We start from the raw sequence: 256,902 nt of genomic DNA, 5'->3' as shown, positions 1-256,902 counted from the left end.
GTATCATAAAGCACCTGTTACATTTTTTTAAACGGTCATAAAACTGCGACCAGCCACCAGGAATGGGCAGCAGCATTCTCAAAATTTATCGGTGACCTACATAACTGCGATCCCCAAGCCGCCTGCCAAGCGTGGGGATTATGGCACCCCCCCCCCCCCCGTCTAAGGGCCTTTGTTCAGCAGTGGACGTCTCTCAGCTAATGATGAAGTCTGTGTTTGGCTACCAACCCGCTTACTGCCAGGACAGCAAAGCGAACACACAGACTTAGAAAGTACTTATTTACTTCGACCTTGAAAATACCCGGGTTGTATTTCTCAGGAAAGATAGACACCGGCAGATTGTTCCTATGCCTGACTGCACGGATTAGGAACGTGGATTACATTAATTAATTCTCCTAGTTTTAGTACAGCGTATCGGCAAAGTCTGGGATTTTCAAAATTTCACGCCTATTGGGCCGTTTACCTTATACATTGTAAGTACTGTAACTAGGGTTGCCAAATGGCCGGGATTTTTGCAATTGTCCCGGAATATTTTGTACTGTCCCGTGTCCAGTAATTTTACTTGACTGTCCAAGAATGAAAAAAAAATCTAGAATTTTTCACAAAAATACAATACTATGGTTGCAAAAGTAAAACCAAACGTTGTAATGTGCTCGCAAGTCGCGCTGCGTGCGTTGAGTGGCGGGAAGGGTGAGTGATCTAGGTACCTACTTAATTCCCACTTTTACAGTTTAGTCTCGGATGGGACAACAAAACTCAGATTCTAGAAATCCCTAGAAATGTCAAGGAAATGATCAGTCTGGATATGGAAACCCTAACTGTAACACTTATTTTGCATTAATTATCTTGTAAGGCACACGTAATAAGTCACGCAAATATATAGGTAAATAAATTAAAGCATCAACTGCCGAAATAAAACTGTTGAAGGTAAAAACTCCGTTACGCGTCGGTCTCCAGTGACCGACGTGGCGGTTAACGTGAGATCTACTAAACCACGTTTATTGTATGAGGTGAGTGGTGAGTGAGACCACTCCTGAATGTTATTTTATTTATCTAACTATTAAAATTACAATACTACAACTATTTGCTATTAGGCACTAAAAATACGTCATCTGTGAAGACTTTTTTTCTAGTCTTATTTATTTAGAGGCATTTCCCTTATAAAGGCCAGTAAGCCTTATCATACCGTAATCTAAATTATAACTAACTAAATGTGATTATAAATAAACTTCTTGATATATAAAAAAATATTTCAGTGCGTTAATCTCCTTAAATCTCGAAAACAGTTGGACAGATTTGGGTAATTTTGTTCTTGAATTATTTGTGGAAGTGCTATGGAAGGTTTAAAGGTGAGAAAAAGAAATTGAGCCGGTGCGAAGGTTGCTGGGTCAGCTAGTTATTATTAAAAACTTACTTATTATTGTGTAAGCGAGTATGGGTAGCTCGCTGCCCGACTAGAACCAGACCCGAGCGTACGGCGCGTCGCATTCCGTGCGCGCCACAAAGAGCCAGACCACCACAGATGGGGCCCAGTAGGGCTGATACCCGATCCAAAGCTGCGAACAATTTAAAACGTTACCGGGACTCCAGCTCAAAGCAGGAGAAGGAATGGGGTGGTTTTTAGTCAGTAAGAATCTGACACTCCCTCCCGCCTCTGCCAAGGCGGGAGAAACCATTGGATGAGTTTTCCTCTGAAAAAAAGCTGCTACAGTTTGCAAGAAACAGATAGATGGACAGCGGATTCCGAAATAGGGTCCTATATTTAAACTTTGTTCACGGAACCCTGGAAAGAAAAAATTATACCTATGCATTCTAACAGCAAAAAATGTCAAAGAAAAATCTTGTTGCAAAACTTTCAAATATATTCTCGCCATAATTATTAGATGTAGCTTCACAACTCGTTATTAGCTGCAAATATTAAAAAGTAAATAAATAAGATTGAAACAAATATTTTTATAACATTCGATACGGAATATATTGGTTCGCTACTAGCTGGAATTCATAATCCTTTGAGGCATATCCAGAGGGATCCGTCAAAGAATTTAATAAAGAGATATGTTACATAGAGGTACCAGCATCCACCGACGATTGGACAAACATGCAGTTTTTTACATTCGTATATCGAATTTTTCGAAAAAGTAATTTGTTTCGATCGCTAGATATATTCAATGGTATAGGAAACCCTCTTTCATATTTGAAAAAACGAACATAACGTAACCGTACCTACTATAAATCGTTTTCGATTAATTCGAATATTCCCATTTAAGGTAAGCGTCCACAGGCCCAAATCGTACGCATTGTACGCATTCCGTATGACGTCATCAGTACGCATCGCATACTTTAGGGATTGCTGATGATGCGGTGCGTACGATGCGGATCAGTGGACGCAGTTGTCTAAGTTTCTATACAAGACAAACTAAACTAAAATCTGTTGCGTGCAGTGCGTGCGATGCGTACGACGCGGGCCTGTGCACGCGTACCTTTATCTAACTTTATAGCCTTTGTTTAACATTAAAAGGTGCTTTACTTTTTGGGGAGAAATCAACCCGATTGTCACCATCAGATCACAGTCTGTAAGAGAGTACCAAGTCCTCCGAATAGGCCAGCTCCAAAACCCCCACTATGCAACGCCTGTTACGACATGATTCTATTTACTTAGAAAAACTAAATTGCTAAAATGTGTTGAATGCAATGAAAAAGATTTAAAATGAATGAAAAAAAAAAGAAATGATCAGGTACTTGTAATATAGTCATTACGGTCGCAGGGCTTCATTAAGGCATAAAATACCACTATTCACGATCAACGTCAATATTTTAAAATTAATCTTTGATGAGGCGTTTTCAATCAAGTACTTTGACAAGAACTCCTCCTACTGGGAAGATTGGGCCCAATGAATTCATATTTGAAGTAAAAACCGTCGCTGCAATATTTATGATAAAAATATGAAAGAAATCAATTAGCTTTGACATAAAATACAAGCGGTGAAAAGAAATCTTGGGTACGGAAGGAGCAATGAATAAAATCTTAGGTATTTTTATCAAAGACGTGGAATTCAACGTGGGCCACTCAAGCTTAGAATAAGACTATTTTCCTATTTTCAGTATTCACAGAAAATTGGTTTTAAAAGGATTGAACTGTCCTACTCGAACAAGTTGACATATTACGTGCTATTTTAACGATTTCCATTACCGAACCGTATTGAACTAGTTATTCTGTAACTTTCAATTCGAAAGCTCGAAGTGAATTCGATCGCGGTCCGCCGTGTAATTGGTTGTGAGCATAATCTCGATCAATGACGGGTGAGAATGCGATCGAGCTCACTTCAAAAGTTCGAAGTGACAGTGCATACTGCCATTACTATTTTGCACTTACTTCGACACCCAATTACCATATTTTCAAACACTGAGAATCATCGAGAATCTGCACTACTTTTTTTCAGTTTAAAACAGTAATTATCTAATAATAGTATTCTATGGGGGAAAATCATCCAATGACTTCTCCCGCCTTGAGCGAGGCGAGAGGCAGTGTCAAACTCTCACTGACTAAAAATCACCTAGTCCTGTTTTTCTAGCCGGTGCCCCGGTAACCCCGCTAGGTAGTCCGCAGCTCCGGAATCTAATAATGACTAGCATTAAAATTTTAATGAATAGAAGTATACATTTCATGCATTTGGTGCACAATTATAAAGGTTCAGATTATAATGACTTTAACGGTTTCAGAGAATATAGTTATATTATACGAAAATAGGATATGGACGTAAATACAAACATTCGTATTGGAAAAATGAAAAAAAAAAATGAAAAACAAAATACTGCAGGTTAACATTTAATACCGACAAGTTTTCGTTGAAAAACATTTTTCCACAGAAAAACTTGAAATAAACGTCATTGAAATATTTTATTACAACTTCTGTGTAAAACAAAAAATAGACTAAAAAGTAAAACAAATGGTTTCAACAAGGCGTGAAGTGGGTAGAAAAGCGGCTGTATAACATGACAGCCTGCGTTCAAAACTGCACAGGCAGAGTAAACACTTTTATAAACATTTTATTAAGGAAATTCTTAGTACAATAGCTTTACATGGAGTCTGGAGGCACGTCAAGTGCTTTTTAATTTTTATACCAAAATTAAAATGTTTGATACAGAAAAGGGGTATTTTCCATCCAACCCGTGGAGGAATATTATTAAAAATTGTTTCATTTCTGAACAAAGACGCTGCCTGTCATAATGTCTACGGGCATGTAAGTAGGTAATATGATGCACAAGTTGTCGAGACAGGGTCTGCAACCAATAAAACTATATTAATCTGGGATTCACGAAACGGTTCCGTACCACGGGTTAGGAATAATGATAAACAAACATAATATTACTCGTACATTTGTTATGTCATAAGTCAGTAGGTTACCTTTAAATTGTTTACTTATATATGTATGTCAGTTTGTCAGTACACCACCTCTAAAATGGTTGCTACATTTTAAGTTATTTATTTTTAAACTGACTCCTGCAGTTGTCTCCTAGTTGCTCTTGCGACCACTCGATTAACGAGGCAGTCAGTCAAAAAAATATTGGGTTTTTTAAATTCTCATGAAAATTTCTCAGACGTAACACGGAGTCTGGAATTGTACCCAATATATGGCAATAGGCTCACCCCTTATTACATCAGACTTAATACAAATGGTGATTAGTTGGTGCACATTGTACAATGGCATTACGTGCCGCAACGTCCACCTCTGCCTACCTCTTCTGAAATAAAAAGCGTGATGATTTTGAACTGAACATTCATAAATATATTCTGTGAATTTTTCACCTTTGTACCTGTTGGTTGCTGTTATTAAATATTTAACAAAATCCAGGTTTTTCGGGCGAGGGGGAGGATGGGTGGCCTCCGCAAACATTAATTTTATTCTAGTTTTTACTATTTGTTTGCTAAAACTACCACAGAAATGCTTTTTTTATCTTTATTAAATCCCACCATCATGGGACCATTAACACAGAAATGCTTGCAATGTATAACATGTTGTAATGTTACGAAACTTGTTGCCTACTTAATACAGCTAGGCGTCAAATAGACAGACACATGGAATCTTTGAAGAAGTGCATAACCCTAAAAAGATTATATTTATTCCTAAAGTAGTGGAACCAGGTTAGTACGCGGCCTTCGTACTAAACTCATATCAGAAGTCTATGGAAGTAATAATGTTCACGTGAAGTTCAGGTGGCTTGCTTGATTTATTTACTTAACAAACTTTGTGCATGAATACTTATAAAACCTCGCGACCGCGTGATGTGGTCTACAGTGGCCTAGAATAATAACCGATCAGCGCATCATAACAGTATTACTGAAAACGATCTATAAGAAGTTTTTGACAAAAAATCTATATTTAAAACTTATATATTGTATTGTATTCTTATATTTATTCTTTTGTGCCTGTGTTTTGGCTTCGCATCGATCCGCTTCATTTCTCTGCACTACCCTATGGTTGACTGTTAGAGAATGCCTTAAGGCATTAAGTCCGCCATTCACTGTATTTGTGATGAAGAAATAAATAAATAAAACTATTGCCAAAATCTTTTAACATTTGCCAAGTACAAATAAGTACAAGCATGAGATACATGACGAAGCAGTAAGCAGCTTCGTTCCACGTGGAGGACTGAGGGGGAGGCCTTTGTTCAGCAGTGGACGTCTCTCGGCTGGTGACGATGATGATGAGACACGGCAAAATTTGAATTCGGAAAACGAACACAATATAGCTTTTTTTTTTAAGTGATGAGTTCCCCCGCCTTTGGTGAGGCGGGAAGGAGTGTCAGACTCTTACTGACTAAAAACCACCCCGTTCCTTCTCCTGCTTTGAGCCGGAGCCCCGGTAACCTTTTACGTTGTCCGCAGCTCCGGATCGGGCTTCAGCCCTACTGGGCCCCATCTGTAACACAATAATAGCTGGCTTTGTCTTCTTTGGGTTTGACGTCATTGACGTGTCATTTATAAAATTATTTTACAATGTTCCAAATGTGGCAAAACCTTATGCTACTTTAAGCGTTAGCATTCTGGGAGTGAACGCAAAGCGGTGCGGTGAAACTTGTTGATTCATAATGTTCGACAGCGGAGTTACAGCACGAACAGTCCGGCCATCACATAATCTGGGAGTGTTGTCTCTGGCTATTTGAACCCCACACTATGCCACTGGGACGTGCCGGACTTCAGGGTTTCATTGTTTTCATGGTTGTATCTACTGTATATTCTGGCTTACAGGAGTTGCAGCGGGTTTGTAAGGCTGTGGCGATCATGTCCCATTAAAAAACGGCTTTTTACTTCTAAACATACCATACACATGTTTATATTGACGGTAATTTTATGGACAGGTTGATGTACTATAAAGGAGTAGGTAACTTAGCCTACTTTTATTTTAGAAAATGATGTCACAAAGGCACACAGCTAGTACATACAAGTAATAATATTGAAACCAAATAACTACTATCACGAGAACAAACAGGTGTACACAGATGTACCTAGGTACTCTTTTAAAAGCGTGCAAATGCATTGAATCAAATAAAATAGAAGAAGCGATAATGCAAGCATCTGTCTACAAAACAGAAATAAAATCATCCGCGTCGACTAAAACGAGAAACGCGAAGAAATATACATTTCTGATGTAAACATTTTCCTGTTGCAACATCGGGATTTAACTGTAATATACATCTATTTATTCTTTTATTGATCGTAGTATCGTAGCTATTTCAGCGAAAACTGCTGGCTCGATATGATTGAGTAGCAGTAAACAAATCTATGCGATTCGGTGTTTCGATTTATTAAAAAAAGGATGTTTCGAATGGTTTAGGTATACCAGAGTTTCCCAAACTATTGGTGGGTCGAGCGAGTTTTTAGTGAGCTTTGTCTGTAGAAAGACATACTAACCGACCGTTCTGTATATATCTGTATTTTATATTTTGGTAACCGTTCTACCGTTCTGTATTTTATTTTTCATATTGGTAACAGTTTAAGTCACTGAAGGTGGGTTCTGAGTTTAGGAACTTAATTTAGATAGGTCGTAGTCTAGATAACTTTGGGAACCACTGATTTATACTATTTAGGTACACTTAAATGGCACTCACATCTAAATAAAAGTACACCAATTATATTATTTTAGGGAAAAGACGGGCTACCGATCAAATGGGTCACGGACACCCACAGCACCAGAGGATTCACAGTTCCGGCACTGGTCTTTAACATCATAACTATCTAGACTAATATATGAGTGTCAGTTTGTAATATTGAAGTAACCGCTTTTTACTACATGCATATGAGTATACATACGAGTACAATACATACACCAAAATAATATTTCTTACAATTTTTGTCTGTCTGTTTGTTCTTACTAATCTCTGAAATGGCTAGACAGATTTTGACGGGACTTTTATTGGCAGGTAGATAATGTATGAAAGAGTAACTTAGGCTACTTTTATTTGTTACAAAGTCAATAATCGTAATCCACGCGAGGGAAGCCGCAGGCATTCATCTAGTCTATACATATACTTATATTACATGAACTAGCGACCTTCTATGATCAGATACATAGACGTACCTACATAATCTACCTACCATGTAAAAGGCTTTGTTTTCATTCAATGCTTCTAAGACGTGGAAAATTCTGTTGATATTTTAAGAAAATAGCCAATACATTAGCGGTATCAATTACACCTTTTGTTATGTCTGAGAGTGCAAAGTTAGGTCGTGGGCGGCTGTCGCCAGCGCGGCGTCTGTAACTAGAACTGAAGGGTACGATCACAGGTATATTAGCAAATTACATGTACATACCTATATATCTAAGTGTATTAGTACATTACACCTATAATGGTTTTACGTACATATAGTAAATATATAGCTTATGTGTAGTGCATTAAAATTCAAATTCAAATTACCTTTTATCAAAAGATGTTACAGGATTTGTACACATATACCTTACGGCCTCGTGATGACTACTTACCACCACTGATGGACTAAGGACACAGAATACTATGGCCCTTCTAGAGGTTTGCCATAATTCCACTCTGGGTAGGCTGACAGAAGATCGGAATTTAAAAAAAAAGTTTAGTCAGAAAACGTTACTAATATCTGTTAAATATTGTGTCTAATCCCTTAGTCGGTTCATACGACACCCACAGGACGAGTAGCGCTGAGGTGGTAGAAAATTTAGAACATGTTAAAATATACCGTAATTACATCTATTTATATAAACCTAACATATCAAAAGGTAGGTTACTGAAACTATTCCCAGTAACGACCACGACTCACCTGCTAATTTTCTAAGCACAACCCAAAGGTCCTTTGCATCGATATTAGCCTCAGTACATTCAGATCTTCTAGGAATAGACAAAGACACGGTACAATCTCTAGCTCGCCATCGCGTGTTTCCAATTTCCCTTAACAGATCAATGTTTGCACAATATATTAAGGCAGTCACTGGTTTCCTAGAATCTATTACTCAACGTTCACAAGGTGCCATTCATGTAAGTGGACACGGCATGACGTCACGCCTATTCATCCCCGAAGATGAAGGCAGTATTGCATATGTACAGTCAACCAAGTTACTTGGTATGCAGGCGAGAAAATTAACATTAATTCTGTAGAGAGACCGTCTTTCCATTAACAGCCTATAAATAGCCACTGCTCACCAAAGGCCTCTTCTCACACGAAGAAGGTTTTCGTATTAAGCACCACGTTTTCTCAATGCGGGTTGGCGATTTCAAACTTACAATTAGAAATTATAAGCTCAGGTTTCCTTACGATGTCTTCCTTTACCGTTTGTCAGTGGTGTCTAAATAATCTTAAAAAGTACATAAAACTTGCAAAACGTCACATAAGTAATTTCCGTAATTGGCGATCTGTAAATATTCACAATAAACCATTCAGTTGTAGGTTACGTCTGTGTCTATATTCAATCTAACTTTATTTCCTTACCTATATACTAAACAAGTTGGCTGGCTGTACCTACAATGTAACACCTATGTCCCCGTAAATTGAATCGCAAGTGACAGGAGGTGAGCCTATTGTCCACTATATAATTATATGTGTGATCCATTAATTGTTGTGTATTGTCTATGTGAAATTGCAAACTTGTACCTAATACGTTATAATATTAGGTACAAACAAGCAACCTCATGACCTTACCTAAATCATCATGACACAAGAGAAAGACCGAACGTAGGACAATGTAGGTATTGTTAAAAAAAATGCTGGAAAATTTTTGGACCTCGTATAATCATTAGGAACTCACAAAAACTGAAAATCCTATTTCCATGTTCATTCCAAAAATCGAACCCTGAACGGTTGAGCTCACAACCACGCAACCAACGACGCAGTTTTCTCAAGTAATTTCAGGGAAAATCTTTGATATTGAAGCAAGGCTTACAAAGCCAATTGCAAGCATAAGTATCAGGAACTACGGAGAAAATATATTTTATGTTCTTATTAAAGAGAGGCTTAAAATGAACTCGACATTCGATCCACTTAATAAAGTATACCAGACAGTCCATATACACTATGCATAAAGCAGCTAACTTATACGAGTAGCCACCGAAGTACTTACTGAATAACTAATTAGCTACTATTAAAGTAATTAAAGGCCTGGCTGAAAGCTAACAAAACTGTGTCAATATTAATGAACTGTAGTCTACTTTGAAACAATATTCGATACAGGTACTCAAGACAGTGAGCAACAGGACTATAAGTTGTACTTTGCTTTCAAATATCGGACAGAGTATAGAGTAGGGCTGTCAAAATGCTATTTTAAGAGAGGTTAATGGACCTGCCACAGTTGTAGGCGCACCATAATGTAACTGGAGTTGTAAGGCTGTGGAGTATCACGCCAGGAAAACGTTGCCTCCCATGTGTTAAGTTACGCTAAACAAAATATAAGGCACCCAAACAATTACATGTCATGATGTCACCACAACGCATCGTTTCGCGTATAAAAATAAAAAGTTTTTCACGCCCTCCCTTAGTTAGATACTCAACTGCAACTCTTCTAAATTGTAATTGCACATATGCACATTTAATCAAAACGGTTTTAATGAACCTGCGATGTGGTGAGGGGAACCTAGACTTCGCTCCTTTCTCCTGACCCTTGAGCGTGGTCGGATTAAACGTGGTGAAAGACCTTCCAACGTTGGTGGCTCATATCGCACGTTTGTTAGCCGAAAACGATGCACTCCGCAAACAATTTAATTAAAATGTTGTTTTGATACCCATGTAATAAGTTCGACAATCGCGTAGCCGCAAGGATAAAGTAACTTTTAGTGTTTGAATAAATATACCTTTGAGTGTCCACGAGGTGGCTTAGCGTGGATAAGTTGATACAGTTCAACAAAACTGAGTATTTTCTATCCACTGCAGTCAAAGGTGAACTTTCAATGGAATAAATATATAAAACATTTCTATTTCTCTTTAAGCCTTAGCGGTATTTTCCGATTTTCCGTACCTTTACGAAAGATTTTCTTAGTAAAAGGAATAGACAAAGTTATATTCCCACATTTCTTCGGATCTATGTTGCGACTGCGACGTATGTCCTTAAGTTAAGGGTTAATATAGGATGTCAGAAGAAGCTAAAAATATAGTTGGAGCAGGATTCTTCCAATATTCTAGGAATTAATTACTAAAGTTCACATTGATAGGAAATATTCTTGTGCGAACAATATCTGTTTGTCCAAAGCATTGTTGTGGTAGCTGTGTTCAGTAAACACGTGGACTTGGAGCATATTGTGGCTACTTATTGCCTCGGTATTGTTACCCCTCGCGTGTAATCCCTGCACGACATAAATATTACCTGTTGATAGCTGTACGATGTTCGTCTATTCACTCAAACGGTAGATTACTTCTGAACCCGTACTTAGTAAGAAGCCTTAGTAAACTGAAGTAGCTTTTACCTGAAGCTTACCTTGTGGTACTAAGATAGTAATCTTTCAAGGAAGATATTAATTTTTTATAATGTCTGCGTTCTTACCAATTTAACCGCCGTACTCAGAGTCATTTATTGGTTAGTCAGTCCTTAGCAACTCTTTTCGGAACAAAATCGTTACTAAGGAATAGTTTCATTAAATGTCTCTGAAAGTAGTAGTATATCAGTAATCAACAACATTACTCTCTCTGTGTACAAAACAAATGCATCATACAAACAAACCTAATTTGTCATTTAAAAATTAGGCACCTAGGATAGTTTTAAGCAGTCAGCGCCGGCCGTGACCATCCGCATCACCAGAGTGGGCACAAGTGCGTAGCCGGCCTTAAAAGATGCAGTGAAAACCCCTCGGGAATCGTCCAGTGACTTGCTAAGATCACAGAACAATTTAAAAAGTTATTGAATCGGTAGCAATAAGCTGGAAACTGTTATTACTTTTGAGTGACCTTTATAAATACTTTATTCAATGTTACTAATAGTTTTCTTAGATAATTCGATAGAACTTAGGCCTTAGTACGAATTTGTCTTACTTTTGACGAGATCGCTCTGATTGGTTGGTTCATACGCGCCGGCCAATCAGAGCGCTGAACGCGCTTTTGTTTCAACGTAAACTCGTACTAAGGCTACACAAATATCTACCTACACAAGTATAAAAAAGTTGTTTGTTTGTTTTGAAAAGCCGTCACGTGGTTGAAACTAATACCTAAACCAATTTCAAATTGTGTTCACCATTGTAAAGTTTACAGAGTGCACCGCTACTTTTCATCACGGGAGAAAAATCTAAATCATACGCGGGCGAGGCAATTATAAACTTCGCATCGTTCATATATGAAAGTGCTGCAATGTTTGTTTGTCCAGATTAATTGAGAACACTGGTTTGTTGGTTGAGTGCTAGCCTCAAAGGGGATTCCTCTAAATTCTACTCGAGGGTACACTAAAGCTTTTGAAATTCTCCAGAATATCATGGAGTTAAGAACTAGTCAGCCTCATACAAAATAGCCATAATTAATATTTACCTAGAAAAAGTTTTGCGACTTTCTTTAAAAACCCTATTAAGAAAATATATCCGTAGTGTAACAGTGTCATATATTATGCAAATGCATCATCGTCTTGCTTCGTAGCTCATCCATCCATCCATATTTTCGTTCCTAATACTCTCAGCTTGTTAAAAGAATAGCACTATTATAATATGTAACAATATAAATCCGATAGGTAATTTTAGAGATCCGCGAGCGTGAACGAAAATCGCACGGTTCACTGCGAGTTAGAATATACTGTCTCGCTTTCTGTTACACAATAAAATGTATTATCCGATAATGCTCATTATCGACACTAGCGCCACGGTCTCAGATTTAATAATTGCATTGTTGTTTAAAAAATCCGTTCGGAATAGTTTGAATACAAATGTTCTGAAATATTCATCCATTTGTAAACGCAATATATATTTTATTAAACCTACATTACTTATTTGTACAGTTTCTAAAATAAAATATAAAAAAAAATGTTCATAGAAATAGCAGCCAAAATCAAACATGGTGTTGGAAAACAGCAAACAGTTACATATTGAAAACTAAAAAATTCAGCAACAAACATTTTCGCAGCTTTTAAATAAAATGCAATAAAAAAATAATATGTATTTCCAAAAACTCTTTCGTATCTACTGAACCATTACAGTCACTGTAAATGTTGCAGGGTGCAATGGGGGGTGCGGTGGGGTGGCCCACCCCGTTCTTGCAACCCTCAATCCTCCCTCCCCCCGCCTGCACTACCTGGCAGTCCATCGGGGTGGTGAGGTGCAAACTTTAGTCCGCGGAAACTTTTCGTCGCGAACGGACGCGTGCACCTCGGTGCAATTTCGAATTCTCGATCCGAAATATCTGTTTCAAAGTGTTAAAATGAAACCAGCGGTAAGTTTGTTTAATTTAAATATTTTATTATTTTAATTTCTGTTTCTTTTTAATTATTTTGTATTGTTTTAATTTATTTTTTTAATAATAGTTAAAGTTTCAGGGTGATTGTAAAATTAATAATAATGTTTGTGCTATACTTAAAAATATTTTATATATTTTTAAGGGGGTTAATAAAATAAAAAATAATAATGAATGTTGAAGATGTTATAATTTTTTTTTTGTTTTTAATTTATGGCGAAGATTAATAAAAACACATCTCAGTGTCGCTATTTCCGTATACTTAAATAATATTTTTAAACTTGTGAAATAAAAATATTAAATTATATTTAATATAAAAATTATTTTGAAATTGTACCTATTTTTTTTTATTTTTGTTATATTTTCTTTGGTTTTTTTTATTTACCATTTCTACTAATCAAACCATTTTTTCTTGCAGGCGCTGTGCTCGGCGAAAGTTTCAAAACAAACATTTGCCTTTGTCTTGTAATAAATTGAATAAAGCGTGTTGCGTTTGCGAAGGAGTTAATTTAAAATTTTAATAAAAGTTAACGTTTAAGTAGCATAACAAGTAAACCAATGTTCTTGCCGTGGGTATAGTTTCACTTAAATTTAGATTTTAGATAAATTAGGATATATTTAATGCACTCTAGATTTTAAGATTCTAGTCCACACTTTAAGTGAATTTTGGTACTAAGAGAAGCAGTGGCGAGCTAAATACTTTTGCGCTTGTAGCTAAATATATTTTAAACTAGGAATAGAATATAATACCTAAATTAAATTAACGGTTTAGATGGAATTTCAGAAAGATTTACTGTTTAAAAGTAAACCGTATTTTTATTATAGTTAGCTTCCGATTTGATTGATAGGTCAATTACGGATTTAGACTTGAAATGTTCACGTCCAAATTTGTATCCGTCCCTGTTCCATTGTTTGCTTGTCAGTCCATATCGGGCTTGGTTTGAAGTTTTAGGCAGGAATATATACTTCATAATAATTGTGATTTGAAAAAAATATGTTCTAAGTAAAGGAGGGCTAATTATTTTCAATATTATATTAATAATAACTATATTTTTGTGGTGGAGAACCGTAAAATAAATTACGGTTTCTTTTCCGACCCTGTGTCGAACCGTGGACCTCGTGCTCGGCACGTCGGTAGAAGAATGCTGACTTATATCCACTGAGCCAAAAGGGCATTTATAAGGGTTATAAAATATACTATACCTTACAAATGCTTATAGCTTATTGGTCATAAGCGCGACTCCTGATCTTAAGAAGGTCCTGAGTTCGATATCCGGGTCGGGAAATTAATTAAATAAATTAAGCATAGTTTTGCCTTCGTTTACAAAGAATTTAGAAACTTCATTATTAATTAATAGTTTATTTGAAGTATTACCTGCCTACTTCTTTACATTGCTGTGTCGCAGGTTCGATTCCTGCACACAACAATTCTTTCTGTGATCCACAAGTTGTTGCAAAGTGAAACGGGTTCAATTCCCGTACGCAACAATGTTTGTGTGATCCAAAAGTTATTGCATTGTGCAGCGGGTTCGATTCCCGCACGGAACAACCATTTGTTCTTGGTCTGATTGTGGTGTGAATGTGATTTTGAACGTTAAAACTTGTGAGCGCATCGAGAGTAACGGGTTCGATTCCCGCGCGGCATAAATTCTTTGAGTGTTTCACAAATTGTTGTTTTGGGTTTGAGTGTGTGAATTTAAATGTTAAATGTTTGAAATAATCTCAGGATTACTACAAATCATGTTTATTATTACTGTACAACCAGCCAAGGGTTCGATTCCCGTGAAGAAAAATTGTTTCGTGTCAGCCACAAACTGTTTGTCCAGATCTAAGTGAGATTTATATTTGCAAACGCAACTGAGTAAATTTGTTAAAAATTATAAAAAAAAAAAATTCTTTTGAAGGGCCGTTTTAAACAATCGCAGGTGAAATAGATATTATAACGAAAATTGAGATATTAATTTCACAATTCAAATAATAATGATACCATATCTACCAATCCATTGGTCACCCATAAAGCAATCATATTCTTCCATATTGCACTGATTGCACTATAGTCCTGCATCAACCGGGGATTGTCTTTTGGTGTACTTCATAGTGCATACAGGGATAATCGCCGGCTGATGGTCCACAATGAGCCTCAGCGGGCATCTGCGCGTTGGCTTCGGCTTCTCGTGCTTTTCCCAAAGGTTCCGGACCCTGTGTTCCACCTAAATTCCACATAAAGCACCTGTGTGTGTGAAAGGAAAGGAATAAAATAATGAAACTATTTTTAGGATTCCGTAGCCAAATGGCAAAAAACGGAACCCTTATAGATTCGTCATGTCTGGCTGACCGTCCGTATGTCACAGCCGTTCGTATTTCCGAAACTGTTGGGCCTACATAGTTGAAACTTTGTAGGTTGATGTATTCCGGTAACTGCTATTCGAATATAAAAAATAATAAATTTAGGAACTAAAGGGGGGCACTCCGTACACGGAACTGATTAAAAAAATTTTTTTAGCTACCCTGTCCGTGGTGGGTTTCTATAGATAGGACAAAGTTAGACGCTTCCATACTGGAAAAATTAGTATCCTCCCCTCTAATTTTTAAAATAAGAGAATGAGAAAACTAAACAAAATATATGCTGTAGATTTCAATAGAAACTTTCAATGAAAATTGGTTTGAACGAGATATCATTATTAGTTTTTAAGAAATAATACATTTTCAAAAAACACTAATATAACTTTGTCGTTCATACAAACATATTCATATTCATTTTTCATAATTTTTATATTATGTCATCTACTTGTTGCTACCGAACCCTTCATGGGCGAGTCCGATTCGCACTTGGCCAGTTTTGTAAATAGTTTGAAGTATGCCTTGTTGGTCGAGTAGTCGCAAGGGCGACTGCCGGGCAAGGGGTTTCGGGTTCGATTCCCAGCTCAAGCAAAGTATTACTGGGATATTTTCGGTATTTCGTTTCTTAGTAGTAGCATGCAGCCTGGAATTGTGTCCAGTATATGGCAATAGGCTCACCCCCTATTACATGGGGAATTATAACACAAGTGGTGAAAAGTGGGTGTACATTGTATAGCGGCATTAGGTGCCGTAATGTGCACCTCTGCCTACACCTTCGGGAATAAAAGGCGTGACGTTGCATATATATTTTTGTAAATTAAACATAAAATACTCAATTTAGTAGAATGACCAAAACTCGGCCATGTTGCGTCTTAATAATTTATTCATTAAATAAAATCGTATCGTGAATTATAATAAAATTTCATGTGTGTAATTATATTTAGTAAATAAGCGTGGCATTTATTAGTATGTCAATTAAAAGTTATTTAATTGACTTCAAATCATTGTAGCGAATCAACCATTGAAATTACATTTAAATTGACACGATACAAAATACAATATATTATATATTATTATTATATAATATATTATATATATTATTAGTATATTAGAATATTATAATGTTAGTATATTAGTATCTTCTTTCTTTCTTATATATAAAAATGAATCGCTAAATGTGTTGGTAAGCGCATAACTCAAGAACGTCTGGACCAATTTGGCCAATTCTTTTTTTTAATATTCAAAAGATGGTTTTTACGGCGAAAAAATATCAAATATTTGACGGAAAATCCATAAAAACAACCCTTTTTCTTTATCCCATACAAACGTTTTCTAACTAATACGTGGAGTCAATTTGAGCTTTATTGCTATTGGATAAAGTTCACTGTTGTCTAAGCAATGTAGATGTATTACTAACATCAAAGCAGTGTGCGTTGGAGCACAGAATCCCTACTAATATTATAAATGCGAAAGTAACTCTGTCTGAGATACAGAGTTACTTTACTGTCTCTATACAGAGATAGAATAGACCCTGAGGAACAACATAGGCTACTTTTTATTGCAAAAAAATAGGGGAGAATGGGTAAAAAGGGGGGATGACTGTTCATATGTAATTTTAAAAGCTGTAATAGTGAAACTTTGTATTTAGACACTTTATGATAAACGAAAGAACGTGGGCTACTTTTTATTACAAAAAAATAGGGGAGAGTGGGTAAAAATAGGGGATGTATGGTCATATGGAAATTCGTAATTTTTAAAGCTGTAAAAGTAAAATTCTGTATTTAGACACTTAATGAGGAACGAAAGAACATAAGCTACTTTTTATAGCGAATAAAAAGGGTAGAAGGCGTAGAATGGTTGATAGAGAAGATTAATGTTTGCTTGAAAATTCGTTATTTTGTTAAGCCTGTGGTTTCACTCGCGTTCGATTCGTACCTAGGTACCTACCTATTTTAATCGCCAATATCAATACTTCTGTTTGACTTGAGGTTACGCTCACATATATACGGATACTTGCCATTTAAGTCCACAAAGTATTGTCTGAAACCGTTGTTGCATGCTTGTGCATTGTTCGCGTTTACCTTCAACACTTTCCTGTTAAAGCATAAAACACGTCACACTTTTTAATCCTCGAAGGGTAGGCGCATTATCAAAATGCAACACCACTTTTCAACGTCAGTTATGTTCTGAGTCTTAGGCTAAGAACTCACGGAGCGATTTTCACCCGCGCCCGCCGCGGTGGCGGAACTGCAGTTTTATTTCCAAACTCACGAGACCGGTTGTTTGCGCGGTTACACAGCCGCCGCGGTTGCGATCATCGCCCGCAAACGTCGGGATAGGGGATGAATGGTCCAATTCATCCCTTATTTTTACCCATACTCCTCTATTTTTTTGCAAAAAAATGTAGCCTATGTTGTTCCTCAGGGTCTATTCTATCTCTGTACCAAATTTTATTAAAATCGACTCTAATTGACTCTACGTACCATATGTATATAAGATTAAATATTGGATAATGTAATAAAACAAATAGATATCCATTTCAGATAATAAAATCGTATTTCAATTTGCCTTAAGTATACCTAACCAAACATAAATTATTATTTATATAAAATTAAAATGACATAAGATGCAGCGAGCAGGGTTTTTGTCGAGCAAGGGTAGCCCAGACCCGTGCGTGCGGCGCGTCGCGTTCCGCGTGCGCCTCATAGAGCCATCAGACCACCACAGATGGGGCCTAGTAGGGCTGATGCCTGATCCGGAGCTGCGGACTACCTAGCGGGTTTACCGGAGCTCCGGCTCGAAAAGCAGGAGAAGGAACGGGGTGGTTTTTAGTCAGTAAGAGTCTGACACTCCCTCTCGCCTCACCCAAGGCGGGAGAAGTGACAGGATGATTATACCCCTTTAAAAAAGGGGGGGTAGGATAAACAAGACTACGTGGAGTCGGTTCTGTTACTAACTTTTGTTGCCCAGGATATTAAATTTTTAAAGAACGTTATTATTTAGTCGTTACAGAAACTATAACAAATTGGTTTAGTCAGAATTATGTATGGGGCACTACAAGTTCACCACCACCATTTTCTACAAACGTCATTAGGCCTACTAACGTTATACCAATCAAAGGTCATTGGGCGGAATCCAACCCGGTCACGGACACGAATGAAAGAATATGAATTGACTTAACATTAGGTATGGAAATATTTAACAAAAAAGTTAGAACCAAAAATAGACGAAATTAAGTTGCAGCCTAGACATAATTCCCAAATCGCTTAATGGAGTTGAAAATTGGCATAGACGTTAACTACATAATTATTATAAATAAAATGTCAAAAATCCCCATTGATTCAACTTTTAATAAAAGAAATATTCAAGGTCAAAATTACGGTTTTTTCTATTTTTCTCGAAAAGGGTAAGTTTTATCGTACAAATAATGTTCAACATAGTTGTAGATCATACAATTTTCTACACAAATAATTCACCACTTTTACCTTTACGACTGTCCATTCGTGACATATAGCGGTTCTAATTAAATAAAACACATTATTGTAGGTAGATACATTTCGATTCGGACTACTAGTTCTGGAGATCAGCGTGTTCTAACAAAGTCTTCAGCTTAAAAATAAAAAATAAGTACTACTTCTGCGCTGTATCACGTTTTTAAAACGAACTGACATTAATTAACCAGGATCATAATTATTATTTATTTATTCTTACAAGTAAGGCTCTTGTGACATTTTGAGTTACACATGTAATATTACTTTGACTAACTTTGACACGCTATTATAAATTGTTTGGTGAATTATGCTTTTATAAAATGACCAGTCACTATATATTAGCTACAATTGCAACTCAAGAGTACACAATTTCACACATAAGCCCCCTGTCTGTAAGAAGTATGACCTCCTCACAATAACCCTTAAAATTCTATTGCCGCTTCCACGCACCCTATGCATATGAGATCCGTTCTCTTGCGCATAAGCGCTCGTGCACACGATGCCGTTACCGCGCCGTCGCCGCGCCGACTCCGCACCGACGCCGCGCGATTGCTTTCCCCTCCCCGACTGTTTCATTCCATTAAAGGCCGCGCACGAATGTCACTTTTAAAAAAATTACAATGAATAGTTTTGGTATCGAAACGTTTATAAGTTTAGTGGAGTTATAAGTTATGCCTACTTGGAAGGCTAAAATCTCTCTCATTTAAAAAAGCATTAATATTGTAGTAGGCTTTATATTATAGGCCAAGAATTTACGCAATATCTTCTTAAAACGCAATAGTTAAGCAATAGCAGCAGTTCTTTCCAGATCTTGGGACAAAAAAAAACATGCTTATACGTGCTTATATCTCGTAACTCACTGTTATCGGGTAAGTAATATATTTAAATTTTATAATAGACTAGCTTCTGCCCGCGATTTCGTCTGCGGAAAATTTCTTGTTTTAACATAAGATCACACTCGGCGCTATTGTAACTTCCTATTAGTAAAATATTTTTTTGGAATCGGATCAGTAATTTCGTAGATTACCGAAATTCTCTTGTCTGCTTAAGGTTAGTTAGTCCCTTAGTCGCCTTTTGCGGCACCTTCGGGTTGAAACGGCACGATGATGTCATTAAATAATTTAATTTATGTCACATATCATTCATTTATAATCTGCTTCATTTACGCCAAATACAACGAACGAACGGACGAACGGTCAAGGTCCAGTACCTATATAATTCAATGCTTCTCTATATACAATACAACAACAGACTATCAATTATTACATTTGAACATCAACTAACGACAACGTGGGCATAATAATTCGAGAGGGTCATCAATCCATGGAAAATCTTAACACCGCGATTCAGAAATATAACGTATTTGCAGAACGCCATCTATGGGTGAATAGATAAAACGTCCGCACAAAGCGTGTTAATTGTACTAGCGGCATTTTGCTTTTTAGTAATTTTACATTATCTCCGAAACTGTATGACCTATTGACATACTGTAAATGGCAAATCTTAGCTGTATGATGTCCTTGTGATAGAAAAATGGTGTCGCGGACTTTTTTGTAGAAATCATTAAGACAAACCAGATTGCCATACATTGTTTTCAATTTTAACCAACTGTTTAGGCAGCGCATGCATATTATTATGTTTTATGAGCTATTTCTGTCCGACTTGCTAGATAAAAGTTGTGATTGCTCAGTTAATATACATGTTATAAAAATAATTTTAGTCGGTAAATAAAACGATATCTATTTTTATTACATACTTATAATTTATTTTTATAGAAATAAAGTATAAATATTGGATATAAATCAAATAAAAAATGTTATTAATTGTTTTAATAAACAATTTTTTGATAAATCTTATTAATGATAAAAAAATAAAAAATGTATATTATATTATATTTTAATAATATTTAAAAAAAGGTATTAAAAATAAAAATATTATATAAATTAAATTACTTAAATCATTTTTTCCAAATTTCCGCTTCACAGCCAATTTTGTTATTTGTTGAAATTAGATTTTTTTTTGTATTTAGAATTCTCCATTATGTATTTTAAGGCGGTTGCTATAAGATTCAACATTGAGTGAGCAATATGCTAGCAAAAAATGTGACGATTTAAACAAACAAGTTCTTAACATAATTTATGACATTTCAAATCAGGGAAGCTGTAAGTTGGTTAAGGATGAGCGTAAATATAATGTTTCAAACAAGTTGAACAGCAGTTACATAATAAGAAAGACAGAAAAGGGCCATTCGATCAATATATAATCTTAGTCCGAGGCACTATTTTAAGGAACTATTTAAAGAAATTCGTATATTGACTGTTGCCTCTCAATACATTTATGAAAATGTAGTGTATGCTCACAAAAACATTAATTTATTCAAAAAGTATTGTGATATACATAATATAAACACTAGAAGTAAAAACAAATATATTGTTGCCACTACTAGACTTAAGAAAATAAGTGGTTCGTTCAGATGTCAATACAATGGTTTACAATGCTTTTACAATAAAATTCCCAGCCATATTCAAAGTTTGAGCCTGAATAAATTTAAAAATGTTATTAAAGAAAAACTGTATAGTAAAGCTTTTTATAAAATGAAAGACTACTTAAATGATAGTCAGGCTTGGGAGTGAGCCGCTATAATTTCCACACAGGTCATGTTGACATGTTTGTAATATAAGTTAATTTTTTATACAATTTGACATAAATACTGGACATTGATCATTCCATATATTTTATTTTTACATATTTATTATTTTTAAAATAGATTGAGGACCGTGCGAGAGTTTGCTTAGCCATTTCACTTTTAGTTAATTATATCCTGACAGTGTGAGCATAATTGCGACACCTACACAAATGTTTGGTTGATATTGTTCGTCGGATCATTCAGCAACAGCTGTAGTTGAGCTGATTGTAAACTGACACATGTGTGCTGCCATCTGAACAGGTCCACTCAAACTGTTATGGTTCTTTCAGTCTAGAGAATACGGTGAAGTGATGTTATTGTTATGCGGTTAGAAATTGTCATAATTTTTCTTTCTATTTAACATTTAACATGATGATTCACTTCACTTCTCATTTTTAATAACTTATGAATTTAAATGAAATGATATTTATTTCTGTAAGTAGATTATAAAATAACACTTTTACACGTCAATATTTCAAATAGCTAGATGAGGCCGGCATTTCGTATCCGACTACTATGAGAAGAAATGCCGAAACAAACTCAGAGGTCAAAGTCTCTTTTAAAGTCCAGACAATGAAATAGAGGATAATGTGAGAGAACCGTGCAAGTTGATTCTGTAGTGGTCTTTAGAGGTCTTTTTCAAATTTGTGAAGTGTTTAGACATGTTGAACTTTGCACACGAATTATGTAGCAATAAACTATGAAAATGAAATGCTCATAAATTGACAACTAAGAATGCAATTATTTTGTAAGTTGGGTGATTTGGAAAACATTTACAGAATTGTCGGTAGTTAGGTACTTCATAAACGGGCTAAATAAAATGGCCTGAGAGTTCCATGTCGCCATTGTCGCCACAAACATTAGAAATTTAATAGCCAACTATCGATTCATTAGAAATTTAGAAATAGATATCTATTGTTTAAAACTATTTGATAAACACTACAAAAAGAACTATATGTGAGTGCTGGAATCGATCCTGCGACACTTTATCTGATGTCTCTAAACGTTAACCATTGCGCCAAACGTGCAATTAATATGTTTCAGGAAATAATGGATTCAATAACATAAATATACAACGAGAAGATTCCTTTAGATAATTATATTTGTATGGGTATAATAAAATTGCGTAGCTCGATCGTTCGTTGTTCGATTTATTAAATGTTTGTTAAGTATTATTTTTATCTCTATCTTTGTTTTTATTCATAAAATCTTTTACAAAATTCTTACATATACCGACACATAGTGTGCGTAATGGACAAACGTTTTTATGCACATTACTGTGGAATACCCAGATAGGTATATTGTGTAGCGATAGTTGTGTCGATGTGTTTGTGTATACCAGATTGCGTTGCTCCGTGTACATGGAGTTTTTTAAATAGCTTTGAAACCATCTGTTTATTGGACCTCTGATGCCACAATTATCCATGGCACGCAATAGCACCTCGTGGTCCAGAGTGTCAAAGGCCTTCTTATAATCAATAAATAAAGCAACTACACACTTACCCTGTTTGAGGCTGTTATTAACATAATCGGTGAACTGCGCAAGCGCGGTGGTTGTGCTGCGCCCTCGCCTAAGCTCGTGCTGCGCGTCTGATATTATGTTATGTTGCTGTGTGTACAAACAATGTGTGTTGTACAAACAGGGGATTTTCGGTAGGTTCCTGTTTCTGATGTTATATATGTTATGTTATATGTTCCACCGTGTCCTCCGGGTGGTCTTCGCAGTGATGACACCCGGGCGTTTCCTCCCGCCCAATCAAAAACAGGATCCTACCGAAACTCCTGTGTCCGGTAAGCACCTGCGTCAGGCGGTAGGTGAGGACGCCATGGCGCCTCTCTAGCAACTCCTCAAACAGGGGACTTGCCGCTGCAATGACAGCGAGCCCAGCCCTCGGTTGCGACAGTCGTTGCTGCACAACACACGTTGTTAGTACACGTGGTGGTGCAGATGAATAATACTTTGCGGCGCTCGTACGCCAAAAACTATTGATTTTATGAAAAAGTTATCAATACATAAATTGTAGGAAATTTTTTCTAGTTTAATTTTGTAGATAAATATTTTTTCGTAAAATGCGTTGGAACGGAGATATTAATAAAAAACCGTTTTTAGGCGCCATTTTTTCAATATGGCGGCGCGAGCAGCGGTTGTACGAGGTGGCAAAGTTGAAATTCGAAAAGAGCATACTCAAATCTATAAATTCACCAATTTTCAAAACTCCCGGAAAACTTTCCAGGTAACCCCCTTTTTATCTACCAAATGACTGGACTAATAGATATTTATTACTTTATTTACTTTATTTCTGTATTTTGAATATATTAATGTACTATTCAATTATTAGCAGAATGTTTCCAATCTATAAATAACTGATCCCTCCCTGTGTTCTAATTTTTTTCTTAGTTCGTTGTCAACCCATGGTTGCGTGATTCTCTTTTTGTTTCTCTTTTTTTTTGTACTTTACATTTATCATACCTACATATACTTATATCGTTGAACACATCATGCAATTTATTAAATAATATTACAGGACGGTCTATTTGCATCAACTCTGACCAATCTCTTGATTATAAACTATCACTTAACATGTTCCCGTCAAAATTTTTTGAACATCACAATACCCGTGGCGGTTTTGATGCGAATTCGTTGATACTGTTTCCCCCGTGACGTCACGGATTCGTGTGTGATAACAGGCGTCATCGCTGGCGACGCGGGTGGCGCTGTGTTTACATTAGGTACGTTGTTTGTGCAACAGTTTGTGATGCTTCATATTGCATTCCTTTACGTCTCAAATCTGCACATTAATCTTCTATGTTTACTTCTTAAACATCTAAAACACATGTTCGTGTTTTGCTATATTCCAACGAGCAGTGTCTATGTCTAACTGTTTATATTTACTGCAGTCTGGTATCTTGTGGCCGTGCTGCTTGCATGCCGGGCATCGCTCACTTGATGTTTTCCTACGAGTATTCGCCATAAACGTGCACTCAACTCTGCGCCGACGTCGTTCATCAATAATAACTAATCCCTATCCCGTGATTAGTTATTCTACCTGTGGAAACTTGTAATTGGCCTTCTTTCAATATTTCTCAACTGCTGTAAGTTTACCGAAGAAAATAAAATAAAATAAGATTAAATAAAATAAGGGCATAGGGTAATAATACTCAAGAAATCCGGAGGAAAGGAAGTCTATCATAAACTGACGTATGTAAGCGTTTCCTGGACGTGTATGGACGTGCACAATGTACATTGTGTTTAGGCTCCAATAGGTGGCGACAGGTTATTCCATATTTGGACGCCGCATAACGGAAACTACCTCGGAAGGCTGTTGTACTATGAGCTGCTGTGAACATTGCCTTCTTCCGCACTCTCGCCTGCTATTTACCGAACTTAGCTTGTCATATAAATAGTCTGGCTTTTGGTACTTAATAACACCGAACCGAAGACAAGCCAAGTGCAGTTTGCGCCTAGACTTCATTCTTAGGGTGAAATGCCTTCATGACGGAATGGCAGCAACGACTGTCGGCGAGGGCTGGGCTCGCTGTCATTGCAGCGATAAGTCTCTTTGAGGAGTGGCTTGAGAGACGCCACGGGGTCCTCACCTACCGCCTGACGCAGGTGCTTACCGGACATGGGAGTTTCGGTAGGTTCCTGTTTCTGATTGGGAGCGAGCAAACGCCCGGGTGTCATTACTGCGAGGACCGCCCGGAGGACACGATGGAGCATACGGTGGCGGTGAGCGACGGCGACCTCTCGCGTCCGGCATTGGTACAAGCCATGGTGCGGAGCGAGGGGGACTGGGATGCCGTCACCTCCTTCTGCGAAGCAGTTATGCTAACTAAGGAGGAGGCGGCCGTCGCGAGAGACACTCCGGGCGTCGGGGATCGCGCGACGACCTCCAGCGAGCAAGGGTAGCTCGCCGCCCCATCAGATCCAGACCCGTGCGTGCGGCGCGTCCCGTTCTGTAGGGCTGATGCCTGATCCGGAGCTACGGACTACCTAGCGGGTTTACCGGGGCTCCGGCTCGAAAAGCAGTAGAAGGAACGGGGTGGTTTTTAGTCAGTAAGAGTCTGACACTACCTCTCGCCTTGCCCAAGGCGAGGAAAGTCATAGGATGGTCCCCCCCCCCCCTAAAAAAAAGTCTATTTAATCTACGATACATTCAAACAGTTTTTATGCACTAGGCACTACTACATCCGGTTACAGGTGTAGAGGGTAGCCATCGGGGTGGTTTTAGTGAGATAAAAATCCCACACTTCCTAGTCTTTTATCCCCAAAAAGCGCTTTGTGAAGATTTCCGCCCGGCATAAAAAAGACACTACTACATATCTATACACAGTTGCGGTCATACGGAAATTACAATCATCAGCCTAAAGGTGATAAAGGTTTTGTCAATGCTGGATCCCTAGGTACGAGGCGTGATGACATGATAGAGCTGTGATTGAAAGGCATTGTTTCGACGTTGTGGCCATAAATGAGACATGGTTGCGGGAGGGGGGCGGCGGGGCGCGCTCCTCCGGTGCCGGAATATCGCCTCCGTCACACGCCGCGACCAGCTAGTGTCCGCTCGGGTCGTGGGGGGTGTAGGTACATACGTCAGGGTTTGACAGGGATTGACCACTTGCAACCACTAGACCAAACGAAACGGTCAACAAAATAGAATAAATATTATTTAAATTAAGTAATAATACTTTCGTACTCAGAAACACTTAATAACATAAAGTACTTGTAGTAAAGAATTTGTTTCGAAAACATTTGCTAAGGACTGGGTAACTCAGCATTAAATGACTGAGTGCTGTAGTTAGGCAAATAGCGAATTTCACTAACTATAAGATAAGTATAGTAATATGGCGTCACTTCACTTGTTTCGTCTGACAGGTACCCATTTGCAAATGTAGATACAGTTTATCCCATGTGTTACTCATAGCATCTTAGAACAGTGCGAACGCTTGCGTTTACTTACCGCCGTACTCGAGTCATTTAATGAATACTTAACCCAGTCCTTACCGATTGTTTCCGAAACAAAATCGTCCCTAATTAATAGTTTAAGTAAATGTTTCTGACTACTACAGTTAGACTTAATTAAATAGTAGGTATATGTGCGGGTGTGTGTCCCTCTGTTTTAAAGTATTAAAAATCGGATATAAGTTTGCCATGCCTCCTTTTTCCATTTCTCGATGAAGTAGACGGATACACAAAGTTCAATGTTAAATCATTCGTTATGATTCGAGTCCCAATAAAAGGATGAGGATATCAAAAATTGGAATGACAATCATATTATTATTATTGTGGACTGCCTTGTTGGTCGAGTGGACGCAAGTGCGACAGCCAGACAGTGGGCCTCGGGTTCGATTCCCGGGTCGGGCAAAGTACTACTGGGCTTTATTCGGTTTTTCGAAAATCTCAGTGGTAGCACGGTTTCTGGAATTGTGTCCAGTAGGTATATGGCAATAGGCTCACCCTCTAATACATGGGACTTATAACACAATTGGTGAAAAATGGGTGTACATTGTATAGCGGCATTACATGTCGTAATGAACACCTCTGCCCGCCCTTTCGGGGATAAAATGCGTGACGTTGCTATTGGTATATTGTGACCTGGTTATTGCCCCCTTTGACACACGCTGCGCTTGCGACCACTTGACTGACAGATGCAGTTCTTTAGTCGATTTAAACATAAGCAACTTAGGCTCGAACAATTTAAAGATCATTTTAGATTGATGTTTGTCAATCCAGTTTAGATAGCACTACAATGTTAAAACTCTTTTATTCTGTGATGTCATATTGTAGGAGCATTAATGCGAATTATGTATATTGTATAGCCATTGTGTGGTTACATTAAGCGAATCTTGGAATAAGTATGTAGTTATCTGGAATGCGTGTCATATTCTCATAAAAGAAATGAGCTAATTCATGGTACATAAATAAATACGTACACAATGCTTATCTTCTTAGTGCATCACGTTTTGCAAATACTTCAAGTAAGCTTTCTTCATTAGGGCTACCTTGTATATTAATCATTGTGCTTAAAAATCTTTGAAATATAACAAAAAGTTAAAACTGTAAAGCATAAAATGACTATTATAAGTACTAGTTGATAGGTTATAAGTCAGTGCCATTAGTTCTAAACAAAATTATTCATTAAAACCTAATGGGTATGTAAGCTGTTTACAATTTCGTGAGCATCACGTTATATTAGGTACTAGCTTTTGCCCGCGACTTCGTCCGCGTGGTTGTGTTAGTGGTGTGTGTTCAAAATGCTGCTGTATGTCATGTAAAATGTAAATTACTTGAGAATATGTTACTGTTAGCATTTTTAAAAATGTGTATTACATAGAGACCACGGTCACCGATTCATCATTATATAATTGTGATGAAAAGTAGCCAAGGTTATCTATATATACAACGTGTAACAAAATACCCATATACATCAAGAAGCCCTAATGAATACAGGTTGAATAGAATCTCTACACAAAGTTTCAGCTTAAAATACGTTTAAAAAAATTTTAGTACCAAATATTTGATATCGCATAGTTCTTGATTTCAAACCATACAAACGTGTCAAAACACTACAGGGATCACTCGCTAATATTACGAAACATTTCTTCTGTCAATCTGATCGCCTAGTACCTGTCTATCTAATTTTGAATCACGTAGCGGCCCGATTTCAAAAATTCATAACTTGGTACCATTAAAACATGAGTTTAAAAAACCCTTCCCGTATCGTTTGTTATGTTATCTAGAAGCCGTGCATTTGATATGTATACCCCCTTTTTGTTACACGTTGTATATATTGCCTATCAATAAAAAAATACATTGTTGCGTTGTTATATTCCATAAAAAAAAACATTCGTGTAAGCGTAACCTCAAGACAAACAGGGTTACTTTTGCATTCATAACATTAGTATGGTGGTAGGGATACTGGCGATTAAAATCAGTAGGTACCTAGGTACGAATCAAACGCGAGTGAAGCCACAGGCAACAATATTAACAAAAATTACGAATTATTATTTAAAAAAAAAAATCTCCTCTATCTACTATTCTACGCCGTCTACCTGTTTTATTCGCTATAAAAAGTAGCCTATATTCTTTCGTTCCCTATTAAGTGTCTAAATACAAAGTTTCAATGTTACAGCTTTAAAAATGACGAATTTCCATATGACCATTCATCCCCTCTTTTTACCCACTCTCCCCTATTTTTTTGCAATAAAAAGTAGCCTATATTCTTTCGTTCCCTATTAAGTATCTAAATACAAAGTTTCAATGTTACAGCTTTAAAAATGACTTTTAGTTAGAAAACGTTTGTATGGGATAAAGAAAAGTTTCAAAGTTTTAAAGGTTTTTCCGTCAATTATTTGATATTTTATCGCCGTAACAACCATCCAAAGTTCTAATTAATACAAATTAATCAAGCCCAAACACTGGGTAGTTACTGTAAACCGTTGAGAAGTTCCTTAACAATTACACATCTTCATCATCAGACCCTCAACAGTCCATCTAAGTGTTAAGTTCTTATCAATAGAAATGAATCAAGCCCCAACACAAGGAAGTTACTGTAAACCGTTAAAGAGTTGCTTCGATTGTCTATGAGCTACAAGGTCGACTCGAGACCCTTATCAAATTTATAAATCTTTTTATATTTCTTTTTTGAAAAACATAATAGACGCATTACACGCTCCTATAATTTTCGGTGTAGGCTCAGCTCGCCCCTTGGATCTCGCCCCTGATTGCCTAAGTGCATCAACTCGCCCCTTAAATTATTAGATACTCCAACTCGCCCCCGATTGTTGGTTAGTTAAAAGCATGGATAAAAGAAAGAGACTGGATTGGCCTTGTGGGCGGGCCACGCGCGCCGAGGGTGCGAGCGAACGTACATAGCGCTGTCATAACGCTCAAATGTTCATACTTACCGGCTAGCAATCGCTGTCATGTTTTGACAGCGTACGTATCTCCGCAAAAATATTATATTATGCCGTCTTGCGCTATTATAACGTGTCGGAAAAGAAGCCAGGTGTGTAGCATAGCACGAGAAGGAATTTCTTTTCACCGGTAAGTCCAAAAACATAAAAATACGTGTGATATTTGTAATTATAACATTAGTATTATGAAATTTATAGACAAAAACGATATAATCGCAAGCAGACTAATAGTAATACATTGCTTGCGATAGATGAGTACAATCTTGCACTACGTGAGCAATCGCGCAATGTATGACGTCCATTGCGAGAGTCCCGAGTACCGAAACAAAAGTTCATTTCCACAAAATCTATGACATCGATAGTGTTGGGCAAATTTGTAATCAATGTCGATTGTTACTATGATACAGTCTATTATAATCAATAGCACACTTTATAATTAAAATATTAAGTATTATTTATTACGACTAATTAGTAATATAGATTTTGAGTGAGTTTTATGTTTTTTTTTTTTTTATAGAATGTGACATATGATTTATTTTAATATTATGTTTTAGGTTTCCAACAGATCCAGGTGTAAGAAAATTGTGGATTGACACAACTGGTAGAATAATGTTTTTTTTTCAAGTTCCACCACACAGATTAGAAACTGCGTATATTTTTATTTCCACCATATTTATCCAGACATTGGTCTTAAAAACTAAGCTTATCTAGACACACGGCAGTGTGTCCGCCAAGTTCGAGCAAAAAACCGACACACCGGCCGTGGGTTATATTACACGAACCATTTCGGGCCAAGTTCGACCCACCTATAACTCAAAATCTATTTTATCTACGCATATGAAATTTCTAGTATCTGTCGAGATCTACTTACTTATCTAACATACAAAATTTCATAAATGTACCTATTGTAGGTCTTGAGATATCGACGTCAGAAAATCGCTATTTTTACTATACACTCACTGACTGACTGATGACTCACTCACTCATCAAAAACCTAGACCACTTCCAATGGTCGTATTGACTTGAAATTTGGCATGGAGGTAGGTCTTTAGGTCAAGGTAAAGGAAAAAATCTGAAAATGGCCAAGTGTGAGTCGGTTTTAAAAATAATGAAGGTGTAAATTCATACCCCTAAGGAACTAAAACAAAAAAATTATCTATATCTTCCAATGGTCGTACCGACCTAAAATTCGTTACGAAGGTTTATATTTAGTCAAAGTAAAGTAAAATAAGAAAAAAAGAAAATAAACCTTACAAAAATAAATGAAATCCCACCCAAAACATAAATGTGAAAGGCTGCCAAGTTCGATAATATTGGAATGCTTCGCCTATAAAAGAAGTGAGATCTAAATAAGTACCAAGTTCCATACACAGACTTCAGTTAAAAATGATATAACTTGGTAAGTTTTAATAGAAAATTATATACTTGACTCATTGCGTTTAGTAGGTTTATAACAAAGTGTGTGAAAACTTGCCAAATTGTTATATCATTTTTAACTGAAGTCTGTGTCTCAGGCGTTTATCCGCACAATATCGCAATGTGTAATTCAGTAAGTCTGATTTTATTTTAGAAAATTTTAAATTAGTCTCTTTAAATCAGTTTTTTTGTCTAAAAATGGCGATATTTAAAATATCATCTTTCGTAAATTTAAAAAATGAAATAATATAACCATGTTATTTCAATGTGTTCTGTACTTTATACAGATTATTGTAAATGTGAGAGCCCTGTAATTAGCTAAATTAGACTAGTAGAATGCATTTGTGTCAGCTTAGAGTTGTCATGCTCACTCAAAGGTCTCACTGGCGGTGGCACGGGCATTGGATCGTTCGATTCCCTGCAACATGGTTGAGTTGGACGGTGCTGGTGTACGTGCCATGTTGGTGAACGAGCGCTGTATTAATTTTGTTGTTCTGAAGGTTTTTTTTCTTTCGCTTTGACTGAATATTAGTTTTACATTGTTCTCACATAGTTCAAGCAATCGATGCAAAGAAAAGCAATGTTATCAAGAATTGTATTGTGAATCTGATTGAAAAAGATCGAACGAACAGATCTTCGATCTTCTCCATAGGAATCTACACTTTGGAACGAGCAAATAGCTTCACTAGAGGGCTGACCGACAGACAGACGTTATTAATATTATTATATTTGCTTTGACGTTCAAAAGTGCCTATGATTTATTTATTTTTTACTGATTTTTAACTTATTGAGTAATAAAATTGGTTTTAAAATTCAGTTATGTATTTTTTATTTATTTTACTTTTATTACTTGGTTTCTATTTTGCATGAATACAATTTCACAATATTCAACAATACTTGTAAAACAAAAACAAGATTACTTAAATTTTATCGATATCAACAATCGACCTTTGTCTCGCCCTAGCATACATGAGTTTTTATGCGTGTTAGAGTGTATGTCAAATGCAGTCATTGCGTTTGTGTGACAACCAATAGCAAATTCGAGATTTAAATGTGAGTTATTTATTTGTGGGGGTAATCCGCTCAGACATTGGTCTCTTGCTTGTAGTGAAATTAAAGGGTGGGAGAAACGGCGACACGCGTTCTGATACAAATCAGGAACTATTTCATTTCTACTCTCTTTATATGTTCTGTGGTTAAAAGTACTGTCAGCACTCAAGTTTATAAAATATTAAAATGAATATTTTTTCTTAAAACTTCAATAATGCTTCTTATAAAACTCTCTCTTCTTCAATAAAACTTAAAAAATTTCAAAGGGTTTTTTTTTTATGAAACAAGCCGGTATCCGAGCAGACGTCTTACCTGATGGTAAGCAATCGCCGCCGCCCATGGACACTTGAAACACCAGAGGCATTACAAGTGCGTTGCCGGCTTTTTGGGAGTTAGGAATTTAAGGTTGTTGTTCGGGAATCGGGGATGGGGAAGATTGGGAAGGGAGAATTGGGCCTCCGGCAACCTCACTCACACAACGAAACACAACGCAAGCGTTGTTTCACGTCGGTTTTCTGTGAGGCCGTGGTATCACTCTGGTCGAGCCGGCCCATTCGTACTGAAGCATGGCTCTCCCACACTTAAATGCCGCAAGGGGCGAGTCGATGCATCAAAATAATTATTTAATTGTAAAAATTTTCACTCGCCCCGTAAGGGTTTTCGTAAGGGGCGAACCACAACTCAAAATTAATAAAAACGGGGCGAGTGGAACATTTTAATCGGAAGGGGCAAGATCCAGGGGGCGAGCTGATACTACACCTAATTTTCGAAAGGTGTTCTGATTCCATAGGATTCCATCGGGGTATAACGTATAATAATAGGAGTTTCGGAAGTATAACCTCTCGAACAAAATAAGAATTTTGAATGATATTTTTTATTATTTTTTTCAGGACACATCACTATCTATTAAAATGTCGCGACAGTAGGTCCCTATCTTTTAACTGACTTCCCAGAAAGGAGGAGGTTCTCAATTCGGCCGGTATGTTATTTTTTTCTATGTATGTACACCGATTACGCCGAGGTTTATGGACCGATTTGTCCATAAGTCCATTGTGTTGACCATAAGAAATTGTTTCAGATTGGTTCAGTATAATTATTCAACCATTTATGTCTGATGATCATCATTTCATGTCAAAGAGCTGATGATGGAAGGTAAAACTCCTCAATAAGAGTTCAAAGAAATATGTTTACATATGGATCCAGAATAGTATTCTTTGAGGCTATTAGGTAGATCAGCTTATAGAAGGTAAGTCTCATTAAGTTGAGATTGAGGTTTAAAAATACTATATAGCGCTGGACAAACTATCACAATATCCATCATTAGCCACAAAAAAGTCAACGAAATCCGAAAAAAGCAAAACGAACGTAAATAGGTCTACGGATACGGTTTTAATTCAAATGTTTGGATGGATATCATAAATAATTACCTACTTGATTGGACTGTACTTTTTATCCAACAATTTATAAATGTTAAATTTAAATTAAGAAACAAGATGAAGAATTTATTCGAACATGACGATTGTCCAGAGGCCCTACCCCGGTTCTCGAATCCAAAGTTTCGTTTAATTTTCGACCGTAGGGTTTATTGATTTACTAATGAAATTACTTAAAATAACGTTTTATTTTTAATTTCAAATCAAAACCTATTTATTTATCTTCATTTCATTCGTTCATTTTTGTTCACAAAGGTTTGCAATAAATGGAATTGTAGTATGTGCGACGTTTCGGACAAAACTTAGTTTTTCGTTGAATTAGAGTAGACTAGACACCTTAAACTAAAAACCAAAAAATAACTATCATTGTACTGCCTGTGTCTACCCACTGATAGTTTAGAAGTCGGTGCCACAACCTCATAACAAAATATAACTTACCGATACTACCTATACATTGTATAATAATATGTATCTGCTTAGGTTTTAATATAATTTTGTTTAATACTTGGTTTTTAGTGTAAGGTGCTTAGTTTAGGGTTTATACTTTATGGAATTTTTTTTTTTAAACTTGGTTTTAATATAGTTAAGTCACAATACGCATACGCACGCGAGCAATAAGCATTCCTTTTATTACCTAAACCAATTTTCGTTGGAAGTTTCTATTGAAATCGGCTGTTAGTCCATAATTTAAACGCTGCTACCTGGTCTCTGCCAAACGTGTAACTGTAATCCCTTAGTTTCGGCCCTTACGACAGCTGCGGTAAGACCAATCGTGGTGACATCTAAATGCCGTCATCACCACACGGCTCATATTCTAATCTATATCTATACTAATATTATAAAGCTGAAGAGTTTGTTTGTTTGATTGTTTGTTTGTTTGTTTGAACACGCTAATCTCAGGAACTACTGGTCCGATTTAAATAATTATTTTTGTGTAGGATAGCGCATTTATCGAGGAAGGTTATAGGCTATAATTCATCACGCTACGATCAATAGGAACCGAGCAGAGCGGGTGAAACCGGGCGGAAGTAGCTGGTACGTAATAAAGCAAAAACCTCACACATAGAAACGAGTTTGTCTGTGATTATCTCTTGTCTTGGGTTTTGTACTGAATTGTGGTCAAAATCCTCGGCGAGTGGATTTGCGTAATGGATTTTTTTTTAAGTTTAATGCAATTAGTCCGATGCAATCTAGAAACTAATGTGTAACGCGACCTAGGAAAGCGTTGAGCACTCTGGCACTAATTAAAGCACTTACTGTTACCACAAAGTCTTGAATTGTAGGTATGGAATATGGAGGTAGACTGCTCTGTTTGTGTCTAATTGATTTAGATACTTTTAATTGGCGTTACCATATCTTTAGCTAATTGAAAAGCTTTGTGTAGATATGATACGTACTCAAGCAAACAGTTTACTTAATGAATGAATATGTTGTTTTTATTACATTATGACTTTTGATCTCCAAACGGGCAAGTATGTGCACATTATTAAATTGTAAACCTACTTTTTACCGATTATTTTAGACTTGTTGAAAATTAAAAAGCAGCGTTTCTGTAAGTTAGACTCATGCTATTACTAAAAAAAAAGCTCAGGATCGTTTTCAAAATAATTATACCAATAGATAAAACGTTCAAATAAAACAAAACATTATATACAATCTCTGTACCAGATTTTAAATAAAACTACTTAGGTACCTATTTAATTCCATTAGACTTCTATAAGAAGCCGAAGGTCTGGATATTGATCGAAAATCGACAACTGAGCGAAAACTTTGACTGATTCTGAGCGAATAAGAAGAAACCCAAGAAACTACAAACACGTCGCCTGACCTTATTTCGATCGCTTCAACGAACGAAACATACAGCCGATCGCTAATAAAATATTGATCGAAGCTTATTAACTGCTCATTTGTAAATTGTTAGACTGCCTCGTTAGTTGAATCCGTTAGTTGAATCCGATACTGGAGTCAGATGAAGTATTATTTGGTCTTTTCGGTTCTCGATATTTTTTTTCTTATAGCAGAAAGGTCAATGGGCAAAATGTATGGGAAAAAAACCCACGGCGGACAGAAATGAAATTATCGGGATATATGAATAAAATGTGTCTAGTTTATCATGGTAAGGGTCGCTTTCTTGTGGGATGTGGGAAAGTGGAGAAAAATAAATTTTAACATAATTATTTATTCGGCGTGATTAATATCCTTAACATAATTCGCATAGAGCTGAAAAATGGCATAGACATTAAGTACACCATTATAAACAAAATGTCAAAAATCCCCATCGATCTCACTTTTGGTAAAAAAAATATTCAAGGTTAAAAGGTCAAAATTATGGTTTTTTCCATTTTTCTCGAAAACGGTAAGTTCTGTCGTTAAAATATGTTGGACACAGTTGTAGATCATACAATTTTCTACAAAAATGGTTTATCATTTTTAGTCTTACGACTTTTCATTCGTGAGATATCAGGGTTTTAAATAAATAAATAATAGTTTACAAAACTCAATGAGTTTGACTCGCTATCTCCCGCGCGATTTTACCTGCTCCTATTGATTGTAGTTAATAAATGGACTATTTAACACAAAAAGAATAATTCGATGCAGGTCAATAGTTCTTGAGATTAGCGTGTTCAAACAAATTCTTCTGCTTTAAATATTAGTACTACTTCCGCACAGTTTTATCTGCTACTCAACTTCTATTAATTGTAGCGAGATGTTTTATAGCGTATAGCCTTTATCGATACAAGGACTTATTCAACACAAAAATAATAATTTAGTGCGAACCAGTAGTTCTAGACATTAGTGCGTTCAAACAAACTCTTCAGCTTCAAATAATAGTAAAATTCCTGCTTGGTCTCATCCGCTGCTCGGCCCCTGTTGACCGTCGCGTAATATTTTATAGCTTAACCTTCCTCGATAAGTAGACTATCCAAAACCAAAAAAAAAATCGCAGTATTAGTTCTGGAGATTAGCGCGTAAGTACCACTTCCGCGGTTTTACTCGCTGCTCAGCTCCTAGTATATCATCATAGCGTGATGTTTTATAGCCTATAAGCTTCCTGGATAAATGGATTATTCAACATAATATAATAATGGTCTATAAGTACTGAGCAGAGCGATTAAAACAGCGCCGGAATACTTAGTAACTTAATATATAAGCTAAAGAGTTTGTATCTTTGAACGCGCAAACCTCCAGAACTACAACATCGAATCGAATTATTCCTTTTGTGTTTGATAGTCCATTAATTATTGAGGTAGGTTATAATTAATGAAACATTACGCTATGCTTAATAGAAGGCCAGCATCGATTGAAACTGCGGAAAAGTAGTACTAATATTTTAAGCTGAAGAATTTATAGAACACGCTAATCTCCAGAACTAGTAGTCCGAATCGATTTTTTTTTTTTTTTTTTGTTAATTAGTTCATTTATCGAATTATGCTATATGCTATAAAACATTATGCTACCTACAATTAATAGGAGCCGAGCAGCAGTAAAACCCCGCGAGTATTATATAAAATACGTTTTATTTCATTAAAACCGCAATATCTCACGAATGGAAAGTCGTAAGGGTAAAAGTGATGAACCATTTTTGTAGAAAATTGTATGATCTACAACTCTGTTGAACATATTTGTACATTAAAACTTGCCCTTTTCGAGAAAAATACAAAAAACCGTAATTTTGACCTTTTGACCTTGAATATTTCATTTGGTAAAAGTCGAATCGATGGGGATTTTTGACATTTTGTTTATAATCATGTAGTTAACATCTATGCTAATTTTCAGCTTCATTAATCGATTTGGGAAGTATGTCAAAGTTGCGACTTAATTTCGTCTATTTTTGGTTCTAACTTTTTTGTCCCATGGATTAAAAAAATAATAATCATACCTAATGTTAAAAAAATTTATACTCTTTCATTTGATAACATTTTCATTCGTGTCCGCGACCGGGTCGGATTCCGCCCAATGACCTTTGAATCTTGTACTGGCCCTTGAAACCCGTTATAGACATGAACATAATTGGTGAAAAATGTTTGTTATATTGCATACGTGCACATTTTCTTACCTCTATTGGGATTAATATCCTTATTACAGGTTTATGTAACAGTTCACTTTGTTTCAGATCCTGTTTATGTCAATAATCGTGGCCAGCTTGGCTTGGCTCATCAGCACCGAGCAAGGTAACTTTTTGATCCTTTGTAGGTATCTAAGGAGCAGACAGGAAGATTTTTAATAAGGTCTAAAAAATATCTGATTTAGTTATCCCTCGGTTCGCAGGTTACTACTACTATGTAAAGATTCATTTATACTATATAGGTACTATTTCTTATGGTATGTCTTCTACTTCGTTGCTGGAACCAAGACAAATATTCCTTTTTTATGGTTTTATTCAACACTGCCGCTCATGGACGCCCAAAACACCAGAGGCGTTACAAGTCCATTGCCAGCCATTTAGGGGTTATGAATTTAAGGGTGTTTGGGAAATTGGGGATTGAGGAGATTGGGAAGGGGGGTAATTGGGCCTCTAATAACCTCACTCACACAACGAAACACAATACAAGCGTTGTTTCACGTTGGTTTTCTGTATCACTCCTGTCGAGGCGAAGCACGGCTCTCCCACGCTTTCACACATTCAAACCTCTGTGTCGCGCCGGACTTCAGTGTTTCGGTGTTTTCATATATTTACTGTAGATTCTAGCTTACAAGGATTGCAGTGGATTTAGAAAACTAGAAAAAAAAATTAAGTAAAATTAATGAATGATAGGATAGTATAATATTTTTTTTATCTTGAAAACTACCTAATTACATAAAACTGTCTCAAACATTAATTAATCACGCATTTTTTTAAAGGAGGAGTTGGGCAGTTCAGTAGTTTAGTCGGACTTCAAGAAAAAGGGGTATCTGGAAAACAACGACCATTGGGAAATGAAACTCTAACCGAACTAGGACCTAACCAAAACGACACGATGGCCGAACCTGGAATAGAAGGTCAGTACAAATCCTATTATACCTATATAGTCATCAACAATAGGCCATCAGAGCCCACTACTAAATGATAAATGATATTTATTTTTATAGATAATAATAATTTAATTTAATCTGATATAATATATTTTAATTTTAATTCAATCATAATTGATGAATGTAAACTTGTATGGGTATTAAGCCTGAAATAAATCATTTTTATTTTTATTTTATTTTTATTTTTTTATTTATAGTATAGAAGTAGTCTTCTTCAGTCTTCAGTCATAGTCTCTTTTAAAGTCCAGACAAAATCAATTAAAGATGTCGGAGAACCGTACAAGTTGATTCTGTAGTGGTCTTTTGAGGAAAGAACCACAGCAGTTTGAGCGGACCTGTTCAGGTGGCAGCACGCATGTGTCAGTTTACAATTAGTTCAGCTGACGGAGGGTTGCTGAATGATCCGACGAACAATACCAACCAAAAAAAACATTTGGGTAGGCCACACAAATGCCCAAACTGACAGAATATAATTTACTAAAAATAAAATGACTAGCAAGTCTCAAACGGTCCTCAAACTAACAATTTTAAAAGGAAATATAAAAATAAAAGAGGAAAAATATATAAAATAAATGTCGAATTAAGTTAATGTAAAATTGTAAAAAAATATAACTATAATATGTTTACAAACAGGTCGTCAACAAGACTATCCTTGAAGTAGTCTTTTATTTTATAAAAAGCTTTACTACAAAGTTTTTCTTTAAAAACATTTTTAAATTTATTTCGCTTTAAACTTTGAATATGGCTGGGAACCTTATTGTAAAAGCGTAAACGTAAGTACGCGTAAAGTCTAGTGGTAGGAACAACATATTTACTTTTCATACTTAATTTCTAGTGTTTTATTTTATTTTATTGGACTCCCAACAAAGGATACACTTACATGCTAAAATACAATTTACAATAATTTACAGTCTTGTGATCCTTCAATTACAGGGAATCACATCCTGCTAAGTTAACTAGAGCTATTAAATAAAATTATAAAAATGTTGAAATCTAATCTAATGAGATCAAAAGAAAAATAAACCACTTATTAATTAATTAAAGTAAAGCAGCATGTTGTTATTGTGTATATTACTGTACTTTTTAAATAATTTAATGTTTTTATGAGCATACACTACATTTTCATAGATATCCTGGAATATTAGCCTCCTTTACAAAAGCTTGTCTTATCTCGGCGCTCGGCTGCTGGAAATCGTAGTTAAAAATGATAAGTTTTATCAGAGTCTCTATTGGGAAGAGATGGAAAGTGATAATTCTTTTCTTCTCCGCTGTCCCCGCACGTCTGTATTATGATACTTACTACAAATGAATCCTCCGGTTTACTTTATTATTTTTTATTATATTTGTTATGGTAAGTAGAAAGATGTAGGTAACTCATTAAATAAAATTGAAGAAAGTAAAAAATTGCGCCTGATTCTTACAATTGCGCCTACAAGTAATCGAAACACGACAAATGACGTCATTGACATCAATAAAATCCATCCATACTTCCATATCCATACAATTATATAAATGTGAAAGTGTGTACGTCTGTTTATTTGTCTGTCTTTCACGGCAAAACAGAACAACGAATTGTCGTGTTTTTTTTAAACGGAGTTAGTTAAAGGGGTAGAAGGAGCCATAGGCTACTTCTTGTCCGCTTCTATGCCCCCTTCCTTAAAATGGGGGGTAGAAGTTTGAATGGAGCTTACCGGTATCCGCGCGTGTCTCAAAGACCCATCACACCCTCACAGATAGGGTCCAGTAGGACTGATGCCTAATCCGGAGCTGCGGACTACCTAACGGGCTTGCCGGGGTTCCGGCTCGAAAAGCATTCATTGATGATTATCCCCCTACGAAAAAAAAACCCTTAAAAGAGGGGGCGCAAGTAGTATGGAACTTTTTAGAATTTTTGAGGTCGAAAGCTAAAAATAGGCACACAGATTCTTTACACAGGTTCGTTATACGACCAAATACATATATCGGTCTTATTATTTATAGAAATCTTTCCTTAGGACAATCGGTTCATAGAAATCTTCCTTTCCCAAAAATAGAAAGTGAAAATGTGTGAACCTCTTCTCAAATTTAATAACTAACCTGTTTATATAACTAGCCTGTTTATGATACAAACGAATCTATTCATCTACATCACTCCAGAGATTCCTAAATTTATTTTGTCTAACGTCCACTTTTTAATTATTTATTTAGTTGTGCCTCCCATAAACTCCCATTTATGTATTTGGGATTTGTTACACTCCGCAAATACAAACGGCACGGACGTTGATGGACCAAGTTCAGGATGGCATTAATAAATTCGTACAATATTATGTCTGTGGAAAAAATATCAAATGACTTCTCCCACCAAGGTACCCTCCTTGGTGGGAGAAAGAGGAGTGTGAGACTCTTACTGATTTAAGCCATCCCGTACTCCAGCTTCGAGCAAGAGCTCAGGCAACCCGCGCAACGGCGTGAGGACGCTGTGACGTCTCTCACTCTTCAAGGACGGGACGTACCGCTGTGATAAGAATGAGCCCATTAATATCAACATAAAAGTCCGTGATATAAATTTATGTTTAACTATTTACTCTTATGCTACAAGTACTACACCTATACTAATAATAATATTATAAAGAGGTAAAATTTGTAAGTTTCTATGTAGGGGGTAATCTCTGGAACTAATTATCCAATCCTAAATTTTTTTCACTGGTAGAAAGCTACATTATTCCTGAGTGCTATAAATATTTTTTATAACATGTATATCAACCGAGCAATCACAACTTTTGTCTAGCAAGTCGGACAGAAATATTTCATAAAACAGTTGCTTAAAATTGAAAACAATGTATGGCAATCTGGTTTGTCTTAATGATTTCTGCAAAAAAGTCCGCGACACCATATTTCTATCTTTTATATTTCAAATCTTATACGTCTTTTACTGTGTAAAAAAATTTTTTTTTGGGCATACTTACTTGGGTTATTATTTAAGCAACAAAATATTAATTATTATCAAAATAAATTATTTCAGTATCACAAGGACATCATACAGATAAGATTTGCCATTTACAGTATGTCAATAGGTCATACAGTTTCGGAGATAATGTAAAATTACTAAAAAGCAAAATGCCGCTAGCACAATTAACACGCTTTGTGCGGATGTTTTATCTATTCACCCATAGATGGCGTTCTGAAAATACGTCATTTTTCTGAATCGCGGTGTTAAGATTTTCCACGGGTTGATGATCCTCTCTTATTATTTTGTTGTCGTAAGTTAGTGTTCAATATAAGCCGGCAAACGTTCAGACGGATCACCTGATGGTAAACAATCACCGCCGCCATTTATTATATTTTTTGCGTTACAAATGCGTTGTCGACCTTTTGGAGGATTTAAAGGTTGTTGAGGAATTGGGTCTCGGCCTCCGGTAATCTCACTCACACAACGCAAGCGTTGTTTCGCGTCGGTTTTCTGCGAGGCCCACTATTCTATCACTCTGTTCGAGTCAGCCCATTCGTGCCAAAGCATGGCTCTCCCACATTTAATATAGTCCTAGAATAGTATAACTTGGAAAATAATAATTAAAAACTTCAAATTCTGCCAGATATCATTATTCCACGCGGACGAAGTCGCGGGCAAAAGCTAGTTCTTTATAAATAGTAATGTCGTGCCGGTACAAACCAGGCCACTTTATTAGTACCAGAGTAATATTCCGGAAATCCCAGAAGAATGGGAACTATGTGTTAAGTTCTCTATCTTTTAAACTGCTGCATTCCGTAAAACGAAAGTTTTAGACCTTATAAAGGACGCATGATAGTTTTATTCCAGAAATCTTACGGGAGCGGGATCTACGCGGAAAAATCGACACTCTCTGTCTTTATCTTTTAAACCACCTACAGGTGGTTAAAAAGTTAACCATTGTTTAACCTCTTACAACAATGATTTGCGACCCAAGAGAGGACGCAGAATAGATTTTATCACTGAAACCTCACGGGAACGGGCTCTGTACGGGGTCATTTAATTTTGAAACCATTAAAATTATTTGACTTCACAATAAATATTATAACTTAGTTACTGAATCCATTCCGAGAGAAAATACTAATTAAAAAAGAATTGCGACAAATCATTGTTCTACGCCGTCAAAGTCGCGGGTAACTACTAGTATTTTATATGGGAACCAACACTTGGTCTGGGTGGCAGGTGGGCCGATAGTTATATTATAAATACAAGGTGTAAGACAATTTAATTGCACTATGGAAAGTGAAACTTGCGTGCACGTGTCTTAGAAAATAACACGAATCGTTTTCAAACGTCATCTATTTTCCTAGAATCAAATGTATACTTTTTATTTTATAGAAAATAATAGATTATTTGTATAACCCAATTCCCAAGCCATAATTAACTAAGAATTACCTTGAGGTAGGGATTTCGAGAAAGCTACTTAATAATTCTAAGTTTTATTTTATTTTCCTGGGGCTAACTTTGTGAAAGTACTACAGAACATGTTCTGCTGAAGAAGCTAATTCTACTGTACTAATGACTTGCCGTATTTTAATGAATATCTGAACTACTGAATATCTGATTCTACAGTTCTCAAGATGGAGATATTGTGTTCTAATGAGCTACAGAATATCTGACTGAGGCAAAGAGCGCGTCCTCGTCTCCCCTTCACGACGTCGTCAACGTGGAACGGTGCGGTGACGTGCTACGTTACCTTGACGTTACGTGCAAATTTAAGTTAACGTAACGTAAAAATAAACGTCACAGCGCAGAAACGTTACATGTCGGCGTGACTTGTAAAATTCTGGTACATTCTTCACTAACATGCGTCAGTCTCGTTCGAGATATGGACCGCACATTGTTCACACAGTACAGTATTCTGCTTCTGCTATTGTCAAAAAGACATTGACATTGATGCATTAAGGGTGTGGACACATGTCCGCGGTGCGATGCCGGCCACCGTGTAACGGCACGGCGGCGCTACCGGGAGGCGGCACGGCGTCGTGTCGCGACACGGCGCCTTGGGCGGCAGGGAGCGCACCGCTCGCTAGTTAATGTTGTTTAGTTCGCACGTATTATTTAATGCATAATAATGGCTGCCGATTTAGATGTCGACTTTTTAATTTCACTCGTGAAAGCACGTCTCGTTCTCGCCTCCCGGTAGCGGCGCCGTGCCGATACACGGTGGCCGGCGACATGTGTCCATGGCGTCACGGCGCCGAGAACCACGCGGCACCGTTCCACGTTGACGACATCGTGACGTGGAGATGTGGACACGCCCTAACCTCTGCCTTACTGGTAACCAAATATAGGCATTAAGATAGAGTGTCTATATTTAACGTGAAAGACTGTCAAAGCCCATTAGGGATGGTGTCAAATCTGAAGTAAAGTCAGACTGGGATAGCAGTCTCCTAAGACTAACAATAGGTGTCTAAAATTACTTCATAATAATGTTAGATACCTTGCTTTGTCAATCTATGACGACATTCGATATTTTATAGATTGACATTTGTATCAATTGATACATGAATGGAGTCAAGTATCAAGTGTCCAGCCTATAACTAATTACCACGACCGACTCCATTGTCCGTATACCTATATGTACATACTATATTTAACTTTGACGTCCAAACTCCCACCCTGTAACATGAATAAACATTGGTCTCAAATATTGTTTCGTAACGTATCTGGATTAAATATAAAATGAATTTTTCATACTTAAGTGCAATTTATTCGATAAACTAGTCAGGAAATAGGTACCCACATGATATTATTATACATTCACTTTTGAAAATTGACTTTGACTCCGTTTTCGGCTACTTTAATTGTCTTGTCTTCTCACATATTCTGGTCTATGGCATGTGGCATATAGGAAACACGTAAACCAACTTTAAAAAACAGCTCAACAATAAAAGACAGACAAATTCATAATCTCCTCCTTTTTGAGAAGTCGGTTTAAAAAGGACCTGTTGCTCAAGTGTCGGGCTGGCAAATGAGTTAATCGTGTTTCACCGCCCTTACATTTGCATTAAACAAAGATCAAACAAACGCTTTACCGTCGATAATTTTTGCAGCAATGAGATTATAGAAAACTGGAAACTTCTTAAACAATAGAAACTTATACCGCAAAGGCAAAGAACTTACTAATGCAACGGAAATTAAATTATCTCAGTAATATCTGGTAGTGGCAGTAAACGAATGCAATGAGTGGCAGAATAAGCATGGCTGAGGATTTGTAAACGAATATTTTTTTACTTTGTTATCAATATTTGTATTTTTTATGCTAGCTTTGCCCCCGCGGCTTTGCCCGCGTATTTAAGGAGTTGGAGAAGATTTTCACATACAAATTTTTAATTGCTATTTTAAAAATTGCAAAATAATGTTCCATACAAAGTCCAAACAACAAACCGAATAGAAAAGTCAGGTGTTAGAAAACTGACACAAAGTAGGTCCTTAAGCACCCCGATTAACTTTACACAAAAAACATGACCTAAACTCACTCCAAAAATGTTTGTTTGGAAAATATGTATTTTCCCATTTATAGTATCAATATGATAATACAAAAAGCAGACAATATAAAAAACAATTAGAACCTGAAGTCTAATTGTTCATATTGTGTTCAAAATAACGGTATGTTTAAAATAAAGTAACTATACATACCTATAAAAAATAATAGTTTAAAAAAACGCTTTTATATGCAACCGAACTAAAAATTAGAAAATAAAGTTTTCATTACAAAGAGTTTGTCACTTCAGAGTAAAAAGCGTGTTTCGGTTGCATATAAAAGCGTGTTTTTTTAATTTTTTTACACTATTTTTTATTTTTCATTTTTTAGTTCGATATACCAATTAGTTTTCTGACATGTGATATTGAAATGTTTTACGAACTACATATTTCGTAATCTCATCATTTCATTTAAAGCTTCACTGTTGCATGGAAATATGTATGTATGTATATTTATATGTATGTATGTATGTATGTGTGAATGTATGTATGCAAGTATATATGTAAGTATGCATCTATGTATGTATGTAGTCGCTACAAAAGTTTCACCCTCCCACATATATCCAACCAACGCGAAAAGTCAGTGTCAAACTTGCGCTATATTACATTCGCTTAGGCGGCGGCGGATAGTTCGTAACCGCATCCTGGCGGTCCTAATCAGGATAACGGGATACCGTTTTCAAATTATTGCATTGTCATCGGTCCTTGATACGTGTGCAAAGTTTCAAAGAAATCGAATTGCTGGAAGTTGGTGAAAATTAAGCTTAAATATTCCGTTACATAGATACATACATACATAGTTACAATACAACCCAAGCTAATAAAAGCGTGTTAAAATGTATTCAAAGGTACGCCTTTACCGTTATAGTTATTTATTGTAAGATGTTTAAGTGTTGTTTTTTTCCGCAAAGTGAGGTGTTTTTGGAGGGGAGTAATCATCCATTTAGTTCTGCCGCCTTGGGCGAGGCGAGAAGAGTGAGTGTCAGTTAGTGTAGTAGTTAGTTAGTGTCAAAAACTTTGATTCAAGAAATCCCTATTAGTAAATACTTACTAATTGATCGTGTGATCTGCTATCAATCTATAAAATCAAATTACGAGTAAGTAGTCAACTCGGACCACATACCTACGGCCCATTTGGGACGAGTCGCAGAAAATAAAATAAAATAATATTTTTAGTGGTCAACTCGTCCCACGTCACTACCACAATGAAATAAGGTACAGTCTGTAGCAAAAGGGTTAGTGTGGAAATAATAAAGTTCTATTACTTTGTTGAAAACAAAAGATTTTCGAGGAACTTCATTCTATTCGTAAATCCGACCTGTTATCATTTACTTCATAAGTGACCGCCATGACCATAGTTATGGATAAAACATGAATTTGTGCGATTGCTAAAAAAAAATTAGGTAATAAATTATTTAACCGACACTAAAAAAAGAGGTTCTTACTATGTAAGGATTTTTTAATATGAAATAATCTATGAACAAAACGAAAGTAAAGAAATAAAATATTTTAAATCTTGTGTTGCTAACTGTACCAAACATTGATAAAGTTTAAAGATCCATATAAAAAAAATAGTGGGACGAGTTGACCACTAAAAACTTAATTTATTTTTAATTTTCCCAACTCGTCCCAAATGGGCCGTAGGTATTTGGTCCGAGTTGACTACTTTATACTCCAAATTACAATTTGCTAAATTACCGTATTACAGTAGGTAGGTACAAAAAAAAGGTAGGTACAATATCTGTCCTGACATTTTCTTAATTCCAAGAAGCACTTTCTGCCCTATGATTAAACGAAAGAGCTTTTACATAACAAATCCTGTAACTCTGTCTTGTTAAAAAACCTTATACCTATTATTTTGCAGTGCACTCAAATCCTTTTAAAAGCCCTATTTTTGCTTCCATTTGTGTTCGTTAAAAGTGTATAATGCAGTATGCATAAGGCTCTTCAACCACTTTACCGTCGATACACTTTACCCCTGATTGCTGCCGTAATTTCTGACAATCAATGCACCATCCTTATTACCTGAGACCCTGAACAGATGACGCCCATTAAATGATTATAGCAAGGCTAAAGTAGTTACGGAAGAATTTGTTAGTAGCCTATTTGCTTTCTATCTATTTACCGATACTAAAAATAGGAATACCGAGGTTTCTTTCTACCTTTTACCTTCACCGTTTATCAGTGGTGTTTAAATAATCTTATGCTTTGTTTCGAGCTACATTAAAATTTCTTTCTCAGCATTTAAGTTAGTTAAAGTTTAAGGCTTTGGCGCTATTCTAGATAAAGTACATATTACTAGGAAAATATCACTTATGTACTTGCCGAACTTCGAACCCGCGCTGTCATGAATGAGTCTTAAATTCCCGGGCCACCAAAACAGTCATTTCTTGTGTAAAGTTTTATTCATGTAGGTTCAACAATATGGACTAAATTCTTAAATAATACATACTTAAATAAAAAAAGGGTGGGGAGGGAAAAGTATAACAAAACGTGGTGCAGAGTTGCGTGTTTTGGTGGCAAGCATCTTCTGTACGTAACGTTCTTCTGTATAATAAATTTATCTATATTTATTAATTGTATATTTTATTGTTATCTATTATATATTTTGCTATACATATTATATATTTATGTCTGATGCTGATTCTTTTGTATCTGCGAATGATGATTGCTCTTCTGGAAGTGACAGTTACTGTTCGCTAGGCGGCACTTTGGGCGATATTCTCAATAAACAATTTGGCGATCAGGATCGTCGTTTGTTCAATGTTTGCCACATTAACGCCCAGAGTTTGCCTAGTCATTACAATGACCTCTATGCGGCATTTAACAACAGTGGTGTGCATGCCGTCCTGATATCTGAAACCTGGCTCAAGCCTCAATTACCATCAACCACCTACCCCTTAACTGGATATGTCCTCGCTCGCAATGACCTCACTGATGGGCGAGGGGGTGGTGTGGGCATATATCTCCGCAGCGCATTTACCTATAAAATTCTCCTAACTTCATCCCCAGGCTGTGCTGCGGAATATATATTTCTTGAGGTTTGTGTCCGGGGGGTTAAGACTGTTTTAGGTGTTGTCTATTGTCCTCCTTCGGTCGATTATTCCACTGAATTCCAATCGGTACTAGAATCTGTGGGTTCGGATTACGCTCATCACATAATCATGGGTGATTTCAACACTAATCTCCTAGCCTCCAACTCCTCTCGTTCCCGTAGACTCCGGTGTCTGATTGAGTCAGCAAGTCTTCATCTGCTGCCTCAATCAGACCTACTCATCATAACATTGTGGGTGAGGACTCCTGGCTCGATCTGATCGTCAAGTCCAAACCCAATCTAGTCGCGTCTCACTCCTGAAGGTTATTGGCGATGTGAAGGCAGGAATGGAGGCCACCGAGATCACAGTGCTGGTTTTGGTGGACTTCTCAAATGCCTTCAACATGGTCGATCACGATATCCTACTAGCCATCCTCTCCCATCTTTCGGTCTCTGATGATGTACTGGTGTGGTTTTCCTCATATCTTCAGGGGCGCCAGCAGTCAGTCCACGTCGATGAGAGTTCATCAAACTGGAATCACCTGGAAGCTGGCGTCCCTCAAGGCGGTATTCTCTCTCCTCTTCTATTTTCAATTTTCGTAATCGGTTGCTGGGTTGACATTGCAGCTATACCGCCTGTTCTGTTCAACTGTGCGATCATTCCGTTCAGCAGTGATGTGAAGAACCTTGGCTTGCACGTTGATAGCAATCTGACCTGGCGTGTCCACGTCACCAGTATATGCCAACGGGTTACTGGAATGCTGCGGTCTCTGTATCGCTTAAGGAACTTTCTTCCGTCCTCCGCCAAGATAATGCTTGTCCAGTCCTTGGTTTTCCCCATCTTTAATTATGCTGATGTGTGTTTTTACAACCTGAATGCAGACCTACTCAACAAACTCGACCGGCTTCTGAATAACTGCATTCGATTCGTCTTTAATCTGCGTAAATACGACCATGTCTCTGCATTTCGAATGCAACTAAAGTGGTTGCCCATACGCCAGCGCAGTGAACAACGGGCGTTAACCACTTTATTCTCCCTTTTAAACTCGCAATTCTCCTACATATCTATTCTCTTATTTCCAGTATATAAGCGCAAACCACAGCAAGTATCTCCGCTCCACTAATAATCTTCTTCTACAATGTCCAACTCATCGAACTGACTAAGTTTATATGCAACCAGTATTGGAAGCTCACTTATTTTTAGATACACTAATAGGTTTATTGTGAGCATCACTTATGTCTCATCGAAGAAACAAGAATGTTTCACAATGAAAACCAAATTCCTGTACTTTGGCATATTAGTTGGGCTCGCTTACACAGTGTTCTGTGCTTGCACTAATAGCGGTGTAGCGAGACGAAATATTTAGGCACACCAGAATTTCAGCAGTTGCCAGAATAGTTTAAAGTTTTTAGTAAAGTACGATGGAAAATTCGTAGTCGTGGCCACAGTAAGTACGTACTTCTCGTGGGCCCGGCACCGCTCGGCCGTACTCTCCAGTAGCCACGTTTTAGGGTTCCGTAGCCAAGAAAACGGAACCCTTATAGATTCGTCATGTCTGTCTATCTAAACGTCCGTTTGTCACAGCCATTTATTTCCGGAACTGTTGGCCCTACAAAGTTTCACCTTCACAAGTTCTGGAAACCGCTATTCGAATTTCGAATAAAAATTAATAAATTTAGAAACTAAAGGGGCCCCCCTAATCAGTTCCATGTATGGAGTGCCCACTCCATACATGGAACTGATTTTTTTTTTTTAAGTTAACCTGTCCGTGGTGCGTGTCTATAGACTGGACTTTAAAAAAAGATTAAGGTTACTTACAAGTACATACACCTACAACAACAAAACAAATTACTAAAATGTCAATAACATAATACTGATATAACAATAATAAAAAAAGATATTAATATATAAAATTGTTAGTTTTTGTTATATCACATATATTTATTTAAAACACTCTAAAATTATATTTTTAAACATTACTTATAAAATTAAAAAACATAATAACATTTAAAAATATAAAAATAGGAGCCGACCAGTAGCGGGAGCATGGTCCAAGCTACCGGTGGTTAGGGCTCCAAAGACAGAAACCTCCTCACAATACGTGCCGTTTCGAGGAGTACTGCCTTCTGCATCAGGCCCTTGATCCATCCGCCCAACCCCAGCCTCCTAAGGTGGTTGTCGAGGCTGTTGGGTATTAAACCGTTGGCCGACACGACTATCGGCACAACGATAGCCGAATCCACATTCCACATGTCGACCACCTCGTGAGCCAAGTCAAGTTATATATATATATAGTTATATATATAGTTATATATATATAGTTATATATATATATAGTTATATCACATTATTGTTAAGATATTGTAATAAGTACTAAGTGACTAGATACTAAATGTATCAAAATGTATGTTGCCGTACCCTAACCGGGTTTCATGTTGAGACAAGTGCTCCTAATTATGTATCATCTAAATGTACACATGACTGCAATAAATGATTTGAGTTTGAGTTTTAAACCATTTTTCGTCAAAATCAAATGTTAAAAAGATAGACGCTTCCAAAGTGGAAAAATGAGTGTCCCTCCTCTAACTTTTAGAATAAGAGAGTGAGAAAACTAAAAGGGATATTATAAATTGCACATCAAATAAAATAATCGTCCATCAATACATACTCATCATTTACATCAAAAAACTTACCGTTTTCAAGAAAATCGCGATAAACCCGCTATTTTTTTTTCCTTAAATGGAATCAATTGGGACTTTTGACACAATGTTTATAATAAAATTGTGATTTGAACATTTGTACCAATTTTCAGCCAGGTGTGAATTTGTCGTGGGTTTACTGCTTTTTTGGTCTAATTTGACCGGACTATTATAGTTTTTGAAATAATATAATTAAAATTTTTCAATTTAAGTACAGAAAAATTATCGACATTTCGTCTTCATTGGTCAAATGTCAAATAAAATAATGAATTTAGTCTCTGGTTTATTCGTTATCTATGGTTTATACGTATTCCCTATTGCTACTAGTTACTCTTACTGTGCTTGAGGGACTTGATCAACTCCGACTTGGATAGTTAGGTTATGTTAGAACTGTGACCCTCAACGCGCGAGGCGAGCGAGCGCAGTGAGCGGTGCCGCGGCAGCAGCCGCCGAGCGCCACTTCATATCTTTTTTCTATAACATAAGCAGTTTTATAGAAATTAACCTCAAAAAAAAACTAAAAAAACAGGAATTTTCCTCGCTTTTTCCTTTGAATGGGGGATCCTTAGTAGCTCCCCCCACCTAACCAAACCACCCTCATGCCCCTCCTAATGCCGCAAATAACTAAAGCATAACCTCCTCCCCCCCCGGATTCTAAGCTGAGTGGACGTGTCTATATCGCAAATTAAATAATTAAATAAACATATTTTGAGTGAAAAAAAATCGGAAATAAAGTAAAAACAATTCAGTGGAAGTACCAGGAGCGCAGTAACAAGAGGCGGTGAACATACGGCGCGGTGAATGTTTAACTACCCTCATGTGCGTTACAATCATCACCGATACGAGAGCGTACATCGGCAACATTGAAGTGTGAGTGTTCTCTGTCCTTGTCATCTGTCAATATCATCCTCATCTGTCAGTACCATCTGTCATTGTCATCTGTCATCATCATCTGTCATCGTCATCTGTCATCGACATCCGTCAGTGCCATCCGTCAAAGTCATCTGTCATTACTTGCCGTCACTTGTCATCTAGTGGTAGCGTTCCAGGAGCCTACCAAGTAAGGATCTGGAGCGTCGACCATTTTCGATACATGCAGGTGACTTCACGTTCCAGAGTCTATATTAATTCACGTGATTTTAAACTGAGCTAACCATGTCAGTTCAGCGCAGTCCACCACTAAAAGAGAAAGAAAATGTAAAGGAGCGAGCTGATGTGTTACAACATGGATATTGTTGAAATAGTATAAACATCAATCCAATCACTTCCAGTTTCAAAACGTAACTTTTAGTTCGTCACTCTTACGTGTGGCGCTAGTGTGTCAATTTTTATTATCTGTTCTATCTGTAAAACTTTTTACCGCTCAATAAACGTTGTTAAACTTTATCCCGCGTTAATTATTTCCAACAGGTTATGGGCCCAGTCCATATATCTAATTAACTCAAAGTTTAACATTTATTGTGATAAAAGTATCGTACAGTAGTGAATATTTCGTAGTTTTATCAAAAATCGCCCCGAGAAAAATGGCAATGTCTAACCTACAAATTGAGAAGTTAGCCGGGCGGGAAAATTATTCTACATGGAAGTTTGCGGTAAAATCATATCTACAACACGAAGATTTGTGGGAATGTGTCGATCCCGGCACCGAAGTCGATTTTAAGAAAGATGTAAAGGCCAAGTCCAAAATTATTTTGTTGGTAGAACCAATAAATTACGTCCATATTGAAAATGCACAGTCATCTAGAGAAGTATGGACGAACCTGCAAAATGCTTTCGAGGACTCCGGGTTATCAAGAAAAGTCGGCTTATTGCGGGATTTAATCAACACAACACTAGATAACTGCGCAACCGTCGAAGAATACGTGAATAAAATTATGAGTACCGCATATAAATTACGAAATATCGGTTTTCAAGTCGATGACGAATGGTTGGGAACACTCATGTTGGCGGGTTTACCGGACAATTATAAACCGATGATCATGGGTCTGGAAAGTTCCGGCATTAAAATTTCATCAGACTTCGTCAAGACAAAACTTTTACAGGAAGTTAAAGTTTCCGAGTCTTCAGCGTTATTTACAAAGCACAAGAATACCTCTAAAACCAATGCCAAGCAAAAAGGGAAAGGCCCTCGTTGTTATAATTGCAACAAATATGGTCATTTTAAAAATCAGTGCCAAGAGAAGAGATCTAATCAAAACAGTTTTTCAGCAGTTTTTTCAGCTTACAGCAATGTGGATAAAGATGAGTGGTACATTGACTCAGGTGCCACAATGCACATGACGCGACGTTCAGACTGGATGTATGACATGCAAGCATCTCCGATTCACCAAATTAAAGTGGCTAATGATGATGTTGTCTCCGTGCAAAATATGGGTAAAGTAAACATAAAGACCATTTTTTGCAAAGATGAATGCCCAATCCAGGTAAGAAATGTCTTATATATTCCTGAGCTGAGTGTTAATTTGTTATCAGTTAGTCAATTAACCAAGAATGGTTGTAAAGTGGAATTTACTGACACAGGCTGTAATATATTTAATGCCAATAAGATTCTTATAGCTAATGCAAGACTATTAAATAACATGTATAAACTTAACACTGCTTCTGTGAATGCTTATGCTGTAGCTTGTGAAAGTAAGACTGATATTATGACATGGCATAAGAGGATGGGTCATTTAAACTTGGCTGATGTAAAGAGGTTAGAATCATGTGCTGAGGGTATAACTATCACAAATAAAATTGTTGATACTGTTTGTATACCATGTTGTGAAGCTAAACAAACACGATTACCTTTTCCACATTCCGGTTCAAGAGCAAAAGCATTACTTGAAATAGTACACACTGATCTATGTGGTCCGATGGAGACACCATCTGCAGGTGGTGCGAAGTACTTCATAACTTTTATAGATGACTATTCCCGTAAAGTATATGTATATTTTCTCAAGAACAAAATGGATATTAAGTCAGTATTTCAGAAATTCAAAGAAGAAGTTGAAAATGAATTAGAAAGGAAAATAAAAATAGTAAGAAGTGACAATGGCAAAGAATACTGTAATAACGAATTTTCTGTTTTTCTAGCAGCTTCCGGCATCAAACATCAGACCAGTACTCCCTACACGCCTGAGCACAATGGGCTAGCGGAGCGGATGAATCGGTCATTAGTGGAACGGGCAAAGAGCATGTTATTTGAAGCAAAGCTGCAAAAACAGTTGTGGGCAGAGGCGGTCACTACTGCTGCCTACGTCATAAACAGATCACCATCACGGGTTTTGGCTGAGGTAACTCCCTATGAAAAGTGGACTGGTAAGAAACCAAACCTTTCAAATTTAAAGATTTTTGGTTCTACGGCTATGGTACATATTCATAAACAAAATCGATTAAAATGGGATCGCAAGTCAAGAGAATTAATTTTTGTGGGATATTGTGATAATACCAAAGGATATAGGCTGTATGATCCTGTAAATAAAAAGGTTGTAGTTAGTAGAGATGTCATATTTATTGAGAAAACATCTCATAGTGATAATCAGACACAGCAACCTGTACTTACCAAAGAGCTTGTTAATATACCTATAAGTCAAAATGATGAGGTGATATCTGTTGATAATACACTAGAGAGTGAAACCTATGATGATGACCTATGATGATGTGAAAACAGGCTAAGTTGCTCACGACAGTACAAACATTGTCACAGCAACTAGACGAACTGCGCAGATGGCAACACAAGGCCATAGAAAATACCACCACCCTCCAGATAGTAAGCCAAGAGATTAATGATAAGTTAGGTTCTCGTGAGCAAAATGTTCCAGCAGAAATAACAAACCAAAGCCAGCAAAAAATTGAGGACGACATAGTCGAACTTAAAAAAACTATGAACATCATAGCGGATCACATCAGAGACGCCTCCACACTATCGGCACAAGCTCCTCAATTAGAACAGAATCTTCAGCCTATCACCGAGCGCCTGGATGCAGTATCGTCAGAACTGCGGACAATGAGGCAGCTCAAAGAGCGAACGCCTCCCCCACCTGCACACAGCGTGTGTACGGAAATGGCATTGGCAGACATTGTCAAACAAATCCGTCAACCTACGTATGCGCAAGTGGCATCCAAACCACCTGTCCACAAACCAAACCACACCCTTATAATCAGTTCAACCGACCCCAAAAACACAGGGGACAATGTAATTGAAAAAATAAGGGTTGCTCTGGACTGTAAAAAAACCGGAGCAAAAGTGGAAAAGGTGAGAAAGGCTAAGAACCAAAAGATAGTTATCAGCTGTAGCACCAAAGAAGACATGAAGTTGGTCCAAAGCCAGGTCCAAAAGAAGGACGACCTCAAAGTGGAAGTTGCCAAAGCAAGTAACCCACTGCTCAGAATAGCGGATGTGCTGTCCTACCATACTGACGCAGAGCTAGTAGAACTCATACTTGCCCAAAACAAACATCTTCTGGGTGACGTCAGTATGCAAGACAACATCATAAGGGTGAAGTACAGAAAAAAGGCACGAAACCCACATGAGTGTCACCCAGTATTGGAATTGTCACCGGGTACCCACAAGCGATTCCTGGAGGCCGGTAAAATCTATGTGGGATTGCAGAGGAGACCAGTGTTCGACCAATCCCCACTGGTACAATGCAACAAATGTCTGGAATACGGTCACACAAAAGCCGTTTGTCAGGCTAAAGAACATGTCTGTAGCCACTGTGGAGACCCACACACTTGGGAGAAATGCCCAAATAGGCTTTCGAACAAACCGCCGACGTGCAGGAATTGCTTGAGGGCGCAGGGAGTTGGGCCGGAGACAACGCATAATGCCTTCAGCGAAGTCTGTCGAGAACGTCAAAAATGGGATGCTATAGCACGCTCCCGCATATCATATTGCTAAAGTTGACCAGGCGAATCAGGACGCAACCCCCTCAAAGGTGAACAACGGCAGAATGCGTATCATCCAAGCAAACCTGCATCGCTCCAGGCTAGCCACTATAGAATTGCTACAAGTTGCGGAGAAAAAAGGTATATCTGTAGCACTGGTTCAGGAACCTTACGTAGGGAACACTGGTGAAATGCAAGAATACCCTGGCACAAGAATAATTCAGTGTACTATGAATCGACAAAAGCCAGTAAAAGCGGCCGTAATCGTTTTCTCAGACCAGCTGAGGACTATACATGATCCTCAGCTTGTAACAGAAACTGAAGTAGCAATACTGTTGGTCTCAGGTAGCCTGCGGCTTGGAGTGATATCGGTTTACCTTGAGGGGGACCAAGACATACATCTAAATTTAACCCGCTTAAAGGAGTCCATATCTAAACTGACCACAAAAAATATCATCGTAGCTGGAGACGTGAACGCCTGGAGCCCGTGGTGGGGCAGCGCCTCGGAGAACCAGAGGGGAGCAGATTATAATTCGTTCCTAAACGAAATGGACCTCCACATTCTCAACACAGGGGATACACCAACTTTCGAAGCACTCAGAGGGGACCGACTTTTCACAAGCATAGTGGACGTTACAGCCTGCAGTACATCTTTGCTAGCAAAAGTTCAGAACTGGATGGTAGATAGAGGCCTTACAACCTCTGACCACAATGCCATAACGTTTGACTTGCAGCTGGAAAAGGCATTGGAACCCCCAAAGCCCATAACAACGAGAGTCTACAACACCAAAAACGCAAACTGGACAAAATTTAGATCACATCTGCGAGATTCTCTAGAGAAGAAACAAATAACTCCAGAAAGTATCATGAGTGTTCAGTCACCTGAAGAGCTGGAAACCGTGATTACGACCTACATAAATGCTATCACGGAGGTATGCGATGCCACCCTACCCAAAAATAAGCCGAGGAAAGGGAAATCAAAACCCCCGTGGTGGACGAGCTCTTTAGAGGATCTCAAAACTGACGTGCTTCGAAGAAAAAGGAGGATAAGGAACGCAGCTCCCTCTCGCAAACAGTTCGTCATTGAGGAATACTTGCGGGCAAAAGAAACATACACGTCAAAAGCCGATGAAGAACAAACGAAGAGTTGGAGGAGTTCTGCTCGACTCAAAAGAGGGAAAGCATGTGGGACGGGATATACAGGGTCATCAGGAAAACAACAAAATGTAGAGAAAACACCCTGCTTAGAAATTCTGAGGGTCAAACACTGAACCCGGACAAGTCAGCGGAATTGTTGGCTAAAACTTTTTACCCTGATGACTTTACCTCCACGGATGATCCCGGCCATGCTGACCTTCGTGCACTAACGGATGGAAGATGTCTAGGTGGGATGGAGGAGCTGTCGGAAAGCGACCCTCACTTTACACAGGCAGAACTGGATTTGATTCTCAACGAGATCAATCCTAAAAAAGCCCCCGGCGCCGACGGTCTGACAGCTGATATCTGCGCAGAAGCTATTTATTGTCGACGGGAGGTGTTTCTTGCCATAGCGAACTCATGCTTAGAGCGGGCATACTTCCCAAAGCAATGGAAATCTGCGCATGTTATAGTTCTCCGAAAACCAGGCAAAGATGATTACACTAATCCTAAGTCCTACAGACCAATTGGACTTCTGTCTGTGTTTGGAAAAATAGTTGAGAAACTGATGATAGGCAGAATCCAGTGGCACATCCTTCCAACTCTTCACAAAAACCAGTATGGATTTCTGCCTCAACGCGGAACGGAAGACGCACTGTATGATCTGGTCAACCGCATAAAAACTGAGATGGATGAAAAAAAGATAGTCGTTCTGGTGTCACTAGACATAGAGGGCGCCTTTGACAACGCCTGGTGGCCGGCCCTGAAACATCAACTGATAGCCAGGAAGTGTCCGAAAAACCTGTATGCCATGGTAAACTCCTACCTCAGCGAACGGAGAGTCAAAGTCAACTTCGCCGGAGCCAGCAGCGAAAAGGGAACAAATAAGGGCTGTGTACAAGGGTCCGTAGGTGGACCCACTTTTTGGAACCTAATCCTCGATTCGTTGCTACACAGACTAACAGGTGAAGGAGTTTATTGCCAGGCATTTGCGGACGACGTCGTTCTCTTATTCTCGAACCATAGGGTGAGCGCACTGGAGCAATCGGTAAATAGTGCCTTGGAAATAGTTGCAGCATGGGGAGTCAGCAACAAGCTTAGGTTCGGAGCAAGCAAAACCAACGCTATGCTGCTGACAAAAAGGCTTGTTTTTGAACCCCCAGAACTGTTCATGACAGGCACCAGAATAAACCTTGTAGATGAGGTACAGCTCTTGGGCCTCACCATAGACAGAAAACTCACCTTCAGGTCACACATATCCGCAACGTGTAAAAAAGCTGCGGATATTTACAAACAGCTGGCACGCGCAGCAAAAGTGACATGGGGTCTAAATGGCGAGATAACGAGAACAATCTACGTAGCGGTCATTGAGCCGATTGTACTTTACGCCGCAAACGTGTGGGCCCCAGTGACGGAGCTACAGTTGATTAAAAAACAATTAAATGCTCTTCAAAGGGGATTTGCACAAAAAATCTGCAGAGCGTATCGTACAGTGTCGCTCACATCAGCAACAGTCTTGTCGGGTACTCTCCCACTCGACTTGAGAGTCCAGGAGTGTGCCAGTTTGTATCTAACTAAAAGAGGATTATCTCTAGACTATTTACCACCTCATAAGGAGCTAGAAAGGCAGGTTAACTACCTAGATCAGCCACATCCCTCAAAATTAATATCTATCAACTATGAGCTTCTGGAGAGCGATGACTCTGGAACACCTCTCGTCCGAGGAATTACCGGCCCTCAGATATACACAGATGGAAGCAGAATTGAGGGAGGCGTCGGTTCTGCCTTGACCTGGTGGGAGGAGGGTCGTGAGTCGGTGTTCTCCACTTTTAGCCTGGACCCTACCTGCACGGTTTTCCAATCTGAACTATACGCTTTGAACAGAGCTGCCAAAATGGTTCTTGACAGCAGAGCAACTAGAGTAAACATCATGAGTGACTCTAGGTCATCACTCGACATCTTAAAGAACCCCAAAGTTACCCATCGTTTGGCCAAAGAAATAAAGCAGTGTGTGGAGACCGTGGAGGAACAGGGAAGAGAAATCCGGTTCTACTGGCTGAGGGCCCATGTCGGAACGGCCGGGAATGAGAGGGCAGACGAATTAGCTAAAATTGCTGCCAAAAAGAAAAATAACACCACGGCAGACTACTGTATGGTACCCATGTCCTACGTCAAAAAGAAAATCAGAGACGAAACCATCCGAAAGTGGCAGGACAGGTATACCACCTCCACTACTGGGCAGGTCACTAAGACGTTTCTCCCGGATGTCAATGAGGCATATCGTTTAGTGAGATCGACAAAGTTGACACCTGCCCAAGTACAAGCGTTGACTGGACATGGAGGGATCGCTGAGTACCTGCATCGATTCAAATTAAAAGAAAATGCAGGTTGCGAATGCGACTTAACCATCAGTGAGTCAGTATGGCACATTATTCTCGACTGTCCCCGTTTTCTGGCCGCCAGATCCAGCTTAGAGGCTCAAATAGATACAAATCTGGATACCTCCAATCTGAGTGCCATTCTAGCTGATAAAGTCAAAAGACCGCACTTCCTGAGCTACATAGACACTATCTTTAGCAGGGCAGCTGAAAGAAACAGCACATTAAATAATAGACACCAAATAGCCACCTTGGAGAATCAATTAACAACTGCCACGGCAGTACCCGAGACCCCTCGTACTAATGAGCCGCTCATAATCAATGAGAAGCAAATACTCCTACATGGAGAACGCGGCACCAAAGGAATACGGTTGCGAGGTGTGGCCCTATTCATGAACACCAGCAGCGAAAGACTAGGGATAGCCTTCTGCGAAAAAAGGAATAGCAAATGGCTCACTATTTCACCGGGCCTAGCCTCCCTGATCAATGGCAGCACATCCAGAACAAGCATGCGACGCAAAGTCTATGACGCACTACCAGACATGAAACTGTTGGGTCGAAGCTGTCGATTGTTGCGAACACGCAATAAAACAATCGCAATGTTTTCCAGCGTCGACTCTATAACTTGTTTTGCACAAGCATGTGGGGTGCTGTCAGGCGTGGGTGAGTGGGGAGACGTAGAAGGCATACATTCCAGAATAATTAGCGTAGACGCTGCAGTGGTGGCTTATGAAAAAGGGAAAACGGCAGACCTTATGGGCTGTATTAGGGCCTCAGAACATCATGAGGTCATCGTGTACGAGGACAGGGGGGAAGATTTGAGCTTCCTCAAGAGGTCAGTTCAGCGCCAGCTAAGGGTGGATTCTCCAAGCGGCTCAGAGCGTTTACAGCAACAATATTTGCAACAGAGCGCTCTGCAACAACAACAGCGGGCCACCGAAAGGGAAAATAAAAAACTACAGTCCCGAGGCAGAATGTGGGCAATAACAACATCCATATGCTCAGTAACCGGACTCATTGCGTCACCTTTCAGGAAAAATGCATCCAAGTCCACTCAAGGATCGGAGAGCTGTCCCACTCAAATACAGTCTGCTCATTCTAGGTCATCCCCAACAAGAGCAGCTATGGGCCACGTTTGTCCACCGAAGCTTCGACAAGCCGCCACTCCCAGAGACCATCTCATAAACGCTTTTCTCGAGTTTGTCGCAGTAATAGAAGCAACTAAGCAGGTTAACTTGCGGAATTGCGAAGCCATCCTGCAGACTTATCTGCAAGGTAACGAGCTGATACTGGACGATAGACTCGAAGCAGCAGAAGCAGTCATATACGACAATAATACATCGAGAGTGCTGAGAGGAACCTCTATAAGTCGTAGTATGGCAGCTTACAACGCCACTGCAGGATTTGTGTCTCTCGACGAGAAGGAATCAAATCGATGCGGAGTAGTGAAGTTTAAAACTCCCCCCAACGATTCCCTAGTGGTGGTTGCCAAGTGTACCAGGATTATGCTAGACGATGGGATATTAGAAATGGCAAAATCCATATCGGAATCCGGACCGGACGGCATAACCTTTGAGAGCTGGTGCACTCCGAGGTTTCACTGGACGAACGGGGTCCCTGGATGCGGTAAAACGACTTGGATAGTGGATCAATTTGATGCGGACAAAGATTTAATTGTCACCACAACAACTGAAGCAGCAAATGACCTCAGAGGCAAACTATCTTGCCGATTTGGGGGACTACTAGTCAAATCTAGGGTTCGAACAATGGCGTCCATCTTAGTAAACGGCTTGAAGGGGCGAGAGAGCTGCACTCGACTAATGGTAGACGAGGCTCTTATGAACCACTTTGGAGCGGTGGTGATGGCCGCCCGAATAACTTTAGCCAAGGAGGTCCTGCTAATTGGTGACATTAATCAGCTCCCGTTCATTGATCGTGACAACCTCTTCCCTCTCCACTACGGCCGCCCTACACATATCACACCCATAAGTCAGGAGTTGCTGTGTACCCACAGGAATCCAATGGACGTGGCCTATGCCCTCAACACAGTTTACAGTGGCATATACTCGTCCAGGTCGGGCGTGAGATCCCTGGAGACAAAAAGATTCTCGGGAGCGATGATCCCAAAATCACTCCCCGACACCTTATACCTGGTACACACCCAGGCAGAAAAGGAATCCCTTAAGAACCAGGGATACGGGTCGGGCGAGGGATCACGCATTCTCACTATACACGAGGCTCAGGGGCTTTCGTCCGCGAAGGTGGTAGTTGTGAACACAGCAACAAAGAGGCAGAAAATTCATGACAGCGTACCACATGCAGTAGTTGCAATATCGCGTCACACACATAGTTGCATCTACTACACGGACAACTGTGATGACGCGATAAGCAAATTGATCAGAAGGGCTGCTGAAGAGAGCGACCATAGGATAATGGACTACAACCTGAAAATGGCCATCAAACACAGAGACGCGGCAGTTCTGGGGGCGCTTTTGGGTGAGAAATGTTCCTTGGACTAAAATAAAAATTTATATAGTGGGAGGTAATGTGTATGCGGAAATCGTAAATAAGTACATAACTGCTATATACATAATTATATAATTGTAAACTCTTTGACTTCTGTAAGCTCTGTTGAAGTCAGCCCACCCGACAGGGGTTGAGGCGTCACGCTCACATAAATGTCCTACAGTCGGTGGCGCTGTGTGTTGGGTTGTTCCGTTCCCAACAAAATGGTTGACCGGATCAATTGCTGACACACACGTCATACTCGTGAACGAGTGCCTTCTGCTGGGGCAGGTCGGCTCTCCCAGCGCGCCGGTGGACTGACTTGGCAGAGCCGCCGGTAAATTTAATTTAGTGGATAAAAAAAAAAACAAATATGTGAATCATAAGTATTTTTGTAGTTATAATCTAATAGTTGTGTTAAATTGTAGTGCGTAAGGTAGATACCATATTGATAAAATTTATTGTAAAAAGAAACACAAATTGTATGACAAGGGCACGGACCAAGAGTCCGTGGAGAACAAATGTAAATAAACATATAAAAAAAAAAAAAAAACCTATGATGATGCGTCATCACACTCAAGTTCTGATACGTCTAGAATGACTGACGATGAAACATATTATCCTAGCTCCAATGATGATAGTAGTGTTGATAGTATTTCAAGAAATATCACTCTTAGATCTCATCAGAGACACAATAATTTCATGTGTGTGCAACAGATTTCAGATCCACTAACTGTTGAAGAAGCATTGTCGGGCTCTGATGCTGAACATTGGAAAGCAGCAATGGATGAGGAGTATCAGTCATTATTAGAGAATAATACCTGGGACATTACTACCCTTCCAGACAACAAACGTCCCATACCATGCAAATGGGTCTTCAAAAGAAAGACTAATGAAAATGGAGAGGTAATAAAGTTTAAAGCACGGCTTGTGATTAAAGGTTGTTCCCAAAGACCTGGTGTGGATTACACAGAAGTATTTTCACCAGTGATAAGGTATGCTTCCTTGAGATATTTATTTGCATTGGCAGTTAAATTTGATTTAGACATCTGTCAAATGGATGCTGTATCAGCCTTTTTACAAGGCGATATAGAGGAGGAGATTTATATGATGCAACCACCAATGTATGAGAATGGTAAACAAGTATGTCGTTTAAAGAAATCATTATATGGATTAAAACAGGCAAGCCGGCAATGGAATAAGAAGCTTAGTTCTACACTTAAAAGAATTGGACTATCACAAAACAAGTTAGATCCTTGTTTATATTATAAAATTGTAGACAGCAATAATATGATTTTTCTGGCTACTTATGTCGATGACATAATTATATTTACAAATAATATGGAGTCTAAAAATCAGATTAAGGAGGAGTTAAGAAAACAATTTAAAATAAAGGATTTGGGAGATATCAATTATTGTATTGGTATACATGTAGAAAGAGACAGAGAGAAAGGAGTCATTTATTTAGATCAGAAAAAATACATAAGAGAAGTACTAAATAAATATGGCATGTCTGATTGCAAAAGTGTTAAGATTCCAATGGATGTTAATACAAAGTTAAAAAGTATATCTGAGGAGACAGATACCTTGAAAGGAATTCCTTATCAAGAGATTATTGGATGCTTATTGTATATTTCACAAATTACTAGACCAGATATAAGTTTTGTCATAAATTTGTTGAGTAAATATAATCAGAAACCTGAAATGTCACATTGGCTAGCATTGAAGCGAGTTATGCGGTATTTGAAAGGTACTGAAGAATATAGATTGAGTTATAAACAAAACTCAGAAGAAAACATGACTCATGGCTACTGTGATGCAGACTGGGCAAGCTCAGAAGATGACCGGCGCTCATGTACTGGGTACATTTTCTTGTTTCAGGGAGGAGCAATTAGCTGGAATTCTAAACGCCAGCCGACTGTTGCTCTGTCAACAACCGAGGCAGAGTATATGTCTTTGTCATCCTGTGTTCAAGAGGCTATGTGGCTAAAGCAACTTCAAGAAACATTTTGGCCTCTACTGAAGAATGAGGCAATGATTGTCTACAGTGATAATCAAAGTTCTATTAAACTTTCAGAATCTGATGGCTATCATTCCAGGACCAAGCATATAGATGTGAGGCATCATTATGTACGTGATAAAGTTGTTGAAGGGGCCATTGATGTGCAATATATACAAACGGACTTGATGACAGCAGACGCACTCACCAAAGCGACACCACATGCAAAACTGGCATACTGCACTTCCAAGATGGGATTGATTTGAGTTTAAGGGAGGATGTTGAAATAGTATAAACATCAATCCAATCACTTCCAGTTTCAAAACGTAACTTTTAGTTCGTCACTCTTACGTGTGGCGCTAGTGTGTCAATTTTTATTATCTGTTCTATCTGTAAAACTTTTTACCGCTCAATAAACGTTGTTAAACTTTATCCCGCGTTAATTATTTCCAACAGATATGAACAGGATCTTGAGGAGGATACAGAGGACGAAGAATATGAGAATGTGTCTCATAGGAATAACAAAAGACGCGCTGTGAGAACGCCTACTCAAATAAAAACTGCGAGTGCTACGAGTATGGGGAATGTTATGCAAGAAATGCGTACATTATTCAGTACACTAGCAGCTGAACAAGATTTACGTTTTCGGGAGTTGCAAACGACCTTAGAGAAGCAGAGCGAAGAGATTAAGGAAAGTCTCAGTTTCTTATCAGAGAAGTACGACGTGGCTCTAAACCTGATTGAATCGCTACAAAATGAGAAGAGAGAGGACAGGAAACGGATTATTGCACTAGAGGAAAGAGTAGATTATTTGGAAAAGAAAAACTGTTCAGCAACAATCGAAATTCGAAATGTACCAAAACTGGTTTCCAAAAAGAATAATTATGAAGGTAAGGAGGACCTGAGCAATTTTATGTTTAAGATGGGTGAGATCGTTGATGCTGAGATCAAGTATAATGACATCAAAGACATCTACCGAGTAAAGCCACATGAAAAGTCAAAAGGCGTGGGTACTATCATTGCCGAGTTTTCTACAGTACTGGGGAAAGAAAAGGTTCTAATGGCTACAAAAAAATTCAATAAGGACAAAGAATTATGTAATAAGCTACATACTGAGCACTTTGACTTGAAAGGAGAAAAGAAGCCCATTTATGTGTCAGAGAGTGTCACAAAAAAGACTGCAAAATTATTCTCCCAAGTCCGTGAATTTGCCAAAGCAAATGGCTACACATGCTGGATTTTTCGTGGTCTGGTTTTTCTACGTCTCGAAAATAATGAACGCGTCCAGATCAAATCGGAGCGCGATCTCACCAGTATTCAAAGTAACCATTCACTTTTGTAGTTTTTACCTTGTCATAATTTTGGTTTTTATAATTGTAATTGTTTTATTAGCTTTTAACGATAATTGTATCACTTTGAAATGTAAACTCACCTACACAAAACAAAAAAATACACAAAATTCCCTGAATCACTTTAGACCACACCACTACAATAAACACACTCTCAAAATATATGACCAAACAAACACACATAATACAAACACAAACATCATACAGATACACTACACACCTTTGAAGCAATGGCTTGCAAGGAAAAGTATAACACATTTTAAAAATGGCTGCAACGTGTGAATCTTTACAGATACTGCAAGAAATTGACAATATTCAGCTTGCTAAATCGATCACATGCGATTGCACAGAACTTGAGAAACATACACGCATACACAAAACTGATTTCAATATTATTACCCAGAATATTAGAAGCATTTACTGCAATTTTGATAACTTCTTACTTACATTGTCTAGTCTTAAATTTGAAACAGACATCATTATTCTAACGGAATGCCAACTTAATTTAAATAAACCTATTCCACAACTTGATCATTACAATTGCTATTATACCACAAACCTCTTAAACAGACATGATGGAGTCGTCGCGTACGTGAAAAAGACTTTAAAACACAAAGTTACAGAAGTTAAGCTTTTGCACGCATCTTGTCTTCAAATAGAGGTATCAAATAACATTGTTTTTGGTGTATATAGATCCCCTGCAAATTTAAACGCAGATAATTTTATTGACTCTCTTAGCTTACATTTGGAATCACTAAATGTACAAAAAAGAAACATTGTGATTACGGGGGATATAAATATAAACTTAAGAGCCAAAGACACCGAACAATGTTATGAACGCAAAAATAGAACAAATTACCTTACCATGTTATCGTCATACGGAATTCTAGCAGGGCATACACTACCAACTAGAGAAATGAATTGTCTTGATCATTTTATGCTAAAAATCAATCCGAAAAAGAACTCGGCATTTATAGCTATCTTGCGCACCACTACTACAGACCACTATACCATCTTTCTTTCTTTGGCAAGAACAAAAGATGGTATCGCTCCAGTTAAAATTAAAACAACTATAGATTTCGACAATGCTCTTTTGTATTTGCAAAGTAAAAATTTAGCTGAACTTCTGTTTATTGATGACCCCGGTTTGGTTACAAGTTCATTGATAGAAAAAATAACAGAATCTTTGACTGCTCATACACACACTATAACCATACCAAGTAGTAAACGTTTATTAAAACCCTGGATTACTCAAGGTATTCTGAGATGTATTCGGAATCGTAATGCGTTACAGAAGAAAGCACAGAATGAACCTCACAATGAAATTGCTAAGATGACGTATACGCGTTATAGAAACTATTGTAATAATCTCATAAAAAAATTAAAAAGAAAATATAATAGGGAACAAATTACCAATGCTATCAAAAACAATAGACTTCTTTGGAAAAATATAAAAAATATAACTTACACTAATGAATCACGAACAGATAACTTAGAATTATTACAGGTTAAATCTTCTCCCATAGAATCCGCTAACTTTATAAATAACTACTTTGCAAGTATAGGAAGTGATCTGGCCCAAAATATAACATCTGGCACTAACCTACGTTACAAACGTCCAAGTAAAACCTCAGTAAACATAAGCTCAATGGTACTTCTGGATACTGATCTATCCGAAGTTTGTACCACGCTTATGAATCTACGATCTGATAGTGCCCCCGGATGGGACAATATACCCACGGCCTTTTTGAAACATGCCAAAAATGAAGTTGTACCAGTTATCACATATCTGGCCAATCTATGTTTTCAAAAAGGTATTTTTCCAGCCTCGTTGAAGAAATCTATAATTACACCTGTGTACAAGGGTGGTAATAGAGACGATGTTAATAATTATCGACCTATCTCCGTTCTAACAGCAATTTCAAAAGTTATAGAAAAGTTAATAAACACTCGCCTCTTGCAGTACGTAAATAAATTTAATATTCTGTCACCTTCTCAATTTGGTTTTAGGCAAAAAAGTCAACTGAAGACGCTGTGATAGCACTAAGTTCTTTAGTAACTGAACAGCTCGATAAAGGAAACAAATGTATGGCAACTTTCTTAGATTTAAAAAAAGCTTTTGACACCGTCTCTGTGCCCATTCTTTTACACAAACTTGAGGCTATTGGAATTCGTGGAATACCGCTGGCACTTTTTAGAGATTATCTTTCTGGTAGAACACAAAAAGTGAAACTTGGCCTAGCTGTTAGTGAGGACGCAGATGTATCATACGGCGTGCCACAAGGAAGTGTACTAGGACCTACGCTTTTCTTAATCTATATTAATGACCTATGTAACATGAGAATTAATAATGCTAAAGTATTTTCGTACGCCGATGATACAGCTGTCGTCTTCTCAGGGAAAACATGGGCTGAAGTTAAAAATAGTGCAGAAGAAGGACTAGCTCTTGTTGCAACTTGGTTAGCGAACAATCTTCTCACCCTGAACGCAAGTAAAACTAATTTTATTTGTTTTAATATTTATAATCAGTCTCAACCAGATAGAGAACTTAATTTAAGAATCCACACATGCGACGATTATACATCTGGAACTTCCTGCAATTGCCCTACTATCCAACAAGTTACCAACATAAAATATCTGGGAGTGATTATTGACCAGCGTCTTTCCTGGTATCCTCAACTGGAAAATATCATGAGTAGAGTACGAAAACTGATATGGATTTTCAAAGAGCTGAGATATGTTGTGCCAAGGAGAATAAACGTAGATAAAGATAAAAATAATGAGAAACATAGAAATTTACTAAATGAAATATATGTATCTTTGGTCCAATCTGTTTTAATATACTGCATACCTGTATGGGGGGGAGCAACTAAATCTAGTTTTCTGGAGTTGGAACGTGCTCAAAGAGCGATACTGAAGGTAATGTACTTCAAAAAAAGGATCTTCTCTACTGAAAACCTTTACAAATTATGTAATCTGCTGTCAGTGAGACAATTGTACATCCTTCTTATCATTCTCAAAATGCACAAAGAGACACCTTATGATCCTAAAATACTGAAAAAGAGAAAAAAATATTGCATAGTAAACGTTCCCAGGACTAAAACAGAGTTTGCCAGCAGACAATATACGAAGCGATCAGCGTTTTTATATAATAAAATTAATAAATATATTTATATCCATGACAAAAAAAAATTTGAATGCAAAAAATTATTAACTTCATGGCTGCACAATTTAAACTATAATGATACAGAATTACTCTTGCAACGTATGACTTAATAAAAATCATACAAAGTAACATTCAAAACTTCTTTCTCACACACTTACACAACACTCAACACACACTTACACAACACTCAACACACACATACACAACACTCAACACACTCATACACAACACTTAACACACAGACACCCCCAACACATTAACGCACATAATATTTACAATTTATCGTATTTTCTAGTTTTCCTTTTTTGTTTTAATTTTAGTATTGTTATTATAATGTAAGGGAAGAGCGGAGACTTCAAACACAGACATTCTTATGTCTAACTGGAGACTCCTCGACATGCAATGTATGACAAAATGATATGAAATAAACTTATTTTTTATTTATTTTATTTTTTTATAACCTAAGACGACTGTGACTAATAAAATGCTGTTTCATTTAGAAAAACTGCTGTAAATAATATAAACATAGAAGCTATATTTAAAAGAAAAAGAGTTAACGTGTATGATGTGCATTAAGATTATTAGTTGTGCATTAATAAAAAAGCTTTTGCTTTAGGAAAAATCGCTGTACGGTGCGAAAATAAATTGTAGTGTGTTTAGTGATATTTTGCGTTGAATATTTTGCTGCGCATTAAGTAATTTTGATGAGAATTCGGAATTTTATTGCATATAAAAAGGATATTTTTTTATTTGCGTTTAAATACTACCCAAACTAAAATAAATATATGCTGTAGATTTCAATGGAAACTTTCAAAGAATATTGGTTTGAACGAGATACCATTATTAGTTTCTAAGAAATAATACATTTTCAAAAAACGCAAATATAATTACTTTATATTATGTCATTAGTAGATGCATAACTTTTATATTATAGCAGCAAGTATGCTGGTATGGAACCCTTCATGGGCGAGTCGGACTCGCACTTGGCCAGCACGTGGCCATAGTTTCACTTTTTTTATTTTAATAATATCTCTTACCTGTTCCCTTTGAAAATAGTTTAATTTGTCTTATTTGAGGAAATTAGGCTTAGATGAATCTAAGGTATCTATCTAAGGAAAAAGAAGAAAGGACCTAAGGGAATCTAAGGAAAGAAAGAAAATGTCAAAGTCAGAGTCAATGTATTTCTTAGAAGTTTTAGAGTAAGTATGCTGCTATACGTTTTGAGATCCTGTTTTACTTTAGAAAGCGTACAAAGAATAGATCTAAATAAATAAGAATGATATTATTATTATTTTAAAGATTTAATAAGACTTACTTTTACGTACTTTGAGTAATTTAATCATTACTTTAACTATTCCTTAGTAACCATTTTGTTCGAAAATGTGGACGTAAAATATTACAATTTATCTCCCGTTTAGACTCCTACGAAAGTTTATAAACTTCCTAGTAAATTTATAAACTTACGGATCTTGTTATTTTCCGGTGACATATACGATTAAACCTAAATTAAAACAACGGACACTTGTGAGAACCCTAAAAAAATCAAAACACTTTCGAATTTTGAGGTTATAATTACGTCCAAAAACATTCGGGATGGCGCAGTAACTTAGCTATAAAATTGTAGCTAACGTTTTATTGCTACGTTGCTAGGTGACAAGACACAACTATAAAATTTTAATGTCAAATGTTTTCATCTGTAAATCAAGTTCATAGTTGATTATATTATTCCTACTAGGGAAGCTAAGGGCGGAAGTGAATACTTTTAAAAATGTTTTCGAGATTAAAAAGTGTCCGTTCTATTGAAATATTTGTAATGTACATTATTAAAAGAACTAGTAATTATAGTGAATGTTTCTTGCGTGTTGATTCATAGGCTAATTGTTACAATGTCCTTTGTATATTAGCCAATGCCTATTTGAGAGTTGTGTATGATCAAGTTACACATGTTGTAGCAAAATGAAAATTATCCAAATAAATCCATAACTTAAAAATGACAAGCATTCCTTTTAAATGATAACAATCTTCATAAATTGATAGGATTATAACCATACACAGAGACGTAATCCCTCGGTTTGACTACCAAGACAGGATAGACAGACAGGATAGACGGTCCGGTGACCATTCACCGAAGGATTTTCTGTCGGACTGGCGTGTTGTGATATTGTATTAGGGGCTTCAACGGTTTTATTTATCCCGTCGCCTCTCTGTACAGTTCGCACAACAGGACAAATAGGAAGGATGACATGACAACTGGACTCGTGTTTTCATAATTCCCAACTTAGTCCATTGAAATGTTACAATTTGAGGGCCGAATTATGCATTTTTTAGAGGACGCAATTTTATTTTTTGATCATGTAGGGGGGGTCAATAGAAGCTTAACTTGAAGTTTGTGGGGTCGCCACCCTTGTCCCTCGGCCGCCATCTTGGAAAAAGGGATGGAAACACTTTTTTGCTATATCTCGGAAACTATGCATCGTAATAAAATTTTTAAAATCATAATTTGTAGAAAATTATTTTGCCTACAAATATGTTTAATAACTTTTTGCCCTAAATTAACAATTAAAGAAGTTATAAGTAAAAAAGTGAAATTTTGGTAATAAAATTTTCTCTTTTGCTCTATAACTTTTTTTTTACATTTTATAAATAAATGGCTTCAAACCAATCTTGTAGAATATTTTTCGAGAAAAATTTTTCCCTGCAACTGTTTTCAATTTCATTCATTAGAAACTCAGTTACAGCGCTCCGAAGTTAACCGGGTTCGTCAAATTAGTCCAGTCAAATAAGCTTAAATTAGGTAAGAATCTCGGAATGCGAGATGACCAGCTGTAATTTTGTAAAAACTTGTATATTGACACCCTAAAACTTGTCTCAAAACCATGGTATATATGGTAGGGTGTAAGCAACTCTTAAAATTCAGGGTCAAAGGTCCCAAAAATCGTTCTTTTGCGGTTTTTTGGAAATAACTCATTTCCTATGGGTTTTTGGTATTTGTATTCATTATCAATATTGTAGAATACAAAATTCTCTACAACTTTTGTCTATTTTTTTTTTACATGGTGAACCGTTGTCGAGTTAGAGGGCGAAGAACGCACGGTCACTGCATCACATCAGACATTTTTTTTTCAGCTAACCTATCCGTGATGGTTGGTTATGGATAGGACATTAAAAAAGACGTTATGGTTTCTAAAACCATTTTTCGTCAAATTCAATTGTTTGAAAGATAGACGCTTCCAAAGTGGAAAATTGACCGTGCGTTCTCCGCCCTCTAACTCGACAACGGTTCACCATGTAAAAAAAAATTAGACAAAAGTTGTAGAGAATTTTGTATTCTACAATATTGATAATGAATACAAATACCAAAAACCCATAGGAAATGAGTTATTTCCAAAAAACCGCAAAAGAACGATTTTTGGGACCTTTGACCCTGAATTTTAAGAGTTGCTTACACCCTACCATATATACCATGGTTTTGAGACAAGTTTTAGGGTGTCAATATACAAGTTTTTACAAAATTACAGCTGGTCATCTCGCATTCCGAGATTCTTACCTAATTTAAGCTTATTTGACTGGACTAATTTGACGAACCCGGTTAACTTCGGAGCGCTGTAACTGAGTTTCTAATGAATGAAATTGAAAACAGTTGTAGGGAAAAATTTTTCTCGAAAAATATTCTACAAGATTGGTCTGAAGCCATTTATTTATAAAATGTAAAAAAAAGTTATAGAGCAAAAGAGAAAATTTTATTACCAAAATTTCACTTTTTTACTTATAACTTCTTTAATTGTTAATTTAGGGCAAAAAGTTATTAAACATATTTGTAGGCAAAATAATTTTCTACAAATTATGATTTTAAAAATTTTATTACGATGCATAGTTTCCGAGATATAGCAAAAAAAGTGTTTCCATCCCTTTTTCCAAGATGGCGGCCGAGGGACAAGGGTGGCGACCCCACAAACTTCAAGTTAAGCTTCTATTGACGCCCCCTACATGATCAAAAAATAAAATTGCGTCCTCTAAAAAATGTAAAGCTCATGTAACATTTCAATGGACTAACTGCTACATTTCGCAGATGACATGAAAACATTTTTCTCAATGACATCTGAGAAAGAAAGAAATAAATAAAAATTGCAAAGGAGTGACGGTGTCCGGGACTTATTAGTGTATCACGAGACTAAACTTTTATTTGACGTGTATATCGAGCAGATTGTGACCAAAGCTTCAGGGGATTAGGCTTTATTACGACCCGGAGCTGCGGACAACGTCCGGAACTGCGGACAACGTAAAAGGTTACCGAGTTACCGGGGCTCCGGCTCAAAGCAGGAGAAGGAACGGGGTAGTTTTTAGTCAGTAAGAGTCTGACACTCCCTCCCGCCTCACCCAGGGCGGGAGAAGACATTAGATGATTTTCCCCCTCAAAAAAAAAGGTTTTTTATGAGACTCGTAGGATGTTTCAAGCAAGCCAAAACATTTAATATACTCTATTGCTCTTTCATTAGAAGTCACCTTGACGTATTTTATGCTATATATATAATAAGTTACCCTACCATTTTGATGGGTGATGGGACTAAAAAACTTATGCAGAAGATTTAATTTACAGCCACTGTTAAATCGACGTCGACTGGCGGATTACACGTTTTTAATCTCCGACATGATATAATTTCTACATAAGCTCCATACAAAATGTGTCAATATTGTATCTCCAGTAAGCAAACCTCTGGGCTCGCTGTCATTGCAGCGGTAAGTCCCCTCTTTGAGGAGTGGCGAGGGAGACTGGGATGCCGTCTCCTCCTTCTGCGAAGCAGTCATGCTAGCTAAGGAGGAGGCGGGGCGCCTGAGGGAACGAAACTTCTCACGCCCCAACCGTCACGAGATATATTCCGGGCGTCGGAGATCGCGCGGCGATCTCTATAAGTGCGGGCCTGCGGAACAGAACCAGACCCGTGCGTGCGGCGCGTCGCGTACTGCGCGCGCCTCAAAGAGCCATCAGATGGGGCCCAGTAGGGCTGATGCCTGATCCGGAGCTGCGGACTACCTAGCGGGTTTACCGGGCTCCGGTTCGAAAAGCAGGAGTAGGAACGGGGTGGTTTTTAGTCAGTAAGGGTCTGACACTCCCTCTCGCCTCGCCCAAGGCGAGAGAAGCCATAGGTTGATTTTACCGCTCAAAAAAAAATTAAGCAAACCTACAGATAGATAGTTTATTGCAATTGGCTGTAAATGTATAATATTAGTGATGAGTGGATAATAGATATAGCTTCCTTAGTTTTGTCCAAAAAATGACTTTACTATAAGGATTTTGTTTAACTTTTGATATACGCCAAGTTATTGGCAGTTTTTATTTTATTTTAATCTAATACTAAAGATGAAGACATAAATAAAAAAAACACACATGAACACAAAAGAAGATGAACTCCTGAGATTGACTTGTTAACGCGGTGGCTGGGCAACATGTAGCGGGATCGATTTCCACAGTATCTCTTAGTGTTATCCACAGATTGTGGTTTCGGGTCTGACTGTAATGTGTATGTGATTTTGTATGTTTGTAAAATGTACCAACGACAGGAGAAAATACTTGGCAACGATTTTTTAAAACTGATTTTTGAACTGAAACTTGTCACTTGTTGCATTAAAACTAACACTTGACGTTTTCCTAATTGTCAAATTTAATTTCAAAAGTCATGTCCACATTTTAACCTTAGTTGAACTGTCGAAATAACAATAAGATTGACCGATGGATATGTAATGAAAGGGTCTTACCTTTATTAGCAGAATTTTTTGGTCATAATTTTATTTTGCATAACAACGCATGGCAGAAACTTCATTTCACCGAAAATCATTTGGTATACCATCATTTGTAATACATTAAAAACGCATAATTTTGTAAGTCTGAATCATCTTTAGGCATAAATTGATACCCATAGGTAATAATTGAAAGGTAGAACCATCATATCGCAGAATGTTCACTGTTAGAATCGTCTTTTGGCATAAATTTCATAGCCATAATAATTGAAAGATAGAACCATCATATCGCAGAATGTTCACAAGTTAGAATCATCTTTTGGCATACGCAAGTAAGCAAGCAGCATTCAAGCAAGCATGCAAGCAAGCGTGGTTTTAAATTGCTCTCTAGGAGTAGGGCAGACAAGACTACGTGCTGTCGGTTTTGCAGCGATTCGGTTATGTCACTTCTCTAACTTTTGTATTTATTTGTTTTAATTTAAGGTTAAGAATACGATTATGTACACTTTATGAAAAAGACAATAATTATGCCTAATAAAATTATTCTAAATGATATTCTACCATCTTCTTAATATGCCAAGTGAAATTATTCCAAATAATTGTCGTTCTAAATAAACGTTATGTGAAATGAAATTATGCAAAATTAAGCTTTGCCAAAAGCAATTATGCCAAACAAAATTCTGCCATCTTAAAAGTATGCCTTTGTAAATTCGGACATATAAACATTCGGCAAAACAATAATTATATTAAATGACTTTTATGCCATATGTATATTCGTTTAAAGAAGATTCTGCCAAGTGTGTTATGCCAAACACATTTCGGAGCATTAATATTCTGCCAGATAGAGGAAACTCATAATGAAATGCATTATTGTATCACGTGAGTACCATATAGGTACTCCAGTAGTGAAGCACATCATAATACGTGATCAACTTAAATCAGCTTTTATGTAGAACAATGATATTATAAGCCATATTGTAGAAACAGGTAGGTATTGGGTCGTGTAGTGAACTGAAGCCAATTTGAGCCGATTATTACTGAGTAATTCCATGTCTTGGAAATGAACAATCTACAATTGTATGTGGACTTTAATATTATGTATAAACGACTTGATTGCCACATAATTCACAATGTAAACTTCTGTATAAGTGTCTTAGGTATAACGAAGACACAACAAAAATAAAATATGTCTCTCGTGCTTTTTCACCAGGTGCTGAGGATGCGTTTGGCTTCCACCAATCACATTCATTGGTACACATAGCTTAACACTGGTGGAATCGGACTCAGCTAAACTAAGTTTTTTATATGGAATTAGCTACCCGCCCGGTTTCGCACGGGTTCAATTCTGATACTAAATACACTACAGAAAAACTGTGATCGTTGTATATAAAAACATAGCGGCCCGCTCTGGCTTCGCACGGGTAGGTATAACGTATATTTCACTAGCGACCCGCCCCAGCTTCGCTTGGGTGCAATGGTGATATATTATGCCTGTATTATACATATAAACCTTCATCTAGAATCACTCTACCTATTACAAAAAACCGCATCAAAATCCGTTGCGTAATTTTAAAGATTTAAGCATACAGACAAACAGACAAAATAGCGACTTTTATTATACTATGTAGTGATTCACTGAAATAAAATTAAATCGATCCAGTAGTTTTGATATTTATATAAAACAAAAGATACCTATTATATTCAGTTCTTTTTAGGGTTCCGTAGCCAAATGGCAAAAAACGGAACCCTTATAGATTCGTCATGTCTGTCTGTCCGTCCGTCCGTCCGTCCGTCCGTCCGTCCGTATGTCACAGCCGTTTATTTCCGAAACTGTTGGGCCTACATAGTTGAAACTTTGTAGGATGGTGTATTTCGATAACCGCTATTCGAATTTTGAATAAAAATGAATAAATTTAAAAATTAAAGGGGGCACTCCATACGTGGAACTGATTAAAAAAAAATTTTTTTTAGCTAACATATACGTGATGGGTGTCTATAGATAGGTCTTTAAAAAAGACATTAAGGTTTCTAAAACCACATTTCGTCAAAATCAATCGTTTGAAAGTTAGACGCTTCCAAAGTGGAAAAATGAGTGTCCCCCCCCCTCTAACTTTTAAAATAAGAGAGTGAGAAAACTGAAAAAAATATATGCTGTAGATTTCAATAAAAAACTAACAACGAAAATTAGTTTGAACGAGATATCATAATTAGTTTTTAAGAAATAAAACATTTTCAAAAACCGCAAATATAACTTTGTCGTTCATACAAACACTATGTAAAACCAAGTTATTTTACAACTTTTATATTATGTCATCTACTTGCTGCTACGGAACCCTTCATGGGCGAGTCCGACTCGCGCTTGGCCGGTTTTTTTTTGTTTTCCTTCTAAATGCGGTCTAAATAATCTCAGAAAGTTATACGTATGAAGAATCAAAAACATAATAGATTTTTCAACTGAAATACCTCATCTTAAACAACGATTTTAATTGACTAAAGATTAAAAATTGACTAAAAAACTTAACGAATTAAGTTCGACTAAAGCAAAAGATACACAAACAAAAAACTTTTTTCTGAACTTAAATACTTCACGCGAATTAAAATTAGGTAGATAGGTACTATATACTGTTTGCGCTGTAGCATGGTGCGGGTGACAGTTACCTGTATGACATTGACGTCTCTCAGTACCACATGATTAGGGATGGACATTAAAAAAATCTTTTTTATCGCTGTCGATACTCGCAGCATACATTTAATTCTCTTTAATTTTGTTATTAAATGTGTGTGTTATTTAGTTGTATAGTGTAACTACGTGTATATACTTGTCAAAATAATTTATTACTATACTTATCTTCGTACCTATATTATATAAAAATCAGAACTGGGCTTATGATTTTTTTACGGCATCAATATAATTAAAGGTTTTTTAAAAATAATAATTGAATGACACACGATTTTCGTTTTGTATTCTAAAAAAAACATCGACTACCTATCCATCGTAGCAGTACATCCCATCACTAAACACGACTATGGCGTTACGTTATACGCATAACACTTGACTTTATTTATCACTAGTTTTGCCCGCGACTTCGTCCGCGTGGTTGTGTTAGTGGTTGATGTTCAAAATGCTGCCGTATGTCATGTAAAATCTGAATTACTTGAGAATATGTTACTGTTAGCATTTTTAAAAATATGTATTTTATAGGGTCCACGACCGCCGATTCATCATTTTATAATCATGATGAAACATTTATAACCAATCATAATATATCTTATACTATCAATAAAAAAATACATTGTTTCGTTGTTATATTCCATAAAAAACTTTCGTGTAAGCGTAACCTCAAGACAAACAGGGTTACTTTCTCATTTAGTATGGTAGTAGGGATATTAGCGATTAAAATAAATAGGTAGGTACGAATCAAACGCGAGTGAAGCCACAGGTATTAACAAAAATGACGAATTTTCAAGCAAACATTAATCTCCTCTATCAACCATTCTACGCCTTCAATTAACAATGTATTTTTTTATTCTATGTTCTTTCGTTTATCATAAAGTGTCTAAATACAAAGTTTCACTGTTACAGATTTAAAAATGACGAATTTCCATATGAACATTTATACCCCCTTTTTACCCATTCTCCCCTATTTTTTGCAATAAATAGTACCTTATGCTCTTTTGTTTATCATAAAGTGTCTAAATAAAAAGTTTCACTGTTACAGATTTAAAAATGACGAATTTCCATATGATAAATGATATTTATTTTGCAAATAGGTTATAAAATAACACTTTTACATGTCAATCTCTTAAATAACTAGATAAGGCCGGCATTTCCTATCGGACTACTCTGAGAAGAAATGCCGAAACAAACTCAGAGGTCATAGTCTCTTTTAAAGTCCAGACAAAATCAATTAAAGATGTCGGAGAACCGTGCAAGTTGATTCTGTAGTGGTCTTTTGAGGAAAGAACCACAGCAGTTTGAGCGGACCTGTTCAGGTGGCAGCACGCATGTGTCAGTTTACAATTAGTTCAGCTGACGGAGGGTTGCTGAATGATCCGACGAACAATACCAACCAAAAAAAACCAAAAAGTATTTTGAGTTTGAGTTTGAGTTTGAAAAAAAAAAACATTTGGGTAGGCCACACAAATGCTCAAACTGACAGAATATAATTTACTAAAAATAAAATGACTAGCAAGTCTCAAACGGTCCTCAAACTAACAATTTTAAAAGGAAATATAAAAGGAAAAAATATATAAAACAAAGTCATGTTATGTTAATGTCAAATTGTATAAAAAATGTAACTATATGTTACAAACATGTCAACAAGACCTGTGTGGACATTATAGCAGTTCATTCCCAAGCCTGACTATCCTCCAAGTAGTCTTCTATTTTATAAAAAGCTGTACTACAAAGTTTTTCTTTAATAACATTTTTAAATATACTTAGGTTTAAACTTTGAATATTGCTGGGAACTTTATTGTAAAAGCGTATACATTGACATCTAAACGAACCACTTACTTTCTTAAGTCTAGTAGTAGGAACAACGTATTTATTTTTATTTCTAGTGTTGATATTATGTATATATCACTGTACTTTTTAAATAACTTAATGTTTTTATGAGCATACACTACATTTTCATATATATATATTGAGAGGCAACAGTCATTATATTAATTTCTTAAAATAGTTCCCTGAGAGAATGCCTCGGACTAAGATTATAAATTAATCGAATGCCTCTCTTCTGCAGCACAAAGACAGACTGAATGTCAGCAGCATTTCCCCACAGGAGAATACAATATGACATGATCTATGGCTGCTGGTAGATTCAATGTACCCAGAGTCACCAATTACTATGGTGACAGGACACTAAACAAGAGAATACCTTACCTATTAAACAATCTGCCAGCAGACATAAGGAGTGAAGCAAAATTAAATAGATTTAAACGTAAATTAAAATTATATTACTTAGACACTTTTAATTTGTAAAAACATATATTATTAACATAGAGACTCAGCGACCCCACAGTCAAACTATTAAAACGGTTTTGTGGGGCTTAGTATATTGTAATGTAATTTATATGGAAAATGAATAAATAAATAAATAAATAATGATACTATGAAAATAACTAAAGTATACTAGTCGAGCTGTATCTACATCGGTAAAATTTTTAATTTTTTTAACGAATGATTTGAATCTACAGGGTCCAACTCCTTACGATTAGCACGCTGGTTTCCACATGTCTAACATTTGGTGTTGTGAACTTGTGGCAACACCTGACAAGTGACAGATGACAGAAGTCGCACATAGACTATCGACGAGCAAATCAACGGATGACGTCATAAATATCTTGCATCGCACATATGAAGTTTACATGCAAATTAACACGGATAGAAAATCCCAACGAACAACAGTTGGGCAGAAAGCCCGCCAGGCATGATTACCTGGCTTGGTCGGAGGATCCTCCTTTTCTTAGGGAAGTTTACTCTCTGTTCCCTAAAAATGTAGTGCATTTAGATTTTGATTCATTAAGTATTCAGTGTTTCATGAGGGACACAATCGAACGCCTTGAATAAGTCACAAAAATACCCAATGCGTCGGCTGAGTCCTCCCACGCATCATATAAGTATGTGATTAAGAAGTTTAACACCACCATCAGTTGTTGAACGACCCCTTGTAAAACCAAACTAGTTTCCATGTAATAATTTATTTCTCTGCGTGAGTGAGTCTCTGAGTGACTGCCTCGTTGGTCGAGGGGTCGCAAGTGCGACTGCCGAACAAGGGGTCTCGGGTTCGATTCCCGGGTCGGGCAAAAGTATTACTGGGCTTTTTTCGGATTTTCGAAAATTTCTCGGTAGTAGGATAGGCTCACCCCCTATTACATGGGACTTATAACACAAATGGTGAAAAATTGATGTACATTGTACAGCGGCATTACGTGCCGTAATATGCACCTCTGCCTACCCCTTCGGGGATAAAAGGTGTAGAATATATATTTTTTTAATTTACTGAATGTAGGTAGTACTGAAATAGGTCTGAAGTTAGTGGGGTCAGAAGTACTACCCGATATAAATAACGGAGTTATTTTACTATTCTTCATGAGATCAGGATTTCATTTCATTTTGCAATAGAGCAAACTTGTTTAAATAATTTAGAATATTTCTTAACACTAAATTCAATTGTATTAATGAATATCCTCTCGTTATAAAGCTCATATAGGCCTTTCGTAGGTACTCTTATAGATGCCAGTAGTTGCCCATTGATTGAAAGACGCATTGCCATGAGTTGGTATGCTTTTAGGTGTGAAGGTGGACTTAAACTCGGTATGGTACCTAAATGTAAAAAAAATCATCACACAAATTATTTCAATTATTATTCCCAAATAACAAAAGTTGTTTTATAGGTACTATGTTGTAATAGTGAAGATGCGTACTGTATAATACATAATGTATTGATATACATCGCATACTCGAGCTGTGCATCTTCCTCGCACATTTACTTTTTAGCGGCGCATCTTCATAGCACATCTTTCACGTACATAGCTTAGTATCAGTGGAAACGGTCACGTAGTTTTACAGCTTAGCTATTACATCTTCGTAATAGGTATAGCTACATAGCACATCTCTGGTACATATTATCATCATTACCATCAGCCACAGGACGTCAATTGTTAAGCATAGCCCTCTCCGAATAACTTTGAGATCGGTTGGTTAAAAAAATGTTTATTAAACCCACATTCTTTATTTACCTTCGGCATTTGGATTGGTTCACCAAATCCTGTATTTAATTTTAACGTTGAAATTTTTTAACAGATAGGGTTCATACGGAAATAATTTAATTCTGTTGTATGATTTTGAATTTATTATTAACCTGTCAAAATGTCAGACGAATCAACAAATTTTAGTTAAATTCTCTGTAGCTCTCCGTGATCCAACAAGTAATTGAATAGCGTAGGTACCAGTCAATATTTTAATAATAATTAATATCATGTCATGTACAATTTGCAGTAGGTAAATCATCACATAATATTTGTTCATAATATTATATGTACAAATATTATGCGTCAATAGTCAGTTACCTGCCAGTCTACCTTTAGTTTTGTGTTTAGAGTATTAGTATGTAATACTATTTAGTATGATAGGTAGTTATAATGTCATAGTGGCCTGGTGGTTTAAGGCGTCTACTTTTTATGCATAAGAGTGCGGGTTCGAAACCTATTAACGACAAGTAACAATGTGACTTTTTCTGAGGTATATATACTTTCTAAGATTATTTGGATAGCACTGTGAAACGGTGAAGGAAAACATCGTGAGGAAACCTAGGCTTATAAATTCTAATTATAAGTTTGAAATCACCAACGCGCATTGCAGGCCTTTGGTCAGCAGTGGCCACTCACAGGTATGTATGTGTGATTTACTTTGTCACTACTAGCACAATGGTGCTAAGTAACACTTTCTAAGTGTAAGCTTGAGTTTCTGACACCTTTGCTAGTTGTTGTGGTACCCTCGGGTCGAGTACCTAGGCCTTGTTACACATGTATCGTTGGTAGTTCGATTCTATAGATATAGAACCGTTAGTTGGCAGAATTCACTTAGAACTCGATTAACAATTCTGGTGTCAATTAGTCGATAAACTTTAAAACTTAACACAGAAGTTAACTGCACAACTTGAAGCTTAGTGTAAACTACTGCGTCTAATAAGTATAGTATTTGCGAGTTAATTTTGAAATGTTTACTTACTACATCTGGCTAAAACGATCCTAAGGGTAAGTTAAACGTCGAGGGACGCAAAGGTCGATATGGACAAATAAATATATTTCTACAGGTATATGTATTATGTACTAGCTTCCGCCCGCGACTCCGTCCGCGCGGATGTCCGTCTGCGCGTGGATGTTTTATTTCTCCATTTTGAGTAACTCTGACAATGACATCTTATAAATATCTATTGGACAAAATACCGCTAGACCCATAATAATTAAGGAGATCCCTCTATTGAGCTCGCGTTCTGTAGTAAGTATTTTTTTTCATAGAAATTCCGACCTTGATAAGTAGCATGTAGCAGTAAATTTCTACGTATTTTTCTAGGATAAAAGGTATCCCATTTTATGCCCAGGATAATAAGTTATAATTATACCAAGTTTCATCGAAATCGAACCGTTAGTTTTCACGTGATAAACATACAGACAGACAGATAGACAGATAGACTTGCCCCTCCTACAGATTTATTATATGTATAGATACGGTACGGGGAAACTTCTTGCGCGAAATAGGTCCAGTAGTTAAGCCTAAAATTCTTTTTGAGCTAATTAATTTGAACACTCTTTACAAATACGGCATTATAAGAGCCTTGCCGCATGTCCGTAAAATTCCTAGACAACCTACAACATTACAGATACGATGGTCAAGAAACATGAAGCTAATCCAATAGCCCAAGAGCTACTGAACCCTCCGACTAATGGTCTTCCTTACGGCTACAAGAGGAGTGATGAGTGATACTACACCAAGGCCAAATAACAATGACCTGGCAGGCATCAGCCCTGGACGTCATCAGCCCTTTTGCGTGGCAAAGTTGAAATTTAAGTTCAGAGCATATCTATAAATACGAAATCTATAAATTAACCAATTTTCCAAACTCCTGGAAAACTTTATTTTTTTCTTACCAAATGACTGGACCATTTGTAAAATCTATAATAATATTATAAAGCTGAAGAGTTTGTTTGTTTGTTTGTTTGAACGCGCCAATCTCAGAAAGTAGGTACTGGTTCGCATTGAAAATTATTTTTGTAAAGTCTTTCATTCTTGAGGACTTCTATTGCGTGCGCTGCGAAAACGGTTCAATATACGAAAAATATATATTTGAAAGAATTATTTCTCTTACGATTGTCTAAAAAAAAAGTCTGCGACAGTATAGATATATCTTTATGATTGTTGTTGATTAAGAGTATTTAATTGTGAACAATATTGTCTTTGCCAACACTTATTTTCAATGAACATCTTAGAAGATATAAAATTCACCCGCGCCGCATGATGTGCGAAACATGAAGCTGCCAGGAGGAGAGGCGTTACTTGCGAGCGACACGGAGAGGGGGGGGGGGGTGTAACTAAACTCAAAAAAATTAGTCTTACTAATGAAAAAAAAATTTCCATCGACCATCGAAAGCGTTTCATTTACAGCGTAGAATGACTTTCTTGTTTTAGGGTTTTTTACCCGACTGCGCCAGAAGGAGGGTTATGTTTTTCGAGAGTATGTATGTATGTATGTATAATTGTTTGGCACGCTCTACAGCCTAAACGGCTTGATAGATTTTGGCTTAAGAGGTGTCGTTAGATTCGTATTTACTGTGAGAGTGACACTGGATATATCAAAACAATAAAAAAATAAATGTCGTTTGATTCGTATTTACTGTGAGAGTGACAATAGATACATATAATTATCAAAATAAAAAAAAACTAAAAGAAAAGAAAATAAAATAATGTAATTTAAAAAACTAAAAAACCCGACTGCGATTCTTCATAATATGAAAATGAAAAAACCCTAAAACAAGAAAGTCACCGTAAAATTAAAGCAGTCGGGACCCATTCTAGAAAGCAAGCCGCTATGGTGCACTCACTAAGTCTTCATATTTAGAATGGGTCCCGACTGCTTTAATTTTACGATGACTTTCTTGTTTTAGGGTTTTTTCATTTTCATATTATGAAGAATAGCAGTCGGGTTTTTTAGTTTTTTAAATTATTTAGTTTTTAAAATTACCTTTCTTATTTCATTTTCTTTTAGTTTTATTATTTTTATATATTTAGTGTCACTCTGAAATCCGTCGAGTCGTTCAGACTAGAGAGTGAGCAATATTCGCCGAAAATCCGCCATTTTCTTTTTTTATATATCCAGTGTCACTCTCACAGTAAATACGAATAAAAAATACGAGCCAAAATCCATCAAGCCTAGTTTAGGCTGCAGAGCGTTCCAAACAATTATACATACATACTCTCAAAAAACATAACCCTCCTTCTGGCCAGTCGGGTAATAAAATGCTCAAAATAACTATTCCACGCGGACGAAGTCGCGGGCACAGCTAGTAGTAGATAATTGGCCTTGCTAGGACCGCTTGGCTGATATCAACTATCGTACCTATTCAATCTATTTTCTACGTATTAAATTGTATGATGTAATATGAGAACGATTGTTTCAAATCGTTAATTAGTCTTGCTAGAATCGACGGACGATATTTTTTTGTATGTCTTAAAGATGAGATCATTATCTCATCTTTATTATTATCTATTTTCGCCGCCACTTTATGGGCGGCTGGGTTTGCGTGTCTCTCGGCGCCCCTCTGTATCCTGGGGCCCTAGGCACATGCTCTGTTTTCTATAATAATACGGCTCTGTTTTTATACGGTGTATTAGTTTTATACGGCGTAAGAATCCATTGTAATGAATTCTTATCTTATATCCGTAGGCTATATCATCATTTAAGAACGACTTTATCAAACAGGATATTTAAAACGTCACCGACGTATAACGTTCGACCCTTTCCATGGAAATAATAAGTACTAAATCAAACTTTGCGGATGCGGAGCAACGGTGACCAGGATGCCGTCTCCTTCTTCTGTGAAGCAGGCATCCTAGCTAAGGAAGAGGTGGGGCGCGTGAGGAATGAACCTCCTAACGCCCCAGTCGCGAGAGACACTCCGGGCATCGGGGATCGCGCGACGATCTCCGGCTACCGTAGGTGCGGGTCTGCGGACGGCAAGCAAGGGTAACACGCCGCCCGACCAGAACCAGATCCGTGCCTGTGCGTCGCGTCGCGTTCCCCGCGCACCTTAAAGAGGCATCAGACCACCACAGATGGGGCCCTGTAGGGCTGATGCCTGATTCGGAACTGCGAACTACCTAGCGGGTTTAAAAAAACCGTAAAAACTAAATCGATGTAGTTCGTTTCAAACAAAAATTTAATCATAAGTACTCCGTATACGTATCCAGCTAACAATCTCATAAAGCCTGGACGGGCCATTACGAAGAATACGGGTGTATTCTTATTTTGAAACGTGATTTAGAGCCGTTGAGCTTAGTTTTTAAATCCGTTACAGTGATGATACGTGACGTGACGGCGCCTTCAATAGGTATATGTAGAGCACGAAAAAAAGCCCAATGAAAAGTTTCTATTTCCTAGATATACGCTGTCTACTATATACGCTGTTATAGAAATAGAGAACCTGCCCTTTTGAAACTGTTGAAAAAATCATATTTAGTTTGAACTTTTAGTTACATACACATAGATAGTACATCTCTCACGCCTGTTTCCCTCAGAGGTAGGCAAAGAAAATGGGACATTTATAGCTTTGAATTTTATATACTTCCTTCAGTTCGTCAACAATCATCAGCATTTTACATGCATTGCTCATAAGAACTTATAGTTCCATTTGTAATTTTTACCTACACCATATGATTACATAAGTGCAACAATTATAACGTCAAGTCTTTTTGAAATACGAATAGGTGGGTAGGACTGAATCGCGCTTCTTTGGACTGACTAATGTAATTGTATAGTGGTCATAATTTATGTGATACTAGCGACCCGCCCCGGCTTCGGGTGCAATGCTGACACTAAATACACTATAGAAAAACTGTGAACGTTGTATATAAAAACACAGCGGCCCGCTCTGGCTTCGCACGGGTATAACATATATAGCCTATGTCATTCACTGAAAAAATGATTAAAATCGATCCAGTAGCTTTGATTTATTCATTACTGCCCGTGGCTCACACGCGTTAAATGAGTAAAACAATTTCCCTTTCCCTATACTAATATAATTATCTACTACTACGAATATCTAAATTCATAACTATATTACTTATTTATTTTATTTTACAACAATTTATTATTACAGAATGTCTTTATATTAACAACGTTCACAACTTTCTTGTACAGGCACGCTACGCTACCACCGCACAGTGATTCATCCTGAACATGCTAGCTAGACAAAAGTCACTTCCGAATTTCCAAGAACTAACTATTGAAATACGTAGCCAAAATCTTCACTATCCCAGATTTAACAATTGTTTTGCACACATTTCAATCACTAATGAATTAATAAGGGCTGTTATACGAATAAAGTGTAAGTAAAGCGTCAACTAGTTGCAATTTCGCTTCTAACGAGAAACAACATATCCTAGTGAATTTTATACTTGTGAAAAAAATCTGTGACGGATTTTGTAGCTTTTTCTCTGCTATTTACAAAACGTGCAATGTTGCAACATTTTGATATTTTTTCGTCGTTTTTAAAGGACCAGAAACTATCTCTCCCCTTTTTCCCCCAGGTTGATTTATATATCATAGCTATATCTATTAGCTTTTGATTTTTAGTAGTCATAAAATTCACAAAAATTACAACTATGTTTTTTTTTGGATTTTCTAGACATCGAAGGAACAATTTCAAACATTGAGTTTTTGGAAGAATGGCGTAAAAACCCAAAATAATATCGTACCAGTGCATTATCTATATATATAAAAATCAATTGCTATTCCTTTGTCTCGCTAAAACTCGAGAACGGCTGGACCGATTTGGCAAATTTTTGTCTTGAATTATTTGTAGAAGTCCAGGGAAGGTTTAAAAGGTGAGAAAATATCAAATAATTGACGGAAAAACCCTAAAAACTGCCCTTTCCTTTATCCCATACAAACGTTTTCTAACTAATACGTAGAGTCAATTTGAGCTTTATTGCTATTGGATAAAGTTCATTGTTGGATAAATGCTATTGGATACTAAAAAACAAATGCTATTGAATAAGTGTGCGTTGGTGACTTGGAGCACAGAATCCCTACTAATATTATAAATGCGAAAGTAACTCTGTCTGTCTGTAATTACGCTTTCAAGCCTAAACCAGTGAACCGATTTTATGGAATTTAGTACTGAGATAGAATAGACCTTGATACTTTTTATTGCAAAAAAATAGCGGAGAATGGGTAAAAATAAGGGATAAATGGTCATATGGAAATTCGTCATTTTTAAAGCTGTAACAGTGAAATTTTGTATTTAGACACTTAATGAGGAGCGAAAGAACATAGGCTACTTTTTAATAAAAAGGGTAGAAGGCGTAGTATGTTTGATAGAGGAGATTAATGTTTGCTTGAAAATTCGTCATTTTCGTTAATACGTTGCCTGTGCCTTCACTCGCGTTCGATTCTTATTTAAATACACATATACTTATTTAAATCGCCAATATCCCTACTACCATACTAATGTTATGAATGCGAAAGTAATCCTGTTTGTGTTGAGGTTACGCTTGCACGAATGATTTTTTTTTTGGAATATAACAACGAAACAATGTATTTTTTTATTGATAGGCAATATATAGGAAATTAAAGGAAAATAATATAGATAACCTTGGCTACTTTTCATCATGATTATAAAATGATGAATCAGCGGTCGTGGTTTCTTTGGAATACATATCTTTAAAAATGCTAACAGTAACATATTCTCAAGTAATTCACATTTTAGATGACATACGGCAGCATTTTGACCACTAACACCACTACGCAGACAAAGTCGCGGGCAAAAGCTAGATTCGATAAATTTTCATTTGTACATGTCAAATATTTGTTGTTTCTAAATTCAAATTCTGTAAATAATGATTGACATTTATGCATAAACTATGAAAAGGGTGAATAAACAATTGTCTGTATTTTTTTAATCTATTGAAAATGTTGAAAAGTGCATTAAGCATTAATAGAAATTCCTCAAATATTAATTATGCGTGCGTTCAGAAATAATGACAAATTATCAACAGTTACGCGTGTGTTCAGAAATTTATTTTGTGTAAATTAAAGTTTCTATTCACGTTTTCGAACAAACGATGCTCTTTCAATATAGTCTATTGGTGTGAATGACATTGACATTCGTATTGCGCGTTTTTTAAAATATGCAAAATTAAATGTATATTTTTCAATATTTCTGAGAGATTATCTTAATATTTCTTCGAGTTTTAAAGACTAAGAAGATTTTTTTTTTAGTTTTAAAACCATGTAGCTGGTGCAAAATATGTCGAGTCAGTGATGTGTTTATTTTGTAAACAATAAATCAAATACATAATAATAGTCTATAATCCGAAGACTTAATCAGCAACATTTATAACATGTTGTATTTTATAGTGGCATGAGCAAGATGTTCTTGGTAAAGCCTACTACCTAAAGCTCCCGTGGAAGGCTGTTTAATGTCGAGGTTAAAAGTAGTTTTAATTTGAAATGATGTAAAGTATTGTGGCAGTATTTTGCGAGCCACATGGTGGTACAATTTGCTATACAATTGCCTATTTATATACATATTTATATTCTTGCAGATTCAGGGATTCAAATATATCATCAAACAGGTTCCTTATTGCCAGTGCCTGTTGAAGACTATACATTTTTGCAAATATATTTTATGGACAATTCAGCAAGAGAAGTCGATCAGCGTTGCGCGCACCACAACTCAGTAAAGAGATCCATTGTGATGAACAACTTCAAACATTTTTCCTTCAACACAATGAATTAGTTGCATTAGACCGATGCATTAGACATTCACAAATGCATTAGACCGCATGCCATCAGATAATCACAAAATTGGCATCAGAGCCGATAAGGCGCTTGCAGGACAGTGAAATGATTGAATCCTATGAAATAAACACTATTATGAAAATATATTTTGTTTTTTTTTAAATTAGTAATGTCCTTTTCAGGTAAAGTGAGATCAGGAAATTATGGATTCATTTTTATATGGAGGATATTTATAGATTCCAATTAAAATTGAATAGGGACTCATACATAACTCAGCTATACAAAATAAAGTAGAGCATCATTGCTACGCCAAAGCGGTACGAAGTTCGCTGGGTCAGCTAGTTAGTAAATAATAATTAAAGTACATTTCACATTTTATAGTACATTTTACAGTCCTTTTTCTTATTCTACAGCACGATATTCTTCCGAAGAAGAATCTTCAATATTATAGACAGAACTGTAATCACGGTATTGGGGCGTCAATACCGGTATTGAAAAAGTACCATATTAAATCCGTGATCACGGTATTAGGGATCCCGGAATACCGGTATTGAAAGCCCTAGACAGAACTAACATTTAGACTAGAACTACTCATATTTACTTATATCTATACATAATATGTCTATATATAATATTTAATAATATCCCATTATAATTATAATTAATTCTAAAACTTAAACATTAGAAAAACATTTAAACCTAAAAAATATCTGAAGCTAGTTCAGGATACACCTGATCCGGAGCTGCGGACTACCTAGCGGGTTTACCGGGGCTCCGGCTCGAAAAGCAGGAGAAGGAACGGGGTGGTTTTTAGTCAGTAAGAGTCTGACACTCCCTCTCGCCTCGCCCAAGGCGAGAAAAGTCATTGGATGATTTTCCCCACTCAAAAAAAAAAAAAAAAAATTCAGGATACACAGGAAAACGACTAGAAGTATTTCCATCATTAGTATTCCCGAATCCAGGTTTTGGATTATCGACTATTAAACCCATTTCCGACTTAAACCTATCTTGGATTGGAGCTGAACGCTGTTTCACATTTGCTTTGTCATTTTCATCTCAAAGGTTTCATTTTTTAACTTCAAGCTTATGTGAAGTAGTCACTCAGGTCATCAAAGGTTTTACTAGGACGACCCGGAGTGGATGTTCAGGGTTTGGAGTGGTGGGCAGTCACTTTACACACTTACTTTACTCACTTAAGACACTTGAAATCTTCTGCCAAATAAGTAGAATGGTTGAACAAGAAGCGTTTATGATTGCCTCCAGAACTTTTCCATTTTTCAGCAAATTTTTAAGAATTTTCGCTGATATGGTTCCTTAACTGTTTCATAGAATCATCGCTGATACTCTATGGACCGTGTCTGTTCCTTATATATTGATACTAGCTGACCCAGCGAACTTCGTACCGCTTTGGCGTAGCAATGATGCTCTACTTTATTTTGTATAGCTGAGTTATGTATGAGTCCCTATTCAATTTTAATTGGAATCTATAAATATCCTCCATATAAAAATGAATCCATAATTTCCTGATCTCACTTTACCTGAAAAGGACATTACTAATTTAAAAAAAAAACAAAATATATTTTCATAATAGTGTTTATTTCATAGGATTCAATCATTTCACTGTCCTGCAAGCGCCTTATCGGCTCTGATGCCAATTTTGTGATTATCTGATGGCATGCGGTCTAATGCATTTGTGAATGTCTAATGCATCGGTCTAATGCAACTAATTCATTGTGTTGAAGGAAAAATGTTTGAAGTTGTTCATCACAATGGATCTCTTTACTGAGTTGTGGTGCGCGCAACGCTGATCGACTTCTCTTGCTGAATTGTCCATAAAATATATTTGCAAAAATGTATAGTCTTCAACAGGCACTGGCAATAAGGAACCTGTTTGATGATATATTTGAATCCCTGAATCTGCAAGAATATAAATATGTATATAAATAGGCAATTGTATAGCAAATTGTACCACCATGTGGCTCGCAAAATACTGCCACAATACTTTACATCATTTCAAATTAAAACTACTTTTAACCTCGACATTAAACAGCCTTCCACGGGAGCTTTAGGTAGTAGGCTTTACCAAGAACATCTTGCTCATGCCACTATAAAATACAACATGTTATAAATGTTGCTGATTAAGTCTTCGGATTATAGACTATTATTATGTATTTGATTTATTGTTTACAAAATAAACACATCACTGACTCGACATATTTTGCACCAGCTACATGGTTTTAAAACTAAAAAAAAAATCTTCTTAGTCTTTAAAACTCGAAGAAATATTAAGATAATCTCTCAGAAATATTGAAAAATATACATTTAATTTTGCATATTTTAAAAAACGCGCAATACGAATGTCAATGTCATTCACACCAATAGACTATATTGAAAGAGCATCGTTTGTTCGAAAACGTGAATAGAAACTTTAATTTACACAAAATAAATTTCTGAACACACGCGTAACTGTTGATAATTTGTCATTATTTCTGAACGCACGCATAATTAATATTTGAGGAATTTCTATTAATGCTTAATGCACTTTTCAACATTTTCAATAGATTAAAAAAATACAGACAATTGTTTATTCACCCTTTTCATAGTTTATGCATAAATGTCAATCATTATTTACAGAATTTGAATTTAGAAACAACAAATATTTGACATGTACAAATGAAAATTTATCGAATCTAGCTTTTGCCCGCGACTTTGTCTGCGTAGTGGTGTTAGTGGTCAAAATGCTGCCGTATGTCATCTAAAATGTGAATTACTTGAGAATATGTTACTGTTAGCATTTTTAAAGATATGTATTCCAAAGAAACCACGACCGCTGATTCATCATTTTATAATCATGATGAAAAGTAGCCAAGGTTATCTATATTATTTTCCTTTAATTTCCTATATATTGCCTATCAATAAAAAAATACATTGTTTCGTTGTTATATTCCAAAAAAAAAAATCATTCGTGCAAGCGTAACCTCAACACAAACAGGATTACTTTCGCATTCATAACATTAGTATGGTAGTAGGGATATTGGCGATTTAAATAAGTATATGTGTATTTAAATAAGAATCGAACGCGAGTGAAGGCACAGGCAACGTATTAACGAAAATGACGAATTTTCAAGCAAACATTAATCTCCTCTATCAAACATACTACGCCTTCTACCCTTTTTATTAAAAAGTAGCCTATGTTCTTTCGCTCCTCATTAAGTGTCTAAATACAAAATTTCACTGTTACAGCTTTAAAAATGACGAATTTCCATATGACCATTTATCCCTTATTTTTACCCATTCTCCGCTATTTTTTTGCAATAAAAAGTATCAAGGTCTATTCTATCTCAGTACTAAATTCCATAAAATCGGTTCACTGGTTTAGGCTTGAAAGCGTAATTACAGACAGACAGAGTTACTTTCGCATTTATAATATTAGTAGGGATTCTGTGCTCCAAGTCACCAACGCACACTTATTCAATAGCATTTGTTTTTTAGTATCCAATAGCATTTATCCAACAATGAACTTTATCCAATAGCAATAAAGCTCAAATTGACTCTACGTATTAGTTAGAAAACGTTTGTATGGGATAAAGGAAAGGGCAGTTTTTAGGGTTTTTCCGTCAATTATTTGATATTTTCTCACCTTTTAAACCTTCCCTGGACTTCTACAAATAATTCAAGACAAAAATTTGCCAAATCGGTCCAGCCGTTCTCGAGTTTTAGCGAGACAAAGGAATAGCAATTGATTTTTATATATATAGATTACAATAGTAAGTGGTCAACTCGGACCACACACCTACGGCCCATTTGGGACGAGTTGGGGAAATTAAAAATAAATTAAGTTTTTAGTGGTCAACTCGTCCCACTTTTTTTTTGTATGGATCTTTAAACTTTATCAATGTTTGGTACAGTTAGCAACACAAGATTAAAAATATTTTTTTTCTTTACGTTCGTTTTGTTCATAGATAATTTTTAATATTAAAAAATCCTTACGAAGTAAGAACCTCTTTTTTTAGTGTCGATTAAATAATTTATACCTAATTTTTTTTTTAGCAATGGCTCAAATTCATCTGTTAACCAAAATTACTAAGAATAGTAAACATGTGTGGCTTAAACAATGGTCATGGCGGTCACTTATGAAGTAAATGATAACAGGTCGGATTTATGAATAGAATGAAGTTCTTAGAAAATCTTTTGTTTTCAACAAAGTAATAGAACTTTATTATTTCCTCACTAACCCTTTTGCTACTGACTGTACCTTATCTCATTGCGGTAGTGACGTGGGACGAGTTGACCACTAAAAATATTATTTTATTTTATTTTCTGCAACTCGTCCCAAATGGGCCATAGGTATGTGGTCCGAGTTGACTACTTACTCGTAAGTACTTTAAGGCATATTGATACAACTTAGGTACCTAATGAGACCCCATTGTGCAATTAGTAGCTATGATATTAGTAATTGAACCATAATATATGTTGTTACCCCTTTTATATTATTGAATTTATATTTACGTCTCCTAATTACACTCCTTATTTGATTATCTTTGTATTCTTAAAAATCGTGCCCCTACCCCCTACCCCTAGTTACCTACCTATCGCCCTTTATTTGGGTGTTTTGCATGAATTTCGCAATAAAACGTCACATGAAAGCCGTATAAGACGAAAAACATCAATAAATAATTTTGTCCAGCTAGCATGTTCAGGATGAATCACTGTGCGCCGGCCAGGCCGGCCAGTACCACCGCTAGCGCTACGTCCCGCAATTTTAAAGCTATAATATCTTCGAAAATATTCATTTAAATATTGTGCTGTAAAGGACCATGTAGATCTATATTAAATCAACAATATGGGTATTTAAATTATTTACTTGGATAAGGATTAATGCTTATTGGTTAAAATTGCTTCAAAAATTACCCATTACTTGTCGTAAAAAGTAAATGACATAAAAATATTATTGTGGGATATCCATAAGAGATAAACATAATTATACCATCGCGGAGTTTTCTATAGACCTTTTCAATGTGTACAAATAATTAGGTAATTACTTTGATAAATGTCCTTGACTTCAGCCTGCATTTGCAATGTATGCGGAAAAAAAGATAATTAACGACATCACATTAGAAACCTCAAAAATAACTATATTTCTCCACTATTTTATGGATGTTATTATACATATAAATCTTCCTCTTGACTCACTTTATCTATTAAAAACAACCGCATCAAAATCTGTTGCGTTGTTTTAAAGATTTAAGATCACAGACGGAAATAGGGACAGAAAAAGCGACTTTGTTTTATAACATTCCACTACGTACTATTCTCCTGCTATACATACTCCTCTTATCCTGTTATATGTATATGTCGGATCAAATCGTACCCGTCCTAATGTCAGTACCGGTTAAAATCACTCACTAGTAAGCTTCGGATTTTCCTAGGCGCGTCACACAGAGCGTTGGAAATACATGTAGCGTTTCACTGACGTTAAATGTTTGAGGATAAACCTTTTACTATTAAACAGTTGCCTAATAATCCTAAATCCTAAAATCAATATTTCCCTGTTATTAGAACTTATGACGGGATATTTAGCATGTTTATTTACTTTAGTGAGTTTCCGATATTTCGGCACTGTTGCAAGCCCCATGATCACGGATTAACGGAGTAAATGCGGTTGGATGTTTACGAGCAGACAAATCGGTCTACCCTCTTTCTCGTTCGTTTTTTGCTGACACCGCTACCATTGTCACTTGTAACTCGATTTAACTCTCGACACACAAAACTCACTGTGTCCGCTCGCGAACTTTCCTCTTTCTTGACACTTTTGCGGGTTTCACACAGTTGGACCACTGGATTCCACGCTCTCGACAATTGAAACCCATCCTCCCGGTTGAAGTTTTTGTACTTGGTTATCTCAATTGCTTCTCTTTCCAGTCTAGGTATATAGTGACGTTCTGGCGTTCTGTGACAGCTTCCCTCTAAAAAGACCTGGTGTCTATAAAGTGGACTGTAGCTGTGGCAAATTATATATCGGTCAGACTAAGCGTACTGTGGCTTGTAGAATTTTGGAGCATATTAGAGCGGTGAAAAACAACGACGCACAAAACATCTTGGAGGCTGGATCATACCATTGGATTGAGTTACATAATCCACAAGTTATCTCGACAGAACGCCACTATATACCTAGACTGGTAAGAGAAGCGATTGAGATAACCAAGTACAAAAACTTCAACTGGGAGGATGGGTTTCAACTGTCGAGAACGTGGAATCCAGTGGTCCAACTGTGTAAAACCCGCAAAAGTGTCAAGAAAGAAGAAAGTTCGCGAGCGGACACAGTGAGTTTTGTGTGTCGAGAGTTAAATCGAGTTACAAGTGACAATGGTAGCGGTGTCAGCAAAAAACGAACTAGAAAGAGGGTAGACCGATTTGTCTGCTCGTAACCATCCACCCGCATTTACTCCAGTTAATGCGTGATCATGGCGCTTGCAACAGTGCCGAAATATTGGAAACTCACTAAAGTGAATAAACATGGTAAATATCCCGTCATAAGTTCTAATAATAGTGTTAGTGACCATGTCAGTTTAAAAACTTATAATATTTCCCTGAACTGAAACTTAAACGATTGTGATTTTACCTTTTTTAACTGATTACACATTTGAAAATGTAGTGCTACTGTTTGTTATTCAGTTGTTTCTGTTTATTTTGTGTATACCTCGGCTTTATTAATATTTGTGAGGATGCGTAGAAGTTGAGTATGCAGGTCGGTTTGCTAAGTCCAAGGGCTGAACACGCACACCAACTTTGGTTACAGCTCTCTCGACTATGTTTTTAGTATACAGTTTATACAGTTTATATTAGTATTTTATACAGTTTATTAGTTAATGGTTAAAAGTTGAAGTACAGGTATAATTTAATTACATATACTTACCACTTACCTATTCAGTGCATCTTTTCTGGCGTTTAAAGGCACTATGTCTAACATCTTAGGTATTTAGATTTGCGACATAAGAGAAAATGATTTATCGTGAATCGAGCATTCGTTATTTGTATCCATTACTATATTGTTTGTGTAAGTAGGTACACAAATTGTTTGTTCATTGTACTTTTTTTCGAGTTTAGAGAACAATGTATGTGGTCACCATATTTGCATTACGTTAATGTTAACACGATATCGCAGGAGTATCAGGCGTTACTATAGCTTGTGCTCAACCCGCCAAGCGGCGGGTTAAAAATATATCACCTTATTCAACTTTATTATTTTGAGAATAACTATTAGATAATTCTATTACAAAGTTATAACATATACTTAACAATCCTTACTTTATATTATATATATATATATACCTATATTGATATATAATATTAAAATATTTATGTGAAAGTAACTCTGTCTGTCTATCTGTTACGCTTTCACGCCTAAACCAGTGAACCGATTTTGATGAAATTTGGTACAGATATAGAATAGACCCTGAGGAACTATATATTGCAAAAAATAAGTGAGAATGGGTAGAAAGGATGGATGAATGTTCATATAGAAATTCGTCATTTTTAAAGCTGTACCTAACAGTGAAACTTTGTATTTAGATACTTTATGATAAAGGAAAGAACATAGAATAAAAAAATACATTGTTAATTGAAGGCCTAGAATGGTTGATAGAGGAGATTAATGTTTGCTTGAAAATTCGTCATTTTTTGTTAATACTGTTACCTGTGGTTTCACTCGCGTTTGATTCGTACCTACCTATTTATTTTAATCGCCAATGTCCCTACTACCATACTAATATTATTAATGCGAAAGTAACCCTGTTTGTCGTGAGGTTACTCTTACATGAATGTTTATATAACAACGAAACAATGTATTTTTTTTATTGATAGTATAGGATATATTATTATTGGTTACGTTTCATCATGATTATAAAATGATGAATCGGCGGTCGTGGTCTCTATGGAATACATATCAGCATGAGATAGAGGTTTGTCGTCTGGGTATAAGTACTACAACATTGTTCCCTTCAATCAATCTTTTAAAAAGTCAGATAGCCACATAGATTGCCATTAACTCGCGATCGTTTACGCTGTATCTTGCTTGAGTGTCACTGAGCTTTTTAGAGAAGAAAGACAACGTCTTCCAGGTGTTGTTCGTATTCTGTTGTAGGATTGCGCCGACGCCTGTGTTCGATGCATATTGAAAGCGTCTTCTGCTTTATTTCAGGTTACCAGTGTCCTGTCGTTGTTCTCTTAATTGTAAATCTATTATACATAGGCGGTTCTTTCTGTTCGCTACACTGAAGTAGTAGGTAGTATTTTCAGTGCATTGTCGGGTACTTGTTCTCCAGCCAATTCTTCTCCACTTAAGCGCTTCTGGAACTGTCGACATTCGGATTCCTCATATACCGAACGCAATCGTTACTTCAATGCGTTGTATTTTCCGATGTCTGGTGGTTTACAGAGGATACCGCAGACTTGTTCTGTCCTTTCTTTCTAGGACTGGAATCACCAAGTTGTATTTTTGTTCAAAGTCAAAGTCAAAGCATTTATTTCAATTAATCCTAAATTAGGCACTTTTGAAACGTCAAATTGAATTGTCCGTCAGTCTGTCTGTCAGTGAAGCTAGGCGCTCGTTCCAAAGTGTTGCTTGGAATGGAGAAGAACGAGCAAGAAACTCCATCGCTGGTCTTGTGAGGTGCTATCATTGCTTCAAATTGAGCGAACCAAAACCTGCGCGTGCGAGAATTGAGATACCTTCGTTTTCAGAACAATAGCCGACTTGGCCATAGCGCCACCAAATTCTTCCATCACAGTCGTCTGGGTCACCAATATGGGTTCTTCTAGGGTGAAATACCAGTCATGTGAATTGCTAGAATGATTTCGAATTTATTTTGATACTCATATTTATACAAACTATTATAGTATTTAAAGCTGCCTATATCCTATTGGTAAGATAAATGTCGAAGGATACGCTCAGCCAATCAGCAACGTTATCTCGTTATATAAAAACTACCGTGGCGCTCGGCCGCTCAGTTTCTGATGGTCACGTCACAGCTAAACCTTTATGCCGTCACATGTAAATACAAGCGGTCCGTCTGTGCGTCCATCGGAGTTATTTATATGTCTCCCACAGCATCAATCGTTTTTAGGGTTTCTAAGATTTCTTTCTGACTCTTTTTCTGTTGACTTATACTTATGAATCCTAATGAATCCTTAAACAAGTACTTACACAAGTAACCCTGGGTTATTTTAATATATTGTATGTTATAATTAATTTAACGATGTTTATTTGTTTTTAGATACGGAAATTATCGAGTTGAGAGCTATGCGCGACCGAGAGGCAAGTATTCCCTGTGGCAATAAGAAACCCGTTTTAGATGGTCCGTCAACATACGTCAAGTGGCTGAAAAACGATAAAGAGATCAAATATATATACCCTAACCAAGACAACGAAGACAAGTAAGTTTTTGTTTTTTATTATTATTATTTTTTAATCAAGGATATTTTCTTGCGGATAGTTTTGTTTCTCATTTAACGCCAAAAAATACTATCATCGTAGCACAATGATATGACTTATAAAGTATCTACCAAAAAATTTGCCTGTCAACACCTTTGAGATAAATCACATCAACAGAGTTTGCAAAGAGTTTATCACATCATCGATCCCTGATCGTCATCTGTTGAACCGACAGGACTGTTGGTCTCCTGAATATTTTAAGGTTTGAGATAATCTCCGCGATTAACAAACGGGATGGAGATCGCAAATAAAAAGGTTTAAAATCAGACATCGTTGTTTTGCGGCGTACGTTAAATGTGCTGCCCCTTACTGCCTACGATAATATGATAATACCTACGACATACGCAGGGTGAGTAAAGATAGCAACAATTTAGGTATTCTACTCTGCTGCCATTGCCGGCGTGAGAGGTGTGAAACCATATTGTACAACTACTACACATACACACAATTAGTGACTTACGCTTTTATAGTACGGTATTGGAATAGAGTGATCGAAGTAACAACAAAATAAGATTATATTTCAATTGTGGAATGTCTATCAGTCAAATATTCCAAATGCTAACCGAATTGCTCGATAACGGTTGTCACTGGAAGAACATCACCTAAGTAACTACACTACGTAGAAGGGACGCGACCGTGGTTATAAAAGTTACAAGTGACAACACATTACATACATATACCTAACATTACATTCACAAGAGGTGCAGGTGCACATTGACACCAAACATAAGGGAACAGAGGCACATTGATACAGCTGTGTCTCAATTCCCATGTTATAAGAGGTGAACCTAATGCCATACCCCAGTCACAATTCTAAACTCCAAAATTGAGAGATAAGAGGTAACTGCGCGGTGGCTGGGCGGTTCGATGCCGGAACAATTCTGTGTGATTCACAAATTGTTGTTCCGGGGCTGGGTGTCATGTGTTTGTTAAGTTGTTAGTAAACACAACCATGACACAGAATAAAACCCGAGTGTGGCGCCTGTTTCTCTTAATAAAAAGGACAAATTTGAAACAGCCTAGCAAAAGTAGATACCAAATTTAATGTTCCCATGATACAAGTACTTAGTTTCTTTGATTATTTAGGTACCATTGACAAAAGGTGAACTAAAACATCGTGAGGAAAACTGAACTTTAAATTATTATTTATATGTTTGACAATTAAACGCTGTCTATAGTCTTCCTTTCCAAACACTAGCTTTTTAAAACAGCGACAGAGAGTATTGAGAGGAGCTTCGATAATAATCATACATATTGGTCGAACAACCCAGGCTAAAGAAGTTCTGCTGATTGGTTACATAAATCAACTGTGGAATTTATTCGTCTAGGTTGAGAGTGAGATCCCTTGAGTTAAAAAGCTTAATCCCAAATTCTTCTTCGAACAGATATAACGATACCTGGTGCATATTCAGGTAGAAAAGGAATCCCTTTAAAACCAGGGATACGGATTAGGCGCGGGATCACGCGTACTCACGGTACACGAGTGGATGTTGTGAACACAGTGCAGAGGAGACAGCGGATACACGACAGCGTGCCGCATGCCGTCGTAGCTATATCTCGTCACACTGACGGCTGTGTTTATTACACGGACACTAGTGACGACGCGATCGGCAAATTAATCGGACGGGCGGTGGGTGAGAGTGAGCAAGGCCGGGATCCTGGACTACAAACTACAATCTAAAAATGGCAATTAGGAATAGCGATGCAGCGGTTGTGGGCGCTCTTTTGGGTGAGGGGGACTCGCTGTAGGTTTTGCTGTGAGCTTGGCATCGTTGTGTTGTGTTGGTAGAGTTAATGCAGTAACATAATATTGATGTAATTAATTTGTATTTTCTATAAAACAATTTATTTATAAATAATGTAATTATACGCTCATCGGTCCGGGGGGTTAACATAATATATGAACGATAACGCAATAATGGTGTATCATTAAATGCTTTGTATAATAGTGGTAAGTGGTGTAGCATGGAATATCTAAAATAATTATGTATTATTAGTACCTACCGATCAAATTAAACCAAAAATCAGGAAACCCACGACAACTTCACACCTAGCTGAAAATTGGTATAAATGTTTAAATCACAATTATAAACATTGTGTCGAAAGTCCCAATTGATTCCGTTTAAGGAAAAAGAATTAGCGGGGTAAGAAGGTCCAAAAATGGGTTTTTCGCGATTTTATTGAAAACGGTAAGTTTTATCACAAAATTACCTCAGCCATAATTTGTAGATCAAGAAATTTCATAAAAAAAGGTATCAATAATTTTTATGGCAAATAAATTTAGATTTTCTAAATAGCATCATCACCAACAGTCTATAAGTGGTCACTGTTGACCAAAGGACACTTCTCGCACCGAGAAGGTTTGAGCAGTAATCATCATGCTTCCTTAATTTGGGTTGGCGATTTCAAACTTATAATCAGAAATTATAAGCCCAGGTTTCCTCACAATGTTTTCCTTCACCGTTTATCAGTGGTGTCGAATCTTAGAAAGTACACGTGGCTAACTCAGAATAAATCACATTGGTACTTTGAAGTTGGTAAGTTTCGAACCTGCACTCTCATGCATGAGAAGCGGGCGTCTAACACCTACAGGTCACTACGACATTTTTAAATAGCCTACTTATTAAATAATTTGCTGAGCTTATGTCAGTAACCGTTTACATAGTCAACAATCAATCAGAATGCATGGCGTAATATTATATTGATTCAATATCAATAACTACAAAGGGAATCTTTCATTGAAATATATTGTATATTTATTTGTATAATTTATTATTGCACATAGAAATTGCACGTAATCTAATTGATTCTACACGTGACCAGAAGGTTGGATATTTCTTCGGTCAGAAGATAAGCATTGCCATTCTATGTAGCATTGCGGCCAGTCTTCTGGGAACGTTTCCCAGTAATAGCGATGCGGACGAATACTTCGACGCCTAAAGGAGAGAATTTTTCTTTTACTTCGTTTTTTTTATTTAAGTTAGTTTTAAGTTAGTTTTTATTTCTTTTTAGGTATTTTTAAGTTGTAAATAATTTAGTCATAGTTATTATTAAATAAATTAAAGTGCTAGAAGTTAGCTCAGCAAAAAAAAATACTAACCAACAAAGAACAAACAAAGATTATTTCAATTCGTACAAAATGTTTTCATTGTTTACTCTCATGATTGGTCGCTTGTAATAGAGGGTGAGCAACAATGGGCATTGTTCAAAAAAAATCACCTTGTGTTTTTATTGAATTTTTTGATAATATAGACTATAGACCATTTAAAGAAACTAATTTGAATATTTTGATAAAAGGATCAGAAACCACTTCAAAAATATTTTTTTAAGATTTTCCACTTTTTGATATGGGTGACGTCATCATTAGGCACAGAACGATAGTATCTGTGCCATAGTGTGGTTGCATTAAAAAGTACAACTGTCAATAATAACTGTCTGAATAGAACTGTCAATAATAATAACCTTAATATAGGCTGTAAACAATAAAACCTGTGATAAAACTTAATTTAACATATGATATGGACAATAATGGGACTGACAATACCATAGGAGTATATTACTTCTGTGAGTATATACATAGTATAAACTTTGTAACATTTCGCACCAGCTTCTCGACACCACTTCTATCGTAAGTCTTCCCTATTGCGAACGAAGATTTTGTTTGGACTATTTTTACAATTACTACTGCAACTTGGAACAAAGCACTTTCTGTATTCCATTTTCACTTTATGCAGAAGAAACTTAGAATTTGAAACTTTGTATTTTTTGTAAACAAAACCGAAACAAACTGACATGACATTTATATTTGACAGTTGTAGGCTGATTCAAAACTTTTTAATTTTTGAAACATGAGGCAACGATCCTAATGTGTACGTCCTATTATGACGCTATTTGAAGGACAAGCAAGGTCAACCGTATTTTAACGAAAAATCAATAAATAATAAATATTTTAAATTTTTAATTAGTCCATAATGATTAGTAAGTCTATTCCTCAAAATGGTTTTTCAATTACGATATTTTATAAATTACGAACAATGCCCATTCCATACTCCGGACTACTACTGAGAAATATTTGAAAAGCCGAGAAATGTCTAATACTTTGCCCGATACTGAAATCGAACCCGAGACCCCTCGTCCGGCAGAGGCACTTGCGACCACTCGACTAACGAGGCAGTCACTCGACCAACAAGTCAGTAGGATGTAGATAATAATAATTGATTAAATATAAAAAAAAACTTAAACATTTAAAATTACGTTTTTAGTGGCAATAATATTATACAAAAATGTTGCAGTATTAAAATTACCCCTTCACTACCGATTAGTACATTAGGTACTATTAAATATGAGTACCGCACTACTGTATTCTATAATCTATGTTCAGGGCCACCTCCAGGCCCAGGCGCCGGATGCGGTTCACCACCTGTAACACCGCAGCCGTAGCTATCAACGTCGCTTCCCTGTTCGAGCTCCCCCAGGCAGTTACGAGCGTGTCATCCGCATAGCACGCCAATTCAGCGCCTGGCGGGAGTTCGCCTCTCAGCACCCAGTCATAGCCGATGTTCCACAGGAGTGGTCCCAAAACCGATCCCTGTGGAACACCGCAAGACACGAGGTGCCGACCTGAACCGTCACGTCCCCGATAAATGACGCATCTACCCTCTAGGAAAGCCCCTTCTGTGCGACGGAGGTAGGAAGGCACGCGATGGTATTTTAGCGCCTCCCTAATACAACTCCAGGGTAGGGTGTTAAATGCGTTGGAGATGAGAGACACCGCCAGCACCACCCTACCCTGGGACAGCGTCTCCTCCACCTGGGTCCTCACGCGCTTGATGGCGTCTATGGTGGAGCGCCTCTGACGAAACCCGAACTGGTTGTCGTTCAGGTTCGGCCCGTCTCTGCACATGTGGCTGACGAGGCGATTCGCGATAATAAGCTCGAAAAGTTTGCCCACCTCGTCGAGCAGTACTATGGGCTGGTAGCCTGGTACGCGGACGGTGAGTCCGCTGGGTGCCCCTCCTTCCTGAGCAGAACCAACTTCCCCTACTTCCACACATTGGGAAACTGACCCTGCTCGAGACATGCCGTGAAGATCCCTCTCACCCAGCTGAGAGGGATCTTCACGCTCTAGCAGAACAAGCACGTCCAGGAACTCCGTCGGGTCCGGGCGCCGTGTTCTTTGCCCGGAGTCATAACACGGCCGCTCTCGTCTCTACTTGCGTCACCTCGGGGACGTCGATGCTCTCCTCAGCTGGAAAGTCTGTGGCTGAGGGCGGAGCAATCGCCGGGGGAACGTACTCAGCTCGCTCAGGGAAGAGAGCTGATACCACCGCCTGTAGCAACTGTGGTTCCATGCTTTGGGTTAGTGGGGGTGCCCATGGACGCTTGCCAGTGGGCCCAGCGGTAGGGGCGTCTCCACGGATCCTGATCTAGGGACCCAAGCAGCTCCTCCCTGGCGCGCGACTTTGAGTCGGCGATGGCCCGCCACAGAGTCTCCTTGGACGTGCGGTACGCCTGGTACAGCGCGTCCTCCTCGAATCGGGTGTACCGGCGACGAACCGCGACGCACGCTACGCGCAATATCGCGATCTCGTCCGTCCACCAGTACACCTGGCGCCTTGCGGACTGTGATCTACAAATTAGATCTGAGGTATTTTTAGATAAAACTTACGGTTTTTGAGAAAACCTCAAAAAACCTGAAATTTTGACCCCGAATAACTTTTGAAGCAATCATAGGATATATGGGCACTTTCCAATTTTTATTTCTTATGGTAAAATAAAGGCCTTCACCAAAATTTAGCTCTGTCAGAATTTTTGTCAATTCAATATTGTAATATGACCGGATTAGTGAGGCAATATCGACAGATAATGAAAATGCAGGGAAGTGGCAGCAATCAATTAATGAAGAGTTGTTGGCACACAAAGAAAACTGGACTTGAAAGTTGGTAGATAAACCACAAGGAACAAGAATAATTGGTTTTTAAAGTGGTAAATAATTGGGTTTTCCGTATTAAAAACCTACCATCTTGTCCACTAAACAAGTTAAGACCATCTGCTAAAGGATGTGCTCAGAAAAAAGGTTTGGACTACTCAGAAACCTTTTCACCCACGGTCAGGTATGGTTTTACTTTCAGAAGCTGCTCACCATAACTTTGAGATAATTCAATTTGATGTTAAAACTGCATTTCTATATGGAGACATACAAAGAGAACATATATGACACAACCAGAAGGATTGAAAGCACTACCAAATCAGTAGATCCTCACACCGTGCTAGCAAAGAGATCAGCTGCTCCAGACAAGAATATACAGTACAGAGAGGCTGTTAGCTCCTTGATACATCTGGCTATAGTAAGCAGACCTGATATAATGTATGGAGTCAGACTAGTGAGATATCTCAATTGTTATGACCACACACACTGTAATGTTGTGAAGAAAATTATGAAGTATTTAAAGGAAACGCAAAACTATGATCTGTGTTATCAATCATCAAATAGTGACGCTAACTATGCTAAAGATACAGTCATGTACACGACGATCTTTGACTGGATTTGTTTTTATAAAGAATAGAGCTGCAGTACCTTGGGCAACTCAACGTCAACAGAGTGCTCTATCCACTACGGAAGCTGAATTCATGGCAGCATGTGCAATTACAAAAGAGGCTTTGTGGATGAACTGAGTCTCTCAATAAAGCACGTTATCAAACTTTCTTTTATTCTTCTTTTACTTTTTTCTCTTAAATTTATATTTCATCAAAAAAAGTCTTATAGTTATATGTATAATTATTATTTGATATACCTAGGTACCTAATCGTAATCACGAAATAAAAGTTATGTGTCTTTGTTTGTCTTGTATCGTTGAGAAATTTACAAAATCTTAGAAATATTTATACTGTAAACGTACTAATCGGCTAATCGCAGTGTATTTTCTATTTTGCTTCCAACCAGGTTTGGTCCAATACCTAACTGTAATGAAAAAATATTTATTTTTAATTAACTCCAAGTTTGAAAGTATTGTTTCCTTTGTCGGAACCGACTTTATTTCAAGTACCCAAAAGCACTGCCTATGTCGTACTATCATTACCTACCTCCGAAGGTACGAGTTCATAATTTTATTGGAAAATATAGGTAAATCTAGAAACGGTGAAGTCATTTATTTTTCACCTCCTCTGGAAACAGACGAATTTTCCATGTTGGAATCAGACGCTCAAATTGGATTTGTGAACGATTGGCCACGTGTTTGTACTATGGCAAGTCTGCATGTTAGATTAAAAAAACCGAGTTCCAAAAACTAAAAATCAAAAAATAGCTATCTTTGTACTCACTGCTAGTTTAGAAGTCGGTGCCACAACCTCATAACTAAACTGTATTAAAACCTAAGCAGATACATTATATACAATGTAGGTGTATGGTAGTATCGGTAAGTTATATTTTGTTATGAGGTTGTGGCACCGACTTCTAAACTATCAGTGGGTAGACACAGGCAGTACAATGGTGTTTTTTAAATGTAGTTTTAATTTTATTTTTTGCTTTTTAGTCTAAATAAGTTTTAGGGGACAGAGAGTAAAGTTCCCTAAGACAAGGAGGATCCTCTGACCATGCGAGGTGATCATGATCATGCCTGGCGGGCTTTCTGCCCAACTGTTATTCGTTGGGATTTTTTATCCATGTTTATTCGCATGTAAACCAGTAAACTTCACATGCGCGATGCAGGATATTGATGACGTCATCCGTTGATTTGTTTGCCGATAGCTAGTCTATCACAAGGTATATGTAAATACTGAAGGTTTAACTCGAAAGGAATGAACATTATCTACATCTATATAATATTTAAACCTCAATCTAAACTTAATGAGACTTACCTTCTATAAGCAGGTCTACACAATAGCCACAAATAATACTTTTCTAGATCCATATGTAAACATATTTTTGAAAGAAATTTCTTTGAACTATTAACCATCGAGGAGTTTCACCTTCCATCATCAGCTCTTTGGCATGAAATGATGATTATCAGACATAAATGGCTGAATAGTTTTATGACATACAAAACTTATATTTTGAGGGATGCCCTCGATTTCCTTGGGATCTCATCATTACATGGGCACCAGATGGCATTATTACCAACATAAAAGTATACCCTACTGAACAAAAACAGAATCACGCAAAGGAATCGGACCAGAACTGTTTAAGTAATCGATGTTCAAATCTACTAAGTATCGCGAAAATTACGTCGTTCAAGTACATATAATGCTAATGAAATAAAAACTACTGAACCAATCTGAAACTTTCTATGGGACCTAAGTTGAGCCGACAAATCAGAATCACGCAAATCGGTCCATAAATCTCGTCGTAATCGGTGTACATATATAGAAAAAAATAACATACCGGCCAAATTGAGAACCTCCTCCTTTTTGTGAAATCGGTTAAAAACAGAGAAGGATATGGTTTGTAAGTAACGTCTCACGCACCCCGTAAAAAATCACGAATTATGGTAAAGGGAAATCCAGTTATATCATAATTATCCTTTTTGTATAATTGCTTCGTTATGTCACCCTATTATATATGCTGTATGGCAAATAGCATACCTATTACCTAAACGTTTGCTTAAAGGCGTAATCTTTTTACTTAACTATATTTTTGCATTATACATATAGTGTTGGTTTTATAGATACCTCTTCTGTTTAAGGGAGTTCTGCAGCAGTGAAAAATTTTCTTTCATAATATTTTCTTAAGTTCCTTTAATATTTTTTCTGAACGCAATCGACTGGACCATCAAATCCTTCTTTAAAAGAAACACGGACAGAAGAAACACAGACGCACACAAGATACAAGTTTCTTTGAAAAGCTTCTTAAAACTTTTATATTCTTTTTTTTTAATCACGCGACTTGGCGCGATTTTATTTTTGAGAAAAGTAATATTTGTGAATATTCATTTAAAAACATCGTTTAACATGTTTACTCCGTATCGACTAGGATACCTAAATAAAAAAGATTTTCAAAATAATTGTGATATTTAATTTTACTAGTGGTCGCCTAGTGGTCGAAATTCGACCATATACGATTTAATTTACAATACCACTTAACATACGTTCAAGGATAATTTGTATTTAACGAATTGCTATTAGTTTTGTAAAATTCAAATTAATATATTCCGGCGCATCATGAATAACCAAACCTCCTTCAATTAGAAACCTCTTTTCATATGAGACGTGAGAATACCATCGCAATGTCTATCGATTTTGACGTTTTGTCAAATACGATCAGATACTATGCATGTGTGTGTAATGTTTTATTTATTGATTTAATGTACTTTATAAGCATTATTTTTGAAAAATATTAACGTTCCGCAATTCTCCTACACATAAACTATAAGTGTACCAAATTGTATGCTCCTACGTCCGCGCAATTTTCGTAAAAACTGTTACAAAGTTTTTGCTTCACGTATTAATATATAGATTTATGTGTTATTTATTATATCCAATAAGTAAAAAAACATGAAAATTTTGGATGAAAAAATATCGTAGTGCAATGATTTAATACAGACACGTTTAACATTCACAGTCTATAGCTATTTAAATTTAATTAGGCTAAAACGAGTGGTGAAATGAATCAACATGTTAAATGGAAAGAAATTATGACAATTTCCAACAGCATAACAATAACATCACTTCACCGTCTCCTTTATACTTTCGACTAGTAATAGACAAAAAATCAAATTGCGACAACGTGTGTATTCAGTTATTACTAAAATTTGTTTTTGTTCACATTGCTAAACAATTATGAATGTTATGTCTGTATAAATAAGGTTTACAATTACTAAGTAAAATAAATTCAACTGATACACTTATCATTCCACTAGTTAATGTAATTCGTTCACTATAATCACACCTATTAGGCCGCACACATTTTTACACCATTATATTTTACCTTTATCCAAATGATCAAATGTATTATTTAGTAGAATTACAACATTGTTTTCTAAATTAAGATCAACCTAGCAGATTGTAATTGGTTTTGTTTCATCGATGAGCTATTATAGATTTGTAATTGTTATGTTCAGCGCTGACTTGCTGCAATGTAAAACAGCAGAACGAAGGTGATATCACAGATTGCAGCATAGGCGCGCGTTGTTACGCGTGTGGAGAAGAAAGCATTGGAAGTAATCCGAATCAACCTTGCGTTCGGGCACAATGCCGTGGTGGCTAGACGAAGAATTCATCTCTGGATTTACTTATTTCGCGTCGTTAGCGTGATACTATATCCCATGTTTCCAGAATATCCATATCAGCCGACCCATAACTGCATTTCTTGTTTCCCCTCTGTGGATACAAAATAAAAGAGTCAATTATATAATAATAATTTTGGTCTATATGATAAAAATAACCTTATATATTTAGATACTTAGGTTGTTATATAGACTTATAAATAACTTGAGTTAAATTAATTTATTTATAAACATAAAAGGCAAATAATAGATAATCATAAAAAGTGAAGAACAAAGAATAAAATTGAAATAGTAATTTGTATAGGTAAAGAATATCAAAATAATGTCTAACTGTTACTCACCAATATTCTTAATCGCTTTACAATATCAAATAATTTATGTGTTCTTCTTCCGCAAAACAACGACTATGTTATGTTTATATGTTTAACTTTAACTTTGTATGGATAGATATAAATTAAGTTAAACATGACTATGAGTTGTGGATAATTATTAATAAATTCTCGTAGACTGACAACTAAGAATACAAACTTTTTATAATGTGGGGTGTTTGAGAAAAATATTGCGGATTGTCGGTAGTTACTTCATAAACGGGCCAAATAAAATAACCTGAGAGTTCCGTGGTTGCCTCAAACATTGTAAATTTTTATTTAGGTATTGAAATATTAGAAAATTTGCATTCAATAATGTTTAAAAAATATTACAAAAAGATCGCGATGCTGGGATCGAACCGGCGTCTCATTACTTTATCCGCAAGCGATAACCATTACGCCCTACGTACAATTGAAGTTGCAATCTAAATATCGTATCTGATTCAATAACATAAAAAACGATGAGAAGATATTATATTTATATGGGTATAATTTTTGTAACTCGATCGTTCCTTATTTGATTTATTCAATGTTTGTTACGTATTGTTTTTATGTTTACCCTTGTTTTTATTTATATTTCATTATTAATTTAATGCGTATACCCTCACTAAAATGATATTTAGTATAAGTGTATGTGTTACGGTAAGAGTGAATAATTGAAAATTATTAATAATTATCTACTATTATTAATAATTACCGAAACTCGAGGTAAAAGTGATAAATTAATCACATTTGTCGGTTATTATTAATAATTTTACCCTAGTAGTGATAAATGTAATAAGTGGTCAAGATGTTATTTTTATTTCAATTTAAACGGCAATATATTGTACTTGCACAACAAATATTTGTTTAATTCTATGGTAATACTTATAGGTGCTACAGAAGATTTACAGGCAAACCAAATATGATTGTTGATTATTGCTTTTAGTTTGTTAATGAAACAATAATTGTTCCGTGTCCTCCGGGTGGTCCTCGCAGTGATGACACCCGTGCTTTTCCTCCCGCCCAATCAGAAACAGGGACCTACCCAAACTCCCATGTCCGGTAAGCACCTGCGTCAGGCGGTAGGTGAAGAGGCCGTGGCGCCTCTCTAGACACTCCTCAAACAGGGACTTACACACAGGACTTACCGCTGCAACGACAGCGAGCCCAGATAAATGTAGAAGGGCACTATTTAATATTCTAGTTCAGAATATGTGAATTTGTTGTCCTTTCGGTTTAAAGCAAGTGCAAGTAACCTTGTGTGTGTGATCTCTAATTAATATAATCGTAAGAGGGTGTTTAATATTATATAACTAAATACATGCTGGTCAAAAAACATTGGGTTTATATTTATTTTATTACTTTCACCAATATGTGTCGTGAATTATTAATAATCACTACTAAAAGTAATAAATTCCGATCGATTATTCACATTTACCAAAACGTGTGGTTATTATTAATAATTTTGTAAAATTATTAATAATTTTCAATTAATCAGATTTACCGTAACATATGCATGATGAAACTGTGTGCGTAATAGATGTTTGGCTATTACGTTTGTTTTATGCACATTATTATAAAATTACCCACACATGTAAAGGTATTGCATAGTTATAGTTATGTTGGGTGTATACTTATTACTGTTGCTTTGTGTACTTGTGCATAAACCTCTTTAAATAAATAAATTGTAATATTTTACTTCCACATTTTCGAAAACTTATCAATTTCCGACGTCATACGGTTTTATAAAATAAGGGGCCATCCATTAATTACGTCACACGAATTTCATGATTTTTAACCCCCTCCCCCGTCCTTGTCACAATTGGTCGCATTTGTGAGACCTCCCCTTTTAAATACAGAATGTCCCTGAAATCGACGTCCAATAGGCACCAGATAATCGGCAAGGTTCCAACTGTTATTAGAAAAATATAAAAAAAACTGACAATGTTTTCGAATCTAAAGCAGTTGGCTAAGAATTTATGATTCCATATTACTAAAGCACTATACAGGATAATGTAAGGGAGACTACAGACGAAAAAATAAATATTTGTAGCACTAAGAGTCAAAAGACTGGCACAGGGCGTACTTTATCGTGGATTACACAAAAGTAACTGTAATTTAAAAACTGTAGGACCTGGATTTATTTTTATATTTTTCTGATAGCAATTGGAACCTTGCCGATTATCTGGTGCCTATTGGACGTCGACTTCAAGGACACCCTGTATACGCATCTTTGAAATACGTAAAATAACATACTGCTCTCTGATTGGTATTGAACTTTTCTGGATTCTTGGCTTTAGTTCAGCTGTGGACATCTTTGGGCTTATATGATTATTATTATTTAGAATTATGGCTGCTATAACTGTTTTAGCCGTGTTAATTTTTTTTAGTTGGCCGAACCCAGAAAATATTTATGAGACCTCATGCGACCCTGGTTTATGCAGGGACCCGACGAACTTAATCATTAAGAAAGTATCCAATCAGGATGAGGGCCTTTACCGGTGCCGTATATACTCCGAGTCGAAGCTAATTGATCACATAATTCAGTTGCGAGTTGTCGGTAAGTATTAAGTTTAGTATTTAAGTGAATATTTATTTTTACTAGTGGTCGAAATTCGACCACTTAATACATATATGATTTAGTTTACGATACCACATAATATACTTAATATATGTTCAAGGATTGCTTATTAGTTTTGTCAAATTCAAATTAATATATTTTGGCGCATCATGAAACGGAAAACTCTATTCATATAGGGGACGTTTTGTCAGATACAAACAGATACTATGCATGGTAGTGTGTGTAATGTTTTATTTATTGATTTAATGTACTTTATTAACATATTTATTGAAAAACGTTAGCGTTCTGCACTTCTCTTACACATAAACTATAAGTGTACCAAATTGTATGCTCCTGCGTCCACGCAATTTTCTATTTAACGCAATTAAAAAGGGGTCCAAAGCATTTTCCTCACGTATTAATATATAAAGGGTGTCCCAACAAGAACGAAAGATTTAAATTTCAAATAAAAAGCAGATATTTAAAAAAAATCGGGAATGCTTTATTATATCGTAAAGTAGAGAGGATAAGGTTATCTATGGAACAATACATCGGGCAGATGGCCGCCGCAGCTTTGCTGGCACATACGCGATCTTTTAATGAAATTTTCAATGACCGTTTTGCGTAAATGCTGTGGTATTTCATTAATACAGCGTCCAATTTCCTTTTTTAAGGCTTGAGTCGTCGTCGACTTATTCGCATAAACCGTCGACTTTAAGAAACCCCAAAGAAAAAAGTCTAATGGTGATAAATCACATGATCTAGGCGGCCAATTCTGGTCTCCAAAACGTGAAATAACACGACCGAGAAATGACTGATGCATCAATTCAATTGTTTGATGCAGCTATATGACATGTGGCGCCATCTTGTTGAAACCACATACCCTCTACATTCATTTCTTCAATTCGAGGCACGAAAATACTGGTTATCATTTTACGATACCGAACACCATTTTCTGTTAGCGCTTGACCTGCCTCATTTTCAATCATGTAGCGCTCCATTTTTACTAACCTCGTACCTTATACTAACAAACAATAACACGTGTTCAAATGTCAAACAATGACACTTCGAATGCCGCCAAATGTAAATCTTGCGTTTTTGTTGGGACACCCTTTAGATACCAACTTAAGGTCTCAGCACACATATGGGATCGGAAAGGGATCGTAACCGTAACGCCTTTTGCCTCGCTGTCAACCAGGCGTCAACCTACCGTATGCACGTAACGAAAGCGTATCAGCAGCGCCTGTACGTCAACTCGGCTACGGCTAGGCGACACCGCGCTTACGCCTCGCCGTCCCGTCGCGGGAGGTCAAAGGGGAAAGGGTGGACGAAGAGATGTGAGCTCGGGTACGGAGAGACGTAAGCGCGGGTACGGAGAGACGTAAGCGCGGGGACGGAGAAACGTAAGCGCGGGGACGATGAGCCGTAAGCGCGGGAATTCAAGTTCGGAGCCTGTTCCGAGGCGAGGCGATTACGTTACTATTCCGATTAGTGTGCGTTGCAGTAGGGAGTTTAATACAAACCATTCTGAACGGCTTGAGGCGATACGGTGACGATCCCTTTCCGATCCCATATGTGTGCTGAGACCTTTACCCTATAAATTAAAAAGTAAAACAACCACAGGCTTCCAAAAAAGATCTCAAATAAATCTTGATGAAATAGGCTATGATTAAAAAATCTTTAGCTCTTTATAGACAGCGGAATATTTTAGCGTTATTGCACCACATTCATACAAGTGCCCGATAATGTGACAGATAGTGCATACAAACACGGTATGTTCTTAATTCAAAGTTATCTGATACATAGCGGCTATTCAGATATTGTGAAACAAGTCCTCAACGTACGTACTTTTAGTTTTGGTGAAAATGTACATTTATTTATTTTTGTATTTTACAATTTGTCTAAGAATGTCAATTACAATAATCCGATTAGTCGACAGCTGTGAGTTCGTGTCCTATTTATGTGTTAATATATATAGTAGGTATACAATGTGATAGGCGTGGGACTTCTAACCCGTTAAGGCTGAGTACTACATCTAATTTTATCGACAAAAAAAATAATATGGAGGTTGAACCCCTAATTGAAAATATTGAAAAATAGTGATTTTTTCGGTAAAAATAATTCACAAATGATTTTTTTTCTCACCAAAACATTATCAAACATATGAAAAAAGTAATGAATTAGTTAGCCAAGATTGTTAGCTACCGTTTGTCGTTTTTTTTTCTTTCTACGACGCATACAACCTTTGATATCAAAAAAAGTAAAAAAAATATTAAAATAGCCATAACTTTTAGGGGGAGGGCATTCGACCCCTTCGACCCCCGACTTTTGTCGATAAAATTAGATGTAGAACTCAGCCTTAACGGGTTAGAAGTCTCAACTCTATCACATAGTATACAATATCTAATTTGATGTTATATTCCGCAGATGCCCCGGATACGCCTACTATATACGTGAATGGCGAGGAATTTCGCAGAATTACCGTAGGCCCAGTAAACATCGGCAGCGACATGAACATAACCTGCGATGTGGAGAGGAGTATGTATCATTGCACACTATTCTGGTCCAAGCTATACTATATCTATCTAAACGTATAAATATAACGTAACAGACAAGAGTGTGTACATTGTATGTTTTGAAAAAATTCAATACACTTGTTAATTCACACAATCTTGTATGTGCAGCATGAGACTGCGTGTGTATTTTTTATATCATCACGCCCTTCATTTCCGAAATGGTATGCAGAAGTGCACATTTCTGCATGCAATACCACATATAAGTATACACCCACTAGTGGGTACACTGTACAGTGTACTATAAACCTATACCAGTTATTTTATGAGTCCCATGTAATAGGAGCTAGCTGAGCCTATTGCCTCCAAGACTCCTGTGTGCTACCATTGAAGAAGAGTTTTTTATTGTAAAGCCGAAAACGCTGACTAATACTTTGTTCAACTTGGGAATCAAACCCTTGATTCATACACTCGGCTTGTCCACTTTTTTTTAATTTTCTGTGTCAATATCAAATTGATCCTATTCACTTTGCAGGAAATACTGAGACTGAAATCTATTGGCGACGTGATGGCGCTGTAACAGATTCCACTATATTCACAACTTATAACCGGGTTCAGGCTGAGTTGGTCTTAGAAAACTTAACCAGACAGGATGATAAGATGCACTTGGAGTGCTTAGTCCAGACAGCTGATGTGTCGGAGGCCATAGTGCGACCGCTAGTCATACGAATGATATGTACGTATTACCTAAGGTCAACGTAGGTTGACACACAAACATAAAGGTATAACAAACCTTTTTTCTGAAGGACAAATATCATCAATGACTTCTTCCGCCTTGGGTGAGGCGAGAGGGAGGGAGGGCTGTTAAACCCATAGGGTGCTTTTCTACCGGAGTTGTGCTACGTAGCTATGCTGCGAAGATATAATATCTAAGATCAATACGCCACGCAAGCTCGTTAAATAACATTGTGTTCCAGGGTAAAACCTGGGTCCGTCGTAAAGTCGAGGCTTATCTGACGGACAGATCCGTCATCTACCCCGGTCACCGAGGTGAGTGGAACCGGCGAGAGAGGTCGCGCGGTGTTCCACAGGGATCGGTCCTGGGACCGCTTCTGTGGAACATAGGCTATGACTGGGTGCTGCGCACCGACCTCCCGAGCGGCGTCAGCGTGGTTTGCTACGCCGATGATACGCTAGTGCTAGCAAGCGGGAGGTCGCACCAGGTGGCGGCCGACTTGATGACGAGAGCGGTTGCGATAGTCGTTACGGTCCGGCAGCTGGGACTCGAGGTGGCGCTTCATAAGTCCGAGGCCATGTGTTTTTATAGCCGCGGGAACGCGCCACCTCCAGGTGGGTTCCAGATCATGGCAGGAGGGGGCTTCCATCGGCATCAAGGTGACGATGAAGTACCTGGGACTCGTCCTCGACAGTCGGTGGAAATTCGAGGAACATTTCCGACGTTTGGCTCCCAAATTGGAACGGACGAGGGCTGCCCTAAAGCGGCTCCTACCCAAGCTCGGTGGACCAAACGCCTCCTGCCGGAGGTTGTACGCGGGGATTGTGCGGTTCATGGCCCTCTATGGGGCCCCGATGTGGGTGCCAAATCTAAGGCGACGACCAGCTCGCGCGCTGGTTTCATCCCAGAAGGTCATGGCCATTCGGATGCTCCGTGGGTACCGCACGATCTCCGGGGAGGCGGCTAACTTCCTTGCGGGATCACCGCCGTGGGATCTGCATCTCGCGCACGTATAATACAGCTTACGTGCGGAGGCGCATCGCCGGGGCGAAACCCCACTGCCGCGTCAGATTAGTGCGTGGCGGGATGAGCTCCGGCGCGATCTCATGGCGGAATGGAAGCAACGACTGTCACAACCGAGGACTGGCCTCGCTGTTATTGCAGCGGTAAGTGTGAGTGGCTAGAGAGGCGTCACGGCGTGCTCACCTACCGCCTGACGCAGGTGCTTACTGGACACGGAAGTTTCCGTAGGTACCTGTTTCGGATTCGGCGGGAGGAAACGCCCGGGTGTCGTCATTGCGAGGACCACCTGGAGGACAAGGTGGAGCATACAGTAGCAGTGTGCCCTGCATGGATGTGATCGGCGACGGTGACCTCTCGCGTCCGGCCCTGGTTCAGGCCATGGTGTGGAGCGAGGGGGAATGGGACGCCGTCTCCTCCTTCAGCGAACCAGGCATGCTAGCTAAGGAGGCGGAGCGCGTGAGGGAACGATCCTCCTCACGCCCCAGCCGCCGCAGAAGACACTCCGGGCGTCGGTAATCGCGTGATGATCTCCGGCCACCGTAAGTGCGTGTCTGCGGACGGCGAGCAAGGGTAGCTCGCCGCCCGACCAGAACCAGACCCGTGCGTACGGCACGTCGCGTTCCACGCGCATCGTCGAATCGTATTGATTACCTAACTAATATTTTTTTTTTTATTTCATATCAAAACCTATTTATTTATCTTCATTTCATTCGTTCATTTTTGTTCACGAAAGTTATATACTCAATACTCAATTCTTTTTTGCATTCCACAATGTAGGCTTAGGTAGTAAACATTTGGTAGGTAACAATAGTGGATCCTGTCGGGCACAGCAAAAGATAATATAATCATATTATATAGAGAGGACTTAAATTATTTATAACAGTTGAAGTTAAACTAAAAACATAGATATTATACTAACTTAAGAATTAAAATTATAGATTTAATTTTTCTAGTTTTAAAGATTTGTCACATAAATATTTGTCGACACTACCTATAGTAAGCTTTTTTATTAGTAACTTTTTTAGCTTATTTATAAATAAATGGAGCTTTTTCTCATTGTTATTGTTTCTGGTAGCACATTATATATTTTTACCGACATTACCAGAGGACTAGTAGAGTGTATTTTTAAGCGGGATGATGGTAGGTTGAGTCTTGTTTTGCGTCTTAGTGTGTATCTTGTTTGTATGTTCTCTCGTTTGGTGTAGAAGTCTTGGTGTTTGTGAGTAAATTTGCATATTTCTAGTATGTAGATACAGAGCAGAGTTAAGATATTTTGTTCTATTAATTACAGCTATCTGTCTGTTGTATATTTACCAGGATACGGATAAGTTTCTTTTGAACGGTGAACAGTGTTGGGGCATCTGTACTATATCCCCACATTATGATGCCGTAGCTAAGCCATGCATAAGCATAGGCGTAATACACAACCAGAGCAGTCTGTAAATTTGTTGTTTTTTTAACTTCCCGGAACGCGTATATCAATTTCGATAGTTTTGATTTTATGCTTTTTACGTGTAACTTCCAATTTATATTTTTGTCTATGGATATTCCTAATAGTTTAAATTCATTAACTGTTGCTATTATATGGTTATTGAAGGAAAATTGTAAATTTAGGGGAGATTTTTGGTAGGGATGGAAAGTTATGAGTTTGGTCTTTTGGAAATTTATTTCAAGGTAGTGCTCATTCATCCAGGTTATTATTTTCTCGAGAATTTCATTAAGGGTATTGTTTAAGGTCGCATTGTCATGACATTGGGTAAGAATGAAGATATCGTCTGCAAATAAAACGCAAGGTGCGGTTTCTGCAATAAATTTTGGGAGGTCATTGATGTAAATAAGAAATAGGAGACATCCAATAACACTACCCTGTGGTATTGATGCGGTAATCGCCTTTAGGTCAGATCGAAACTTATGAAGTTCGTTTGTAGTCTTATTGAAGTATTCAATCTCTTCTATCTGTGCTCTATTTTCAAGATATAAGTTCGCAATAAATAGAATTGTTGTATGAAATCTGCGAAGTGTCGGACGAAACTTCGTTTTTCTGATCTGGGTCTTCGAGAGAAACAAGAGCGTAGGGTTCTCGATCTTAAGGTGGTGATGGACCGCATTGAGATTAGAGTTAGGGATTGCAATCCGGTATCATTTTCAATCCGGCCGGATTTCACCGGATTGATGCTAATCCGGCGGATCCGGACGGATCCGGCCGGATTTTAAAGTTACTTAGGGCCTAGTATTTAGTGGTTTTTAGTTTTGATACTAATGTATAAAAAGAAAATAAAATACGTATTTATGGAAAATAAAATCACTTTTACTTATATTTTTGGTATTAATTGTAATTTTTGGTACTATTTGTACTAAATCAAATTATGGAAACTATTTTTAATAATAAAGTAATCAGTCTGACTCTCACTTATTGCTGTACCTATTTATGTAAGTATCTGAAAGTACTTAAGTAATAATAATACTATTAAACTCTTATTAATAATCTACACAGTTATATAACAAAACAGTCTTTTAAATTTGTACTTATAAAATCAACAACTTCAGTTCATAATCTTAAGAAACAAAACAAGAAGCATTTATTTTTTGCAATGCAAAATTCAAATGAAATTTTTTTCTGTAACTGAAAAAACGAGCTAAAAAACAAATAGTGTTTATTGTACTGTCTCCTAGTCTGCTTCTGATGGCACTACAAATATAACCTGCGGCAGAAAAGGCCCTTTCTGCCTCAACACTGGTTTGCCTAATCGCCATCAAGTAACTGTAGATCAGCGAAATGTGTTTTCCTTTTACTCCTTCTACTTCATACGCAGTCATTTCTTTTTTAAGTATTTTCTCATAATCTGTTTCTTTTTTAGCATTAACTTTCCCCCTATACCCTTTTTTTTCTTGCAGGATTTGATTTTCTAGTTCCTCTTTTAATGTAATGTTTTTTTCTATTGGCAATAATGACATGGAATTAGAATCGGAATTGGAATCTATATTTTCGTCTGCTGTTTCTGTCACATTTTCAGCACTTAAGAATCGGCCTATTATTTTTTTCATTTCCTGTCGTATGATATTTTTTTTAGGCATAAAAAACGTATTTTTTGCTTTACCGGATCCGCCACCGGATCCGGCGACGTCTCACCGGATCCGGTAGGTCCAAAAACACGCCGGATCCGCCGGATTACCGGATCCGCCGGACCGGATTGCAATCCCTAATTAGAGTGCAAGCCTCGAATGTTAGAGAGGTGCACTTTGAGGGAGAGGGAGTGCAGGGACGTATATCCATCGGGCCCTCTCCAGCCCGATGGTTCTAAGGATCCATCGGGTCCTTAGAATAAAATGGTTACAATAATCATAAAATAAAAAGAAATAATAATAAAATTGTTTGTTAACATTGTGCCATAATACGCCGCGTAGTATATTTTTGCCTTGACTATATGTTCATTTTGCAGTGCCCCCCGTGAGCATTAATATTCTATTGAATGGAAACAACAAGTTTGCGGTGGGAGTGCCTCGCCAGGTGGAGTGCTTGGTATCGGGCAGCTTCCCAGCCCCTATAGTGGGCTGGTTCTTAGGAGACTCGTTGCTAACACCAACCGATTTTAAGGTAAACTCATATAACCATAAAATATTATTAAAAACAAACTTTTATCGTTTATAACGTCTGCTTCTAGTAATTTACTTGCAAGATTCCACTTCACACACCCACCCACCATACCCACATAATCAATATTATGTGCTTGATTCCTAGCGAATACAGTGAGAACAATATTCATTTTAAGTAGGTAATGGTTTATAAGTCAATTAATAGCTGAACATAGAAAAATCATTACTTATATTAAAAATTAAAGTAAAGACGTGCATATATGTCATCGAAAAATAACAAGATCCGTAAGTTTATCAGTTTACTAGGAAATTTATAAACTTTCGTAGGATTCTAAACGGGAGATAAATTGTAATATTTTACGTCCACATTTTCGTAAACTTATCAATTTCCGACCTCATATGGTACATTTATAAACTAACGGATACCTATTCGTAAGATTTTATATGGTTCGACCAATGACAGAAACTCTTTTAAATATACGAATCTTTGAAATACGTAAAATAACACACTGCTCTCTGATTGGTCAATGTTCATAGTGGCAATGTTTGTGTCCATAGACTTTGGTATAATCAGACTTGACAAACTATAAATTGGAAGCAGCCTGGTTCCTCTCTGGCACAGATGTAGTGTGTTGAGTTTTCTATTATCAGTTTCAATAAGCTATTTAACAGTTACTAGCTAAAATACAGGAATACTCTTATAAAACACACAAATGGTAGGAGAAGTGACACGTGACAGTCAACCAATCAGATCGCGCGTAGCGTTTGGTTACTACTTACTTATTATTTTACGACTGAGTTCAGTATCTAAGTTTATCAATTTACGAAAATGTGGACGTGAAATATTACAATTTATCTCCCGTTTAGAATCCTACGAAAGTTTATAAACTTTCTAGTAGATTGATAAAGTTACGGATCTTGTTATTTTAATATACCTACTACATGTTTCTTAAAATATTATTCTAGATAAAAGTTAGTAAGTTTGTATTTATTTGACTAATATTAATTAATCATTTATTTCTAGGTATTCGACGAGAATATGATGTCCTCCATTCTCACCTTGACAGCAGCTCTTGATGATAACGGAAAAGTTCTGACCTGCCGCGCTCACAACATGCTGATACCTTCCGAAATGTATGAGAACAAAGTGAATATTACAGTAGGCTGTAAGTATCTTACACTATTATTGGACATAAAGCTGAAGAGCTGGTTTGTTTGTACATACTGGGATCTGGAACTACTGGTCCGAAATTGAATAATATTCTTTTTGTGTTGGATTTTGGATAATCCATCGATGAAGGAATCCACGGTGGGAGCGTGAAACTAGGAGGGTGTAATTAGTTAGTAACAATATATTTTTGTTTTCATGATAGTATTTTGTTCTGTGTCGTGGAGAGTTGGCATACACAATTTTATAAGCATTTTAGCTACATCCAAAACAGGCACAACAATAATTATGGTATTTGCGGAACAAACAAAGGCTTCTTCTGTGCGGAAATCTTACCCACGACACTTAGCTCCTATTTATCGAAAAATGAACTTAATAGTCTAGCCTTCCCTGAGAGCATCCAATAGTCCAATACATATTTTTTATCAAATTGCACCAATACTTCCTGAGATTAGCGCCTTAAAACAAACAAACACTTCAGTTTTATATGCATTTAAGTATACGTATAGATTTTTATTTAAAAAATTAGATCTTACTTGGTCCTCCAACCCTAATACAACTATTTTATTCAACGACTAGCTCTTGCTAACTTCTGGGAAAGGAGAATGACCAAAACTGGGCCATGTTGCGTCTTAATAATTTATTCATTGAAAAGCTTATCGTGAAATATAATTTCATGTGTGTAATTATATTTAGTAAAAAAGCGTGGCATTTATTACTCCAAAGTCCGCATTGTAGCGAATCAACTATTAAAATGACATCTAAATTGTCATTAAGGATGAGGATTTGCTCCGAAAGAAACCGATTATTTAAAATACTTATCGATTTATCGATTGCTGTTCGATTTATTTCATGTAGTTAAAGGACACTATAAAAATCAATACAATACCTACCATTTCTTACTACTTAGTTAATGAGACTCAGATATTAGTTTTTTCAAAGCTAATCACATATTTTACTTAATACTTATTTGATTAAATATCTCCACATTTAATCGATTAAGCATATGTGTTATTTTAATTAGCTACTATTCAATGTATTTCTTAATAGTGGAATATATAGAAGAATTGGACTTTTTAAGCAAATAATTAACCCAAGAATCGTATAATATTGCGCCCACGATGGAAGTACGAATTGCCCCCAATGTAATGACTGTGGCTTGGTATTTTAGTAAAATAAATAAGTATTTAATAAAACAATTGAATTTAAAACTTAAAATAATATTCTTAGAAATAGTTAACACCTATTTAGTATTAACCCGGTCTCTATAAAGAACAAGGTATAGGTATACATTATACATCTATTAATACACCTATTCCCTGAGCATGGTATAATACGAGTTCTTAAGGGAGGCCTATGTTCAGCAGTGAACGTCTTATGCAGCTGATATGATTCATGATGAGTATGACGATGGTGGTATGATAGCTGTTTATTTATTAGATATGTAAAATAATCTCAGGGAGAAGGGGAAAGCAGTTTTAACTAACCGTTACTTTGATATTTTAACTCCTATTTTGTCTTACTGTGGAAGGCGGGGTGGGTAACAGAAAGTAGCTAAATTTAATGAAATTAATAAAAGTTCGGTATTAAGTATTGAAAGATAGTAATATCGTAAATGTATGCAATTATAACCATAGGCGACATAACCTCAAAATCCAGATTTCTCGAATCTGCCACGCTTTTGTGTAAGTAATAATATTTTTACCTCATAATCTAAACATGATTACCTATCTTTGAAGTTGGTTTTATTAAAACGCATTAATAGTCAAACTCCCATACATAACCATAGAAAAATGGGTAAACTCCGTTGGATTTATGCAAACATTATCAGAACCGAAGCAGGTAACAGGTACCTAAGTTGTATTTATTGTAAATTTAATTAATTAATTAATTTTATTACAATAAACCACCCACAGAGGTTTTACTAATACTGTGCCGGGCCTCACAAGGTTTTAAACGATAAAAACTATCCTAAAACTTTGTAACCTTTTTCGTGTTTTAGACTATATCTAGACCACAGTTAAATAGGTTTGAAAAAAGGTTTACTTAGTAAAAAAATTAAATTTAACCCCTTTTCTCCTCTTACGGGAGAATTAAAAAAAGTCTGCCCTAACCGCCCAACAGTTTTAAGAGATATACATATAGAAGATTAGACATTTATGCTTTTTTTTACAAATTCCGTATGTTTTCTCAAATATTTCAGTCGCCCCGGAATGTGCTACGAAAAGAGTTGTTACCGTCGGGATAATAAAAGAAGAAGTGGAGACCGTAACGTGTACCGTAAGGGCAGTTCCCGAACCGTTCCAGTTCGTGTGGACCTACAGCGACTTGCGTACTGTCACCACTGAAGGCACCGTAAGTAAAAATTTAAACACTTTATTGATTAACAGCTGAAATGACTAACAAACCAACATTTATAGATATACATCCACAGATTGTGGAATGAGAGGCTTCTAGGTTCGGCCGTTAACGTTTTGAACTATTGAGTATTATTGTGTGTGTAAATTGGTAATACAAATATAAGTCATTAATTTGTCCCTTTCATCTCCGAAAATTTTCTCTAACATTTAATGTTGTGGAGTACTTACCTGCCGTAACCACACTGCCAAATTTACTTATTATAACTATTTATTTCAGGCCCTATCCAAACACAAGTTTGCATCAAACCTAACATGGGTTCCTAGTGATAGTGACTTCGGGGTACTTGAATGCAGAGCAATAAATTTATTTGGGATCCAGAAAAACCCCTGTCTGTTCCATATTATTCCTGGTGGCCCCCCCGAAGTACCGAACTGCGAAATATCTCGCTCTGTGGCCAGCCAACTAGAAGTTAACTGTAAATTAGGTTAGATACTTACTTACATCTATTTTTTATATTTATATTTATATTATATAAACCGCAAAACGAGGTACCTAAATAGGAGTGGAGGGATGAAAAGGTACAAAAGATGGGTTTATACCTAACAATTACGTATTATTAGGCTAGTTTGCTACTAGTCAAATTCAATACTTTTTTCGAAACGTCAAAAACGACATTTTCTATAAACTTTGTATGAAATACTTTGTTATGGCGTCATCAGATTATGACGTCAAATAGCAGACTTATTTCTAGAAATTTAGCTAGAAAAATTTAAAAATTAATTATTTTTGAATATTTTATTGTATTGAAAAGTTTTAATAATTTATTTTTGACCCAGTCATCATCCCTATTATGGTATTTTTTCACAAGCACACCGCCAGCTAGCGGGCGAGCTAGGCGGGTGGACAAAGCGAACGAAGGAAACTATACAAACTACGCGAAATATTGGCGAGCTAAACTACGTATAGGGTTCACACCGAAAACTAAGTACAGACAATTGACGGGGGAACGGGCTAAGCGGGCGAAGCGAAGCGGGTGACCGAGTAGCTTCGCTGGAATCGTCGTATATTTCATTAGCTTAGCATAGGTTAGTCGGTAGCTCGCGGTGTGAACCGAAGTATGTAAAGATGTGAAACGATGTTCGAGCCAGCCCGCTAGCTGGCGGTGTGGACTGCGCTTTATGGTTTGTATGCCCATAACTTGTAACTTTCCTCAATTAATCGACTCTCCACAGTGCCGGATGAAGTCGACACAAGACTCGTTAGGTACCTGTAGCAAATGTGAATAGGAAATGAATTACATTGCCAATTGAAATTTAGGATGTACAAAAACGTTACAAAAAGGCTTTTTGTGAAGTTCTTGACCGATATCATTTTCATAATTCTTCGTAGATTTGGACTCCAATATTTAAGGATTTCTGGACAAATTACATGATTATATTTTGTTCAGTAGGCTATCCATCCATATCTATAGTATTATATAAATGTGAAAGTGTGTATGTCTGTTTATTTGTCTGTCTTTCATACATATTATATGAATGATGAAATGAGGGGTTAGAAGCGGACAAAAACTAGTCTATGGCTACTTCTACCTTCTAAACTATACTTATTTAAAAAAAACGTGTCAATTCGTTGTTCCGTCCCGTGAAAGACAGACAAATAAACAGGCATACACACTTTCACATTTATATACCTAATAGTACGAATAATTATCTATACATGGTCTTAGTTCCGACACAGGAATCGAACGTATTCTTGCATTAACTCCCTATAACATTATTTCTAGTTGATCATTGTTTAGTTATACTTAAGTTTATAAGTGCATTCTTCGAAAATACTTTCGGCTTATGTAATTCTTAACAATAGTTTAATTTGCATTCAGGGTGGGACGGAGGGCGACCACAAACGTTAGTATTCAAACTAGTGGACGAAACAGGGAACACGCTTAGGAAAATCAAAGATTCCCAACAATACCACAAATTGCAATACCTCCCCGAAGAAATGAACTTTACCGCGACATATTATAGCACTAGTTCAAGAGGAAATAGTGGCAATGTAACACTTGTATTAAAATCTTTCGCTTCCGCGTTATAGTCCAGTCATTTGGTAGTTTTACCTGGAAAGTTTTCCGGGAGTTTTGAAAATTGGTGAATTTATAGATTTGGGTATGCTCTTTTCGAATTTCAACTTTGCCACCTCGTACAACCGCCGCTCGCGCCGCCATATTGAAAAAATGGCGCCTAAAAACGGTTTTTTATTAATATCTCCGTTCCGACGCATTTTACGAAAAAATATTTATCTACAAAATGAAACTAGAAAAAAATTCCTACAATTTATGTATTGATAACTTTTTCATAAAATCAATAGTTTTTGGCGTACGAGCGCCGCAAAGTATTATTTATCTGCACCACCACGTGTACAAAAAATGTGTGTTGTGTAGCAACGACTGTCGCAACCGAGGGCTGGGCTCGCTGTCATTGCAGAGGTAAGTCCCCTGTTTGAGGAGTGGCTAGAGACGCGAAATGGCGTCCTCACATACCGCCTGACGCAGGTGCTTACCGGACACAGGAATTTCGGTAGGATCCTGTTTTTGATTGGGCGGGAGGAAACGCCCGGGTGTCATCACTGCGAAGACCGCCCGGAGGACACGGTGGAACATATAACATAACACATATAACATCAGAAACAGGAACCTACCGAAACTAACCTGTTTGTACAACACACATTGTTTGTAAACGGTTTTTTATTAATATCTCTGTTCCGACGCATTTTACGAAAAAATATTTATCTACAAAATTAAACTAGAAAAAATTTCCTACAATTTATGTATTGATAACTTTTTCATAAAATCAATAGTTTTTGGCGTACGAGCGCCGCAAAGTATTATTCATCTGCACCACCACATGTACAAACAATGTGTTTTTTTTTAAATGTATCAATTCTTAAAAACTAATTATGATATCTCGTTCAAACCAATTTTCTTTGAAAGTTTCCATTAAAATCTACAGCATATATTTTTTTTAGTTTTCTTACTCACTTATTTTAAAAGTTACAGGGCAGGACACATTCGATAGACCTCATTTTTCCACTTTGGAAGTGTCTATCTTACAAACAATTGATTTTGACGAAAAATGGTTTTAGGAACCATGATGTATTTTTAATGGCCTATCCATAGACAACCATCACGGATAGGTTAGACGAAAAAAAAATTTTTTGAAGAGGTGCAGTGACCGCGCGCTCTCCCCCCTCTATCTCGGAAACGGTGCACCGTATAAAAAAAAAGTTTAGGCAAAAGTTGTAGAGAATTTTATATTCTACAATATTGGTATTAAATGCAAATACCAAAAACCCATAGGAAATGAGATATTTCCAAAAAAGCGCACAAAAACGTTTTTTGGGACCTTTGGACCTTAAAATTTAATAGTTGCTTACACCCTACCACATGTAGGTTTTGAGACAAGTTTCAGGCAGTCAATATACAAGTATTGACAAAATTACAGCTGGGTATCTCAAATTCCGAGGTGAAATCCTAATTTGACTGGACTAATAATACTTTGCGGCGCTCGTACGCCAAAAACTATTGATTTTATGAAAAAGTTATCAACACATAAATTGTAGGAAATTTTTTCTAGTTTAATTTTGTAGATAAATATTTTTTCGTAAAATGCGTCGGAACGGAGATATTAATAAAAAACCGTTTTTAGGCGCCATTTTTTCAATATGGCGGCGCGAGCGGCGGTTGTACGAGGTGGCAAAGTTGAAATTCGAAAAGAGCATACCCAAATCTATAAATTCACCAATTTTCAACACTCCCGGAAAACATTCCAGGTAACCCCCTTTTTATCTACCAAATGACTGGACTATTAAGAGAACAAAAAATGAGAAGTACGTACCTAAACAATAATTTATTACATGCATCATGTGTTGTTTCATACTTATATTACAAATGCGAAAGTTTGAGTGTTTGTTTGTTTGTGTGTGAGTATATCTGTTTGTTACTCAAACACGTCAAAACGACTGAAGGGATCGGGGTGTTTAGAATAGGTATAGATTTATGGTGTGGAATAACACAAAGGCAACGTTTTATCCCACGGAAACGAAGGAAAGCCGCTGGCAGAAGCTAGTTTAGTAATGAAATGTAGTTCCAGCACGCTCGGCACTCTATTTTAAGCACCTATAATTAAATTATCTGTAGACGCGATTAACTGAATTTATTTATTTGCTTTTCTTTTTCAGAGGAAAGTGAGAAAAAAGATACACCCGATCCTGGATGGATGGTTTACGTCGAGTTTATCGGAGGCATGATATTTATTACTGTGGCAGTCAGTATTATAGGGCTGGGGACCCAAATATGTTTCGTAAAACGGGACGAAGACTCTGAACCAGTCGTGGAACCCGAACAAAACGGTATTATGCTATATTATTCTTATTAGTATAGATGATATTTCGATTCCTGTCCAAGAAACTAACTTGCTTTGATTTTCGTAGAGTGTTTCCACCGTGAACCAGATATAGAAATGGAAAACTTATCCGTCGTGCTATTGGATACCGTAAGTGCATTAGTTTAACATATACTTGGTACTTAGTTTATGTTGAATTTGGTAGTAACATTAAGTGTTTCTTCTACAGCCGGTTTGCTCGCCTGTGGTGCAGACCAGTCGCATTTTTGTAGGCGGCCCTAGCACCCCAGCAGAAGAAGAAGAGTATGTCAAGGATCAGGATGTCGACAGCCAGCAAATATTTATCGTCTAAAGAAGCATTTAAGACCATACAAATGCCCCTGACACTCCAAGCACAATAGATACCTAACAGAGCTTCGCACGCAATGTGCAAAACACAAAATAATATTTAAGTATTTAGAAGTTATTATATCGCCCGTGCAGCTGATACATGATAAACTGTACCTACTAATGTAAAATAATTAAGAATACACTAGCTTCCGCCCGCGACTCTGTCCGCGCGGATGTCGGTCTTCGTGGATGTTTTATTTCTCCATTTTGAGTAACTTTGACAATGACATATTATAAATATCTATTGGACCCAAATACGACTAGGCCCATAATCATTAAGGAGAGTAAGTAAGTATTTTTTTTTTCATAGTAATTCCGACCTTGATTAGTAGCAATTTTAAATGTTGTTTACGATGAAAACTTAAACTGCGTACGTACCTACTACAATATTTACAAAAGTATTTACAAATAACTGATCGGAACAGTCTTAGAAATGACATCAAATCCAGTAATCAAAAAGGTCGCGCTAAAAAGCACGGTTTAAAATTACACGCATACAATATTAATTCACACTGGACACGTCCGCTCACAACAAAATTCAGAAATTATATGCATCGCACGGCTTTTTTTTTTTTTGAAAGGACCACTCGTAGTTCAGCACGCTAAGGCTGTTGACTACTTAACCGGACTATATCATCGCACGGCGCGGAACGCCTTCCTTATAATATAGGAGTCGTGGCGTTGTGCGGCCCGCGTCGTGTGCCGCAAACGATTGAAGCCAAATCCAACTTTCGGCGCTACAGGTTACGGCGCTGAAGCCACTGCGTGTACGCAACGTGTGTTCGCTGTTCTACAGAAGACGTCTATGGATAAAACTGAAATATTAAGATGTTTTTGCTACGTATTTTTCCAGGATAAAAAGTATCCCATTTTATGCCCAGGATAAATAATCTATACCTACTAATCTATACTAATATTATAAAGAGGTACAGTTTATATGTAGGGGGTAATCTCTGGAACTAATGATCCAATCCTAAAATTTTTTCACTGGTAGGAAGCTACATTATTCCTGAGTGCTATAGGCTATAAATTATTTTTATAACATGTATATTAACCGAGCAATCACAACTTTTATCTAGCAAGTCGGACCGAAATAGCTCATAAAACAGAATAAAATGCATGCGCTACCTAAACAGTTGCTTAAAATTTAAAACAATGTATGGCAATCTGGTTTGTCTTAATGATTTCTACAAAAAAGTCCGCGACACCATATTTCTATCTTTTATATTTTATCTTTTATACGTCTTTTATTGTTTTAAAAATAAATAATTTGGCCTTACCTACTTACTTTGGTTGATTATTTAAGCAACAAAATATGAATAATTATCAAAATAAATTACTAAAAAGCAAAATGCCGCTAGTACAATCAACATGCTTTGTGCGGATGTTTTATCTATTCACCCATAGATGGCGTTCTGCAAATACGTTATTTTTCTGAATCGCGGTGTTAGGATTTCCCATGGATTGATGACACTCTCGAATTATTATGTCCACGTTGTCGTTAGTTGATGTTCAAATGTAATTGTCAGTCTGTTGTTGTTGTTTGTTGGTTTCGGTCGTATAGTTTGGTTGTTCGTTGATTGGTTGAATTGAAAAAAAACGGAAATTCAATTACGTATTTTCCGCGGACGAAGTCGCGGGCAGAAGCTAGTAAGGTATACCTAATTATACCAAGTTTAATCTAAATCGAACCGTTAGTTTTCACGTGATGCCTGAACATACAGACGGACAGACAGAAAAAAAAAATAATCACATATTTGGGTTTGGTATCTATCGAGTAACACCCCCTGCTATTTGTTTTTCAATATCAATTAATCAATTCAATGTACAGCATAGGCATGTTTCTTACTAATCAAATTCAATACTTTTTTCGAAACGTCAAAAACGATATTTTCTATGAACTTTATATGAAATACTCTATTATGACGTCATCAGATTTTTACGTCAAATAGCAGACTTATTTCTAGAAATTTAGCTAGAAAAATTCGAAAATTAAGTAGTTCATCAAATTTATGAATGAAAGTGTGATTATTTTTGAATATTTTATTGTATTGAAAAGTTGTAACAATTTATTTTTGACCCAGGCATCATCCCTATTGACCCTTCTACAGATTTATTATACGTATATGTCACCGGAAAATAACAAGATCCGTAACTTTATCAATCTACTAGGAAGTTTATAAACTTTCGTAGGATTCTAAACGGCTGATAAATTGTAATATTTCACATCCACATTTTCGTAAATTGATAAACTTAGATACTGAACTCAGTCGTAAAATAATAAGTAAGTAGTAACCAAACGCTACGCGCGATCTGATTGGTTGACTGTCACGTGTCACTTCTCCTACCATTTGTGTGTTTTATAAGAGTATTCCTGTATTTTAGCTAGTAATTGTTAAATAGCTTATTGAAACTGATAAATAGAAAACTCAACACATTACATCTGTGCCAGAGAGGAACCAGGCTGCTTCCAATTTATAGTTTGTCAAGTCTGATTATACCAAAGTCTATGGACACAAGCATTGCCACTATGAACATTGACCAATCAGAGAGCAGTGTGTTATTTTACGTATTTCAAAGATTCGTATATTTAAAAGAGTTTCTGTCATTGGTCGAATTATAAATGTACCATATGAGGTCGGAAATTGATAAGTTTACGAAAATGTGGACGTGAAATATTACAATTTATCTTCCGTTTAGAATCCTACGAAAGTTTATAAACTCCCTAGTAAATTGATAAACTTACGGATCTTGTAATTTTTCGGTAACATGTAGATATACATATTACAGTAGCAAGCCCGGCGACGTTTCGCCACCAGATACCTAGCTTCGGTTTTTGTAACAACGCCGTTGTCCGTTCCAACGATTGCAAATCCGTGGGAATCGGTTTGTTCGTTCTGGAGTTATAACGTCAGGAAGGAATATTATAAATTAGGTACCTACGTTTGTGAATTTCATATTGAACAGAGCAAGGATTAGTTTAAAGCTTGGCTGGTCTTGACTTCCAAGACTAATGACTGATTTAGGCGCATAAGGTTAGATGAATCCTTATTAGGAATGAGGAAATGTAGGTTTATTATTGCTCTAATATAATAACCTAAAATAATAGAAAAATGTACATGGATTTTGCTGTGACAAACATCTCGATCATATTAAACCTTTAAATTCGTCTTCAAGAACAAGAAAGTCTGGATGTGGACCTTGCTACCACCCGATGGCAAATCAAACAGACAAATCGACTTATAATGGCCTACAAATATAAATTCTTCACAAATACAAGTGCAACATGTGTATGTATGTATAACTGAACATGAGTTGGGATGACTCATCCCAAGAAGTCTAAACCAAAAGTACCTAAATATAAAGAATATAAAACTTAACAGTTATCTGACTCGAGAAACTGCCAACTTATTACATTCTAAACTCACATTACAAAAAGTAAAAGATAAGGCACAGAAAGAATTAGGTAACAAATAAGAAAAATTTGATTATAAAAATGGGAGATCGAGAGTGAAACAAAGAAGATTGGTAAACAGGGAACATTTAACATCACTACTGACTAGGTACTATTTATTTAGTTAACACTTTATGTACCTACAATCATGCAATAGCATATCGACGCTGGAAAGGCAAAATGTATTAACCGCCATTATGTGAATTGTTCAGTAGAGCGATTTGAAGTTTCAAATTTTGCAAAAAAAATCATAACTAATTAATTACTGGAGCTTTTTCATTGAAACTCAAAATAGTTATTACGAATAACGTTTACTATGAAATGTAATAATAGAAAATAATCTAGGTGTCTTTGTGTCCAAGATTTTGGAGTTAATACAATGCAGGCCATAATCTTGGTTAGGTAAAATTGACTTAAGTCAGTTAACCATACTCACCGTGTCCAGGTAAAACATGTTTTAACGAACAAAAAGCTGCAAAAAATGAGCTGGAAAAATGTGTTATGTTCTGTACAGCATACTAACACGTCTAAGTAAAATGTTTTATCAAGCCCTGTCAAGTCAGACCATGAAAACTAAAATGTCTTATCTTGCATTAAGCTAAAGTTTTCGCTGGGCTTTAAGTATTATCTCACAATATTAATGAATAATGGAAGTTATGGGTAAAGCTAAATAACGCAAAAAAAATTTTAAAAGGACTTTTCATCGCAAAATGAAGAAACAATATAAACCACTTACTTCTGAGATCAATCAGTCTTAAAAAAACCGGCCAAGTGCGAGTCAGACTCGCCCATGAGGGGTTCCGTAGCAGCAAGTAGATGGCATAATATAAAAGTTATAAAATAACTTCGTTATACATAGTGTTTGTATGAACGACAAAGTTATATTTGCGTTTTTTGAAAATGCACTTTTTTATTACGTTTGATGGGTCGACGTTTAGCCGTTATCTTGCCTGGTGGCAAGTGATGACGCGGCCTGCGATGGAGCACGTCTGCCCATAACCAACCTATTCACTCGGGCCTTGAAAACACCCAGGTTATACCCATCAGGAAACACAGACACCGGCAAAGAATCCCACTCTCTAACAGTTCGCACATGGAAGCTTGGAGTGAAGCGCTTCGTGCGAGTGGGTGGGATATCTACCATGAAGCGGTGACGCCTCGCCGATTGTCTTGTGGTTCGATGATGGAAAGGACTCGGGGGAATCAAGTTGTGCAATTCCCCCACACACTCTCCGAAATGTATCTGGTAAAAAACGGAAAGGCTTGCGACCTTGCGCCTGTGTTCAAGGCTTTGAAGCCGGCCTCTACAAGCGCATCATCATTGATGAGCTTCTTGGCACGCTTTTCGATGTTTTCTAGCGGTTTGATCTGGCATTTAGCCGAGCCGTCCCAAAGGTGAGAACAGTAATCCATACATGACCGAACCTGCGCTTGGTACAGGCTCAGCAGTTGTTTCGGTGTGAAGTACCGTCTCACCCACCAGAGGATACCCAACTTTCTACCAGCCAGATGCGCCTTCGACTCTATATAAGAGCCGAAGTTTAGTGTAAGCGATAAAGTTACGCCCAGAAGCTCAAGATGATCCGATCCGCACGCACGGGTCTGGTTCTGGTCGGGCGGCGAGCTACCCTTGTTCGCCGTCCGCAGACCCGCACTTACGGTGGCCGGAGATCGTCCCGCGATCCCCGACGCCCGGAGTGTCTCACGCGACGGCTGGGACGTGAGGAGGTTTGTTCTCTCACGCGCCCCGTCTTCTCCGTAGCTAGCATGACTGCTTCGCAAAAGGTGGAGACGGCATCTCAGTCCCCCTCGCTCCGCACCATGGCCTGAACCAGTGCCGGGCGCGAGAGGTCACCGTCGCCGACCACATCCCTGAGGACTTGGCGGTGCTCAGCCCATACAGGACACACCGCCACCGTTCACGGACGAGTTCTATTAGTATTATTTCTGAAAAAGTAATAATGATATCTCGTTCAAACCAATTTTCTTTGAAAGTTTAAAATGAAAACAGCATATATTTTTTTTTTTAGTTTTGTCCCTTCCATATTTTTAATGTTAGAGAGGGGGACACTCATTTTTCTACTTTGGAAACGTCTATCTTTCAAACAATTGATTTTGACGAAAAATGGTTTTAGGAACCTTAATGTCTTTTTTAAAGTATTATCGATAGACACCCATTACGAATAGGTTAAAACTTTTTGAATCAGTTCAATGTATGGGGTGCCCCTTTTAATTTATTAATTGTTATTCGAAATTCAAATAGCGGTTACCAGAATACATCAACCTACAAAGTTTCAACTATGTAGGCCCAACAGTTTTGCCATTTTGGTACGGAACATAGAAAGACAATACTTTTAAGTATACCTAGTAGAGATCAGATATCACAAGTTAATAGGTACACTTGTACTTAGACTTATACTAATCAAATACAAAATGAAAAATAATCAGACTTTGGAAACATATTCAAGACGTTATATTCAAGACATAGATAACATAAAATTTCATCAACATCTTCTATATCAGTATTAATCTTATAAGTGTAAAATATAATCTCACTTAATCTTATATTAAAATAATGACTGCCTCCTTGGCCGAGTGGTTGCAAGTGCGATTGCTGGGCAAGGGCAATACCCGGGTTGGGCGAATTATTGCTGGGCTTTTTTCGGTTTTTCGAAAATTTCTCAGTAATAGCATGGAATCTAGAAATGTGTCCGATGTATGGCAATAGGCTCACCTATTACATGGGACTTTTTTTTTTTTTTTTTTTTTTGAGGGGGGAAAATCATCCAATGACTTCTCCCGCCTTGGGTGAGGCGGGAGGGAGTGTCAGACTCTTACTGACTAAAAACCACCCCGTTCCTTCTCCTGCTTTGAGCCGGAGCCCCGGTAACCTTTTACGTTGTCCGCAGCTCCGGATCAGGCATCAGCCCAACTGGGCCCCATCTGTAGTGGTCTGGCTCTTTGAGGCGCGCGCGGAACGCGACGCGCCGTACGCACGGGTCTGGTTGTGGTCGGGCGGCGAGCTCCCTTACTCGCCGTCCGCAGACCCGCACTTACGGTGGCCGGAGATCGTCACGCGATCCCCGACGCCCGGAGTGTCTTCTGCGGCGGCTGGGGCGTGAGGAGGATCGTTCCCTCACGCGCTCCGCCTCCTCCTTAGCTAGCATGACTGCTTCGCAGAAGGAGGAGACGGCGTCCCATTCACCCTCGCTCCGCACCATGGCCTGAACCAAAGCCGGACGCGAGAGGTCACCGTCGCTGATCACATCCCTGAGGACACGGCGGTGCTCAGCCCATGCAGGGCACACCGCTACTGTATGCTCCACCGTGTCCTCCGGGTGATCCACGCAATGCCGACACCCGGGCGTTTCCTCCCGCCGAATCCGAAACAGGTACCTACCGAAACTTCCGTGTCCGGTAAGCACCTGCGTCAGGCGGTAGGTGAGGACGCCGTGACGCCTCTCTAGCCACTCCTCAAAGAGGGGACTTACCGCTGCTATAACAGCGAGCCCAGCCCTCGGTTGCGACAGTCGTTGCTTCCATTCCACCATGAGATCCCGCCGGAGCTCATCCCGCCACGCACTGATCTGACGCGGCAGCGGAGTTTCGCCCCGGCGATGCGCCTCCGCACGTAACCTATATACGTCCGCGAGAACTTTCGCCTCCAGATCCCACGGCGGTAATCCGGCAAGGAGGTTAGCCGCCTCCCCGGAGATCGTGCGGTACCCACGGATCATCCGAATGGCCATGACCCTCTGGGATGAAACCAGCGCGCGAGCTGGTCGTCGCCTTAAATTTGGTGCCCACACCGGGGCCCCATAGAGGGCCATGGACCGCACAATCCCCGCGTACAACCTCCGGCAGGAGGCGTTTGGTCCCCCAAGGTTGGGTAGGAGCCGCTTTAGGGCAGCCCCCGTCCGTTCCAACTTGGGAGCCAAACGTCGGAAATGTTCCTCGAATTTCCACCGACTGTCGAGGACGAGTCCCAGGTACTTCATCGTCACCTCGATGCCGATGGAAACCCCTCCTGCCATGATCTGGAACCCACCCGGAGGTGGCGCATTCCCGCGGCCATAAAAACACATGGCCTCGGACTTATGAAGTGCCACCTCGAGCATGGGACTTACAACATAAATTGTGAAAAGTGGGTGTACATTATACAGTGGCGTTACGTGGCATAATGTGCCCCGCTGCCTATCCCTTCGGGGATAAAGAGCGTGACGATATAATAATAAAAAAAAAACACATTTTGGAAAATTAAAAATCTTCTATATCAACATCTTCTATATCAGTATCTGGTAAATTCTTTTTGGCATTACACGTTTGCAAACTAAGGTACTCCTCATGTTTACGAACAGTGTATTGCGACAGCGAGCGTGAACTCCCTCGTCGACAGCGCATGGGTGACTGAAGCGCCCGCGCAACGCTCTCGGCCCTGATTAACAGCCGCGGTCTCGGTGAATTACAGTCTTGAACTACCGTCTAACCACCATAGTTTGGTATTTATCAATCTTTTTTGGGAGGGTTAACTCACAAATGCAATTAATTTTACATTCGGTAAATTAATTTAAGTGCTACAAACACATTAGAATAGCTTCAGGTAAAATTGTATTATCAACCATTTTAGTAATAAAATGTTTTGGATAAAATTGTTTTAACGTCCAAATAATTGTAACATGCAGAAAAGTAAAATGTTTTAAACGCAAAAAACATATATTTTATTTACAAGTATATTGACTTATGTTTAGATTTTATAATAATTGCCAATCTGTAAAATGTCTTATTGCGTTACTTTTTAGAAAAATGGAAAGGTAAAGAGATTTAAAACCAATCTAGTTGTAAACTTAAGCAGGTATAAATGACTTATCAATAGTTTGTTACTATCATGTACGCTTTATGAGCCAAAGTAAAAAAATGAATGGATTTAAAACAAAAAAATATACGAAAAAGTCTAAAATCACCGGTGTATTAACCGCCATCAAAGTGCTCAAATTAAGGCGAGACATAGACCATTCGAAAGAGAAAAATCAGGCGATTCCAACGGTATATATAACTCATTTTCGACCAAAGTGGCGCTTAATACATTTTGCCTTTCCAGCGTCGATATTGCACTCAACTATACAAAAACAACACAAACGAAAAAGAGAGACTTGCCGGAGAATGAATATGTCACCGGAAAATAACAAGATCCGTACGTTTATCAATCTACTACGAAGTTTATAAAGTTTTGTAGGATTCTAAACAGGAGATAAATTGTAATATTTCACGTCCACATTTTTGTAAACTTATCAATTTCCGACCTCATATGGTACATTTATAAACTAACGGATATCTAAGATTCGTAAGATTTTATAATATGGTTCGACCAATGACAGAAACTCTTTTAAATATACGAATCTTTGAAATACGTAAAATAACACACTGCTCTCTGATTGGTCAATGTTCATAGTGGCAATGTTTGTGTCCATAGACTTTGGTAAAATCAGACTTGACAAACTATAAATTGGAAACAACAATACCTGGTTCCTCTCTGGCACAGATGTAATGTGTTGAGTTTTTTATTATCTGTTTCAATAAGCTATTTAACAGTTACTAGCTAAAATACAGGAATACACTTATAAAACACACAAATGGTAGGAGAAGTGACACGTGACAGTCAACCAATCAGATCGCGCGTAGCGTTTGGTTACTACTTACTTATTATTTTACGACTGAGTTCAGTAAGTTTATCAATTTACGAAACTGTGGACTTAAAATATTACAATTTATCTCCCGTTTAGAATCCTACGAAAATTGATAAACTTACGGATCTTGTTATTTTCCGGTGACATACCTACATTGTGCCCGTAATTACAATCATACGGTAGTGTAACATGGGCTTTAACTAACACAGTAACAAATAAACTCTCCGTATGTCAACATGCCATGGAAAGGAGTATGACTGGGATCAAACTAGAAGACAAACTAAGGTAAAAGACATTACTCTCAAAGTAAGAGGATAACATTGGAAATGGAGTGGCTACATGGTCAGAGGTTGGATGAATGGAGTAAAATAGCCGCGCAATGGTACCCATGGAATGCAAACAGAAGCATTCCACAAAGAAGGTGACACGATAACATTAGACAAGACGCGGTGATCACTTAGCGTAGAATCAGTAGAATGGCCATAGGAAGGCCAGAATTGAGCAGATTGGTGGAGGCCTTTGCCACCTGACAAATGGACAATTGGACACACAAAAATGGAAAAAAGCACAATGTTAGACATGAAATAAAAAGGGATGTTTTATTTGTCCGAAAACATTTCTATTTTACGTTGTTTGTTATTTATTTCTACAAGGTATGTTGTATGATACCTTTGTATGTGTAGGGTGTAGGTATATATATAACGTAATCCAATAACATTCTAATCATAATCAATAAGTATAATTTCGTGTGTAAAATGCAATGTACGTATAATGTACCTACATATTGGTACATATCGTAGGTACATACATTTAATAAGGGAAATAGGCACTAAAAATTGTTGCGTAATTTTAAAAATATTACTGAAATAAAAAGGTTTAAATACACTACATGTTTGATATTTCATTTTCCCACATTAGGCATTATCTTGTTGTTTGCAATAATTTTCATCATGTTATTATTCATATGTAGGGTCGGGAGCCCTAGGGGTTTTATTACTGGGTACAATTCCAAACTCCATGAGACTGAGAAAATTTCGAAAATCGCTAGCAATAAGCACTTTGTAATATCTAGGAATCGAAGCCGTAATCCCTTGTTCGTTACAGACAGGCACATAATTAGCGCAAGTGCTGTGGGAAAAAATACCATAGAATAATTATTTTCACCTATAAATAAAAAGAACCATACATCCAAGTTTTTTCAACGTCCTTGCTTACAATCCAAATAATTATCTCCACTTTTTTTGGGAAGTCAGTTAGATAAAAGTCAGCTATCTTCATCGCTTCATCCAGCGTAATACAGCGTGGGCGTGTAACGAACAACATGGCCAAAGAGTCTTGTTTAGGGCACCTGAGTCGGCGAGACATGACAAATAGGTAAAAAATGAGCACCTTTATAATGGTGACTACGAAAAGCATGCCTAGATAAATCAGAAATCTGCCATTATTTATTAAAATATTTATGTATTTTAATGCATAATATTTTTAAAGTTATGAAAAATAATTCTTTATAATGTTGCCATTATTCCCTCATACAACGTTTGTAACAATAACAAATGTGACAATGACAACGTCAAAATAGACTAGACTTTACCGTTTTAATCTGTGGGTGTGGAATCAAATGACGCTTTGTGAAACGGTAAGTTTACATGTATATTTGTTTGAATTTCTAATTTTATCAAAGAAAACTGTATTCAGAACTCAATTACGATATTTAAATTGATTAAACTTGAACGTAGGTAACACAATTGGTTGATAACTTGTGGAATTTTATTGTGTTTGGTACTCACCACGCCCTACATTTTCAACCGTTGTTGGGCTTTAGGCGCGGTCGTCCTCGCACAAAAACAGGTCTCAATATTGGTTCTTGACTGAAATTTTTTCTTCAACAGGTGGGCACCAGTTTGTAAAGAATGTCGGCACTTGAAATTAACACTTACTTTACAGGGAACGGGACGTACAAGCCTATAAACCCGATTGTCTCGAAAGTTGGTGATTTCACGCCGTTTTACATTGCCATTGCTATCTGCTCGGTGATTCTCGGCTTTCTGATCATACTGAACGTGGTGTGCTGCTGTTCCAGGTACTCTGAGTACTGGCTGGACAGACATACAGGTGAGCTTTACTTTGTAACCAATCAGATAATGTCACTTTCCAATGTGTAAATGTTTGAAACTTCATAGTAATTATGTGTAGACATCACTAACAAACTTATATCATTGATGTTATCCTAGCATTCAATAGTATTATGCTTCAATGATTGTTGTCATATCTCGACAGATGAGATTACACAATCATTGGGTAACTTCAAGCTACAATAAAACACACAAACTTATTTATGTCCCTGTATTCTCTATGTCTTGTTGGAATAATGAATAAGATCTTATTCAATATATCTCAGAACCAGCAAAGTTGAACCCCCTGATTAAACTCCTAAAAACTAACCAAATATTTTAGTTAAACATATTTAATTGTGCTTTACAGGTAACCGCTGGATCGTGTCAATCTGGTCGGCGACTCCACACAAGCAGCCACCTCTAGACTTCACGGAGCTCGAGAGCAACTTTCAACAAGTACACTACGTACATCCTTACGGTGACGACAGTGAAGAGTACCGTGACATCCACAAACACAGTGTTCCGCCGTCAGTGTCCCAACAGCCACTGACTTCTTCCCAGGAGTACTTGGAGTTGCACAAGAGGGAGAGTGACATTTAGAATGGCATTCTTAATGCTTTATCCTGCAGTAGCAGTTCTCTCTATGTTTGTACTGATGGTTATCATATTAATTCTAAGATTTGGAGCACGCTGGTGCAAGCTCCGTCACACTACAATGGCTGACCAAGAATATTGGAATGAGGATGATGCATATGAACAAAAAGTGTCATATGCTTAATTACTTAATTGCATTTTCTACAAATTTTTATTGACATTCCTCATGTATCATTAGATTAGACGTGACAATGCATGCAATAAGCTAAATAAATCAATTTTACTTGTGTCAATTAGGAAATCAGTATTTTGAAGTACATTAGGTACTTATTATCTACATTCCCAGTTTATATACACTTTATTTTACCTCTGGTTACTATTTTTTTGTTAATAAGTTGTTTCAAGTTCAAGATCCCGTCCAACTAAAGTAACTGTAGACTTTATTTTATTGGTTTAATGCAATTAATCAAATTATTTTTAAATTTTATTATTATATCCATGTTATACCAACATAGTGTTGAGTTTATAGTAATAGACATTTTTATATTAAATACACTGTTACAATATATCTATCTCTTCTGCCTTATAGTGAATTAGGGTAATATTTTACATAGAATAGGTATATATTAATTGCAATTATGCACTCTGCACACTAGTTGTGTGTCTTATAATAAATATAAAATCTGAAAATGACTGTCACTTTGTATGTCTAACAATAATTATATATATGTAGACTTATTAGAAATGTAAGTTTAATCTTTATATAAATGAACTGGTATTTTTAGTGATGTAGAATCAAGCATTTCTCGAATATTGCATTTGAAATCGACATGTAATCCGTCCAATAAATTAATTTTAAGTACTAAATATCTTGGTTGTTTCATTTCTTTACAACTATCATTTGTCAAGTGTTAGAAAGGAGAGTAATTGTAATTTGGAGATACAATCATAAACTTTATGCAAAGTTAAAAGTAAATGGTTTTTTAATCTCTACAAGGACTAGTATTTGTAAAAACTTAGCAGACTGAACAATGAACATTATACTTAGTTTGCTAATGTATTGCTTGCTAAGCAGCAAGTGTCACTCAGTGATGATAATCATTATAATCTTCAATTTGGCTCCATTGCTTATCCAGTTTACAGTTGTGTGTGTGAATTTTAATTTCATGTATGCTTGTCAATGTAATCAACTGTGATGATGATAGTTTTGTGTATAAAAGTCAGAAAGAATAAATAATGAGTTAGGTGAATTATTTTCAAAATGTACTTGTAGAATTTAATACCTAATAATATAACAAAAGAAATTAAAACCCAATAAATAAGTTCAATTTATTCTTTTATGGTAGGCACTAACCAACCTTTTATTAAAATGATTATCAAGAAAGTTTTGAAACATTTTACTTTACATACATACACAGCCCGTGATAGCCTACAGTCGGACTCGTATGGGCCTTCTCTGTCAAAGAGGGGTCGAGACTAATCTCCACGCCTGGTTGTTCGGTTGGCGATCCAAATAACTGCTAACTCACGTCCCGTCTCCGACTTCGACACCCGCGGGAAGAATTAGGCGGGACAATTCCGTCTACTCTGCCGCCACCATCGGCCACGGCGAATATCTTATTCATATTAAATTTTCTTTTACTTACATAATCTCTATTATATAAAAATAAGTCGGGTTTTCCTTCCTGACGCTATAACTCCAGAACGCACGAACCAATTTCCACGGTTTTGCATTCGTTGGAAAGGTCTCGGGCTGCGTGAGGTTTATAGCAAAGAAAATTCAGGAAAAATTCAAGACAAAAGCAGGAAAACAGAGGAAATCATTGGTGGCGAAACGGAGTTCGCCGGGTTTGCTAGTTAATTATAATCCCACCCAAAACATAAATGTGAAAGGCTGCCAAGTTCGATAATATTGGAATGCTTCGCCTATAAAAGAAGTGAGATCTAAATAAAGACCAAGTTCCATACACAGACCTCAGTTAAAAATGATATAACAAGTTGGCAAGTTTTCACACACTTTGTTATAAACCTACTAAACGCAATGAGTCAAGTATATAATTTTCTATTAAAACGTGCCAAGTTATATCATTTTTAACTGAGGTCTGTGTATGGAACTTGGTCTTTATTTAGATCTCACTTCTTTTATAGGCGAAGCATTCCAATATTATCGAACTTGGCAGCCTTTCACATTTATGTTTTGGGTGGGATTTCATTTATTTTTGTAAGGTTTATTTTCTTTTTTTCTTATTTTACTTTACTTTGACTAAATACAAACCTTCGTAAAGAATTTTAGGTCGGTACGACCATTGGAAGATATAGATAATTTTTTTGTTTTAGTTCCTTAGGGGTATGAATTTAGACCTTCATTATTTTTAAAACTGACTCACACTTGGCCATTTTCAGATTTTTTCCTTTACCTTGACCTGAAGACCTACCTCCATGCCAAATTTCAAGTCAATACGACCATTGGAAGTGGTCTAGGTTTTTGATGAGTGAGTGAGTCAGTCAGTGAGTGTATAGTAAAAATAGCGATTTTCTGACGTCAATATCTCAAGACCTACAGTAGGTACATTAATGAAATTTTGTATTTTAGATAAGTAAGTAGATCTCGACAGATACTAGAAATTTCATATGCGTAGATAAAATAGATTTTGAGTTATAGGTGGGTCGAACTTGGCCCGAAATGGTTCGTGTAATATAACCCACGGCAGGTGACACACTGCCGTGTGTCTAGATAATTAATATCATGCAATGTAGACGTGGACATTGCAAGGCCGCTGGGTCCTTGGAAATTTCCTTGCCCTTGTCGTTTGAAACCAGCCCTCTTTATCTTCTTGCCAGCAATTATTAGTAACTTAAGTGATTAAACGAATTAATCACTTAAGTAACTGTAAAGTGCTTATTGAATAAAATGAATTGGTAAAGGTAGTAGTTAGAAGGGTGAGAAGTAGGTACCTCTGGGCATGTATGATGTGATGGAATATGGGAGATGGAATTGGGACAGATCAGACACAACCACCAGTTGGTTTCTGATACATAGATTCCTGTACACTTAGTTATTTACATATTTTAATGTACATCTAGCATAGGTAAAAATTTCACATCAGTATTATCTCACCTTTTGTCCCAGAGGGGCAGGCACAAAATGTACATACAATTGATACAATGTACACCCACTTTTCACCGTTTGGTATTATGGCAAGTTAAATGCATAAAAGTTTTAATAAATTCTTACATTTTCAAAATTCTCAGAATAGAATCAAAATGCAAACCATGTTGCAACAGGTCAAAGTAAAAATCGAAACTATTCCAATTAAATCATAAACAAGTTCCCCTCTATTCGACTTATTCTACAATTGCCTAGTAAAGAGTGGATAATTAACAACTTTTATTTTTAAAAGGCAGGAGTATACAAGTATATAAATATAATTTAACAATAAAAGTAAAAAACTAAGCCCAATATCTGAAATAGAATGTTTATTTCAGTTAATATTCCATTAAGGTGAATGTTCCGATCGCCTTTTCATACATTTTTCGTTCACGGTATACTCTCCGTACATAGACACTTTTTGCACAAAACTAATCACTTTATCACTTTTGTACGGTCAAGAATCTGCATATAACTTTTTGGTAAATAATTCGCATTATATATGGAGAAAAACAGTCATGAAAACCGTGAAAAATTTGGCATTTCTTTTACTAGTGTAGTAGTGTTAGTGCAATTTGACAATCAAACATATCGGAATGTCTGGATAGGTTATAATATTAAACGCTAGATGGCGTGCACCCGATAATGTAAATTTGAAGAATCATTACTAATTTTATAACAATAGTTTTTTTCATTAAAAAACATTACAATAATTTAAAACTAACTATCGTAAACGAAAATATAAAACATTGTGGTCGTGTGTGAAAAAAATGTTAGCGTTAGTTATTATTATTGTCACTGGCAACAATAAAACATTTTAAATTCGTTCGTAGACAAAATACGATGTTGCCGTTCCGTCGAACATGACTTTTGACACGTTGCCAAACTTATTTAGTACCATCAGATGGTTGACTTGAAATAAAATACATTTCGAAGACTAAGAGTTTGCGTAGCATTACGCTAGGCTTTACGCGCGGAATTTCTTGTATGTTTTTGATCAATGAAAATTCATTGATTCGAAGTAATATTTCTTGTATGTATTTCTTTCCAATTTAATATGATTATTGCAAAGTATTGTAGTATATGTTGTTTATAAGTAAGTAATTTTATTTCAAAATAAAAATACCTACCAACTAATAAATATTAGCAAGTCAGCCCGTGAGTTTAGCTGGCTATTACTAACTAAAATCCTCATATTAGAAATCACCGATCGATATTATATTGTTTTCTCAGATTAGTAATACAAATAACTTTGGACGGACAAACATTAGTATTATTTGTCACATTATATTGCGTCTGCTACATGAATCCCGCGCGTTCCGATACACTCAAAATCAGTTGAACGGACGGTAAAACAAGTATCTTTAAATTTCTAATGTTATAGTAAATAGAGTATAATTATGTAATATCATTTTATGATTTTATTATGGTTGTTCTGCAGCGATTTTTCAATTGATGTTATATCATAATTTGGGTAAGTAAAATTTTATTGCTATAATTTTTCTGAATTTTGGAACGTATTTAATAAATTCTGTTTTATCTATGGTATGGATATTTTGCTGCAATTACAAGCGATTTGATCTGGTTTTGTTATAATTTCGTTTCAATTTTATGCGAATAGGTACTGAGTTTATAAAAGTAACATAATATTGTCTTGTACTTATATAATTAGTTTTTGTGTATTTCGGATTCCGTTTACATCTAGGTACCTACTATGTCGGGGTCCTACGAGAAAGCTGGCGTATCAACGCCACGAATATTCAGGCGCCCGTAAATCGTCAAAACGAGTGAAAAGCGCATTCAGTTGGATACATGTGGACGACAAGATAGTAAACCTGTAAATTATAACTCAAGTTGTGGCCAGCTTCATTGTAAACAAACTTTAGTTTTCAAGTACGTATAGAGTCATCAGTTGTTGAGCCATCTACATGTAAACTTAGAACTCTTTTAGTAATAAGCGTTTCATCCCTCTTCTTCACATGACCATACCAAGAAAAACGATTTCCTTTCAATTTTGCTCTATCATTGGATAATAATGTTCTAGTCTATACATATAATAAAATCGTAGAAAAGTGCTGTCTGTACATTGAAAATAAAAATAAAAAAAATAGCAGGGGTTATTGTTATGTCGATGTCGAACCCAAAAATGTAATTAACTTTTTTTTTGTCTGTTTGTCTGTTTGTCTGTTCGTCTGTGCGCGCTAATCTCAGAAACAGCTGATCCGAGTTGGATGCGGTTTTCACGAATATATTGTGGGATGCTTAAATTTACATTTAGTGTTTGTTTCATATCAATCGGTTCATAAATAAAAAAGTTATGTCAAATCAAAGAATCACGTCGAACATTCTATGCTTATACCATTAATCTCCGCAACTATTTGACGGATTTGGTTGAAATTTGGTACAGATATAGTTTAGAACCTTAGAAAGGATATAGATATATTTTTATTTCAAAAATCAAAAAATAAAATAAAAATAAAATAAAAATAAAATAAAATAAAATAAAATAAAATAAAATAAAATAAAATAAAATAAAATAAAATAAAATAAAAATAAAATAAAAATAAAATAAAATAAAAATAAAATAAAAATAAAAATAAAAATAAAATAAAAATAAAATAAAATAAAAATAAAATAAAAATAAAATAAAAATAAAATAAAAATAAAATAAAATAAAAATAAAATAAAAATAAATTAAAAATAAAATAAAAATAAAAATAAAATAAAAATAAAAATAAAATAAAAATAAAATAAAAATAAAAATAAAAATAAAAATAAAATAAAAATAAAAATAAAAATAATATAAAAATTAGAAAAAAAAAAAAATTATTCCGGACATACAGCGCCATCTATTGTTCAATTTCGTACTTATAGTACGGAATTGAACAATGTCGGGCTGATCCTATACTCCGTAGATAGATGGCGTTGATCGCGCAATGGTGTAATTACAATTGTTCAGTTCATGTTATTGTTTTAATTCATTGGAAATTTGTTTTTACAAAATAGTAAAAAGCAATGAAAAATATAACATAATACAACTTTTAGTACAAAGAAAACGCTCTAACAGAGTATAGATAATTCTATGTCGATCGTTACACGACTTCGGTTCATGTTATTGTTTTAATTCGTCGAAAAAAAGTTAACAAATAGTAAAAAGGTATGTAAAAAATTATATCAATATAATTAAACCTTTAGTACAAAGAAAATGCCCGAACGGAGTATAAATAAATAATCCAAGTTGTCTTTATCCTCGATAGATGGCGTTGGGATCGAAATAGATTGCGCTATGGTTTTGTTACAATTATTTGGTTGGGTATCGGCCGAGCGCTTCGGTACTATTGTAGAAAATGTGTATTATCAGTCGTATGATTATTTGTCTGTAGTGGTCCTGCTGTTTCGTATATTCTAAATTGGTTTCGTTGTATTTGTCAATTAATAAGTTTATTTATTGGGTTTTCCTGGTTTTCTGGTTAAACTTTTTAACGTAGGTTTAGTTTGATATCGATTATTAGTAGTTACTGTAGTTAGTTTTTTTTTAATAAAATTGTAAGTCTAATTTATAAATTAATTAGATTAGATTTAAGTCGTTTCTTTTAAATTATTTAGTTTAAGCTTGGTTATTATAGCATAAAGGATAGGTTCTAATATCCCGAGGGAGTTTCTGGTCTCCTACCGGGCGTGTCCCCAGGTGGCGGATAGGGGAATGCCGCGCAGATATGCGCGGTACCGGTATCAATCTGGCACGGACCAAAACCAGACGGCGTATCGCTCCCCATGGTGGGGACGCGATTCAGTGCGGCGTTGTTGACTAGTCATTTATGGCTCGTCATTGTGATATTAGTCACCGTCGGACAATCCGTAATCCTCATTGAGAGGGACGGAGGCCCAGCTCTGCCCACGTGGCAAGATAGGTCACGAGGAAGAAAACCTCTCTAAAAAATCATGGAGTCGTGCAAATCTATTGCAGGTACTTGTTAAAGTACAGTGCATTTAGATCTGGCACTTACTCAAGGGGCGACGGGTCTACTTATGTCACGGCATTAGTGGGCAGATCTGACACAGATCACCGTTCGGCCCGAACGTCGTGCCAGTGCAGGCGCACTGGTGCGGCGAACGTTTGCTCCTTCTCGGAGGTGCAAATAGCGACGGGTCTCGCTAAGCCAGGGTGGCTGGATAGCGGGGCGGAGGCATGTCTAATGCCGCCGTCGTCGGGACTTGGCTTAATTGCCCGGTCCCTATCCCTACAACCTAAGCTCAGAAGTGTGGTGAGGGGTGAATGGTCGGTTGGGGAAAAAACCAGGCCGCGAGCACTTCAACCTCCGGGCACCTGCCGCACCCGGTTGTATATAGGCTTATCTGAGTATAAGGCTCTGCTCAGATGGACTTTTATTTCCTTACTACTCGTGGGAACAGTATGGAAGATTTAAAAATTAATAATAATAAAAATGACGTAGAGAAGGAGAGAATAGAGGAGGAGAGAGTGGAGGAGATTGCCATGGTGTCAGATGCTGACACTTTGGCTTCTATTGAATCAGTGGAGATGGATGAGAGTCGCCCCGATATTTCGAGGTGGCTCAAGAGGCCGAGACGGGAGTCTCACTCAGAGTCAGAAGCAGGCTCTAGCGGTGACGGAGAAGGTGATCTAGCGGTTTCGACTGTCAGGTCAAATACTACCTCGAAGAGGGGCAGGGGACGCCCGCCGACGACAGGCAAATACGTTGGCTTAGCAAAGGCGAGGAAGGAGTTGGCAGCTGCTAAAAAAGCTGCTGAAAAAGAGGAACGGCTGGCAAAAGAGGAAGCAGCTGTTGTTGAAAAAACTCGGAAGGTTAACACCGGCCGGGTTTCCGGGCTTTCAGAGTCTTCTCTCTCTTCTGTAATAGAAGTTGAGGACCTACCAGCCAGACAACTAGACGGTCGGATTCAAAATGCTGTAGGCGCCATTAAGGAAGTTGCAAGACTATCTAAGGGCCTAAAGGGGACATCACAGAAGGCCCTTAAAGAGGCGGCGGCTTCTATAACCGAGGTTGCCCAGGAGTTGTTAGAGCGCACCTCAAGTGAAGAGGTCAGACGCCTCGAGGCCGCCAACGCTCGCCTAGAGGCTGCAAACGCTCGCTTAGAAGCACAAATGGCGGAACTATTGAAAGAGCTTGGAGAGCTTCGCAAGGAGCTCTTCAATCATAGAAAAGACGAAGCTGGACCTCCACCACCAGCGCGTCTATCTTCATCTGAGGAGACAAAGGCTATTCGACTCCTTAGAACGGAGATATCGAGCCTTGCGTCTCGCTTCTCTGTTATTGAGGGCAGACTACTACGGCCACCGCTGGGAGTAGACAAGGTAATGCCACGGGCATCAACATCATTGTCAACTTACGCAGCGAAAGCAGCAAAAGTAGTAGTGACGGAGGCAAGTCCTGAGCTCGAAGGTGCTCAAACTGAGGAGGATGCGTTGGTGACGGCGAAAGAAACACCGTCTCCTCAAGTTGCCGCTGCAACCAAGCAAAAGAAGAAGAAAAAAAAGAAGAAGAAGAAAAAACATCCTAGTCCTGGGGCCACAACTGCGGCTCTAGTGGCTTCACAGCAGAAGGATGATGGCTGGGAGACTGTAGGGGCCAAGCAAAAAGCCAAAAAGGCGAATAAGAAGGCACAAAAAGCTGCAGTGCAGGCCACACAGGCCAAAAAGCGAAGGCTGCGTCTTCCGCGTTCTACGGCGGTGATGATTACACTGCAGCCCGGAGCGGAGGAAAAGGGAATCTCTTATGCTTCTGTCTTAACTATGGCAAAGAGTAATATTAAACTTGAGGAGCTGGGAATAGACGGCATCCGCTTCCGCGAAACAGCCACAGGTGCTCGCCTGTTACAAATTCCAGGAGCGTCCAGTGGCCCTAAAGCTGATGCTCTCGCAGAAAAGCTTCGCACGGCTTTTCAATCAGACGACATCAAAGTGTCTAGACCCAGCATTAGCGTAAATGTACGATTGTCGGGTCTAGACGACTCAGTGACCTCTGATGAAGTACGGGATGCAGTTGCACGATACGGAGAGTGTTCCACTGACCAAATTAAGTTAGGGGAAATGTCTCCGGGTCGCAGGGGAATGCGTTCAGTTGTGGTCTCTTGCCCGGTCGCTGCAGCAAAGAAATTAGCCTCTGGGCAAAAGGTGCTAGTGGGGTGGGTTTCGGCTCAAGTCAAGTTCCTTGAGCCAAGACCTAGCCGATGTTATAGATGTCTGGAAGAGGGACACGTAGGCGTTAAATGCACTCACAGCATCAATGTTGGTGATCTGTGCTACCACTGCGGAAAGCCTGGTCACAAAGCCAGTACCTGTGACGCACCACCGCACTGCCCCAAGTGCGAAGCGGTGGGCAGACCAGCAGACCACCGCGTAGACAGTAAGACATGTGCCGAAACTGTTAAGAAGAGGGGAAGAAGAAGGGTGGGCCCTCTGCCTCGAGAGCAACTACGCAGTCAACACAACCTGTTGTTGCTGCAGTTGAGCAGCCTGCGGAGAGAACCCAAAACATGGATTGTCAGTAATGGCTCTGCGCGTCCTTCAAACTAATATAAACCACTGCGCTCGGGCTCAAGATCTGCTGATTCAGAGCATGACGCAGTGGTCGATAAATCTTGCGGTGGTCGCTGAGCCGTGGTTTGTACCGGACAGGGACGACTGGATTTGCGACGTAGATGGCTTGGTGACGTTAATTTCGCGGACTGCAGTGGGTTCCCCGACATTTGAAGAAGTCGTCAAGGGACGAGGTTATGTCGCGGCGTTGTTTGGAGAGATAGTGGTTATTGGTATTTACTTCTCTCCGAACAAACCTCTTGCTGAATTCGAGAGCTTCTTAACCGAGTTGGGCATAATCATCTGTCGCAATCATCCTCGCCCCGTATTAGTCCTTGGTGATTTTAATGCCAAATCAGTGGCTTGGGGATCACCAGCAACCAACGCTCGAGGTGAAGAGGTCGAGGAGTGGGCCATTGAGAATGGGTTAACCCTACTCAACAGGGGTTCCATTAACACGTGCGTGCGAATGCGGGGGGGATCGATAGTAGACCTCACGTTTGCTACCCCAGCTGTAGCACGACGGGTTCAGAATTGGCGAGTTCTAGAGGAGGTAGAGACGCTATCAGATCATCGCTACATCCGATTTGACGTCTCTGCGCAGACCTCGCCCGGCCCAGATCCAGTGGCTCCTGTTGAGGTTGGTCCACGGTGGGCGCTGAAGAAGCTCAAACGAGAACTACTCCGTGAAGCCGCCATCGTCCAAGCTTGGGTGTCTGCACCAGATAGGCCTAATGACATTAACGTAGAAACTAAGTGGTTCCAGACGGCGATGACACACATTTGTGATGCGGCGATGCCTCGGCATCGAACACTGCCCCCGCGTACTCAAGTGTATTGGTGGTCTCAAGACATCGAGCACCTTCGTGCTGCTTGCATGGCGGCGAGGCGTCAGTACGCCAGATATCGGAGGAGACGGCGCCGCGCACCGGACGCGGACATCGTCGAGGCGGATCTTTATGATGCCTATAGGGCGGCGAAAAAGGAACTCAAAATTGCCATTGTGCGGGCCAAGGCCGAGGCCCGCAAGCAGCAACTTGCTGCACTGAATCGGGACCCGTGGGGACGCCCATACCTCGCTGTCCGGGGTAAGCTTCGCCCGTGGGCGCCTCCATTAACCCAGAGTTTGCGGCCGGAACTACTGCAAAATATTGTGAGTGCCCTTTTTCCGGCTGGAGAAGCTCACATACCACCACCTATGGCTCCGCCGTCGGCGCCCACCGTGAGAGATGTTGAAATACCCGAGGTTACCCAGGTCGAACTAAAAACGGCAGTGCTTCGGCTCAAGGCAAAAAATACCGCCCCAGGGCCCGACGGAATTCCTGGTCGGGCATGGGTTCTGGCAATGGAGGCACTCGGGCCTCGACTGCGAAGTCTAATGAGCGCATGTCTGGAACAGGGACGGTTTCCACAGCAATGGAAATCTGGAAAGCTGGTTCTGATCAGGAAAGCAGGACGCCCGGCTGACTCTCCGTCTGCCTATCGGCCCATCGTACTGCTGGACGAGGTAGGCAAGCTGTTCGAGCGGATCATCACTGACCGCCTCGTCAAACACCTGTCATTAGAAGGGCCAGATTTGGCAGACAACCAGTTTGGATTCCGTCAAGGGCGCTCGACTGTGGATGCCATTATGCAAGTAAAGACCTTGGCGAATGAAGCTGTGTCCCGGGGTGAGGTGGTCTTGGCGGTGTCTTTAGACATCGCTAATGCGTTCAACACCTTGCCCTGGAGCTGTATCAAGGAAGCGCTGCGGTATCATGGAGTGCCTGCCTACCTGCGCCGCACAGTCGAGGCCTACCTATCGGAGAGGGCAATAATCTACCCGGGTGCTCACACATGGGGTCGGCGAGAGGTATCGACCGGTGTTCCACAGGGATCGGTCCTGGGACCGCTCCTGTGGAACATCGGGTATGACTGGGTACTTCGTGGTGCTCTTCTGCACGGCGTTGTAGTTACGTGCTATGCGGACGATACACTGGTAACGGCACGCGGGAAGAGTTACCGTGACGCTGCGCTACTGGCGACGGCAGGTGTTGCGCAAGTCGTGTCAAGGATCCGGCGTCTGGGGCTGGAGGTGGCCCTTAATAAATCTGAGGCCATTTGCTTCCATAGGGCTCGGCGGGGTCCACCGGCAGGTTCACACATTGTGGTTGGAGGGGTTCGTATCGCAGTCAATTCGACAATGAAATATCTTGGTCTGGTCCTTGACAGTCGTTGGAACTTCGGACCCCACCTCCGACAACTGGTTCCCAAATTGAGGGGAGCAGCAGCGGCGCTTTCGCGGTTGCTTCCCAATTTGGGGAATCCCAATACATCTTGCCGGTGGCTATACATGGGGATCGTGCGGTCAATGGCCCTCTACGGGTCACCAGTTTGGGCGGATGGACTGACGGCGCCCAATGTCGCTTTACTGCGAAGTTCGCAGCGCGCGATGGCCATCAGAGTCATAAGGGGTTACCGCACGATCTCCTTCGAGGCTGCTAGCCTCTTAGCTGGATCTCCACCCTGGGACTTGGAAGCAAAGGCTCTCGCATCACTATATAGGTGGCGCGGGGAGCTGGCTGCTCGGGGCGAGCGATATCCACCTCGAGTTCTTGAGGCACGAAGGACTGAACTCCGTTGTGACACAATAACGGAGTGGAAAACACGACTTGCGCAACCTAGTGCAGGGCACGCCATTATAGCGGCAGTAAGTCCCGTCATGGAGGCGTGGATCGGCAGAGGACATGGTGTCCTAACCTTCCGGTTAACACAGGTACTTTCCGGACATGGCTGCTTTGGAAAGTACTTGTGTCGCATAGGCCGGAAGCAGACATCGGTGTGTCATCACTGTGATGGTGGTTTGGAGGATACGGCGCGGCATACGCTCGAAGAATGTTCTGCATGGGCAGAGCCGCGCCGTGAACTCATTGCAGTCCTCGGCGGGACAGACCTCTCACTGTCGACTGTTATACAAGCTATGGTCAACAGTGAGAGTGCATGGGACGGAGTCGCTTCCTTCTGTGAACAAGTCATGTTGGCAAAGGAAGCGGCTGAAAGGGAGAGGGAATCAAGATCTTTTCCCTCCCGCCGTAGACGCGCCAATCGTCAGCGCCGTGAGGCGGCAGCCGATCTACGACCTCCATAGGAAAGGCCTGCGGGCGACTGACTGGGGGAGTCAGACGTCCGCTGTATAGGCGAGAGTAGGCGTTAGCGTAGTGTTCCACGCGCGCTACTCGAGGAAGGGAAGCAGCCTCCCAGGGCCGCTAACGTGGCGGGACCTGCCGCGAACGAGCGGTAGGTCGAAGCCTGCCGGGTGCGGTGAATCCGTGAGGGCAGCCCGGATCACGGCCACAGGCAGTGGAGGAACACCGCGGTGGTTTTAGCCGGTAAGAGTCCGGCACACCCCTCCGTCGTCCCCACGGCGTGGGAAGTCCATGAGGATTTCCATCGCGTTACAAAAAAAAAAAAAAAAAATAGGTTCTAATATAATTTCTTTTTTAATTGTTATAAATTCGTAATTCGTAGCTTTCTTTAGTTTTAAGTTAGTTTTCATCTTAAGTTCGGAAAGATTATAATATTTCTTTAGTTAAAGTCCGTTTTTAAACTATTTTTTCAATGCCCTAAGTGAGTATACATCTATTTAATTCAAACGCAGAGCTCATTATGTTGATTTTTGAAGAGTTCCCTGGAATATCTTCCACATCTCATTTTTGAAAAGATCCCGCGAGATCGGGAACTCATCATCATCATCATCATCATCAGCCTATAGCTATGGGAACTATGTGGTTAAAACCAAAAATTTGCCGGAAGTCACTATTCCACGCGAACGAAGTCGCGGGCAAAAGCTAGTTATGAATAAAAAGCATGAATATTACTATCAAGTAAATTCTATTGCATGTCCACTTTATAATTTATTTTAGCATCTTCTTACTATAATATTAAATCTATTTCAGGTTCAAGGACAAATGCGTGTCAGTAACATGGATAAATGCTACTTCATATGTTTTATTTCAGTCAATGAACCTTTGACTGTTATAGAAGTTTGTCGAGATAATATAATGACTTTATCAGCAATATGATGCCAAAGTTAATACACTTTTTTAAAGAATGTATTCTGCCAGAAATAGTTTTGAGACATGTTCAAAAAAATGCGAAATGTATACCTAGGTATGAAAGGTACACAATTTTTTTTTATTTTATTTTATGATTTCCATTGATTTCAATCTATATTATATTTTTTTCTTGTGGGATATTGTTTTCATCCACATCAAAAGTTAAACACAAAATATACTAATTATAGTAATTTTCTTTCGCAGCAGCTGTGTAGCGGTAGTTTCCAGGCAATAATGAGGAAGGATGAGTGAAAACAACACGACAAATGTTTTTTTATTGTACTATTATAGTAGTGTGTTTAGAATCTACATTATCAATGTTTACAGTCATGTTTTTTTTGATGTCAGAAAACTGAAATGGTGTACTCGTCGTAATGAACATAATGTTCATAATGTGATATGAATACATTGACCTATTTTAAGGTTTCTGAAAAACAAAAAGGAAAGTTGTTGCTTTTTTATTTCCTTATGTAGTATAGTGATTATGGATGCTTAGATATTCTCAAACATTTTTCTGCTTTGATTGCAATCTATTATTCTGGTTGCCTTGTTTATGAATTATAGTTTTGAATTATTATTTTGAATGAGATTATTTTTTAATAATCAGTCACGTATCAAGCATTCATGTCACATAAATACTTGTAATAATTGCAGGTTAGTATATACATTCTATTAAATAATGTATAAGATAATAAAATAAAACTGTCTTACATTGCATTCTTGACATTCATTTTATTCCCAAACTAGTGACCCGCCCCGTTTTCGCACGGGTGCAAAATTATCAGTTTCCCTACTATAATATACATGTATTATACATATAAACCTTCCTCTTTAATCACTCTATCGATTAAAAGAAACAGCATCAAAATCCTTAGTGTAGAAAGCATACATATGGATATAGGGACAGAGAAAACGACTTTGTTTTATGCTATTTAGTACCTAAATATAACACTACTTATACCTTTTATTTTTAGAACATAATAGCATCAGATGGTGTTCTTTAGTTCCTAATCCCCAAGACATAATTTCTACAGGTACCAGCCTATTAACTTTTAAATGCACGCCATCTAGTGGTTAATTTTGAAGAAAGGTTGATTTTAAAGTAGGCGCTATGTCTATGTGTGTATAAATGACTGTAAACAGAGTTGGATATTAATATTTCGCTTTTATGGCAAATCGGATGGGTTTTGAGGCGATAATTTGACTAATTCCGATAAAGTGGGATGCCTGATTTTCGCATTACTATTTCTGTTACTTAATATTGTTCCAATGACACTCAAAACAACATAAAACTGAAAATGTTCAATTCAGCGCCATCTATCGGGAAACGAGCCATGAAGAGCTCGGAACATTCACCTTAAGGACAGCATGCAACCGGCATTATAAAGTCATCTTAAAAGTTGTTCTAGGAAAATACACTATTATTTCATACATTTAGTCAAATGGGGTGAATAGACACAGGAATGGGTTGTTAGATGTTAGAATATTTTCCCAAAATTTAGTAACCCGTCTTCTGTACCTATTCATTCCTCAAATTCTATTCACCCCGTTTTATGGTACATACATACATATTTCAATCATCAAAATATTATTCACTTCTCCTTATAATTCACACTTACAACACTAAACAATCCAATACAACAATACAAACAGTTATTTACATGCTACTATTTAGTTATGAAAAAATAAACATTTATATTCAAACAAATTCATTTAGTTAGAATTTCAGTTTGTTTTGGTATAGCAATATTAGGCCAATCAATCAAGGCCTAATTAACCGGATATGCCTTGGACTATCTGGATAGGCCGGTTGGAAGTAATTGCGGGAGGCATATGTTCAGCAGAGAATGTCCTGTAGCTGAAATAATGATGATGTATACTTAACTATGTGTATGTAACATCTCATTTGTAAGACAGTTTTAGTTAAAAACTCGTTACAATAACTATGAAAACTTTGAGCAACATTTGAATTGTATTTTGTTCAGTAAATAACAATAATGTACCACATATTTGAGTAGAAGCGTGAAATTAACTTAGCCTAGCACTAAATACTGAAGTCCAAACTTTGAAAACAGTTCTTTCTACTTAGGGATGTAAGCCTTATCTATTTTGACATCATCAACCGGACAATCGTTTTTATCACACTCAACTAATCCTATTCTCTTCACAACAGCCATCCCAGACTGCACTCTTCCAAAGACTGCGTGTTTTCCATCAAGCCACTGCGTAGGAGCCAACGTAATAAAGAACTGCGACCCATTGGAGTCGGGCCCAGCATTCGCCATGGACAATATCCCAGCACCTGTGTGCTTCAAGTCTGAAGCTATCTCATCATCAAACGTCGGTCCGTATATAGATTGTCCGCCTTTCCCCGTACCAGTAGGATCACCGCCTTGTATCATGAAATCCCTTATGACTCTGTGGAATTTCGTATTGTTGTAGTAACCGCGGCGAACCAATTCCATAAAATTTCGACATGTTACTGGCGCGTGCTTCCAGTACATCTCCACAACTACCGGGCCCATACTGAAAATAGTAAATTTGTTTCGTTAGACAACAAAGAAAATAAATGTTAGTAAATTCTAGAACTTGGTATAACCTAAATCACAAGTTTATTAAATAGTAGCAGTCTTACGTTGTTTCTAACACAGCAATGGGCGGCTGCCATGATTTATCAGGAATTCCGGCGTTAGAAAAACCGAGCATGATGTTGCAAATAGAGTAATTTACCCAATGTTATAAATTAGGACTCAGTTTTAGACTAAAAATTTAAATCACACGCAAAATATACCGCTTGTTGGCATCAAACCATCAAATGTCATAAACAATTATGACTTTGACATTGACAATTAACAGTTTCGTTTGAGGTGAGAAGCTTGTGTCTACCGCCAAGTTCTTGTTTATGACTTTTGAATACTTGGTTTTTGGCTGTAGCAGAAAAAGGATAATACTTTCATATTTTTTGTACTTTTACACTACAGTTCTAGTTTCTAACAAATTCTTTTTTTTTTAACCCTACGTGATTTGCCTGATAATAAATATTGTTTCAACCACTAGATATTCTAATTATAAAAGTCTTCACAAACGACTATCTCGTTTGTGAAGACGTTTCCATAAAACTACTACTTCCATAAGAAATCACTTCTCAATTGAGAATCTCAATCTCAATTTGAGATACAATTTTAATATATCTTGAATTAATACCATTGCAATTATAATTATAAGTTGCCTTATAAATAGGATAAGTTGTACTTTTTGTTTTCTTTAATATTGTCAGGCCAAATAAGATTGCGTGAAATAAAGAAAAAATTTAATTCACTTTGAAAGTAAAGATACATCACTTACTACCTAGTTAGTTAACGATTAAAATTAAACACAACTAGAAATACGACTTTTACAATAGATTTTTAAAGTCACCAAGAAAATATACCTATGTGGAAATAAAACATCTTATATTAGATACCAGCGTCTGCCCGCAGCTTTGCTCGCGTTCCCATAGGATAAAAAGTTGCCTATGTTTAATCCAGACCACAATCTATCCCTGATCCAAATTTCATTTCGATCGTTTAAGCCGTTTCGATGTAATTGACATACACACAAACACAAACTTTCGTATTTTATAGCATTAGTAAGATTTTTTAAAGATACTGTTAGGATAAAATTGCCTTGTTTTTCTTATTAGACTTTATTATTTTTTTCTGATTTTCTTCAATTTAATACGTGTATTTGATTCATCAAAAATAATTGTTTACTATTTTAGGAAACAATTATTAAGCTGTGGTTCTGTCTAAATCTGCTTGCCAGACTGTTTTGTCTGTCACCTATCCTGCTTACCAAATTTTAGGTAAACCACAGAGATAAACGTTATTTCCAATCGCAGATCGTAGCATTCTCTATATTTGTTTACTTTTGGTGTCGTATTTTTATTTCGTTTAGTGCGCCGTGACGTAAGAAAACTTTGTTGATGTGCCAACAGGGTTTTGAAAGGCTGTTGTAACGTAATTTCGTTCGGAGGAAGTGACATTTCTAAGAGTTTAGTTTACGTACAGTAACTTGGTGATAACGAAATTGAATAGGTGTGGGTGTTATTACGATGGAATCAGAGCATCAGCCAAAATTGAGCCCTGTGAGGGCTTTCCAAGGTATGTAAAGATATCTGCAGCGGAGTGACGTAGGTATGTAAATATTCGTGTCAATTATGTTATTGTTTTACTTCTCAGTGCTCCATGGGTGCAACCCTGAACCTGAGGAGACGTACACCAGTCTCTCCGAGTACCATGACTATGAGCCAAGCTTGGAGTTCGATGATTCAGAGCTTATCCAGACATCAGGCTTAGGTAAGTTAGAAGTAAATGTCAGGGTAAAGGTTGCTATGAAGTTCACTAGGCTAGGTACGTAGGTAGGTATACTTGAACTATTGGTACTTTGGGCAAGTTGATTTACGCAATTTATGATTGCATGTTTACAATGTTCTTTGTTGTACTAAGTACTTCTTGTAATAACTTACCAACACCCAATTAATTTGAGATTCTTTACACAAACTGGGTCAAATATGTTTTATAACAACTTAATTATTATAATACTTCAAAATTGCTCAACAAGCCTGTCAGAACCTACTCAAAGTTAGCACTGCAGAATTTTCCTTAATATTAATTACCTAATAAAAAATCAAGAATCAAATAAACACAGATATACAATTACCGATCATATTTGCCAGTAATAAGAAACTATTATACCAAACTACTTAATACTACTGCATTTGCTGAATTGACATTTCATGGAAGTGATCTATTAAGTATCATATTGCCATAGTAAAGGTGTAATTGCTATGCATAGTAATCATATTGCCTTTGAATAGTAACTAATGAGTCATTTAACAAGTAGGTACTTTAGAAAAATAATTTGTTGGAACATTTTGGTACTTGCATTTTTGTATTGTGACTAACTAAAGACAATACTTGCATTTGCGACTTTTCGTTGCTCTCCTATTCAACAAACAATAGTGCATTGAATTGATTGAACTGTTCTGATGTAATGGGCACCATAAAAGTTAAGTCATTCACATCCTGTATGCGAAGCTGCTATGAATAAGGAACACGGTACATAATTTAGAACATAATGAGTGGATTGGAAATATTCCCTGTAATTAATAAGAAATTATTTAATGTTTGTTGCTAAATGTGATGTTATAATTTACCGACAACAGTGAAATGAAAATTTTCCCTTTGCTTAGACCTAAGCACCGGTTTTGTTATGATTCCCATATACAAAGCGAGAATACTGCTAAAGATGTCCACACTGGGCTATTACTTACTGACAACTTTAAATCCTCATAATATTCTATTAGTCAATTACACATTAATTAGGTTTGACAAGCTAGCGTGCTTGCTATTTATACTTTAATTTCCTATCACTAAGCATCTTTTTGTGCAAGTTTGCTAAAACTTTACTTACATGAAACCTCACACACATATACATATTGTCTCACATAATTAGCTATCTCATATTAACTTGAATACAAACAATGGGGGACCTCATTTCCATCAATCTTTCTATGCATATGCATCTTATTTTATTACGCGAAAATAGGATAATTAAATATGTATATTTTAGACCATGTTTAATACTATAAACAAGAATAAAAATTACAACAGGAAGTTGTATGAATCATGTCTAGTCCAACAGTTGATGTTGTTGTATTAATAAAATGATGAGTAATTACTGATAATGATATCAGAGGATTAGTTGATTGTTAAATCTAAGTTACTTTGTCTAACTCATATACCACCTCATTTGTGTGTTGTATGTGTGACATACAAGTAAAAGTATCTGTAGCCAAAACTTGGGTAATTTACTCAATATTTTGACTTTCTAATCTTTCTGTAACTACAATAAAATATCCATAAATATTTTAGCACTTTAATTGATAATGAATTTGACGATACACATAATTAATTTTACTAAATTATTAATATTATGTAATTTATTTACGCTAAAATATTTCGTAGTACAACATTCAATCTTCATAGACATTTCGAAATAAATACTTAATTTGACATGGTGAAATGGAAAGTGCCTTATTACGTATTTTATTAAAGACAGCTGTAAATGCTATTAAAGATATAACAGCGCCATCTATTATTAGCTTGGCGAACTTTAAATTAAAACAAGACTGGTAATTACATTGTGCATGTTTTATCGTGGGAACGAGATAATTTCTCGCAATAAAAGTTGCTTACCGTAATTTTTCCATGTAACTGTCTACAAAGGTTCATGATTCGGTTCTAATATGAATTAAGGGACAAACAAACAAGTGCATTCACATATTTTTTACTAACTTTCCGTCCGCGGCTTCGCACGTAATTTTTTAGTAGTTGGAGCAGATTTATAAAACAATTATAATTAGTAATCGATTTTTTTTAATCTTAAATAGTCCAAATGCTTAATCGTAGGCCGCATCATCACTTACCATCAGGCGAGATAGCGGTTAAACGTCGGCCCATTTAACATAAAAAAAAAACTAACCAATTTTACTTTCTATCTTAAAAATTGCGAAATGTTCCATACAAATTTCCACCCCTATTGAATTGAAGAAATGTGGGGATTTGAGACAAGTATACACCATATCCAACCCCCCAACTAACTTCACACGAAAAATATGTCATAAACTTGCACCTCTGAGCACTTGCCTCTAGCACGTGAGGAAAGGTCAAAGAAAAAAATTCACTTACGTACTCACTTTCCTTTTTATAATATTAGTATGGAAGTTTGAATTATAATAAATACCATATTTAGTCATTGCCGCTATACTTACTCATTACCTATTATGTCCGTATTCATTCAGTATTCCTATATTTTACCTCTTAGATAATAGTAGACTTCTCATAATTAATGATTCCATGCAAATAGTAGTATGAGCAGCAAATTTTGTCGCTATACGGTAACTTTTTGCAATAATACCGCTATGCAAAAATAATTATTCTCAATAGATTTTCAATTTTATTGTTGAATGTAAGCGTCCACAGGGTCGCATCGTACGTATCGCACACAACGGATTTTAGTTAATGGATAGAAACTCATTTATTTATTTAATTCCAAAGTTACAATGGTAGACAACCAATTAAAGCAACTTACATACATAATTAAAACATAATTAAACAGGAATTAACAGCATTCATAAGTTCGCCTTGCAGTACTTCAGGCATTCCGACAAAATCTCCTTCCATCCATCCACGAACAGATCATTTGTTGGATTTGCATCCAAGAGACCATTGAGCGCGGCCAGAGTGCGAGGAATCGGTGACTTAGCACGTGCGACGGTACGACATGAAGGCACGGCAAATAGTCGGTGCTTTTTACCTCATACAACTGCGTCCACTGATCCGCATCGTACGGACCGCATCATCGGCAATGACTATATGCGATGCGTACCGATGACGTCACCCGGAACGCTTCAATGCGGGCCTGTGGACGCTTACCTTCACACGCCATTTTTCCATGTCTGTTCTTAATTTTTCAACATTATCCTCTACTAAGATTTTCTCCTACGACATTTATTTTGAGGAGGAAAAATCATCCAATGCTGATTTGATTGAATTTGAGAGGGAATCACAAACTCTTACTGATTAATAAAACCGGCCAAGTGCGAGTCGGTCTCGCTCATGAAGGGTTCCGTAACAGCAAGTGGATGACATAATATTAAAGTTGTAAAATAACTTGGTTTTACATAGTGTTTGTATGAACGACAAAGTTATATTTGCGGTTTTTGAAAATGTTTTATTTCTTAAAAACTAATAATGATATCTGGTTCAAACCAATTTTCGTTATTAGTTTCTATTGAAACCTACAGCATATATTTTTTTCAGTTTTCTCACTCTCTTATTTTAAAAGTTAGAGGGGGTGGGAGGACACACATTTTTCCACTTTGGAAGCGTCTAACTTTCAAACGATTGATTTTGACGAAAAGTGGTTTTAGGAACCTTAATGTCTTTTTTAAAGACCTATCCATAGACACCCATCACGGATATGTAAGCTGAAAAATTTTTTTTTTTGAATCAGTTCCATGTATGGAGTGCACCACTTTAATTTTTAAAATTATTATTTTTTATTCAAAATTCTAATAGCGGTTACCGAAATACACCATCTTACAAAGTTTCAACTATGTAGGCCCAACAATTTCGGAAATAAATGGCTGTGACATACGGACGGACGGACAGACGGACAGACAGACAGACATGACGAATCTATAAGGGTTCTGTTTTTTGCCATTTGGCTACGGAACCCTAAAAACCACCCCGTTTCTACTCCTGCTTTTCGAGCCGGAGCCCCGGTAACCCGCTAGGTAGTCCGCAGCTCCGGATCTTCTCCTATACCATGGGTGCGTTTACAAATGTGTAGGTACATCATTCCAACTGCAAATCACAGACTCTCTCTCTCTCTCAGATCGCTGAACAACAAGAAATGTTCGGTGAGGTAATTCAACTCGCATAACGTTGTTTAATCGCTGATCTGCCAGTAGCATTGTGTGCATTGTGGCTATATTGCACACATTAACTGCAAGATTGCTCTTATATCCTGTACATTACTCCAAGCGTTATTGCTATGACCGAGTATGACCGATATGGCTGCGCAATTAGTGGCCAATCGTGCAGCTATAAGCCATATAGCGACGGCAGAGTAAAGTACATTTGTCACCACCCCTGCTCTTACGGTGGGTGTCTTAAGACTTGACTACAAATTACAGAAACTGTACCCTTAGTATGAGTTTGTTTTACATTTAACGAAATCGAAACGAGAGCGCGTTCGGCGCTTTGATTGGCCGGTATGAATAAACCAATTAATCACAGCGCTGAACTCGCTGTCGTTTCGATCTCGCTAAACAAACTCGTACTAAGCCCTCTGGGCAGCAGCGTTCTCTGATTCGGCGATCTTTAACTCGTTTGTTGAGCGTACTGATGGTAATAAACTTGTATTTTGTGAATTGACTTGACTTAAGGCCCTATGTCCCCTACAAGGGGCAGAGGGCGTCCACAGAAGTTCTCCGTCGCTACCGGTGTTCAGCTTCACGCTTCACTAAACTTCAAAGTCGTTCATGTAGAGGAATAATATTCCTAAAAAAAAACTGGATTCTCGTGGCCTGACTGACATTGACAGACCATGCGATGTCTCTATTCCACATTGGGTCACTTTTTTTTTTTTTTTTTTTTTTGAGGGGGGAAAATCATCCAATGACTTCTCCCGCCTTGGGTGAGGCGGGAGGGAGTGTCAGACTCTTACTGACTAAAAACCACCCCGTTCCTTCTCCTGCTTTGAGCCGGAGCCCCGGTAACCTTTTACGTTGTCCGCAGCTCCGGATCAGGCATCAGCCCTACTGGGCCCCATCTGTGGTGGTCTGGCTCTTTGAGGCGCGCGCGGAACGCGACGCGCCGTACGCACGGGTCTGGTTCTGGTCGGTCGGCGAGCTACCCTTGCTCGCCGTCCGCAGACCCGCACTTACGGTGGCCGGAGATCGTCACGCGATCCCCGACGCCCGGAGTGTCTTCTGCGGCGGCTGGGGCGTGAGGAGGATCGTTCCCTCACGCGCTCCGCCTCCTCCTTAGCTAGCATGACTGCTTCGCAGAAGGAGGAGACGGCGTCCCATTCCCTCTCGCTCCGCATCATGGCCTGAACCAAAGCCGGACGCGAGAGGTCACCGTCGCCGATCACATCCCTAAGGACACGGCGGTGCTCAGCCCATGCAGGGCACACCGCTACTGTATGCTCCACCGTGTCCTCCGGGTGATCCACGCAATGCCGACACCCGGGCGTTTCCTCCCGCCGAATCCGAAACAGGAACCTACCGAAACTTCCGTGTCCGGTAAGCACCTGCGTCAGGCGGTAGGTGAGGACGCCGTGACGCCTCTCTAGCCACTCCTCAAAGAGGGGACTTACCGCTGCTATAACAGCGAGCCCAGCCCTCGGTTGCGATAGTCGTTGCTTCCATTCCGCCATGAGATCGCGCCGGAGCTCATCCCGCCACGCCCTAATCTGGCGCGGCAGTGGACTTTCGCCCCGGGGATGCGCCTCCGCACGTAAGCTATATACGTGCGCGAGCACTTTCGCCTCCAGATCCCACGGCGGTGATCCCGCAAGGAGGTTAGCCGCCTCCCCGGAGATCGTGCGGTATCCACGGATCATCCGAATGGCCATGACCCTCTGGGATGAAACCAGCGCACGAGCTGGTCGTCGCCGTAGATTTGGCGCCCACACCGGGGCCCCATAGAGGGCCATGGACCGCACAATCCCCGCGTACAACCTCCGGCAGGAGGCGTTTGGTCCCCCAAGGTTGGGTAGGAGCCGCTTTAGGGCAGCCCCCGTCCGTTCCAACTTGGGAGCCAAACGTCGGAAATGTTCCTCGAATTTCCACCGACTGTCGAGGACGAGTCCCAGGTACTTCATCGTCACCTCGACGCCGATGGAAACCCCTCCTGCCATGCCACATTGGGTCACTGGAAATCTATTGCATAGACTCTGTGTTTGACTACACGGTTGGCGCCGTGTCTGGCCAACCGACTGCTGCGCAACGTGTTGCGAATTCGATTCACACACGGAGCAAGTTTTTGTGTGATCCACGAATTGTTGTTCCGGGGAGTGATGTGTATGTGAACTTGTATGTTTGTAAACGCACTCACGATACAGGAGAAAATAATAGTGTTGGGCAACGTTTAAAAAAAACAATAAGTACAGGCTCATACGGTCATATACTCTTATAACTACGGCCGAAATTAGTAGCCTATCTCGATCCAAAATCTGTGGATTACGATAGATTTTCGACAATTTCTACAATACCCACGGAAACATAGTGGTGACATGTATTCTACTCCGCCGACTCTACATGGCTTGTCTAGCAAACATTTGTAGAAAAATATTGCCCGTTTAGGAGAGCATTATCTTCGACGCCTCGTTACGGGTCGTAGCGTTTCGTCGAAAGTGAAAATGTAATGAAGTTTGACAACTTGAAGTTAGTCGACCTGTTGGCGTCGGTACATAGAGTACATAAGCGACTTGTTATTGTTTTGGCATATTTTGTTGTTGATTTACGTGGACACGCCTACCTGTTCTGCAACAGGTATCTAAATATAGCAACAGGTTGGTATACATGGAACAAGTCTTAGTTATTACACGTGTTGCACGACGCTGCAAGACTTTTCGTAGTATCACGTTAGTTGTCTCCACAGATGGGGCCCAGTAGGACTGATGCTTAATCCGGAGCTGCGGACTACCTAGCGGGTTTACCGGGGCTCCGGCTCAACAAGCAGGAGTAGGAACGGAGTGGTTTTTAGTCAGTAAGAGTCTGACACTCCCTCTCGCTTTGCCCTGGCGAGAGAAGTCATAGGATGACTTTCCCCCATGAAAAAAAAAAACTCGTTAGTTGTCTGCCAAAAGGGTAATGGGCATCGCACTTAGATAGCCCTTACATATGCACCCACATTTCCATTTTCATCAATTATGTTTGAGTTGAGCCTATCGCCTATTCTCGGACGGCTCAGACCTGATTTCCATTTCCATACTTCGTGCTCCCATTTGGCTGAACCCTAAAATCGATGAACCTAAGAATACTCAGCGCGACACGGTCATCGAACTTCAGACCCCTACTCGGAAATCACACTTCGGCTAGTCGGATAGAGACAATTGGATATTTACTATTTCTTGTTTTGCTTTGAATTCGAACTGTTATTGGGATTGTTTAACGTTGACTAAAAGAATAATTATTAAAATATTATTGTCTTAGTCACTATCAATACAGACGTACTAGATGACGTCAAGCAGAGATTAGTACTACGTAATTACTTATACAACTAGTATAAATACTTGGTTATAATAACAACACATAACGCATATAGTTTACCCCAATATCAAACATACACAGTAGTATAAAGCGTTTTTAACCAGTGCTGGTTGCCATTGTGCTGGCGGCGAATATCCAGCTGCAAAATGTACGACGGAACGCATCAGTATATGTGAAAGCTTTTTTTAAGAGGGATAATCCTCCTATGTCTTCCCTCACCTTGGGCGAGGCGAGAGGGAATGTCAGACCACCCCGTTCTACTCATGCTCCTGATCCGCTGGTTCTGGTCCCCATTTAAGGTGGTCTGATAGCTCATTAAGGCGCGCGCGGAATGCGACGCCTTTAACGCATGATATTATATATCTTAAAGGTAGCGTAGGTGTATGGTTTTACAATTCCAAGTGAGTTACCCTGTATCGGTTAAGCGGTTACGTTATCTATATATTAATACGTGATGCAAAAACTTTGGACCTCTTTTTACGATAATTGCGCGGACGTAGGAGCATAAAATTTGGTACACTTATAGTTTATGTGTAGGAGAAGTACAGAACGCTAATATTTTTCAAAAATAATGCTTATAAAGTACATTAAATCAATAAATAAAACATTACACACACATGCATAGTATCTGATCGTATTTGACAACACGTCAAAATCGATAGACATTGCGATGATATTCTCACGTCTCATATGAAAAGAGTTTTATAAAAGAGTTTGAGTTAAATAAAAATTATCCTTCAACGTACGTTAAGTGGTATTGTAAATTAAATCATATATGGTCGAATTTCGGCCACTAGGCGACCACTAGTTCCTCTAAAACTCAGTACTTAGATCTTTATACGTAGTATTTTTTTTGATGGTCTTCAAATGTATGTCACCAACAGGAATAAACCACAACGTATTCATAGTAGATCCATTCATTTTTCGCTAATGTTCTATCTATGTATTGGACCTAGACTGCTGCTAGTGACATGTTTTCATCCGTGTGTTTATAAATAAATAAACCAACACTACTGATCTGCTTTAGATCAAAGTTTGCTATAAATAACTCAAGTTTCGATCCGTCTGCAACGGGCAAGTTGCAGAGAAAAATAAGCATACGATACAATAACACAAGGAAACTGGGACAAGTACAACCTATTTATCAGTACAAGGACAAGTATGAAACATATTTTAATGCTATGTATTCTTTTCCTATAACAATGGTTACTTTAAAAATATTTTATAATATAATGAAGGTCCAATCCTCCCCAACCCCGTATCCCAAATCCCCCAGTCCTCAAAACCATAACCCCCAAAAGGCCGGCAACGCACTTGTTATTTTTCTGTTGTTGCGAGTCTCACTTACCGAATTATGTTTACTGCACCTCGAACTTTATCCATATCCGTATATAACTTTATAGGAATAATCGTTATTGCTATACACCACCCACACAAAATATATTTATTCCGTCAGTAAGGTAATAATAAAATATTAAACACGTATTTTAAGTCCTCGTATCAAAGTTTAGGAGTGGGAGCAAATACGTAATTTCTACGTATAAAACGAACCTAGAAGTGACATCACGTGATATTTCAAATCAATGTATCTTAGAAAGTATTTATTTCCATTAGAGAATAAAAATTGCGTATCTAATGTAACCTTTTAAAAAAATAATCTACGAGACGGACATTGTATCAAAAATGAGTCATCTAACATTTTTTATTTGCCCTTTATTGGTTAATCAGGTCTACCTGATAAAGAATATCTACATTCTACTTTTAATTACGTGGACTTCAGCAGCCGCCTCTCACATAACATTCATATTTAATGTCATGAACTCATTAAACTAAACCAAAACCATTTAGTAATAAGAATCACTATCAACATATTCAAACATAATAATTTACAATGCATTGCAATGCTCCTTGCGATCTGCGAACTGTCTCTATTAACTGTTTAACCCTTAAATTGCGAGACTAAAGAGGTCAGCTTCTCGTTCATACACACTTCGAACTTTGGCTTGTATTGAATTATGCAAAAATCAAATCATGTAGTCGCCGGGGCCAATACCTAACTGCAATCATGGTTAATTGTCTCTGATCAGCCAATCGCATTCACTGATATAGGTTTTAGTGATGTACCCAGTGCATTCCTTACTTTCGCGAGTGCGAATGCGATTGAATATTTTCAAATTCAAATTCTTTATTTGTGGAATATGTGTACAGTAATAAAGGTTGTTATTCAATCGTATTCGCGAAGTGTACCGTCGTTACTTGTTTTGGAAATTATTAATCGATTATAATCCAAAATCTCTAGATCGATCTTTTAATCGAAAGGTTTTGGATTGTGGTCGGTTATCAACTTCGGTCGTTAGTTGACAAGTTGCTTAAGTCAGTTTAAGATTACTTAAACTCCTGGTCTTCTTCCGAGGATTTTTTAAACAAATTACGTTTCTCCTCACGCTGGGGTAGATAATTGTTTTATCCCATTAATGTTTAGGCAACCCAGTGCTAAAACCGTTGTTCTAGTCGCGATTACTTGAATTGATCAATGAGGAGTCTTAGGACGATATTCAAGACGATAGTCCTTTCAAACAATATGCGAATATTTGTAACGGCGAAAGCGATTGTGGGTGTTCGTCGCATCACTAATAGGTGCGTAAGGTCTTGATCTGCTTGGCAATTTCGCCGCAAGACTCTCGCGTGTGATACGTAGTATGAAAGTCTCGGCTGTCCTGTCAAGGCGTTAGAAATAGATCTGCCTTCCGCTGGACCACTGGTAAGCAGTATTTGCTTTTTATCGAAATATTCCGAAATATTCTCTCAAGAGTGTATTTGTAACGAGTGTTCTAGAACTGTAGAGATCTTTACAACAGAAAGTAAACAGGAAGCTTATGTGGCAATGCAATTTGTTTCGTAAAAGGAGTCATTACATCCAATCATTGGAAAATTGCACTCGCTCAAGGATTAATGCATTCATACCGCTACCTGGAGCGATGATTGGAGGCAAATACTCTGATTGGTTGATTTTTCCTAGTGTACGATCGCTGATTGGTCTAGTGTTATCTCGTTGACTTTGAACGTCTTAGGCCACACCAACTACGATTTGTTGCATTTAAGTGGTGATTGTTACGTCTGACGATAGATGGCGTTAGTTGTAGCTTTCTTGTATGAATTTTAGTTAGGAGCCATATCGAATTTAGTAATTGAAATCGAAGATAATGATTCTATTGTCAAATAATAAAACGGAACCATAGTTGTAGATAATAAAACTGCCATATATTGCAGCTTTTTCTATTATTCGTGATATTATGCTTCGCTGTGACTTCGCCCACGCTTAGTTTAGTTAGGCCAATTAATCGGATCTTAGCATTTCTTTCAAACGTACCTTACAAAACAAATGGTAGTATAAAGTTAGTATAAAGTAGTGAAACATGACAATATGACCAATTATGTTGAAACTTCTGTATTTACATTGAAATATCCACAACCCGTGATTGTCCTCTGGTAGACAGAGCCTCCTTTGAATAAATGCGGTAACGTCCACCGTTAGTACGCAGGGATTTCACCACATAGTTCCCGTGAGATTTCAGGGACGAAACTATGTTATAATCGACTCTTAAATTAAATACCTTTGTACAAATTTTCACCCAAATTTATTTAGTGGCTACCGAGGATTTTATCCGAAAATTTCAATTTTACCGTGTTTTTTACGAGAACTATTTTATTTTATGACCTTTTTTATGTTTTAAACCATAATTATCTCAAAGTCAAAGTACAAATTATTAATTAATTTATTACTACAAAATGCAACTATCATAACAGGAACTCCTAATGAGGCGCAAATAATTTAATTTTTAATTGTAATTAAAAACTTTAAATATTTGTTGTCTCCTGCCTGTGACAAATAAACGTTTTTTCGTTGTGGTGGAATCGCAATGCTTAAGATAGACCGGGAAGACACTTGAACGCCAAAAAAATACTACAATATAAAAAAAAAATGTGTCTATCGGTCAGTCTTCTACGCTCTTTCCAAAGTATAGATTTCTATGGAGAAGAACGAACAAGAAACTCCATATCCATACCGAATTTTATGTAAATTGGTTTAGGGTTTTGTTTAAAAGACGATTACTAAAAAAAAAAAATAGTTTATCCCACTTTTCTGTCCGTAGGGGTATCAGTTTTTTAATGGCAGGGGTAACCTTCTAAAGACGCCTAGCTTTTTGGAGAGCAAGACTAGGGAGTGTGGGATTTTTATTTTACTAAAATAACCATGGTGGCCACCTTCTGCATCGATAAGGGGCACCGAGTCCTCTAATTAGACCTGCCCCGAAGGCGATGATGCAACGCCTGTTACGCCACATCCCTAGAGACTCTTAAGGGATGCCTACGTCATAGAAGCTTTATACAAGGTGTCTCAAAAGTAAGTTCACATTTGCTAATTTTATTACGCGAAAGCAACTATTCTGAGGGGCGCGGGGGGTATGTCAGTCGGTAGTCTGAGTCTTGGGAATTTAGTCGCTATGGAGCGTTTCTCTGGTGCGGACCGTGGGTTGTTCGTACGTGAGTTTTACAAAAACGGTAATTCGGCGACTGTAGCGCGTAGAAAATTCTGCAGTATTCAACATATTCGTCACTTAAATGATGCGCCTAGCACTCGACTCATTGCAAAATGGGTTAAGAAGTTTGAAGAGACTGTGTCAACTCTGGAGAAACCAATCTGGGCGGCCAAGAACATCAAGAACAGCCGAAAACGTAGACAGTTTTACGGCCGAATTATCGGCCCTTTTTTGAAGATTGAAGGGGACACACACTCACAGTGAATTCAGAGCGTTATGTGGAGATGTTAGACGAGTTTTTCGTACCCCTACTGCAAAACTTTCCTGGTTACAACCAAAGAACATGGTTCCAGCAGGATGAAGCAACTTCACACACGTCCAACAGATCTCTGCCTCGAGTTCGAGAATTTTTTCCGAACAAATTAATCTCCAGGCGAGGTGACATCAATAGGCCTCCACGGAGTCCCGATTTAACGCCTATGGATTTTTTCCAGTGGGGTTATGTCAAATCAAAAGTTTACGCTAATAAACCGACTTCCCTGGCACAATTAAAAGAAAATATCCGTCATGAAATGGCAGCCATCACGGAGACTACCTGCCGAGCCGTCATAGGCAATTTTAGTGCTCGACTAAATGAATGCCGAGAGCGCAACGGTTTACATTTGGACGATGTTATTTTTAAAAAATAAATTCCCAAACAGTGTACTTTAATATACAATAAAAAAAAATTCAATAATGCTAAGACTTTTCTTTTAAAAAAAGATTTAAATGTGAACTTTCTTTTGAGACACCTTGTACATGCAAAGTCTCAGCTTCATCGGTTTAAAATTGACAAAGTTTCATCCCTTATTTTATCCCCTTAGGAGTAGAATTAATGAAAATTCTTTCTTAACGGATGCCTAACAGGTGCTTACCGGACATGGTAGTTTCGGTAGGTTCCAGTTCCTTATTGGACAGGAGGAAACGCCCGGGTGTCATCACTGCGAGGACCGCCCGGAGGACACGGTGGAACACCTACCCTGCATGGGCTGAGCACCGCCAAGTCCTCAGGGATGTGGTCGGCGACGGCAACCTCTCGCATCCGGCACTGGTTCAGGCCATGGTGCGGAACAAGGGGGACTGGGATGCCGTCTCCTCCTTCTGCGAAGCAGTCATGCTAGCTAAGGAGGAGGCGGGGCGCGTGGCCACGAACAACTTCCTCACGTCCCAGCCGTCGCGAGAGACACTCCGGGAGTCGGGGATCGCGTGACGATCTCCGGCCACCGTAAGTGCGGGTCTACGGACAGCGAGCAAGGGTAGCTCGCCGCCCGACCAGAACCAGACCCGTGCGTGCGGCGCGTCGCGTTCTGCGCGCATCTCAAAGAGCCATCAGACCACCACAGATGGGGCCCAGTAGGGCTGATGCCTGATTCGGTGCTGCGGACTACCAAGCGGGCTTACCGTGGCTCCGGCTCAAAAAGCAGGAGGAGGAACGGGGTGGTTTTTAGTCAGTAAGAGTCTGACACTCCCTGTCGCCTCGTCCAAGGCGGGAAAAGTCATAGGATGATTTCCCCCATCAAAAAAAAAACGGATGCCGACGTCATCACATCTACTTGCTAGCCCAATTTCAGCCTGATCCGTTCAGTGGTTTTGCTTCACCGAATGTTAAGTCTCTAAATAATTATTTAGACACTAGGTACTTTTTAATTCTAAAATTATAATTATGGAATTAAAAAGTTCTAAAAAAGTCATATTGGTATTAGTCAGGTTTCGAACCCATATACATAAGAAACGGGCATCTTAAACCAGATGTCACCATGACCTCCAAGACACGTTTAAGTAACATAATTATTCAATAAACTGCACGATATTGAACCTTAATTAGTATATAAATAATAACTAATATTCCCTGGATATTTCAATATATCTTTCTGCATGTGTGAGATCCTCATTATTAGCATTCCTATACAAGTTCTAATATAAACGTTTCTACGCGTGTAAACACTTGAACTTCGTTTGCTTCACTTAGTATGTGCACCTACACACTTGTAATAATAAAAATAAAGGGCGTTGCGATACGTGATCAATAGTTTATTAGCTTAAAACCGTGGAATTTTTCTTTTGTAATCAATCATTTGCCTTTCAATCAGGCCTTTGCCCTGCAGTGGGAAGACCACGGCTGACAAAAAAAATCTATCATTTACACAATTGAAAATACATTGTGCTTCTCGTGGATCTCCGTTCCGGACGTTGTTATATACCAAGGATTAAATAACAACGCTAATACGAGGAAGTAGATAAAGAATATAAAAATAAATGATTAAAGTGTGGGAGAGCCATTCTGCGGCACGAATGGGCCGGCTCGACGGCCTCACCGAAAACCGACGTGAAACAACGCTTGCGTTGTGTGTCGTTGTGTAAGTGAGGTTACCGGAGGCCCAATAACCCCCTTCCCAATCCCCGACTACCTAACAACCCTTAAATTTCTAACCCTCAAATGGTCGGCAACGCACTTGTAACTCCTCTGGTGTTTTAGTGTCTATGGGCGACGGCAATTGCTTGCCGTAATACATAAGCTCGTTTACCGGCTTATACCACAAAAAAATTAAAAGGACAATAATAGTTTATAATTAAACTTAATATGCATACTTAAATAAAAATTTTAGCAATTGTATCTAATTAAGCCTTTAACTGCGATCAGAAAACTATCCATAAGGCATATCCTCCACTAACGTAGGTCACCGGTGACCTACGTGGCAGTTATCGTGTTAAGTTCATATCGATACATTCTTATCAGTTGGAATACATCCACTTCTGAACAATGACGTTTCCCGTGGAAGAGGGTTTACTATACCAGCTAAAGACCGAAATTAATAAGTCCTAAATCTGGATCGATTTCGGTTTTTTACTTTTGACAGAAATTCGTAAGAAGAATTGTCAAAAATCGATATGAATCCTAAAATATTGGATTGAGTAAGTTAACAATAATGCAGATCCCATTGGACGTTAGCATCCACTGCTGAATACTTCCAGTTCGGTTGATTAGCCTTTGATTAGAAGCGACTAAAATTCAGTAATCTGTTTGCGTATACATATCTCTGCTTATCCCTTTGTACGTACGTTACGTGTGCCCACTTTACATTAGCAGCGCAAACTATAAGCTCCATACCAATAGGGGTCAGATCTATTCACAGCAAACAAACAGTTGACACAATTCCATTTTTAAACTAGGTTACTAACTTCACTATCGAAATATCCATACTTTGATTATTCTGGGAATCTCTTGTTCACTGAGTGGGAATAGCGTAACATACTGTCATTTCAGCATCATGATAATTTCAAACGTGTAAGCGAGCCTCCATTTGTCCTTTGCGCTACGTTGCGTCCGCGCACCGTCATTTTGCCATATGTCATATTATGCCCCATTAGACCATTGTGTCATCGTGTAGACGCAACGCAGAGAAATAAACAAATCGAGCCTCGCTCAAAATTTTTGCAATTTTTTTTTATTAGCATAAATTAACAACAAATTATTTTAACTTAAGGTACTATCCTTACAACATGTATAAGAAACGATCCAATGTCAATTGCTAGTGGCCGACAGGCGCCACAAAATTGCACTCTTCACAATTTCCCTGACATTGAATTTCATCTGTAAACACCGTAATTACCTACCTGCGTTCTAGTAAACAAATTAATTGTAATCATCCAGGTACTTCATCTTTATAGAAATTCTATGAAATAGGTAGTAAATGTCAAGCCCACTTATTAAAATTCTTTTGTGAGGAAAATAGTAGTAAATTTTCTAGAAAATATTTTCCAGGAGATTTATCGTGATATTCAAGGTGCATTTTACATTATTGGATAATAATGGGTGTTCGAGAGGGGGATGGTCCCCCCTAGTTTCCATGGAAACAGGCAGAGGTGGGATCAATGTCATGGCAACGGGACCTTGAATCCTGCATTTATGAGATATTTCTTGCTAACCTTGATTTTTTATTTTTTATCTCGAACTTGATATTGAAAAATAATCAAAGATATAGAGGAAGACATGGAAGGTTCAAGTGCACTTTACATTTTATTATATGAAAATGATTTTATTGTAGGACACATGCACTGATATCACGAGCCAACCTTGATCTTGACATCGCTGTGATCCTGATACCGACTCTCCTTTATTGATAAAACCAATAACAGAAAATTGTTATTGCAACAACTTACGAAAGACAATAATATGCTCGCGAACTTGTATTATATGATTTTTCAATGCCAATGTCAAATAAAGTGGCTTTTGTTTCTCTAAAACGTGAAGTTAACTTTTTATTGTTTAACTTTTAAGGTTTCTAGTTTGAATTCATGGAAACTTTTTCCAGGTTTTTCAATGACTTTGTAAGTCTTTATTATTTAGGGTTAGCGAGCTCCACTTGGGGTCCATTGAAAAAAGGAAAAACTTACTTGTGTTTATTATACTTTGTTCCTCGTTAAACAATACGTTAATTATTCGTCTTCGTAACAGAAACTTACTCGAACACGGTGAAACAAACATTGGATGTAATCCTTAAAGTATTCAAAATAAATTACGAAATGGATGAAGGGTCGATGCTTACGGGACGCGCTTCCAGTATCTGGTATGCAGTTTAATCAAGACAGGTCATTCAGATGTTACACGTGTAACCTAACTACACGTTTATTCCATTGCCATCAAGTTACTGGACGTTGCGTTAAGGGTTTTGCTTTTCTCACTTAAAATTAAAACCTTTTGTATATTATTACCTTTTGTATATTAGTGCCTTATTGAGAATATTGATTTACTCGCGTGGACTAATTGAAGCTCGACTAGTTTCAAGTCATTGAGACGTGCACGCTGCTCATATTAAGAGTCCCGTTGTTACTTGAAACTAGTAGAGCTTTTCTCGGTTAGTTCATGTGTGTTATTGCATAAAAAGAAACATTACTGTCGTACGCATTTGCGGGTCAGGTTGTTGTCCAAATATTCGAATACCAAGACGTTACATCTCTCCGGAGCTGCGGACTACCTAGCGGGTTTACCGGGGCTCCGGTTCGAAAAGCAGGAGTAGGAACGGGGACTTCCTCCTCGAAGACATTGGATGATTTACCCTCCTTAAAAAAAAGACGTTACATCTTCTAAAAAGCACTAGTAGCATAAACCCTCCTTTCTTTCTAATGACCGACATTGATAGTAGGAATCGATACATTTTATCGAACATATCCTGATGTTTGTATTGACCGTGAGTGAGGACATAACAAATACCCTTCAATTCGGTTCAAGTGTAGGTTGCGATGAACCTCGTGTCTCGGTGCCTCGGGCCAAACGGGTTCACTGGCTAGCCCTGAGACAGCAACAGGTTGTAGCTAGAAGGCTTGTACTACATAATTGATTAAAACTTCGGATGTGTGAAATTCTTGAGGCGATAGAAAAATTTGCTAGCGACGATCGTCTTAAAGAACACATAATTTTGGCTATTCCAAATTGGCTCTAGCCTCATTTTTGTGACTAAAGTTGTAATTGCCACTCACGCGCAGACGTTAAGCAAGTTTTCCCATATTTAGCCTCTAATTTGGTTATATCGGAAATATTTAACACCTGTACCTGGTAATCAAATAACTTTTTTTCGACTTTTAATAGTTCAGTAGTCAAGTTTTGTACTACGTGCGCACGCGTCGCTCACTTCGCGTCGACTAGGACTAGATTTTGGGCAGCTCGGTGTACCGCGGGCCGTTCTTTGCTCATTACATTACAGATCTAGGAATAAAAAAAAACATAGTTTTAACCTAGTTCAGTTACTTAGTTTTAAGTCAAATGTCCTTAGAGGAGTTGCAGCGGTTTAAGGAGATTGTAGCGGGCTTGTCGCAACAAATTTCAATATCTTATACACCGCGTGGAAGAAGTATGAAAAGCACCGTTAACATAGGCATCTAATACTGTGCAAAGCTTTTATATTTTCACTTCTTTCCCGTTATCAACACTGTCACAGAGTGGGGGGTATTTTTATTGATAACACTACTGGACATAATTATCATTAGGTACTGTTATCACTGGGAAATTGATACTTCGTTACATTGTCAGCTCGATGGCTACCAAATTATTTGTATCGCATGGCCACCTGCAATTTCATTTTCCAATCAAATTGTTGTTTGTTTATCATTTACTAACAAAGTCGTAGTGGGTTATTTTTTTTCTCTAATTATTCTTTTCTTGGTCTATCTTGATCGGAAAAAGCAAATCAATTACGGATGTTAATTTAAAGTCCAACAAGTCAAAATGGATTTGTTTTAGGCATTTCTAAAACCTTTTCGAAAGCACGTACATTGTTTTTTTTTTCTAAATGAATACCAACATTTGTAACCACCATTATTACTAACTTTTTTTTGAGCAGTGAAAATCTTTCAACGACTTCTCCCGCACTGGGTAAGGAGAGGATGTGTCTTACGGACTAAAAACCACCCCGTTCCTGCTCCTGATTCAACCCGTAGATATTTGTTATAAAGCTCGCATTTTAATTAAACCTTATTCATCAGCCACATCTTAAGCATATTATTACAACATTCGATTATCGTAATGACAATAATAATCCCAGGAAATACGTTACTACTCCGTGTACTACAAAGTTAACTTGACTAATTTATTATCCTTGAGGTATAATGTTATTAGGGCAAACAGTGACAATCTAGATTAATCTTTTTAAGTACCTAGTACGAGCTGGCTTGGTAACCCACAATCCAGTGCCTCTGCCGGTCTCCGAGTCAATTAACTGAGCATTAGTACGTTTAAAATGCTGGAAAATATTATTATCTATGTTGCACCGATTTTTTCTTTGTCTTTTCTATTTCTCGCTTTGCGTAATTCCGGATTACGTGTTGTTCAATACTGCGAACGGATAAATTTGTACTTTTATAAATGAAACAAGAATTAGCGCTAATAATGCGATGAAAACTGTACGGCTAGTACGGGGCCGGTTGACTTTTTTTAGGACATTTCTGTATTTCTTAGTTTTCTAAACTGACGTATTGTCCACAGCGCCTCTACCTCCAGAATTGTTGGACATACCGGACGATCTTCTAGAACGTTCTGCAAGTGACGGCACGATTGAGGAGAATTTTGAAGAGGAACTCGCGAGGGCACCCGAAGTTTATACAGAGGTATGTGACACTTACTTAAGACCGTACAACAAATGCTGTGATTCTATGACCCAAACATCGTTGTTCAAGAAATGGTGGTTCTAATTTTCTAAGTGCTGAATGTGTTATGTATAGATTTGTGTTTGTTAACCCACACATGCGACACAGACATTCCCAAACAGAGAGATCTAAACTAAGTTAGTAGATATAAATTAATTTAATAAATCGTGGTCGCACTACACCATCGCACGTGTAACGCAGTGTTGCGCGCTGCGGATTCGTTACACGCTACACTTCCAATCGGGAAGGTGAGACACCTACGCGCCACAAGTATTGTGCAATTAATAATTTAATATCAAAGTGTCCTTATACTTAACGCATTTACTGAGATTATTGTCATCTCATTCAGCAACAAACTTTGTTATCAATACAATGCCGAACAATATGAGATCATATACATACAATCCCTTAGCGTCCGCAGCGCTCGTCACACATGTATTTTAACTCGATGAAAATAACGTTTAAAATTCAATGTCATAAGTGTCTATAGGGAATTTGTTCGGGTCTGAAGCAAGTTAAGATGCAGTGTGATCTTGTTACCCAGTGTATATGAACGCTCAATACTAGATTAAAAGTGTTCAGTAAATACCGCGGGTCGGCTTTCCTGTTGGTTTGGTTTTCTGCCTCTCAGTTTTAATGATATCGCTGTTTTTGTATCCTGGTAAGGATCGAAAAGAATCGTTAATATTATAGTGATGTGCTAGAAAATATCCCGTTGTTATAAACGTCGAGTGTTTGTCAACTGGTTTCTTTCTATGTAACTTGCTTTGAGGTTTCAAAGTATCTATTTGTTATGACCCATTTTGTTCTTCATAATTAATAGCTCCATATTGGTAATAATATTCTCGGTGTTTGTTAGTCTCGCTAAAACTAGAGATTGGATGGACCGATTTGACTAAAATTGGTCTTTGGAATATTTATGGAAGTCCAGGAAAGATTTAAAAAGTGAGAACAACATGTTAGAAGCCGTACAACGTTTGCAGGGACTCTGTATTGTAGGTTATACATTTTTGACCAGTGTCATGTAATATCGGTTTCATTTTTTTTTTATTTATATTTGTGATCTTTATAAAAATGGACGTGACTAGCAAAAGCAGTAGGAGTCGCCCTGGGAGAACTTTATTCCCCCTAGACCTTTGCATCATCTAACCACAAGACAATCGGCGAAGCGCCACCGCTTCGTGGTAGATATCCCACCCACTCGCACGAAGCGCTTCGCTTCAAGCTTCCTTGTGCGAACTACTAGGGAGTGGAATTTTTTGCCGGAGTCTGTGTTTCCTGATGGGTATAACTTGGTTGTCTTCAAAGTCCAAGTGAATAGGTTGCTTATAGGCAGACGTGCTACACCGTAGGTCGCATCATCATAGCGAGATAGCGGCCAAACATCGACCCATCAAAGGTAAAAAATAGCGAAGATCATGTCTTCTCTATTTTTTACTTCGTTCGAGATATTCTAGAAAAATGCCCGATGCGGCGAAGCATTGTGAACCAGCGTGTCTGTATATATGCATGAATGTGATGGAAGCTGAAGAAGTATGTCAGAACCTTAATATGCCTACTCCATGGGACAAAGGCGTCAGTTTTTGTATGTATGCGTATTTATTCGGGGTTGGTTCCTGTTTGTTGATGTTAGTAATTTATATTTTAGTGCTGGTGTTATGATGAAGGGTTTGACAGAGATGTTGTTAGTTGCATAGCAGATTATAACCAAAAACCACATAATAATATTTTATTGGTATATGCCAAACACCTTATTAGGATTACATGGATTTTTATACTATACCCGACTCAGGGATCGAATCTAAAATTTTGCTTGGTAGCCCATCAAGGCTTTTCGTATATGTAAAAAATTATAAATGGAAAAAGATTGGGGTTTAAAAAATATTACAATAATCCACCGTATCTACTATCTGCTTACAAAACTATTTCTCATAATAATAGATTTCCCAAAATATACCAAACTTTTTCATACAACTCGGAAAGTTGAGCAGGAAGCGATAAGTTTGTAAGCTGTAGTTATTATAACTAGTCTACGTCGCGATGCACGATGCTGCTGAATTCGGCGTAGCAACTGCTACGAATTTCGTAGCCAGTTACAGCGGCCGTAGCGTTCGTTTACCTACGCGGCTACGCTACCTTTCCATTTTCTTATAAAGTCCTACATCTGCTCTATTGTACATTCACGAAGTTGTATTGCAAGAAAAAGTTTAAAAGAAAGTAATTTAAAAAAAATCAATGAAGAAATGTAAACAAACTACGCAATAACATCAACATTGACATTGAATGCCTGCGAAGGATAGCAAATTACCACCTGTTCTTGATCGATTAGTGTGCTACCTGTCTTCACTTTATGAATAAGAAATGGTAAACAATTAATTTTGCTGTGTAATAGTTATGAGGGTGAATTCATGGTTTAGATATCTTCGCTTGACCTCGAGGACTCGTTTGCGGAGCTCAACAGGACAGGACTTGTCGAGGTGGTCGGAGACGATGAGGTCGGACGCCGCATCATAGTTGTGTCAGCCTGCAGGCTACCGCCCAACAAGGAGTTACTACATGATAAGTTACTCAGGTACCACTTTTTAATATTATTAATGTTTAAACGAACGTACGTGAAGTTCTATCATAATAAAATTATACTTCGTCCTCTTAGATTAGCATCAATATAACACTTGTATTACCGCCCAGTATTCGCCATATTAGTGTTACAAGCGGCGAATACTCCGCGGTACTACAAGTGGTATATCGATGCTAATCTAAAAGGACGAAGCAGAGTATAATTATAAGTTCATCTCCGATACGCTACGATGTGATTTTATTATCACCAAATCTCTTTGGGCAAACAGTAACCGATGTATCATTGCAGATACCTCATGTTCACCCTGGATAAGTACGTGGAACAAGATTACAGTGTGGTATACTTCCATTGTGGACTGACCAGCAAGAACAAACCGCCACTCTCCTGGCTTTGGAGAGCGTACAAGGCTTTTGACAGGAAATACAAGAAAAATCTAAAAGCTTTGTACTTGGTGCACCCTACGAACTTTATACGTATAGTATGGCAGATGCTGAAGCCGGCCATCAGCGTTAAGTTTGGCAGGAAGATGATGTACGTCAACTACTTGCATGAGCTGCAGCAGTACTTGAGCCTGGACAAACTCTGCATACCCGACGCCGTCCTTGAGTGAGTACAACTTGTTTATACATTCCTACCTAAAGTGTGGCTACGCATGTAATCGTGCCGTATTCATGTGTAGAGGGCGCATGGCCAATCTGTTAGAGTGGACGTACCATGAGACTTGCGGAGACAATCATAGACGCATTAATTTAATTGTCGTGTTCCTCGTAAACTTGGGATGTTCGGAATGATATTGAATTGCTTCGTTTTCTTCCCGCCACCGGCACTGGCATGTGCATATTCTGTGCATGTATGTCGAATACACACCTGTCTCACATTAAATCCTCTTTCGCACCTAGACCTCATTCTGTGTTCGCATTGTACGCATTTGTAAAAGCACCATACGAGATGTAAGTAATGGACAAAAGATCGCAAGCCTCTTTCGCTATTGGCCATTGTTACCGACACAAGCCTCTTAGTTGCGAACTATTTCTACTACGAATATAATAAACATGTAGTAAGGAAGTGTCCTTAGTCGAGTACTTAGGGGGGGATACTTATTCTTTATAATTTTTCACTCAATCTGTATAGAGCTCACTTTTATTTAAAATTCTATTTTCTTAATCTCTTTTATAGGTCGGCGGTTGGTTTATATTTCGCGTGCAAGGCAATATTAACTCAGTTTGTAAAGTGTCCCTCTGCTGGACAGGTGCCTCTTCACATGGAGAAGGCATTGATCACCGCGCTAACTCGTTGACGATTTCAAACTTCTGATTGAACTTTAGTGCAGGTTTCTTCGCAATTGGTTTTCTTTGCCGTTCGTCAAGGTTGCCTTGATAAACTTTTTAAGTATTACACGTAACTTGAAAAATTTTCCTCCATACTTGCCAGGTTTTAAACCCGCTCGCTCATTCTTGAGACGCGGGCGTTTTAACCTGCATACGTCATCATACGTCTTCTTAGGCATAGGGTCGTCATTATGAAGGGGTCACATATTATAACACTCCTGAAAAATATTGAGTGTTACAATTTAATATGTTCACCCTTGCCCCCCTTTAAAAAAACGTTTAATTTTGTGTTACTAAATCAGTTTCCTAAACTGACTAAAATCGTGTATTAAAAAAGTAACTCGTAAAGCTCTACCTACCCTTTTAAGAAGTGAAACGTGCATAACATTGTTTTTCAAGCTCTCAATGTTCAACATAATTGTATAAAACAACGCTTTCTATAAATAATATCATAGAGGAGCATGATAAATAAAATAAATAATGAGTGCTAAACAACCCTTATAGATATAGGTAGGAAGCTAGTCAATGTTAAGATCGTAAGGCGGACGCAGCGCTCCGCTGTGTAAATTCAGCCGTTGCACAGGGCGCGCGCCGCCGCCCGCCTACGAAACAATTGCACCGACTTGACTTAGTTGACGGGCCGGTCACAACACTCTCGATCTTTGATCCCCTAGTATCATTTACAGCACTAACTCCAAAGCGCGAGGTTCGGTGCCGCGAAAAAAGTTTTTCTCTCTAATTGAAGTCAAGGAATAGGTCGAAAAAATGAAAGCCTTTCTATCTTGCTGCGGGTAGGTCAAGTGTTAAAAAATTAAAAGTAGTTTTTTTTTTAAATTTGGTGTTATAGTGCTTTGTGTGTGTGAGCTTTGTGTAATTTTTTTTTCGTAATTAGTGCTTTTTTAAATGTTTAGAAGTGATGTCCGTATTTATTTTGCCGTATAGTTATGTTTTAAAATTTCTTTTTCGTAGTGTTTTCTAGTAAATATTTTTGTTTTTCGTAAATAGTGCTGTAATTTCCTCTGAATAATTAACTGGGAGCCAGATTAGGTATGTATCAATTTATTAACTCTTAAATTATTTCATTGTTAAACAATTAAAATTGTGTTGATTTTATTTAAATCCGAAGGTAGTATCCATATAGTTTGCGCGACCTGTGGAATTATTTATTATGGAAAATGTGTGGATTGAAAATGTGCCTTATTGCAACAGAATAAGGAGCTTTTCTTTTACTGTAAAATAAAAGTGTGTCATAGCAATTTAAGCATGTTAAGGTCTTTGGGCCACGTCAATATTATCAAAGCCACTTGATTGCTCATTACAAATTAATCATTAGCATTAGCTGTAATGGTCTATAGACTTTTAAAACAGATTTTCGCTTCATATTTGAACAAATAGATAGATATGATACGTAATTTTCAATTATATTAGTACTCACATAGTACTCATTAAGATTTTAAGCAAAGGTGGTATGCACCTATATATCCGCGTATTTTTAATAAAAATATTTTTATTAAAAATGTGTACCGCGTATTTTTAATAAAAATAATTTTATTAAAAATACGCGGAACACATTTTATAACTAAAAAAAATTGAAATTCGGTATTCGTATTTTCGAATTCGGTTTGCTCATTGCAAGTTATTTATGTAGGATTTGTTTTCATTTGCAGTTTATTCTAACTCTATTTTGGAACATTATCACATCTAATTAGATACACAATTATTTGGTAAATTAATAATGTATAGATAAAATTGCAAGACCGCTATTAAGCTGTAACCATTTCTGACATGTCCATTAAATGAAATAATGTCACAAAAGTGTGATTGTTGGTAAACAGGCGAGTAATCGTTCAAGTTCAATGCTATGAGAGTTTTAATAAGTATCCAACAAGTTGGAGTGGACCGAAACTCCACCGCTGTCGGCCGCTGACCTACAGACCTCCTGCCCGACACTTTGTAGGCCACTATCCTGACCTTAGCTCGCTTTCACTTTCAGGAAAATGCTCCTACTCTTGGTATTTTTCACTATTTTCTTCTTAGTAATAATGTTTTACTATTTTGTTGCAAGCTATGTTAAACTTAAATCCTAAGTGCACATAATGTGCTCTATTAGCAGCTACTTAATTAATTTGACGATAAAAATTAAGATTAGGTGGCTTTACTACTAATTGCAGCCTCCGGCCAATAATTCATCCGGCCAATCTTAGTACGGATTAAGTCCAAATGAAAATGAAAAAGTAATAGTGGTATCGATGAACGATACTGCGTATTAATTTCCATTTAATAATTTCTTACCATAATTACAGAGTGACCTATTTCCAGTGCAGGATGCAAACATACACCCTGTACACCCGCACTACTACACGTACTTTAGAATCGAGATAAATCTATCCCTTATTTCCATGCGTTTAGTTATCATTTGCCGCGCGAGTTAATACTTCGTCTTAGTATTTTTACATAGTAATATCAAGAGTACATCTAGGTGATCGATTACACGATTGAAAGTTGAAGTCAAGGTGTAGCTCACCCCGTTGGAGGGACTAAATTATTCAAGTGCGTTATTGACCTGAATGTCGTCTGCCGACAGCCTGCGACCGGTGCAACACATTTATCCACAACTATTTGACCTGTCAATCAAGTAAAGCCTCGCGACGCGCAGAACTGCAAGGCCACGGCCCGCGAACTTCTCCCTCGGACCACAAGGGGTGGTCACTGTAATCTGTTTACAAACAAACGCAGCGTGCTCCGAGATTTGTTTGTTTATTTTGTATTGTTCCAGCGTCCGATAAGCTCCGTACTTTGTTTAGTACGTGTTACTTTACTACTGTAAATTGAAGTACAGTAAAAATGGAATTATTAAATAAATATTGAGCTCGTATTTCCCCAATAAATAAAAATATAATGTAGTAGAAAACTACTCTATGTTTTGCCACACCCCCCGGTTCACTTTCAATCGAAACTCTTCATTGCCTTCATTAATACATAGCTAGCCCGGCATGGTACACCAAGGTCGCATTGACACGTATGAGACTTGGTTACGTGGCTTTGTTTCTTCCTATTTTCTATCTCAGTTCAAAACAGTACTTGGTAACTGTTTCTTACAGCTGAAGAAGAGGAAACATTCGCATAATCACTAAAAATAAGTCACTCATTAATCAACCATCGAACATAACAATCATCAATACTGTTGTACGATGGCATTTAAAAGAGCTATCGATGCATTAATGAACATTAAACGCACATTTACTTCTAAAAAGTCCGAGAATTCTAAACCTAAGCGAGATCCGGAGTCCTTGCTGCCAGAGATTATCATGGATCAGAGACCGAAACCTAAACTCAACAAGATACCTAGTCGAGGAGATCATACACAAGAGTCCAACAACAGCGTTGAGAAACAAGGAAAAAAACGGGATCAACTTCCTCAGGTGTTCATTGTGAAGGAGGTGCCGGGTCCAACCAGATATCGGATTACTTCCGAGAATATTAAGACAATTGAGAAACCAAAACAGAAGTCTTCTGCTGTCCAGACTCGTGAAGCGGAACCATCGGACTTTCCGTCCGTACATACAGCCGGGAAACTGAGAAGAGTAAAAGGAACAGGCAAATACAGTCTTGAGGATTGGTTCGGCGCTAAAGAAGATTCAGCCACAATGACGGATGAGATTGATGAGTTGACGATGACGCGACGCCTGGCCCCGTTGGCCTTGGAAGAGTTATTTGGCTCGGAACAAGATTTAACTGCAGTCATTCCTGAAGTTGAGGACTTGGTGTGCCTGAAGCGCAGCGAGGGAGATTACTTGCCCTATGACAGTGATCAGGTGTTGGGCACTAGACAAAACAAATTTGATCCCGATGATTTGTTTGGTACGAAGTTGGACGAAGCGGTGGCGTTTCCCCTGATCCCTGAGGAGTTAGTGCGCATCAAACGAAACCGTAACAAGCCGATACCACTCCCCGTCATCATCGAGGAAGAACAAGACATCAAGCAGCGTGAAGCGGCTTGCTTTGCCGTAGGATACGAAGCTATAAAGTATTTAAAGCTCAGTGGAACACGAATTGCGTCATCTTCGCCTAATATCACTGAAAAGCGATGGTGTGTAGCCCAAGCAATCAAAGCATGCCATCCTTTTCTCTTAACTATACTTTCCATCACGTAGGCAGTGGTTTTATACCTTAATCACGGTGCGCTTGTTGTAGGTACGACAAGCTCTTGCTGTCCAAGAACCCGAGGGCTGCCGAGTCGGCTCGACAGAACACGGTGCCGGCGGAGACTTCGCCCATCGCGAAGTTCAATAAGAAACCGAAGAGCAGTCTCTCCCCGCCGCCGACGCAGCAGTTTGGTGTGTCGCTGGCGTTCATAAAGGAGAACAACACTAACATGGTCGGAGCTATCCCGCCCGTGGTACGGCAGTGCGTCGAGTTTCTGTCGCAGCCTGACGGTAAGAAAACAAGAAGAAAAGATTGATGACTTTTGACTTTAATTCATTCTATACCATGTTAGGCTGATACTTACTATTATTCAATGTTTCCAGCGTTAGAGACGGAGGGAATTTTCCGTCGCTCAGCCAACATGTCGGTGATCAAGGAGTTGCAGAGCGCCTGCAACAGGGGCGAGCCTCTTCAATTCCGCAATGACCCCCACAACGCGGCCGTTCTGCTGAAGACTTTCTTCCGGGACCTTGAGGAACCGCTGCTCACTTTTGACTTGTATGATGAGATTATGGATTTCCAAAGTGAGTTGAATTGTATTTTGATCCTTAATGCCATTAGCGTACTGTTTAGTTTTATTTAATTGCACAGCGATGCTATTGCTATTCAATTGCAATTGCGAATTGCACAGCAATTTTACTTTTAAACTAACTTAGTCAACTGTCAAAAAGGTTCTATTTAGCGTGCATATGCTGTATTTAATATTCTTTGTTCTTCCAGATTTCTATCATTACAGCAATAAATTAGTGTTTTAATATATTTTTTGTACTAAATGTTTCAGACTGGTCGCCGCGTGATAAGCCGCGAAAGGTTAAGATCTTGATTCTGGAGCGCCTGCCTCTGGATAACTATATGCTGTTGAAATACGTATTCCAGTTCTTATGGAAGGTTAGTATCACATTTTCTAATTATATTAAAAGTACGAATTATCACATACACACATCACACTCAAATATGGAACAACATTTTAAGGATAAGGTCATTAGCTATTCTCCTTGAAATCCTAATTACATAACTACTTGGAGTTTTACAAAGATTTTATATTTTTTGGAGTTTTACAATGGTTTTACAAAACACTACAAATCGAGTGCTTTTTAGAAAAACCGACTTCAACCTCCTTAAAACCTTTTTATCAAACTCGGTTCAGCCAATCGCGAGATAATCACTGGCAAACATACATACTTCCATTCCACACATATACAGATCAAACACAGAACCTCCTTCGTTTTTGATATCGGTTAAAAATATATAGATATGCAATAAAATAAAAAATAAGTGTGATAATTATTTATTTATTGCACTTACAACTATCATTACAGATACAATCCAATACGATAGTGTAGCCATCAGTTTTACAAGATATTGAATACTTATAATTGAATATTGAATATCGTCGCTTATATTGCAATTAGTTCTATGTCAAAAATAACGGGCTTACAGGAAAGTAAAAAAAAAACATTGTACTAAAAAAAAAATATACTTCGTAACATCAAAATGTTTATTAGCTAATAGTTTTTAAATATTGTGTTCTATTAAATGTGTATTTTGAATCTTTCATAAATATTTATATATAGAAATAAAACAAAAATATTTTTTTTTGACATTGAACAAATTGTAATATGAACGACAATATATTGCACTAACTCAAATACTCTAGACTTAACTTCTTAAATAAAGTTAATAACTTGATGGTCTCTCTTTCCAGGTGCAAGACAGGAGCTGCCTCAATAAGATGACGACGAGCAACCTCGCCGTGGTGTTCGGCCCCAACCTCGCCTGGCCACCAAACGGACAGATGTCGCTCCTGTCCATTGCCCCCATCAACAACTTCACCGATTTTCTCCTCTCCCACCAGGAGTCCATCTTCATAATCTAAACACTATAATATTGTATTACCTCCGATCCCCGAGGTAAATTCCACCCTATTATAATGTAGTTAAAGATGTATGTTTATCTAATGTTGATATAGATATGCCAAATTTTTGTTAGAACGGCGAAGTATAGAGAATGTTTACATTCGTTTATGAAATTACGGATTTATGGCGAGAGTCTAAAGTTTGAATCTCTTTATTTGCTTGCGCTTGTACCATTTGTAACTTTTTTTTTTATATGTCGTGTATTCATTGCTTTATATTATTTAGATTAGAAATTTTGCGCTTGGCTTGCACTCCGAAGTAGGGCGGCTATACAACATAATTTTAACAAGACTGTACGAACTTGACATGTTTGTACAAAGACGCTCAATGATCCACCTTGCTTGCCAAGCTGTTTGGGACGCGTGTAGTCGCCCTGTCTATGTTATAGTGTCTTTAAAAGTCTTCATAACTCTTATGAACTATATAACCAGCGAAAAGTTGTGTAATATCTTACACTCAAATTAATATTTAAAAGAAAATTTATATTCAATATTTACTAAATATACAATATAAAAGGCACTATATGCAGGGAATATTACAGCTTCTATATAATAAACAATAGTACTTTCATATCGCTTTACTTCAACTGAACAATAATATGTATGTACCGCAGTTGTCATTGGTCCATTCTCTCAACCGACCAATCATATTTTGCCAAATAGTTTAAATTAATCGGCCTTACTAATAAAGGTTGTGTTACAAAACTCTTATAATATATATCAACACTCTATTAGTAATATTACTATATTAAAATCTAATAATGATATCCGATCCAATGTCAATTCCATCCGCCATAGCACTCGTCCATGCTTATAATGCTTTAAAAGATCACTGTAATAAATAACAGCATAATTTATATACAGGACTCACATTGAGTAATAACAATCATTAATATATATATTAATATATACATAATTATATCTAATTTCATTAAACCCCCTTTTTGAGATATAACCGTCACTGGCAGATTAACTTGAACCTCAATTTACAAAAAATCCATAATCCGGTTGCGAAATAAAAGGAATTTTCTTATTCAATTCATCTATTAATTACTATATACATACACACAAAACAGTTAAATTCTTTATAATTCTTGATTTTTGATTAGTCTTATAGTAACTTTGTATACTCAGAAAAAAATGTTGTCTTAGTTTCTTTCCTCGCTTCGTATTATTCTACCAAAAGTAACAGTACACTTGCATTACCATACAGAACCATATAAGACTTTCAAATCAGATGTTTACTCTGTAAACCTAATAGAAATTCCCCTAGTACTGTTGCTTTATAACCTCATTTCCTCCAACAACTCTTTGCACTGCAAAAAGCAACAAAATTATAGTCCATTACGAATTTATGTATCGATTTGTTTATTTACTGTTTGTGTAAAAACTGTTTTCATTTATTTTAGAATGCTTATTAGCTTGTAGTCGCTTATAAATAAAAATTAATGTCTATATTTCGCACAAGTGTTAATCCCGGCTTCTTCCAAATTGTAATGTGTATAAATAATGTTTATATTATAGAAAAAAATATATTATTCGGTATCATTAATTCGCTTAGTAGAGCGATGCATATTTGGTGTAAAGATGTATAAAAAAGTATATAATTAAATACGATATTCAAAAAGATATATATACAATATAAACATTCCTAAGTGTTTGGCTTTACAACAAAAAATTGATGAATTTCCCACAGTAAACAATTAATGATGTTGTCACGTACGGAGATCTGAATTCATTGAGCAGTGGCAAATTGCATTCGGACAATTTTACCCGTTACTTATTGTTTATTAGCTTCCAACACTTACTCACTGCATTTATATACATCCATGCCTTTTATATTAATATTCCATAAATATATCATATAGAATGTTATTGTACCTGTTTTTAGTAACAGAACCTTTCATTCAAGTCTGGATTTTGTTACTAAACTGCACGCATTGTAAAGGACTGATAGAAATTAATGGATCTGATGTAAATACATCTATTATATATACGTAGAGCGGAATTCTTACGGACTGTAGTTTTTAAACAATTTGTAATTTTGTACCGAACCCTTAACATTTGCATCACTTCACTTATAAATAAATAATCTAAAATTAACACACAGTTTTGTATTTGTATGATCATAGAAGTACAACAAAGGTAATCAATGTTAAATATTTTTGTACTGAAGACGGTGATCGTTGTAAAATCTATAGTCCGTAAGAGCTTGTCAAACATTCTACAATATTGTAAAGGTTTTTACAAAATTTTGATAATGTTTCTCCTTTGTACTGTTATCATGTAGTACAATAAATTCATATTTAGTACCTATATTGTATACCTACGATACGAGTATAGTTATGAATATTAACAGATATAAAGTATATGTATGGGGATTTTATGGGGTAAATTAATAATAGTATCCCATGTACGTTTTAATTGTTATTTCTGTAGTTATAATGAAAGTAAGTTGATTTGGCATATCTGTTGTCCCTAAGATCATATCGTAATGTCCCACTACACCTTATTTTATTATGTTTTTAAAATTGACTTGTATACTCCGTGATACAAGTGAATTGTAATCTGTTTGAACGAGTCTTGCAATAATGCCGCTGTGGTTCATGCTACCGATCCGTAAATTGATAAATTATCCAAGTGCGATACTGGCCTCCTTTGTAACGGTTTATTGTGGGTCACTACTGCACTACAATGCAGTCTTACAGTCGCTCTTTGTGAGTAATTTCTGCGACTTCCTGCGATACCGTGTGACTAACCCGCGGTACTATCAACTTCTTATACGATACTCTGTTTGTGATAGAAATCACATCACGACATGCACAATAAGCACTCTCAAATTATATATCGATTAAATAATGGGACTATATACAATAGTTAAATGAATTGGCTGTATTTAAATGTGATCTTAGCATTCCAAACAAATAAACTGTAGCATATTCGTTACTATGTCAAATATATCTATATCAGAGCAACTATATACTTATTGTTGTTACTCACAGAAGCTTATAATATTATATCACATGGGATAACGTATTTATATTAAAATTAGTTTATAAGATTGTATACCAAAAATAACAAAGAATAGCAGTTATGTAGTTTTAAGACCACATCTTTATTAGTTTATTAACAAGTTGTAAAATAGTTGTTTAGTACACTCTCTTGTTTAGTATATGAACTGGTTTCTAATGTAATGTATGGCCAGTGTACCTGTGTGCTATTTAAAACAGATATATCTATATAAACACATTTTTGTTAGATAATTTCGTAGGAAAATGGAGATTTTGCTAAAAAAATATCTACGGACAGAGAGGAATGAGGTAATAATAGATTGCCAGGCAATGGGAGGTGATGAAACATTGGAACAATGGAATGAGTTTGTTGAGAGATGAAATGAGAGTAAATGCGGGAAATAGTGACAATGGTGCTTTACACTCTGTAATGTCGAGTAAAATTTCATCCTACAAAGCTCGACTTGCTATAATACAGCGTGTATTGACACCTACGCTTATCTATGGTGAGGATTGAAAGACGATGTAGTGACAAGGATTGAAAAGGGAATGTTATGATGTTTTGGGCATGTAAAAGGGATGGATGTAAGCAGATTTACGAAAGAAATATACAAGGCGGATATGAACGAGGCCGTCGGTAGAGGGCGCCCTAGACGCGCAAATAGCGACCAGATTTGCGATATATTAATGCAGGGCCAAAATCAAAGTACTCTTAACCGACGAGCATGCATGAAAAGACTGATGATTGTTGATAAAGCGAAAGAGGTGTGTGAGATTCGTAGCAATTGGTGTTCCATTGTCTCTGCCCCCATGAGACTGGCATGAGGTTATGTATGTAAAACATCTACAGCGCGCCTACGTATAGTATCTACTTGTTTCGTAAACTCTAAATGGCATAATTTCTCGTACCTTTTATCTCTATATTCCTATTCCCACTGTATTTTTAAGACGTTGAATTTATATTTTGTTCATTTTCAAGTGTTGGAGACGAAACATGAACTTTGTAAGTTAAGGAAGATGTGTCATATCGTGTAAACTCGCCGCTTGTTACAAAATCTGTATAACGTATAAATAAATAGCACCTAATGCGTAAAGCGAGCTATCTCTATACGTACAATAGGTACACACGTGTCGTTCTCCGAAGTTGATTATATAATCAGAGTAATAGCGGTCTGGCGGGGGCATAATCTTTCTATCAAGCCAGTTAACTCGCCAATTTATCACTCTAGTGCATAACTTGCATGACAGAATTGCCTATAGGAGATCACTTTGTATTCTTTCATATTTCATACGTTTGATTTATTTCTACGACTCCTGTATATCTCTATTTACATTTACTTTTTGAAAATGACTTTGTCATAGTATGCAATATCCTTAAACGTGCACTTTTGTATGTCTATAGATACTTGATTTACGCAAAACAAAGTGTAACGACCAGTGCCATTCGCTACGAAGTACCATACCCTTGGTGTCACAAACAAATTCCATGTTTTTGAGTTAGAATATAAAGATTTAATAATGTATTGTTGTAATAGATAGTCTATACAGAGATTTCCCCCATGTTGCAATGTTGATTGATTATTGCATCTTGTTTACTCGAAATGGCGATAGATGGCGTTTTGTTCAATTAACATGAAAGTGTGTCGGCGTGTGAGTCAGACTCTCGAACCGGTTTGTCGTGCACAATTTTAAAAATGAAAGTAATTGTACGTCATAATAATCACCAGCGCCAGCCTACGGTAATTGGTATCGCGATAGCGCTACACATGAACCGTTGAACAATAACCTAATTGAGATTTAGTATTATTTTCTGTAAGATTTTATTATATTTATTTTTTTATAGATAGTTGTCGTAATCATGAGGAAATTATTTTAGTTTAATGTACAACGAAGTTTATTTAGCACTTTATTTTTCATTTTGTAAATTAATATTGTAACCGGAAAGGGTATTTGTAAGATTTACCTAATTAATGTGTAAAGGATGATGTTTGTAGTAATTGGAACGGACAGTATGTAAGTTATGTTTCGTTGGACCTGTGGCTTTATGAAAGCTGTATACTTTCTAATAAAAAGTGTATTAAAAAGAAATATTTCAAAGTAAAAATAGTTCTTCGTAACAGTAACATAATAATACCTATCTGAAGTTGGACGGGTCGGACCCATCACACAATAGTGAGTGACAGCCTATTAGGTATTCGTCTGATAACCTCAATATTTGTACATTTTTTATTAGCAAGCTGGAAAGGAGATAACGTATTTTTTTTTTTATTTAATTTAGATCTACTTTTGTATTTTAGAGTTAATTGTTTAAATTTTAATATATAAATGTTAACAAAAGAAACACTGTAATAACTTGAATAAAATTTATTAGTATCATTTGATTGTGTTTTTATTTATTTTGATTGTGATTCATACAAACCTTGACTTCCCAAAACATTAGCTGCTGGTTAAAATAGTGATGTACCTTTAAGTGAAAATGTCTTAAAAAAAATCGTCTCATTATAATTTGACACCTGTCAAAAAATTACTAAATAGGTTGAGAATTTCAAATAAGTTTATATTCAGTATAAAAGGAATGAGAAGGAAAATCTCGGCCATTGCATCGCTGGTGCAATGCAAATAACAAAATGGGTTGTAGATTGATTGATTGCGGCGTTGATTTGATAATAAGCTGAGACCAGGGGCTAGCGTAGTTCAACAGCATTTGGAATCGAACTCCTTTTGCTACCTACTGGCTCAACGACAAGAATCTAATACATAGTAATATTATTTCATAGCTTTATAGTGACATTTTACTTATGGTATATTATGATATGATAATGAGCTAAGATGCTTAATGTTTTTTTAGATTCATTCCTACCTAACTGTTTTTTAAATGGTTCAAAATGTTTTTTTTTTCGTCTTCCAAACGGACTGTTAGTAAGTAAATGCCATGCTAAGCTGTTTTATGTGAAATAATGAATCAACTTATTTAATTTTTAACTGATTCGTTTGTTGTAGGGTGTTGGAAACGATTTCCTGCAGTCTTTGACGCAAGAATATACTTACGTATTCATTGGAAAAGCATACCTACTATTATTGTAAAGGCCGCGCCGCCGGTGGCGCAACGACCATAGAGCGGTTGTCAAGTTAATCTGTCTGTAATGTGTTGTCAAGCCGAGTTATAGTGAATTCAATCTTCACATCTTATCGATGAATTAATTTTATGTTTTGTATGACATAAAACTTAAATGTAATTGTACGTATCGACGAGAAAAATATCAATTATAGCGTAGTTAGATCGATCTATTTTATTTTTATCGACGGAACGAAAAAATTAAAATTTTTATCGATTGAACGATAAAAATAAAATTTACTAAAATATTTTTATATTGCCTGGGGTAGGTTTTATAGAACCTAGTTCATGATGGCACATGATGCCATAGCAATATTGTAAAATTAGGGCCAAAAAAATATCATTATATTTCTTTGAATAAATATATTTCTTATTATTCATAATTTATTTATCATATTGGTATCCAGGCCTAGCCTGGAGTAAATGGGAATTAAAATTTAATACCTACTCTGATCAAAAAAATACCTTACAGCAAGCGTCCAGCAATATAATAGCGCATAATAAATTTAACTTTTCGTAAAATAAAAAGAAAGTAGTAATACACATCTGTAGGTTAAAAAAATAAATAGTGCAGTAATAACTTTCTTGTTTCTTAATCAGGCGCAAGTAATTCAACGGATAAAGAAAATGCACATAATTATTCTGTTTACCAATAAAACAGAAGAAGAGAGACTTGTTAATAAGTATTATAGTAACAAATAAATTATTGTCGAATCATGCGTGTTCCAACACTACAACTCATACCACTGGATACCACAGACAATTTCCTACTAAAATATTTTTACTAATTTCGTAGTTATTCTTGTAAATTCGTAGCTTTTGTTGATTAAAACTTTTAGTATGCGTATTTCTATGGATCTTAATCCTAATTTTGTTTTTTATATTTATCTATCTTATAATAATTTGCAAAACTTTCTACCATACTTTCACCAGTTTTTTAGTGTTGCAACATTTTAAACTTTTTTTCGATGAGAGCGCCAACTGGTGGCTAATTTCTGTAACTTCATATTGATATCTCTGGCTCTATGTTCATGTTGTAATTTATTTTAGTAATTTGTGCTACTTGCTGACAAATTCAATGTTTATTAACTATGTGTTCGTGTTTGGTTTATTCTCGGCTTTAAGGAATTAAAAATCTTGTCTCCATGTATATGTTATGCGGCAAGTTACTTTCAAAACCAATGACATTAGATGAACTCGATGTGCGTTTTGGCCATTTTACTTGGCTTGCGTTGGTGATTCGTACATAGTCACGTGACCAAAGTAGTTTTTGGATCAATGGCGCCAAATGTCTGTTACAGAAAATGTATGTGAATTATGAGGTATTTAAACATAGTGCATTGTTGCAAATTGATATACAATCGACTTGTTGTATATATGATATATATTGATAGCGAAACGATGGTGAAAATGATGCGTAGGACTCACGTCAATCTGGCAACAAAACAGTGCTGCTATCTATGTTGTCAACTTTGTTATGTAGCCTACAATGGAGAATACTCGTGAGATAAATATTTACGGTTAATTATTAGAGAATGAAAATATCGGATCCTTACGCGGTGTGGTGTGAGTGCATTTTATACATAAGTGATGGCCACAAGTGATTCTGTCGGCGCGCGGCTCTGCTATTGGACGCTCCGATATTTACAGTCGCAATCCAACCAGTGGCCCGCCATACATTTTACAAGTGCAATAAAGTGAAACGTCAAACGGGATTGTTATTCATTTTCATACATATGCACTAAGAAAACGTATATTTCGACATTTATTTATCATATCATGTATTGTGTGGAGGTTAAACGCGATCGTAATGCTTTATCACCTGTAACGTTTTGCATTGTTGAGTCCTGAATTTGACATTTTTGTTCTGTGCGGGTATGTCAAAATGCTTTTGTACCGAAAAGTCGTCTAAAACAACGCTGAAACTCTGTTTACCAATGTTAGAATAGTTTGGCCGGAGTTAAATTTGCGAGCAGCACATTGTTTTGTTGTCAGATTCACTGTGCTCATTGTATTCGAACTGTCAAAGTTTGCTGGAGTCTGGTGTTGAATGGAGCAATTTGGGTGCCACAATAGTTCACTAGTTAACCTCAGAAGATACCAGTGTTGTCAGAAATCGTGAATGCATCGTCCAGACGATAAGTGCATGTTAAAATTGGTGATTTTGTTTCAGGTTTACAGGACGCAAACTGAAGTGCCATGTAGTGAATGATGTGACATTCTACACAATGTTGTTGCCGCGTTCTAAGTGTAAAGCAGTAGAAGGATCGTGAACATGTAGGTTGTGGACAATTTAGCGAGATGTCGTTGAGAGGCACAAAGCGGGCGACTGGGATGCGCGGTGATGAAGCCGGCGTATCCAAGCGCCGCAGGACGGAGCCCGAGGATGCTCTCTGGCAGCTCCGGCCTGTTAGTGACCTCAAGATGTCATCAATATATAACAGGAGTGCCTCTGAGGCACCCGCAGAACTATTCAGGTTTGTGTGAATTGTTTGGATTGGATGCAATTATTAAAACACGGTATATAGTCCTAAGTTCAGTACAATATTGGTGAGATTGTTATTAGAAAGTAAGTTGTATTAAATGTAAGCATCATACATACTTACCTCTGGTTTCTGCAATTTGATTCATCAATCCATTATCAAATATCACTTACTGTGTATTTGTCAGTAACTTGTTAATACAGCTACTTTGGTGCCTAATTCATGCATATTTCATGTTCAGAGACCAAAGGTAAATATTCCTTCATCTACCTAGTCTATTTTATAGTAATTAATTAAGTACTGTCTGTAAAAAGATATTGATTAAGTTCTATTTATTATATATCATTACCTGCCAATGCCATTTCCTTCATATACTGAAGCCCAAGCGATTCTTTAAACTGCTGTGTGTAGGCTCAGCAACACTAAAATAATGATTCAAATGAAAGATATCACACACATGCTTGCTAAGAATATTTATTGCAGAAAAAGTTATACAATTGCCAAAAGTATAGTACTTGAAGTTAAGTAGGGTTCAAGCCCCTAATTGATACAATAATATATTATAAAGAGATATAACAGTAAAGTATTTCCCAATCCAGTATAATAGTAAGAGCTAAAGCACACTTGCATTGCGATTCTTCCGACAGCGAACTTCTCAATTGCAGTGCTGACATAAACTTTTTCTTGAACTTCCTCCTTAAACTTGCTCTAAAGTAGTAATTTCACAAAATCAAAACTCTCAATTTTTTTAAATTAATTGCTATGCTATTTAATACATTTTTGAAGTTGTCATATAATAGACGTTAATATGAATTAACATTGTTGCCAAAAGAGTTCACAATCCAAAATCAATTGAAAGATATACATATCAGGAATGGTGCTGGTTATATTAATTTTAATCTATCATTGTTGTATTTATGTAAATTCATTATTTAGTAAGTATTGACACTGCGACTGTAGATTTAATATTATCAACTGTATGTTAGTACTAAGTGTTGTTATACATAAATTATAGTAAGCATTGGATTGGGAGAATGTGCCTATTTTTAGTACATAAAATTAGATAATTTGCTGAAAAGTCACACTTAAAACAGACTCTCTGGAAGGCTGATGAAATTAATCTTGTTTGTGAGGAAACATTTCCCTTGAGATTTAGTTTGTATTGAATTATTGATCAGCATTCTAGAAATCTGTGTAAAGAAAAACCATATGAAAATATCCTAGCAAACATTTTTTTTGTTATCCCTGTGGTCGCAATAATATTCTCGAAAACTCACTCGAAAAATATGAAATATTAGTTAACAAAGTTGCCCTATGCACCAAAAGTTTACCCATTTGAAAACGAATGTTCAACAAATATTTTATTTTGGCCAAAAGAATGGGATGTGTGCTCACGAAAAAGTTAGTTTGTTAACTAGTTTAGTTCACGCGAAATCTATAAAAGTTCCAATTATTCTGAAACTGAATTTAACAGGTTAATGTTTTATTGTCAATTTCAAACTGTTTTCAAATATTATAGCAACCTCAGGGTACTTTCTACAAACTACACTATTCATCTTATGAAGAAAAACATGTATTTAAATAGTATTCATATATCATAGTATATTTATAATTTGAATATGTTTTGTCAAAAATTTAGTAATTTATAAGTTATGTTATCTTACTTTTATTATAGAAAATAGTTAGCCTTTAAACTTAGATTTAAAAACCTCCTTGTATTTCGAATTTGTTCATTAATGTATTTACGAAAAAACCATAATAATGGAATAATTACGATATTTAATGGAATGAGGATGGTCTATGTGGCCATGGGTAACATTTCTTACATCATTTCTCTTGAAAGCGACCAAAGAACAATTTAGTGCACTTAGTTTTTTTTGGCCTGAAAGCCTTCTTGAAGTACTCCCATACCAGGTCTGTGACATATTTCATCTGTCTTGCTATTTACCTATCCCGAAACATCGAAAAATAGAACTTTCATATAGTTTGCAAACTATTTTTTCTCAGTTCAATTTAACGTCTTGACCGATAATTCCAACTTTTCATCTACTAGAATCATTATTCCAAAGAAAATATACAAAGAAATACATATTTTTCATCATAATCTTTACTACGACAGCTACAAATTACACTCCATGGCTTTATAACTCATTATTAGTAATGCGGTACAAGCATAGTAGAGTACACACAACCGAAAAGAACATGAGAATGTTCCAAAACATGTTATCATTGCCAAAGCAACCACAAAACCAAATAAATAGATAGAGTCCTGCGAACACAGTAGAGGGGTCATATCCTTCAAAGAAATCCATCTCGTCTCCTCCTTCCAGTGACGTTCAGGCACAAATATCTTTAGTCCTGCAACAAACAGACAAAACGATTTTTTTTCCACAGTTAAAACGCATTATGTAAGCATACGCAGTTATAAAACGAATTTTAAAAAAGAGGGGAACTTTATTTTGAATTGCTAAGTGTCTGTGATTGCCTTATGTTCATACTTGAACTGTCCATAACACCATGAGATGTTATGTATGTTAATTGATTGGGCTGCTTTGACATGTTAAGGTTATTTTCTTGCTCCCAATATTGTATGTTAAAATATTCACCTTATTAGAACTGCGACCAGGAACGCTCGGGTTCGCTTGGGTTGGAACAGACAGCGTCCTCGATGTTGTTCTGAAACATTTCAAAGTCCATTTTAAATGTAAAGTCACCTAGCTCAAACATTTGGGGCAATCTAATTTGGAGTTGTTCCTATATTTGTTTAAAATATGAAGAAAAATAGAAAATTCACTCCGCCTTCACATGTTCCATGTTCTAAGGTTTAACATGACCATGTTATAATTTCTAGACTAGGCCAGGACCCATGTCATAGTAAGTAACTAAACCACAATAGTATGACTTACTACATGGGGACCACATCTAACTGCACTGTTCTGTGCTTTCATCCTTTCCCTGTCAACTCAAGCTGCCAATACATTGAGCATGCAGTGTAATTGACGGGACGTAATTCTACCCTCACCGTTTGTTTACAAACAGTCCACATCGATATTGACCTATATATTCGTCCAAATACCTATTTATTCAATATACTAAAGATTTTGGGATGATTGTTGCGAAATTATTATGAAAAAAGTTTAAATATTAGAAATTACACGTTTTAGGTGCTTGTGAAACATACGATAATATCTTAGTTTCACTGAAAATTTATTGTAATTCGTAATGATACATGATAACTTTCAATCAACACTGATTCTATAGTAAAGGCTCAAATTAGTTCACAAAATTCAACACTGAAGCACAATCACATATATTTTAGCCATGGAAGTTTATTTGTTCTATTTTTTTTTCTTTTGTATTATAAACCGCATTTTTTATTGCAAGGCACATTCTCCCAACTTTTCCGAACTCAAAGTAAAGCTTGGCGTTTTAAATCTCAGGGTAAATCAATATGTGTCAAGCGAATTTGAACCTTGTATCATACTTCATAGTAAATTGTTTCCAATCGATGGGTAATTGATGCATCGTATACCTTGAATGAATATGTGAACAGTAGTTAGTCCTATCATGGCTACGATACCGCAATTACGTTGAATTAAGTAAAAAAAAACTCAAGAAGTTTCTATAATTTGTTATTCAAGTTTACTCCCTAACTGCATAGAATTATACTATATTAGTTCGTAATCTGTTCTAACTAGAAACTTTTATGTTATACTAATCGACGATTTTGTGTTGCGTTTTGAATTAACCGTTTTTATAGTTATAGAAACTAATATCAATTTATATAGTTTTTCTAGAACTAAGTTTACGGGGCATGTGTGTAATAACTAACTTGTCTAAAACCAATCGTCATCAATATCATCAGCTTTTAATAATAATACATAGTAATCTTTTCTGTTTTGTATTACATTTTAGATCATTTTTATGTAAATTGTATGTTGGGGATATCTGCCTAAACATCATCTGATGGTAATGGCTACGATCGTAGATTCATGACATGCATTAAAGGACAATATGTATTAAAATAATCATATATTGTATGGTAAACGTATAATGGACTATCGAAGTAAATCACCGTAAGTTGCGACAAGGTGTCACTACTCGGATTTGAATTAGACTGACACGGGTATTGTTGACGGTACAAAGGTAAGGTTTAGACTAAACCAACATCTACATTCTAATACACATTGCAGAAAAGATTAATATGTATTACAGGTAACATTTACAGACTATACGAGGCTGCCAAAACAATAAACTCCCCATGTTTTATCTAATTGGTAATTTTCTATTATGTCAAAATACGTTTTTTTTATCGTATTGTCTGTAAATATATTGTGGGTATGGTTCCAACTGTATACGTGAGAATATGTTAAAAACCTTAATTATATGAATTCCAGAAAGGACCTTATCAGCGCCATGAAACTGCCGGACAATGAGCCCCTTACACAGTCTTCATACTGGGTTATTACCGACACGTGGAAGCAGGACTGGGAGAGAGGAGTACAGGTTCCTGTCAATCCTGACTCCCTCCCCGCGCCCAAAGTCAAGATCATTGACAATCCACAACCACCAAACTTCCAGGAGTTCAAATTGTAAGTCACTTCTATAATGTATACTCCCTTTTAGAACATTTTATCTGGATCATTTAAACTATATGCCAACTTTATAGCATGAACCACAATCGATTGTATTTTAAAATATTACGACCATAATCACGAACAAATTTATTTTCAAATTCTCATAACTCACCTTATTATCGGAAGTAGAATCGAAGACTCAATTATAGTGAACACAAATCACAATAATTTTGTATTAATATTTAATATTTTTTATCTGACAGGCCTAAGGACAAATATATTCACCTCGGTCGAGATGCTCACTACCATTCAGACAAACACATACTGAGTCAAACGCCGGCGCGGGCCGAGGCCGCTTGTAGTTATGACTTGGATGCGGCTGACACTGCATGGCTGAAACTGTTGAACGCAGAGCGCGCAAGGGCAGGCGCGCCGCCCGTCACAGAAGATCAACTAGAAAAAGTCATCGAAGAACTAGAGGTAAGTGTTGCTCTATTATTTGAACTTCTCACAATACCTTCAGATATTGTGATTTCCAATTCATAAATTGCACAAACAATTTTCGACCTTAAGGATGTGGGTTACGCAAAACGACAATTTTTAACGACGTATGTGCTGCCGGTGGTATTCGATATTGTTCACTATTTATGAGACTTTAAATCCTAGTATGCTCAAACGAACTCTAATGTTGTTTTCTTGGTATGCATATGAAGAATGCAATGATTTGCGTGTTACATATTAGACAGTCACTGTAACAATAACTTTGAAGTTGACCTATATTCAAGTGCAAAGTTGATGCATGTTTCTGTTAAAATCTCTGATTTACATGAAACATTGTTGATGAATAGTGTATTAATAATAAATAGGCTTAGACCTTTTCTTGAACCATACCCAAAGCCAAGATATATTTAGATGTTGAATTAACTGTTCCGAGACAATTTGCACTTTGGGATGTTAAACGAATTCGTAAACTGTTTTCAAAAACCAACTTATGCTAGCTTCTTTCTGAGTTGGTTAACAATTTTGTTCGGATATATTCAAAATTTTTCTAGAACATTTCCACAGGTGCAATGTATTCAATAAATGACATGAGCGATCCTTGCAATACGGTTACTGATAACATCAGAATAACTTATATCCATATTTACGCAGTAACGGGTCATAGATCACTTACGCCGAGTTTCTTTGTTAAGGCGTTCCACACACAGGAAAAATGCAAAACGTTTGATGGTTACTGATTGGCAACCATATCACACATCTAGTCACGTTGGGTTGCACGTACAAAAAGTATTTTCAGGTGCTGCCGCCGATTTAAAGTAAAAACTGATTACTTTAAAAGCTCTCATGTGGACAGCTGTCTGTCGGACGATGTTTTAAAAGCCTTTCATTTCAACGGACGTCGCGACGATGTTGCAAAATACTTTGAACCTCACTCTACTTTACTCTTAACTATTTAGTAAATGGTCTCAATATTGCAACGTGAACTTTTAGTTACTTTATTTAGTTCCTGGTTTCCGCAAAGATTTCCGAAGACACTGAATTTTTTATTATTGTCAACGTCTATTTTATGTTGACGTTACACGGCGACCGCGAAATCAAAATATTGGAAGTTTTTTGTTGGTACGAGTATTTATAAAGTTACTACTGTATTTGAAACTTGATTTTTGATGTTTAATTCTCAATCTTCGTGAGAACTTGAGGGGATATGTTTATTTTTGTCAATAACATACTTTGTGCGGTATCGGATTGTAATCAAGTTAAAAATAGAAAAAAGCCAGTAACAATTGAAATTATAAATAATGTTCACCTTCTACTGTTTCGATACATTGTTTTTGATGTCTAAACTAATATGACCCTTATTACGCCCCGCGGGCCTTTGATGAATGCACCCCTTTTTGCATGCACAGAGACCACCCGAGGGTGTAATAAGGGTTCCTAACTAAGAGTTATTGTTGTCCAGTCGTCGTAATTAATTCGTCCGCGTCATGTTGGTATTGGTACGCTATCAATAGAAATACTGATTTAACAAGATATTATTAGGTGTACGGGAGCTTTGTAGTACTGTCATCAAAGGCAAGGCAGGAGTTTCAATTAGTGGCGATCCTATTGATATGTACCATAATACCACAGGAAATATTAATTGTGTTTTAACACACACAGATGCATCTCATTCAATTTTTGTATTAATTTATTTTCTATAAGGAAATTAACTTAGGTAATAGGTAAGTACAGTACCGTTATCGCGGGACATGTCGAAACTAACGTTTGATAACTGGTTGAACCTTTATCTAAAGTCGCGGTTAATAGTTACTCGCCTCGTCTTGTACTGTCATAGATTCGAAATAATCGTTTAAAAATATATATTTTGTGAAAAAAAAACAACATTAAAGTATTTCCATTACCTGTAAAAGTTGGTAATTAATCCTATCGTGCATCGATCGTGGGTCCAAAGTATGTTCAAGTTCTATATGATGTTAATGGTATCCTCGCTAAATTGATAATATAAAGTTGCAAAATTGAGGAAACCGCAGCGTGAGCGTAGTATGGCGCTGGTCGCATACACTTTGGTGAAATGCGGGGGCGGAGGGGGGGTGTTTGCTAGACATAAAAATACACACATACAAGTATCCCTTTGTGAAAACGCTGGGTTCGATCACTCGCACTGGGTCCGATCACTCACACTACATCATTTTAACCCCTCAGTGCTTTTATTGTTTCCGCGCTGCAATTTGGAATGCTAAAAAGTTTATTAAAATCGACCGGTGACCGGTACTCAGGTACAAAACACTTTATTACGGAGTTATATGCACACGCCGCGTTCACTGTCAAACAGTAAGTACACTCATAGGTCCTCGCATGTTGGAACTAATTGGTAATACGTTGTATTATTGAAAATTGAACTTTATTGCTAGTGAACTAAGTTACTTTAGTTCCTGCTTTATGAAAATATTATCTTTTAAAAACACGGCAGCACGCCGTGGGTCTTGTTAATCCCCGCGTATATAATGTTGTAGCGATAACAGTTGGCGCTATTATAACCAAGCAACGTGCTTTTAGACAGATTATCTTACGGTTGCTGCATAAGTCTAGACGATTGATTGGGGCAAGCAGGTAAGCTCGTATGGTACATATGCTAAGAAGCTTAATGGTTACTTCAAATACAGACAGCACTTTAACGAGCTTACCGGTGCACTGCGAATATCAATATTCGTCTGTGAACAGGTAAATATCCTTTAGGATATCCCTTAGGATATTTACCTGTTCATTGTTGTGGAGTATTAAGGACCCATTTCACGATCTGTAGGAAGCAGATCTTAACTGAGAGATTGCACATGTTAGTATATTTACTTTATGCGGCAGATAGCAGTTACACAGAATTACGGATAATAATAATTAGCAATTAGCACAAAGCATAGAAGTGTAAAGTATACCATGCAACTTGTCAAAAGTATCAGACAAATTAATGCAAGTACTGTGAACTGAAACTCAGCTCACAAAGTGCGGCATAAAATGTTTCCTTTGTAACTCGTTACAAACAACGTTAAAATGAAAAAGATACACGGTCTCTGCACTGAGCTTTCCATTCGTTAAACGTAGTTTTTGTAAATAAGAAAATTTATCTATGTATTTATTTTATTATATGCTTTTCCTCGTATGTTTGCGAACGTGTAATAAGCCAGTACTTTGTGAAAGGTAGTCAAAAAACAAACAAGGAAGTCGCTTGCTATGACAGGTTCTTTAAATTGTCGCCGTAATTTATTTGCACTGCTAAAATAGCAAGTATTTATTTGATATCTAGTCTTTTAGGCCCCCTTTACTTCCAAGTGGGGGAGGTGGGCTTGGTACCCCTCACCCTGTTAAGCCGATGTGATTCGTCGAGCCTGAATTTTCCAAACAGAATAAAACGCTCACCGCTCCATTCATTTTGTACTCCTCAAAGGAGCTCACGGCACTATTTGTTTTGGTTTGTACGTGCATTTTCATCAAACAGAGAGGGCGGCCGCCCCTGCCGTACCTAGACATGTTTGACGCAAAAATAAAAGGCTCAAGTTCAATATCAATGTGATTAAATGTTGACCACCGCATATTGTAACGTGGACAGATCCTTTGAGGTATTATTCTCATACAGTACACCCTTGCATATGAGGTACAAGGATTTAGTTGGCGCTCAAGGTTGAAATTAAGTTATGAAATTGGCTGCCTTGGTAATATTGTCACATAATATAAGGGATTTGTCCCTACAAAGATCTATTGTGCATTATTATCTCGTGCTGCAGATATAATGTAGTTAGATGATGTTGCAACAGTGACTGACTACTCGAGGACTTTGGAGTGCAGTTATAATCAATAGTCTGATGGGAAACAAAGCTCGTTGAGACTCAATTAGTCGACAGTGACCGCGGTACCTCAACCCGGGGCTGAGAATATTTAATGTGCTACGCGACTTTGGCGTTTATTAGGTCTTGGGTCGTTGCATTATTTTTTATTGAAGTTCATTTAAAGTTTATTACTGTGCAGGTAGATGTGACTACGGTGCTCCGGTGCCTAGATAGGTCGCTCAGTAAGGGGGCGAAAGGGGGGAAAGGGGGTGGACGCACGTAAACCTAGTTCGTATCGTGAAGTTACCAACACTCGTCATCATCTTCATCATCTACTTGGAGAGGGGGGAGATGCATACTTCTCGCAATGTCGTACACCACAAAGACTAAAACTTTTAAGTTCTCTATTTAGCACGTAACTCAAATACTACGATATAAATTCATATTTTAATGTGCTGCAAAATGTAGCTCACAATTAAGCTTAATTTGTCAAGCGCATTATTAAGGTTCATAATCCGTAGTTGGGACCTTTCAAACTACATGTGTAGGCACATCAAAGTTTGATACAACGTCGGACTACACCGTCCAGTCCCGCTACGTAGATAAAGTTTGCCTTTTGCAGTTCGCTATTTGGATCTCCAGGAATAGTTTGAGTGATAATTAACGCACGTAGAAGTTACGAGACGAATGTATCCACGCGATAAATTTTGTTAATTCAGGCCTTTCAAACTAAAGCCCTCCACTCCAGTGTAAACTAAAATTCGTCTGCCTTTTGACATATTCACACATCCAGGTGTTGATTAGGGATATTCAGTCTAAATATGAACTGTGCAAGTTATATTACTGTTTGTTTTCATTTTCAAATCAGTATGCGGAATAACTTATGTCGGACGTTACGTCCAGACGTAATTTCTAATTCCGTAGTTCTGAACAATTTACATACATATCGCCATTCCTGGCTTATCTGCTAGTGACTATTATAGAATTCCTCTTTCGCTCATCTGCATTCATTCATCTCTTCGTATACTCGTCTCTCGACTTTACTTTTTAACATAGGTACTAATTGTTTATATCCGAGAATGCCCTAAAACGACGAAAGTACGACTAGGTACTGAGCAGCAAGACTTCGGAAGCAGCAAATTCAAAATTTTATGATGATGAAATATAATGAAACTGCAATCCCTAAACAGTTTGCTAAATATTGAGATTATGACAAACTTCCTTAGAAAAAAAGCCATTGTTCAGATAGGATGTATTTCGACTGATATTCATGATTAAAAAATAAGGTAATTTAAAAAACTAAAATACCCGACTGCGTTTCTTTATAATATTAAAATGAAAAAAACCCTAAAACAAGAAAGTCATCGTAAAATTTAAGCAGTCGGGACCCATTCTAAATATGAAGACTTTGTGAGGGCACATACGGCTGGTTTTCTAGAATGGGTCCCGACTGCTTAAATTTTACGATGACTTTCTTGTTTTAGGGCCCATTTTAATATTATAAAGAAACGCAGTCGGGTTTTTTAGTTTTTTAAATTACCTTATTTTATTTAATTTTTTTTAGTTTTATTATTTTTGTATTTTGATATATCTAGTGTCACTCTCACAGTAAATACGAATCAAACGACCCCTATCAAGCGGAAATCCATCGAGTCGTTCAGGCTAGAGTGAGAAATATTCGAATTTGGCGTCAAAAATCCGCCATTTTGTTTTTTTTTATTATTTTGATATATCCAGTGTCACTCTCACAGTAAATACGAATCTAACGACACCTCTCAAGTCAAAATCCATCAAGCCGTTTAGGCTGCAGAGCGTGCCAAACAATTATACATACATACATACATACATACATACATACATACATACATACATACACTCGAAAAACATAACCCTCCTTCTGGCGCAGTCGGGTAAAAATCCCAGCCGTAGTAACTACTCAGTCCAATGCGACGCTTCAATTTGATATTTTGCTCGCGATTAACGCTAACGCTTGCATTCAACGAACCATGTCATTTAATTAAAATATATTATTATTGTATAGTGATTTTATATTCATAGTGATTTTCCACGTAATGGTGACTCGTGAGATCGGCAACATACCATGACCTATATGGACTCGGATTCACATTGTTGAGTTCGGTACGTACGGCTTCTGAGAGGGGGTGAAACCGCGGCCCGAAGCAACATAGCTGTATAAACGAGGCGCTGCTGCTATTTTAAACTTCAATAAAATGACCTAGCGAGATTTGGGTCAGTTATATCACAGAAGTACTATTAATAATCCTAAACTTTCACTACTACTGTTTCTCTCGACTCGCCAATTACTGGGAATCGTTAAGGGGTGGACAACATTTCTTAGAAGAATAACGTCTTTGTTTGCAACGACCGTGGAATAAAATCAGAAAATGGTCCATGCCTCCTTTTATTCATTTTCTCCTTATTCCATAATGGTCATCATTGAAAAGCGAGGAAATACTCCGTATTTTTACGCCATGTTACTTGATTTTCCAATACAATAGCGAACAATAAAATATTAAGAGTAAAAATAAATTTCTAACAAGCTCCGTCCTCAAAGCTCGTAAATTAATAAAGCTCGAAATATTTAGTACAAAAGCGAACCATTTTATATTAAATTCATAGACTGAATGCATTTCATCTTGTATATCAGCGGAACAAATGGACTACCCTGGTTTACATCGGTTTTATGCATGCAAATTAATCCCTATTGTTTTATTTCGGCACTATATTAACCACATATGCATGTTTTAAATCCAGATCTACATATTTTAAAATGTAATAAAAATATATTTGTGTGTCACGCGTGCTGTTTTCTGAAGGGGTAATAGGCATCCTTATACATACTACTACCTAAAATACATGTCCGCGTTATCAACATATGCCAGAAGACGTCGGCATCCACAGCTGCATAAAGTTAACCACCTCTCTCCAGTAAGACCACTGAAAATTAGAGTACACTAATGCCCGTCTCTCGGTAGCTGGTTGTAGTGTTAAGACGTACCCGACTGAAACTTTACGTGTAATGCACCAAATATTCACTATTCAAATTATGTAACTATGAATTTCTCGGAAGCCGTCAACTAACCTTAGGTCCTGCATCTTATACTTAGTAGCAGGGTTTATTCTTCAATACCTTTTTCTTACTATGAAGAGTTACTAAATCAGGTAACCGATACAAAAATACGAACACCTCTTTTTAAACACTCCATTTGTGATTAATTATGAGATTTATTGAACTGGTAATAAATTCGAACATGAATTTAATATCAGGCGCCGCGTAATCTATGTGATTAACTCTTTAATTTTAATACTTCCACCGGTCATTACATTATTTCGCTTAACCATTCATGTATATTATGTTTACATAAAGTTAAAACTTTGTATCTTTTCAAGCCTATCGCGAATGATGGGATATGAAAAGCTTAGTTAAAAGTTAGAGAGAGGAATGAGAATGCTTCTAATTACGTAATATACGATGATATACAACAGAATAATTACGAGCACTACAAACAAAAAGCACTTGACCATCGCAAATAAATATAAAAATCTATGAGTATTTCCTGAGAGAAATATGGTTGAATCTCGTCCATCGGGCGCTCTGTAGTGGTTATTATAACGTATTATTCCTTTTTCTCGTAACAACCCTTAACACATCTCATAGATTTCTCTCCGACGTACGGAGTCTTGAGATGTTAAGAATAGTTGTTCATCCCCATACCAACCTCGCGTAGCATTGCTTGACGGCCATTCCACGACAAATGCAATCGGCATTTAAGCGCCGCGCTCCACATATTGTTATGCAATGTGCCCTATATAACCTATATCACTTAACTTTGAAATCTGCGATAAGTGCTTAACGGATGCTCCGTGAACATTCAAGAGGATTAATAATTATGATGTCAACGAGCAATAATTTACGTAATAGCTTCTCGATTTGTCCATTATGATTTTCGATAAATTTACCACGTAATGCATGTTTATTGTGTGTTATTAAATTGTATTCCAATGTACATAATTAATGAAGCTTTTAGTAATATGCGTGAATTACATTATTGAAACTTAATTGAGGGCGTATTCAATATAAAGTGTTATTCAACGCTTGATTATATTTAAATTTTACCCTAGGTACTGCAGATGGCAGTAATGTTGATAGAATTTATCTCATAATAAGGGATGTTATTTGAAGACTTCGCGGAACTTGGTTGCTACTTAAAAAACAAAGAGATTTTCCTAGGATCGAGCGAAGAAATAGCATCGATAAAATAAAATGCTACGACATTGCAATTGAACGCTTTGGCGTCCTAGAAGCTTTAGAGAAACTCAGGGAAGGTAGTTATTTAAATTGAAACTAGGTACTTATAAATAAACGTTAGCTAATTAAGACGCTCTAAAGTTAAAGCTAAAGCTATTATTTTGTATTGTCATTTATCTTGATAATCGAGTATAATAATGTTACACGTTATAATTACTAGAGCGGTGTTAAACCAAAATGAGTTTTCATTAAAATAAGGTTCTGATCACTAGACCAAAACCTTGTCTTTTTCCATCCTGGGGGCCTACTCTAATTCAACGAAAAACGAAATTTCGTCCGAAACTTCGCAGATTGCATATTACAATTCTATTTATTGCGAACTTTTGTGAACAAAAATGAACGAATGAAATGAAAATAAATAAATAGGTTTTGATTTGAAATAAAAAATAAAACGTTATTTTAAGTAATTTCATTCGTAAATCAATAAAACCTGCGGTCGAAAATTATACGAAACTTCGGATAGGCCCCCTGGTCCTGTTAAGATTTCCTCTCATGTGTCGCTGAAGGTCGCAAACATATAGGTACACGTTACACTCGTACCCTGAACAGCTCTTTGTGTGTCATACTGTTTGATGTTCCATGCGGGAAACCTAACTAGTACTGCATCTGTAGTGTTCCAAGTATTCAAGTTAAATAAAAATAACGAACTATATTCTGATTCAATAAATAAATTGCCGATCGCGCGAAGCTACATTCTCGGTAGTACTTAATAATATTATTTAACTTGAAGTACTTTTCAATTACTTCAGTTTCTGCGATAAAAATATACAACATTATTTAGTAAATAACGATTGAGCAAAACTAACGAAGCGTAAAGGATCCTCGCTGCTTATTAGAAATTGCATCTTGCTCGTCTCGCGCATGACGTCCCCTTCGATACCGGCACCTGTTCTCTGTATCGCGAACAAGTGGCTGTGGGAACCGGTACTATTATCTACTCCTTGTTGTATTCACACGCAGAAGCTTATTTCAGAGGAACATCATATTCATTCGTGCCGTCAAAATATTACGCGAAATTGTTGACGCGTTACATAACAGCTACGTTCGACCACGTTGAGGATATTTAGATGAATTTTCCCAGCAAAAACAATCCGTTAATTAGGGTACCGAGAGTTTTTGAAGTTTACGTTTTAATTTGTTCTTCGAGAATTTTACGTGGAAATTGCAGCAGGCAGAATTTACAGGTTTCATATTTCCTTTTTTCGCCTAGAATCCAATTGGGATTCGTCAAAACTACAGCTAAATATAGCAGCACGTGGTCTACGTCCATCTACCATTTTTTTTTAAATCACGTTTGTGAAATGTTGGTCCAACTCGAAAATGTCGAAATGTATCAAATGTTTGCAAGGACTCGTATAATATTTGCACTAACGTAGACAGACACGTACGTAGACAATGTGTAAAATATGTGTAGTTGTTGTGTAGCATTAGTTAGATTAGTTAGGGATTAGGGACATGGAAGGCTATTGAAGTGCACCGTCTCCGCACACAGTTGATCTTCCTGTAGTTGTGCTGTGTACACTATGTGCTACATATTGCATTAAATAATATCTCACCTGATTCCTCACTCCCACGCTCGCTCGCAACGCTTCCCGCTGTCGGTGCACTGAGTTGAATTACTAGCGCCCCTGAGTACGTACTTCACAATGAAGGCAAAATCACTGCACGGTGTTATGAACAAATCCTATTAATATTTCACAATATAAAAGGCTGCTTTTCACTTCAACATTTATTTTCTTAACACATTATGCTCACCTGCGTCACAACCGGTCGAACTTAAGTCTCGATCTATTGATGACGCTATTCCTAATAGGTTCCACACACACCATATGCAGTTTGACACGTTAATTCCAAGGTTTATTTACAGTATGAAATTAATAAATCAATAATTGTGAATATTTAAGAAGCTCCGGCAATTCGAAAACGTGCTTATTAAAGCAGGTATCGATTCAATTGGACGTATCGGATGTTTGCATTCTAAACCCTATGGTAGGAAGGCACAGAAAGAAATATCGATAGTTAACACATGGGGAATACCTAATATCGCGTTGACTATACCCGCCATATACTTGAACTCGATAGGGGAGGCCATCAGAATAAAAAAGTCGAACTAAATGCGGATATATTCAGCTAAGTGCATTTAAAAAATATATCAACGTTCTTTATAATTGCGGTGTTGATTGATTTTAATTTCTATCTTTTCGTATGGGCACTTTCGCCATACAATGCGGCAGATTAAAAGTTTTTTGTTATCATTATTCAGTATCTATCAATATTTAACATACTCGAGCTTAACTTAGCGATCTTAAATTTCTGGATTGATCTAAAGTTTTAGAGAGAAACTTAATTGATCTTAATCTAAAGATTTTGGATTAATTTCGACTGCAAACCCTTTTTACATGTAATACCAAAAAAACCTAAAAATCTAGAATCTCCTTGCATACATAACGTAGGTACGATGTTATCGTTACACAACCTGTGAAAATGTGTTTCAGTTTCTGTTAAAAGCGTTGGTTTTCGAATTTCCCAGTATTTCGACGTGTCTCACACATAGCTGGTGTCGGATTTGGTCATTCATTCGTAGTGCTAGTAATTTTCAACCTGTATAATTGGGAGTCAGTGTCAATAGGTAAGTTATTATGTGACAGCTTTTGAATCTGTACTCGCTTTTAATTGAAACACTCGGTCAACACCTCGTTTCTGTACGCAGGGATGAAACAAATAAAGTTTGCAGCAACATTCCTCAAATATCGTTTGAGTTTGCAAATTGAATGAAGGAATTTAATAGTCCTGTGAAATGGTTAGCGAAGCACTATTTGAAGCGGTTTAGACATTAAGTACCACCGTTTGAACAACTGGTTAACTTAGTGGTATTTAGATTGATTCGTCTCCTTTGCAAGTGCATCTACTAAATTCCGTGAAAGCTCAGAGTTCACGGCGTTCAATGTCTGATTTGGGTAGTTATACGGTTATTCAATTTCTAGTTGCAGTACGGAGTCCTCGTATAGATACTTGTGGGTACTGTAAAATGGCTTTAAGTGCTATGCATACTGATTAGGACACTACTTCGGAGGAGGAGAGGAGGTTTGTTTTTCCAGAGAGGAGCAGGTAGTACCTCTACCTGCTCTAACTAAACTTACACGTTGTTCTACCTCAAAATTGGTGCGAGTTCAGCTTTGGATAACACCTTAAGTCGTCATAAGTGTACGAAGCTTAGCGCGTCCGCTTGCATTATGTTGCGAGTTATTTCTAACCCAATTGTTTTCCATAGATGTTTGACAGAGGTGAAACTAGATTATCTAAACTCTCTCTAAAACAAGTATAAAGTAATCTAGCTTTTTTATTTTGCTTTTAGTTTGATACAAAGTTGAAAATATAAAACATCGTTTTACGGTGATATTCCAGGTAATAATCAAACTACTGAAAGCCAAGTATAAGCAATCATGGAAGTAGTTCCGTAAGGCAACTAAATCTGAGCTGTATTTTTGTTTTATAAATACCAGCAACAGTATTGGCTTTTTAAATCCCATTCAATCTTGGAACGAGGTGGTATTTTTATTCCCTTTTTATTAGTTTATAACTCCAACTACGGTTCTCAGCTTTCAATGAAATCCTCGTTTGAGTTATAATTTAGTTTTGAACTCAATGCGGTGAGCAGATAACGTTGATATTGCCTTACAGTACTGGCACACCTGTTTAAGTGTTTACCTCCATAGAGGAACACAATATATAGGAGAGTACTATTGTTTTGGTCCTTTGTAGAAGGGAGCGTGAGTTCAAACACTGAAGTACATCACAGGATTGACCTAAACTCCGAATTAGTTTGTACCGTCAGCAATACAGTTGCACGAAAGCCAATACGTAAACACAAATTGCAACATAGTTTGGAACTAGCAGCTTTGGAACTACCTATTGCATCCTCTGTGGTGAGCTGTCGTGAGCTTTATTGCTTCCTACATATCCGTAATAGTGATAGGTGCTAAGGATATTGTTTTGGGATTATAAGTTTATATGTAATTTGTCGAGGCGACCCGCAGGGAAAGGCTTTTTTTTGGGACAAGCCCGCCACTACCTCCCATACCGCTGCAACTCCTGTAAGCCAGGATCTACAGTAGATACAAACACGAAAAACACCGGAACACTGAAGTCAGGCGCGTCCCAGGGAAATGAATGACTGTCTTGGATCCCGCAACGAAACAAATCAGAAGATGTTATTAGAGTAGAAGAAAAAGAAAACGATAATTTCCACTTATCTCGGTGAATTTAATGCAGGAGACAGAATGACTTAAGCCTTAAGGCACAAAAGAGACTGCACAACTGCGAGAAGCCCAGTTGCCAACCACAACGGAAATTTTACTTAAAACTAAATACTAAATGGGTCCTATGCTTGAGCTGTTATATTTGCTTCCAATAATAGGTATGGCAAAACACCTAAACGCACGGAAATTTGCTCGAGACTCCACAAGGTTCGTGTAATAAACTACACCTGATGAAAAATTAAATTATCCAACATAGTGTTATGCTCAGATTCTTCTTCTTCGTTAAAAATTTACCAAGGAACAAAGTGACTTTTACCGAGTTACTTTCTTAAAATTTTTAGACCCTGGCTAAGAAATTCCTACCGCATGGTAGGAATTTCTTAAGGATTAATTTAATCATAAAGCGGATTACTCAAACGAGTATGTTGATCAATGCTCATTCCTTCTCCATCTTAGAAGGCTCTTTTACCTAGCAGTGTGACAGTACCGACGGATATCGAAGTTTATGTGTAGCGGTGCACATACATGCATCGGTTAATAGTTTGATTTGAGACCTAGTTCGCCTACAGTATCACCCCTTCTGTTCCATGATTGATGTCAATCTTACTCATGGACATGGACGATGCACGGTTGCACAAACAAATCAGTCCATTGTAAACTCGCTTGTGTCTATTTATACCGAGAACTAGCCAAGTGTCCTTTTGAAGTTCAATATCTTGGCAATTTCAATCAATGTGTACCAATATAGGTCAGCCATGTTATTATTCTCGTTTAATATAGGTCTAGCAAATTGACATAACCGATCAAATGCAAATACGGATATTCAGTTGCCATAGCAGAATTCGTGATTTCTCTTTGTGACCACACTTAATGGATGACTGGATTCAATTACAACGGGTTAAAAAACAAGGAAAAATAATACAACAACAAAATTGCTATTCGTGTGATGCACAAATGGTTACGCGGAAATAGATCCCGCATAGGTGGATGTGTGTCTATCTACCTATTTGAAACCGCACCGCCACTCGCTTTACACCCCAGACGTTTGAAAATGCAAGTCTAAACATCGGAAATGCTAGTCAAATGTCTAATGTTAACGTTAACCTAAAACGGTGTGCTAAATAAACGACACTGACCTTTACCCAAACATATACATATTTAAGTATATCGCTCACAGATCATTGGCTGGCAGCTATATACGTATCGTTTAGCTTGCATTTATGACGTCAACAATCGTATTTATTATTTATACCCTTTTTAGTAGCTGAAGGCTGAGTACTAATCAATCCTGTTGCATAATTCATGTGGTAATTTAAAACCAATAGAAGCGCACTTCACTCCCTCCCGCCTCGCCCAAGGCAGGAGAAGTCAGTGGATGACTTTCCCCCCTCAAAAAAAAAACTACCCGCAATTTGATCTAAATATATCTAAGTATTCTGATGACAAGTAATATAATAAGCTATTTTGTCGTCGCATATGAATGATGTTTTCAAGCGGTAATTTGTTTGGAAGATTTTAGGGTTTTGTAGACAAATGGCAAAAAACGGAACCCTTATAGATTCGTCATGTCACTTGGTAACTTAATTTATTTTTATTCAAAATTCGAATAGCGGTTAAAATTCTAGAATACATCAACTTAGAAAGTTTCAACTATGTAGGCCCAACAATTTCGGAAATAAATGACTGTAACATACGGACGGACGGACAGACAGACAGACATGACGAATCTATAAGGGTTCCGTTTTTTGCCATTTGGCTACGGAACTCTAAAAATGAGTGTCCCTCTCCACAAAAAAAATACATATGCTGTAGATTTTAATGGAAACTTTCAACGATTTTTTTTAAATAAGATATCATAGGTAATTAATGTTTAAGAAATAATACATTTTCAAAAAACACGTATAAAACCAAGGTTTTTTTTTTAAATATCTTCGATCGAAGTTACAGCGAATTAGAGTAACTTTTATATTATGTCATCTACTTGCGGAATCCTTCATGGGCAAATTAAATTTGGCCGGTTTTTATTTAATTTAAGACTGCAAGCACAAACGTGTTTGTTTTGTATCTGTGATGGACATTTATTTTGTTTCGATATTACTGGCTAAAACTCGCATTAGGATAAAGTTTAATCTATATATTAATACGTGATGCAAAAACTTTGGATCCTTTTTTACGAAAATTGCGCGGACGTAGGAGCATAAAATTTGGTACACTTATAGTTTATGTGTAGGAGAAGTTGCGAACGCTAATATTTTTCAAAAATAATGCTTATAAAGTACATTAAATCAATAAATAAAACATTACACACACTACCATGAATAGTATCTGATCGTATTTGACAAAACCTCAAAATCGACAGACATTGCGATGATATTCTAACGTCTCATATGAATAGAGTTTTACTGTTCATGATGCGCCGGAATATATTAATTAGAATTTTACAAGACTAATAACAATTCGTTAAATAAAAATTATCCTTGGACGTATGTTAAGTGGTATTGTAAATTAAATCGTATATCGAAATTCGACCACTAGGCGACCACTAGTATTATAAATTAAGTCTTTACAACGGACGACCAGGTTGGCCTTTGCACAGGGTAATCGGATAGATAGTAACGTGTTGGGGACGAGATGACCGATTTACGACTTTTGCAATATTCTGAAATTAGTTTCCTGGTGCGGTCGATATATGGTAGCGGCTAGAAACAAAAAGAGAGATCAACTTAAGTTAATGGATTAACGAACGGGATCTTTATCCTTGACGGCTACATCCGGGTTAGTAGCATCATTTCAGCCCAGATTTATCTATTTCTGGATAAAGGATTACCCTTTTTTCTTTCATACTTCTCCATTTTGTATATCTCTCATCTGCTTGGATGCATTTTGGACGACCACCTTTTTCCTTATTTTGGACATTGTTCCGGGTGGTTGTGGTGGGCTTGTTCCAATAAAATTATCCTGTAATTGCCAACTACCGAGGCTCACTTACACAAGGCGGTTTGGAGATTTCCAACTTATTAGAAATTATAAGACCATGTTTCCATTGGTTTAAATAATTGCTCTTAGATCCGTACGTACGTTTCTGTAAAGTAACTTACTATTTTGATACGTTTCGTTTTACAGTTAGTGAAGTTCGAGGTAGATGTAAATACAATTTTTCTAACTACTATGCACATTCCAGGTTCACATTCGCAAAGTTTGTTACTTGGTTGTAAACATTTTTAGTAGTAGCTAGCAATCGCTGTAGGCGCGCACTATACTATTAAGCCGTGTCGTATGTGACTATCGGAAAGTAGATGTTCGTACTTTATTTCCTTTCCTTGAAGTTTATTTTCAAGGAAATAGTAAAGTACACGATGCTGTGTCATACCGTGAAACGAGCCATTAAAAATTTAAGACCAAATTTTGTGTATTAAAAAGTCGAACAAAATCGAAAAAGTGTTAATTTTTTTAGTTCGAAAAACTAATCAATAACATAATATTTACGAAAAGTGTATACGATACGAGCAAGAATTATACGTTTGATTATAACGGACGTATTTTAACGGAGATATTTTTTATTTATTGATTTTAATTCCAATTTATTTTGGTCAAGATATGGTATACAGGTCATTAATGCACCTCATTTCATTAATTATATGGGACTCATAACCTGTGATAGGAATAGGTAGTGCTTTATTAAGCACTACGTATTCCTATCAAGTTTAGGCAATAGCCTAAACAGAACTTTGAAGAACAGAGAAAAGGAACGGAGACTTCCTTAGTACTATATTTTTCCCGGATAAAACTTGAATACATAAAAAATATGTTATTTATAATAAGTTCGTGTTGTTTACCTAAAGTTTGCGAATAGACATAACATAACACAGTCGTTACAACAATCAACTTTTCTGAACTACTTTATATAAAAAAACTAAAACGGTAAAAGAAAAGTAAAACGCAGTGAATATTGTTGTAACAAATACACTATACCTAACATTTATAGTATTTCTAAGCATGATTTAAGCAGATGTCCGGGAAAAAATATAGTACTAAGAAAGGCTCCGATTCTTTTTTCTGTTCGTCTTCAAGTTTTAGGATAATAGGCACTACCTTTTCCTATCACTAGTCATAACATAGTAGGCTATTTGAAAAGATTTAAATAACTGTTTCACCTTATTTGATAGTTACTACAGAACCCATAAACATGAGTTATTATAGAATCTGATAAAATTTGGCCTTAAAAATCGAAATCATCATTGTTATTTTGAATAACCCGCAAAAACGTTTCTACGTGCAAGATAGCGCCGTACAAGCAAGTGACGGCACATCCCTATGAACAAGTAAACCAACATACAATTTTTATGACGATAAATGTACCATTCTGTGGTTTATAATCAAATTATAGCTGGATTTGTATTAATAATGCATTTAAAGCAGTTTCCAACGAAAAAAAATACCAAAACAATAGCAAAACTATAACAGGAAAAGGGCAGGTTACGTCATATTTGATTCAACCAATCCTGACCGTTTCTGTCACGTGTTTGGGGTATAAAAATAAGAAGTTTTTAAATAAATTATTGGAAATATTAAATTTTTTTTACTATGCAACGCGTTTTAAAGTCATAATTTACGTACCTTTTAAAAACACTTTATTTTTCATACTGTCAAATAGCCTATTGGCGAATACACTGCAACCGTCTTTCTGTTAAAGTACGATGTGATTACTAATTAGGCCTCGGCATATGTGAAGGGGCCTCGTATTGTAAACATATCGTTAACTAGATACCTGGCTCGGCTTCAAATCCTTTTATTCGGCTTCGTTAGTGGAAGTATGTTGTGAGCAAGTGCGCTCAGTTATAATTTAATTGAATAATTATTATATACAAGTTATATATTAGAGTTAAATGGTACTACTGTCTATCTCGCGATTATGGGTTGACCGTGGCTTTCGGTTGCAAAAGGTTATATTATTTGTAAAACAAAGTAATTAATTGAAGAAAGTTGTTGTAAAACAGGAAAAATTTAATTGAAAAATATTTTGCTCGACCAAAGAATCGAACCTGATAGTCGAGCAAGGAGAAGTATCATTCGCGATCGACAGCCGAACAAGACAAAGATGTAATTTTTTCGAATTTTATTATTAAAAACATAAAATACTAACTAAGTACCGCATGCAGTGCATATAGCTTTGTTGTGCTCTAATACTCATTCATACTGAAACAGCTGTTAGACGCAACGTAGCCGTGACTTTCAATATTCAGCATAGTAACGCCATCTGCCGACGTAAACGAGCAATATACAAAATAGTTCCCAGTTTTGCCGGTGCTTTCGTAGGATAACAGGTGTCATTTGAACTTTGTTTTTGTAGAAAATTATAACAATATCTAAAATATAATGTTCATTAAACGACATTAAGTACCCCATTTCACTATCAATAATTGAATTCTGGTAGTTTAAGTGATGGCGAAAATAAACTTTGTTGCTACTAGGGAAACTAATCAGACAGTGCGATCTACAATGCCCAGAGCGCCATCTCTAACGCCAACTTCAACGCTTTATATCGGGGTCTGAAATAATATTTATTACATTGAAACAACCTGTTTTTCCTATATACACGAACCTCGTCAACCATATTAATTCCCGACACTGCCGATAGGTGGCGCTGTATGAACGAATAAACTTGTTACTGAAAATTCCGTTTCAGTGGCGCACCTTTACAACCTTTATCGGTATTTTGTTGAAAACCTAGTAGGTGGCGGTATATGTGCTAAAAGGTAGAGTAGTTTACTGCGGGTATGGTAGATGGTACTAACAAACGATTAACAAAACAATACAAACAACTTACCTTCTTTACGTGTCAGTTTATGTGGTCATATAATCTGGTCAAGAGACATTAGTTTATACCAATATTTTTAACCATCGACGCAAAAAAGGGGTGTTATAATTTAATGTCAAAATAATTTTAGAACTGTCGTTCGATTGCTGAGCTCCAATTTTCGAGCATGTTTCCGGAGCCGTACTTGGAAGTATTTGTGGTCGACGTAGTCGACTACGGAGCGGAAATTAAAAAAAAATGGTACAAGGTCAACTGAGTGAGGTCGCAGGGCGCCGCTGGATGCAGGTCGCCATTGGATGCAGGTCGCTTTGCGGTCACGTCATGTAATGTTTTAGGACCTTAACTGTAGCAATTGGCTATACTACCTGTACTGTACTACCAATAGGTTATTTGACAGTATAAAAAATAAAGTGAACCTGCATACGTAAATTATGAGTTCAAAAAGCATTACGGAGTAAAAAAAAACTTAAATATTTATAATGATTCAATTAAAAAGCCCTAATTAGTAATGGTTTTTCTGATACCCACAACCACGTGACACCAAACGGTCAGGATTGGTCGAATCGATTGTGACGTAACCTGCCTGTTTCCTGTCATGATCTTGTTATTGTTTTGGTATTTATTTTCGTCGGAAACTGATTTAAAGACATTATTAATACAAAATCCAATTATTATTTAATTTTAAATCGCAGAATAATACATTTATCAACATAAAAACTTGATGTTGGTTTACTTGTTGAAAGAGATGTGACGTCACTTGCTTGTACGGCGCCATCTTGCACGAAGAAATGTTTATGCGGGTTATTCAAATAATCAATCTTGAATTCGAATTTTTAAGGCCAAATTTTATCTTTTTATATAAGATGTGAAAATAACTCATGTTTATGTAGTAACTATTAGGTAATATGAAACAGTTTTTTAAATCTTGTCAAATAGCCTATTAACTAATTATTATTTTACACGGTTGGCGTAGTGGGTGGTACAGAAAGGTGCTTAACTTAACTTTCGATATCCTCCCAGATATCATAGTTGTTTGTATGTACCACATAATATTGTGTTCAAAATTTAAAAAAAAATATTAGGTATGTCTAAAAAATCAGGTTTTCAAATTGAAGAGTATAAAAATTATAAGATTTGGATTTGGATCATTTTCAAGTTTGTGCCAATGCAGCCTTTTATCTCACATATTTATGTATAATTTTATAAGTGCTCACTGCTCAGAAAAACCGTTTTACGCATCGCAACGTCACGCTTTTTATCCTCGAAGGGGTAGGCAAAGGTGCACATTACGGCACGTAATACCACTGTATAATATACATCCTCTTTTCATCATTGTTATTGTGTTATAAGTCCCATGTAATAGGGGGTGAGGCAAAATCACTGAATATATCAAAATAATAAAAATATAAAATGGCGGATTTTTGGCCCCAAATTCGAATATTGGTCACTCTCTAGCCTGAACGACTCGATGGATTTCAGCTTGATAAGGGTCGTTTGATTCGTATTTACTGTGAGAGTGACACTAGATACCTATAATTATCAAAATATAAAAATAATAAAACTAAAAGAAAATAAAATAAAATGATGTAATGATGACCGATGGACCCATGATGATGAATGATGGACACATTCTAGAAAGCAAGCCATATGTGCACTCACTAAGTCTTCATATTTAGAATGGGTCCCGACTGCTTCAATTTTACGATGACTTTCTTGTTTTAGGGTTTTTTCATTTTCATATTGTGAAGAATAGCAGTCGGGTTTTTTAGTTTTTTAAATTAGGTACATCATTTTATTTTTTAGAATCAAATGGTGGCATGAGGCGAGGTGTGGGGGGCGGCGATCTAGGCTAGAGATTGACTATTTCTAAATACAATTGACCCTTTATCGATCAAATATTGCAATCGGTATTTTTATTTAGACTTTATTGTTTTTTTTATATCATATATTAAACGAAATAAAATTTAGAAATATAGTTAATTTTGTCATTAATAAACGATATTTCGACATGAAAATAAAACTAAAAGAAAGTATTTTCTCAATTGAAAGTTATGATTTACTCGAATATCAATTATCATTAACGACTATTTGAGTAACGACTGTTTAAGAAAATTTAAAACATCAATATAACATTGAAAATAAATGTATTTTTGTGTGATAAGTAATTTGTCTCGTAGTAATCGATTTTAAGAAAATCGATTAAACAACACCCTCACGCACGCCACTTGGACATCCCTTTTTGGTTACTTCGTGAATCTTCGTGCTTATTCGGCAATACTCGGTACCCGGTAATATGTCTCTGTCACACATTAGGATCGGCGTTGTGTTAGTGTCACTTTCTGAGTGCAGTCAGTAACAAAACTTTTCGTATATTTCGTTATTACTGTTGTTAATTTTTATTGTTAAGTTTTTAAGTATTTTGTTTAGTGTTTAAGTTTGCAATTAATTTGTGCAAATGTCAGTTGGCACTTATATTATTAAATATGCCACCAAAATACAATAGAGTTTTAAATCGCCAAGCGAGAAAACTCATTTATGATTTAACGCAGTTTATGAAAATATAATATATTTGGTTTATTTGTACTTCGTCACTGATTAGGGATTTTTATTAGTACATTAGGTTTATAAAAAATAATATTGCAGTAATAGTTTTGTACACGAATGTACCTGCGCGAAAGTTCGCAAAGCCTAACTTCAGACCTGCCAGGTCTCGTTGACAGCACTGTAAGAAGTTGTATAAAACGGAGAAATGAGGAAACATTACCATTCATAACAATACGGGAGCAAAAAATTTCAGCAAGTATTTTCATACCGCCTGAAAATCATACCAACAATAATTTTCCCTTAGGGTGACTTTGTATTCCGCAACAGGTGACCACAAATTTCCTACAAAATTAGCATTGAGGTCTCTTGTCCGAAAGTGGCTAGTTTCCGAGATATTTAACATTTTAGGGTTCCGTAGCCAAATGGCAAAAAACGGAACCCTTATAGATTCGTCATGTCTGTCTGTCTGTCCGTATGTCACAGCCATTCATTTCCGAAACTGTGGCCTACATAATTGAAACTTTGTAGGTTGATGTATTCTGGGAACCGCTATTCGAACTTCGAATAAAAATTAATACCTACATTTAAAAGGGCGACACCAAACGTGGAACTGATTAAAAAAACATTTTTTTTTTCAGCTAACTTACCAATCCGTGATGGGTGCTATGGATAGGACTTTAACAAAGACATGAATGTTCCTAAAACCATTTTTCTTCAAAATCAACCGTTTGAAAGATAGACGCTTCCAAAGTGGAAAAAGGAGTGCCCCCCCCCCCCTCTAACTTTTAAAATAAGAGAGTGAGAAAACTAAAAAAAATATATGCTGTGGATTTTACTGGAAACTTTCAATGAAAATTGGTTTGAACGTGATATCGTTATTAGTTTCTAAGAAATAATACATTTTCAAAAAACGCAAATATAACTTTGTTGTTCATACAAACACGATGTAAAACCAAGTTATTTTATATTATGTCATGTTTGCACTTTTATATTAACATTGTGCTGCCTCGTTGGTCGAGTGGTAGCAAGTGCGACTGCCGAACAAGGGGTCTCGGGTTCGATTCCCGGGTCGGGCAAAGTATTACTGGGGTATTTTCGAAAATTTCCCAGTAGTAGCACGGAGTCTAGAATTGTGTCCAGTATATGGCAATAGGCTCACCCCCTATTATATGGGACTTACAACACAAATGATGAAATGTGGGTGTACATTGTATAGCGGCATTACGTGTCGTAATGAGCACCTCTGCCGACCCCTTCGGGGATAAAAGGCGTGACGTTGCTTACTGGCTGCGAGTCATTGCACTTGTCCGGGTTTTTTTTTTATTATTTTAAAAGTATAAAAATCACCTGTACCTATAATGTTCATACGGTATGAAATAAGTTTATAGGTACTTAAATATTTTAATGTAGTTCTCATTCGTGACTGACGTATAATCCATTCTTTTTTATTTTTAAAACAGCTGATAATTTTTTAGTTTACATTATCACAAGAATCATCCCTTAAATTTTGGCACTGTATGAAAATACTCGTAGCTACATTTTTTAAACAACTTTCACCTGCTATGTGCGACAGCTCACGCTCACTTCGGTGATTAATGAATAATATTCAACTAGTAAAAAACATATTAATGGGGTATGAAATTCCTAAAAAAAAAAGAAATGAAGCACGACCTCCCTTACTATAATATATAACTCAACTTATTACACATAACTGGTGAAAAACGGGTATTATATGTATCTCCATAATTAAATAGCACTGCCACTACACCGTTTTATTAACTAATGCTAAATTGACCAGAACAAATTAAGTATCGCGATATGGACCGAGCACATCCGATGGTTTCATTAAATTCGAAAAATATGCTTGCAATCGATGGATAATGGGGCGGCATTGTCTACCCCACACTCTATGATCGATTGATTTGATTTGTATCATGTATCTACGTACGTAGTTTGGAAGCTGGAAATATCTACGGTCTTTATTAGAACAATACGAAAAGTCAATTCGTTAGCTTACGTCAAACCTGTATTGATTACCATTGTATTTCTATTTGACTGGATTTGTTGACATTTGTGTGATGAAACTAGAACTGGGAGCGAAAAGAGTAGCGAGCGAACTAGTAAGAACACAATGGTGTTCTTACAAAACAAACAACTGGTTACTCCTCGAAAAGCAAAGGTCGACACACTTCAATCACTTATTTTTCGTCATTACTTGACCCAGCTTTAAAGCTTTTCCAAACCAGTTTGATCAATCGCAGATTCCGTATTAATACTGCATTTTCCTTTTAAGATAAATTGTACCTAGGCTTATGAAATGGCTGTCAGAATAATTTTAAGAAGAAATGAAATGATAAAATCTAGTAGGATATGTGTATGTATGTTTAAAAGCTTAAAACGTGACGAAGAAATATGTTTGCAGTCGCTGCCAATATCAAATACGAAAACATTTAATATATGTAGTTGGTGCAGTCGAGACGGAACGATAGTAGAAAATACCTACGTGATGAACTCTGGAAATGCAGCACAATAACACGTTACACGTGTCAGGACTCAGTACCTTCCGTGCCTGAGCTTGTATCAAAAATGGATTCTATTTCTTCATGGCTTATCCTTCGAAGGGGCGTAGCGCTAGCTATCAAAGAATGGCGAGAATTGACTGAAAAATGTCTTTATAAAATTTTCAAATACACGTGTCCGGCTGGACATTAAAAAAATGGCACAAACAAGTTTACACTTTGAAGCTTCTTTTTTGGTAGAGCGAGCGAGTTGTTGAGTGATTGATTGGCCTTATTATCCACAGGTTTCGATTCCTGAACAATGTATGTATGTATGTGTGCACAAATTGTTAACACAACTGCGATATAACATATATAATTATAAAAGCTTGCAAATGTGTAAAGTAAGGAGTAAACAACAACCTCATTTTATACCTATATAAGTTTAATACCAAGTGTATCCATACACTTGGTATTAGTAAAAGGAGAGTTTTAAAAATTGTATTTGGCTCCATACCTACTTTGTGTAATGCAATCACAGCGATTCGGTTCTCTTTATCACCCCACTCCATTTTAATATCGTAAAATAAAAAATTGTACAATGTATTGGCGCGAAAATGAGAAAACACAATAATGATTAACAATCGTATAAAAATTACAGATTCGAAATTCAAATGTATTTTTTTTTTAAATGTAACAGTATTTATGGCCAGACTAAGTACATTCCAATTATAAAATTTGATAATATAATTTATGCGAAAACACAATAATGATTAACAATCGTATAAAAATTACAGATTCGAAATTCAAATGTATTTTTTTTTTAAATGTAACAGTATTTATGGCCAGACTAAGTACATTCCAATTATAAAATTTGATAATATAATTTATCTGCGTATCACTATCATGATCTAGGCTTACCACAATTTTGAATCGAACCATATTATAATTGTTAAATATTTAGTTTTGCCTTAAATTGATCGACAGATTCGAGCCTAGGTTATATTTGTTTTCATACCGCCCTGTTCGACTGACCTTAATGTCCAAATTGAAAATAATATTTTTAGAATGCAGTCTAGTAATATTTAAACGAAATAAATTATTTATGTAGGTGTCTCTCTCTAGACTCGGGGCACGGTCTATAATTAGTGAATGTAGGGAATTTGGTATAACTGTTGGAAAAGAAGTTAATTTTACATCCTCTTCTGCAATACCCTTTGTGGAATATCAGATGCTAATTATTTATTGATATTTATCATTATTTTATAATTCGTACCCATAAATAAAATACTCAAGTATACATTTCAACAGTTCAACAACATAAGTACTATTATAACTTAATACTATTATAAAATTCTCAGTATATATGCAAATAGATAAATTAATCAAGTATCTCTGTCTGATATAAAATTGGTTTTACTTGGAAAAACGAATTATGAGTATAATTCGTTTTTCCAAGTAAAAACACCCACATAACTTTTATTTCAATATACTTGGGAAAACATACTTCGAACAAATAATAAATTATAGAGTAATAATAATATTTTTTTTGTCTCGATAGTAACATACACTTGCAACTCACGCCTCTCCCGTAAGTGTATCTTATATTTTTCCGAATTCTATATCATATAAGCACGTCGATAGAAGTTCCTTTTTCGAAATGAGTATGTCCAATGAGTTTACCATAATAAGTTCTTATATGTTGACTTCTATCATCTATACCACTAGCATACATTGTAAAAGTATCCCTCGTTATTGTATTTTCATGTATGTATTCGGTAGTTTATTGATATGCTACACCAGATTTTCCAAGAACGGTCAGCCAGAGGAGTATTGTATACCCACTTGTTGACAGTTATGTTACTGGACACGTGTTAAGAGTGGGACTTTTTGTTTACCAAAAAATCTTGTTGTTAAGCAAAAAGTCATGGTTTCATTATATTATATCGGTTGACTACCCACTTACTCATATGAATTACATTTCATCGCCATTAGTGGATTTTTTACGGTAGTAAATATATCTGTTTTTCCAGGAAATTCTAATTAATTATTGTGAAAACTACTCATAAATGACACATTTTCCTCTCTCTGTAAATAGCAGCTGAAAATAAACAAAAATATTCATTATGCACGTTTCTTTGACAAAATAACGTGAAATGCATTGAATAAACTGCGAGCTTCGTATGTTTCAGCATTACATAATATTTTCTCGGAAAATGAATTGAATTCTCGGAAACCACCAAATAAAAAATTAAAGAAAATGAACGAGTTGCCCTTTTACTTCCGACGAACCAAACCGATTAGAGTCTTTCAATATTAAAATGCAACTAAAAAAGTTAAAAGTCAAAGCCAAAGCATTCATTTCATTAATACCATAAGCTACTTAGAAACGTCAATAAATAGTAAAAAAATGTATCTATTGACGGTCGCCTAGTGTAGCTAATTACAGGATCTAAAGGGAAGTTTTCAATCGAGAAAAACGAGCAAAAATATCTCGTGGGCGTCTCCTTTCGAAGTATTTTAGTAAAAAGCATTGCAGTGAAAATGATATCCGATGTTAACGTTAAAAGGACTTTTCTCTAGTTATTTTTAATACATTGTTACATCGGAAAGGTTTTTGTCAAAGACATATTCAGCTGTCTATTAAGGTACCCATTACTGCAGCAGGCTTTGTGCTTAATGAAAGGGTTGACGTAAATACCTAAAAACAGCATATTCAGTTGCAAGTATACTTAGGTACTACATGTAAGACTAAACTTTATTGTGTTCCAAGGAGACAATATTGATTTTCTTTAAAATTAGTATCTTTTGTAGGAAGGCTTAGGTGCCTTGTGTCACATAACATATTCTTGAAGCCAGTAACAATGGCTCCGTCTATTCATTGTTGTACCGTATTTTGTTCAAAGTTTACGAGATTTTAATTGGATGCATTTTCACTGGACATAATCAATATTTAGGTCAATGTATGTCGAGTATTGTCAACTCGAAGAGTCCGTAACAACGTGTGCTGAACTTTTCGTAACTAGAAAAACACAAAAGCATCCGATTCGATACGATATTCTCCTAACGATACCGTATTTTTGGATGTTGATTTTCACTAAAGCATCGATGTTGCTCGTTAGTAGTAGTAGTTAGTACATTCGTGTATTTATTGATGTGTCTAATATCATCAGGACGTAGTCCATACATGTCTTGTTATTCAGCAACCTCAGCAGTGGACCTAAGGAGCTTTAATCCTCCACTACTCAAAGCCAAAGTGCTTGGTTCACAGATTTGTATGTAATGTCTTGAATGTACTAGTGCGCGTGTGAAGATTAGCTTCAGCTTAGTTTAGTGTTAAATACCTATGAATGTATAATTCTCAGATCAACGTAGGTAAACAATCTTAGAGGTATTTGAACGGCAGAGACGGTCTAACTTGCGGACTTTGAGTTTGTATTTACTGATGCGGACTCGTATTTAATTAATTAATATCCTATACGCCTTCGAACTTTACGTTAAGTATGATATGAAAGTTTGATGTGTTTCTAGTATGGAAATTGTAATGACTACCGTTCGTATTTGCGCTTCTGTATTTAGTCGGTGCAATTTTGTCGCCAATATTATATTCGTGGTCTTTGCCATCGTTTGAGTTCAATTTCCGTGTAGATATTTGTTTTCCGTTCAGATAACGATTACATTCGACCTGAAGCCACTCACAGGCTTTATATTCAAGTAGTAAGTACTACATCCAACTAGTTTAATTTTTATTTCACCATCTATGAAGATTAAGTATATTAACCTCTCGTATGCCGGTATATAAGACAACAATAGAAAACGCATTGAGTCTCGCGTAGATCTGCGTTCCGGCATACGACGGGTTAATCCCTATTTTATCTTCTAAGGTTAAAAAAAACTATTGGTATTTATTGAAAAAATAAAGCTGAGGTTGTTAGACAGCTTAAGCTTTAATCTAGAAAATTAATAAATATACTTACAAAATAAAACAAACCAAAATTACAAAAGAGAAAAAAATAAATAAAAGATGTTATCGGAACATTAATGTTTTTTATTTTATTATTGTTATTGCCCTACTTGATTCATATTAGTCCGGAATTTATATAAAAATCTATTCATATGAAATTGTGCCATTTCAATTCATTCGCGATTGCATTTCTTAAGGAAGAAATATCAATAGCAAATTACGTCCAATTGGCCGTTAGATGATGCTGTTCCTTTAAAAGAAGCTATGTCAATACTTCTTAGCCCGGTATATAATAATATTCTTAGGTTGATCCGTTCCATTCAGTGACGAAGAAATGTGCAGAAAATCCAATTGCAAATTCGAAACCAATGACTCTTGGAATATTTATTTAAATTTTGTATAAAAAAGAATACATGGTCATGGTAAAAGCTTAGTCTAAGCCGTTTTCCGTCCTTTATTCAAGTAGTCGACTGCCGTGTAAAGTCCTCGACTATGCTTCTTCTACTATGTGTGACTTTCTAACTAATTTACTATTACCTCAGTTTTAATCTTCGATACATATTAAAATTTCAGCCCTAGTTTTATATCATAGCTAACTTTACGGGGAAAATTCTAATGTCGACATGGATATACAGTAGAACTCCAATTATCCGAACTCCGACTATCCGAATCGCCGATTATCCGAATCACAAAAATTGACAAAAAAAGTCTAAGTGCGCTATTATTCTCCCCCCCCCCCCGCGAAGCCAGTGTTTGTCAAGTCTTGACTTGACTTGTCTTAACTTGCCGTTGTGCCTACGCTGACTTCCCCCGCAATTTAATTCAATAAAAAAATAGTGCAATATCAAAACGTAGCTTTTATTATCTTCAATGGCAATTTTTTTGAAAAAATCCGATTATCCGAATATTTGATTATCCGAATGGGTCCCGGTCCCCATTAACTCGGATAATTGGAGTTCTACTGTAGTATCAGTTTATAATTATATTGTTCGTAGTATATGAAGTACATGAACCTAGAAGTTTTCTCCTAGTGTAAGCTGACCTCACATGATATCAGGCTTTCCGTGCGTTGAAAGTTTAGTTTAAATTGGAAATTTTAGTTAATTTTCCTATCGTCCCTGTATGATAGGCAAAGCGCTACTGGTTAAGTAATAATTAAAAACTTCAATATTTATCTCGATCTAATAACCGGCCCATAAAGTATCGTGTTAGTAAACATTTATTAGAGGCGATGTGAGATGTGAGTGTTCTGTATATTAAGTTCCCTTTGACGATACTACGGCAAACTTCCCTCAAAGGGACTTGATTGAAAATAGCCGTAATGCAATATAAAATACTGGAAATGTTCTTTAATAAAATCACGACCTAGGTAGAGCAGTCTTATGACCGTTTCTCGGATATATCTGGCCTTCCCTAAACACCGCGTTCAAGAAAGGGGAGTTTAGTAACGGGGCGTCTCAAGCTTTCAAGTACCTCCTTGAAAATGTTCGACGAATGCTAATTAGAGCTGATGGTGGAGTGAAACTAAGAAGATTCAATTCTGTTAATATAAATTCATTCCCGGTACAAACCATCAAGTTTGGTAACTTTAAGTAGATTGCAGCGAGCATAAGATGTTTTACTTCGAAAACTGTGGATGCCAGCTTCACATGCCAAAATCTATCTTATGAATACATTTTGCACATTATACTTGTACTAAATATTGTTGATACTTATTATGCGAACTTTACAAGATGGTGAGACTGTTTCCATTTTAGACGTATGTACCCACCGCGCTTTGTAGCATTGAATACATACATTTAACCCTTATACTAACAAGCTTGCTCTGATAGCTCAAGATAGCTCAGGGTCCCAAAATAATTGCCAATAAAAATTCTAAATTACCGTAAAACTGAAAATAATATGTAACAATACCCGTACCACTCGAAAGTTGTCGAGTCGATGTAGTTAGATGTTCACGGATGGTTGTTAGTCGGTTCTGTTCGAGACTAGATAGTTATCCAACTCCACCTGTTGCATGCAAGTAATCGCGTTGTTTAAGAACTCTGTAAAGTTTTCCTTCATTTAAACATCTTCTATATTGTTTTAGACGACTTCGATTAAATGTATTGACAATCAGTCTACTCCATTAAATTGTAAGAAGGCGGTTATTGTTTTTGAAGCCTCTGTTGTCACAAGTAAATGCAAGAGGTTCGCGCTTTAGGGTTGTATCGGAAGCGAAGCGCCCGCGTCGTGATTTTCCATTTAACATGAAGACGAATGTTCCATTATAGAAAAGCGCTTTCCTAGAAATACAGTTCTTATTTTCATTGTGTAAGCTCCTGGTTCTGTAGTTTTAATTATGCAGTTACATTTTGTTTTTAACTGCCCTGTTATTTTAATTACGAGATTGTTTTCATCATTCATATATTATTATATTTTACATTTTTTTTCGTGGAATTATAATATGCTCTCAGCAATTTCACTAATGACTCTGTATCTGCGTTGGCCTTACATTTATTTTCAATATTTACGTGAGGTATTAAAGGCTTATTGGTACATACAAATGTACAACACAACGTAATCCGACGATTGCACTCCCCGTACCTTCGCACAACAACGGCTATTCAATTAGCAAGTTGCTAATTGATAATGATCTATTTCAATTTGAGTAAGTACCTACATCGAGATCGTTCCACTAATAAAAACATACAAAAAAGAGAGAGTACACAGAATGTATTGATTTTTCCATCCTCTCGTGTAATAGACTTATTTATAATTACATTGGCATGGTGATTAATCCTTTCTTTTCTTTTTAATATGAAATATGTTTCTTATAATTCTGTAAAAGTATCTACTTGAAAAATATCTGTTGAAAATATTGGCGAATAAATAGACCTATCCATAATTTCCTAGCAAACGGTACTTGAGTTTTTGCTGATATTTTGTATTTTTCCATCGAGTCAAGACTAAGCTCTTCCCACGTACGGCTGTGCTTGAAAACAATCCACGTGTATGATACACAACAAAATTTTTTAACACGGGTACTAACATTATCATTATGTTTAAAGATATTAATTAGAAGCCAACCGGCATCCGAAACTAAAGTCACATGTGTTTAGGGCATCAGAGACAGGGGGCTCCGGAGCACGTCTAATTAGAGGACTCGGTGACCCTTATAGGTGCTAAGGGTGGCCATCGGGGTGGTTTTAGTGAGGTGAAAATTACACACTCCCTAGTCTGTCTCCCCAAAAACCTAGGTCCAATTTGAGGGTTCCACCCATCAAAAAAATAAGAACTAACTTTTGTATCATCTTGATCCATCCGTTTGATGCCAGTCTTCTAAGATGACAATCAGGTTTATTGACCAAAATAGTGTCTGATTCTAGCTATGTAACTGTCAATGATTAGATACCGCTCCCAGTATAATGTGGTTATAGCCTATATCTAGAACTGGGTCGGGTGTATTCTTGTTGCACCTCAAAACCACAGTACCTCCTTTTTAGATTAAACCTAAAGTCAGTGGTCTATCCTAGGAGACATAATAAGTCAAATTAATTTAATAAATGAGTACATTACATAAAGGTGTAATTGTAATTGTCGCCGTCGCGCCGCCAGGAAAATATTTAGATTGACCTCTTTAAAAAAGAAAGTTGTGTAGGGCTGTCTCAACTCTCAACTTTGTAGGTTCTCGCAAGTAGGGTTGGTTGCCCTCGGCGAGAGCTATGGGGTGAAAAAAGACCAGACGGCCACCTCCTACCCTTGCAAGGTATTATAAGACGTTGTACTGTGTTTTGTTTTTGTTATTTTAAAGTATCTTTCGCAAAGAAGACTTCATAACTTTATAGAAAAAGTAAATTGATGTTAATTTTTTTTGGTAAAGCGCAGTTTTGAAAACTTTCGCAAAGTCACCCTAAAAATTTTATATAACCTACTATATATTACTGATAGTAGGTTACACATACCTTCGCTTTTCATATAGCAATACAAATAAACTAGATTGATTAATAACCCCAAGAAACGGGTGTGCATTAAAAATAAAGTGACCCCACAAGAGTTACGCGCTACACTTATGCCGCGTAAAAGTTTGTTTGTGATCAAAGCAAGCGGCTAGTGATCGCCCGACGACTCGTGGACACATCCTAAATGTAACTTGTTATAAGATAAAACAATATTAAAGGACCCTCAAGCATTTAGTAGAAGTACAAATTTAGTTTTTAAACAAACTTCCAGAAACTAAACATTATGGTTCTATTTTTACATCTTCCTACGAAGTGGTTCCAGAATGTCGTTTGCTACAAATTTTATGCATTTCCTATATTTTCTGCAAATTGGCTTCAAGGGTACCGTGGGCTGAAGTAGGCTTACACGCCGTACACAGGACCTACACTGCAGGAACAAGCTTTCACTTAATTTCCGTACTAGCAACCTTTCAATAATAATGCTAGAAATTCCCGGTAATATCTATTTTAGTGCTTGCTTGCGCACTAAAAGTATTATGTTATAAAGATGGAATAATTTAATGAAATATAAAATGTTGTACCAGGGAGTAGCAGCTACCTACCGATGCGTATATTTCAAACTATTTTTACGGATATTTCTGCGAATAAGTATCACCCAATAAATTAAAATGTGGTAAGTAGTAATGAGAACAGAAAGGGCTGATGGACAGGCACAGGGAAGCTTTAGTAACTCTCATATCGTCAATTAGTAGCTCTTTGGTACGAGTCTTATCAAAAGCGATTATGTACTAACAATACAGACCTACATTGTGTCTAGTTAAAAAGTAAAGCTCAGCATTCACACAGCGGTAGCTCGGAATAAGTAGATGCAAACTTTGACATAGGGGTGTGCTCACAATAACAGAGACATATTACGCCACCCCAGAATTTGACGTGGCGTTAAGTGCGATTACTAAATTTCTGTGACCACCCTAATTAATAATTTTCCTCCTATGCCTTTTTATTTATGGGATCACATGGTTTCTTAGTTATTTTCCTGCTGATTTTTGTTTGTGCGAATAACCTCCTTCTCCGTGAATATTATTCAACGTTGATTCGAATTTTATTAATTAGTACGCTGTATTTTTTTATATTTTTTCTCAGCGATACGTATGTGTAACTATCACAGCTAATACAAATAAGTAAGCAGTTAATTGTTATACATATTAATTAACATAAGTTATTAGATAGGTACCATGATCTTAGTAGTATTGTGCTCTCATTTCCCTAACTTAATAAGCACGCAAGAGTCTTAACGGATGACGAGACGCAAAGCACGCCGTACGCGTAACTTGTTCTTAGGTGTGCGGAGCTAACTTACCACGCGACTTTAAGAAGTTCACCATCCGCCAATTAGTAGTTCGGGATGCGCTTTGATGCCTGTGAATACACGCCTTAGTTCTGCAAGCGCAAACAGTGCAAACATTCTTGAACAAGTTTTAGCTGTGTCGCAGGTCAAAACTTTACAATAAAGCATAAGACTCGGTTCGATATGTTTTAAGCAGTTGTACTGCTTGCTATATTTGTATAATGCTTATCGTCGACGTTAATGATCGATATATAATTGTTGTTAGATAAAAATATCTGTTTATAATATCTCGGAATATTTGGATGTGTATATAAAAAAATAAATACACAACTGTAGCAAACATATAACCAAATTATAAAGCAGTGCCCTATATAAATTTAGTTTATTCGATCGATATAGGCGCGTAGATTGAATATTGGCGCATGAAACATAGCTTTTATGTACTTGTAATAAAGTTGTAATGCAGTTGGTTATGTGCGTGGGACGCGTCGCTGGTCCGCGCAGCTCGAGTAGTCGAAGCAGCGCACCTGAACTCTGCCGTCCCAGCCGCCCGCTCTCGGTCTAGGCTTTCCCGCTCCGCTTTCGCTTTCAGGCTTCCCTCGGGAACGCGCGTCGCGCTGCACTCCGGAAAAATATTCATTTTACTCGCGAAGCTCAGCGAAAGCGAACTTGTCGCTACTCGGGTCTTGAGCTACTGTTGTTTCGGGAGTGTTTAGTCAGTGATTTTATTCAGTGTTTCGATTATATTATTATTTTTTCTGTTTATTATTTTATCGTTTTTATTTTGTTATATTATTTTTTCAAAATGTTTTGGGTTTTGATTTGGTCTTTTATAACTTTTTATTATTTAATAACAATAATAATATTTTTAGAACTTTTTTATTTTATGAATTCAGTGTACTTAGTTTACCCGAATTAAGTGACCGAGAGACAATTAAAAAGAACTCAACCGTAAAATACGAAATGCCGTAAATAATAAAATCCTGTCACGATGGAAGGTCCAGGTCCAGGTCCCGGTGATCCACCGGACGATCCAAATCCTGTAAGTATTTACTATTAAAAGTATAAAATATATATTTTTTTGAAAATTTTCGCGGTTTCTTTCGAGAATTAGATGTTTAAGAACTTGGCGAACGGTATAAATTTCGCGAACTGTTTACAAAGTCGGCTGAGGCGGCGTCGGTCCCGTCGTCAACGAAAGCGTGGCTTGTAGGGATTAGCGGGTGGCTGGAAACACTTACTGTTGTGCAACATTACAATTATAAACTCACAGCAATTTTTCCTATCGGTGTTAAAATATTCCATATGTTTCTTAATGTGATACAGTTATTGTGTATTAACATTGTTAACTCCCTGAAAGGGACGACGTTAGATTTTAAAGTAATTTTTCCTTTAACAATGAATACTCTATCACTTTATTTATAAAGACTAAATAAAAACGATAATCTTCGATTCAAGGGCGCGTGTTTTGGTTTATACAAGTAAAAGGTGCCCACGGACATTCATTTTTTATTTTATATAATTTCCGCTTAGCGATTTTATCACTCAACTATCGCCGCTTTGCTTGTTACTAGATTTATATCATAGTTTAGAACTAACATTTATAGTATTCGCCTGGCATGAATAGAAATATAGATTTTAGAGATTGAAATCCGTATTCCATTCTCTATACTCTATATTAATCCAAATGTCCGTCAATATTCGGAATTAATCCCCTAATTCTGAAAATTGACGGATTACTGTTATGTCCGTATTGCAAGAATTTACTACGTATTTCATAATCGAAACTTTGTTATTATTTAGTCTTTTATTCACACAAGAATTTATCCAACACTTTCATTTCATAATAAAAACTAACGCTTGGTCCCTTTCTGGTAACAAAATAAATCATAATAAATACAACAATCTGAAATTAACGTTTTTAATTGTAGTTAGTAGTTTCCTTCATCTCCTCCTTACTTTCGAACTTTAACACATTTTTTATTGTTACTTTTTTATGACACCGCAAAGCTAACTATCACCGCTAACTTGGTTTCGCTAAAATAAGGTATCTACTTTTAAAGATTCGACATTACACTCATTCATCATTAATTAAGAAGGGGTTGGCCGCGATCTGAATACGTCCTCCCATTAAGCAGGCTGTGTGCAGCCGCAAATGTAGACAAGCTACTTTTAGCACCGACTACCGTCTGTTTGCGCTATTGGTTGTTTTCCGGCAACTCCGGACTCCAGCTAAATATAACTCCACCGTTGAAGCCTCACCGAGCTTTATAAAATATAATTACTCATATACAACATCTACAATTTTTATATTATTCCAATTACACTGCACTTCTTAATACGCTTATAAAAGACACGTATTTTAGCGGATGCCACGAAATAACATTGTCATTGACATGAAATTCAACATATTTATTGCGTATTTTCGACACATGAGTTTTCTCAATAAAAGCGCCAGGTACCAAAAATATCAAATTGTCGAACACCGAATTTCTCCCAATATCGATGCTATGTAATATCTATCCAGTGCCCGTGAAATCTAAACAAAAGTGATATTGCACCGCCGTGCCTACATTCATCCATCTACACATATTTCCAGCAAACATTCCCGCATTATTAAATAAATCTCGCGCGTTGTATGCGTATATTGAAAATCTTCAGGTCTAAAGTTATTATATTTTAATCTTACTTGCGCATAGCACGCATCTGCCAATGTTTCAATTTCAAAAAACAAAGACTGCATAATGCGAACCATGTTTTTTCATATACATTTAAGACGAAATCGCGACTTAATATTAACCTACCCGCCGAGGGCTCTAAGTACCCTTACGTCGGCAGTGGCTTGACTTAGTTGCAACAGGTACTTCTAGTCATTTTATAAGACTGCACAGTACCTACTCGGCCCACCACTAGAAGCCCTGCATAAAAGCATTTTTTTTCTCGGAATACAAGAAAGAGTTTTAATATAAATATAGTTTGCATATTGAATACGCATTTATTACATAACCAGGCAGAATGTCAGACATTTCCACGAAGTTACCATTTAATACAAGATTAATTGGAAGCAGCAGAATAAAAAATATATATCCTTTTGAAAACTATGTTTTTATTTGTATTGCAAACGGATTATCGAGATATTAAATTATCATGGAACGTGGAATGAAATAAGCTTAATTGGTAATATAGATTTCCATGATTAGTCGAGTAGTTGATAGCTCGCTAGTTACGTTATTGATTGCCTTTGATAGGTAAATGAGTGGGCTTTCTTTTACGTAGGATGTTAGACTGGACGGACAGTAACATGCTATGAACACAATACTTTTTGCGCTACCTGTGTAAAAGTGAATAAAAATTGCTAAAGTGTATTGTTTGAGGGCGATAGGCGTAAGCCTTTGTTCGGAATTGACGTGTTCGTGGTAGACGGCTTATATTGTCTAATGACGTGTTTATAGCATCAAAGCGGGAGATGTGGTCGACGAGACTACGTTGCGCTGGATAGATATTGTACTGCAACATCAACGCCCCTTTATCGTTGAACTAAATTGATTTGTCATTGCTCAGGACTTCGGTTCTCGGTACGGTATTGTGATCAAGTTCCCACGTAGTACCTACCTAAACACACTGTCATAAGCTCTGGAACCTGTGTCACGGCATGCTTGTTAGTTTTACTGACAAATATGCAAATACATCGCGCTACATTGGATTTTTATTCGGATATTGGTCCTATATAGTCTGCAGCTTACTCATATAAATGTAAAGCTATTACGGGTATAATAGTTTAAGTAATTCACTAATATGATCAATATGAAACGGGATTTTGTTTTCAGAATATCACTCAAAGCGAAAATATTAAATTATACAAACGGGACTAAAACAACAAATTCCGTTTTCCACGAATTTTAAATGTCAAAGGTAGATTTTATGCACTCATATTGAATAACGTAAAAAACATTTTAATTTCCTGAAATAAACCTCGGCAAAGGGAATTTTACGCAAAACAAAAAATACTGGCTTTGAGTCAATAGATTTTACGGTAGTAGGCTAAACATTTTTTTATCTATTCAGTTGAAATTGACGCGTTTGTTGGCTAAACAAAGTGCATAGCGCGAGAAGTACCTACTACTGTTATCGTCAACCCGGCACTGATCGTAACGACTATTTGTTTCTTGTTTGGAAAAGTTTGATTCACTTAGAAGTGTCTTCCTTTTCTCTTCACACAATATGCACCTTCGGCTGTATCTTAACCGTTATCTACAGGACTCATCTATCGACCACTAATGTCCATTACATAAAGCGTGCAGCCATTTAGCGGAATTTTTAACGAGTCTCTAAATAACGATTGCAATCCGGGACAAGCAATTCACTTACTAAAGCTCCTGGTGTATTTTATTATTACCAACTATTGAAATAATAAATAATATTGAATCTGAATTCAGTAAAATAACCACATGAAATATTTTTTAACAAAACAGCCATTATTTTGTCCGTCACGGGAGTCGTACACAAACTACGATAAAAAAAAACATTGTATTAATAAAATTTTCAGTCATAACAATTTATTAATTAAAATTGGACGTTCTGATATTTGAATAAACAGTTTCAATCCAAAATCAGTGCACGCGAAATGGAAAAATGTTTTCTCCCGTCCCTAGCAGTAGTTTTGTTCAGTGCCGGCGTGACCACTGACACCCTGGGCGAAAATATTGTGGCGCCCACTTGAGGGAAGCATTATCAAGTGTTAGTAGTAGTTTTACTTTTTTGGCGCCCCCAGAATTTGTCGCCCTGGGCCATCGCCCCCACACGCCCCCCTAACGCCGGCGCTTTTCTTTAAAATAGGGATTTTATACTCGTGTAAAGAGTATGTGAACAGCAGATAGGCTTGTTATAACTTTGTACAGAATGGATTGCATCTAATTTCGGCGATGGCGGACAGCGACTGTGGCGAAGTTTCGGCCGTAATTCTGTGATCGTGGATTTCGTGAATAGGCCTTGCAGGCGGGGGTAGCGGGAGGGGAGGGTCGATGTATACACGCTTAGGTATAAAGGGGAGTCATAGATGTAGGGAGGTGCGTTCAAGGGGCGGAGTCTAATGCTATTCAGAAGGGCTCGCTCTGAATGATTGTGCGTGACACGATGACAAAATTTGTGCTTCTTGCTACTAAGAGAGGGGTGTGTGACTTAAAATATATTACGAGAGTTGAGCAATGATATTTTTTTTATGTAAATAAGAACATTTAGGTAGTCAACGGTAGATACAAAGAAAATCCGTCCGTACTGCAAACAAACTGAGCCTTCTATTTTTATTCGCAGTGACATTCGTCTCTGTGCTTTAGGGTTTATCCTATTGCTATCATAGTTTTTACAAACGACCCTTGACATGCTCTGTATGCGTCTCTCGGAATTCCGGCTGAGCTTCGAGGAGTTCAATAATTTGCGTTGCAACTCCAGTACCTAATATGATAGAATTTCAGACTAAACTGCCAATGCGTATTAGTCTACTTACTAGTACTAAAGGATTTTTCCTACTGTCTGACTTCATTCTCTTCTTTATACTATATGGTACATGAACGAATTTTACAATACGTACTAATAAATTGTACTGTGCTCTCCACTCGATGTTATTGCTTTTACTTAAAAGTACTCTCACTATTTTAATTATTAACTAACACTAGTTACAACATTTCCCATTTTAGTTCATTTCTGTTGTTTAAATTATGTAGGTAAAATATAATTAATGTAGGTTTGTTGGTTCTAGTACCGTGTGTTCTCCTAATGGGATGTGAATATGAAATGGCACATAAAATATGGCCGACTTTCATTTCTTGAAATATTAATAGAAATCAATAATGTATATCAACGCGGGCAATAATATGTAAAATAACTTATTGATTTGTAATTCGGATGTAAGGTAGATATTTAATTAAAAATATAATCTTCTGGAGACTAAAATCTATACTAATAAGACTGAGGGACTTTACACAAAAAAATAACTGAACTATTTTTTTGTTACTACCTCTTTATGGCAGATATGAATACGATTTAAATATTACACAAATAGAGTAAATTGAAAAAGATTTTCGAGTTTCGTTCAAAAGCTAAATGCGTCGTCCAGTTTTACCTACTGCCATATCATTACATTGTGAGGAGACATATACAAGCGAGACCAAAAATCATACATTTCCCGATCCATTGTTAGCACAGATAATGAAGCTGAAATTATCCTGTCGATCATAGTTGTTACTAAATTAGTCATCTCGAAATTGCAAATGCTGCTAGCCTGCGCTTAGTCCCAAATCCGTATCGTACCTATATGCTAACTTCAACATGAAACGTCTGATATGTACCATAATAGCCAGCCACTTTTAAACTCTAATGATATTCTCTTTTATTGATCGACCCATTATTTGTTTCTATGGCAATCTATCTACCAAAGTACCAACCCAAATTAAAAATATCTCACTTATGTAACATGATATTTGTTTTTATGGTTCCAAATATTGTTTATTTTATTACAAGTGTATGTTATTACACGACGATAATTAGGATCAATTTTCCTGTGGGCAGCCGTTACAGTCAAAACTATTTTCTTTCGACCTAAATATGATGTTTTTTCTTAACACAAATAGTATCTCTTGGAAATCACTTAATTTAGACAAAAGTATCAAGTACCGCGACTGTTGTTGAAAAACAACAAACTTGGTATGGCTTTCCCAACTTTATACTAAACAATGAAAACATTTAATAAAGTAAATTTTATACGGGATACAATTGTTGCCTCAGACAAAGGTAAACGTAAGTTAATCATACAAAGCAAAGGGAAAAACGTATAAAAGGACCAATTTGGATTCTGTTACTATTTCCAGCTTTGTATTTTCCACTGTAGGTTCGGAAGCGAAATATAATTAACTTGTATATCGGGCTGTCACTCTCAAACCCGACTTCCAGCTTTTCCTAGATAAATGCAGTTTCGATTGTGAAGGTTCAAGTATTTTTGAGCGTACGCAATCCGTGAACGTTGATTTTGATTTTTTGTAACAAACAGACTTTGAAAGCGCGTGTCAATCGGAATTTCGTTCCAGCAACGGTAGTTGCATTTTTCAATTTCAATTACCTCCCTACTATTAATCCGCTCTCCGATTTTGAAATGTTTCGCAACCATGTTTGTATAGTTCAGTCCATTTAGGTACGCACATCCCCCACCCCTCGTGTGTCTATCGGCATCATAACACGGACAAGTATTTGCAATGAATAGAACATTTAATTGAACGGAATTCTAAGATCTGTAAGCTCAATGCCGAGTGGCTCGATGAAAATTGGTCCTCAATTGTAACTTTTATAAGATAAATAGCTTCACGTGTGCAGGAGTGTAAGAGGCGATTATAGCGGTGCTGGGCGGTTGGTAGTGTGCAGTTCGCACATGCATATCAGTTTATCCGTGAGCTCGTGGTGCAAGGTGAAGGTTTGTTCGCCATTGTATACTGATTCCCGCGTGTTACCAGACTCGTGGTAACAACTGCGCGCCGGACACCGAACGCGAACATTGTTATTAGCGGCCACATGTCCATCACAAAGGGGACTTTAGCTGGTAGGTACCGGTATTTGTAAAAGGAAGCGTTTTATATTCAATTTTGCAATGTTTGGATTAAAAAATAATCTTTTGAAACATTTTTTGCTAGACTATTTAAGCAACAGTCTATTGATTTGAACAAAAGTATAAAGGGGTATTTTTACCATGGATTAAAGAATGAAGACATTGCAGCAGAGACAGGGCTGCAAACGGGTTTCAACTTCAAGGTCTTTAATTGATCTTCAAGCTGCGACACGTGACGGAACTTTTTGTGATGATTTTTCTTTACTCCTTTGACCTATAGCACTTAATTCTAAAGATGCGTAAAACATAAATACCATATAACTTAGTAATTATGAACTGCAATAAAGTATTGATCTTGTCAGGGTTTACTAAATGTAGCGCCACGAACATCGGCCATGTCTTGTCCGCCTATCTCCTGTCCGCATACAAAAAAAAAAAGAAATCCATGCTCCGGTCAAAATTATTTCAGTCCGCTAGTTACGCTTACATGAAAGACGTGTGGATTTAAAAAAGTCTAGCTTTTTATTCACGTTAACTTTGCCATTCGGAAGGAAAATAAATAATTTTTTGCATTCACCCCGTTCTACCGGTTGGGTACCGATTTCCTATTTGTGACTATTGGTTTCGTAATCACGTCTCAATTATCGTTACATCTTACATTATGGGGATGATTTTTGCAACTTTGTTCTCGAATCCCCTATACAAATGAATATTGCAACGTTTCTGGCTGCACAGAGAGTGCACGATGCAACGAGCTTGTGCAAAGAGCTCCCCTCGGCTACTTTTGAAGGTCAACGCTCATAAATTGAACTTAATACTGCTAGTTGCTAGCAATATAAGTACCTAACAATGCGCAACATGGTATACAACAACACAACGCTTTAAGACAATTTAAATTGAAAATTAAACTGACTCTTCAATAAAAAATGAACCTTGCACGCTAATAATTAAAAAAGGCTTAGACGTTTCACTTTGGGTGTATTTTCAATTAACGGAGACTTTGATATCCAAATAAAGACATAAACACATACAAACTGTATTGCTTCAATGGAAAAATAAGTGAACTATCACAATCATAAGTCGTACGATGCAAATATAAAGTAAATAATAACCGAGCCGCGCTCCACCCGTATTGTGACGACGCAGCAGACGGTTGCAAATATAACGTAACAATTTAGTTGCATTTCAAAGGTACTTAATAACAATACTTGACGGACCAATAACGGTCTTTGGGGTATATCAATAACAGATAAACACAATAAGACCTGTTCCTTCAAGGTCTCGCTTTGGAAAGATACTGTATTTAGCATTTCTTTTCAAATTGGAATCTTGTGCGAATCTTCTTATTTAAATATCGTGACACTTTTATTTTTTAACATTCACTCTTTGACGGGGTAGGGTCGATACGTTACTTGTACTGAAGTTTAAACAGGATATTCCCTACCCTTAATTGTATAAGTGTTGTGAAGTACCTGATGCCTGTGACAATACTCCAGTTGCTGCTGTGTGCTCAGTAAGGAACTGACGGGTTGCGCGTCCGTACGTTGACACCCAGCGCGGAGTACGGCGATACGTGATTTACTTACGACTAGTTACGACTTTACATATTGTGTTTGTGAATCTTTTTATTTGCACTTTCATTAACTACACTACAAGTAAGTGCACCGCATATGCTTTTCAACGGTATTTTATGATATTTTCGTCACTTTTTCCAAATCATGGAAGTGGTAATTTTTCAGTAAATAAAATACTCCGCTAATCCCAAGTTTTGACAATCTAATTTTCGAAACTGTTAATTGAACAACATGTATTCGGGTTTTGTAAATGAAAAAGTACCTTTCGATTTCAATTTGCACCGTGACTTCAAACTTTATTTTTGTTTCCGCAGTTCAAATAGGTTTTGCTTTGCAATTTTGCGATATTGGTACCGGGACTTTACTAAACCTGTTAAATGATTTTCTGTTCGTTGCACAAAACTAATTATAACTGCCGCTGCCCGCGACTTTTCGGTTTATTATCTGCTATCTTCTTTGAGCTACTGCTACATACTTAGGGGGTTATAACAGTATTTACATTGCAATGGGATCTATTTAATTTCATGTGCCTATTTTTGGCGTTAAGGCTGAGTGCTGTCTAGCGACTGAAGCTGTTTTGTGTTATAATAAAACTGCGAACTCTTAAAAGTATATTTAACATTTCAACATAAAGAAAATTTATATTTTACAAAAAAATACTAGCAATTTTATGCAGCTGTTCTGAAGTTTTAGTAATTTAATTTAATGCCTTGCGAGTGACTTGCCTACTGAGTTATTTGAGGGTGACATGTTAGAGCGACCGGAAGGTGACGGAATTATCATAATATAACCTATCACTGCGCTAAGCAGCATCTTATTTACTTATTTGTTTTGTACTCGACTTTACGGAATATGCCATCGCGAAACAGTGACTACGGCAATGCGTGAACCTGTAATTAATACACCATCCGGCGGCACCTCTTACTAAGTATCCACAATTTTTTATCATTATTGAAATATTGCGTAACCCACGTCCTTAATAATGTCGTATTTGAAATTAATTGCACCAACCGTAAATCCAAAATAGTAAGAAAACGTTCAATATCTTTATAGATACGTAGCTGGGATAAAATCCAGGCTATTGTCAAGTCTGAAGAAGGCCTCGGTATCGAGTACGATGAAAATGTCATCTGTGATGTTTGCCGATCTCCCGATTCGGAAGATGGCAATGAGATGGTATTTTGCGACTCATGCAACATTTGCGTGCACCAGGCCTGCTACGGCATCACCGTTATTCCAGACGGTAAGTAATTAATTGTATCTTTCACAATATTCAAATCTTTGCAGTAAATATATTGCATCTTAAGGAGTATATATGTTTAATAAGTTATTGTTTAATACAATATATTGTTTAACGGTGCTGATATATGCTTGTATAATTTCAGGTCAATGGCTTTGTAGGCCGTGCGGAGACGGTGTCAGGCCTAGCTGCGTGCTGTGTCCCAACCTTGGCGGTGCCATGAAATGCACGCCATCGGGTCACAAATGGGCACACGTGAGCTGTGTGCTATGGATACCCGAGGTCTCCATCGGTTGCGCGGAGATTATGGAACCTATTACTAAGATATCTTCCATTCCAGCCTCCCGCTGGTCTCTAGTTTGTGTTTTGTGTCGTAATCGCAAAGGAGCTTGTATTCAGTGTTCCGTAAAGACTTGTAAAACGGCATACCATGTTACTTGCGCATTCAAACATGGTTTAGAAATGCGAGCTATTATTGAGGACGAAAACGCGGATGATGGTGTAAAATTACGTTCCTATTGCCAAAAGCATAGTGTTAATAATTCAAAGAAAGAAAAGTGCCCAGGTTCAGGTCAGGAGGAGGAGGATGAGATAAAACGAAAGCGTAGGAAAGATATGACGTCAGAGGAAAAGACGCAAGCTCGAGCCGCTCGCTTGCATGAGATTGAGAGGGAGTTCGATAAGCACGTTAGTGTTAAGGATATCAGTACACATCTCCTGGACGTCGATCAAGACGCCATCAACTACATTTACAACTATTGGAAACTGAAAAGACGAGCAGGGCATAATCGTCCCTTGCTACCACCGAAATCAGACGACACCGAGGTGCTAGCGCACCGACAAGAACAAGCCGACATTGACAAGTTGAAGATGTTCGTGCAGCTCAGACAAGACCTGGAGAGGGTCCGTAATCTATGCTACATGGTGAGCAGAAGGGAAAAGCTCTCTCGCTCATTCTTTCGATTGAGAGAGCAAACGTTTCACAAACAAGTGGCTGTGTTGTCAGAGGCCGGCGATATTCCTGAACAGGATTTATCTGCAATCATTGAGGCTAATCACGGACCTTCAATTTATGACAAATTATATTCTCATGATAACGCTAAGGATCATAAGAATGATTTCGATCAAGTAATTGCCCGAATCGCACCGGCGGCGGAATCTGGTGACGAGAAGAAGAAGGATCGTAATGGACTAGTAAAAGGTTCGAAGTCTTCGAATCCGTACAAGAAACATTACGTAAACGGGTCTCGACGCAGTGGCAGTATGTACAGCGGGATGTCGAGTGAGGAGAGTGGGACAGAACTGGCGCGACCTGGTAGGTTCCGAGGCAAAACTATCGGGTCTAGCACAGATGATGAAGGCAAAAGAGCTGGAGCATCGCCAAAGAAAAAGGTATCTCCTAAAATTAAAGGTAAAAGATCTCCTAAGAAAACTGAAAGGAAGAAGAAGAAGGTTCCGCAGTCTAAAGCTCTTATTGAGAGCAGCAGTGATGAATCTATAAATTCCAGACTAAAGAAGGATCGATCTCGCAGCAAGACGTTGCAACAAATGGAAAAAGAAATGACTGCTGGAAAGATGGGTCAGTCCGGCACAGATAGCGATGATCTCATGCCGATTAGACCGACCATGAGGAACAATAAGTTCCCCATCGACATATACTCCGATAGTAGTGAAGACAACAAACCCGATCTTACGACAGAAAAAGAAAAAGTTAAAACCGAGAAAATTAGATCTGATAAAGACAAATCGGATAAACTTAAAGTTGAGAAGTCACCTAGTGGAAATGATTCACAGCAATCCCTGCCGAGAACGAAAGCGGCTATGAAAGAATTCATACCTACTCAACCTGAAAAGAAACCTACTAAGCAAGAAGCTCCAGAAGAAAATAAACCGGTGCAGAAAAAGAGGGGCAGGAAACCTTCGAACAAAGACAAAAAGGTGCCGCCTACCAAATTAGAATCCGACGATGAAGCTAAAAATAAAGAAAATATTAAATTCTCTAAACAAAAAGATCATCCAACGGATCTTATTGTTCCTCAAAGACAAGCAGCAAAGAAAGCGTCAGAAAATATGCGAACGTCAACCACAGTGGTGAAGAAAGATGAATCGGTTCCTGAACAACGAGACCAAAAGCAATCAAGCGGTGACGATTTGAAACCGAAACCTCTAGTTAAACCTTCGAAGAATAAAGGAAAAGAAATTAAGGATTCGCAGTCTTCTTCGAAAGTTAGTAGAAAGAAGTCTAAGGAGGTTGAGAAGGAACCAATTTCTTACGTGCCGCAAAGACAAGCCGCTAAGAAGGCAGCTGCTCACATTAAGAGCGGTTTGGGTACCAAAGTGCCTCCCACAGAGAACGATACTGACAAAAAGAAAGATGACAAACCGGAAATCAAGTCACCTAAAAAAGAAAAAGATGAGACTAAAAGTTCCAAACCTACTCAGAAGGAGAGTTCTAGTTCTTCATCCAATTCAAGCAGCAGCAGTTATTCGTCCTCATCTAGTTCCGAAGACGAACCAGAGAAACCCAGTATTAAACCGACGGCCAAAGCGCGCGAGATTAAACCGGCCAATATGACACGGCAGCCGTCAATGTTCTCGCCACCCAGCACTAGACCTACAGTGGACTTGCCCTTTCTCGACAGGGTGTCAAGACCGCTGTCTTCGACTAGTGCCTCGAGTGATTCTGACAGCTCTAAGGCGTCAGACGGGTCCCGATCTGGAAGCCCATATCCTAAGAGACCAAGACGAAGGCGTAAAGTCAAAAGTGTGTCGAATGATGCGTCCCCACGCAAGGCGCCGCCAGATAAGAAGCTTAAAACTTCCGAACGGCGGTCCGAGTGTAGGGTACCATCACCGACTCCTGAAGGAGAGGAACCTAGCCGACCCAGTGATGCGCGCGCTGCCACACGTGCTCGGACCAGAAGCACTACTTCAGGCGGAAATATGCCTAATAAGTCTGATGCCCGATCTAGAAAACCATCCAAAGACGACGCCCTTGCCGCTGGAGCCAATAAAACTCCCAAAGAGAGCAGCCAGTCCAGTGAACTTCCAGCTGAGGAACGGAAAGAGGACGAGGCGGTGAAGGTACAGGTTAAAGAAGATAACAAGGAGGATATAAAGGAGGACCATACTGCTGATGTTCCTAAAAATTACGTTAAGAGTAAGACTAACAAACTCAAACGACGTAGCGAATCTAATGATGATAAAGATAAAGTCAATAAGACTATTGAAGTTGAAGTTCCACCACTGCATAAAGTGAGCCCGAAAAAGAGTAGCGAGCCTAAACAAAAGTCGTCGATAAGCAGACGAATGAGTGTCAAAGAAACTGCCTCAAAAGATCGGGTACCAACTAATGATGTTCGAGAACCAGCTAAAAAGGATCGTAGGCTCAGTGTGGCTCATAGCATTGTTGGGTTAGAGCGCCGAACCTCAGTGTCGCCTAAAAAGAAGACAAGTCAATCCAAAATAGAAATAGAGATACCGCCTATTGAGACGATTGATAGTAAAAATCCTCTACACCTTAATACTGACTATGACAATGACGATAAACATTGGCTACCTAAAGCTCCGAGTCCGAATGCCATTCCACCACAGGTAGAAAAGCCCGGAGGAAATGAGAAGTACATTGATGATAAATCTATGGATTCTGATTTCGCGGATAAGAGTAGCGTCAAAATGATAGCTAAAATTCAAGCTAATCTTAATGAAAATACTATGATCAAGTCACCTAAGACCCCGATGGACGCGAGAACAATAAGTATTGAACACATCGACACAGTTGAAAGCGTCGCACGGAACATGAGAAAACATTCAGCAGAAAAGAAGTTCATCACGCAGGATACCAGCCACGTGCAAGGCGTTGAGATATCTAAGAGCGCTAAGATACCTTCCACCGCGAACCCCTATCCGAACAGGTCGATGTTCTCTCCGCAATCAAAGGACAGTGAATTCTTAGATTTTGGTATGATGGCGGTCGATGATGGATTTAACCACGACGATATCATCAAACCGTTTGCAACTTATCCTGAATTCTTTTTCAAAGAAGATTCCAAGCAAGGAGTGCAGGAAACTCTTAACTTGGTAGATCGTCTTAGATTTAGACTGAGCACGAAGAAAGTGCCACCTGAGAATCCCGACCAAGAGGAGCCTATAGTGGTGACCGATGAAAATGAGCATAAAGACAACGACGTCGCTTGCAATCTAGTGAAGGCTGATGACGAGAAAAATAGTTCACCTTCTAAGAAACTCATTGCTGAAAGACCAGTGGAACCATCACCACCCAAAGAATTGATACATCACAATGTTAACCATGTCTCCGCACGAATATCTTCGTCTATTGAAAGAGATTTACCTTCTGGAGATACTGCTATGGATGCTAAAGAATTCCAACCGATCGCCATGACAAGCAACGAGAAATGGTCCAGCGTGCCAGTATCTGTATCACAATTAGACTCACAAGACAGCCAGTCTGCCAATGATCGCAAATATGACAATTCCAACTCATACGATGACCCCAAGGAACCTGTCAACATGCAGTCTGATGTACAGTCTGTGACAGAAGAGACAGCTGACAATATGTCACTATCCAAACAAAGCGATGATTCGCAACCTTTGTCTGTCGTTGACCATTCGGTGCATAGCAACGACGTGGAGCTACCGCACGATAACCAGAACTATGACAATAACGAAATGATACACTCCGACTGCGCCACTATATCATCGCCGCAGTACGTGAACCAAGACAAATGGCGTGGAAGCAAGATAACTACGAGACGATCGTCGGCCTCTAGCACTAACTCAGAAGCTTCAGTACACTCTCATAAAAACGCCTTGAAATCACGTTTGACCGTAAGTGATCTACGTACAGGTAATGTAATACCTGACATAGATACGTATCCACCTATCCCAGCGTACTCGCGGCCCGTCGAGCCTTCAATGCCACTAAATCAGTACACGACGTATCCTCCTGAAGCGTCGCCTTTCCTGAGTTCTCTGCCTCTGTTTGCTGGCACATCTGCGCTGCCCCTGCCGTCCCCGGGGCCCCTCTACAGTGCCATCCCATACACGGCCACTCCCCCGCTACCTCTCAAACCTGCCTTCTACAGTGCTGCCTTTACATCTTCCTCACAGAATATTGCACTCACTACAGCTATGATTGCTCCACCGACACCAAAGCCGTTGGACTCACCGCGAGACGACATCGATGTGACTGGTAGTGATAAGTTTATACATGTTGTGTCCAGTCCGAGCATCAGCGTTGATTCTTATGATACTAATAGCACCAGAACTGGAACTAAGATGTCAAATGACAATAGCAACGAAACCATGGCAACTCTCATTCCACCGGAATCCAGATCTCCACCAAAATTAAGCAAAGTGACTAAGTTTCCGAGCAAGTCACCGGGAAAAAGCCCTGGTATATCGCCTAAACAGAGTGATGTACCGAAAGGTACCAAGCGTCCCAGCAATCGTAGCAACAGAAGTCAAAGAGGTCGTGGCCGCTCGAAGAGTCGGGGCCAAGGGTTCCCCGTTGACTACATGGGCAACTCTATTCAAAGCAAACTGGTTGGCACAGTTTACGACTTCGATGAAGAAATCGCGAACGATGGTGTCGATCTAAAAGCGCTTCGCGATAAACGAAAATCCATTGATCTTCGAGACGATAGAAAATCGGAACATTCATATAAGGACACATCACAATCACCGCGTGTCCTAACTCCTCCGCCAAGTAGAAAACCTCTGACGTCTGATAGTAAAGATAGTAAACTGCCTCATTCTCCTGAGCCTGTAGATGCCAACTCGTCTCCCACGTGCTCTGAGCGCGGGGCAGGGTTTTCACAAGTCGCGCCGGTCTTACCCGGTCCTGTTGATATGCGCACGTATCAACCTTTTGAAAATCCTGCGCCTGCGACAGAAAACGCGTACCACTTGTTGGCATTTGCCAGCGGCACTGCCGAACAGCAATTGCCTGAAATTGACGAAGAGGTCGAAAAACAATTGCATTCCGAATTAATGGCAAGTAATCCCCAGACCGGTTCGCCGAGTCACCAACCGCCTGAACCTACAGTTCTTCCTAAAGAAACTTTTGTTCCACAGCTACCGAAGGTCTCATTATCGGACTCAAGAAATCAATTGAAGGTCAAAATCAAGGGTCCGTTTCTGGACGCCAATTATTCAGCGAGCTCTTCGCAGCCGGTGGCGCCACCGCCGCCCGCACCCATCAATGATCCCAGCACCAGCATGAACAGCACACCCAACGCTGCAGCCGTAGCGGCGGCGTCCAATATCATGTCTGGGTCCACTAACCTACGACGCATGCGCAAGAAGGAGTTGCTGCGTCAGTACTGGACCCAAGACATGAACATGGACGACCAGTCCCATAACATGTCCGTCGGCCCAGTACCAGCACCCGCTATTCAACCACAAATAAACCGAACAGTCATTACGATACCTAAAGCAGTCGCGTCTATGACAAGTATTCCCACTCGAGAGGACTATAAGAATAGCGACAGTCCTGTTGAAAAGAAAACTAAACGTAAGACTACAAGCGGTCTTTCGAGGGAATTGCGTCATCTGGAAGTGAGTATGAATGATGATATTGATCCATCAGACGATGTCAAACTATCCACAATAGCCGGCTCGTCGGGTCCAGCTGCACACAAGCGTCGCGCGCGCGCGTCCGCTAGCAAACCTAGCCGACCGGTACCCCCTGCTGAACCAGTTGCGCCAAAACTCAAGATTAAGATTGGCTCCAACACTGTGCAACAGGTGCCAGCTTCAAACACTGTGACCAACGAGGAACCAGGGGGCTCGAATATCTATCGCCCTCCCAAGAAACGACACTTGGCTCACAAACCTAGCCTGGAAGACCTTCGGCGCGAAAGTATGAAGTATCGCAAAATGGTGATGGCTGATTTCGAAGAAGATGAAAAGACTGCTAAAACGAAGCCTAAAAGTGACAAGAGTGAGAAACGTAAAAGGAAAAAGGACAAAAAAGTTGAAAAACTGCAAGTGGTGAACAGTGAAAGTGATAGTGCGAAGTTGGTGATAAAAATAAAGCGTGCCAAGGAGGAGGAGGCCAGCGGGGCCGGGCAGGCGTCGAGTGCGGCGGCGGCCGAGGGCGCGGCGCCCGAGCCCGCCATCGACCCGTTCGAGTACGACCCGTCGGCGCCCGACCCGCTCGCCATCGACCCACCATCCTACTCCGAGGCCACGTCTGCCATGCGCAAGGTGCGCACGGACAAAGTGACGCCGATCCGGTTAAAACTGGCGCGCAGCTCCGAGGGCTCCGGCTACGTGATGAAGGAGCCGGTGGAAGGCGCGGACTCGCGGCCCGCGCTGCCTGTGAACAACAATAAACACTGTGAAGTGAGGTGATATAAGCCGCGCGCTGCCGGCAGTGTGAAGCGTACTAAGGACAAACATAAGGACAACAAAAAACGTAAGACCGTACATTTTAAGATTAAGAGTAAAAAACGTGGAAGAAAGGCTAAAAATAAAAGGAAGTAAGGGCAAGGACTAAATGAACTATATTACAATAGAACAAGTATAAAATCTCCTGTATAGTTAAACTAAATACTGATATTGTCTGTATATTTTTACAACAGTTTTATCTCTATCATGGTGTAGTTTATTATTACATATTATTATATTATTTATTTGTATAAACGGAAAGCTCAATGATTAACTTAAAGTTATTCTAAGGTATATAATATTGTGCATCATGCTGTGCACAAGTAAATCTTATTATAGTATAGCATATATATTTTTGTTAATGTTACTGTTTTACTTTGTGCCTCATATGGAATCTCATTAATTTTCATGAATTAATTGTGTAATTTTTGAAAATAAGTTATGTATTTAATTATGAACATTTCACAATCATCACATACATTCATTAGCGTATCCATAGCATTTACACAGTACAGCAAACAATGTAGACCCATATTTCAATATTTTGGTTCTAGTGCAGTGAGCTTCATTGCACTGCTATATTTGAGGGTCGACACAGTTGGAGTGGCGGTCAGGTTGTAGTTACATCGTAGAGACACTGCAGTCATAACTTCTGTGTCACTATATCGACCAATACTTACAATAGTTCTTCAAACACTACTTCACAGTAAAACGACCCTCAAGCCACTCAATGGTTGTTAAACAAAGTCATTGGTAGACACAATGGTGGCCAAAATGACACGAAACTAATCAAATCATGGTTCACATTTAACCAAAGATTGACTACAAATGTTACTGCACGCAAATATGGGCATTAATTCTGATAATTTATAAATTTCTCATGATTCTTCTAACACTTTAATGAACTCAAACTACAATATACACACTTGCATACATTGATCTCTGTTCTGCTAATTTTATGAGTTGTCACAAACCTTAGGCAGTATAAAGTACAAGTAAAATATGAAATAAAAATAAGCTGAGTGTAAAATGAGCAGAATGTGGGACATTGTAACTAAATGAGAGCTGTGTGCCATTAAAATAATAACTGTGTAACGTTTTTTGCCATCTGATGTTAGCACTGTTCTTACTCACGTAGGATAATATTGTACACGAGTCTAAGATAAGCTAATGAAATCGAATGTTATATTTTACTGAGGGTTGCCCGTCACCACGACCACGCACTCACCGTAGTACAACAGTTTGCCGCAGTATTCAGACACCATCTATAAACCTATTTAACTAGTGTACTGTCTTCACCTTCATCATTCAAAGTCAATTACTAAGATTTCACTTTAGTAAAACAGGTTTGTACATAGTATACGAATAAAATTGTTAGTTTTTGTTAAAAGAAATGTTTATGAACACATCGCGTAGACAATAGTTTGTAGCTGTTGCTCTTTTCTAGCGCTTTCTGGGTGTTAATTGTTGTTGGTAAGGAAAGGTGCAATAGAAAAGGCAACATGTATCAAGGCGCCGTTCTCCTCACATAGTATAATGCAGTGTAAATACTCCGCAGTTCCAAGTTTGCCTGGTCGAGTGCACGGGCCACCTTCCCACAATATTACCTGTTATCCATATTCATGTTGACAACTATTCATAAATATATTTAAGGTATGATTTTGAACTGAAACGAACTGATTGGAATATTTATTTGAGTAATACATATTTAACATACGCTCTATAATGCTGGTCATATCTATGGTCGTCGTCAATGCTGAAATGTCTATTTTTGTACGTTACTACTTGGGACCTATTTACAGACAAAATCGCTTTCACAAAAAGTAATAAAGTCATGATAAGTGCTTGAAATAATAAAATATGATTAGTAATGGCGCCATGGAGTCGTTACACAGCGTATGATAAATGTGTACGTGATTAATTGTGACGTGAACACAATAATTATGATTTTGTTTGTTTGTGCAATATTCGGCAATACTCATCGTATAGTCAAAGATTGATTGACCGTAGATATGGAGTGTTAGTTTTAAGTGCATGTCCGTTATTCATAAGTATCACAGTTTCGTTCCCATTGTAAATACATAATATATAATAAACGTTCTAAGGCCTTGCCCAGACATGCGATTGAATCGACCGAAACAATTTATTTGAAGTTGGATGTGTTCAGTTTACGCAGGAGCTAGTGTTGAATGTATATAGTGAAGATTTTACGATACAGTTTGTTTTGTTATGGATTGTTTTCATTGATTTCAACTACGTCTGATTCTCAATTCTTGTCTATTGTTTGTTTGCAGTACTAACCACAGGAATATCCGGATATTTCTATTGAAATTGACCATCTCGCGTATATGGTATATCTAGACAAGGCCTTGGCAGGAGATGAGTAATTAGGGCCGCCCCACATAGTACTACGACGGCGCGTGTGTAAAGCGACAGTTAGGCCACAAGGCCGCGGCCTATCAATGAGCTTAGTATAAATTTAAATTAATAATATCAAATTTTCGTAATAATAAATTATGTAAGCTTAGTACCAATCTGAAATTAGTCGCAACAATGTACCGGACTACATGATAACTGGAAAACAAATTAGAACTGTTTCGAGACTCGTTCGCGACATATTTATGTTTAGTGCTGGAGAGAAATTGATTCTCATTTGGGAACGTTATCACATGACCGAATTAGGTTGTAGGCTGTGCTTAGTTTCGCTTTATTATTTATTAAAAAAAAAGAAATCAATTGGAAGCCGTCTCTAAAACGATCATCCTTCAAATCATGTGCACTAGTTTATTATGCTTATTGTTTTTTATACTTTTATATTTTTAGTATGAGTCTAAAATGTTTATTTATTACGATGGCAGATAATAACACGTAATTTAATGAAGATACTAACACTTTCAGTGGTTGCATTTAACTATAATAGTAACAAACGAATGGTGCCTGTATTATAGTAAACGGACGAATGATTAAACCAATCGGAACATTGAAATACAATGGTTAAATAATCATCATTATTTTTCTAATCAATCATCCAATCTTCCATAAGTGACGAATTTTGTAGTAAAGAAATCGATAGAATTATGTATAATGTAATAAATACCAACCAGAACAAACCCGCAAATGACTAAATTAAACCAAAAATCTTTTCGCGCTTTCTATTCTAAAGTCTTTGGATTCTGATTCTAATAATCACAATATTTAGCTAACCTATTTGTAAATATGCTGTTTTGTATTAGTTAAAACGTTGAACGCTCTCCGGGAGCCTAGTTGACATGAGATTTAATTTAATACGTGAGTAAATGTAAATAATAATTACCTACCTTAATTGTAGCTTACGTACGTTCCAGAATGGAAGATTTTAATCGGTAATAAGCAAATATAAAAGTAATATTGCTTAGTTATTTGTGTCTATGTAATCAATAACTTTATCCATAATATAAACAAAGTTACCATACTATTAAACTATTTATATTTGTAAATAATCAGGTTGCAACTATTTTCGTGGTCAGCAATTATTTTCTTTAACGTAATCGAATGCAATCAATATATAAAAAGTAAGGTAACATAATTTATTTTGATATACTGATATTTTTTCACGCAGTCTCCATTGTTAAATGTATGTATATAGCAGTCATGGTAATTGATATTATAATAGTAAGGCGACCATACATAGTAACGTTACAGTAGAGAATATTCGTCCTGCGGGCCCGTGGGTCCTAGGACTCCTAGGGCCATCAAATGTTCGACAACCCCCCGTTATATTATGTACATAGCTGTCAATACAATGTATATAAGCATACTTCCTGCAATCTCTAAAGGCTACCTGACTTGCTTCCAGTTTCCATTAACTTCTCTTCGCGAAACATTTTCGAGAATAATTTGTATACCTGTGTTGCACAAACACAGTTTTTAAAACTATTCTAGGAGTTTCTTCCATATTGATTAGTCTTCATAGAACCGTAGCTCCTTAGACACAATACATTAAAACGAAGCTTGTAAATTACGACACGAATGAATTTACTCTTTTAAGGAACGTTAATTGAATTAATTTTAATCAGTAGTTTCTGTATTTCTACAAGAAAATAATACATAAACATGACACGTTTTGAGATGAATTTGAAACAAGAATATTATATATAAATTGAATCAGAGAAACGTCGTTTTATTCATTTTTATTTTAACTGCAGCAATCTGGGTGTCTTTGTGTCTACCAAAACCTTCTTTTCATTTCAATGGGCAAACTCCGGATTAATCAGGGTGGAGTTCTCGTGTTGGTCAAGGCACTTTTAAGTCTCAATATTTATATACCCATGTAGGTTTAGGTATCTTGTATAATAACTATAAACTTTGGAATCGTATTTATTGGTAGACTAGAAGAATAACGTTAGAGTAACGCCCGCGCCCGCAGCGCCTACGTATTTTAAATTAATCAATATCTCGCGGAGTCGCTTGGGCAGACACAACATTCATATACCAGACCTTCTTATATTGATAACTTTTATATTTATATATTCGAATTATTTAATATCACAACTTCCGAAGTATTTAGTGTTCCTGTACATTACGGATTTTGCCCCCCTTTCCCCACTTTGTTTGAAGCGACCCCTAAAACAGTACGGTACAATCACATTGTCTATTTTCTAAAACAATTAGTCTAAAACCCCGTGTAGAGCTTAATAGATCCATTTTAGTATTTTCGACGGATTTTTAACTGCTTTACATAATAGACAATGTGTGTGCTAACGAAACAAAATTTGCAATAATATATCACAAAATAAATAACAATAATGAAATCTAACGACAGCAATAATAGCTGATACGTCGGCACCATTCTTATGAATAGCTAGGTTTAATTATATAATCAGATATAATATGAGCATACGAACAACCAATCATGTTGAAACAAATCATGTGATCGATTTCTTTTGAATTGTCATAGAGGATGGTGGACAGTACCCGTGTACTGCCACCTCAGTATGAATCGAGCGCTGGCACCTATTACGCCTGGATTCGCCCATCAAAACTCCACATGACATTCTCTCTTCGCAAAATCACGTTTCCATTCGTCTTCCTCATAGTATCGCTTTTTAACAGCGCTGAGCGCTTATTCTACATTTCTATTACATAGCGAAAGAGTGCATACGCAAAAATATAAAGACGGGACAGAGATGCAAATATACCTGACAGCCGAGAATTGGGCATTATATTATCCTCTTTTCCTAATCTTTTATCTTTTTGTTATACATTCTCAAGTTTTGCACCCTTTGTTTATCTCTTTAGGCGTCCACTTGCACGTACTAACTCGTACGCACAAATGTTAATACGAGTACCAACATCACATTTTTAATATTTTGTGTCGATCATTACCTTGTTACTGTGATTTGTTTTAATTTATATAATAAATCGATTAGAATTTTTAGATATAATTTTTGTATTTTGAGATTCCGACTGCAGGGAATAAAAAACACATGATAATGTACATATATTTTATGTTTAAATTTCCTCTGTTGATAAATATTTTTTTAATATAAGTAATTGTATGTAATTTTTAAATAATTTGTCGATATGAATAACAATGAATAACGAATGTATTTTTTTCTTATTTTAGAAAAGTTATTATTGGTACGCTGTAAGCGCATTTTGTAATGAGTATTTTTTAGTTTATCGAGTAAATAGTGAAGTTGTATGGAATTGTAATTTGCAATGTATAATTGTATATTGTAATGTGGTAAGGATGCGTGTTATTGAGATGTTTATGTATTACTTACATGTATGATATGTACGTGACGCGCGATGTAGTGAACATAGAGCGGGTCGCTGCCACCCTCTGATAGGATGTTACTGCAACAGTTGCAGCGAGTAGCGCAGTGCGTAGGTAGGCAAGTTGGACGGCCGGCGTCTGTCTGGTCTGCACGGGCGAGACCATTGTGTTAGCCATGGCTGAGCGTCGCGCACCAGTCATTAGCTTATAGAGAAAATTCGATACATATATTAACTATATTATTTATATTGTAGACTATATAATCAGTTAAGTATTAGATATAAGAGATTACATTTAATTCTTATACCATTATCCGTATAAGTATTATGATCAACAATTTTTCCATTGTTTTAAATTAATGTTGTTAGTATAAATAATGTAAGAGTAAGATTAAACTTGTACAAACTACTTATGTACAGCGTGTAAATTAAGATGATGCTAATACGGCGGCTACGCCTGGCCGAGAGAGGAATAGATGTATCGTGGGTTTTGTAAATAGTGTACAAGTATAGTTATTGTAATATAACAAGTGTTTTCAATGTGCACATAGTCGCCTCATTCATTAATAAATTTTTTAGATCAATTAATCTTTTCTTTTGATTTGTGCTTCCTAATTCCCTTTACCATGATAGGATAGGACTCCAGGTAAAAAGGTACAGACAATATGGATAGATTTAATGATGTTTATATAGTTGAGTGTAGTTTATACAGTAATTAAAGGATTTAAATCATACTTATGTGTTTTATAAATATTATTATTAAATTAGGTTACTGCAGTAAAAGATATGTCTAGAATATTTTCTGGAACTTTGAAAGAAAGGTTCTTAGATATTATTAAAAGTAAGCTGATGATCCTGTGTAAGGCGGAGTCCTGACTTACGGCGCATCGCGCATGGGACTCAGTCTAAACACCACTCATAGCTCTTAAAATAAAAATTAATTAGAAACTGTAGTGGTATTCGCCATAGTCGAAACCGACATAGATTATAAATGTTTATTA

General features: G+C 37.3%; 6 protein-coding genes and 2 long non-coding RNA genes across 14 annotated transcripts; 6 read left to right on the top strand and 2 right to left on the bottom strand.

The window, feature by feature from the left end:
* Positions 1-29,189: 29,189 nt before the first annotated feature.
* LOC126912335 (uncharacterized) lies at positions 29,190-31,543 on the top strand. The gene is made up of 2 exons (XR_007706967.1): positions 29,190-29,441; positions 29,866-31,543. It is a non-coding gene; the product is annotated as an uncharacterized LOC126912335 (long non-coding RNA).
* A 2,959-nt stretch (positions 31,544-34,502) lies between these two features.
* Positions 34,503-127,083, top strand: LOC118267018 (uncharacterized). The gene is made up of 14 exons (XM_050704613.1): positions 34,503-34,508; positions 37,325-37,382; positions 38,053-38,190; positions 97,369-97,528; positions 110,547-110,716; positions 113,144-113,254; positions 113,765-113,965; positions 118,429-118,583; positions 119,607-119,748; positions 121,954-122,105; positions 122,388-122,595; positions 126,345-126,515; positions 126,597-126,658; positions 126,738-127,083. Exons 1-14 carry the CDS (start codon positions 34,503-34,505, stop codon positions 126,858-126,860), a joined length of 1,857 nt encoding a protein of 618 aa, XP_050560570.1. The 3' UTR covers positions 126,861-127,083.
* Positions 127,084-137,564: 10,481 nt separating this feature from the next.
* LOC118262764 (uncharacterized) lies at positions 137,565-138,750 on the top strand. Its single transcript, XM_035574362.2, has 3 exons — positions 137,565-137,672; positions 137,926-138,148; positions 138,518-138,750. Exons 2-3 carry the CDS (start codon positions 137,947-137,949, stop codon positions 138,748-138,750), a joined length of 435 nt encoding a protein of 144 aa, XP_035430255.1. The 5' UTR covers positions 137,565-137,672; positions 137,926-137,946.
* Position 138,751: 1 nt separating this feature from the next.
* LOC118262773 (uncharacterized) lies at positions 138,752-153,262 on the top strand. 4 transcript variants are annotated; one of them, XM_050704025.1, is made up of 4 exons: positions 138,752-143,366; positions 143,598-143,785; positions 152,387-152,600; positions 152,753-153,262. In XM_050704025.1, the coding sequence occupies exon 1, from the start codon at positions 138,752-138,754 to the stop codon at positions 138,926-138,928; it is 177 nt and encodes a 58-aa protein (XP_050559982.1). In that variant the 3' UTR covers positions 138,929-143,366; positions 143,598-143,785; positions 152,387-152,600; positions 152,753-153,262. The 4 variants fall into 4 exon arrangements, with proteins under 4 accessions (XP_050559982.1, XP_050559980.1, XP_050559981.1 ...); XM_050704023.1 differs by having other exon boundaries at positions 152,750-153,262; XM_050704024.1 differs by having other exon boundaries at positions 152,387-152,609.
* On the bottom strand, positions 153,258-155,381 carry LOC118262029 (peptidyl-prolyl cis-trans isomerase-like 1). The gene is made up of 2 exons (XM_035573130.2): positions 155,181-155,381; positions 153,258-155,071 (listed from the first exon to the last, which is right to left on the bottom strand). The coding sequence occupies exons 1-2, from the start codon at positions 155,249-155,251 to the stop codon at positions 154,627-154,629; spliced, it is 516 nt and encodes a 171-aa protein (XP_035429023.1). The 5' UTR covers positions 155,252-155,381; the 3' UTR covers positions 153,258-154,626.
* Positions 155,382-156,331: 950 nt separating this feature from the next.
* LOC118262144 (rho GTPase-activating protein 1) lies at positions 156,332-191,508 on the top strand. The gene is made up of 9 exons (XM_035573305.2): positions 156,332-156,687; positions 156,766-156,882; positions 175,932-176,053; positions 178,510-178,664; positions 178,959-179,276; positions 184,193-184,434; positions 184,528-184,728; positions 184,986-185,092; positions 185,910-191,508. Exons 1-9 carry the CDS (start codon positions 156,639-156,641, stop codon positions 186,078-186,080), a joined length of 1,482 nt encoding a protein of 493 aa, XP_035429198.1. The 5' UTR covers positions 156,332-156,638; the 3' UTR covers positions 186,081-191,508.
* Positions 191,509-193,256: 1,748 nt separating this feature from the next.
* On the top strand, positions 193,257-256,489 carry LOC118262152 (PHD finger protein rhinoceros). 4 transcript variants are annotated; one of them, XM_035573316.2, is made up of 6 exons: positions 193,257-193,551; positions 194,419-194,722; positions 199,126-199,320; positions 199,569-199,785; positions 242,545-242,734; positions 242,877-256,489. In XM_035573316.2, exons 2-6 carry the CDS (start codon positions 194,547-194,549, stop codon positions 250,106-250,108), a joined length of 8,010 nt encoding a protein of 2,669 aa, XP_035429209.2. In that variant the 5' UTR covers positions 193,257-193,551; positions 194,419-194,546; the 3' UTR covers positions 250,109-256,489. The 4 variants fall into 4 exon arrangements, with proteins under 4 accessions (XP_035429209.2, XP_035429227.2, XP_035429217.2 ...); XM_035573334.2 differs by having other exon boundaries at positions 193,257-193,567; XM_035573324.2 differs by lacking the exon at positions 193,257-193,551 and adding an exon at positions 193,639-193,811.
* LOC118262182 (uncharacterized) lies at positions 195,187-199,624 on the bottom strand. Its single transcript, XR_004782478.2, has 3 exons — positions 199,478-199,624; positions 197,335-197,404; positions 195,187-197,086 (listed from the first exon to the last, which is right to left on the bottom strand). It is a non-coding gene; the product is annotated as an uncharacterized LOC118262182 (long non-coding RNA).
* Positions 256,490-256,902: the final 413 nt, after the last annotated feature.

The sequence above is a fragment of the Spodoptera frugiperda genome, chromosome 25, assembly GCF_023101765.2.
Source record: "Spodoptera frugiperda isolate SF20-4 chromosome 25, AGI-APGP_CSIRO_Sfru_2.0, whole genome shotgun sequence".
NCBI lineage: Eukaryota > Metazoa > Arthropoda > Insecta > Lepidoptera > Noctuidae > Spodoptera > Spodoptera frugiperda.
This window is presented reverse-complemented; position numbering and strand designations above follow the sequence as displayed.

Coding starts and splice junctions, on each gene's coding strand:
- LOC118267018 (XM_050704613.1), top strand. Junction 37,383..38,052: donor GCTCATCAGCACCGAGCAAG/GTAACTTTTTGA, acceptor ATTTTTTTAAAG/GAGGAGTTGGGCAGTTCAGT. Junction 110,717..113,143: donor AATTCAGTTGCGAGTTGTCG/GTAAGTATTAAG, acceptor TATATTCCGCAG/ATGCCCCGGATACGCCTACT.
- LOC118262764 (XM_035574362.2), top strand. CDS start 137,947: ATGTCGGCACTTGAAATTAACACTTACTTTACAGGGAACGGGACGTAC. Junction 138,149..138,517: donor CTGGCTGGACAGACATACAG/GTGAGCTTTACT, acceptor TGTGCTTTACAG/GTAACCGCTGGATCGTGTCA.
- LOC118262773 (XM_050704025.1), top strand. CDS start 138,752: ATGGCATTCTTAATGCTTTATCCTGCAGTAGCAGTTCTCTCTATGTTT.
- LOC118262029 (XM_035573130.2), bottom strand. CDS start 155,251: ATGCTCGGTTTTTCTAACGCCGGAATTCCTGATAAATCATGGCAGCCG. Junction 155,072..155,180: donor ATTGCTGTGTTAGAAACAAC/GTAAGACTGCTA, acceptor TACTATTTTCAG/TATGGGCCCGGTAGTTGTGG.
- LOC118262144 (XM_035573305.2), top strand. CDS start 156,639: ATGGAATCAGAGCATCAGCCAAAATTGAGCCCTGTGAGGGCTTTCCAA. Junction 156,688..156,765: donor CCCTGTGAGGGCTTTCCAAG/GTATGTAAAGAT, acceptor TTTACTTCTCAG/TGCTCCATGGGTGCAACCCT. Junction 185,093..185,909: donor TATTCCAGTTCTTATGGAAG/GTTAGTATCACA, acceptor CTCTCTTTCCAG/GTGCAAGACAGGAGCTGCCT.
- LOC118262152 (XM_035573316.2), top strand. CDS start 194,547: ATGTCGTTGAGAGGCACAAAGCGGGCGACTGGGATGCGCGGTGATGAA. Junction 194,723..199,125: donor GCACCCGCAGAACTATTCAG/GTTTGTGTGAAT, acceptor TATGAATTCCAG/AAAGGACCTTATCAGCGCCA. Junction 199,786..242,544: donor AAGTCATCGAAGAACTAGAG/GTAAGTGTTGCT, acceptor ATATCTTTATAG/ATACGTAGCTGGGATAAAAT.